The sequence below is a fragment of the Magnolia sinica genome, chromosome 9, assembly GCF_029962835.1.
Source record: "Magnolia sinica isolate HGM2019 chromosome 9, MsV1, whole genome shotgun sequence".
Taxonomy (NCBI): Eukaryota; Viridiplantae; Streptophyta; class Magnoliopsida; order Magnoliales; family Magnoliaceae; genus Magnolia; species Magnolia sinica.
The window spans coordinates 4213468-4498118 of NC_080581.1; the positions used below are offsets into that span (position 1 = coordinate 4213468).

At 40.7% G+C, this 284651-nt stretch overlaps 12 protein-coding genes across 28 annotated transcripts; 6 read left to right on the top strand and 6 right to left on the bottom strand.

The window, feature by feature from the left end:
* Positions 1-8399: 8399 nt before the first annotated feature.
* LOC131256699 (uncharacterized) lies at positions 8400-10280 on the bottom strand. The gene has a single exon (XM_058257685.1). The coding sequence runs from the start codon at positions 10190-10192 to the stop codon at positions 8558-8560; it is 1635 nt and encodes a 544-aa protein (XP_058113668.1). The 5' UTR covers positions 10193-10280; the 3' UTR covers positions 8400-8557.
* Positions 10281-18947: 8667 nt separating this feature from the next.
* On the top strand, positions 18948-47548 carry LOC131256700 (uncharacterized). 7 transcript variants are annotated; one of them, XM_058257686.1, is made up of 10 exons: positions 18952-19246; positions 20749-20980; positions 25730-25794; positions 25913-25977; positions 26817-26903; positions 27753-27883; positions 28433-28538; positions 37664-37917; positions 39854-40271; positions 47169-47493. In XM_058257686.1, the coding sequence occupies exons 1-10, from the start codon at positions 19008-19010 to the stop codon at positions 47225-47227; spliced, it is 1656 nt and encodes a 551-aa protein (XP_058113669.1). In that variant the 5' UTR covers positions 18952-19007; the 3' UTR covers positions 47228-47493. The 7 variants fall into 7 exon arrangements, with proteins under 7 accessions (XP_058113674.1, XP_058113672.1, XP_058113669.1 ...); XM_058257688.1 differs by lacking the exon at positions 47169-47493 and adding an exon at positions 41521-42379; XM_058257692.1 differs by having other exon boundaries at positions 19106-19246; positions 20832-20980; positions 47169-47485.
* Positions 47549-52873: 5325 nt separating this feature from the next.
* Positions 52874-59487, top strand: LOC131256701 (protein STAR1-like). Its single transcript, XM_058257693.1, has 4 exons — positions 52874-52982; positions 53273-53599; positions 56770-56957; positions 58005-59487. Exons 1-4 carry the CDS (start codon positions 52967-52969, stop codon positions 58257-58259), a joined length of 786 nt encoding a protein of 261 aa, XP_058113676.1. The 5' UTR covers positions 52874-52966; the 3' UTR covers positions 58260-59487.
* Positions 59488-68692: 9205 nt separating this feature from the next.
* On the top strand, positions 68693-85008 carry LOC131256302 (villin-4-like). The gene is made up of 24 exons (XM_058257268.1): positions 68693-69101; positions 71534-71665; positions 72035-72134; positions 72551-72619; positions 72729-72965; positions 73061-73238; positions 73340-73472; positions 73652-73814; positions 73917-74064; positions 74585-74685; positions 74886-75041; positions 76237-76305; positions 76402-76470; positions 76601-76738; positions 79382-79510; positions 80686-80833; positions 80969-80979; positions 81446-81586; positions 81897-82022; positions 82356-82421; positions 82504-82825; positions 82909-83117; positions 83461-83651; positions 84624-85008. Exons 2-23 carry the CDS (start codon positions 71610-71612, stop codon positions 83572-83574), a joined length of 2883 nt encoding a protein of 960 aa, XP_058113251.1. The 5' UTR covers positions 68693-69101; positions 71534-71609; the 3' UTR covers positions 83575-83651; positions 84624-85008.
* A 2192-nt stretch (positions 85009-87200) lies between these two features.
* On the bottom strand, positions 87201-112095 carry LOC131256702 (protein OSB2, chloroplastic-like). Of its 4 annotated transcripts, none has more exons than XM_058257696.1 (8): positions 111519-112095; positions 109027-109165; positions 108160-108289; positions 90000-90103; positions 89725-89887; positions 88582-88676; positions 88263-88444; positions 87201-87654 (listed from the first exon to the last, which is right to left on the bottom strand). In XM_058257696.1, the coding sequence occupies exons 1-7, from the start codon at positions 111929-111931 to the stop codon at positions 88295-88297; spliced, it is 1194 nt and encodes a 397-aa protein (XP_058113679.1). In that variant the 5' UTR covers positions 111932-112095; the 3' UTR covers positions 87201-87654; positions 88263-88294. The 4 variants fall into 4 exon arrangements, with proteins under 4 accessions (XP_058113679.1, XP_058113680.1, XP_058113681.1 ...); XM_058257697.1 differs by having other exon boundaries at positions 87201-87540; positions 88251-88444; XM_058257698.1 differs by lacking the exon at positions 87201-87654 and having other exon boundaries at positions 87899-88444; positions 108175-108289; positions 111519-112094.
* A 7855-nt stretch (positions 112096-119950) lies between these two features.
* On the top strand, positions 119951-123916 carry LOC131256108 (uncharacterized). Its single transcript, XM_058257156.1, has 2 exons — positions 119951-120011; positions 122345-123916. The coding sequence occupies exon 2, from the start codon at positions 122363-122365 to the stop codon at positions 123545-123547; it is 1185 nt and encodes a 394-aa protein (XP_058113139.1). The 5' UTR covers positions 119951-120011; positions 122345-122362; the 3' UTR covers positions 123548-123916.
* Positions 123917-134365: 10449 nt separating this feature from the next.
* On the bottom strand, positions 134366-135727 carry LOC131256703 (uncharacterized). The gene is made up of 2 exons (XM_058257699.1): positions 135178-135727; positions 134366-134881 (listed from the first exon to the last, which is right to left on the bottom strand). Exons 1-2 carry the CDS (start codon positions 135601-135603, stop codon positions 134699-134701), a joined length of 609 nt encoding a protein of 202 aa, XP_058113682.1. The 5' UTR covers positions 135604-135727; the 3' UTR covers positions 134366-134698.
* Positions 135664-142272, bottom strand: LOC131256304 (uncharacterized). The gene is made up of 3 exons (XM_058257269.1): positions 142085-142272; positions 135774-136412; positions 135664-135730 (listed from the first exon to the last, which is right to left on the bottom strand). Exons 2-3 carry the CDS (start codon positions 136283-136285, stop codon positions 135664-135666), a joined length of 579 nt encoding a protein of 192 aa, XP_058113252.1. The 5' UTR covers positions 136286-136412; positions 142085-142272.
* Positions 142273-150241: 7969 nt separating this feature from the next.
* LOC131256704 (nuclear intron maturase 3, mitochondrial) lies at positions 150242-153510 on the bottom strand. Its single transcript, XM_058257700.1, has one exon. It carries the CDS (start codon positions 153276-153278, stop codon positions 150996-150998), a length of 2283 nt encoding a protein of 760 aa, XP_058113683.1. The 5' UTR covers positions 153279-153510; the 3' UTR covers positions 150242-150995.
* A 46371-nt stretch (positions 153511-199881) lies between these two features.
* Positions 199882-204055, top strand: LOC131256705 (uncharacterized). Of its 2 annotated transcripts, none has more exons than XM_058257701.1 (2): positions 199882-200504; positions 203626-204055. In XM_058257701.1, the coding sequence occupies exons 1-2, from the start codon at positions 199918-199920 to the stop codon at positions 203648-203650; spliced, it is 612 nt and encodes a 203-aa protein (XP_058113684.1). In that variant the 5' UTR covers positions 199882-199917; the 3' UTR covers positions 203651-204055. The 2 variants fall into 2 exon arrangements, with proteins under 2 accessions (XP_058113684.1, XP_058113685.1); XM_058257702.1 differs by lacking the exon at positions 203626-204055 and adding an exon at positions 201105-201756.
* Positions 204056-260044: 55989 nt separating this feature from the next.
* Positions 260045-271546, top strand: LOC131256707 (E3 ubiquitin-protein ligase MBR1-like). 4 transcript variants are annotated; one of them, XM_058257706.1, is made up of 6 exons: positions 260045-260193; positions 263866-265140; positions 266093-266143; positions 266228-266326; positions 267307-267465; positions 269021-269711. In XM_058257706.1, the coding sequence occupies exons 2-6, from the start codon at positions 263938-263940 to the stop codon at positions 269033-269035; spliced, it is 1527 nt and encodes a 508-aa protein (XP_058113689.1). In that variant the 5' UTR covers positions 260045-260193; positions 263866-263937; the 3' UTR covers positions 269036-269711. The 4 variants fall into 4 exon arrangements, with proteins under 4 accessions (XP_058113689.1, XP_058113686.1, XP_058113688.1 ...); XM_058257703.1 differs by lacking the exon at positions 269021-269711 and adding an exon at positions 271217-271546 and having other exon boundaries at positions 260046-260193; XM_058257704.1 differs by lacking the exons at positions 260045-260193; positions 269021-269711 and adding exons at positions 261825-263750; positions 271217-271546.
* Positions 271547-275127: 3581 nt separating this feature from the next.
* Positions 275128-279591, bottom strand: LOC131256708 (uncharacterized). Of its 4 annotated transcripts, none has more exons than XM_058257711.1 (3): positions 277189-279591; positions 275604-275634; positions 275128-275571 (listed from the first exon to the last, which is right to left on the bottom strand). In XM_058257711.1, the coding sequence occupies exon 1, from the start codon at positions 278863-278865 to the stop codon at positions 277573-277575; it is 1293 nt and encodes a 430-aa protein (XP_058113694.1). In that variant the 5' UTR covers positions 278866-279591; the 3' UTR covers positions 275128-275571; positions 275604-275634; positions 277189-277572. The 4 variants fall into 4 exon arrangements, with proteins under 4 accessions (XP_058113694.1, XP_058113693.1, XP_058113692.1 ...); XM_058257710.1 differs by having other exon boundaries at positions 277162-279591; XM_058257709.1 differs by having other exon boundaries at positions 275128-275634.
* Positions 279592-284651: the final 5060 nt, after the last annotated feature.

The window sequence follows — 284651 nt, forward strand, 5'->3', positions numbered from 1 at the left end:
ATGATGCATGTGTTGTATCTATACCGTCCAACCATTTGTAGAGATCGTTTTATGGCATTATAAAGAGAATGAGATAGATCTAAATTTCAAGTGGACCCACCACAGAAAACCATGGGAGCAGTCACACCCACCGTTGAAACATTTATAGGGCCCACCATGATGTATTTTTGAGATCCAACCTATTCATAAGTTAACATAGAGATATATGAAGTGAAAACCAAAATATCAGCTTGATTGGAAACTACTGTGACCCCTAAGAAGTTTTGAACGGTGGATTTTACTGTCCCCACTATTTTTCTATGGTGGGGTCTGCTTGAACTTTATATCTATCTCATTCTCTTTATAATGCCATAAAATGATCTCTAAAAATGGTTAGACGGTATGGATACAACACATGCATCATGATGGGGTCCATAGAGCTTGGTGATGTCACTTCAGTAGCCATTTGGCTAATGGCTACTGACCTTGTCAGTGTCCAATCCGTGCCCCATCCAACCATGCTTAGGGTTGCAACTTGACCAGATTGGGTTGAGTTGGGTTAACCTACAGATGACTCATCCCACAACCCAATCCAACCCAAATTCTAACTCAATTCAATGTATTCGGCCCAACCCAAACTCTCCTACGTAACTAAACCAATCCAATCTGACGCTAAATACATGTAAATTATCCCAACCCAACCTAACCCTACCTGAATTTACGCAACTAAGGCCAGTTCCAAAGTCGAATAAGACTAGTCATGGCCACGTATGACTTTTCAACCCAAACCCAGTCCAATGAACTTGACAACCCAACCCAAATCGAACCCAAGTTGCAACCCTAGTCATGGCCACATATGACTTTTAATTGAGTCGGGATCCTCTGTTATCAAGTCAACAGAGAATTCCTGTTACCCTAATGGTTTGGCGTCGGAAGCTGTTTTTTATTTATTTTTATTTTTTTAGTGAGTGGTGACGTGGACCAATGAGGATTAGGGTATCAGGAAATCTCTATTGACCTGATAAAAGAGGATCCGGACTCTGATTTGGGAAATTGGCGTATCCTGGCGCCTAAATTTGAACTCGCAGTGTATTATGGACGCGGATGGCGTCCTGCCCCTGCCTGCCTGTAGCCACGAATGGGCAGTTCTGTGGGTAGGCCCACTGCGATGTGTATGCTTATCCATGCCATCCGTTCCTTTTATCATATCGTTTTAATGTATGAGCACAAAAGTGAGGCAGGTCCAACGCTCGAGTGGACCACACCACAGATGACTCTTCCATTTAATGCTCTATGCATTTAATGCAACCCAAGCTTATTATTTGGTGCGGTCTACTCGAGCGTTGGATCTACCTCGTTTTTGTGAATACATCTTAAAATAATCTGAGACAAGGGATGAACGGCGTGGATAAACAGATACATCACGGTGGGCCCACCCATAGAACTGCCCGTTCGTGGCTAGAGACGGGCGGGGGTAGTACGCAACGCAATCCGCGTCCCATATTCAAACGTTTTAAAACTTTAAGATGGGTATGGTATCTTTCCCATCCACATCCCTACACACTCTAATACGGCAGGTGTATGACAGATCTGAACCTTCCGTTAGGTTCTATATAGAATATTTATCTTTTATCTAGGAAAAAAGAAATTTCACTTCGTAAGTGGGCCATGGTTGAATTCTTCTTTTCTAGCGATCCAATTTCTTTTATTTGTTGTAGACCATCCAGCCTGTAAAAATGCCCTGATTTTTATGACAGATGATACAGTAGTGTAGCCTACCTGATGCAAAGTTTTAGATTTCGCACGTGAGTTGCATATTGGCACGTGTGTATGTGAAATGATGGGCACCCGCTTCCTAAGGGTGCAAATGACTCCAATTCCAATTAATATTCAAATCGGTGACTATCTTGTTAGTCTTGCACCATTTTAAAAATGTTGGTGACTGCAAGTGGCACTGATTTAGAGCAATCTAGACCATCCAAAAGTGTGGACCCAGAATTTTGCTCCTAGGTCTTTTCTGCCTGATTAGATCCGGGGCTAAAGGGGCTAACGCCAGGATAGAGCCAGCAGGGCCCATTGCCACCCTTAGATGCGAGTCATTTTCAATGTTCTAAATTCATCTACCGATGGTGATAGGTGGACGGTTCCGATCATCAGACCACACAGCATGTGGGCCCCAGTGAGCAGTTATCCCGAGTATCATCAGAGGCAAAAAGAGCTCACCGTGCATGTATCTTGCATTTTCAACGACTTTCCATCAAACGTTGTTTTCATTGAACTTTTTCTTTCAAAATAGTCTAGAGCGCGTGTATCGAGTGTCATACTCTCCCGCAGTAACAAATAACCCCACGGTCCCACGTTTACTTATTAAGGTTGACAATTGGGCCGGGCCCAATCAAAATTTTCAATACGCCCGATCCGAACGGTTCAAAATCCTGGCCGAAGCTAACCCCAGACCTGGGCCGTTGACAGCCGCCTAATCGAATTCTCCTGAGGGCACGCTGTGAGTGGAGTCCCGCACATGAAAATGTAGCAGATGTGCAACATCAGCGCCGCTCATTAGAAGTTACCCACTTTGTGGATTGACTGTCCTTTTGAGTCCGGATCCTCTGTTATCTGGTCAACAGGGATTTCCTGTTACCCTAATGGTTTGGCGTCCGAAGCTTTATTTTGTTTTGTTTTTTTTTTTTTTTTTTTGTGAGTGGTGACGTGGACCAATGAGGATTAGGGTAACAGGAAATCCCTGTTGACCAGATAACAGAGGATCCGGACTCGTTCAAAAAATGCGGCTGATATGATCATCAGTGGACCATACGTGCAGAAAAGATGAACGGTTAACAGAATTCGGCACAGACTCTATGCAGGCATGCCGCCCCTCTGAGGGGCGTTTGGCATTAGATGTGATTAGTTGGGATGGAATTGCATTTGGTTTCATGTAAATTCCATACCATATCGGGAGAATGGGAAAGGTTGACATTAGGTGGGATGGAATTGCATTTGGTCCCATGCAGAATTTCTACTGATTTTGAAATCTATTACACATATGGGCCCCAAATTGATGCATGTGTTTATCTATAATGTTCATCCATATACATCCTTTACATGTGACGTTTTGGTTATACATTTGTATAGGTGAATTTGGTTCATTGATTATAATTCCATAGTCTACCAAACAAGATTTTGCTTAATTATTTTCCGGTACCAAGAATTTTATCCCAAACATGAGATTGGATGGTCAAAAGACCATGGTATTTGCACACATATAATCATTGTGCAATGATGATGTTAATTCCATCTATTCTAATTCAATACCATTTAATTAGGGCTATACATCGAGTCGAGGTGGGCCAAGCTCGACTTGACTCGTCCATGCAATACTCGAGTTCGAGCTCGAGCTCGCCCTCGAGCTCAACATTGAAGCTTGGCTTGTTTGCCAGGGCTTTCGAGTCGAGTCGAGTTTACCTCGATAGGATAAGGGAAAGAAAAAGAGGGAATGGAGATGGGTAAGGTCAGGTTAGGTTTTTTAGTAAAAACTTTAAAGTTTTAACTTCTTTCTTTTTTTTTCTTAAATATATATATTATATATATTTAATATTAATATATATTATTAAAATATATTACTTGAGTCGAGTCTTGAGCTTCGAGTTGAGTTGAAACACACCATGGTCGAACTAGACTTGAACTCAACTAGAGCTTTAGTAAACAGGCTTGACTCACCTTGAGTCAGCCTTTCAAGCCAGCGAGCTTTTCGAGCTAACTTGACTCATGTACAGCCCTACATTTAATACAGTGGACTTGATTAGTAGACTCTCGGACTCGGAAGTGACCCCTCCACTACCGAGATCTCTGTACTAATCAGTGTTGTGACCCCATCATCACGTATGTGTTTGATCCACTCCGCCCATCCATTTTACCAGCTCGTTTTAGGGCGTAAGCCCAAAATGAGGCACATCCAAACCTCATCCAGACCACACCATAAAAAAGTGGTGACTGAACGTACACCATTAAAAACTTTCTAGGGCCCACTGTAATGTTTATTTGCAATCTAACTATTAATTAGACCACATACACCTCGATGAATGGAAAACACAAATATCATCTTTTGATCGAAAACTTTTGTGGCCCAAGAAGTTTTTAATGGTGGGCGTTCAATCACCACTGTTTCTTGTGATGTGGTCCACCTGAGATTTGGATGGACTCATTTTTGTGCTCATGCCCTAAAATGAGCTGGGAAAATAGTTGTACGGCACTGATAAAACACATACATTATGGTGGGGCCCACAGCTTTTACAGCACCCACCAGTACTGACATAGGTACCGGAGGGATCACAACCTAATCCGAATCCTAGGTTAGTGACCAGATGGACCACATCGTGTCCAAAGCGCACCTGGAAAGGTGAGAGAAGGTTGTTGGGTCTGTTCATGACAGTATGAAACAAGTCGCATCAAAGATCACCTGGCACCCAAAAGGATCTCCATCCAATTTCTTACTGCTTATTTGATCTGTATACTAAATTGATATATGATTTATTTGGAATGTTTTGGAATGTTTTTATGGATGATTGCAATAATATAGACTTACATGTATTGTAGAAATGATGGTTACAAATTAAAATATATTTTTTTGTAAATCTTTAAAAATACAAATGTTAGTTTCTTCAAATTGATTCTACACTTTTTTTAAAAAGGTAAAGAAAACATAAATTATTAAAGGATTCTTGTATACTTTTAAGGAGATTTTTAAAAAAATAAAAAAAAGGCAAGATAAGAATCACACTATCATGATATAATATTGTAATATGGTGGTGCATGTTAAAGGAAAATGGATGATTAATGAGTTTTAAATTTTGTTTGGACTTTTATTAAAGAAAATTATAAGAAAATTTACCATTTACAACATGATTCATGATTTGATACGATTAAATCCTTATTGTGATTGTGACATGATAGCGATTTTGACAACATTGGCTGGCCCTACAATCTTCAGCCCGCCACGGCGCAGCCTACTCAGTCTCCTAAGGATGTTCCCCTGTCAAATGAAATTCCGTGAGTACCGAGGGAATCTGCATGTGCAGGGCACGTACAGAGAGGAAGGGAGAGAGAGAAATGGGAGGATATATTTCCAGAAGGTAATAAAAAAGGGAGAGAAAGAAAGGATAAAGCTACACGCACGGGTAGAAAAAGAAAGTAGCCAACAGTAGGCGACCCATCCACACTTTTTTTCTATTTGGTGGCCTACTCAAGTTTTAGATCTAGATAGGTGTTACTCGGTCTTCATGATAGGCTACGCACAGCCTTTTGTTGGATGGGTTAACCATGCAGGCTACACAAAACGCAAAGAGAGGTGAGAACGGCCTACTCGTGCACGAAAAAGTAGGATGAGTGGGTAAAATCGAAGTTGTCCATCCACGCGGCTAAAACCCAAGCCATCCATGTATTGGCTTGCAAGTTTTCAAAATTCCAGGAGTGCCAACAATCTATATTGAAAATCTTATTTAATGTCCTATAAAATCTCAAAGATCACAACTCTCCTCAAACTAATTGCATGGCTAAAAATGTCCTTCGATGTGGGAAAAAAAGAGTGATTATTCAGGAGTTATATGCTACTCAATACCAGGCACTTCGAAATTGTACATTTGACACATATTGACTCAAATACACTGACAAGATTGTGCAGCCGACTATCGCTAAAGTCACAATCCCAAGATACAAATTGTTGAATAATCTTAATCTCTGATTCTTAGACACTTGTTTGTGGAAATGATCTTAATATCCGATTCATGGATACTTGTTTGTGGAAATGATCTTAATATCTGATTCATGGATACTTGTTTGTGGAAATAAGACCATTGGATTTTTTAATTTTTTTTTTCATTTTTAACCGTCCAATAAATGTTCACCAATCAGATAGTCAGATAATCAAATCCACTTAATATCTGGTTCATGAGACAAATACAGTGAGTACATAATTTCGACAGTTTAATTTGCCTAGATGCATGCCATGTGCAATTCTACGTGCCCGCATATCATCCATCACACTCTAACTGAGTATCCAAGTTTTTTTCTTTGTAGATTGCCATTTGACCTAAATCCTTGGATCTGCTGGAATATGGATTTCACCCCAAAAAACCCATAATAGGCCACTGTCCTCTTCGTATGCAGATGCCTGTTATAACTGTTCAATGCAAACTACCATAGGTTGTAGATGAAATAAAGATCGATCAGTTCATGACAAGGTCCATTGCCAAGGTCCATCGCCAAGGAAAATATGGACAGTCATAGGACCACCAGGAGTAGCTTCGATATTCAAAGTGACAAATGAATCACGTGGTCCATCTATCTTGAACCAAGTCATTGATTTGACCTTGGCCAGGTTCTTCAAAATTCCTTGCACTCTTCGGTGAGCCACGATCTAGAGCTCACATTTGTTGGACATCATGCTCTTTCAGTATGCCCAAGTATTGAGTTTGTGTATTATTCATGTATCATTATTTATTTAAAAAATAAAAATAAAAATAATAAAAATAATAAAAAGATTATGGTTTTCTTCCTATCAGATGAAAATTTACACTCATTAAATAAGGGAGATTATAGATAATGAGATTTCAAACAACGTTCAGCAAATTAATCTGCCTTCTAGCCAAAGAAGGCTTGCTAACCAAGCGAAGATAGAACAAACAAGAACTAACAAAAAAATAATCAACACCCAAATATAATTGTAGAAGCTCCTACCACGAACTCAAAAAACCGTTGCATTCATCTCCATAAAAAGTATGTATAACAACTAAAATCTTCCAATCCCGCCAAGGATGGATGTATAGACTCATGTACAACCAAAAGAAAAACTACCAGCAGAGTAACTCATGGAATGACAAAAATAGGCTGCCCCCAATCATCAAACACTAGAATCCGACACAAAATCTACTCACACCAATAAGATTGAATTCAAAGAAGCACCATTATCGTTTAAGACCTTATCAAACTAATTTGGGTCTGCTACAAATCCGGTGCCACCATTCCACCATCAAGGACTATATCTGCAATTAAACCATAGGTGGTCAAATCTTTTCTATTCAGAGAAGCACCATTGTGCCAAAAATAATATCATCATCATCATCTTCTAAGCCTTATCCCAACTACTTGGGGTCGGCTACATGAATCCTATTCCACCATGCCACTATCAAGGACTATATCCTCAAGGGATACAAAATAATATAAACTTCTCATTACCCCAGGACTCTCCAAGAGAAGCAATTCAATCACAGAGTTGGAAATCCCATCTCTGATCAAATGCAAACAGATGAATTGCCACATCTACAGCAAATAAAGCATATGCAATCAACAAATGCAAAAACCCTTCCTCTTCTTGGTTATGCATAGGGCAGTAGATTGGGTTAGGCCATGAGACACGTGGTAACTGTGCATTCTGAGGAAAAGCATGCCAGTAGAACAGATCAGAGACACAGAGGACGGTACGGGACTTCAACAGCAACAACCTTGACTACCCTCTAACCTAGATGGTCACGTATCCCTGCCGCTCGTTAAGACATCCTATTCCAACCCTCTTCCATGTACACACCTTGACTACTCTTCATTGAATTATATTATTTTAATATTAATTTGGTCATTGAGCAAAAGATAATGATGATGGACCAAGTTGCCAAAAATCATATGATTTATGATTCAAATCGTATCATACCCTTATATGATGTGATTGTACCCCTAATTGATGATTATCATCCAAAGCAATCCAAATATCTAGGTCCTATCTTCATGAAGTGACTTCAACTAAAGAAGAAGAAGCCATGAAAAACTAAAAAAACATAGCCCAATCCCAAACAGTAGCAAACCCGGATGTAAACATTTATCACTTTAATATTTCATGCACAAGCATGGCAATTTATGTTTGATATTCAATTTAATGAAGCAAGCTTTTGCAGAACTCATATGTGATGTACCTGAACTCCTATTGGCCTTTGGACTCTTATGTGATGTATCTGAACTCCAAATAAGCTTTTCCTTGTGCTTCCAAAGATGCTAACTAAAGGAGAATTCTCTCACTAGGGAAAGGGTCCTCAGGATATCCTTGCAAGTTTCAGTATCCTCTCTTTCATTCCATTTTTAATAAATCTTCATTACCAACCGAAAATAAAAAATAAAAAATCACAGTTATCTAGGTCCACCAAGACTACAGAAATTAATGAATTATGGTGCCAATATCACCGATAATCTCGGGAATGAATGTATAGTCGATAAGAACACCCAGTATCACCATGAAGCTACCAAGAGAGAGCAAAAAATCCACAAGAATGCATGTTAATAGAGAATGGAATCAAGAAAATAACCGGATGCATTGTGCATTGCTATTACGTACCACATAAGTAGCTGATAACATGATTGTTCTTGAACACATCTTCTTCTTCTTTCCTTTGATTGTTGAGAATTGTACTTGAACAGGAGCTCATCCGACAGAATCCGAATAGAAGTAAACTACCCGAAAACGAAACAACGGTACTGAAATTCGAAATCTAAAGCGCAATGTTACAATCCCGACCTCTCTTGCTCTCTCCACCCCAAATTATGCAGAGAGAGATTGCAACTTTCGAAGACGTTTAATGGCTGGAGATACTGTCTTCGTAATCTTCCTCCCCTTCTTCCCCCCACTACCCCTGTGCTTCACCTTTTTTGCAAGGGGAGCTTCTCTAACGGGCCCTGGAGGCACGCCTTTCTTCAGTGCACTCCCTCTTGGAGTAGCAGATGGCGGTAATCTCAAGCTCTGTGGAGGCAATGGGCTGTGGGGTTTCCACACCAAGTTGCTCTTCATAGAGAAGCGGACCTTCTTGGCACTCTTCTCCCCACTCTTACCTGCTGCACTCCCGCCAACGCTGCCCTCAATAACAGAAACCTTCCCGTCAGCAATCTTAGCCCTTTTCCTCTTCTTCGATGCCTTCCCATTCGCCACCACCATCGGTGCAGCACATGAGCTCGTGCTATCCACTTCCATGCCGGCTTCCGCCGCAACCTTCTCGAACTGCTTCTGCAGATTCGAAATCACCGACTCGTCGAAAGAAATCCCAATATCATCCTTCTCAATGTCCGATCCATTTACTGTAGCTACGTGGCCATTTTCAGTAGTTTCAGAGTCAGAAGAACCATTCTTTTTCTTCTTCTTCTTCTTGCTCTTACTCTCTTTATCACCAACCTCCGACTGTTTCTTGCTCTTGGCCTTTTTGCTCTTCTTGGAGGCCTTGCGATCTTGCGGGTTCCCCTCAACTTGTTCCGAAGGAGCTCCCGCCACGTCCACCAGCTCTGTATCCAGTCCCACATTAACCTCTGGCAACGAAATTTCGACCCCCAACTTCTCAAAATCCTTCTCCAACTTCAGGAATTCCTCGTGCAATCCAAACAAAACTTTCCGATTCGCCTGAACTGCATCTGGGTCCGACGCCAACTTAAAGAACTTCGCCGAAAACCCCATTTTCAAAGCAATGATCCCAAACTTCTCTGCATCCTCATCGTCCGAATCCACGCAAGTTCCCCCCTTTCCAAGATCTGAGATCTTCTTCTTCCCATTCTCGAGCAAGCAATCAAACATACTCTTTCTTATCTTAGATACCAACACCTTATCAGTCGATTTCTCCAGAACGGAGAAGAACGGTTTCAAAAGGGCGTCGAGAACGTCCGCCGTAAGCGGGAGGAATTCCTTCAGTTCTTCCAAAAAGGCCTCTGAGATGTGGTAATTTACGCCCTGCGCCGGGTAACTGTCGGTGGGCAAAAGCGTCATTTCTACCAAAACGTCCATCAACCGATTTGAGAGCTCGAGATCCCATGAATTCGATTTCAGGAGGAGGAAGAGATGGCGTAGGAATCGACGGATTAGGAGATAGAACTTGTCTAACCTGAGGGAATCGATGCCGGCCCACTCACGACGGATGGTGGTGATGAAGCAGCGGAGGTATTGGAGGCAGATAGGGGAAGGGTGGAGGGAGAGGAGGAGGGAGGATAGCCGTTGGATGAGGCGGAGCTGGACGGGTAGCTTGTCGGCATGCCAGAGAGAATAGAAGAGCCCTTTCCAGATCTTGAGCATGTCGGAGTCGGAGATGGACGGATGAGATGAGAAGAAGGTGGTGAGGTGGGCCAGGGCTTGTGATCTGGTCCGGGTGTTGCAGGAAGCTAGGTGCTTCGCGATGGACGGTGCGCCTGCCTCGTCCATGGATTTCGACGGACAGAAAGGAGAAAAAATGAGAGAGAGAGAGAGAGACTTCGCTTGTGAAGGAGAGCAGAAGAAACCCTAAAAGAGGTTGAAAGATGCCAAAGCGCTTCCCACGATGAGAGATCGAAGAGCTGAGCCACGAAACACGTGCCGAATTGGCACACGTGTAGCAGATCGGGTCCATGTGCTTAGTGGGCATCTACACGTGGCCATGACGCGTGAAGAAATCTGGACAGGTATGTCCTCACACTTGTAAGTTTGACTACAGACCGTTCGTTTTGCTCTTATAAGTGTGGCCCACCTGATGAGTGAACTGAATGCAAAATGACCTTTTTAAAGTGGGACCCACCTAATGATCGGACGTGATGGCCCATCTATATTTTTAAGTGGGTGGGTGTTCGTCCATCCACCTCTTTGAGTCTTTCCTTGCGCGAATCATTGTAGCCATCCTCGTAAATGATTCTTATATGATGTGGCCAGCTTGCTAGAGTCCAAAATCGTTTCCCATATATCGCGATTGACGCTCACTGTCTCATGTCGCCTCGTAGGGCCCACATGAAGACCTGGTCGGATGATGGCCACCGTCCGTATTACAAATATGAAGCTGCATGTGCTATAGAAATGAAATATTACCTGATGGAATGGCTGTGGCTATCGGAATTCATAGCTTGATGTGGACAGTTGGAAAACGTCGCCGACCGTCCGTTTTCGAATCCATCGTGGAAATAACGTCACTTGCGATCAAAATGCGGCACACACGTGCAGGATCGGATTAACTTCGTACACACGTGTAGGATTGGATAAGGGGGGCACACGCGTCAGATTCTTCCAACCTGTACATAATAAACACGGCAACCGGATCTTTGGATGGGTGACAGCTGTACAATGAAAATGAACGGTTAGGAGGGGTTAACCGTTGCTTTCCAAATCATATGTGTGGCCCACCTGATAGGCAGATTAGTCTCAATTCTTCAATAATCCATCTACGGATAGGAGATCAGCTGATTAACGGCTTCGATCTTACAAACGTCTTCCTCGCTGCCACACAAGGTGAATAAAATGCAAAACACTTTAGAGCTCGTACTGATCGGGCTGGGCCGTCAGGGTTTCGGGTCCGACTCTTCTAACGGGCTTGGGCTCTAAATTAGGCCCGATCGGAGATTGGGCTGTATCTAAGCGGCCGTTGATCAGGCCCAATCCAGCCCGTAATGGTTCCAGGGCATTTTGATCACATATCAAGCATGACCGGTACACCTAATCAACGGCTCAGATTTTCCAAAAAAATGGGAACCGGATACAATGAGACCAGGGAAATACTGACTTTGGAAAGGCCTTGACTTGCACCTCAACAGTAGTGTGATGACGTAGCGAGATTCGATTGGTGGGATGTATGCCGTTGCAGAATCTACAGGCCGAGTATATACTCCGTCCATCTTAGACAGCATATGGTCCATCAACCAAATCTCATGGGAAACGGATTGGCTACTCACCCTGCCACTAGCCCGGTGGCTGATGGTCGGTGCTCTGTGGGCCCCACCATGATATATGTGTTTCATCCATGTCGTTAATCCATTTTTACAGATCATTTTAGGGCTTGATCCCAAAAAAATTGAGAGGGTTGAAAATCTCGGGTGGACCACACCACAGGAAAACAATAGTGATTGGATATCCACCATTAAAATCCTCCTAAAGCCCACTGTACTGTTTATTTGACATCCAATCTGTTGATTAGGTCATACAGACCTAGATGAAGGGAAAAAAACAAAGATCAGCTTGATCCAAAACTTTTATTGGCCCCAGAAATTTTTTAATGGTCGACATTCATTCAACACTGGTACGTGTAATGTGGTCCACTTGAGATTGGGATATACCTCTTTTTTGGTCTCATACCCTAAATGATCTAGAAAATTAGATGGACAGTATGGATGAAACACATACATCATGGTGGGGCCCACAGAGCACCGACCATCAGCCATTGGGTGGGGAAACGGATTGGCTACTCCCACTGACACCAGCCAATGGCCGGTGGGCGGTGCTATGTGGGACCCACCATGATGTATGTGTTTCATACATGCCGTCCATCTATTTTTAAAGATCATTTTACAATATGAAACCAAAAATGAGGTATATCCCAATCTCAAGTGGACCACATTGCAGGAAACAGTGTTGAATGACTGTTGATCATTACAAACATTTTGGGACCATAAAAGTTTTGGATCAAGCTGATTTTTGTTTTTTTCCCTTCATCTGGGCCTGTATGACCTAATCAACAGATTGGATGTCAAATAACCAGTACAGTAGGCCTCAGGAGGACTTCAATTGTGGATATCCAATTCTATTGTTTTCATGTGGTGTGGTAAACCTGAGATTTATATCCCTCTCATTTTTGGTATCAAGTACTAAACTGATCTTTAAAAATGGATGAACTGAATGGATGAAACAAATACATCATACTGGGGCCACATAGCACCGACCATCAGCCACCGGGCTGGTGTCATTGGGGGGGGGGGGGGTGGTGCGGAGTAGCCAATCCACGTCCAAACTTATGATACCAACTAAATCTGGCTGCGTCACAACACTGCTGCTGGTGAGGGTCTCACCCAACACTGTGTGGCACTGATCGTGGGGCCACCTTGATGTATGTATAGGAGATCCATGCTGTCCGCTCATTTTGCAAGCTCATTTCTGATCATGAGCCCAAAGTGAAGTGGATACAAATCTTAAGGGCCCGTTTGGCCGGGTGGATTGGAAGGGTTTGAATGGTATTAGGGTGGATGGCATGGATTTCTAGGTAATAATGATGCTGTCGGTGGATTGTCTGGAGATCCATGGGATTGATATATCCCTGGATTGCTATATCCAGTCTGTTTGGCGCGCCCGGCCAATCCCGGTTTTAAATTTTCTCATCCCTTTTAATCCCTCAAACCAAACACGTCCCAGGTAAATTTGAAGGATTAGGGGGGATTTGATGGAATTTAAATGTAATGATGGTGATGTCAGCGGATTGTCTTGAGATACCTGGGATTGGGATCAAATCACCGACTCTGTTTGGCACGCCAGGCCAATCCCAGGATTTGACTTCCAATCCCTTCCAATATCATCCAATCCTTTCCAATCCGACAGGCTAAACGGGCCCTAAGTTAACCACACTGCAAGAAATATTGGTGATCGGACGCCCACTGTTAAAAACTTCATTACAAGAAACCGTGGCAATTGGATGGCCACCACTAAAAATTTTCATTAAAAGAAGTAATAGTGATTGAGCGCCCACCATTGGAAAGTTGCCGAGGCTTATTGTAATGCTTATTTGCTATACAAACCTTTGATAAGGTCAGACACGCATTAAGAGAGGATTTTAAAAAAAGCTAATATAAGCGCCCTACGGAAAGTTTTCGTTAGCCAGCCACCACAGTTTCCTTGTAATGTAGTACACTTGAAATTTGGATCCTCCGCTTCATCGTTAGGCTCATGCTCTGGAATGAGTAGGCAAAATGAATGGACACATGGATATGCTACTTATATACCAAGGTGGGCCCTACGTCAGGGCTGCCCTTAATCGGCTCCCCATGTGTAGAAGCCCATTGGGTGGGGGGCCGCTTAAGTGGATCCTAACCATGGGCCCATCATGATCAGATGGGTGTGCCTTACATCCATGTTGTCCACCAGTTTTTTACAACTTATTTTAGGGTAATAAACAAAAAATAAAGCATATATAAATCTCAAATGGACTACACCACAAGAAACAATGATGATTGATTACTATGAATGTAACAACCCTAAATTTTAGTATATTAAAAAAGTTAAAATGAATATTTAAAGATTTTATTTTTAAATAAAAAATAAAAACAAGTCAATAGTTGAATTGATAGAGGCATTTTTTGTTGAGAGAGAAGTTTAAGAATTAATTATTGGAATGGTAATAATAAATTTTTTTATCAAATGTCATAAAAAAATTCAAATTCATGATAAGAGAGGATGTGCTCATCCTATCTTATCAAAGAAGTTTCTTTTTTTAAAAAAAAAGGGGGGGGATAGAGAGGTTTCTGCTTAATAGAAAAATAACAATAAAAATAGGAAGCTTTGGAGAATAACGGAGAGGAGATTCTAAGAAGGCTCAATCAATTAAGTTCTAATCGTTAGATCTTTTTAATTTTCTATAATGTTGTTAATTTCTTCTTGATCTATATATTGGATGTGCAAATCATCCACACGATCATTGTATAGGTGTGTAGAGTCAATTTTAATAAAGTGATATTTTTATGATTTCAGATCTAGTTAGTAATATTTTAGGAATATATTGAATGGATGGAATCTGATTGTGTTAAAATAGATCTGTACTGATCATATGATCTCTAAAGCCAAAATATACAAGGGCCCTAATTTTCAGATCGATCTGACCATCGGATGGGCCACGCTAGTCAAATCTATAAATGTTTAATAAGGAATATTAAGGCCTGTTTGGTTTTCTAATTACCACGATAGTTGGGTGTAAAGACAGCATAATTACGTCTTTACATGTATTAGCAATGATTGTTTCAATACCTGTATTTTGCTTTCCCACGTTTGTTTTTGGATATTTTTTGGGTGTAATAGACGGAAATTCAGTAAGAACGTGTTTGGATAAACAATATAGTAGTCACATCATTCCTTTTTTGCTCTTATAGTGTCTACCATTCAGCTCTACAACAACTGTAATTAGTTGTTTGATTTTTACAGCAGTGCTGAATATACAACTTCCCCTTTCAACAATTTGGTCAACTCTGGACAAGTGATCGTGGGACTTAATCTTTACGTATGTTTAAATTTTTAATACAGCACTATGTGGTGGACCACATGATGATCTTTGTGATAGATTGTCTGGTCCACAACATATATCGAAATGCACCAAAACGTATATTAGCACTATGTGGTGGATCTGTTTCAAACGGACCTGTCTCACGGTTGACATTGCAACAACTGAATCTAAATGGCCAGCATACCGGCAGAATAAAAGCAGGTACATGGGTCCCTTCAAATTTGGATTTTGAAGGATAATGGATGATCGTATACATAATTCAGCTGTAATATGGATAAATAGACACAGGATTTAAAAGTAGACATATAGGGGTCAAGGTTTATATGTTACACTTCAAAATTTTTAAATTGAATTGTATCAGCGTACTCACACCATTGAAAATCTGGATGTGGGATCAGTAACCCAATGTCAATAGCAAGCGCTTGCTACTAATCCTTACTACGTGAGGAAATATGGGCCCTACTGAAGTATAACATAATGTACTCTTATAAATGTGACATGTCAGTAATGAATTATGAAAACCACCTAGAAGTTAACCCATGAATTCTCAAACATCCACACAACCTATTCAAAGCAAACCACAGTCCTCCATAAATTGTATAACAGTCGTATTAAAAATAACCATGAACCAGAAAGCTATAAACTAGCGCCACGCCATGAGTTGAATGGCGAGGATTAAATTGAATTGAGCCAAGGGGTGGGGGTGTTAACTTGGGTTGCAATAAGCCAATATGATTATGGATTGTACATTACATTTAATAAGATTGATAGAATTGCTCGATTAAGCACTGTTATAACGTCGCCACTAGCTAAAGAAAAAGATTCCAAAAGTCCACGGTTGGCCAAAATCCATGGGATTACCTTGAGATCGGGAATATCAATGAATTCTTAATTCAAATGACTCTTGATTAGATATGCACCATGAATTATGGACAAGGGTCTCATTTACAAAAAAAAATGAAGAAGTTAGACACCCTCTAACTGTACTTATGTGAAGCATGGTCTATATTTTACTAGACTGTACACTTTCAAAGGGGATTCAAATAACTTTCAGTAAAATATTAAGCATTTTATGTCTAACTATAAAAGATAAATTGAAAACGAAACGGTAACCTTTTTCATTACTCATTTGAGTCGTGTATTATACTACAGAAGATACTTAAAGGAGCCAACTATAGAACATACTATACGTAATGTTTGAGCAAAGCTTACTATCTCGGGTGTTCAAAGCAGTGGAGTTAGAATATATAAATTGAAAAATGATAGATCGAAAATACTCTCGTTCTAAGAAGTGTTGAAGAAAGACTGAGAAAGAAATCCTTGCATCCCTCTCACTCTCGATTTGAGAAAGAGACAAAGCTCTCTCTAGCTCTCCCTTGCTCTCCCTCGTTGGAAAGAATTATATAATTAAACTCTCTTGCCAGACTCTCTCCCTCTTTCCCCCTTTTTGTGAAGGCCAAGCCCTCTTTTTTAGGAGTTTTGGAGGGACACCTTGTCAGGTTTGGCTTTCTCAAGCCATGGGCTCGCTTGGAAGCAAGGCTCGTGCAAACCAAATATGAAGCTCATTCGAAAATGAGGCTTGTGCAAAGCGAGCCCAAGTTAGGGCTGCCTCATGCAAATTGAGACAAAACTAAACCCAAGCCAGGGCCTAGGATGCCCAAATTTGCAACCAGTGGAAGGGGCACCGGGCATGCTCAAAGCCCGCTCACCCTCCATCAGCTTTGTAAAAAGCCCATTGAACTTCCACACACTTTTCTCAGCGCTTGGTCATGCATTGATCATGGATGTCTATAATTACCCACCATTAAAACTTCTCGAGGACCATTGGAATGTTTATTTGCCATCCTACCCATTGATAAGGGTCATGAAAGCCTAAATGAAGAGACCACACAAGCATAGCATGATCCAAAACTTTTATGACCCACGAAAAGTTTTTACCAGCTAATCACTATTGTTTCTTGTGGGGTGGTCCATCTAAAATTTAGATATAATTTATTTATGAGATGATACCCTAAAATGAGCTATCAAAATGGACAGATTGCATGATTGTAAGGCACATACATAAGGTACAACCCCACGGTCAACGATCCATTGACCTCAGTGGATTCGGAGAACCACTAAGCCGCATCCCATTGGGTGGTGACCTAGCATTGCTGTGGGGGCCCACTGTAATGTACATGTTTGTATTTATGTCATCTAATCTGTTTTGCCCCCCTCATTTTTGAGCAAAGCCAAAAAATGAAGCAAATCAAAAGCTCAAGCAAACCAATATTTGCCTTTCTTTCTTTCATCAAAGACTGCGTAACCTTGTCAACGTCACCCAAATCCATAGCTAAGTGGTAGACTAAGTGAAAGATACCTGGTTTCAACACTGAGGTCTTGGTATCGATCCCTAGTGGGGGTGGCTAACTGTGAAGTGTGAACTGACAGCGGGGTGTACTAACAAGCTAAAAACAAAAAAAAAAAAACCTTGTCAACCGCTTAAATGTCGAATAAATATTAAAATGACCGTGACGTGAAGGGAATTGACCGTGAAATGCGTGGAAATGACCGTGAAGTGAAGGGAATTGACCGTGAAATGCATGGAAATGACCGTGAATCAACACGGAATCGCCGAAAATGACTGTAAAATGCATGGAAATGACCGTAAAATGCATGGAAATGACCATGAAGTGAAGCGAATTGACCGTGAAATGCGTAAAAATGACCGTAAAGTGAAGGGAATTGACCATGAAATGCGTGGAAATGACCGTGAAGTGAAACGAATTGACCACAAAGTGAAGGGAATTGACCGTGAAGTAAAGGGAATTGACTATGAAATGCATAGAAATGACCATGAATCAACACGAAATCGTCGAGAATAACCGTGAAATACATGAAATGACCATGAAGTGAAGCGAATTAACCGTGAAATGCGTGGAAATGAATGTGAATCAACACGAAATTGTCGGGAACGTGAAATGTATGGAAATGACCGTGAAGTGAAGCGAATTGACCATGAAATGCGTGGAAATGACCATGAAGTGAAGGGAATTGACCTTGAAATGCATGGAAATGACCATAAATCAACACGAAATCGCCAGGAATGACCATGAAATGCATGGAAATGACCGTGAAGTGAAGCGAATTAATTGTGAAATGCGTGAAAATGACCGTGAAGTGAAGGGAATTGATCGTGAAATGCATGGAAATGACCGTGAATCAACACGGAATCACCGGGAATGACCATGAAATGCATGAAAATGACCATGAAGTGAAGCGAATTGACCATGAAATGAATGAAATTGATTGTGAAGTGAAGCGAATTGACCATGAAAGTGAAGGGAATTGACCGTGAAATACATGAAATTAACCGTGAAATGAAATGAATGAAATTGACCGCGAACTGATTGAAATTGACCGCGAAGTGAATAAAATGAATTCTCGACCATCGACCTGATGGAATCTTAGAAAATAAGTAGGTTGGTTAGCTAAAGTAGCATCTCCTACCCCAAAATCCTATATGATACGTCAAGTAACTCATTCTAGTTTAAGAGAAATGTTTATTAAATGAATAAAAAAAGAAGTGAATAAAAAGAGAGAAAAAATTTCTATATACTTATATATTATATAAATATGTGTTAGAGAAAAAGTTTTCCTTGTTAAAAAAAAAAAAGGAAAAAACAAGTGCATAGGTGGAACAACGAGTTGGGTCGACGGGGTCAGTGGGGCAATGACTCCAAACCTAGTGGACCCCAACTCATTGTCCACCCTTTTGCAATCAATGGGATATGGTTATGGTGATAGCTACCTCTATGGCTATGGTTATAATCCGTAGACAAAGGGAGCCGCTCTAAAAAACAGAGGCATTTTCGACCTAAGAAATGGGGCCGTACAGCTGGGGCTTATTCTCAGGAGCACAAAATAAGTGGGCTTATTTTTGGGAATGGCCCATAAATGGGTCGTACAGTAGGAAATTTCTCCACATAAAATCCTCTCCATTTCTAAATCCATGGAGTCGACGGACACAGCTCCTGAAAAATGGCTTCCGCCCTCCATCTGAACTGCTACTCCATCTCCGCCGCTCGCACTTCTTTCATTCCCACAACGTATAATACAATCAGGAGTATATCCATATATGCGCCTCACAGAAGAATCAGAACGAGAACATCGCATTCCCATACGAATCGTCAGCCGCTGATTCTCGCATACAAGAATCAAATTGAGAAATCCATCCCGTGGTCTATAGGTTTGGGGTCCACTCCAGATCTCTGTTTCAGGTGAGGGTCTGTTTTCCATGTAAGTGATTTTCTCTCTCCATTTTGGATGTCATTTGAAAGGGCGTGTAACTTGATCCAACGTCCCACGTAATCGGCCGGTTAGGATCGTTGGTTCGATGTAATTTTTGGATTATGATCCATCTGAAGTGTGGCCCACAACTTGGACGGCTTAACCTGAGTTACATGCATGGCAACGCATGCATTGGTTGGGTGCATGCGTATGAACCATCATACTCTGCCAGAGCATCACTTTTCTCTTTTTGGAAATTATGCTTGTCTGCTGAATTTTGGTGTGGACGGGATTTTGGGATGTGGTGATAGAATGCATATGTCATATAGTGTAAGAGATGGGAATCCACCGTTCATTTGGTGTGTTGATCTTAGGTGGGCCATGCGTCCTACTCTCTCCCACGTGATGATCCAAACCAGTCGGATTTTTAGAATCGTTTGATTGGAGTGAGTTTGGAGCATGGCCCGTCACTTGGTAGAGCGCACCAGATGAATGGTCTGGATCCATAAAACAATCCTAGTCATCCAGTAATTGGCCCGCAAATGGATGGTTAGGAACAAAATGTAACCAATGCTCCTGCAACAGCAAGAAGTCCGACAATCCAATGGCTGAGATGGTTAGATGGAATTAGATTGTTTCAGCTTGCCCATCCATGGTGAGACCCATCCCATGGATAATGTAATCTGTAAAATAAATAAATAAAAATAGTTGTTTTGATCTGAACCAAGCTCGTGGTGCCTGTTTTAATCCACATGCGATCTCCTTGAACAAATTAATGCTGTTAGTATGCTTTAGTCAGGCTCCTACTTGAGTCGCAGTTGTGGATTTAAGTAGCAGTTTGGAGCAAGGTATTCCCTAATGGTAACGGTGGCCATAATGGCCACCACCGTTATCTTTACATCATGGGCTGTAACGGCCATTACGGTCCCCATAATGGCCATTATAGTCTCTCTTTTTTTATTTATTTTAAAAAAACCTGAAAAACCTATATTGGCCCCATAATGGACTGTTACAACCTTTACGGGAGGTGTAACGGGCTGTTACGGGGCTGTAACGGCCGTTATGGGTAATTTTTTGCATAACAGCCATTACAACCCTGTAACGTGTATCGGTTGCCACCGTTACCATTATGTAATGGCATTTACAGTCCCTTAACAACCGTTACGACACACCATGGGTTGGAGTGTGACATGTCTGAGGACCAAAACTGGTATGACTCATTACAACTCAGCCTCATTTTGGTGTGGTGAATTGTTTCGTTTCAGACCCAAAACCAATATGACTTGTACAGTACTGAGTCATATCAGATGGTTTTTCGAACTATGGTTCCGATTCTTTAAGTGTAGCCATATCAGCATAAATTCACATGAGTTCCTATATTACTTCTCTAGTTTACACGGGGTGGCTTTACTTGTGGAAAGCATCCATTCCTCATCCTAGCTGATTATTGTTATGGTAAAGAATTTTATTGATGTGGCTGATGGGTTTGCAGGTGGCTGAAATACTTTAATTTCTCCGGTAGATTGGCTTATGGATTCGTCGGTATTTTCTTTTTGTCCCTGAACTTTGTTGCAGAGGCACATGACAATGCAGCTCTTTCGTTGAGATATGCATGTGAAGATGTTTCTCATTACTATTCCCATGTGGAACGGATGGAAGGAGCTGCATTGATGAAAGAACTGAACTCCATCGTCTCTCATCACCAGTCCTTGCCTTACAAAGAGGTGCTTACAAGGTTCAAAAGACTTAAAATATTTTCTATTATCTTCTTACTGCAACTGAGTTGTTTAGTTGTGGATAGGGATGTCAACCTGTTGGGTTCGGGTTGGGTTCTATGGTTCCCATACCCAAGCTAACCAGGTTCAAGTCTTGCCAGGTCTGGGTCTCATTCTCGAGGACCCGCATCCAATCGGGTTTGGTACCCATATGCTTTTTATATCTAGGTTTCTAGTAGGATTCGGTTCAAATAAGAGCATATGAGGACCACCTGAATTCATATGACGACCAACCCCCAATTTCAATTACTTTGCATTTCAATTTGGACTTGAAACCATCTAGATAGCTACTTGAAGGCTACTCATTGTTATTTGAAGTGGGGCTTGGCCCGCTCAATTCAACTAAAGATCCAAACGTAGCATATTTGTCATTTGAGCATGCTGAGTCTCCTAGAAATTCCGTAAAATCTAAATCCAAAACAAAATGCATGGGACTTGTTGTGTCCTATAGGATTGGAGATTACCATCCAAACATGCCCTTAGTTTGTAGTTGACGCAGCAATGAACATGATGAGGTTGATCACCGTCTTCCTCAAGGATAACTACTTCGAATCCACGAAGCTTCTCTGGACTCCTCACAGAGACTTCTCGAATCCATAAGGAAAAAGCAAGAAAATAGAAATAGTATTCATGAAAACTTGTAAATTGATTGATCGCTGAAATAAATAAGCCTACAACCCTTTAAATAGGGATACCAAGACTTGGAATAAGTTTAGGAATTAAACTATAACTAAAACTCCCTAAAATTCGCAACTTACTATAAATAGTAAATTTACTATTTATAGTAAGTGTCCTATGTGGCTTAACCATGTTATTCTCCAAATTTTCTTAACACTTTTCATGTCGGACACATCTCCTAAAGTCCGAAGAGTTATAATCAAACTAAAACTTACTAAAAATAGTAAAAATGGAAATAAACATGGAATTTGACCATTGACAGGATGGAATCTCGCAAATTCGGCGTGGGCAACCTGGCATAGCCGGGTTGGTTGGCTAAAGTAGCTCGTCCTACCCCCAAAATCATATATGGTACGTCGAGTAACTTATTTCGGTTTGCAAGATATGCCTGTTTTAAGGTTCTGACGGTCTTGATGATTTCTGCCTCTGATCGGGCCTTCTTTGATCCATCTTGGACATGAAAGTGTCTGCAACCCGCTTTACATCAGTCCCCTCCACTTTAAAAGAACTCGTCCTCGAGTTATCGTGCTGCTTCGGTTCATGATACTCGGTCTGGTGCGCCGTAACGATACTCGGATCAAAAGTTATGATCAATTTACAGTCCGCCTTCTTTGGTCCAACCATGCTAGGAATATATCTGTGACACATTCTACATCAGACCTCTCCGCTTGGAAAAAACTCGTCCTCGAGTTACTCAAGGGACTTGGTTCATGATTCTGAGATAACTTTTGATACCGATGTTTATTAACCATTTTCTTGTACTTGGTGTTAGGCTCTTGAGCTGACACAATACATGTACTCATGCTTTCCTTGACTCGACTAATATCGATCAGATCCTTCACTCCTGCCTTCAAGATTTGATATTCTTTCTGACTCACTTGACAGTGAGGGCAGTTGGGCAAGCTAGCCCTAGGGACAAGGCTTATGTGAGGTTGGATGTTCCTCATGGAAGACAATCCATCGAGTAAATCTTTGGGCCAGACTTCTTTAAATTCGTTCAGAAAAATCCTTAAATTTGGAGGAATGTCTAAGGGTTTCGATTCCTCGCCCTTTACCACTATGACGTATATTTTGCCGGCTTCCTTGGATTCCTCCACGAAACCTCGAATGGTCAAGAGGGAAGTCTCCTCCACTTTAGAAGCTTCAGGGTGTTTCTTTAGTGCCATAGGGGCAAAGATTATCTTTCGACCATTCTTAACAAAGACGTAAACATTATCTCGTCCTCGGTGGGTCGCATCACTATCTGACTGCCATTGTTGACTGAGTAACATATGACATGCTTTCATGTCTACTACGTCATAAAGTATCTGATCTTTATAAGTTTTACCAATTGAAAACGAGACGGTACATTGTTCAGTTACCTTGGTCTCGTTCACCCTTTTAATCCAGCTAATTAAGTAAGGAGAAGGATGTTTTGTCGTAAGTAGCTGCAACTTGTCCACCATCACTTTCGAGACAATGTTCTCGCTACTACCACTGTCTATGATTACATCACAAACCTTTCCGTTGACAGTGCACTGCGTACGGAATATATCGTGTCATTGCACTGTGGATGTAATTCGTTCTGTAGGATATATAGTAATTGCTTCTCAACTAAAGATTCGCCACAATCTTGAACTATCAACTCATCGCCATATGCTCCTTCCTTAGTGGCTTGCTCATGTTCATTAACGCCAGGGTCTTCTTCTGTGGCCTCACCTTCAGTGCCTCCTTTGTTAATAGTCAAGTGGGTTGCAAGGCGTTGAAGCCTAGATGGGTCGCTCCCATTGGCTGCAGAAGGTTGAGGATGTCCTCTTACTGCTTCCTTTCCTCGTGTCAGTTCTAAATCCTGAGTGGGACCCATCATAGGGGGCCGAGTTGAAGGGTAATGCTGAATACGAACTCTTGCAAGTTTTGTTTCTACCCTACCTGCCAACTAAACTACTTCATCCACAGTCCCGACAAAGTGCATCTAAACTCGATCCTGAATCGCCGATCGTAATTCATCTATAAATCGTGTTACCTTCTGCGATTCTGTTTCTGACAGATTGTTTCGTGTTATCAACCACTGGAATTCTTCAGTGTAACCTGTGACGGTTCGATTCCCCTGTCGGCAATTTTGGTATTTTTGGAACAATACCTGCTCGTAATCACCAGGGAGGAATCGTGATTGAAGAAGGCGTCCCATTCGTGGCCATGATGAGATGGTGCCTTGTTTTGTCGGGCACGTGAGAGTTGTAATTGCTCCCACCATGTAGAAGCACCAGATTTTAATTTAAACGCTACTAATTTCACCCTTTTATGATCTGACACATCCATATAATCAAAATATCTTTTTACTTCGGCTAGCCAATCGAGGAAATCTTCTATGCATAATAAACTGTTAAAACTAGGAAGTTCGGCCTTACCTCGATAGTTTCTTTCAGCACGATCTAGGCGATCGCCCCTATGGAATGGTTGTCGGGGAAAGCCTTCATTTAGGTCATCGTCACTAGAACTCGAATTTTTTAGTGTGGCCATACAATTCACTACTGGTAGTGCTCTATGGAAATCATGGTTGTGTCGTACAGCAACTACGGGCAGTTGAGCATTGCCTTGGGCTTGGGGCGGAATCAGGGCATCTGCAAGACGGTTGTGGGTTGCTTGCAGCCCTTGTATGGTGAACCGACTCTCCCAGTGGAAAGCTTCTATTCTTTCTGAAAGATAATGAATCCCTATATCATCGTTCACAGGATTTTGATTCATACATTTTTTGTTTGCCATCGGCTCGAGGGGAGTCCTCGCTTTGATACCAATTGATGCAGCGATGAACATGATGAGGTCGATCGCCATCTTCCTCAAGGATAACTACTTCGAATCCACGAAGCTTCTCTAGACTCCTCACAGAGACTTCTCGAATCCACGAGGAAAAAGCAAGAAAATAGAAATAGTATTCATGAAAATTTGTAAATTGATTAATCACTGCAATAAATGAGCATACAACCCTTTAAATAGGGATACCAAGACTTGGAATAAGTTTAGGAATTAAACTATAACTAAAACTCCCTAAAATTCACATACTATTTATAGTAAGTGTCCTATGTGGCTTAACCACGTTATTCTCCTAATTTTTCTAAACACTTTTCATGTTGAACACAACTCCTAAAGCCCAATGGATGAAAAGTTATAATCAAACTAGAACTTATTAAAAATACTAAAAACGGAAATAAACATGGAATTTGACCGTCGATAGGATGGAATCTCTCAAATTTGGCATGGGTAACCCGGCATAGCCAGGTTGGTTGGCTAAAGTAGCTCGTCCTACCCCAAAATCATATATGGTACGTCGAGTAACTCATTCCGGTTTGCGAGATATGCTTGTTTTAAGGTTCTGACGGTATTGATGATTTCTGCTTCTGATCGGGCCTTCTCTGATCCATCTTGGACATGAAAGTGTCCACGGCCTGCTCTACATCAGTAGTTTATGCAACCACATTGTCAAACGGTTCTTGCTTCAACTTCTTCTGCAATTCTTTTCAAGATTATAGAAGATGTCGATATTTCACAGATTATTATCAGGTTGACACACCTTGATGTCTATGTTTGACTTGGTGAAGGGGTTGTGAATCTGTTTCCAGGAAGCAAATTCCCAGTGAAAGAAATTTTGTCTATAGTGTTTGTGTATTGGGAAAGCTATTCTCTAGAATCCTGTTTTTGTGTTTGGATATTGTTGTTGTTAGGAGAGGAGAGGCCTTTTTATCATTTTCAAAAATATGACCATTGGATGGGAATCCATTTCTCAGAATTTTGCAACCCATCTTAAAAAAGGGTATCATAAAAGGGGCATATTGTGGAATTCGATTTCCAAGGGATTTCATTTCCCACCTTTTCCCACTACCCAAACACAAATTCAGCCCCTCACCATGGAATCCATTTCCCAATGTCTGGATTCCCAAGAACCAATAAAGGATTGTGTGGGTTGTTTTTATTCCATGCTCAAGGAAGACATCTCATGTACTATCGCCAATATAATAGTTGGCTGAGTAACATGGTTCATGGCAGGTATGGAATGCTCTCAAGATTCTTGATGCAGCTGATGTTGATGACCCGGAAGCCTCTTCAGATGTGTAAGTTCTCTTAAACATGCATCATCCTTGTTGAATGGTGTTTCAGTCACATTCTTATATTTCGCCTAATTCCATTTGCAAGACCAATATTTCGATATCTTATTTCTAACATGTGCAGTGTAGAAATCTACTCCTTGAGAGCTGTCTCCAAATCATTAGCGGGAAAACCAGAAGGATGGAACAGTGAGTAACTCCAGTATCTATGGTTATAGCTGCTCAATTGCTTGTAGCTGAAGATGCTTAGCTCCTATTATATGAATCTTCATCCAACTATTAAAGAAAGTTACTCTACTGTTTATAGTGGAACATACAATTTTCAATAGAGCATTTGCTTGGCCCAATGAACAGAATGTGTGGCCGACATATGTCTGTCCTAAGTTGTTTTTGTGGTGGGCAGGAGAAGCCCCGAAAGTCCATCTCATTGGGTGATCCTAATTCTCTGATGGGGCACCCGTTAAATGGGGACCATTCAGTTGGAGTTATTCATTTTCACTGGATGGAGTGATAGTGGCATTGTCCATCCCATTTTGGGCACACCAGATTGACGGCTTACGATACTGAAAGGTAGGACCAACCTTCATGATTGCTGGTTCAATCAAAACAAGAATGTTCCTTCCAATCAAACATAATATAGTTGCTAGGTTACGTGATACTATAGGTGGGCCAAACTGAATGTGAATGTGGTCTATTGTTTAATCATTGCTCCATGAAATGCACATCTGTCATATGTTGTTAGGCCTTAAAAGTGCTAGAGAAGCAATTCCGTTCCCTGATGCATATGATAGCCTATTCCAAGCATTTTATTAAATGTGAAGTTGCTGCAAAGAGTATGATTAATTACTCTATCATAATCTAGAAGGTTTTAAACTGTTATCCATGCATGTGGATGCTTCAACACTCCTCTTTGTATTTGCAATAGCATGGATGTGGTGGACACTTCGGCGCATGTGTTTTCTCGGTTTAATTGAAGTTTCCATTGCTGGCCAAAAAAAGAAGGGTTAATTACTCTGTCTTCTTTGCAGGGGAACATTTATGGCCTCGTTCATATGGACTAACAGACGGTCCGTCCTTGACTGATTTACACAATATTCGCCCTGCAGATGTGAATGGTGAGATGGGTTTCCCTGCATCTAATTATAAGTGACATTGAAATCTCTTTAGAAATGTGGATTGCCTTCTGCTCGAGGTCTTTTAGTACCAGTTTTATTGATTTTTTTTCCCATGTATCCTTGTGCATGCGTGCATGTGCATTTATGTCTTGGCACCCATAAATATTGCTTCTTGCTAGACATTTACATTTGTACTTGGACAGTCATGTTCATCTCTCTCATCTTTGCTCAGAACATCAAGTAATTCCTATCATGTTATCGTTCTGCTTTCTTGTATTGAAGGTGTTGGCATCTTGTCAAGACAAGTTACCATTGAGGCGGGATCCACAATAAAGCTTGTTGGGCCCACTATGATGTGTGCATGACATCCAATCTGCCCATCATGTGAGCCCCTCATGTTCTCCTTGGAGCCCTAAATCAGGCCCAGCCAAAACTAAGGGGGGTCACACCACAGGGAATGGTTCGGATGGGAACACCCACTATTAAAAACCTTCCAGATTGTGCAGTGGTTCGCTGTGTTTTGCATATGCCATCCAATACATTAAGTAATGAGCCCCACTGGGATGAATGGACACCCCAAAAATCAGGCCATTCTAAAATCATATGGTGTGGCCCACCTAAGTTTTGGAATGGCCTGGTTTTCAATGCCAAAAAGAAAATGAGGGGGCCGCACATGATGGATGGATCGGATGTCATGCACACATCACAGTGGGCACCACAGATCACATTGTAGGTTAAGCTTAACCTACATAGTTTTGTAGTGGATTGGCCACATTACAGTCAGTTATATAATGTCATGCGACCCTTGAATTATATAAAAAACTGATAACAGATGGCACTTTCTTCAAGTGAATTCGTCAAGGGGAAACAAGTACTATGGAGAATGCGCTTCCTACTCAAAGGACTGCTTGAAGCCTGCAAGCAATGAAGCTGCTTCAGACACAGAAACTGACAAGAAGAGATGGGCCCCACCCTTACAGGTTCTTGTTCGCTATCATATTGGATCCTGCGGAGTTCTTATTCTTTCATCACATACTAACCTCATGTGTAAGTTCTGATTGCGAGTTCTTGCTTTTTGAAATGAAAAGACATCTTCTAATTATCATGTCATTAAATCTATTTGACCAAACAAAAAAGCCGCTCAATGTTTCGTTTTCTTTTGATCAGTATGCATCTCTATGCATGTGTGGCCCGCGTTTTGGCTATCTGAGTCTTTCAAATGGCGGTCTCTGAGTATACAGATGCTACCCAACAATCTCTCCCCCTGGATGATCCTAATCATGTGAGCTGGCCGTTTTACATCTGGACAATTGGTTGTAACTTTTCCCATTCTCAGCATCAGCTATGGCCATCTGATAGGAGAGATGCTAGGACATGGCCCATCACAATATGGGGTCCTCCAAATCAATGTCTTAGGTTACCCAAAGGTGGGCTCCACTTGTACCTGGGTGGAACAGAAAAATGTGTTTCCCAACTAAAATTAGAAAATATACCTCGTCTAAAAGATCTGAGTGTCATGTGACTTTCAGGTTAGGGGGGATATTGCAAGGTCACTAATGTACATGTCAGTGCGCTATGGGTTCTCTCAGCCTAGCGGAAGCCCCAACCTGCAACTTTCTGATTCCCCAAGCATTGGTAGGTTACGATGACTTTAAATAGAATGAAGAGCTAGTCTCCTATGATAATTTATCACCCTTTTAAAAAGGGTTGACTCTTTGACCATACATATGGCATGGTTGTATGGCTATCCAAACCATCATAAACACTCACTCAATTGTGGATGGAATGTAACCCAAAACTTGAGATGATGTTAACCATATGATTTGCCCTTGGAATTTGGACAACTCGCTATTTTACTTTTAACCATCCGTTTGATAGCTGTGAATTGGATAGTGGGTTGCATAATCAGCGTAATTTTAGAGATACGGTCCATCAATAGTGTGCCCCAGAATTTAGATGGTATGGATAATCATTCATGAGTGCCTTTGTCTATGACATTAGCCATTTCTGCGCATTGGATTTTTTGTTGAAGTTCGAAAAAAAGAGAGCAATATAAAGTTGTTGTTATTGTGTGTGTGTGTGTTTGTTTTTTTTTTTTGGAACGAAAATAAACAAATTGAGGTACTTGTATCATCTTTATGTTTCATATCATTTTCATGTACTCCTGGTTGTACATTTGTGCAAGCTCTCTTAGCATCATTATATATCTTTCATGGGCTAGTCTTCTATGTTAGCTTTTGGACCATTTAAAAAGTGGCGGTGACTCTTCAAAACATACACATGGCATAGTTTTACGGAAATCCTGGCGGTCCCCAACTGTGGATGAGCATAACCGAAAAAATGCACAGAGAAGATAATATCAACTGTCTGATTGTTTTTAAAAAAAAAAAAAAAACTTTGTATTTGGACCACCCGCTATTTTACTTTTAAACATCCATTTTATTTCCATTAATCTTACAGTTGGGATTGCTTGACCTTGCTTGACCAATGTGGTTCTAGAGAAATGCTCCATCCGTAATGGGGCGGACAATTTGGTGTCTGCGTGCATAGCTGTACATCAGTGCCACATGTGAGGATGAATCGCTCCCATTTTTTAGATGGTGCAAAACTAACACAGGAGTCTACCCCATCTTTCATTATATAATTTCATGTGAGGGTTGCTTATATTATTTCTTATCTTCTTTATAAAAATAAAAAATAAAAATCCAAGAAGACTTCTCCACTCACCTTTGTATCCTCCCACCCACACTCAACAGCGGATGGTATTCAAGAAGGCAACAAGTTTGTTCAACATGGATTTTTCTTTTAGGCCTTGAAGGTTTATTATTATTATTATTATTATTCATTATTATTGATAATAGCGGGTTGTTCCTAGGTTTGTTAATGGGCCAGGCCAAGGACGAGAAAATGCCAATTTTTGAATAGGCTGAACCCAAGGAGTTCAAAATTCGGCCTTGAGACTTTTCCAAGTGCGACAACTGCCACTCCTAGCTGTTAGATTTATTTTGCGTTGTGTTTTAAGTGCAAGGAAAAAAAAAAACCCAACATTTTGGTTTCAGAGCCTGTGTGAGGAGCGTGAAGTAGCTACTGGTGATTTCTTTGGGCTGCTTGTTCTGAGAGAAACAGACAATTTCAATTTTTTGTAGTTTCTATAGTTATCAGTAGTGGATATGACAAGTGCAATGCACATGGAGAGAGACACTGGTTTGCAAGATGTGGGAAAGTGCCAAAGAGAGGTAGAGAGTTGCTTGTAAAAGGGAGTTGTTTTATTTATTTATTTATTATTGTTATTATTTTTTGAAAGAAGAGAATTTTATTAAGCAGAAAAGAGAACCTACAAGGAGTAAACAAGAAACAAAACAAGAGGAGAGAGAGAGAGAGAGAGAGAGAGAGAGAGAGAGAGAGAGAGAGAATTTTATTAATTTTATTAAGTAGAAAAGAGAAACTACAAGGAGCAAACAAGAGAAAAGAATAAGAATAAGAATACAAAAAACCAGTGCCATGACTGGTAGGAAAGTTCCCTTCAAACAAAAGGGTGTTATTTTATATGCTAGCAGAGTGTGATAGACTGACAGTTGATACTCGGGCACTTTGTAATTGTTTGTGTCATGCATTAGCTCAATCAAGTCCTCGGGCACTTTATTTTGAAAAAAGAACTTAGTGTTTTCTCTTCTTCATGTGATTTGAAGCTTGGATGCGGTGTGATTCCATTACTCGTTCAACGGAGGTGCGGGGCTTCCCATCTATCGTCTTCCTTCTCTCTTTTTTATCTATCCAAAATATGTATTTTCTCAAAACTTCATCTTTCTTCTCCCTTCCCATCCAAATCATGTTTTTCTTTAACTTTTCATCATCCAACTTCAACTCCAACCGAACCCAACCATTGAGGACCCCAAAACCCTAGCCAACGACCCACACGTGTGACCGTACGGCCACATGTGCGAGCCCCTAGGCTGACCATACAAACAATCCCTTAATCCCTTGATTTCCTCTTGCTTCCCCAATTAAAACCCCTTGATTCCCCATCCCTAACCTTATTCTAAACCCTAGATCCCAAATTTCCTATTTTCCCCAATTTCTAAAATCCCTAATTCCAACATTCCCAAACCCTAAAATCCCAATTTTTCTAATTAATTTAAAACCTCAAACCTCCAATCACTTAAATCCCTAATTCCCTTTAAGTAATACCCATGCCCCAAAATCCCTTAGCCAATTAAACCTTATGAACCCTAAATTTACCTTTTCCCCTAAATTCCTCAAACCCTAGGTTATCCTACATTCTAGTCGAGCAAATCCTAAGTAGTAATAGTCATTTCCTTTTGAAATAAACTTATTCCTACGCTAATTGGGTATTCTTACATCCATTAGGTTTTAATTTCTAGTATTCATTAATCATGCATGGCATTGTTTCTTTATTGTGGCCTAGACTATTCATAGTTTCATGTTGGATTTTTGAGATATTTGATGACTTTAGCAATTTAATTTGCCGATTGATCTTACTTCACCGTTTATCCACATGCATGTGTGATGCCGGACATGAAATTAAATATGATATGCGAGATTTCAAGCTTAAGATCACGTTAGTTCAGAGACAATTACACAAATTCCATATCCCACATGAAAGTCCAAACATTCAATTAAGGGGAATCTATGCGGGTCCAGGCCTACACATGATAGGGTTGGATCAATAAAAATTATGAACCAAACGATACTCAAAGATAAGAAATAATCATCCACACATGCATAGTAATCAGTCCCTAATCCAAGGGATTCAACAATTTCAAATCAAGGAACCCTAGGGTAAGAAAATGGGCATAAAATTGGAGATTTGAGTAATTTAGGGTTAAGTTTAGGCATTTTGGGTGGAAACGGAGTGAAAGAGAGGAGAGAGACGAACTAGAGAAGTACCGCACGCGTGGACAACAACAATGGCCTAGACGCACATGCGTGTGATCTCGGCCGCATGTGTGTGGGGCCTACTATTCAAAAAAAGGCCACCTTGGCCCTGGTCGGCCAGGGATGAACTCCAAAACCTCCAAATCTCAGCTCGATCCGATGTACGGTTTGTGCGTGGTGCTCTGCCGAAGTTTCAGCTCTCCTGTAGGGCTAGATTTTGAAATTCTGCTGTGGGAAGGAGAATTGCTGCAATAGATGATTGATTCGAAGTGTGAATGATGGGGTGAGATGAGAAGAAGGGATGGTAGAAGATGGATAGTAAAGATGGCGATGGATGGGGGCAAATCGGGATAGATGTGGCTTCGCACCACGGTAGTTAACCCTTCGATGAAGGGAGGGCTTCGCACCCAATTAAGCTTCACAACTCAGAGAGTAGGGAAACGCAGAATTTTTATTAATCTTCAATCCACCTAGAAGACGAAGTTTTGATTCAAAAGAGTGGGCTCATTAGTCAAGAAAAGTCCATCATGGAATCTCATGATCGTGGCCCACTAGTCAGATTGATTTCATATTTTAGGTTTTGCTTATTAATATTATTTAGAACATCGTGGACGCTTTAGATTTCTTTGATTAGTTTTTAAGTAACTAGATTCTCCACGTTGAATGTGGAACTAATTCTCATAGAAGGTGGAAGATCTACCTCATACGCATTGAGACCGTTTTGTTTTATAATTTTGAAGTGCCCAGCGCTACGCGTGTGTGACTTACGAACGGCCCTCAGAGGGTACCGTTCGGGCCAGATGCGGACTATTACAGAGTCCCCAATATTGAATTCTTTGAAACGTTTATGTTGGTTTGTAGAAAATTTATAATGTTCATTACTAGTAGTGATCTTCTGCCTAATTTCTTGATGCCATGAATGAATGTAATGTGCAAAAGACTTCGCAGGCTCTGACACCCTATGGGACTGTGACATAGGGACAAGATCAATAGGTTTTCCAGGTTTATAAACAGTAACGACTTCATAAGGATTGAGACCTATGGACTTATCGACAGAACTATTAAATGTAAACTCGGCTGTAGGTATTACGGTGTTCCATGTTCTGGTGTGCTCTATATCCCTCCTAGGGGGAGACTCATCCGGTAGATCATCAGGAAAGACATCATGTAACTCATCCCTTATCAGAATGACCTCAGTGGGTAACTCTACACTAGCGTCTGGTGCACTCTCTCTAGCCACAAGGCCGCACATGTCGTACCCCTCAAAATAGTGGTCTTGATGTCTTTCATGGGGTGGGTGCACGGGTGCACACCCATAATTGATTCATTCACCAACTCCATTCATTGGTCTATCCACCAGGCCACCTGCCTGAGATGGGACATCTACCCCAATGGTGGGGTTTGTCCTGGCGATGGTCTTTAGTTAGGTAATGCGCACATCAAGTTGTTCTAAGTATTGGTCCATTTTCAAGCACTTAATCATAAACTCCAACTTTTGGGACAGCTTGTTTAGTGACTCTTGCAATTGTTCCATATTTAGTGTAGGGTGCCAACCAAAATTCAGCAATATAGTTGTCAAAATATAAGAAATTTTTTATTTTTTATTTTTTATTTTTTAAAATTTTTTTAAAAGAAACAACCTAGTTTCTAAAAACGAGGAAAGTTTTTGAAACAAGTTAGGAAAGTTTCTAAAAAAAACAACCTAGTTTCTAAAAACGAAAAAGGAAAGTTTCTAAGAAAAACAAATTAGGAAAGTTTCTATAAAAAATAAATTAGGAAAGTTTCTAAAGAAAAGTAACCTAGTTTCTAAAAACGAAAAATGAAAGTTTCTAAAAACAAATTAGGAAAGTTTCTAAAGAAACAAATTAGGAAAGCTTCTAAAAAAAACAAATTAAAAAGTTTCTTAAAAAAAAAACAACCTAGTTTCTAAAAAAAAAGAAAAAGGAAAGTTTCTAAAAATAGAAAGTAAGTTTCTAAAAAAAAAAAAAGGAAAGTAAACTAGTTTCTAAAAAAGAAAAAGGAAAGGAAATTAGTTTTTAAAAACAGATTAAGAAAGTCTCTAAAAAATTAGTTTCTAAAAATCAGAAAAGGAAAGTTTCTAAACCTAGAAATAGAAAACTAAGTTAATTTCTAAAATAATTCAAATAGGGGGATAACAGAAAATTTCAGCAGCTTATGTTAGGGTTTATGGACCTCTTAACAGCCATATATGATGAGAATTGATGCGTAATGGACATAAACAACCAAACCCTAAACTGATGCAGGACATGGAAAATTAAATATGATATGCAAGATTTCAAGCTTAGATCCTACCAATTCAGAAACAATCACACAAATTCTACATCCCACATGAAAATCCAAACATTCAATTAAAAAGGGGAATTTATGCGGGTCCAAGCTGACACAGGCTAGGACTGGACCAATAAAAATTATAAACCAAACGATGTCAAAGGGAAATAAAATCAACTACTCATGCATAAAAATCAGTCCCTAATCCAAGGGATTCCCTAATTTCAATTCAAGAAACCCTAAGGTTATAAAAATGGGCAAATCAATTAGGGATCATGTAATCTAGGGTTAGGATTCATGAGAAACGGCTATGAGAGGATAAAAGAGGATAAAAACCTGAGCCAAAAGATGATCCCGCGTGTGGACAGCAACAATGGCTCAGATGAACGTGCGTGTGATCCCGGCCGCACGTGTGTGGGGCCAACTATTCAGAAAAGGGTCACCTTGGCCCTGGTCGGCCAGGGATGGATTCCAAAACCCCCAAATCTCAGCTCGATCCGATGTACAGTTTGTGCGTGGTGCTCCGCCGAAGTTTCAGCTCGCCTGCGGGCCGAAATCTGGAAACCTGCTGTAATAAAGAAATCTGATGCAACAAAAGGACAAATTCGAAGTACGGATGGTGGAGGAAGATAGAAAAAAAGATGATGGAAGATGGGGGCGAATTGGGATCGATGTGGCTTCGCACTACGGTAGTTAGCCCTTCGAAAAGGGAGGGCTTCGCACCCACTTTTGAATTCTTCCACAACTCACGAAGAGAGCAGAAAAATAAAGCAAGAATTTTTTATTAACTTCAATGAATGAAAAGAACTACAAGGGGTGCCTATTTATAGGGAGAACCCTATACCCAAAAACTCGTACCATGTGCGACACCTATTACTTGGCGATGAAGTAAACTAAAATAAAAACCAACAAGAAAATCTAAAGCGTTCACGATGTTTTAAATAATAACAATAAGCAAAACATAAAATATAAAATCATTCCGACGAGTGGGCCACGATCATGAGATCCCATGGTGGGCTTTTCTTGACTATCGGGCCACTTTTCTTAACCAAAACTTGACTTCTAGCTAGGAGGCCCTCCCTGGACGTCGTCATCGAGCCAGATCGATGGTGGGGTCCTCCTACGTACGTACGTGCATAGGGGGGGCGGCGTGAGTGCGCGTGTGCACGTGATGTCCCCATCATAAACATGTAATGAATTCCCCTACAAGAACCCTAGGCTTTGATACCAAATTTGATGCAGGACATGAAAATTAAATATGATATGCGAGATTTCAGGCTTAAGATCACGTTAGTTTAGAAACAATTATACAAATTCTATATCCCACATGAAAGTCCAAACATTCAATTAAGGGGAATCTATGCAGGTCCAGGCCTACACATGATAAGGCTGGATCAAAAAAATTATGAACCAAACGATACTCAAAGATAAGAAATAATCATCTACACATGCATAGTAATCAGTCTATAATCCAAGGGATTCACCAATTTCAAATCAAGGAACCCTAAGGTGAGAAAAGGGGCATAAATTAGAGATTTGAGTAATTTAGGGTTAGGTTTAGGGATTTTGGGTGAAAGCGGAGTGAAAGAGAGGAGAGACGAACCAGAGAAGTACCGCACGCGTGGATAACAATAATGGCCTAGACGCACATGCGTGTGATTTCGGCCGCACGTGTGTGGGGCCCACTATTCAGAAAAAGGCCACCTTGGCCCTGGTCGGCTAGGGATGGACTCTAAAACCTCCAAATCTCAGCTCGATCAGATGTACGGTTTGTGCATGGTGCTCCGCCGAAGTTTCAGCCCTCCAGTAGGGCTAGATTCTGAAATTTTGCTGTGGGGAGGAGAATTGCTGCAATAGATGATTGATTCAAAATGTAGATGATGGGGTGAGATGAGAAGAGGGGATGGTAGAAGATGGGTAGTAAAGATGGCGATGGATGGGGGCGAATTGGGATAGATGTGGCTTCGCACCACGATAGTTAACCCTTTGATGAAGGGAGGGCTTCGCACCACGATAGTTAACCCTTTGATGAAGGGAGGACTTCGCACCCAATTAGGCATCACAAATTAGAGAGTAGGAAAACGTAAAATTTTTATTAATCTTCAATCCATTATAAAAAAAAGTTACAAGGGGTGCCTATTTATAAGAAAACCCTACACCCCAAAACTCGCGCCATGTGCGCAACCTATTACTTGGTGATGAAGTAAACTAAAATAAAAACTAATCAAAGAAATCTAAAGCATCCATGATATTCTAAATAACATTAATAAGCAAAACCTAAAATATGAAATCAATCTAACTAGTGGGCCACGAATATGAGATCCCATGATGGGCTTTTCTTGACTAACGGGCTTACTCTTTTAAATTAAAACTTCGTCTTCTAGGTAGGAGGCCCTCCTTAGACATTGTCATCGATCCAGATCGACGGTGGGGCCTTCCTTCTGACGTACGTGCGTAGGGGGGGCGGCCCCCAGATCGATGGTAGGGCCCTCCTTCTGGCGTACGTGCGTAGGGGGGCGGCGTGAGTGCGTGTGTGCGCGTAATGTCCCCATCAATTTGTCCCCGCATCCCACGGGCTACCCTACTCGAACTGGTGTGAAATGCGCATTAATCACCCCTGGTAAGGAGTCTTGAACACGAGACCTCCCCCGTGAGCCCCAAATCGCATGGGTCACCCACCTCGAGTGTGCCCCTGCATTAATCACCCCCGGTGAGGAGTCTTGAACACGAGACCTCCTGCTCTGATACCAATTTGATGCAGGACAATTAACCACTTGCTCTAAAAGCTCGAACTGTTAGAGTTTGGCGAATTAATTCTTTTATCTCATAGCCCAGGCCCCACATCTCATGGGTTAGGACCTCGGCCGAACCTCCTTCATGGGCCCCAAATCACATGGGCCGCCCACCCCGAGTGTGTCTCCGCATCCCATGGGCTACCCCACTCGAGCCCGGTGTGAAATGCGCATTAATCACTCCTGGTAAGGAGTCTCGAACACGAGACCTCCCCCGTGAGCCCCAAATCGCATGGGTCACCCACCCCGAGTGTGCCCCTACATCCAACAGGCGACCCCACTCGAGCCTAGTGTGAAAATGCCCCTGCATTAATGTGCCCTGCATCACACCGGTTGGATGATCTTAATATCACCCACTAACTTTGGAGTTTGGACTCACCATTTTCTTTTTCATGGCCAATTAGGATCGTTTAGTCAATGGTTTTTTTTTTTCAAATTTAAAATTTATTATTTTATTTTATTTTTTGTCTTCCTCTCACATTGGAAGCCCACTATTTCATGCTAACTTGTATTGATTTATTCTTCCCAACACAAAATAGAAGTGGTGAGAAAAAAAGAAAAAGAAAAAAAGGAAAGATCAAAATTCACAGGTTAACACAATCCCATTTTCCTGAAAATTGCTAATCAACTCTATTGTGTTCTCCAACAATTTTTTATTTTTATTTTTATAAAAATAATATTAATTGTTAGATTGGGTTTTTCTTGCTGCTGATTGATTTCCAAAATTCAATTGATCTGAACTTAAATGAACTCTTCCTTATGAGTGCTGTTCATTTGTTGCAGAAAGAAGAGAAATGGGCCTTCTTTCTGCATTGTTGAGATGGAATGAACTCGACCCACCATCAAGAGCAGAGCAGTTGAGAAATGACAGAATATGCAGGCTATATCAGCACAACAGGAACCCTTTTGTTGATCATCCCGAATTTGCCAATCTCATATGGAAACATGCCATTCCGAGCAGCCTGAATGTGTACAATTCCTCAAATGCATGGATAAATGAGTTCCATTACAACAACAAAGGGAAAGACTACAACGAGGTGCGTGAATCTCAACAGCCAAATTCATCATATATGTGGCATGTATTATGTATATTTAGAAAAGAGGCCGGATTCACTTCAAGGCTTTGTTGGTTAAGCATACCTACAACGTGATTGTGGAACCCACCATTATATGTGCATGACTTCCAATCTGTCCATCATGTGTGCCTCCATATGTTCTTCATGGTGCCCAAAACTCAGGTGGGCCGCACCACAAGGAACAGTTGGGATGGGGTCATCCACCATTAAAAACTCTCTAAGGAGGCCATTCCAAAACTCAGGTGGGCCTTACCACATGATTTTAGAAGTTGAAGTCACAGTCTTACATGTTGTGGCCCACCTGAATTTTGGGTCAGCCTGATTTCTGGCTGGCAGGGACATAATGGATCGTTTGGATGTCATGCACACATTGCGTTGTATTCTTGTTGGTTAATCTTAACCTATAAAGCTTTGTAGTGTATCCAGCCTCGAGAAGAAAATCTCTCTTGTTTCTTATGATCTCCAACCCAAGGATATAGGTAGTCTCGGCAAGCCTTTTTTCTGTCCAAGTGGGGCCTGTGGTTGAGGGATCCAGACTGTCTTATGGTCCCAACAGTGGATAGATACACCATGCCCCTCCAAGATTGGAAGATCCTTTTAGCCATCTCTCTGTTGAATGTGAACCGTTGCTAAGTTGTTTTCTTTTCTTTTATTCTTTCCCCTCCTAGTTTCAGACCACTGATCAAAGGGTTAGGCTGTCCCATCAGGTATTTTTATAGGGCATGGTGGGCCCCACCCCTACAGCATCAAGTCTGAAGGGACATCATGCATATCTGCAGGTTGAGGACCTCATAATTGATGTAACATAGTTGAGGGAGTCAACTAGTAGAATATTATTTCTTCCTGTAATGCCCCGAAAATTGGCACCTGAGTACATAGACTCCGGTCTCGAATTCCCGGGTGTTAACTTAATAAAATGCACATGTGTCCTCATTCTAATTCATATTAAGTTCATACACGAATAATCAGAGTTGCGCAATTCAGCTTAGCGGAACCAAAGCGAGGTTCAGTCTGTGACAACTAACAATGTATGCTTAGTATATCGAAAAATTTCAAGGATTTTAGGAATCCAAAATAGCGAAAATCTAGGACGTTACACTTCCATAGGACTGGATGAGCAATGTGAATCATTGATCACAGTGGCATCCTAGGCCCACACACATCCATTCCCTGCCCATCTACATGCCAGCACATGTGCCAATATAGGATGTGTTTAAGATCCTACCCATCCAGTAGGTAGATCACACTTCGGATATTCTGTCCGGAGAATTTGCAGGTTTGCTGGTGTGCTAGTGTATGAAAGGAGAGAACTTTGATACTCTGGCTCAGTGTGATGGATGATACCCAGGCACTTAGAAATTGCATTTGTGGCATACAAATAATTTGAATTAAACTGTACAAATTATGGGCAAGTTTAGATGTATCATGAGCCAAAAATTATGACAGTTTGATTAGCTGGCTATCAGGTTGGTGGACATTTATTGACGGTTGGAAATAAAAAGATCCAATGGTCCTATTTCAACAAACTTGTCTCTCCAGTAGGGGGTTAGGACTGGTCAAACAATCTACCGCTGTGACTTAGCGACAGTGGGTTCTGCATTTTAGATAGTGCTAGTTTGAGTTAATGAATGCCATGTATACAATTTCTTAGTGCCTGCATATCAAGTCTCATACGCTGCCAAAGTATCAAATACCTCCCCTTGAAACAAAGGATGTGTAAACTGAGTGCTTTGTAGCCACCCACTTCTGCAGTCTCTCCTTTGATGAGCAAAACCACCTAAATTTTGTTGAAGAGCGTCTAGATGTTGTACCCCACTTTATGGACTGCTCAGATCTTTCACACATGTGGATTTAGATTCTGTCCAATGTTTGGAATACCAATGTCTTTTCTTTTCAGTTTGTCGAAATCCTAGTCGGACCGTCCACGAGTGCAGCTGCACTGGAGCTTGTACTATACAATGGAGCCAATGGGAAGATGTACAAGTCATTACCATTAGCAGATGAAAGAGCTTTCACTGCCGCAACAGTCGGCAACTCCGGATTCTTGATTTACACAGCGTTCGTCCCACTTCAGAACGGTCCTGGTGATGGTATAGCATTAATTTCAGGCACGGAGGATGGCAGTGATCGTGAAGTAGTCCAGTTTCTTTCTTACGATGGTGTGGTGAAAGCGATCGATGGCCCTGCCAAAGGTACGGTATCGGTTGATATCAAGGTGCATGAAACAGCAGGTTCCTCACAGTGTGATTCTGTCGGATTGACGGGAAGGATTGGCAAATTCAAGTGGGGAACATTCATTGATGGAGCATCGCCGGGTAAGCTAAACATAGGACAGAATCTGTTGGATCCATAGAACTTTGCTAAGCCCATGTGGGCCCATACATGCGGCCACTGTGTGGGACTTCGTAGCCGTTCATTAGGTGGGCCACATTGTGTGGAATACTTGGTGGAGAATCAGACCAATTGACTCATGCGGTTGTTGAATGTGTGTGAAAAAAATGGACAAGTTTGAAATATCCATTGCAGCTCACATTTGAGATAGAATTGTGGCCCCACCTGATGAGTGGGCTGGCCTGATTTTTAGGCCAGATTGTTGACGAGGTGGGCCAGTCTGATGAACGGTTCTGATTACGTCTTACTGTGTGTCGATGACATGTATGCCAATGTGGGTAAACAACATTGACCAAAACTGTCAAAGCGGTGTAATTTTTTTCTTAGCAGCAATTCCATCTCTTTTCTTTCATGGGATTGTTGCAGCAAAATTTCTCTGCATTGACTTCTCTCGAGGAGTGAAAAGACCAAAACGTCCGCATGTGTTCTTCTTCTGAAGGAGGTGGAGCCGACCATTGTGGGGCCCATGATGTGGGTATGTGACATCCAATCCGTCCAACAAGTGCAGTCCAGTAGGGTGATTGGCTGCACCAAAATCAGGCCATTCTGATCATCGAGTGGGCCACGCAATAAAAAAAATCTCAACCATGCAAAAAATCTGCAAATTCACGTGTGGCTCACCCTATGATTTGAATGGCCTGATTTGTTGTGCTTCTGATCATCATCTTGGGGTGGGCTTCTGGGATGGGTTGGATGTCATATTCACACCTTGTGAGCCCCAGACACCACCATTGGAAGAAAAATAAACTTGAGGGCATTTTGGTCATTTTAGCCGCTCGAATGAATATTCTGGCTTTAAAATAAAAATAAAAATCAAAGGGCTGCACATGCCAACTTGGCACATGTGTGCAGCATCTGTCCGCTCGGTGCATGTCCTATCCTAAAAATCCGGCCGGTGAGGGGCCGAGTAACACCCTCTCATGGGGACCTCCACGTGTATGATGGATGATCTAAACCATGTATCCTGTGCTATGGTCCATTCGCTATTTGACGATTTCGATCTGGCCAGAAATAACAGAGGCATGGTGGGCCCCATGCCTCCAAATGCATTGTATCCAGTCCCTTTAAATCGATTACATTCATGCTGTGGCATATGTTGTTTTGTTGTGGGATAAGCAAGGAAAAAAAAAATCAATGGTCCTTATTTTGAATTGCTTGTCACTCTTTACTCAGATATGATCTAGTGGGCTAAGTGTATGAGAGTCTTCCGTGCACACCAATCTGGACCGTCCATCAGTTCAAGTCCACTCTTCATAGGCTGCCTTGAAAAAATGACACCAATTGGATAATCCAAACCATCTTTTCACTGGCATAAAATATGGATGGATGGACAAGATCATTTGTAGAAAATAGGCCCAAGAAGTTTTGGTAAGCGTTGAATCCCCTACTGTTTCCTGTGGTGTGGTCTACTTAGGCTCTAGATCTGCCTCATTTTGGGCTCATGCATTAAAATGAGCTAGCAAAAGATGGACGGCTTTGGTAAAGGAAGCGGATTAGCTGTTACCTGAGTGTGGGGCCCACCTTGATGAATGTGTTTCATGTCCATGCGGCCCATTCGTTTTTTCAGCTCATTCGAGGAGTTATCCCAAAGCTTTAATTCAAGTATTGAGAGAGACTGTAACTTGTACTGTACTTGATCACTTAAATATATTTACTCGAAGGCATTAACACGCCGTTGTTAGTAATGGATTATAGGTTTCATCAAATTTCATTTACATATATCACATATCATACATCAAAATCCAATATATATTTAATTTAACTACCTTAAATTTAATTAAAGACATTTCCATTCAAAGTCTTAATCAAATTATAAATGTCAAATAATTAATTCAACTACTGGTAAAATCATGTCCAACATATTCCAAAGACTAAAAAATATTCTAAGAACATTAAATGCAAACTATAAGAATAATCATTACTGGTCCAAAGTAGTAATGTCTGCTGATAAGCAGGGCCACATGTCTCGTGGGTCCTTTTCTGGCTTAGCCATGTCTTCATATTCTTAAACAACTGGCTCACCTTCAATTATATTTGTACGGTCTTACATCAACATCAATACAAAGTGAGCTGGCCAAGCTTAGTGAAAAGTCCCAATAAAATTCTTCGCATCAAATTAGAATAAAGTAATAACAATCATCTACAATATAAAAGTAGAAGGAAATGCAAATTTTATGTAATATGTGAATGCATCAAATGAAAATCCGTCCACTTACTTGAGTTAGAAATCCGTCAACTCGCATCTGCCCCTTGGCAGGCTTCTACAACTTGGTAAACATAGGCAAAGCCAGCATCTACTCCTCGATTAGGCTTCCACTAGTATAGTGGACTTCTGGTAATGATTCTACCAAGTATATCATCCATAAAGGTTTCATAGAAATTCAGCGTGTTGTGCATGCAAATAATGGATGCTCAAGCATATCAAGTAATCGTGAATGATATATCATATGTTCATTTCCATTCTCAGATTTGAATCATTATAGTTTTTATGCCAACTGATAACATTATCACAACCATCAATTCATAATTATATCAATTTAGCCAATTAAATCACTAGTTGCAATTATATATCAAATCAGATCATAAGTTCACCAATACAGTAAATCAAATCAATGGCTATAATAGCATATTGAACAAATCACATCTTAATATTACAACAATAAAAAAATATATGTTTAATCAAATCCAATAAGTAATCGTAATAACAAGATTAAAGCATACACACAACATATCATTAATTAATCTATTTTAACTTAATAGAAGAAAAGCACATTGGGATCACTTAACTTAGTGCGATAGAGATAATTCCGTAGAACAAATGGTTTGATTTGAATTAAAATTTTCTAAAATCATATAAATGAAATTATTTTCTAATATCACTAGTTCATATGCTGGGGCCCACTTTTGATCGATCTAAATTTATTTAAATAATGTTACAATAAGATATCTCATTTAAATGAATTCATGAATTAATGAACAATATTATAAAAATTAAAGTGCTGTTAGAATTTGGCCTATAAATTTTCGCAGGTTTGGGTTGTTTTCAATAACAATATTTAATTTAAGTCTTTAAAATACAGTTTGTGATAATTTACATGAAAATTTATGGATTTATTTACTTTGATAATTTAAAGTTCAAATAATGTTTAATAGATAGATCAAGGTCAACCATTGATCGTCACTTGATCAATTTCAGAGGACAATCGATGATCATCTTAAATTGACCATCCATACATTAAGTTATTACAATTTATAATGATCATATTGATTGATCAATGTGGCCCACTAGATGGTCAGATCAATCATCAAATCTGGATATTGTCATCATCTGATGTCTGGATTTTGATAGTCGGTACAAATTGAGTTGAATCTCAACCATCTAATGGTTCTACACAATCAATCAATACATGATTTATTGTCTACAATTATCTCAGATTGATGCAGCGCATCCAATAGCCCGATTGGTCTAGAATTGAGGGTTTTAATTAATTTTATTTTTAGGGATTCATTGAAGGACAGATTTAATCACGTCTTACATTAGGTCATACATTCTCTGCGCCAAATTGTGGCTTGCATGGAGAATTGTATCTTTTTCAATTTATAATCCATATATGAATACTCAAATTATCTGATCAATCTGAATCGTTCAATACTATTATCAGATAAAATTATTCTACCATGCTCATAATTAAAATGAAATCATGAATCTTTATTAATCAATTCGGCTAATCAAGTGCTCGAATGATTTCAAATCCTTAACATCCTAACATATTTGCTCATGCAAAATTAATATACCAAATGGATTATTTTATCCATTTTTGGATTATGAGAAATAATTTTCTCCGCAGAAAACTTAATTCTGCTGCATATAAATTATCTAATTAGAGTAGGTAGATGATTTAAGATGCATGATTGATGGGTGATTAATCTAAATCATTTGCCGTTTAGATCTATTAGAATAGGCACAGTTTACAGGAAAAAGTATAAAGTAAGTAGATTACAACATAATAAGCTTATGTTAGAGGTATTCTTCTCGTTCTTCTCTTTTGAGTAGAGTCTCTGTCTTTTTTTAGTTGTTTCTTTTAAATAGTATAAGACTCTCTCTTTAAGAAAGAAAGTTAATTCTATTAGGAGACATGTGGAGGAGATGAGATAAGGGATGATGAGAATACATCTCTCTCTCTAATATATATATATATATATATATATATATATATATATATATATATATATATATATATATATATATATATGGAACTTCCCATGAGGTCGAGCTGTGTGGGCCCCACCATGATGCATGTCGAAAATCAACACCATCAGTCAGATGGACCATTCCATGGTGGGCCTCAAGCTTAAAACTCAAGTCAAGCCATGACTTGTGTGGGCCACACCACACAACACTTAAGTGGGGTTACCCTCCCATTAAAGCATTTGTAATCATTGTTGGGCCCAATGAGATGTCATTCACATATCCAGCCCATCCATTATGTGTATCCCACTTGGATAAGGGGTCAGACCAAGTTTCAGACGCATCCAAATTTCATGTGGGCCCCACCAAGTGCTTTTATATGTTTTAGGAATGTCTTCATATGATTTTAGATGGTATGGCCCACCTGAGTTCTTTGTACGGATGAATTTTGGGATATCACATAATTTAAATGGGACCCATCAAATGCACGGTGTTGATGTTCAACACACATCATGGTGGGGCCCACACAGCTTGACCTCATGGGAAGTTCCCATGAGCTCATCCGCATAGAACCATTTCCTATATATATATATATATATATATATATATATATATATATATATATATATATATATATATATATATATATATATATCTGGACCAAACCAATAGAAAAATTGGAGAATGATCGTTATGATCGTTAAAAGCTTTTTATATGCCACAAGTGTCTTGAATCAAGCTAATCTTTTTATTTTCCCTTCAACTAATTCTAGTTGCCCTCATCAACGCGGTTTGAATGAAAAATAAACATTATAGATCCGCCTGCAGTGGACCTTGGGAAAATTCTAATGGTGAGGTCCACCTGAGATCTTAATGTGCTTAATGCTTGGGACCAACTCATAAAAGGATCTAGAAGAACGAATGGACGGAGTGGATATACAACATATCATCAAGGTGGGCCCTACGGTAAGGGTAACACTCTCTAACTTGTTACCTGGCCTGGGTAACACCTAATCCGTTCCCTTTGATAAAACACATCACTGTGGGGCCTACAACACCACCTCTCTCTCTCTCTCTCTCTCTCTCTCTCTCTCATCATTTTTCATTTGAAAGTCTAACCTGGACAGGTGGTTCTCTATCTTTCTATGTATATTATCATTTTTCGTTTGAAAAATATATATATAGACAGAGAGAGGCCATTGATGGTCAAACTTGGGCAGGTAGTTTCAGCAGATTGATGGTATAACTTAGGCAGGTGCTTTCAGCAGTTGAATCTATGATCATCATGGTTAGTGCCGTAAATGGGCCCCACTCGTGGTTTTTTTTTTTTTTTAAAGCATTTGGTGGGAGCTATGTTATTAAATTTACAAGGCCAAACTGTCTAAAGACCAGTCCGAAAGGTGTGGTCCATGCTTGAAATCAAAGCCCAATGCTCAGGCTAGGTTGACGATGCTTGACCCAACTTGGACACGTAGAGCGGGTTGCAGACACTTTCATGTCCAAGACGGACCAAAGAAGGCCCGATCAAAGGTGGAAGTCATCAAGATCGTCGGGACTTTAAAATAGGCATATCTCGCAAACCGGAATAAGTTACTCGACGTATTATATATGATTTTATGATTTTGGTGTAGGACGCGATACTTTAGCCAACTAACCTAGCTATGCCGGGTTGCCCATTCTGAATTTGTGAGATTCTTTCAGTTCGAAGGTCGAATTCTCTATTTATTTCTATTTTTATTATTTTTAGTAAGTTCTGGTTTGATTGTAAGTCTTCATCCATTGAGCTCTAGAAATTAAATCATCAATCAATTTATAAATTTTCATGAATATTATTTCTATTTTCTTATTTTCTACTCATGGATTCAAAAAGTATACATGAGAAGATGAGAGAAGCTTCGTAAATTCAAAGTAGTTATCCTTGAGGAAGAAGGTGATCAAACTCATCAAGTTCATCCCTATTTAACTTTCACCAAAAGGCATGGTCCATGATTGAAATCTAGGTCAGGACTTGGCCAACGATGTCTGACCCAGCCATGTTGCACCCAAGTGCGATGTCCTATCCGGGCTGCACTTGAGACCTGTACGTACGGATTGTCACCCCCTCATGAGATGTCCACACCATGCTTTTTTTCTTTCGTCCTCTTGTGTAATGGAAGGACACTACCTCCTTATATTTTAAAAGATGTCTTGTGACCATCTGTTTATGGACCCAAGACAGCAACATGGGCCCCACGTGTGGGAATGGTACGACCCATAAAATTAAATAATTTTTTAAAAAAGTATTCCTTTTTTCAATCATCGATGGATCGTTGCATTTGTCATGGATGCGGTTGCTTGTTCCAATAAGCATTTTTCCATACCTGCTTTTTGTGGGACCCACTTGGTTGTGTTTTATCTGGAAAATCTGGTGGACCCAATCATCATGTGGGCCACCATGCTAATTTGGATGGTTTTACTGTCTTGGCCAACCTAATGGATGGCATATATAAGATGTGGTGGTCCACCCAACCATAGAAAATAATGGACGGCTATCCACAAACCTCCAAATTCAGTGGCTCACGTGATGGTTTGGTTGTATTAGCCTATTTTTGGGCGTCCAACTTCTCATGATGGGCTGCCTTTTGCTGGACAGGTTGGATGCCATTGCCATATACATACTGGTGGGCCCCATGCACGATACTTGTGGGATAAGCTATTCAGAAAGGAGTTTCAGTGGACGGTCGTCGTTGGCTTGCAGATTTGGGCATAATTTTTTAATAGAACTTTGATACTCTGGCGGAAGTGATGGATGATACGCAGGTACTTAGATGTTGCAAACGTGGTAACTAAAACTGAACTGTTTATGCGTTGAATTTTAGATGTATCATGAACTAAAAACTGTGGTTATTTGATTATCTAACAATCGGATTGGTGGTCACTTATTGGACGGTTAAAAATGAAAAACCATCCGATGGTCTTATTTCAATGGAGAAATGTCCACGAATCAGAGCATACGATTGGTTGACTTAGAAACAGTGGACACCACAATCAAGTGGGTTTTATTTGGGTTAATTTATGCAACATGGGAAATTTCTGAGTGCCTGCGTATCAAGAGTCAACGCTTCCAGAGCATCAAGTAGTCATTTTTCACGCATCAGTATACGGTATGCCCATCGATTGGACCATACACGTGGCAGCACGTTCAATTTGGACTTTTTCCCCAATGCCCACTGAGTACGGGTAGCGGTCCTTTTCTTTTTTCATTAAAGCTTTAATACTCTGGCCGTATGTGGGGGATGATACGGAGGCACTTAGAAATTGCATACTGGGATACAAATAATTAAAATTAAACTGTACACTTCATGGGGTCCCAGTTTAGATGTACTGTGATCCAAAAATCATATTTCTCCTTCTATGTTACTACCGGATTGGTGGAAATTTATGGACGGTTAGAAATAAAAAGATCCAGCGGTCACATTCCCACAGACAAGCGTCCACGAATAAGATGTTAGGATTTTTCGAGCTGATATTTGTGTTTCCGTTCATCCAGGTCTTTGTGACCTAATCAACAGGTTGGATGTAAAAAAAAAAACATTCCTGTGGGCCTTAGGAAGTTTTAAACGGTGGAAGTTTAATCACCACTGGTGCGGTCCACCTGAGATTTATATCCACCTATTTTTTTCTTCACTACCTATAATGAGCTGGAAAAATGGATGGACGGTGTGGATGTAATTCACGTACATCATGGTGAGGCCCACAGAGATTTCCATCACTGATGGGTACGGGAGAGGTCACCACCGACACCGAGTCCTTTAGGACATGGCTTTGGTGGATGTCGGTCGAGGTAGTTGGAGGTCGGTGGATTCCTGACTGTGGGGGCCACCTTGATATATGTGACTTACATCCACTCCGTTCCATCCGTTTGGAAAGATCATTTAAGACATGATTCCCAAAATGAAGCATATCCAAATCTCAGGTGGACCACGCCAGAAGAAAAAAATGGTAATCAAATACCCGCCGTTAAAAAAACTTCTTAGAGGCCACCGGAATGTTTATTTGCCATCCAACCTGTTGATAAGGTCACAAATACATTGATGATGAAGGGAACACACAAATATCAGATTGATCTAAAGCTCTTTTGGCCCACAATAATTTTTTAACGGTAAACAACCACTGTTTACTATGGTGTGATCCACCCGAGATTTGATTCGCTTTACTTTTGGGATCATGCCTAAAATGAGCTTTCAAAACGAATGGACGGCATGGATGTAAGGTGCATACCTCACAGTGGTCCCACAATCAAGGATCCACCGACCGTGGTGGGTGGATCTCCAGATCCACCAAAGCCGCATTGGGGATTAGGTCAGACCCAGGACTTCACCAATACGGTGCGACCCTTACCGTGACGCCGACCTTGATGTATATATATTCTGTATCCACACCGTCCATCCGTTTTTTCAGATCATTTTAGGGTTTTATTCCAAAATCACCACTGTTTTCTATACAGTGGTGATTGACCGTTAATGTTCCACAAAAGCTTTGGATCATTTCGATATTTGTTCTTTCCCTTCATCCAGGCTTATGTGACCTTATCAACAGATTGGATGGTAAATAAACCCTCCCAAAACATTAAGGTACGCCCTAAGAATTTGTTAACGGTAGGGCACTCAATCACCACTTTTTCCTATGGTATGGTCCACCATATAATTGGATCTATTTCATTTTTGGAATAATACCCTAAAATGATATGGAAAAATGGATAGACGGTGTGGATATAGAATACATACATCAAGGTGGGCCGAACGTTAAGGGCCGTACCGTCTTGGTTGAGTCCAAGGTCTCACCTAATCCGCTTCCTTTAAACAGGGTCTTTCTCAACTTATTCGCTCATACGTACTGATAAATACGACCGCTTATTAAGGTGACGCTTCTTTGTTTTTTTCTTATGTACCCAAGCGTACGTTAGTCCTTTGGCCTTATTTTAATAAATATTATTTAATAGAAGGGAACAGATTCGGTGTTTTTCCCGGTTACAGTGCATTCTATCATCTTACACGTGCCACACAAGTATGAAATCCGAACCATCCATCTGGTGAAACCTAACCTACATGACCATGATCCCAAAAAATAAACGGTTGGGACAGTTCTAAGGACCGGAGAACTTCTGTTCATCGAATGGAGTCCATCGTTCTACTTGTTAACAATCCCGATCTAACCCCTCAGATCCAGCCAACTGATGTTGGTAACCACTTTCCTTCTAAGCATGTCAATGGCCCACCAACTAGACGGTTAGGATCATCCGATAAGTGTACGCCATAGTGTAAAAAGTGGAAAGCACTGTATTGTCATGAAGATCATGACATGGTCCACAGGCATGCATGCAGCGGAGATACACAGCACACATGTTCTTTCAGCTAATTCATATAAATGAACGGTCCAGATTGGGTTGATTGGATGATCCTACCCTGTTATTAATGGATGTTTGATGGTTGGATTTGGACGGTTGAGAATTTTTCATTTTGATCATCTCATTGATAGCCACCACCCAGAAACTAATGATCGTTAGTTATATCGGGCATGATCCTTTGATACCCTGGACTAATATTTGAAAGGTTAGGATCGTCTTACATGTATGCCAATGGTGGGCCGCATGACTACAAATCTCCGTAGTCTGCCAATCTATCAAAGAACATCGTCTGACAGGCATTTCCACTTTCGGCGTGTCGACCCCTCGCAATCGTACTGTGTTAATTTAACACCACTTTTTCAAACGGTGATGATGCATTTGTCATATACGCAAAGCAATCTAGACCACCAAAATTGATAGCCCATTGCGGTGGATCATACGTCAAAATCACAGGGATCGGTCCATCTAAACGTGTAACATTTTACATTTGAATTTTTACCTCTGCCCATTTTAAACTAAAACGCCCCTCACCAACCGATGGCTAACAATCAAATTGTTAAGATTGTTAGTCTTACGTGGATTTCATTATCTCCTCCATATTACATACACACTGGCTCTAATGGTTTGGGCGGTACGGATTATTGTACGTTATTTCTATCATTTCTGAGAAACTTAATTGAAAAGTACTCTTCTTATAACAAACGAAATATATAATAGGCTAGAGATTTTTAAGATGTTTCAAGTGTATTTTAAAGGATCATAGTTATCATGATGATAAAATAGAGAGCAGTTGAAATGAATTCAAAAGTAAAATAAGTACTTAATAATTATTCAAAAGGTTAGTCAAGCGACTAATAGTCATCTAAGAACCCAATTAAGTAGTCGAATGGAATACGATTTAGTCATCAATGAGGCTTATAGTGATAACTAAGATATATGACAAGCTTAAAAGTAAGTTTTCAAAAGGTCATGTAATACTGAAACGGTTACAACGACTGTTAGAATAAAAAAGATTAGAAATGTTAAAACAGTTATAACAATCATTAGCTCATGAGAATCATTTGAAGTATCAATCTAAAACTATAAATATTAAGAAAATTCAACATGAAAAATGATCTCACACCAATCCAAATCAAACTAAACTTATTTTTCAATTACTTCATCATATACATTTCTTAGTATAATTTAATCATCTGCGTATGTAGTGTAATAATTTCTTTTCTTTGGTGCTTATTTTCATTAGTATAATTTATAGTGATAATTAAGTAGTTGTTAAATATTAGCTATAATTTGAGTCTACGCTCATATGTTAGATTCAGTTCAAGTATTAAGTATAGTTCTTCATTTAGAAAAGTATTTATAATTATTCTCCATAACTGAATATAAAAAAATAAAAAATAAATAAAATTATTATTCTTTTATTTATATTAAAAAATATTTCCATACATTAGTAAAATATGTAACTCATTCTCATCATATGACAAGCTCTACCATATGATTGTTGCATCATCATTTTGACATACTGCGTGAATGGTTGAATAAGTAACCAATCTTAATCAATCTTAATTAATCTTAACGTACCGACTTACATTCACCCCTCGAGTCCGTAAATCCAACCACACCAGATATCACCTCAGCCACCGGCGGCTCTAAGAATTGTTAAAATGGTGATGAACTAACATCCTAGTACACGAGCCACACGTCGAAATAAAACGAGCAGGTTCGATCTGGGAGTTGCCTTATCGGGTGAAGGTCCCTTCAAAACTATCAAGTGCACTCGCTCGCGTGTACTTTGTAAATACATTCGCGTTACACGTGGAAAAATATCACACATGTATGATATTTGATCCGTTCAAATGGAGAGAAAAAGATTATTAGTTTGATATGATCATCTGGAGAGCCACTCTTTTGTTTCAATTTCAGGAAATTTTTTAGTTTCTTTTAACCGTTGATTTATTTAGCACGGGGTGTAGCCAAAAAAATCATCATTTTCGGCTGATTTTAAACTTTCTGAACGTAAAAAATATTTTCTTCCTGATGAGAAGCTCAGATATCATACTCATATGCATTCTTTCCACGTGTGAGTGAGTGCACTCTCTTCTTTGCATTTCTCACTGTCTCCACAAAATGTTCATATTTGCCTCTGTCGCGACGTAGCGTGAAGTACTTGTCTCGACGCGCTGAACCCGACATGCTTAGATGATTCGATGATTTAAACCGTCGATATTCTCTATTAGATATCACTATTATAATTCAAACCTTCAATTTTTATAGTTTACTATGATACATTGAGAATTTTCTTTCAATTGATATAAATTCCTCTACATATATACTGATATTAGAAATCATATTTTCAGTGAAATTTTTAGGATAACTGGAATAGCTGATATTCCGAAATATGGACCGTTAAGATCGGTGTAACACTTATAACATTGGGCCCAACGGGCTACGATATACATTTAATGCTTAGTCGCGAAAGAGGCAAAACAAACTACTAAAAAAATGGGATACGGATTAGGTGTCAACCGGGCAACATGCTAGCGGGTGAGGCCCTGACCGTTGATGTATCTGTTGTAAATCCAAGCGGTCCATCTGTATTTTCATCCCATTTTAGGCGATGGCCCAAAAATGAAACAGATCAAAATCTCAAATGGACTGCACCACAAGAAACAGTGGTCAATGAACGCTTACATTAAACTTTCTAGGGCCATCCAACCTGTTGATTAGGTCATACACACTGGGTGAAGGCAAAAAGCAAATATCAAAGCTTTTGTGTCCCCCAAGAAGCTATTTATGGTGGGAATTCAATCCCTACTGTGTGGTCCACTTGAGATTTGGATCTTCTTCAAAATTTGGACTATACCCTAAAATGTGCTGAAAAACCTTTTTGACGGCATGGATATACCATAAATACATCAAAGTGGGCCCCACGGTCATGGCAACCCCCACTAACGTGTTACCCGGTTAACACCTGAACCGCTCCCTATAAAATTCCGAGTTTTGCATGCATATTCATCCTTCGGCAGAATCAAATCTTATCAACCATGGGATCTGTTTCAGGTAATGATATTTCTCTCCCTCTCACGCTCCTGTCCCTACAAAACAATGATCCAACCGTTCATCTTTAACGTCCCACTTAGATGTTCCACATGTCAAAATCTCACTACCAGTAGATCCTCACCGTCCATAATAAGGCAAAAAACTATTTGATCGACAGTGGTCGTCTCTGATTAATGAGATTTCTGACATGTGGCCCATATGCAGCGGAACATTCTAGATGAACGGTTTGGATCATGAGTAGATGGCAGCATTTCTCTATACCCTGACTATTTTTTCCGATTTTGTTTCAGACGAGAGCAAGCAGCATTTACTCTTGGATATCGGTGACGAGAAATCGGTGACGGAACCGAAATTTCGGATCCGAAATCTGACAAAACGGACCGAAACTGGGGACCCGATTCTTAAAGGGGTCTGTCTCGACATTCGGAAGGGTATGATCGTGGGAATAATCGGGCCGAGCGGCGGCGGGAAATCGACGTTGCTGAGGGCCTTGAACCGGCTGTGGGAACCGGATGCCGGTTCGATCTTTCTCGACGGGGAGGATGTATGTGAGCTGGATGTATTGCAGCTCCGGCGCAGAGTAGGGATGCTCTTTCAAATGCCCGTTCTTTTCGAAGGTACGTACGGTTGGTGGGTCTAACGTGCGCCGTTTTACAGATACGAGAGTTCCTCCAACCGCCGTGTGGCATCCACGCCATCCATCAGTTTCACCATATTAAAAACTCTAAGTGGGATCCGTAGGATTGAACGCCCACCGTTGAAACCTTCTTGGAACCACAGGGGTTTTGGATAAGGCTGATGTTTGTCTCTTTTGTTTTTTACCTCTTCATCATCGTGGGAATAACCTTATGAACGGATTGGATGGCGTATAAACATCAAGGTGGGCCCAGGAAGTTCCAATGAAGGGTTTTTCCATACCCATTGGTTCTTGTGGTGTGGCCCTCTTGAGTCTTGGATCTGCCTGGGCTTTTTTTTGGGCTGACAGCCAAAAAAATGCCGAAGCTGATGGACGTATTAGATTTCATAAGGACATCGTGTGGACGCTCTCCGTGTAGGAAGCGGATTGGCTAGTGTACCACACACCAGCGATATTTCTGGTGTGGGTACGTGTCGTACGAAGACGTGCGCGCTACGAGTTGTACGGACGGTTAGGAGATCAAAGTTATATGGGCCGAAAAATGATGTATTTATTATATCCACCTCCTTTTTCCGAGTTCACTTTAGAGAAAACGAATAATATAAAAAGCTCAAATGGACCACACCAAATATAGCAGCGGAGATAATAATTTTCACCGTTAAAACATTCGTAGTTACCACCGTAACGTTTATTTTCAAAAGGGTTTCAACGGTAGACGTTAAATCCCTCCCTTCTTTTTTCAGAGTGTCCATTTGATCTTTATATCTGTTTTATTTTTCGGCTCAAGACTTACAAAGAGCTCTTCAAATGGATGGACACTTTGGATATAATACATACCTCGTGATATAGGACCTACAAAATTTGGTGATGCTAACACACCAGCTAAATCGATGTGTGCGGTAAACCAGCCAATCCGCTTCCCCCTCCCTCTTCGTGACGTCGTACATTGCGTACTTTTGGGGAGCGGATTGGCTGTTGTATGGTACATCAGCTATATAGAGGGATTGTTTTTTTTAAAGACTCTTGCTACTATATATCCCTAATCTATTACCATCCAAACCGTTAATAAGATGGGCCTCACCGTAAACCGGGGTAGCATAATTTTATTTTTAAGGAAAAATCTCTCGGATTGTTATGTTTCTACACGTTGGTCATTTAACATTACCGAATCCATTGTTTTGTGGACCATTGATGGTATATTTATATCTTGAATACTTAGTATCACTCATTCACGATAACGGTAAGGCCCATCTTATTAATGGTTCGGATCATTGTAAAATGACCCCAAATCCAACGGCAGCGTCGTTAAAAATGGCAATATTTCGCGATGTATTTTACTGATGGGAGGTGTTTGATTTGATTTGAAAATCTGGAGAGCGTGCTTGATACGCATGCACTTAAAAAAATGTCCCCCTGTAAACCGAATGGTTACGTGAGGATCACAGGATTATATCCATTTTTAACCGTACAATAAATGTCCACCGATCCAATCATCAGATGATCGGATCAGAATAATTTTTGGTTCACGTTGCGTGTAAACTCTAACCCATATTTTGGACAGTTTAATTTGGGATACTTGTATGCCAAGTGCCCAATTTCTAAGTGCCGGGGTAAGTGTTTGGTACATCTGATCCGTGCATCAGGTGGCCACTATGTGATAGGACCGTCGTCGTTTTTTTTAAATTTTTTTTTTTTTTTTTAATTTAAAAAAATCGTTAGCTTGTTAGTACAAGTGTTAGCCACCCTTCCATGGAATAGATACCAAGACCTCAGTGTTGAAGAGGTATCTTTCAGTCGTCTACCACTTGAGCTATTGATCTGAGTGTAGGACCATCGTCGTTTATTTTGTATACTTGTGTTTGCGATCGGGTCCACTTCATGCACTGATCAGATGTCCCATTCACTTGCCAGGATGTCATTATTGTTGCCTGGGGCCTACTGTGATGTATGTGCCTTGTATCCAGACCGTCCATCCGTTTTGACAACTCATTTTATGAGTAGATCCAAATCTCAAGTGGACCACACCACTGGAAAACAGTGATTGAATATCCACCATTTAAACTTTTTGGGGCCACCGGAATGTTTGTTTTCCAAAGGACCACACAACCCAAAACTTTTGTGGCTATAAAAGGTTTTTAATGGTCAATCACCATTATTTCCTCTAGTTGATCCACCCACCTGAGAGGACTGTGGGGCCCACTATGATTTATGTAGTTTGTATCCACACCCTCCATCCGTTTTGAAAAGCTCATTTTAGGTCATTATCCAAAAAATAAAGGAGCAAATCTTAGGTGGACCACTTGTAATTGAATTCCAACCATTAAAAACTTTGGGGGCCGCCAAAATGTTTATTTTCCATCCAAACCTTTTGAGGAGGTAACAAAGACATGGAGAAGGGGTCCACGTAAATATCAGATTGATCCAAAACTTTTGTGGCCTGAAGATGCTTTTAATGGTAAATCACCACCGTTTGGTGTGGTATGGTGCAACTGAGATATGGATCTGCTTCATTTTTTTGCGATTATACCCTAAGATGAGCTTTGAAAACGGTTGGACGGCGTGGATTTAAGAAACATACACGAAGGTGGTCCCACACGTGTCGGCAGCATGGTTATGGCTAATCACAAGGGTAGCCGGTAGCCACCGCCTCTCTTCTAGGATGACGAACGATCCAGATGATACCGACGTCATGTGCATGTGCTTTTCTATTTCGGGTAGTGATGTGATACTCTGGCAGCGTACAAAGCTTAATACGCAGGCACTCGAAATTATACACGTGGGATTCATTAACTCAAATTAAACTGACTAAATCGCGGAATCAACTGTCTCTAAGTCACAAGCCTAAAATCAGACTGTTTACACAATCCTAACCTCTGATTCGTGGACAGTTGTTTGTTGAAATAGGACATTGGATATTTTCATTTTAAACCGTGTATAAAATGTCAACCAATCCAATATTCAGATAATCAAGTAATGTTAAATTTTGTTACATAGTTCATTGAAAGTGGGACCCATAAATTGGATGGTTTAATTTGAATTAATATTGCCACGCATTCAGTTCCAGGTAATCTCCAAGTGCCTGCGTATCATCCACCACACACTGCCAGAGTATCAAACTTTTTCAATTTTCTAATAGCTGGACACGCGCAGGAACCGTAGCAGACAACTTACGGTACGGACCGCAGCTGCAGGGCCAGAAGCTAACGGACGCCGAGGTGTCGACGCTGCTAACCTGCGCCGACCTCGATCCGTCCTTTGCCGCAAGAAACGGCAACGACCTTTCGGTGGGCCAAGCACAGAGAGTGGCCCTAGCAAGGACCCTTGCCAACGAACCCGAGGTAAGCCATCTCACGTGCGTCCTCGTGGATAGTTATCTATTCTACGCAAGCCATATCTGGGCCGAACCAATCTCTACCGTTGATTTTCCTGTGGCCAGCGATCAAATAATCCAAAGGCCTATCTGATGCGTCTAAGATCTAGGCTGTTCACGGTTTGATCACGGGTCTAACGAAAATCAACGGTGGAGATTGGATTTGACCAGATGTTATCTGCCGCATTACCCTACCGAACCACGAACGCATTCAATGCAATCGGATTGGATTGTGACCCCTAACCCCACCGATATTCTGGTGACCGGAGTGTGGGGCCCACCGTGATGTGTATTTTATCCACGCCGTCCATCCATTTTGCCAGCTTATTTTAGCACATGGGTCCAAAATTGAAGCATATCCAACGCTCAACTGGACCACACCACAGGAAACAGTGGGGTTTGAAGAACACCCACCGTTGAAAACTTCTCAGGGGCTACAGAAGATTTGGATGAAGCTGATATTTGTGTTTTCACTTTATCCAGGTCTGTGTGACCTTATTAACAGGTTAGATGGCAAATTCACATCAAGGTGGGCCTTAGGAAGGTTTCAACAATGGATGTCATTATCCCCACTGTTTCCTTTGGTGTGGTCCACTTGAACCTTGAATATGCTTCTATTTTGGATTCATGGCTTAAAAGTAAGTGTCAAAACGGATGGACGGCGTGGATAGAACATATATATCACTGAGGGCCCCACAGAGTCAAGTAACCAGAGATATCAGTGATGTGGGGTCACCACCCACGTTAGCAGGCCCCACACAACAGGGGAACCAACCAAAGGGTGACACGGCCGAGGTAGGGGTGGCAATGGGCCGGACTTGGGACTGAAAAATCAAATTTTGAATTGAGCCGGCCCAACACAAATGGGCCACTGTTAGGCCCGGTCGGAACATAGATCAGGCCCGTTTGTGGCTATCATAGGTGGACCCAGTTCTGTGGGCCACACTATCTTGGTCTGGGCCTCTATTTCTGGGCATAGGCTCAAATCTTATATTTCTTTTTTTCTTATGTTAAGGTGCTGTTATTGGATGAGCCAACGAGCGCTCTTGATCCGATCTCAACGCAGCATGTAGAGGACACGATCGTGCGGCTCAAGAAAACTCATGGGCTGACAACCATCATGGTCTCTCACAGCATCAAGCAGATAAAGCGAATCGCTGACTTGGCGTGCCTCGTCGTCGAGGGCCAGGTTGTGGACATTTTAGAACCGAAGGATCTCTCGCGGGCCCAGCATCCTATGGCTCAGATGTTCCTTGAATTCAGCTCTTAATCTTCCCATTGCCTGAATACAGAATAACTGTGTGATGTGACGTTCCAGGCCAATGCAAAATTGCAGTGTTTTAAGTGATCTGGAGTGTCCATCTAGTGGGCCCCACTGTAATTGGGCCCATCACAAAAGGGCGAATAGATCCAATAATTGCAACAAGGTTTTTTGCTCATGAAATGTGGACCATTGTTTGGCTACTCAAATGAGGCCTTCTGTAGCAAAAATGGTGTCTGGCCCACCCGTGGGTCAAATAAGGGCCCACCAAGAATCATCACTTTCAAAGGATGAAGAGTTATGATCCAACTAAAACATACTATAAATAGTAAAAACGAAATTAAAATGGATTTTTGACCATCGATCTGATGGAATCTTGCAAATTCGGAGTGGACAACCCGGCATAACGGGTCAGGCCCAGGTGAGTCAGCCCGAGCCTGACCTGTTTACTGAATAGGCAACAGTGGCCCAACCTGACCCCATTTAAAAATGAGCAATACCCACTTAAAATTGGACCCGATCATGCCGGAATTATCAATGAGCTATATAGATGGGTCAGGTTGGGTAGGGTTCAATTGAAGCTTGACCCATTCACTAAAACGGGCCACATATTTAACCTGAGCCCTAAGCACTACCCATTTAGCTTGCCGCGAACCCAATGCGGGTCAGGCCAGTTGACCAGTGATGTAGAGTGGGTCGCGGACATTCTCATGTCCAAGATGGACTAGAGAAGGCCCGATCGGAGGCGGAAGTGATTAGGACCGTCAGAACTCTAAAATAGGCATATCTCGCAAACCGGAATGAGTTATTCGACCGACCAATTTTGAGGTAGGAGAAGTTACTTTAGCCACCCAACCTGCCATACCTGGTTGTCCACACGGAATATGCAAGATTCCATCAGATCGGTGGTTGAAAATCCATTTTAATTTAGTTTTTTCTATTTATAATATGTTTTAGTTCGATCATAACTCTTTGTCCTTTAAGTTGCCGTAGTTGTGCCCAATATGAAAAGGGCTTAGAAAATTTAGAAGAATAACGTGGTTAGGCCAAATAGGACACTACTTTTGGCCAAAAACCATGAAGTCTAGTAGGAATCACGGCTATTCATGGTAAGTCATGAATTTCATGGAGTTTGACTTTGACTTTGATTCTGAAATTTGTTCGGTTTGATATCACTATTTAATGGATTGTAAATTTGTTTTTATCATCTATCAAGTAATTTTTGAATTTCTTATAATTTATTTTGAAATTTTTTTTTTTCCTCATGGATTCAAAGAATGTCTCTGAGGAGCTTCATGTCTGTGAGATGTCTGTGAGGAGTCTAGAGAAGCTCCGTGAATTCGGATTCAGAGTAATTATCCCCTTGAGGACAGTGATCGACCTCATCACGTCCATCCCTGCATCAATCAGCCTTCCCACCTGACCCACTGTCATTCCTGGTTTTAGACAGGGCTGTCAATAGGCTTGGCTGGCCAGGCGGGGTAAGGGCGTGACCTAATTCTGTATGGGCTTGGAGTGAAAGACTCGGCCCAAGGTCCGACCGCAGTCTAAAATTCAAGCCCGTTTAATAACTGGTCCGAGCTCATGGTTCATTTGAAAGCCCGTCAGGCCGGCCCGTCTAGCCCATTTAAGATTCGAAGGGCATTTTTGTCATATATCGTGGACGATGGAGCACAGTCAATAAACATGCCAGATCTTGCACGGAAATGGGTGGCCAGGATAGATCCAGGCTCGCACCTGTTTTACTTATATGATTCTTCGAGTTACATGATTATTTGCATGTGGGACCCATTCTGTTATGAAACCGTTAATCGTTCCCTATCAAGTACTGCAACGTCCTACAGTCAGTGCGGACAGTCAAAATTTCAAAGGGATAGGATCCCTCCAATCTTGGAGACTGGGGCATCCCTTATCCACAATGAGATCCATCAGATCAACCGTTTGGATTACAGGATATGGGTCGGAGCTCCCAACTGTAGGGTTGATGAGCAGGATCCTATTATTCATCCTACTTTAGAAGGCCCTGCTCAAAATCAACCGTACATTTTGCTAGTGGCAGGTGAGGCCCATGCCTAGCGATCCAATCGTTGATCTGATCCCACCATGGAAAAGGGATGGGATGATTCAAAAATAAATAAAAAAAATCCAGAAAATAGATGGATGTGACCTGAACACTAGTGCTTAGCGATCCAAAAAATAGATGGTTGGGATCATCCGATCTAGAATTTTCTGGGGCATCCCTTATCCACCGTGAAAGCATAAACCACTGATTCAGATCACTGAACCATGGGCCCCACTGATTGGAAATCTGTGCGTCAGCTAGTTATACGCAGGGCCCCACACTTCCTCCGGAATCCATCGCCGGTCAGGCGTCAGGATTTGCTGGTTTCCACTCACATCAGGCCATCTTACTGGGGTACTGTACTGGAATCTTGTACATCACCTGTACGTAAAACAACCAAGTCTGTGGGACCCACCATGTTGTATTATTGAGAATCTGCTCCGTCTCTCAGGTTCTATTCGGGATGGTAGGCCCCAAGGCCACAAATAATCCAAATCCACTATTCAGATGGGCCACAGAAAATGTGGATGCAATGCCACCCATAAGCTTGTGTGTGGGTCACCATGGTATCTTTCATCAAACCCATTAAATAGGTGTAATTACCAGATGAAGAGATGATACCAAAATAATCTAGATAGAAAACCCAAGTGCGGCGCACCGTGTGATTTTACATTGTGGAGCAATTTTATATTGTTGCCATTGGTGTTGGCCACTTGGGATTTTAAGGGAGGTTAACGTACGGTCCAATGATAGTTCTTAATTGATGGATGGAGTGGATTTTACGAATACAACTTGTGGACCCCACAATCCGGTGATTGAGCAAAGATTTTCTTGTACGTACATTAGCATGATCTGAGCTTCTTGCTGATTACATACAGGCAAGGTACAACGCTCCGTGGTACCGTGCAACATGCCACGTACGAAGAAAATCAGTACCATGAACTACCATGAAAATCACTGAAGACGAAAAAATGGACCGTTCAGACCATCATTTGGCCTAATCAGTTGGAATCAATGGAAATATACGGTCTGAATTAACTTACAGGTCTGGGCCACCAAGTGATCTGATCTGCCTTATTTTTTCGATTGGATAATATTCATGGTGGATTCTAATGTTTTCACGGTACCGATGTCCTACTTTACTGACGTGTTGGTGGAAAAGATGGCACGGTACCACAAGTTGTAGTACCGTTGCTGTACGTGATTAGTACTCTTTGTTTTACATGTCACGTGCTGAGAGTGTGAGACAAGGCTCGGGCGTCGGATGCCCTGCTCGGGTTTGGTTTGTTTCTCAGGAGTCAGGAGGAATGATATGATTCCTGAACGAGGATTTGCACGGCCTAGTCACGTGAGGTTTGCGAGGGCGCGGCTACGGTCGATCCCTGACTATGTGGCCTACCATGATGTATGTAGCGTACATCCACGCCTTCCATCCGTTTTAAAGCCTCATTTTAATATCCAAAATATTAAGCAGATAGAAATCTCAATGGACCACACCACAGGAAACAGTTGTGATTGACCGTTAAAAACTTCTTGTTAGCCACAAATTTTTTTTTAATCAAGCTGATATTTGTGTGGTCCCTTTTATCCAGATATTTTTGACTTTATCAACAGTTTGGATGCCAAATAAACATTCTGGTGGCCCCCAAGAAATTTTTAATGGTGGGTATTCAATCTCCATTGTTTCCTATAGTGTGGTCCACCTAAGATTTATATCTGCTTCACTTTGGTATTGCAACCTAATATGAGCTGTTAAAACCGATGGACGGCGTGGATATAAGTCACATATATCACGGTGGTCCCTACAATCAGGGATCCACCGAAGCCGTGCCCGGTTTGCAAATACCACGAGCGCGTGGGGCCTACCATCCACACGCATACGTGCCAAAATCTAACAGGCGTTCGAGATCTGAGCTGTCCATCTGGTTGAAAATAATGGTTTGATCTTGTACCTCAGCACAAAATAGCTCAAGTTGGCCACAGAGTACAAAATAAAATGACTCCTAGAAAAAAAAAATATCTGGCCGTCCATTGTATTGGGAGCCCACTTAAGTGTGAGCTAAGCTGATTTGTAATAACGAAGATCTAGCTACTAATTCATCCCAGTTGATGGAAGGCTCAGATCTCTCATTGCTGTCATGTGTTGGCACACGTGCTTGAATGGACAGTGTTGTGTCAATTCAATCAAACATGAGGTCATATGTATGATCAAGAGCTTGAATTTCATGTGTAACTATGTGCCCCACGTGCTAGTTAATGTGCTCAAATAGATTTGACTCTTTCATCATGTTTAGATTGTACAATTGTCTCTTAAGATATAAATGATTGGAGAACGACTTCATTATGCAGATGTTCTTCAACTTCACCTATAAGCTCGTGGTAGTCATCTTATTAATTACAATGTACAGGATTCCAGTGGCTAAATAGAATTGAATTATGTTAATTGACTTATGATCCTCTATAACGTCCTGGATTTTCACTGTCTTGAATTTTTAAAAATCCTTGAAAATTTTTAATATAATTAACTTATATTGTCATTTACTGACCCTTGATGCTTAAAATGAGTCTATACGCAGGTGGTACCGGTAAAGAATCACGTAAATTCGATTAATCAACCGTAAAAAGCTAAAGAATCTATCAAATTGCTTAAACATCAAGTTTAACCATGTAATTTGTTTATCTAAGGCCCAAATATAGCTGACCTACCATTGACTAATCAAGATAACCGTAACTAAATAAAGAACTACCAAAAGCCAAGACAACTAGGGTTTAGATTTTAATTAACAAACTAAATCAATTCGGTTACTCATTTAGCCTAAGAACCAATGGTTTACGGTGATTATGATCGAATTACTATTTTCGCTAGTGACAAATAGGTCACTCTATAAACTTATGCAATCCAAACCTAAATCATTGCACCCAAGAAATCTCGATACACAATTCATTTCAGAAATACCTTGATTATCCAAATAAGCTGTAAACCGCTCATTAGTGGGCCACTAAACTCAATGCTATAGAAATATATTTGTCCTAGTGGGCTTAACGTCCGTCGCAAGACATCGAGCCAAAATTGCGTCTCAAATCGTTCAACTTGGATTTGCAAGGTGAGTGCTTGAATTGTGCGAATACCTTATATGAAAATCTGAAACTTAAGTGAAATAAATCCATTGCTTTTTCGTAAAGTTGTAACTTTCGAACTGTCGGTTCATAGCCAAATTTGAGATATTGACTAAAGATATTTCTTCACACATATCCGTATAGCCACGGCCCCGATTGATCATCGATGACCGTCGATCTAAGTTAAGGCCTTCCCGGTTGATCGATACGCCCAATCATCGTATAATTGTGTCCAAACAAATATCGCATTGTTGAACACTTTTTTCATGGCTTAGATTAACCCATATGCCTTCCGTTGGGTCCCATTGGTGGGAAACAACCTCCCTTAGAGTTAATATAATAAATAAAGGGTCATTAGGGCCATTTGCACTACTTCTGACACTATATAAAGTCTTCATTTGAGCACCCCCTCATCCCATACGAATTTCAATAAGAGAAAAATGAAGAAAGAGAGAAAGAGAAAGAAGAAGAGAAGAAGAGTAAGAGTAGGAGTGAGGAGGTTTCGGTGCATCCCTTCATCGGTTTCCTTTAATTAAAACCCTAACCTCGATTGTTTTCCTCTACTGAATCCACCTCACTTGCGATTGGTAGGTAAAAAACAAATCTTACTTCTCAACTTAGGTTTTCTTAGGATGAATTGCATGAATCTCACATAATTATTGGTGTTTGTATAGGAATTTGTGATTTTCCCCAAATCCCTAATCTTAGGAACGCTTTAAGTCGGGCGAATCATTGTAAATGTGTGCAACATTATGCTTAGGTTTCCATTTACTGACCATTGAGGGTCTTAGTTAATGATTTCTTATAGTGAATGATTTGTAAATAGTTAGCATGTTTATATTTCGAGTTTGATTGTAATATCTGTCATTGCTTGTCTATGCATGCTCATATGTCTGATAAAATGTCTAGGTGATTAAATATGTTATTCTAATGATATTCACATGTTTGATTGAACTCTAAATTGAATACATTGATTTGTTGATGCTCACGTGTTTTATTAAATGCTCCGATGAATATATTACTCTATTGACGCTTACATGTTTAATGAAATGCCCAAATGTTTGCGTTGTTGAATTTATGATTCTTATGAAACCTCGCAATGATCGCATGATGAGTTGTTAGGTCCGTAGTGATATTAGAGTTGCTTATGATGTTGGGTCAGTCGGTAAATTACCCAAACTAAGGGGTGGCCCGAGTTAGGTTGGCCAACATAGGCTTGTTTCATTGACCCGGGTTGAATACGGATAACCAACAGTAGCTAGACTACATGAGACGCTTGCACTCAATGCCGGTTGCGTCAGGATTCTCTCAGATCAATTAAATTAGTCTACTAGCCGACTGATAATGTATGTTCAAAATGTGTGACATGACCAAATAGAATTTAGGATACCTCGTTCCCAATGAATGAGTCCATTTATAACCGTTAGTGTGATATGACCCCACTAAGACTCATGAGCCGTGCATGGTGGTATGGGACACCGTATCCGAGCTATCGGCCTACGCTGGGGTGATGAGCCTCCTCGTAGTGACCACTGAGCACTAATGGAGGTGATAGATCATTATTCGAACGACCCTCGTCGAATTACTTGGCCGATAGTTCCGTGCCAGAGTATCGTTCAAATGACCCGAGCGTGAATGAAATTGGGTGACGAGCCATTTCTTTTATGTGTTTTAGTTTTATGTGATAAGTCCGCACATTGGAGCTGAATGATCATACCTGGTATAAAGTGATGACTCACATCGGGTTGATACTCATACATTTCGATATCATGTTGTACTATTGAAATTATTGATTATTGATATAAACGGGTGATACTTAAAGTTAGATTAAGAGACATTGGTAAGAAGCCACTAATTGCGGCAATGAGCCACGTGATCTGGGTAAGGACTCATGATATAACACCGGTATCCTAACTTTGCTAATATGCTGGATGAATGAAACTTAATAATTACTGAGCTAAAATATGTATCAATCGCATGCATTAAATACGATGTGACGATTTAGCGTTGGAGTCGCATGATAAGAAAGTGTTGACATTTGCGAAATAAGTGCTGAAGTCGCATGTGAGAGAGTGTTGGATTGAAAGATACATACATCATTACATAATCTTATTCGTGCTTTTAACAATAGTATTTAGGAAATGTTTGTTTTCTTGTTTTATCATTATCCGCGCTAATTGGGTTGGTAACATGTATAACTTAAAACTAATAGAACCACTTAATTAGCTACTCACTCGTACTTGGGACGGTGTTTGAAAACACCAACCAGACATTATTATTGATGCAGGTTCTATCGAGGCCTTCGGCAGGTAGGTTTGTATCGGCTTGCACTTTCGCCGTGATGCCTTGGGAGCGTCGGGCGAAATTGGAAGACCTTTCTTCTATTTTACTTTTGTGCATGTATATGTTAAAGTCTTCGATCGGGCATGCTTTATGTGTAAACTTTGTTGTATGTTCATTGTGGCTTGTATAATTCTCATTTTGGGCAATCACCACTATTGGAATTGTATTTTTTACCGTTAGCCATATATTTTTGAATATTTCATTATCTCTACTTTGCTTTGGATCCGCTAAGTGAATTGCGTTACTCTTATTATTTGTTTGCTGAGTGAATGTGAATCTAAATGAGATCACATATGCATTCTCATTGAGTTAACACCCGGAAACTCGGGATCGAAGTGTCTGTACTCAAGTGCCGATTTTTGGGGTGTTACATCCTCTATGGGTTCGAGTCCTTACCTCAGTGGTAGACTCTGAGGAGTTTCAATATAAGGTCTTGGGTTCAATACCCATAGGTGGTCAAATCCCACTACGACTTGCGTGGGTGTGTGTGTGTGTGTTAAAAAAAAAAAAAAAGAATTCATCACAATCCTCTTCTTTTATTGATTCGATATGTTTTGCTTTGTCAATGAATTAGAATGTCTTTTATCTTCAACTTTTATAATTCAAAATTATTTTTACCCATAAATTTATCCGTCTTTAACTTTACATTTGATCTCCTCGATACAATGTCTTAGATTTAATATGAAAAACCCAACATCCTTTCTGATACTGCTTGCTAGGAACATAATAAGTCCTAACATGACTTGACGGGCACAAAAGCAACTCCAAAAAGAATTAAACAATATAATAGAGAACACAAAATTCAAGCACCCATAGAAAACATACAAATTTTATATAGAAAAACATTTGTGAGAAATAACCATCACACAAAGTGACGAACAATCCACTATTATCATAAAATTATAAGAATTAAAATAACTTATAATTTTATTTCTTCCTCTCAAAACCCTTAGCTCTCAAGCTCTCACAATTTCCTTAATTCTAATTTTGCATTAACATGATATTTATAACCTCCATATAGAATTAGAAACATAACCACATATTTAAGTAAAAGTTACACAGATTGTCGATCAAACTATCAATCGAATTGACTTATATCGACACACCATCAATCAAATTAACGCTCCTATTAGTTAAATTGATTATGCTCAAAAGTGTCGAGAGGGTAAAGAGTAAATTTGAAATTTCAAAATTTTCTCAGGCAAATCAACTAGACCATCAATCAAATCAAAAATCCTATTTTAGCAACCGATTGAAGCCACTCAATCAACACACTTATGGTCATGGAATGTATGTTATGCAATCAGGACCATTCAAATGTGGGCCCATTGTAGATGATTATATACGTGATCTAGTTACTCTACTGAATTTGGATAGCTTACATACTCATTTAACCGTCCATTTCAGCTATCAATTGGACTGTCCAAAATACATTGCAGATTTATATGATCCTGATCTGCATCTTTGCAGAATACATACGGATTTTTCTAAACCAATGACCTATTTATTACCACCGTGGATGGAGAATAGACCAAACATGTAGATGACTGGTAGATTCCAAAGACCAATCAGTGGGACCCATTTCATTTGAATGCTAACCGTCGTTTCACTTTGCTGCACAACCGTCTATCTTAGGCCATAAATAGAAAGGTTACAAATAGAAAGTGAGAATTTTGAGCGGTGAATCATCCACGGTGGTAAACAACTGGCCAATTGTCTTGATCACTGAACCGTGGGGCCCACTTGTCAGAATGAAAAGCACGGATTATTCTATTCCTCTCGAAAAAGAAAGAATCTGAAAGTCCAGGTCGCAAGGCAAGGGTACCGTTACTGGAAATTATCATACACTGCGCCTGAATATGAACTTCCACATACATCCCCGTATTTCCCGCCAATATGGTGACATGTGTGGCATCGGATCCGTGAAAGAGGTGGTCCCCACCACGAATATATCCTCGAATGAAAATATGGCCAATTAATTTATTTTTAGACTGCATTTGCACAATATAAAAAATACAGTGGCTGTAAATTGATAACTATGTACTGTCCAGAGTGATGAATGGACGGGCTAGAATGTTTCATAAAACGATATTTAGCGCATGGTCCACATTTTACACGGATTGGATTTTCTAATTACGTGACGTATTAGCATGAAAGTAAGGGATGTATATGATCATTCGTCTTTTAATTTTGAAACTTAGCATGCAGCGTCCTATGTTTCCAGGCAATTTGTAAGTTGCATGTAACATCCATTCCATGAAAACAGTGGATCCCACCATGAATATCATATGGCCCAAAAATTAGGTTAGTCTACTAATCAAGCAGGCCAGACCATTGGAACGACTAAAATCACATGTGTGGCCCATCTAATTAATCGATGCATCTGATTTCAACCAAGGTGATCTTCATGGTGGGGTCCAAGTTTCTCAAGGGTCGGATCTACTACAATATGAAAATTTGGCGGGAAAAACAGTGCTTCATATTAAGTTAGCCTACTCTCTCTTGCGCGCCATCATCTGAATCCCTGATAATTACATTCGACTGTATCAAAGGTTATTATACATCCCTAATTTTCCACTATATTTCTAGATATGAATAAAATCTGACCCATTAAAAATTTATTTCTGACAATATATCATACTAATTAAAAATAATATTTTATCTGTTCATCATAGTAGCCACGGTTTCATGAAAATTTATAAAATCGATTGTACATTTAGGGAATTCTAATGTAATTAAATCGGACTGATTTTTTATTTAGAGGATTTTAATAGTGTGATATACAGATCACATGGATCAGATTTTATATAAATGGTACTAAATTTCAGAAAAATGGAGCTGGATATTAATTCAGCATCCAGAAGGTAGTAAGTTTTCAGTTCTCATTTATAGCAAAAAACCGTTGCTCTCCCTTCGCCGGTTTTCCAGACCCGAAATCGAAACACAACCCGCTAATCAGCAGTCGGCCCTCCGCTTTTGTCTAGGGCTTTTTTGAACTCGTCTCTCTCTCCGTCGAGAAAAGGGAAATTACTATTCTACCCTTCTCTTCTTTTCTCTTTCTCCATCTCTCTCTGTCTGTTCGAATATGAGATTATTCAGATTGCGAGATTATGTTATTAATTAAGACTATTAATGTAATAATTGAAAATTACAGAGATTTTAATTTCAGTTTTATTTCCAGCTGCATTTGCTTCCGTTAGTGTGATTAGCGCTCTCTCTCTCTCTCTGAATCTTTTTTCTTGCTTCTGCTGGATTTCATTTCTAGAGTCTCTACTCCTTCTGGATTGATTCTTGCTTCTTTCGGAGGTCGACACTGCTGCATTTTTCAGGTTGGATCCCATGGCAAGAACGAATCTCTCTCTCTCTCTCTCTGTTTTTTTTTTTTTTTCATTTATTTTAAGAGAATTTCTATTCAGTTATCTGTATTTTCAAATTCATGGAAATAGTTTTTCTTTTCTTTTTTTCATATGGGAAGTGGAGAAATTTTGGGGTTTTGAGATGCTGATTGGTTAAATGAATGGCAATGTGATGGATTGGTGGATGCATAATTCAGCGGTGGTGATTGTTTTGGGCCGGACGGTTTTGATGTTTCTGGATGGGATTGGTTTTGAATTGAATTGGTGCTGATAGAGATTCTGTTGTGGTGCTAGTAGATTATTGCATTTTCTGAAATTGAAATATTGGGATTTGGTGAGAATTTTAATTCAGTTATCTCTATTTTTAAATTTGAGGAAAAAGTTTTTTTTTTTTTTTTTTTGAAGTGGAGGAATTTTGGGGTTTTGGGACGTTGATTGGTTAGATGAAGTGGCGTGTTTCTGTACATTGTGTGGGAATGTGATTGGTTGGAGGAGATTCCGCGCGGTCAGAGATTCATACAGACACAAAGGGGTTCAACAGGAAAGTCGTTTCGATTCATGTGTAATTGAGGTTTCGATCCATGTGTAATTGAGCGGTTGTGATTGTTTGGGATTGACAGTCTTGATGTTTCCTGGTGGGGTTGCTTTAGGATTGAATTAGTGCTGCTAGAGATTCTGTTACACTGTTTTGCATTTTTCTGAAATTCCAATTTCAGGATTTGGAAATTTGCCTATTTTGCTTTTTTATTCTTCTTTGATTCTTGCTTTGTTTCCAATTCCATGTTTTGTTGCTAATGAGGTGAATCTGAGATGGTTCTTTCAATGCATGTTCCTAATCTCGACTTTAGGAACTTTTGAATTTTCCATGAAATTCCTTTTGTGAAAAGATTGCAAATTGGCTTTGATTTGATGATTTTGCCTTGTGATTGTTGGGTATTATTCCCTTTGGAAAGTTCGATGTTTGTATTTCTCATGTGTATATCTTCTGTCAAATACATACATTTTTTATTTGTTTTATCCACTGAATACAACCATACCAAGTCCCTTGACATCTCTATTGTCCATGTGGCACTAGCGCAAGGTGATCGGGACCATTGATTTTGTAGTATAACAAATGGATGGGCCATATCCCTATAATCCAGGGGACTGGTCGGTAGTAGCCATCTGATCTGTGGCCTGAAAATGTGACTGTTTGCTACAAATCAGCCAACCATACTCTCAACATGCAAAGCTCACAACAAATGGGTGGTCAGAGTTGTCCAATCACTGAGAATTCAGTTGGTAGCCCATCCCTGTGGTGGCACACCAGATCAACATCCCCGATCACATACATATTTGCCATGTATACGGTAAGGAAGGAACTGCATAGGACTTCTGTGACAATGAATCATAGTGCACAACAAAGCAATGATGCGACTCTGAATATTGACTTTGAGCACAATCCTTTCTCACATTTGTTTCTTAAAATGTGCATATTGGATTATCGGTACAAATATCATACTGACTGTCTATAGCTGCCCCCTTCCTCCTCTTCAATCGTGATGAATAGTCAATTCGTCTTTCAGAACAAGTGCTTGGAAAACCTTTAGAACCCGCCTTCTTTTCAAAACAAGGCATTGGAGTATCAGCGGTTTCGTCCGTGGACAATATGGTAGTATCAGCCGGATACAACCAGATATGTACTGCTTTCAGTGGTGACTGATAGGGTACACTGAAACTGATTTTCAACCCTTGTTTTAAACATTGCTTGCCTCTTATAGTGCAGAAGTCTAAAAGTCCCATAGTTCAACGGCTATTTAGAGAGCTGTGATTTGAATTTCATTTAGGGCCTGTTTCGATTGGTGGAAACCAAAAGGTAGATAAAGAAAGGAAAACATCACATTTGAAGAAAACTATGGAAAAGGAAATCTACGGATAAGAATCCTTACATAACTTTTTTTTCCCCAAAAGGTGGGAGCACACTACCTGTAACTTTGTTGATACATGTTTGTTTTTAACACACATGCTTTGAGCATAATGTGGAATGGTTAAAAAGTCAGAGTTGTCTTTCGAAAAAGGTGAAAATCTCCATTTTCTAGGTTCTAGAGAAGAAAGTGAAATGACCCTTTTCTAAGGAGATATGAGGAAATGAAAACCAATTCTTCACCCTCTTAGCTTTCACAGACAAGGGGAACTGTCACACCAGAGGAAATCAGTTTTCTTTCCTCCGTTGAATCTCATTTTCCACCAATCCAAATAGGCTAGAATAATCGATTAAAGAAAGCATATTTATGTAATGAGTGTGTTTATATGGCATTACTTCCCTGGTTGAATTCCTATACTTCCGTACATTTTTATTGAATGTAAATCAATGGAACTTTATTGATAGTTATCCTGAATTATTACCTATAAAAATTGCATTGCAGGGCAATTCTACTTCGTCTTCCTGCCAAGGTGGAGAGAGATAGAGAGAGCCTAGTTCCTTAAAACCCAAAGAACAAAATGTCTGTTTCCATGAGAGATTTGGATCCTGCTTTCCAGGGAGCTGGACAGAAAGCGTATCCTTCATCATATAAATTTCTTTAATATTCAATAGATTTTATTGGATTTTTTTTCCTCTGCCTCAAGAATTCATTTCTTCTTGCCAGTAAATGGTTTTCAATTAAACTTCACTAAGCTGCTATGCAGCATGTACCTCTTCTCTGTACATGATTAATTTCTTAAAATGATCTCTCTATGAATGTGCCTTTTAGTGATGTTTCATTGTTTTGCACAACACTAAATGTGCCATGAATATTCAGTGAGAGTTGAACTCTGAGAAGCCTCTGCTGTTGTTATCTCCTTGTAGTAACAGAATTTGCAATTCCAAATTTCAATAGTTCTGTTGGTTTTCATTTATGTTTTGTGTAGTCCTTGACAAAGCATAGTGGATTGGAGATATGGCGCATTGAAAACTTTCATCCGGTCCCCATCCCAACGACTTCATATGGGAAGTTTTTCACTGGAGATTCATATGTGATTTTAAAGGTACACTATCGCTTTTCTTATTTAGTTTCCCAAAGATACTCCCACCAGCCTTTTGATTTCTCTTTGCTTCATAAATCTCTCACAAATATGGGTTAAGGATGCCTGCATAATCAGTTTAATTGCATGCTAGTCATTGACTCATTGGTACTGGTGTTTTCATCATCGTGAAGACTTGATTCAAGAAATAGGTTCAAGTTCAACAGTGCATTATCATTAGCACTTCATTCATATAAAAAGAAAAGTGAGCGTTTTCTTTCTTACTATAAATGTAGCCTAACATGCCCTCTGGAATAATGTGCTTATATGAACTTCAAGATGAGTACATTCTCATGTGTTCGTCTCAGTTGGCATTTAATTGTTAATTAAAATTTCATTTTTATCTAGTTTCTATATATATTAAAAAATTCTCTGTGCAGACAACTGGCTTAAAAAGCGGTGCTTTTCATCATGATATCCATTACTGGCTCGGTAAAGATACTAGTCAGGTGATTTGTTTAATCTTTTATTTGTATTAACTGATTTTCCTGCAAAAGATATGGTAGCAATACTCATTAAATGTTTTTTTCTTCACAATTCATCTGTTAAAATAAATAGGATGAAGCTGGAACTGCAGCCATCAAGACCGTGGAACTGGATGCAGCTCTTGGAGGACGTGCCGTTCAGTACCGTGAGGCACAGGGCCATGAAAATGAGAAATTCCTGTCATATTTCAAACCATGTATCATACCTCAAGATGGTGGCGCAGCTTCCGGGTTCAAGCATCACAAAGCTAATGAGTACAAGACCCGTTTGTATGTTTGTAAAGGAAAACATGTCGTCCATGTGAAAGAGGCAAGTTGAAGTTATCTAGCTGATCATGTTACAAGGACTAAGATACATTCTTCATTTATCTAAATCTAATAGAGTTGGCGGTTCATTTTTATTAGGTCCCTTTTGCTCGATCCTCACTCAATCACGATGACATTTTCATTTTGGATACCGAGTCTAAGATTTTTCAGTTCAATGGGTCCAACTCATCCATTCAAGAAAGGGGAAAAGCTCTAGAAGTTGTCCAGTTCATCAAAGATAGCCATCATGATGGGAAATGTGAGGTAGCTGTTGTTGGTAAGTTTACAACTTTACATATCCATCCAGAACCCTGATCAAGGCAATCGAACAGCTTATGATGACTTTATTTGATTTGATTATTGGTTCAATTTATATAGAGGATGGAAAGATGATGGCTGATGTTGAAGCCGGAGAATTTTGGGGTCTCTTTGGTGGCTTTGCTCCACTTCCAAAAAAGGCAGCCATAGACAAGGATACACAAACTGAAGAGGCTCCTGCAAAGCTTCTCTGGTATATATATAAAAAATTCACAAATTCATATTTGAAACTGCAGCATTTGGATATGCTATCAAACATTTCTCTCATCCTTGCTTGGATTCTTCTTGTTTCATGAAAGTATCCTTTGGAGCAGATTGTGCGTACTACACTCTTCGTAGTTCATTCTGATGAAATTTCTTGTGGCTTTCCAGCATCGAGAAAGGGCAACCAGAACCCATTGAGGCTGATTCCTTGACAAGAGAATTGTTGGACACAAACAAATGCTACCTGCTAGATTGTGGGCTGGAAGTTTTCGTATGGATGGGTAGAAATACTTCTCTTGATGAGAGGAAAAGTGCCGGTGTGGTTGTAGAAGTAATACCCAAAGCCTGCTTATCAAAAGTTACTTTTGAATCTTTTTTTGTTTCCAGTCCAATTCTTTTATTCTTAGTATAATAATCTTAATCCACCACACAGGAGTTGCTCCGCGGCCCTGACCGGGCGAAGTCTCACTTCATTCGCATTATTGAGGGATTTGAGACAGTCATGTTCCAATCGAAATTCGATTCATGGCCACAGACAGCGGAAACTGCTGTATCTGAGGATGGTAGAGGCAAAGTTGCAGGTCAGTAATTCTAAAGTTTCATATGTACAGTTCTCCGTTAAGGAAAAACGTGTTCATGAGATAAGTGTAACTGAAATGAGGATGTTGAGATGGATGAGTGGCAAGACAAGGAAGGATAGATGTATAAATGATTGCCTTTGAGGAAATTTAGGAGTAGCACCAATAGGTAATAAGATGAAGGAAAGTAGACTTTGATGGTTTGGTCATGTGCAACGGAGACCAAGAACCACGCCAGTTAGGAGTGAGTTGGTATAACTTGAAGGTTCTTAAAAAGAGCTAGGTGAAAAGACTTGATCACCTATGGTCTAACTGAAGTTATGGCCCTTGATTAGAGTGGAATGGCTTAAAAGGATTCATGTAGCCAACCCTAGTTAGTTGGGATAAGGCTTAGATGATGACAACGATGATGATGATGATATATTCTTTTTATGACCACAACTTGGTCTCATTTCTTCTTTTTATGACCACAACTTGGTTTTCTACTACTTTTTATAATTTACTATTCCGGTTGATTTGTCAGCACTTCTGAAACGCCAAGGCCTTGATGTCAAGGGCCTCCTGAAAGCTGCTCCGGAAAAAAAAGAACCTCAACCGTATATTGATTGTACTGGCAATCTGCAGGTGCTGTTATGACTCTTCATTTTCTCTTTAGATACAGCTTTTTATCTGCTGCTTTGTCATATTAACTGCATCACCTGGCGTTGCATATATTAGTCACGATGCGGAAATAGCAATTGAGGGATTAACGTAGACCAGCACTGCAGTTGTATATGAAATTCCATATCTAGTTTCTTATTACTGTTTCCAGCTTGGATGCACAGGTTTGGCGTGTGAATGGCCAGGAACAGACTCTCATTCCATCTTCCGAGCAGTCGAAATTTTACAATGGAGATTGCTATATCTTTCAGTACACATATCCTGGAGAAGATAAAGAGGAGTATCTTGTTGGCACTTGGTTTGGGAACCAGAGCATCGAGGTCAGGAAATTTACTGTGCAATTTATATTTACTATTGCATCTTGTGTATTTGTTTGCAGTCAGGACTGTTTGAACTTTGAGTGCCTCAAGTTTGGAGCACAGCCTCTATGCTCAATGTAAAAGTTATAACTGAGCGTAATGTTATTTTCATCAGGAACTAACTCGGCAATCTTTTACTGTTATACTTTGTGATATATTCTGTTGCTGTATTTGTCTTCATGTGGCAGTTGGGTGATATGCTTATGGTCTAATTTCATATAGGCTAGTTCCTCTACAACTTTGTTGAATAAGCTTATTCTTCTACACTTTTCATGTTGGTCCCACCATAGCTTGTGCGGCATCCAACCTGTCCATCAGGGTCGTTCCACCATGAAAGTGGGACGCCCCAAAAATTATGACAATCCAACCACCGCAAGAGCCACCACCTGTTTTGGAGGGTTTTGGGTGGTCGAGGATTGTTTTCTATGGTGTGGTGCACCTGATGATTGGATAGGCTGGACTTTTGTGTATGCCCACCATAATGGTTGGGCTCATTTGAGGGTTGGATGGCATACACACAACAAGATGTGCCACTCACTGGCAGGTGAATAACTTTTACAAGTAGGTGAATAAGTTTCGATATGTGAATACATTTCCACCCCGGCGAATAACTTTTATATTCATGTGAATAAGTGTTGTAGAATAAGCTTATTCTACAATGTTGTAGTGGAACCAACCTCCTTTTTCATATTACTTTTAGTATCTTGTACTTTGCACTATTATTTTTTCTCAGTTGTTGGGAGTTTGGATTGCCCTTTGGTACTTGCCTCTTTGGCATCTCTTTGTATTCCTTTATAAGCAATATATTTGCCTAGTTAATTTTTTTTTATTATTTTTTTTTAATGAGGAAATATGAGCATTGCTGTCATCAAGCAAACATGTTAGGCTTTACATAGTTGGCTGCATGTGCATGGAGTTCTCCATAATAATCATGGATTACTTCCGAATTGACTCAGGCTTGGGTGAGTTCAATCCACTTAGGTATTACGATTGCAACATCCATGCAACTGCAATCGTGACTCAACTCAGGAACGCAAAAGTTGGTCCAAGTCGCCAATTAAAAAAAAAAAAAAAAAACCATTGTAATAGTTAGTTCATCTTGGCGAAAGAAACAGTGCTTTCTAAGATATTGTGTACTGCACTGACTTTATTGCAGGAAGAGAAGGAAGCAGCAATATCACTTGCAAGCAAGATGGTTGAATCTCTGAAACTACTGGCTGTTCGGGTAATTTACTAAGATATTTGTCTTAAATTTGAGAACCCCTTTTTTTCACATGATTTACATGTTCTTTCCAAATTATTTCTGGTTATGCATTTACAGGCTCGCATTTTTGAAGGGAAGGAACCTATTCAGTTCTTTTCAATCTTTCAGAGCTTTATCATGTTTAAGGTTTGTTCTTGTATTGAGATTTGTTATGCAAAAATGGCTCTTTTCTGTTCTGCTGGAAAGTTATTTCCTGAAATTTCTTTAGATCTTTCCTGATGAGTGATGAGGCACTGATTAATTTGAAACGTCACAGGGTGGTGTCAGCTCTGGCTATAAGAACTACATAACTGAGAAAGAAATGACAGATGATACATACACAGAAGACGGGATTGCATTGTTTAGAGTTCAAGGATCTGGTCCAGATAACATGCAAGCAATTCAAGTTGAACCGGTATATCCTGCTTGAATTATCAATTTATCATGTTCTTCTGATATAGTAATTTAGTAAAGTATGTAACCCCTCTTTGAGCATGTTATAAACCATTTGTTCCAGTCTCTCCCTTGAAAACACTGGCATGATCTTTGTTTTTATACTTCCTTGAATACTCGTCTTGGATCTTCTATCTATGCTGAGGCATTGGATGATTACATTTGATGATTCTTTAGTAATAAATTGTTAGAATTTGAGGTAGGGAAAGTAGTAGTTGACTTGAACCGCGCTACCATTATTTGCCCCCTACTGATGGTTAAAACCGATTTGAAGGGTTGCTAGAAAATCTGCTTTCAGGATAAGTCAAGCCACTTCTTGATCACAAGAATGGTGTCCTTCTACTTGCAAAATCAAGGAGAACGCCCACCGAACACTCAGAACACACTTATTTGGCCAAACTTGGCCAAAAAAACAGATTTTGCAGAAAACCACAGTTTGATCAAACACCACAAGATTATCTTAGAAAGTAGAGAGAAGGGTTTTTGAGGAGAACATAGGGCTTTGATAGATTAAGTTGAGATGATTCCAGAATGACCTATGGAGGGCATTTTATAGATGTATAAAGGACACTTTGAGGCTCTTGTATGTGTCCATTCAGTCAAATTGAACGGACACACCCTTTCTTGAGTAATCACATCCTTTCATAACGTCTGTTGACTTGGCTGTGAGTCTGTGACTTTCCACCACCATTTGAGTTTATTTTTTCTTGAAACAATTACCCACCAAGAGACACTTATAAACACCCTTTCCCTATCCAATTGCCATAACTGAATCCCACAAATTGTTCATTTATTTTGAAAAAAATTCACAACATGTACTTTATATTGTATTTTTAAGAAAAATAAAATTATTATTTTAGAAAATAAATAAATATATTACATATGGAAACTTTCTTAAAAGTTCTCATATGGCTTAGTGATAAGAAAAGAGGTTTTCGCCTTGGCAAAACTTGAGTTCAAATCTCCACAAGGAAGGTATGAAGCACAGTGCATGCACGCGTGGGGCATAGGTTGTAGGGATGCTTGGGCACTTTTTGGCACTTTATTAGGCATAATTTGCACTTTGCACGTACACATCATCGCAAAGAACCTAAAGAGCCTACTCTTTTTGGCACTTAGCTTGGACTCATCTGAGCCATGGTGCAATAAGTGAACCAGGGTCTAGCTAGAGTTTTGACCCATTGGTGCTTAAGGTTTTAGCCATAGTGTTGATTGAGAAACTAAGACATGGTTGTACATGTGGCAGCAATTGTGATGACTAAGATTTGGGTCTCATGCGGCAACAATTTTATATTGTTGACCCATTGGTGCCTAAGGTTTTAGCCGTAGTGTTGATTGAGAAACTAAGACATGGTTGTACATGTGGCAGCAGTTGTGATGACTAAGATTTGGGTCTAATGCGGCAACAATTTTATATTGTTGACCCATTGGTGCCCAAGGTTTTAGCCATAGCATTGATTGAGAGTAATTGAGACATGGGTCTACACATGGTATCGGTGCCACATGTCGTACATGTGGCAGTAGTTGTGATGACTAAGGTGTGGGTACATGTGACAACAATTTTATATTGTTAGTTGTCTATGTCCAAAAGAAATAGACAAAGGATCATGTCCATCCCTAACAGAGTGACTGGTTGCTGTGAATGTGTGTGTGGATGTCCTGAAGAGGCACAAGAGTGTCTCTCCAAGAAAGACACCATATCATGGACATTATAGTCCAGAGATAAATATAATTCCCATATCAAGCCATCAAATATTGCATTCTCATCTCCGCCCTCTTGCACTTGTCCTTTTGAGAAAGTTTTTTGTGAGGCATACCAGTCTCATCTCTTGGAGATCTGTTCAACAACAATTAGAGGTGGAAATCTTTGCTGATTTTTATATCTATGAGTTCATTGTATCCTGAAGACAATTTTCCATCTCCTTTCTTTTGCACTTGCTAGAATATCCATAAAAGGGCAGCAAATTTGTCTTGAGACTTGAATAGTCAATGTCTCAAGACTTGAACAATCAAGATCTGATATTTTTATTTTTATCTTCCATTTCTTCTTTCCTCCATTGAGTATTACTTCCTATTTTCCAACACTTTTTTCACAATACAGTTGAGAAGTGTTTCCGTTTTATGAATAAGCAAACTAAGAGACAATCTTGTTGTAGGCAAGCATTTATTTTTCACAAATGAACTGTTACAAGTTCTCTAACATCGGGGACCTTTTCCTTTATTTGTTTATGGCGTCCAGCAAATTGCATTTCTTTATTCAATCTCCTCTTGGACTTGAGCTTGAACTTCCAGCATATGATTCAGCATTTTCATTCAGATCACCATGGAACTTGAAGAAATTTCTTACATTGAATATGTGATAGATTTCATGCCCTTGTGGTCTGTTAACTTTATATGCAGTGTTGTTGAACTTTTTAGAAATCCAACACAATTCAAACTTCTATTTCGATTGCAACAATTTCCAACATTTGCCTATCTTCTTCAATTTGTGACTTTAAAGTATAAAGTCAAACTCCTTAATGCATACACATGTGACAAGAATTTTATCATTCTGTTGACTTTTTCTCCTAATAAGGAAAACTTACTGATGTTTTATTTATATCAGGTGGCATCATCGTTGAATTCCTCTTATTGTTATATATTACAAAGTGGCTCTACTGTCTTTACGTGGTCTGGAAGCCTTACTACCTCAGAGGACCATGAGCTTGTTGAAAGACAGCTAGATCTGATCAAGGTTTATTCTTTCTAAGAACTATTTAGCTGTTGTTGACATGGTAAATTTAGTCTTGTAAATGTTTCACTATGACTTCTTTTCCTTTTTAGATGAGCTAGTCATTGGATTACGCCAAATACTAAATACATACATGTATACATACATATATCTGCTATGTATAACTCGAGTAACAAGTGCAATTAGTTTTTGGAGGACTAAACTTTTTTTTTCCAAAGGATATGGGAAGGAATTTGAACCAAAGGTAAGGGCATCTAGGTTATTTACAGGTGTCTGCATCCAATGTTGTAGTATCAATAATATCGACAGATATATCGGCCGATGCTATCGGTATTACACAGTACCGATATGATGCTAGGCTTTAGTTGGGAAACTTCCTAGTATCGGTTGATATATCACAATGTATCGTAGATAATGTATTGCAATGTATCGCTATATATCAACAATACCTTAAGTGGGTCAGTCCCCTTTGTGAAAAATATTGAAAATTTTGCCAAAAATCCAGAAAAAATATGTTTTTTCTGATTTTTCTTTTCATTACATTTCTAAGGAAATTTCGACCACTCCTTTTTAATTGTTTGGAGAGAAAAGGGGATTTGGTGGCGGAAATTGAGATAGGAGAGCATGTGGTATACACATGTCTCTCCACGCCCCACAAACAGCTTCCTCTCCACATTCCATACCTACTAGTATACACATGTTGCGTCCAATACTTATATTCTGCGTGATAGATGGTCACCTGTAGTTAGAGGCATTTGATAAACTTGCATCCTGCACTCCCACAAGTCATAACCACCAGGCAAGAACCCACATGCATCATCCTTGAGCAAACCTTCTTTGGAAAATATCTTTATTTTGCCACATTTTTCAGCCCGTACTTTCTAAAGGTTATTTATATTTGAAAATTCTAACTTGGGTTGACTGGCAGTTCTGAATGGTATTAGTTATACTTCTTATGTGGCATTCTATAGGGTTTATGAATATTGTCTAGATTTTCAGTTCCATAAACAAGCAGTCCTCTTGCGTAACTGTTATGAAATCAATATAAATTACTATTTTGATTAATATAATCATTATTATTGGTATCATTCTTCAGGCATTTGCATGACGCCGTCGCCTTTTCCATGCATTATCACACCATTTACTGTACGTGTAATATCCCTGTCAACTGTTCTCAGCCAAACATGCAGTACAAACCACAGAAGGAAGGCACAGAAGCCAACAAGTTCTGGGAATTGCTTGGAGGTAAATCTGAATTCCAGAGCCAGAAGATTGGGAAGAATACAGAAGGTGATCCTCACCTATTCGCTTGCACTTACTCAAAAGGTAGGAGTAGAAAAATTGTCTCCATCCTCTTCCAAAACCTTCATTACAATTTCTAAGTGACATAAATGTAAGTCTAATACATGTGGGTTTTTTCTTCTGTGCAACATCGCTGCTATTACGTTCATTGGCATGCAGGCAATTTAAAGGTGGGTACCTTTACTAAATTACAGAAGCATGTCATCTGCAATTCTAGATACTTAGACTGAGTAAATTACTACTTATTGTCATAAGACCAAAAAATTAATGCAGATAACTAGGGGTGGCAATGGGCTGGGGTGCCCAGCCCAGCCCTGGCTGCCCAGCCTGTAGGGCCAAGGCTTGGCCCCCTAAACTTGGCCCGAGGGTGTACGGGCTTGAAATCTGTGCCCAGTGACCAGACCAGGCCGGGCCAAGGCCAATGATGAATGGCCTTGTCCCATCATCAAGTGGGTCACTTTTATACAAAAGAATGGATGATTTGAAGACACCTGTAAGTGTTCCCATTCAACGTACAAGTGTAGTTAAAAAGCAGTTTTGGATTCGGGGTCATGTTTCTATCATCAAGAACCTCTCTTGCTGTTTGGGGGATAACTTTTAATGTTGGTGTTGATTGTACTGGTGTTGCCATTGCAGGTCAAGGAGATATTCAACTTCGACCAGGATGATTTGATGACTGAAGATGTATTCATTCTGGACTGTAACTCAGAGGTCTTTGTTTGGATTGGGCAGCAGGTGGAATCCACAGTAAGAATGGAAGCTTTGAATATTGGGGAGGTACACTATTACATTTGGTCAGCAGCATGCATCAGTTTCTACAAAGGTTTACAGAATCGTCTAAACTGCTACATATTCCCCAATGTACTGGTGTTGCCCATGAACAATGTGGTTGTATCAGCCCGTATCTGTCTGAAACAGCCTGATATAGGGGTGATACAGGGTGATATGGGGCCATATCTGTGGTGAACAATATGATACTGGAGGCACCGATTTAAAAAACCTTGGTTCCTGTTGAATTGAGTTTTACTTGGTCAGACTCTTAATGCATTGTTTAATTCTTCTTCTTTTCTTTCTTTTTTCTTGACAGAAATATCTTGAGCATGATTTTCTTCTCCAAAGGTTATCTCAAGAAACTCCTATATTTGTTGTCATGGAAGGGAGTGAGCCGCCCTTCTTTACACGCTTCTTCATCTGGGATTCCGCAAAATCTGCAGTAAGCAATTTCTTCATATAACAGAATCTCCACGTAACATTTAAGCATATTATTTTATTTATGTCCAATGTTCAATTCAGCAATTTGATAGATAAATCGCAATTTCTAACATTCTCTAAACTCATGAAACCCGCCGTTGTGTTACATTGCATCTTTGTGCTTGGTCAATAAGCATACCAAGCACACTGACCTGTAGATGCTGGAAAATGTTTTTTTATTTTTTTACTGGAATGGTTGCTGGTTCGAGTGACGGGTTGTGTGTCTAAAAGACTCTTAATCTCAGCATTAGAAGTTTCTGACTTGAAGGATCTTGATATTTCATTTTTCCTATAGATGCATGGAAACTCGTTCCAGCGGAAGCTTGCAATAGTGAAGAATGGGGTCATTCCAATTATAGCCGTAAGCGAAGAATTTATATTTATTTTTGTAAGGGAATTTTATTAGAATTATTTTGCTGATTAGATACTTATTGCTTTATCAGAAGCCTAAAAGACGGGCACCAGCATCATATGTAGGAAGATCAAGTGTGCCAGACAAATCATCCCAGCGTTCCAGGAGCATGTCCTTCAGCCCCGACCGAGTCCGTGTAAGAGGCAGATCTCCAGCCTTTAATGCACTGGCCGCCAATTTTGAGAGTGCAAGTACCAGGAATCTTTCTACTCCACCTCCAGTAGTTAGAAAGCCCTATCCAAAATCTTCAACACCAGAATTACTACCAGTGGCCCCCAGATCAGCAGCAATAGCAGCCCTCACTGCTTCTTTCGAACCAATACAAGAAAATAAAGTCCCAAAAACTAATAAAGGTCTGTGCTGGCAGTATTTATCATTTTCATGCAAAAGTTCATGTCATATTTGAAAAACTGGACCAGCTTTCTTTGTGGTGAAGTGAGCACTGAGGCCTCTAAACTGAAACCAGTGGCAGATTCCAGGGAGGACCCTGATTCTATGAGCAGTAGAATTGAATCCCTCACTATACAAGAAGATGTTAAGGAGGGTGAGGCTGAAGATGAAGAAGGGCTTCCAATATTCCCCTATGAACGCCTAAAAGTATCATCTAGTGACCCTGTTACGGAAATCGACATGACCAAGCGTGAGGTAAATGACAAGACTGCGTTTGGATGCTCAACTGAGTTGAATTTTAATATTTACTCGAGTGGAATGACAAAGTGGGGCTAAACCAACTCCATAGATAACGAGAGACTAGCCTCGATACTGCAAGATTGTTTCGGATCCAACTTGAAACATTTGGAATTGCAGTTTGGGTTTGGTCGTCTTACGGATTAAAAATCGGTCACACCCACATTGGTCATTTCTTCTATATCAAATTGGATTATCACAATTCAGTTCCAAGTGAGCATCCAACAGTGCACCATAAAACATCTGATTTGGTAGTAGAACCTTGTCTAAGCTGTTCTAAGATTTTGCCTTGTAAATGCAGATTTATCTGTCTTCAGAAGAATTCCGAGAGAAATTTGACATGACAAAGGATGCTTTCTACAAGTTACCCAAGTGGAAGCAGAGTAAGCTTAAAATGGCCCTCGAGTTGTTTTGAGTCTTCTGGTGCTTCTAGTTCCTCTTTGGGTCCCTGCAGCAGCCAGCATCATGCAGTAGAAAAAAACCACTTGCAAGGTATATAACTTTTTACCACTTTTAAAGTTTAAGCACTGTTTGTTTATGTGTATTACCTTGGAAATGAAATCCATTCCACAGAATCCTTGAATTGCCTTGTTTGTGGGGGAAAAAATTGTGTGGAAATCATGTTGTCCAAAGTTTTCAGGGAAAAAAAAATCATGAAAAACAATGACCCCCCCAAAAAAGGTATTAAATCGATTTCCATGGCAAGGAAATAAAGCAAGTAGGACCATGCCTTCTCACTTTTCTCCTTTTCCAAGGTTTTCCAAGAAAACTCACACTCCAAAACAAACAACAGAACCATTGTTGGAATCCACTACCTTCCATGTCTTGCAAGGTTTCATTTTAGTTTTCCATATCCATCCTGCTTAGATAAAATGAATCCAAAACATAGACATGGAAAAACCCTTGTGGTATCTAGCAAATAGAATGCAGAATCCAACAATATTTCCCTTGTTCACTTGTTTGGTTTGGAGAATGTTTTCCATGTAAAGGAGGTTAGAATGGCCTATGGTCAAATTGAGACAGCCATCTCTCACAACCTTTGTAAGTCCACATTGACAAGTTTTTTTTCTTTCTTTTTTTCTTTTTTAATGGGGGGAATCAACACCTACGTTTTTTGAGTAAAACCTTGGAAATGGAGATTAATTTCTATACGTACTTTTTTCTTCACAACCTGTGGAAAAGTCGGATTCCATGGTGTAATTGAATCGTCTCCCAAGTATTCAACCTATCCAAACACGCCCAAAACAAATTGTATAAATGCGGGTGCACACCAATCTCCTGAAGTCCAATGGTAGGCAGGGAACCTATTACATTTGAAAATGGGATTTGATGACCCCATTTCGAACTGTTTGTTGAATTCCGGCCTACCATCTTTCCTCAGAGGGATTTGGGTGCGCAGCAACCCCCAATGTTCACTGTGCACAGTAGACAAATACCTTTAATTGTTTGCTTCATCTGGGGCAGATGGGACCCAAACTCAAGTGCGAAGGGGACAGGTTCAGTGCCTAAGCGAATTGCATCAGTATGACCGCCTGCCGAGTTTCCTCAATTTTTTTCTTCCATGCTGTTTGGATATCAGATAACCAGCTTCAGTTTCCTTGGCTGTTTGGTGTTCTAAATGATTACAGGCTGGGCTATAAGCTTTGCATTTTTTGTCTATTTTTTGCTATTTGATTTAGCAATTGCTTCTATCAGAAAGATCTAAGAGAGGTTGCTTCAAGATGCTAGTATATAGTTTGTATTGGAGTAATGAAAATGTGTACAGCTGAGTGTAAGGAAAAAAAAAGTTGTTGCATCGCCAGCCAACTCCATGTTTGCTTCAGCAATAGAGTCTCAGTGTTTCTTTCTATTCTTTTGGGTGATTGGAAGAAAAAGTTGTGGACTTATGGCTGCAGTCATGTTTGGCTGCACTATAGAAAGGAATTGCAATTGTTAATCTAATAAAGCGGATATGACCAAATTGTAATTTCCAATTCATATAGAGAATCTGTGCTCCAAGTTGCAATTGCATTGTATTGGAGTAGGAACTGCGATCGCAATTTCAGGGTTATTTAATTTTATTTTTTTTAAATACCATTTCCTCATAGAACTGAACTGCCCATTTGCAATTATACTCCTGCGCGCAAATGCAATCAACTCTTGATTGGATTGCATCTGTATTGCTGCTTTGATGTTTGGGCTATTTCAGCTTTACGAATCCAAAAACTTGCATCTCCACCTCTTCTTTTTTGAAACATGCACCCTTTTTTTCGTATCTTGGGTACTATAAACTGTGGTACTAACATAGTACTAGAAGTAGAGAGACTGGTGCATATATCCTGTTTGATTAGCACTCGAAAATGAGTCTGTCTCACTTTTTTTAGTTAACAGTAATTAGTTGATTGATCATAGTTTATGTAAATTATGGGTTAAAACTCAATTTTAAGTGGCAACTAAACGGGGCTTACCCGTTATCTTCTATAGCTAGTTTTGGCATGATAATCGCCTCTTCTTTTGGTTACTGCCCATGTGCTTTGACCCCTGAAGAGTACATTTATAATCTGGTGGTCAGGGTTTTAAGATTCCAACATGCGCCTTGGACGAGTCAACTAGGATTCAGCATTAGCCAATCCAGTTCAACACCATGAGTTGGGCAGACACAACCCCAGACTTGCATGAGTTGTGGCTCATCTTGAGATCAAACGAGTCAATCCATGTCTAAAAACCCTGAGAGTAGTACATATGATGGGGTCGCATGAGAATGGTGACATGTTGAGAACCCTCATCTTTCACCTTTGCAAGCGTCTTTGTAAATCCTGCTGCTCCTGTAACTTACCCAGCTGAGGATATCTAAGTTAATGGGCTAAGTTAACAAGTGGGCTTTGTGGGGTAGGGCTTGGCCTGGCATACCAGGCATAGGGGTCCAAGGCCAGGCCCAAGATTTAATCATATTTATTAATAGGGCTGGGCTAGGCTTGGGCATTAGGCTTAAAAAAACATGCATTGTGAGACACACATAATGAAAGGGCTGGCCCTTGCTCAAAGAGTGGATAAACAGGTAGTGCTTGGGCACTGACCAACTATAATGTCTGCATGACTCAGGCCCACCAAAAGTCCAGCCTACCCTCAGGCCTAGTTTTACTTTGCAGACTGTTCTTGGACAGACCTTCATCCTGAACGGCCCAGATGTTGAAGGACCTAGCAAGAACAATCAGAAAATACCAGTGGCCCATCAAGCTTCCTGGACCAGCCCCCCCACTAGCTGGGGTTGGGTTGGCAAGGAGAGATTAATGTTTGATATGAGGCCTAGTCCGAGCATTGTTGGGGCTCTTCATAAATGGTTGTCTAAGATATTTAGCCTGACCTAACTTTAAGAAACCATTATTAAACAGAACAAGCTCGTTGCCACTAAAGAAACCCAAGTCAAACCTATTGACAGCCCTAGCTGAACATCTACATATCCTAAAATTTTCTTACACTCCATTTTTTCCCCATCTTTGAGGATATATTTGGTTGGCACCAGATACCATGAAATTTAGTGATTAATCAGTCTAATATGGTGGAAAATACTACGCCATTTCATGATATTTGTTGCAACCAAACATAGCCTAGAGGCATTTCATCAAAAGGATATGAGCATGCACTCACTTCCTCCAGTTTCACGATGAACTTACCACATCTTAGCTGTCGCACAGCACCTCCTCTAGTTTCATGATGAACTTGCCATATCTCAGTTGTACACACAGCACCTGTGTAGTGAACAGAGAATTTATACTCGCCCATAGCTTTCCCATTTGGCCCCACCAACTAAATTTGAAAATTTCAACCACATTTTAGTAATAACATATCTTTTGTAAAATACCTGTGACCAAGGGTTATCATAACCCCCTAAGAACCCAAAGATGACGCATATGCGATGCAAGCATCACAGTAAAGAGGGCAAAATCATCATTTCATGCAAGAAAATCTATGCCCTTCACTGCAGGACCTGCATTTTACAAGCACACATGACAATATCGTTGGCCACAGTGAGAGGTTACAAAGCATTATATGCAATTAATGTAAAAATTGTGCAATCTCATCTTATATAATTTCTTTCCCCAAACACCCACAATCCATCAGAGCCCGAGTTCAGTCCCATTTATAATGTTCATTCTCAAGATGCAATCCTCCAACCATTAATTACAAGATTACAACCATGGCCATAACATTTTCCATCTCTGGCATCTAAAGTGCCTTTTCTTGCTTGTGCATTCTCCAAAAAATGTACATGATAACATCAATGAACGTTGCAGCTAAAGGGAATTGATGATCCTGTATAAGTGTTATATGGGCGTCGAAAAATATCTGTGGTGCTCACGGACAATGAACCTATTGATGGATAGCTCACGTTAGGACAACAGTACCTGTCAGCTGGCCGGACAAGCACTAAGCAGAGCCATGTATGTTCACATAAATACACTTGCATGAAAGAAATGCACCAGTCCTCTTCAGAACTTCACACTGTATCCCCCACCTTCAGAAATCAGCAAAACCGTGTTCAGGCCTATTGCCATTTCAGGGAATTCACTAGGTAATGGTCCTCAGCAGGCAAGATTCCATGTCTGTAAGGTGCACAGCTTGATCACCCATGCCATTGATCTGATGGGCCAGACCATGGAAGGAGACACCCCAACAATATCCATAATGGAAAGATCCTGTCTTTCACATTGTGGACCACAATGATAATTCTCTTGGAAATCTATTTGCAGCCACTGATCTAAAATGATTAAGATCTTCCGATCTGGCAGATATTAAAAAACAATTACATAACGGCCATGATGGTAGGATCTGTTTCGCAGTAGAGGTTTATAACACCAGTTCTGAAAAAAAAAATGGCCCTTAATGGTCCCGTTTAAGGGCTTTTACAGTTTCTTCCTTCAAAAAAAAATGACCGTTACAAATCATAACAGCCATAAGGCTGGCCATTACAGCCAATACCGTTCTTGATTACCTTGGGCATCGCCCATCCATGTTGGGCTTCATCAGACCAATATCATAGATCACAGGACTGTGGGGCCCACATGCACAGAATACTGTACCCCAAAACCTTAAAGCCAGATGGAGGACAAGTGAGGATCTAACCAGAATAAGTCGTAGGAAACAGGGTAGAGCACTCAGGACAGTAGTGTGTCCTTCATGTTAATGTTGACTGTTGATTTAGGTTTGGAAGGCGGCAACTTAGACAATGCCCAAGCTGGTGTCCTGTTAATCCACAATCCTTCACCAGTTACCTTGTGTTTAAAATCAGGGGCTTTGGGATTGAGCTGCAAGTGCAAGAATGAAAATGAGCAAAAAGCATTAAAAGAAGAAGAAGAAGAAGAACTAACTGCATTAGAATACAGTGAGAAGAATTGAATGATGAGTGCTCAAAGCTAAAAATTCCGTGTTCTTGCTGAGGTACCTTACAGGATCGATTGTCCCACCAATTCTTTGGGTTTTCCACCAAGTCCTTCCAAGATGCATCTGTAGATTCCAGGCATGGTTTCGAGGATGGCTCTGTAGATTCCAGGCAGAGTTAGAAACTGCGTAACAAGGATATATTTAGCTTTTTAGACTAAGAATGGAGCTCCGGTGATAACAGGAAGATGTGGGGTCCACATGATGTGTTCATGGAATCCAAGCCATCCATAAGATGCATCACCTCAGAAAACAACTCAGCCTGATCCAAATCTAAGATGAGCCACAGCTAGGGGAATGAGCTGAGAGGCAACATCCACACATGAATTTCACAGCGGCCCACATGAATCATAAAACAACCTGAATTTTTTCCTGACACTTCATCTGTACAGGATGAAGGATCTGAATGGCCTTGATTATATATCCAAAACTAGGTGAACCCCTCACTGAAACAACAGTGGGCATTCCCTCTCAGTATGTTCCATGTGCTGTGGCTCATCTGAGTTTTGGATCAGGCTGATTTCTGGGCCTTTGGATTTTCTAAGGTGATGCATAAGGTGACACATACTATGTACGGGTTTGATTCTGTGAACATTTTGCTGGGCTTCACATCTGCCCAGTATCACCTTAAGCTTACGGTGGTACCGGTACTACTGGAGTGCGCCCCTTTTTCTAAATGTACCATGTCCTCACATCTCTGTTTTTTGTCAACACTTTGTGGGACTGGTTAAAATTAAAAAAGTAAGAATACCATTTCTTTACTTTTTTAAAAAACTTTAAATACTAATTCTTAATGTTTATACATTTTTACATATAAATAGTTAATTTATAGGTTTATTATCTTTATTTGCTTATACAGATCTTTTTAAATATGACAATCACCAATATACTATTAAAATATAATATTTTACTACAGACTTGATGGCAAGTTTGACATTTGAAAACCACCTGACACAGACACGTGTCCGCATCTAAATGACTTAAAGGTCATAAAATGTTAATAAAGAAAGAAACATAATGTTCGTAGTTTCAAATTTAAGTGGTAACATCATTTCTATGGAAAGAGTTAGATTGTGCATTCTACAACAATTGTCCACAAAGCAGTTCAATGATCATCAAGCTGACCAGTATATCCAGTAATACTCACCACCAACTGTTCTTTTTATAGGCGATCCATGCTTAACCTTTTCTCCTTTTTTCACATCAAATTTTAGTCCTTCAAGTCCCGACAGGACCTGTTCTGGTGCACGGTCAATCCATATTGGCAGGTTTTTCTCCTTGTGTTTAAAATCTGGATGCTTTGGGCTCACCTGAATAAGAAGACAATTCTAAGTTTTACATATATGCATACCAAACAAAGAATACAGTGTTTTTTTTTTTTTCTGAAGGGAAAATACAGAGTGTGTGGATAGAAATGATCACCAATCCATTGAGCTTATCCAATCGGTGATCCCACCACTGCTCTGGATTAGCTAAAAGATCTCTCCAAGGGCTCCCTACTGACTGCACAGTTTTCCTCGTGTCTCCTGAAGATATATGATATTATTATGAATTGTGTCAGCATATAAAATGCTAATCTCTCATAAAATTCTAGTCTTTTTTTTTGTTAAAGTATATTGAAATTATATAGTCCCAAATATCAAGGAATTTGATAAAATCGTGATCCTCTTATGAAAGGCCAAGTAGGAGAGTAGGATTACAAATGCATGCGAACAACTGTACTGACTTTTGTAGAGCCTAGAAAGCCAATATTCAAAGCATAATTATAGATTAACTCTTTACAATCAAGATCGTGCATGATTGATTGTTGCACCATCAAGGTTGTGAATATGATATGGGAAGGTGTAATGGGTAAAAAAAAAATGCAATTTATCTGTTTAACATGCATAATTCTTACAAACATGACTATCAAATGACATGAATCACGTCATATACATAAGCCAATTTGTTGAATCATGCTTAAATTTCTTGTGTTTTCATCTCCAAAATGAGCCTAGATATAGTCAGAATCAATAACCTTCCTCTTATATTTTGAACAAAGAAAATATGCGAACAATTGAGAAAATGGAAAAGCAGAATCCTAAAAGGGGCTTTTCTTTTAACACATATTGGATGATATGGCCACTGACTTCTGATTTTGGTTGTTTCAAATGGCTGACACTAATCGAAATCAAAGAAGGTAGGGATCAAGGTTTCTGTTGCAACTACGACGGGAAATTCCATTCAGGGCATCATTATTAAACAAAAAAACTCTTCCTTCCAGAAGGCAACTGATTGGATGAGGAAGAGATCGGCGAAGAGCTCAATGAAGCTAAAGTGGTTACGGAAGAGCCTCAGGAACCCTCTCCAGAGATCTCATTACACGCTATTACGGGGGCTCCGATACCCTAGACTATGAGGGTTGAAGGTCACATCAATAAGTAGCCAGTTGACCATCTTAATCAACTCGGGTAGCACAGACAACTTTGTGAACCCCAACTGTGATCAAAAGAGCATGTATCAAGGCGCAACGTGGGACTAGTTTAAAATGATGGTGGCCAACAGTGAAAGGCTCACTAGTGAGGGAAAATGCAAGGGACTTGACATCACTGTACAAGGATTACCTATTCACACCGATGTCTATCGCTTATCCTTGGGATTTTTCATTGGCTACGCAAATTAGGACCCGTTATTTGGAATTGTTCAAAGATGCTTATGTGATTTTCAATGAAAGGAAGGGAACACAAGCTCAAAAGACGCTCGCCAAGTGAAACCTAGGTGGTCAAGTGTAAAAGCATCATGAAGTTGATTCAGAAGCGGGATGAGGGGGGCGATGGTGTGCATCAGCAATGTGACCGGCCAGCTAGAACCATTTCTCTCAGACGATCAACTGAAGTCTCTAGTCGATAACTTAAAGGATGTGTTCATGGAACCGCATGTGTTGCTGCCACCGTGCCCATAGGACCATCGGATTCCCTTATCTTGAGGAAGCCAACCTGTTAATGTGAGATTGTATTGGTACCCACACTACCATAAAAATGAAATTGAGAAAATAGTTCATGAAATGCTTGATATGGGGATCATCAGACCGAGCTCCAATCCTTACTCATCCCCAATTTTACTGGTTTGAAAAGGCGATGACAATGATGTCTCTGTGTGGATTGCCACTCTCAACAAGGAAACCATTAAAGATAAGTTTTTTATTCTGTTATGGATGAGTTAATTAGTAAGCTACATGGGTATAAATATTTTACCAAGTTTGACATTCAATCTGGATGCCACTAGATCTGAGTTCATCCCGATGGCATTCCCAAAACTGCCTTCTGAACACACAAAGGGCACCATGAGTTCTTGTTATGCCCATTGGGGAGACCATGGGCATAAAGAATGAGGTCTTTATGCCATATCTCCGCAAGTTTATTTTGGTCTACTTTTTTTTCTTTTTTCTTTTTTTTCTTTTCTTTTCTTTTTTTGTGACATATCAATATACAGTCGACCCTGGGGAGACCATTTAGCGCATCTTCAAACCACTTTGAAGATCCTACGTGCTCACCGACTCTATGCCAAGATAACAAAATGCATGTTTGAGAAGAAGGAAGTCAAATACTTAGGCCACATAATATCACAACAGGGAGTAGCTGTTAACCCCGAAAAAATTGCTTGCATGCTTAAATGGCCTTGTGATGCAGGACATGAAAATTAAATATGATATGCAAGATCTCAGGCTTTAGAGCATACTAATTCAGAAACAATCACATAAAATTCCACATCCCACACAAAAGTTCAAACATTCAAGCAAGGGGAATCTATGCGGGTCCAGGTGATGGGGACATCATGTGCACACGTGCACGCAAGCTGCCCACACGTGCACGCACGCCAACCCCCCCCCCCCCCCAAACGCACGTATGTACGAAAGAGGGCCCTACCGTCGATCTGGCTTGATGACAACGTCCAAGGAAGGCCTCCTAGTTAGAAGACGAAGTTTTGATTCAAAAGAGCGAGCCCGATAGTCAAGAAAAGCCCATCATGGGATCTCATGATCGTGGCCAACTAGTCAGATTGATTTCATATTTTAGGTTTTGCTTATTGTTATTATTTAGAACATCATGAACGCTTTAGATTTCTTTGTTTGGTTTTTATTTTAGTTTACTTCATCACTAAGTAATAGGTTGAGCACATGGTGCGAGTTTTGGGGTATATGGTTTTCTCTATAAATAGGCACCCCTTGTAGTTCTTTTGATTCATTGAAGCTTAATAAAAATTCTTGCTTTATTTTTCTGCTCTCTTAGTGAGTTGTGGAAGAATTCAAAAGTGGGTGCAAAGCCCTCCCTTTTCGAAGGGTTAACTATGTGGTGTGAAGCCACATCTATCCCCATCCGTCCCTACCCTCTCCCATCCATATATCTCATCTGCTATTATCATTATTGCTTTGAATTTCCCAGATTTTGTAGCTATTCATTCCTCTACATCCAGTTTCCAGAATATGGACCTGTAGGAGGGCTGAAACTTCGGCGGAGCACTACACCTCGACCTTACGTCGGATCGTCGTCAAACTTGGAGGGATTAGAAGTCTCCCCTAATCGATCAAAGCCTAGGTGTCACTTTGGGGAGGCGGGCTTCCACCACACGTGCGGCCAACCCACCAACACACGTGCGTCAGCCCCGGGTCACCATCTGCGCGCAGGAGCTTTCTCCGGATTTTCCTCTAGTTTTCCTCTTTTCATTCATATTTCCTAAACCCTAGTCTTAGTTTGCATTAGCCCTAATTTATTTGCCCTTTTTTTTCATCCTAGGGTTCCTTGAATTGAGATTGGGGAATCCCTTAGATTAATGACTGTTTGCTATGCATGAGTGGTTGATTTCTATTTCCCTTTGAGATCGTTTGGCTTATAATTTTTATTGGTCTAGTCCTAACCTGTGTAGGCCTGGACCCGCATAGATTCCCCTTTAATTGAATGTTTGGATTTTCATGTGGGATGTGGAATTTGTGTAATTGTTTCTGAATTGGTATGATCTAAGCCTGAAATCTTGCATATCATATTTAAATCTCATGTCCTGCATCACCAGGCCTACACATGTTAGGGCTGGATCACTAAAAAATTATGGACCAAACAATACTCAAAGGGAAGTATATTCATCCACACATGCACATAAATATGTCCCCAATCCAAAGGATTCACAGGTTTCAATTCCAGAGAACCCTAAGATTAGGAAAAATGGTCAAATAACTTGGGATTAATGTCATCTAGGGTTAGGGTTACGAAAAATAAGCAAGAGAGGAATGAAAGACGGAAAAAAACTGAACCTGACAACAGTCCACGCGTGCAGATAGCGGGCCAGACCTAACGCACGTGCGCAGGGGGCCTGGCCGCACTTGCGTGTGGGCCCCAAACCTGGAAACCAACTTCTTAAGTCTGGTCGGCCAGAGGTGGGCTCCAAAACCTTCGATTTTTAGGCCGATCCGATATACGGTCTGTGCGTGGTGCTCCGCCAAAGTTTCAACCCTCCTGCAAGGCCAGATTATGAAATTCTGCTGTAGAGAGAAAAACTACTGCAATAGAGGATGAATTTGGAGCGTAAATGATTGTAAGAGGAGATTTATATGTGGTAGAAGGTGGGGGTGAATCAGGATATATGTGTCTTCACACCACGGTAGTCATCCCTTCGAGGAAGGGAGGGTTTCACACCTAATTGGATTTCCACAACTCAGAAACTTAAAGGAGTAGAAAAACGCGGGAATTTTGATTAATCTTCAATGAATTAAAAAGACTACAAGGAGTGCCTATTTATAATAAAACCATATACCTCAAAACTCGCGCCATGTGCGCAACCTATAACTTGGCGATGAAGTAATAAAAAATAACAATTAATCAAAGCAATCTAAACCGTCTATGATACTCTTAATACTAATAATAAGCAAGACCTACAATACTAGATAAATTAGAATAGTGGGCCACGATCGTAAGAACCCATGGTAGGCTTTACATGACTATCGGGTCCACTACAATGAACTAAAATGCAGTCCTCTAACTAGGAGGCCCTCCCTGAACGACGCCATCGATCCAGATCGATGGTGGGGCCTTCCTCTTCCGTGTACATGCGTAAGGAGGGCGTGTGTGCGTGTGATGTCCCCATCAACTCTCTCCGGCTGTGAAGATTTTGCCACTGGCGAAAAAAAACTCCTGAACCGCTCCAAAATGTCAGGATCAAGTCTCTGAAACTCCTCCTCAGCGAGCCACGTACTGTCTGAAGCTGGGTGTGACTTCTATTTAACCAGGTACTTTTGAAACCCGCCGTCCGACGTTGATACTATCCGATGGTCCAGAATATCTTCTAGTTCCTCTCTAGGTATAGGGAGATTAAGTATGGGAGGTAGAGGCAGGGAAGAAAGGTCGGGAAGAGGCCGTGGATCAAGGGACAAATCTAGAGAATCAGGATGGGTGGACTAATGGCCGGATAAAGTATCAGCGGTCCCCTGAAAAGTAACTAAATCCTCCACATTTAATGTTGAACTAATTCTCATGGAAGGTGGAAGATCTACCACATGCGCATTGAGATCGTTTCGTTTTATAATTTTGAAGGGTCCAGCGCTACGCGCATGTAATTTACGAACAGCCCCATGAGGATACCGCTCGGGCCTAATACGGACCATCACAGAGTCCCCTACATTGAATTCCTTGAAACATTTATACTGGTCTACAAAAAACTTGTATTGTTCATTACTAGTAGTGATCTTTCACTTGATTTCTTGATGCAATGAATGAATGTGATGCGCAAAGGACTCTACAGACTCTGATGGCCTATGTGACAGTGACATAGGAACAAGATCAATCGGCTTCCTAGGCTTATAACCAGTAACAACTTCAAAAGGACTTTGACCTGTGGACCTATTGATAAAACTATTGAACACAAACTCGGCTATAGGTAGTACAGTGTCTCATGTCCTGGTGTGCTCCCCCACTAAACATCTGAGCAAACTCCCTAAGCTCCTATTGACCACCTCAGTCTGACCATCGGTCTGAGGGTGGTAGGCAGAAGAAAATTGAAGCCTAGTGTTCATCATGTGTCATAGTGTCTTCCAAAAGCAACTCATGAATCGCACGTCACGGTCACACACTATAGTTTTTGGTAACTTATGCAGTTTGATGACCTCACTAAAGAACAGCTTGGCAACATGAGATGCGTCAGAGGTCTTAGAACAATGAATGAAGTGGGCCATTTTAGAAAAATGTTCCACGACAACAAATATGAAATTGTGTTTCTGAATAGTCTTGGGGAGTCCAAGCACGAAGTCCATACTGATGTCCTTCCAAGGGATAGATGGAATTGGCAACGGTGTGTATAATCCTATATTTTGTTTTTTCTGCTTTGCCAGTTGACAAGTACGACATTGCCCTATAATTTTGGCCACTCTCGCTTGAGGCTTGGCCAATGAAACCTATCCTCCACTAGGGCAATGGTCTTGTCTCGACCGAAATGACCCCGACCCCTTCTGAATGTATCTCCCAAACAAGAAAATCGCAGAGGGAAGTGAGCGGTATACACAAGCGGTCACTCCTAAACAAATATCCGTCTAAAATCAAGTACTCACTGCTACCTCCTAACAGAATCTCTAACAATGATGCGTACACAACTCTAAAATCTGGACACTTAGAATAATCTTCTTTGATACCCTCGAGGCCCGTGACTTCGACACTCATGGAATTGAGTAATGTGACTCGACGACTCAATGCGTTGGCAGGCTTATTCTCTACACCGGCCTTGTACTTAAGCACAAAAGTGTACTCTTGAAGGAATTGAACCCACTTGGCGTGCCTAGGGTTTAATTTATTCTAAGAGTTTAGATATCTCAAGGCCTCGTGATATGAGAATAAGACGAATTCTTGCGGCAATAGGTAATGACGCCAATGGCATAGTGATTGCACTACCGCATAGAACTCTTCATTATAAGCGGTATATTTTTGTTTCGCCTCATTCGGTTTCTCACTAAAAAAGGAGACAAGGTACCCTTCTTGACTAAGTACTCCTCCTATGCTGACTCCCGACGCGTCACATGCGACTTTAAAAGCTTTTGAAAAATCTGGAAGTCGCGTGACTGGACCTTCGGTCATCTTGACCTTTATCTTCTTGAAGGCCTTTAAGGCTGCCTTTGTCCATTGAAACTCTTTATTTTTTTATGCAATCCGTGATGGGAGCCATAGTGGAACTGAAACCTCGAATGAACTGCCTATAGAAGGTAGCTAAGCCGTGAAAGTTGCACACCTCATGAATATTGTAGGGTTCAGGCCAATTGATGATGGCCTTGGCCTTATCGGGATCTGCCGATATGCCCTCAGCTGACACAATAAAACCTAAGAAGATAACACTATTAGACAAAAACGCACACTTCTTTAGGTTGACGTACAATTTCTCGGCTCTAAGGATCCCACATACCCGTCTCAAGTGGTTGAGGTGTTGTTCCTTAGTCATGCTATAAATCAATATATCATCAAAGTATACGACCAGGAACTCCCCCATGAAGGGCCTCAACACTTGGGTCATCACACGCATGAAAGTGCTTGGCGTTAGTTAACCCAAAAGGCATAACTAGCCACTCATATAGCCCATCCTTTGTCTTGAAGGCCATCTTCTACTCATCATCAGGGCGTACACAGATTTGGTGATAACCACTTTTGAGGTCAATTTTCGAGAAGATAGTAGCATTAGCCATCATATCCAACATGTCATCAAGACGCGGTATGGGAAACCGATACTTGACTGTGATTTTGTTGATGGCCCTACTATCAACACATATCCTTCATGTGCCATCCTTCTTAGGTGTAAGAAGGACGGGCATGGCACACGGGCTCATGCTCTCTCGAATGAAACCATTCTCTAGGAGCTCGTCAATCTGTCTCTTCAACTCAGCGTGCTCCTTTGGGTTCATTCTGTAATGCGGGAGGTTTAGTAAAGTCGCCCCAGGGATTAAATCAATAGCATGCTGTATATTCCTGATAGGGGGAAGCTTATTCGGTAGATCATCAGGAAAGACATCACGAAACTCATGCGCTACCTGAATAACCTCAGTGGGTAACTCTACACTAACCTATGGTACACTCCCTAGCCACAAGGGCGTGTATCATCGAGTTCGCCTCCGTTTCTCACTCAAAGTCTTTGGCATTTAGAATATGGAGAGGTTTGGACTTAGACTTGGACTCCTTCAATTCTTTTGAGCCACTCACACCACTCTGTGGTGGACTCCTTTCCAGTCGTATTCTTGGGTGGCAGTGGATTTAGCTTGACCACCTTGCCCTCGAACCAGAATGTACATACATTTGAACGACCAAATATGGTAACATCTTTGTCATAGAGCCACAGTCTACCCAGAATGATATGGCAAGCATCCATGGGAACAACATCACACCAAAGTGTTTTTATATGATCCAAATTGAATAAGAACAAGACAACGGTGCGAGACTAGAATGGAAGTTTCATCAACCCAGGACACTATAGGGTTGGCTTCAAACTTCAAGCCCAAATGACTCACAGTGCTAGTCGATGCCACATTGGCACAACTACCACTATCCACGATTATCTTACAACTCTTTTCCCCACATTTTGCACAAGTATAGAAGATCATGCTGCTGCACCAATTATCAGAGTTCTTTGCTTGAGCAAATGCACAACGCACAACTGCGAAAGTCGCAGACTCTTGTACTCCCTCTTCCTCATCACTAGGGGTTTCTACTGGCTCATATTTTTCCTCCTCACCGTCACTCTCTGGGAGTACTACTTCTACTTGCCCATCAATAAGGAATACTTTGGTGCCCTCTTTTGTGCCGCACTGGTGGGCAAAGTGATCAAACCCCTGACACCTAAAACACCTAGTTGTCCTACTTCCATGCGAGCTAGACCCGACAATTTCTTTACCCTTATCATCCTTGGGCCTGGACTAAGAACTATTGGAAGGTTTGTTTTGGTATCCAGTGTGAGGTTTAGCCTCAGAGGGGTTGGCCTTAGCACTAGAATCGCGAAAGTCAAACCGCATTCCCATAGATGCTTTGATGTATTGCTCGACATCTAACACTACTTGATACAATTGTCCAATAGTGTTTATGTCTTTGGTGAGCAATTCTCTCCTAATGTCAAGACGGAGGCCCGTTTCAAAGCGAGCAAGGGTGAGTACGGGGTCCTCATCAACCTCGCAACGGGTCAAGTACTCTTCGAACTTCTCAATATATTCAGCAACACTCATGGAACCCTATCAAAGAGACTGTCATTTCTCAATCAACCGTAAGCGATAGGAGAAAGGGATGTACTTCTCCTTAAGCGTTTCTTTCATTTCTCCCCAATGGACTATTGGGAGCTCTCTCGCTCTTTCTTTCTTTCGCTCTACCTCGCCCAAAACCTCTTTGCTTGGCCCACAAACTTCATCTTGGCGAATTGGACTCGACGAGCATCTGACATGTTATACCACTCAAAATAGTGGTCTATATCCACCAACCAATCTAAAAAAGCTTTAGGGTCTAAGTGGTCATCAAACGTAAGGGCATCTACTCTAACTCCCTTGAGGAGTTGGGCATTTGGGTCATATTGATCATGATATCCCTCGTGGGTAGGAGCACAGGTGCGCGCTCATGACCAATTCCTTAGCCACCTCCATTACTTGGCCTAACCTCTTGACCACCTGCCTGAGATTGGGCATCTTCCCCAATGGTGGGGTTTGCCCCGAGGAAGGTCTCTAGTTGGGTAACACGCACATTAAACTGCTCAAGGCGGTGGTCCATACGTTGTTCCAACCGCCTACCCAAAGACTCAAACTGCTAGGTCAACTTGTTCACTGATTCTTGCAATTGCTCCATGTTTAGTGTAGGGTGGAAGCCAAAACCACAACCCGTACGTGTGGGCATACAACTACTAACTCAACGTAAGGACCTTCTACTATGACTATATGCGCCTAGATGGGACTAAATGCTCCTATAGGACTCTATATGGGTAAAACGACACAACACTATTCGATTTTCAGCAACCTACCTATCCAAAGAATCTGTCAGCAGAAAATCCAGCAAAGAGATATTGGGGATTTTTCTAATAGTAGAAAATTTAGCAGCTTGTAGCAGGAATTATAGACCTCCAAACAGCTCTATATGATGAGACATGATGCATAATGGACATAAACAAACTAAACCCTAAACATGTAATGCATTTCCCCATAAGAACCCTAAGCTTTGATACCAAATTTGATGCAGGACATGAAAATTAAATATGATATGCAAGATCTCAGGCTTTAGATCATACTAATTCAGAAATAATCGCATAAAATTTCACATCCCACATAAAAGTTCAAACATTCAAACAATGGGAATCTATGCGGGTCCAGGCCTACACATGTTAGGGTTGGATCACTAAAAAACTTTGGACCAAACAATACTCAAAGGGAAGTATATTCATCCACACATGCATAGAAATATGTCCCCAATCCAAAGGATTCACAGGTTTCAATTCCAAAGAACCCTGGGGTTAGGAAAAAGGGTTAAATAAATTGGGATTAATGCAATCTAGGGTTAGGGTTATGGAAATAAGCAAGAGAGGAATGAAAGACGGAAAAAAACTGAACCTGGCGACAGTCCAAGTGCGCAGATAGCGGGCCAGACCTGACGCACGTGTGTAGAGGCCTGGCCACACTTGCGTGTGGGCCCCGAACCCGAAAACCGACTTCTTAAGTCTAGTCGGCCAGAGGTGGGCTCTAAAACCTCCAATTTTCAGGCTGATCCGATATACGGTCTGTGCGTGGTGCTCCGCCGAAGTTTCAGCCCTCCTGCAGGGCCAGATTTTGGAATTCTGCTGTAGAGAGAAAAACTGCTGCAATAGAGGGATTTAGAGCGTATATGATTGTAGGAGAAGATTTATAGATAGTAGAAGGTGGGGGCGAATCGGGATAAATGTAGCTTCGCACCACGGTAGTCAACCCTTCGAGGAAGGGCGGGTTTCACACCCAATTGGATTTCCACAACTCAGAAACTCAGAGTAGAAAAACGCAGGAATTTTTATTAATCTTCAATGAATTAAAAAGACTACAAGGGGTACCTATTTATAATAAAACCATATACCCCAAAACTCACGCCATGTGCACAACTTATGACTTAGCGATAAAGTAATAAAAAATAACAACTAATCAAAGCAATCTAAACCGTCCATGATACTCTTAATACCAATAATAAGCAAAACCTAAAATACTAGATTAATTAGAATAGTGGGCCACGATCATGAAAACCCATGGTGGGTTTTACATGACTATCAGGTTCACTCCAATGAACCAAAACACAGTCCTCTAACTAGGATGCCCTCCTTGGACGTCGTCATCGATACAGATTGATGGTGGAGCCCTCCTCCGTGTGTACGTGCGTTAAGGGGGGCGTGCGTGTGCGCGTGATGTCCCCATCACCTCGCCCCACTACTCCAAAGGCTTGTGAGGCTTCTTGGGCCTCACCGGATACTCTAAAAAGGTCATAAGGGACTATGGAAAGATTGCATCACCACTCAACTCTTCTGAAAAATAATTCTTAGATAGAGGCGACTAAATGAACCTTTCATTTACTTATGCAAGCCATGACGAAAGCACCTGTCTTGGCCCCACCTGACTTCACCAAAACATTCGTCTCCGAGTGTGATGCGTTAGGAAACGGAATTGGAGCGACATTGATGCAGGATGGGCAACCATTGGCATTCATTAGCCAAGCATTAAAAGGGAAAACTCGGAATCTCTCCACTTATGAGAATGAGCTCCTTGCTATAATTGTCGCGGTTCAAACATGGTGTCCTTACTATTAGGGAGGCGATTCAAAATTAAAAATGACCAAAGAAGTCTAAAATATCTCTTCGAGCAGCGTATAGCCACTATTGCACAACAAAAGTGTTTAATAAAGCTCCTTGGATATGATTATGAAATACACTACAAGAGCGGACGTGACAATAAAGCAGTTGATGCCTTATCTTGAGGGGTTGAAGAAGGAAGCCCCTTAGGTGTCGTTTGTTAAACTGAAAATTAAGGTCTAAAAATTAAATTACGGGCTTGTTTGATAAAACTTATTTTCAACACTAATCACTAAATTTTGGTATTTTCAGTAATTTTTCCTTATTCAGGGCGTTTGGTAAATTCACGTAATTAAGTGCTAAATTTCAATTTCCACTGAAAAAAAGAGTAATTTTTTTAGCTCCAATCTCCTCACTTATCACTTAACGTGGAATGTGGTAAGTGATTTTGCTCCGTATCAACAATTTAAAATGCCAACAATGTCCTTTCTCTTCTTAAAAAATAACAACACTTTTTGAGTCACCTAATATGGTTTGATCACAAATGTAAACCGTTAATATCGCAATACTCATCAAACCCTTCGAAACGAGTCGTCACTCTCCAAAACAGAGATTGGAGAGTTGAGATCTTGAATGTCGAAGTTGGTGTATTGTTACACATTCGGTAATAACAATTGGACTTTGAGGCCTTTTTTTTATAGGTGTTTCTAGACTCCTTTTGCAAAGTGGACTGCACATCTTGTGGTACTCATTAATAGCTTTAAAACAAGTGGTCGTACGTTCCGAACGGAGATCGAAACCTTGAGATCTTGTACGTCGAAGTTGGTGTGTCGCTACACATCTAGGCCACATGCATGATAATAACGATTGACTTTGTGACTTGGTTTTCAAGATGTTTCTAAAGTTTTTATGTGAAGTGAACTGCACATAATGTAGTACTCATTGATAACTTCATAACAAGTGGCCGCATGTCCTGAACGGGGATCAAAGTGTTGAGATCTAGTACGTCAAAGTTAGTGTGCCACTGCACATCGGGCCACATGTGCGATAATAATGATTTGACTTTGTGGCCCAGTTTCCAATGTATTTCCAGTCTCCTTTTGAGATGTGGACTGCGCATCTTACAATACTCGTTTATAACTTCAAAACAAGTAGTCACACATCCTTAACGTAAACCCAAGTGTTGAGATCTTAGACGTGCAAAATTGTGTGTCATCACATATGCTAACAAATATTATTTTTTTTAATGCAAAATTTAGCGTAAGCTATTTGTCACAGATTTTTATTTTTGCAATTTTTTGGTCTCCTTTAGGAGACTTGAGCCTTCCATGACATTCAACGCTTCAAGTTCTATGAAATCAAGGGATCACTCGTCCAAATCAGGGCATGGTCACTCGTTCTAAATGAATAGGCCATCTTGAGCATCAATTTCTGTTGCAATCCATGCCCCGATCTGGACGAGCAACACCTTGATTTCATTGAGCTCAAAGCATTGGATGTCATAGAAGGCTTAGATCTCCCTAAGGAAAAAAATGTCAAAAATTGAGCACAAATAGCTAACATTAGATTTTGTGTTTTTTATTTTTATCAGCATGTGTGACAAAATTTTATACATTCAAGATCTCATCGCTTAGATCTCCGTTTGGGACTTGCAACTACTTGTTTTGAAGCTATAAACGAATATTGCAAGATGTGCGGTCACGTCTCAAAAGGATACTGGAAACACCTCGAAAATTGAGCCATAAAATTAAATCGTTTTTACCGCACATGTAGCTCGATGCGCAGGCAACACACCAACTTTGACGTACAAGATCTCAGCGCTCTGATCTCCGTTCGGGACGTGCAACCACATGTTTCGAAGCTATCAATGAGTACTACACAATATACGGTCCACTTCAAGTAAAGATCCTAGAAACACCTTGAAAACTGAGCCACAAAGTCAATCGTTATTACCGCACATGTGGCCCGGATGTGCAGCAACACACCATCTTCAACATACAAGATCTCAGCATTTTGATCTTCGTTTAGGGCATGCAGCCGCTTACTTTCGAAGCTATCAATGAGTATTACAAGATGTGTTGTCCACTACGCTAAAGGAGTCTAGAAACACTTCGAAAAATGGGCTACAAAAGTTATTATTACCATATGTGGCCCAGAGGTGTAGCAACACACCAACTTGGACATCCAAGATCTCAACGCTTAGATCTCTGTTCTAGGCAAATGACCACTCGTTTTGAAGGGCTTGACGGGTACTTCAAGATTAACAGTTTACATTTGTGATCAGACCTCATAAGGTGACCCAAAAAGTATTGTTATTTATTGAGAAGAGCAAAAACATTATTGTCATTTTAAATTATTGATAGGAAGCAAGTTCACTTACCATATTCCACATTAAGTGATAAGTCAAGAGAGGGTTGTTGGAATAAAACCCATTGTTTCAATGGAAATCGAAATTAAGCACTTAATTATGTGGATTTACCAAATGCCATGAATAAGGGAAAATCATTGAAACTAGCAAAACTCAATGATTAGTACTAAAAATAAGTTTTTATTAAACAAGCCCTTAGTCATATCACTGCCCATTCTTACGTGGCTTGATGAGGTTCGGGCCAAATACAGCACCAACCCTAAATTACAATCGTTGTCTCAACATTGGTAAGAAGGCCAGTTGGACAGCACATACCATGGAGTGATGGGATTCTATACTATACGGGCCACCTAGTGCTCGCAGCCTCTTGCCTTTACGAGCCAAAGTTCTCAAGGAACTTCATAAGAGTCTAGCAACTGGGCACTCGGGGTTTCACAAAACCCTTCATTGGATAACCACATCATTTTATTGGCCAGGGTTGTGACATTATGGTCGCTAGTCACTAAGAGAGTGATGTGTGTCAACACCCCAAAAGTAAGAATGTGGCACCACCAGGGTTGTTACAGCTACTTCCAATCCCCTGAGCGTGTTTGGACAAACATCTCTCTTGACTTCATGAAGGGTTACCCCTCTCACACAATAAGAGTGTGATATTGGTTCTGGTGGATCATTTATCTGAGTACACCACTTTGTAGCAATGTCACACCCCTACAAAGCTTCGGTGGTGGCCTAGCTCTTTGTTGAATAGGTATGCCATGCACCATTATCAGCGACAAGGATGCCATCTTCGCCAGTTTTTTTTTTTCGGCAGGATTTGTTTCGCTTACAGGGAACCAAGTTGAACATGAGCTCAGGTTACCATCGTCAATCTGGCAGCAAAATTGAAGTGGTTAACCAATGTTTGGAAAATTGCCTACGATGTTTATCAAGTGAACGACCAAAAGAATGGTAAAGTGGCTATTGTGGGCATAATGGTGGTACAACACCTCTTTTCATTCAACCACCAAGATAACCCATATGAAACCGTTTATGGCATGCGCCCACCCCCCAGCTTCCCGTTATGCGTCGGGGAACACTCAAGTTCAAGCAACCGAGATATGCAGTCGGGACCACATTCTGTCCTCCCTCACGAAGAACTTACAGGCAACACAAGAGAACGAAACGGGTAGCAAACTCATGTTGTACTGAGCGGGAGTTCAAAGTTAGCAATTCGTTGTATTTACAGCTCTAACCATACTGCCAAGCCTCTATAGTTTTCAGGAGATCCATGAAGCTATCTCCTCCTTATTTTGGCCCATTCAAGGTTCCGCAATGTATTTGACAGGTTGCCTGCAAATTGGAACTACCAATGGGACCCAAAGTCCATGCCATTTTCCATGTCTCACATCTAAAGAAAAAAATAGTGACTCGTGTGCATGTGCAAGACTCCTTTCCTCCCCTAACTGAAGATAGAATTATTTAGCCAAAGCCATAGACCATTCTCAGCCATAGTATGGTGAAGCGAGCCAACCGTGCTATTATGGAAGTACTAATTCAATGGAAGGGCATGCAACCACAAGACGTTGCATGGGAGATGTATCATACACTCTTTGAGCGATTTCCTAATGTAGACCTTGAGGACAAGGTCACTTCGAGCGGGGAGGATTGATACATGCATACATGGATCATAGGGCCTTCACACGTGGATCATGGGGCCTTCCCATGACTTTACAGTTGGTTGTTGATTGAGTCAAGAGTCATCTATGCTTGGGTAGTTTTGTAGGTATGGGACACATGTCATGTAAAGAGTCATCCATGTCTACGTAGTTTTGTGGGTTAGAGACACATGTCATGTAACTAAGTTGTGCTATCGTGGGTGGTTGAGTTATATAGTTATTTAATTATGCGATTGAGCAATGAAGAAAACCAACAAGTCCTTTTGCTTTCTTGTCAGAAAATATTGGAGTCCGGCTCTCCTTGAAATGAACCAACCTGTGTTATCACTTTATTTTACCACAATTCCACCTAAAAGAAAGAAAGGCCATACCAGATAATTTATTCGGTGTGATTCTAAAGGTGCGGCCCATCATGGGACTAGATCAGATCATATTCCCTCTCTTCAAGTTCTCTTTAAATTATTTTCTAATAACACGTTACTTATACGAAAGAGTACGTTAATAGACTCCTAGGCAAATTATTGTTTCAGAATTATTTTATTTTTCTATTTTATTCATTTCTTAAATTGCTGAAATCATCAGGAAAATCATGAATTTTAATGTTCTACTACTTGACACAAGTGTGAGAAACTATCCTATAATCAGATTTTTAGGGGATCAAGAATTATTTTATTTTTCATTTTTTATGTTTTTTTGGAAGATTTTATGTTTTTTTCATTTTTTATCTTACATTGCTGAAATGTTCGGATATTCTTGGTTTTATTTTTATCTTTTTATTTGACAAACATGCGTGACATGATATCCTATTCCTACAATTAGATTTTGTTTTTTAAGGGAAGTGAACTATAATTATTTTATTTTTCTTAAATTATTCCTCAAAAAATATCTGTTCTTGCGTGTGATTCCCCTCTTTGGCTTTACCCGATACACGTGGTTGTGGGTGATTGCGTGGATCCATAGGGATTAGTCTCACTTCAAAAAAGGGGTGGGGACACCCTGTGTCTTCAAAAAATAATAATAATATCTGTTCTTAAATTGCCGGAAATGTTAAAAAATTCTTGGTTTCCAATTTTTTGGCAATTTGTAATCTCACACGTGTATGAGATGCAATCCTATAATCAGATTTTTTTAAGGTGGGATTCTTGGCTCCTTTTTTTTTTTTCAATTTGACATGCATGTATGAGATACGATCCTAAGATTAGATTGATATTATCTGATTCTTGTAACGTTGAAGAGCTGGAGTTAGGGTGCATCGGGGTCAAGTTGTGCCAAACTCCAAAAAAGGACTTCTGTATCGATAATTTATGCATCAGGCGGGCTTTAATGTCTAGATGACCTCACCCAAACATTAGGCCAATCACTAGGTGGGACAAGAATATGGAATCTGGGAGATGTTTTTTTCAAACTGTCTATTTTCTCATTTGGACAGATGATTTTCAATGGATGAGAAGTTTAGGGAGTGATCATTCATGATGAGACCCACCAAACATATGAAATACCTGGATCACAGAAAGGTTGACCTGCATGTGGTGTAGTTGGTCTGAATTAGAGTCACTATTTATATTTGGCTATATTGAGCATAGTTTGTTCTAATCTATAACTTGTTGGTGGGTCTTTTTTACTGACATAAACTATAGGGAAATGCTGATGTTGCGTGTCACATATCATTGGTCTTCAATGAGCAGTTTAGCAAGATTCGAAATGTATACACATTTGTAGTGGGTGCTGAAGCTTTGGAGGTGAGTCAAAGCTTAGGGTGTTGCAACTCATCCGTTATAAAATGAAGTAGAAAATATATGTACCATTTTACCCTTGTATTATCATAATTCAAAGTGCTACCCATGTGCATTGCACATGCATTTTACAACTTTTTTTGTTTTTTTGTTTTTTTTAAAGGATGGCCAGATATGCACCACAAAACTACAATGTAGGAGGAGATGACCGGTTGTCTCCTCATTTTTTTCCAACATAAGTATCAAATTGGGCGAAGAACCTGTTCTTTTTTCAGATTACCGGTAGTAAGAATTTTGTTTGTGCCTGACAGCCGACAAAAAACGTCCACTCTTAGTAGGGAAAAAGTGCCCTGCACCTAAGAACAAAGGTGTCTTGCGTGCACGGATGGTGTGAGAGATTTAAGGAATTCCTTCACTAAGAATATACTGAGAAAGGAGACGAAATCTTTTCGTCAGGTTCATTTTCATCATTCCTCTTCATAGAATATCTTACTTAAAGAAAATAGAGGTGTATAGAAGCTTTGGTATGGGATATTGAGTAGAAGATCCAAGTCCAACAGCAAATGAAGAAACAAATAATGCATAGTAAGCAATGTTTTGATAAGCATAAATTAGTGGGAAATAGAAGAAAATAGGCAATCATCAAATGAAAAGGAGAACCAGAGCAATCCATATAGCTCAATCGGATCAATAGAAAGCAAGCAAACATGCCTTTTTATCTTGACTCTTCGATAACTCTCTATAACAAGCTATATACACTTTTATTGTTGCTCACATATTATGTACACCTACCACTTATGAAACGATTTTTAGGGATAGAAGTTCTTTCCAGGTAAAGATGCCTACACAAACCTTTATTAGTTGCCATTAAGCTTGCTAGACAAGTTTTGTAATTCAATTATATTTGTGATGTGTTTTCCCTATGAGGGAGAAAAAAGCTTCATCGAAGTACAACAAATGACAGAAACTTGAGTGTCCATTCAGAAAATGCTTTTCAGAACTAAAATGGAAATAATAATAATACAGTTTGTTCATAAGGTGTGAAGAAGCAATACCGGTTTGAGAGAGACTTGTAAATTGTAATTTAGCTAGATCATCAGACGCTTGTCCATTTTCTTCATATGGTGCTTGTGTTCTCTTATTTGGGTAAGTTTTCTGGACAAAACTTAGGCTCTGTACCATGACCTACAGAATCATAATTTAGATGTCAAATTCATACAAACTGACTAAGAGAGATTGGCTTGCATAACAAAAAAGAAAAAAAAGAAAAAAAGAACCACAACATATAATATTTAATTATGTTGATAAATGTGAAAAACAAAGCAACAAACAAGACGGAGAAAACAAAATATTATTAGTATCAAAAGACATTACTCAGAGCTCCTTGCTGAAACATCCACTTAGTGGGTTCCCGTCATGCATTGCTTACTTTGATAAGATAATTCTAACCATCCCATCCATAACTTGGAAAAGGGATGGCTGTAAAAAGGGGCCAAATTTGAGATGGGATAGGATTATCTTGTGGTGTGAGCCTAACCTAATGTACAGTCTAGATCTATTGATTAGACTGTTCATGTGTCCCTATGCAACTAGGAGCATTGGAATATCTGGCTGAGGTGATTTTCTCATTGTGGCCAATGAAGTGTGGGCTTAACCTGATATACAGCCCATGTGAATTGATTGGAAAGCCAAACCTTACTGAAGCCATATCCAGTGCTGAACTTGTAAGGTCGGTTTCAAATATTATACTCTATGGAATTGTGCAATCACTATATCTTGGTTTTTAAGGTGTGTTCACATATGATGCTCTTCATAGGAAATAATATATGTTGTAACTATTCGCTAATAATTGCAACAGTTTCACCATGCCATTTTTTGCACAAAATGATCAGGCAGTCCCTTATAACCACATCGATTTATACCTGAATGCTAGTTCGCCCTTGTTCGATAGCGAATGGCGGTGGATCTCCACTCAGCTGTCCAGTTATATAAATGAGATCATTTTCCTTGAGATGGCATGCAGCAACATGTGCCAAATCACCTTCAAATATTATTGGAATCCTGATATATTAGAGGAAAAAGAACAGGTTGAGCACAATCCACAAAAGAAAATCAAGAGATTCCATGCGCAGATGACCCAAAAGAAGATATTTGAGTATTTAAGCAAATTACACAGTTCCTTCTAATATCTTTTGGAAATCGTACATTCAGCTGCCAATGGGTACCCAGACCAGTAGCCACCCAATGAAATCAACCCAATTTTAACGTGTCCAGCTCCCATTTATTGGACTTGTCAAGAATCAGATCGGGTTCGGGTTTCAGCTTTTGGACCCAGTTAAAATTGGGTCTAGTCGAGTCAGATCCGGGTAGTTTAGTAGTAAAATTATATATTTAATATTCATTGATTACTATAGTAAAAGAAATGAGGTTTCCTAAGCCACAAACATGTAAGAGAGCTCATTTACACAACATGTGTCTCAGAGTGGCACATGGGTGCACAATCTAATCCATTCATCATGTAGGCCCAACGATGTAAATGCTCTTGATTGTCCCAAACTCGAAACCTAGATCTAGAGACCCTATGGAAACCCAACGGGGGTACCCGAACCTGATCGGATCTGGGTCTGGGTCTCCAAGATCTAGACTTGGACCAAAAGGGCCCAAACCCGGCAAGACCAAAACTGGTTAGCCCGGGTACAAGTACTATGGAACCTGACCCATTGACAACCCTAATTGTACATGGGGTAATGATCCAACACAACACCTATACATGGTAGTACATGATAGAATGCCCGTCCTACCATAAACATAAGTTTGGCCTTGCTCAATATGGACCATCAACCTTGCAGGCCCCACGTTAGACTTTCTATGACTTAAAAAACACTTTGAATGGAAGACCCATCTATCAGATAGAAGGCAGAAAATAGATGGTCAAAAACAAGAAAAATGAACGCGATTCAATGGCCAAAAATCCATAGACCTGATATCTGCAGCCAACAGAGTGGACAATCTAGATCAACAATCAGGGCATTGCACTTCTGATATATTGGTGTTCATTGTATATAAATTCTGCTGTCTGCTCTGAATCTAAGTTAATGTGTTGTGGTGCATATATCATATGATTTGAGAATTGATAAGAAATCAGCAAAATACTTATTGAAAATAATTTCTGTGACAACATAATCAGTCATTCATACGAGAAACATAGTGATGGCAAAAACAGATATATATATATATATATATATATATATATATAGCAAAAAGGAGAAACTTAGTAAACTAATTAACTTTTTTTCCCTGGAAGTTGCGTGACCCATTGACAATAGAGAACCTCTTCCACAGGGATGGGCAGATAGCAGATGCCCATGAAATAGGATTTTCTGAGTCACCTTCCACCACAAGCTGACCTGAGAAGAATTCCCTTACCAACTTAATGCCCACACAAACTGCCTCCAGCCTGGTGCGATTAGAACCACCTCCACTGATCGGCCCTGAGAAAGCCCATATGACCCCAAGCTCATGCCGAATAATGTTGGCTATATCTATGTATTCAATACATAGGACGTCTGTGTATTCAACATGCATGGACATCCAATATTATTCTAGACCATCAGCTTAACCGACTGCAATTTCCTTCCCCATGGCCCAAAATGCATTCCATTGAGAGGTTCCTAACCATCAAATCAACAGGTTTTCTGCCATTGAATCTCGACTGTTGACTATACTTTTCCATCTGCAGGATTGTTAGGCCATAGGTAATGCAGGGCATTTTCACCACCGGGCTCAAGTGAGGTGGCATGTGGGATGCATGGGCGGTCCGTGACAGGCGAGTGGCTCATGTGAGGCATAGCCATGTGATGTGGGGCCCAAGAGGGCGTTTGACCGAGGGCCTAACCCATGGAATGTGTGGCCTAGCCCACGAGATAAAGGGATTGATTTGTCATACTCTATCAATTTGAGCTTTCAAAGCAAGTGGTTAGTTGTCCTGCACCTAACCCATGAGATGTGGGGCGTATGCTATTAGATAACGGGATTGATTCGCCACGCTGTATCAGTTTGAGTTTTTAGATCAAGTGGTTAGTTGTCATGCATAAATAGGCAATGCCAATGGGGACACTAAATGGATTGTCCATGTCAATCAAGGTGGGCCCAATGGAATTATGACAAATGGTAGATGAATTGGCTAAAATTTCTGGGGCGCCAGCAATCCAATATGGGTCCCACTAGCTGGACGGTCCAAAGTAGTTAAGAGTTTGGGCTAAGTGTCCCATGGAAGTATCATATCATCATTCCTCATATCAACTTCGATTATTTGACAATAAACAGTCCAATTACTGGCAACAAAGAAAAGGTGGAAGGCAGACAGACATCGATAGAGAGAGAGAGATAGAGGGGAGGGAAGAAATCGACGCACCAGAGCTGCGGGAATTCCTTCATCTTTTCCTTTGTGAGGACGGAGACGGCCCAGTACCTCCCGTCGGGGGAGATGTCGAGCTGGACTGGGATTCCCACGGAGCCCATGAGGTGCACCGAATTAGCGACCTTCGGCTGCCATGGTACTTCGGCAGGCCTCGACCAATTGAAAGGTTGCTGTGGAGGGGCCACCGACGGGACAGCATAGTCCCGGACCACCGTCGGGTCAGGAGCAGGTTCGGGATTTTTGGATTTGGGTTTGGGCGTTTTGGTCCATCCCGTTTTCGCCGCTGGCGCTGACGCTGCTGGTTGAGTGGAGATAGAAGATGATTGGAGGAGGACAGAGCGAAGGAGAAGGAATCTCTTGCCATTGCTTTGTGAGAGAGATGCTGCGATTTTTCCAGAGAGATTCATGGATTGTGAGATGAGAGAGTCGAAACCTTAAAAATCAGAGATGGATATGAAAACCTGGAAAACCTCTAAAGAGAGAGAGATACCCTATTAATGAACGAGAGATGAAAATCCAGAAACTAGAGAAACCCTAAAAATGAGAGTGAGTGTTTGTGTTTTTACGAACTCGGGGCGGGAAGCAAGCGTCTTGCTGTTAACCAGAAGACTGCCTGGAGATTCGCGCGACTGGAAATTGCAAAAAGAGATCCGCCGTATACGTGCATACGTGGCACCTGATAAGTGATCTGGACCATTCATCGGATATTTCCTGATTAGAAATTCAGAGCGATCCGCTCGTTGTATGTTTTGCAAAATATTCGAAATGAATGGGCGGTTAGACATAAATCAGTGTTGGACGATGCCTCTGCTACTTACGCTGACGATTAAATTGTTATACATATTTGAACAGGAGTTAGAAATAGAATGAATCAACAATAATTGAAACCCCAACCTACTTGAGGAATTATAATTGAGGAATATAAATTAATGTTAGGATAAGCCAATAGCCTTTTTTTTTAGATAATTAGCATTGGTTGATTGGATCAATACAATAAATTTTCAGACCATGATTAAGCTCAACACCACTCTAGGGCATCTTAACATGCCCAAGATAGACCACTCAAGAGATAGACCATTATAAGAGATCATTTAAAGATGGATCATTTTTGTCATTTATAATTGTAATTGACGAACAAGTCATTAAGTGACACATTTCTCACAATGAAAACGTTCAAATTATTATTGAGCTTTATCGAAATAAATAAGAAACTGAAAAGTAAAAGAGAAATAATGATGCATTAACAATTAATTTAACTTGAATTTAAAAATTTATATATATATATTAATTTTTTTTTAAAAATGAAATACTTCAACATATACTAATTTGATTTTATTTTTTTTGTCCACAGGTCTTCTCAATTTACCCCATATGATGAATGGTTGTGATTACACACACGTGCTAGGAATGACATCTCACTCTCTCCTCACATGCCATGCCTTCGTTTGGCAACCTGGTTTTAGTGGTAATAAGTAGTATGCGAATCACAGAAGGTTGTTGGGTTTAGCAACCAATACACCAATTCAACTGTTATGAAATTACTACATGAAGGCATGAATCCAACACCAATTATCATCGATTCCATGTGGTAACGCCAATCAACATCTACATGGTGATTTCACTTAGAGAATTAGTGGGTCTGACAACAATGTTTAAGTGATATCAACCACAATCACCAAGTGCTTCATTCTCATTTTAGTTGTAGGGCCCAAAAATCAGATAAGTATGTGATTTAGGTTGGTCATACAAAGGGAAACAATTGGGAGAGAGATGCCCACCCTTAATTTCAGGGCCCACCACTATGATTACATGAAATCCACTATAATTGTTAAATGTCAAGCTAAATTTTAGGACTTCGGACCAAAATAAAGCCAATTCATAATTTAGGTTGGCCATAGCAAGGGAAACAATTTAGAGGGTGAGCATTGCCCCCATATACTCTTTTCAATCATGTGATCCACTTGAATTACACACTGGGCTTATTTTTTGGCACTACGGCTAAAATAAATGATGCACTTGAAGATAAGGGTGGATTTCACATAAACATTATAGTGGCCCATCAACCAGCTTCTGCATTAAAATCACCTCAAATCTACTTTAAGAATTATTAGGCATCACTGTGATGTTTAAGTGAAATCCACCCAGATCACCAGATGTGTCACCCCATTTTAACTGCAGTAAAAAAATTCGGCTCGATTTGTGATTCAAGTGGACCATACGAAGGCAAACAATTGGGAGAAGAACGCTCGCCCTTGATTTTTTTAAGAGCATATCTGGATGACTGTATGGAAATCCACTTCATTCGTTAGATGGTAAGCATAAATTTAGGCCTCAAGACTAAAATCAAGCACATCCATGATTAAGGTAGGCCACATGAAGGAAATTAATTTGGAGGGTGAGCGTTGCCCCACATATTATTTTCAATCAGACGACTCATTTTTCGGCCTTACGGCTAAAATGGGATGATGCACCCGGTGATTAGGGTGAATTTCACATAAACATCACAATGGGCTGCATGTGAGAATTCATAAAAATACATTTGTTGTATGCTTAAAAAATGACATGGTTTCACTTCGTTTGCTAGACATAAAATTTTATTTCATGGAACTCAATGCACACTGTGCCCACAACCGAGGATTCCGATTCGCATGGAATCCATGATAATTGTGATTTGGCTTCGAATTCATACTGAATCCATGTTGGCAAATGACCCCTCAACCTTTTGCCTGGAAATAGTGAAGATCTATTATGGCCCACCATCTAAGTTGATCCAAACTATAAAATAGTTACATTGCTCCACAACTTACATTAGTTGCAAAGAAAATGCATCGAGAAGACCGGTTCTTTTTAAAGCACACGTGTGTGAAAAACAAGGGACAACGGACATTGACATGTTGTGTGGGTATGGCGTGCCCTTTTATAGCACATCCAAGCCATGTATTAAGGGGGGCTTGGAATTTCGTCTTCTCTAATGTATTGTAACATCTATCCTCATAATGCTTTAACTTGTAAGATTGCTAACGATTCATTGATTCCAAACACCTGAGATTTTGATCCACCTCATTTTTGGACCATGCCCTAAAATGAGCCGACAAAACATATTAAAGTCATAGATATAAATGCATCCATCAAGGTAGGTGTGGACATTGGGATCCCGGGCCAAAACCGACTCAAGGTTGCTTTCTCCACGGGTTACCTCTTTCGATGACTTTCTACACTTGTGATTAATTAATTATGTTTTACCAGAGTTGCCACTGGCAATTTTTTCCTATATATAGTTGGCTAGACCCTATAGAAACGTTAGAGTATGGATCCGAAGATTTCCTACCCTAACTCTTTAGTTTTGCAATTAAAGATTTTAGGTAAGGAATCACAATTACAGAGAGTGAAGGTGCTAGGTACCCACTTTGTCCATACAGATGTACGATATCTACTTCATAAGGTATTGATTGTTCATGATGGTTAGGATTAAGTTCTCTTATATGAATGTATGTAATGCTTGTGACAAATTGTGAAGTAATTGACAGGTTTTCTGTTAGGCAAGATCTGATTAAATCGGCAAATCTCAGAGCATGCTTTCGAGCCAATTTGATGTAAAGTGTGTTGAATGATAAAATGAATGTTACGCTATACAAATGTTATGGGCTATATGAAGCTTGATTGAAAACAGCGGGGTAGGTGGTAGTGTCGCAAGGATCTTTTTGAGTGGCTTAGATTGAACTTTGGTTAGTTTAAGAGGCTAGTATTAGGGCTAGACCTAGGCTAGGCTCTCTTTCTCACCCTCGCTCTCCTTGATGGGATGGATACTTGGAATGTGAAAGGGTTTTTGAATGCTTTTTACATGCTTGTGCAATGGTAAGGGAAGCTTCTTTTTTCTTTTCTTTTTTTTTTAGGATACTTTGAATATGAAGGGAAAGGGGGGTATTTATAGCCATCGTCCCGATTTTCTGATAATTCCTGCAGAGCTTAAGGTTAAAAAGGATTTGGATGGTTGGGATTTGAGATTGTCATGTGGTAAAATCTCATGTCTTGGTTTGGATGGCATAATGTGCAATTTTGGCTCATCAAAAGAGGGACATCGAAGTAATTGTCAAATTTTACATATGCATGAAATAAGCAAGGAAGACAACAACACATGAGTAGGCAGTTGGCTGAAGTACAGCCAACACCACATGGTGAGCGACACCCTGGGTGCCACTCGTCTTTTCTTTTTGGTTTCAGCTTCGGAGGGAGGCTCCCCCTGTATATGTGGATAAGTTTGGTCCTCCAAAGTTGCCTTATTGTCTCTCATTTTCTTTGAATTGGGCTTTGGAATGGGCTTGGGCCAAATGAGTTTATGGACTTGGTTTGACAAGGTAAGTTGACTAGGTAGGCTATGTGGGTTGACTAAGTGAGTTGACTCTATAAGCTAGGTTTGGGCTCCAGACCAGGTTTAGGGTTTTGTCGGGTTACGGTGATTGGGTTAATTGAGTTTTAGGGTTGGTTCTTGGGGTTTTAGGGTTTAGAGGGTTTGAATCGGGGTTAAGGGTATGGATTATGGTTTCTGTTCAATAAAACTTAACAGCTCGAGATGGGGTGTCTACAACAGGGCATCACAAGGCACTTTTCAGCTCCAAAAGCCTCATAGTGGAACGAGGTGACAAAGAGAATGAACAAAACTCTATTGAAAAATGCGATAAATATGCGGTTACACATGGGGCTGTTTAAAAGATTATGGGCAGAAGCGGTTAACATGGCATGTTATATTATGAATCAGTCACCATTTACAGCTCTGGACTCCAAGGTTGTAGAGGAAGCGTGGACAAGCAAGGATATCGATTACTCGAGATTGAGGATATTCGGGTGTCCAACATACATACACATGTAGAGACATAAAGGACGGAGTTGGATTCCAAATCTAAAAGGTGCATCTTTGTTAGGTATGAGAAAAGTATTAAGAGTTAGCTTTGGAATACTGTTTTTCAGAAGGTGGTCATTAACAAATATGTCATCTTCGATGAGGCATCGATGTTGAAGGCCAACAAGGACGCTGTAGAGAAGTCAGAAATACATGGTGATACAAAGAAATTGTTAATATAAGTGGAGTCAGTTGAGCTGATTACTGAAGGTGAAATTTAGCAAGAGCAGTAAATTGACCTTTTTTTTTAGCTTGTTAGTATACCCACTGTCAGTTCACACTTCACTGTTAACCACCCCCTCAGGGGAACAATCACCAGAATACCAAAAGAAAGTATAGCCAGGAACAAGGAAAGAATAACTATTAGGCCGTGTTTGGCCGGGCGCTGGATATGGGATATCTATCGATTTTCTGCGGTTATCTAGACTCGTCCATCCCACCAGTTGTTTGGCCAGTATTTGTACGGGCGATGGTGCCGCCCTCGTAAACGCTGCTTGGGATTTTGATCAGATTCGGTGAATCCATCCCACCGTTTTCTCCATTCCCTCCATCGATTTAAGAAATAAATAGAAAAAACAAAAAGAAAAAAGAAAAAAAGATATACACTGCTATACCCCACACCTCATCTGAGTTCCTGTGACCGTTCACCACCATTAAAAAAATGGCAATGCCTCTTCCACCGTACACTATCATAGTTGTACACTCCATCAACAATGTGTCCCACAACCTTGATGGTCTGTATGTCCATACAAGAATTAACTTGGACGAGTTAATGTCACTCTTAGATGGTGATAAACTATCATGGGAGTCTAACCAGATTCAAAGATGGTAAAAATCTACAACGACCAAACACCCCAAAAATAATGAAAGATCACAGCGGCTCATCCAGCAAGTAGATGGACGGCATGGATGAGACACAAACATCATGGTGGGGCCCACATAGCCGATGAAATGCGCGGGCGTTGGATATGGCAGAGGTCTACTCCAAACACGCCCGGCTGCAAATCCACGGTCTACACCAAATCCAACCGCCATCCCAAACACGCACTCCGTCATCCTGGAATTCGTTCCATCCCATGGGTTTAGACGACATCCACTGACACCACCATCATTACCTTAAATTCCATTCCATCCCTCCAAATCCCATGGGATCGGTCTGGCCAAACATGCCCTTAGAGCCTTATTTTGATATGGGTTTAGAGATATGGTTTCTTTCACATTAGTAGTGGAGATCCCTTCATATTTCGAGAGGTTAAGTTTAAAAAAGATGGCGATAAATGGATATCGACCATGGTAGAGGAGATGAAATCTTTACACAAGAATTGGACATGAGAGTTGGTAGAACTTCCAAAAGGTTAGAAGGTTATAGAATGCGAGTGAGTATTAAAAAAGAATGAAGTATTAATAAAAAAATATGACAAAAAGTTCAAGGCATGACCTATAGCAAAATGGTGCTCGTAAAAGGAATGAGTGGATTACAATGATGTTTTCTTTTCTGGTAGAGAAACATATGCCAATTAGAGTGATACTTGCTATGGTAGTAGAATCCAATTTGAAATTAGAGCAGCTTGATGTGAAGATGACATTTCTTCATGAGAACATATGAAGACGACATTCCTTCATGGGAACTTAGAGGAAGTTATATATATTGAGCAACCAAAATAATTCAAAGAGCTTCACAAGGAAGATCACGTATGTAGACTAAAAAAGTCATTGTATAGGCTTAAATAGTCTCTAAGACAATAATAGAGGCGGTTCGATTCCTACATGTTGGAGAGTGGTTATTTCAAATGTGAGTATGATTGTTGCGTATACTACATGGTATTTAAGGAAGGGTCTTATATTCTATTGATGTTATAAGTTGATGATATATTAATTGCTGCGAAAGATAAAAAGAAGACACTCTTGCTTCTCTCCGTTAAGCAATGAGTTTAACACAAATGATCTAGGCGCTACGAAGAAGATCCTACGCATGTAGATTCACAGAGATAGAGAGTCTGAAAAGTCGTGATTGTCTCGGAATGGTTATGTACAGAAGGTGTTAGAGAGGTTTCACATGGAAGCTATTAAACCCTTTAAATTGTCAGCCAAGTCATGTCCGAGCATAAAAGATAAGGTTTCAGACATGTCACGGGTCTCATACAAGGGTATAGCGGGGAGTATCATATATGCGATGGTTTGCATGGGCTGAATATCTCATAGACATTTAGTGTGGTCAATGAATACATAATAAATCTATGGAAAGAACATTGAAATGTTGTTTAGTAAATTCTTAGGTATTTAAGAGCACAATCAGCACTAAGATCTTGTTCGGAAGATGTAGAGTTTCTTATGAAGTTATAGGCTACATGAAGTTACAAGGGGCAACGTTATCTTCATCAAGCTCATGTTAGGACATGGGCTCAAAAACCAGGCTGATCCAAAAATCAAAATGCCCAACAGTAGAAAACACAAATGGGATGCTACCATTGATACCTTCCAGTGCCCACAATGATATTTATATGCCATCCAAACCATTCATAAGGGAAGTCCCATCAAGAGTAAGGAAAAAATAAAAATCAAAAAATCAAATATTAGCTTGACCTCAAAACTCCTGTAGGCCCAAGAATGTTTCAATTATAGGAGTCCCCATCCGTAATTCTCCATGTGGTGTGGCCCACTTGAGTTTTAGGTGGGTAATATTTTTAGCTGAATCAGATAACGGACGGTGCGGATGTCACACACCAATCACAGCGGGCCCATAGAGATATTTGTTGCACGGACTCCCTTCAACAACTGCGCAGAAACTTCGCGTCTTCCTCGGTCCATCTCACACGAGCCACCAAAAGTGGCGCTCATGGATCAGGATAAACGGATGCATTTAATCCCAAGCTCAGTGGGGCCCACCTGGATGTTTGTATTATATCCATTCCATCCATCCGTTTCTCCAGCTCATTTTAGTGCACGGGCCAAAAATTGAAGGAGATCCAAAAGCCAATTGAGCTACACCACTGTAAACAGTTAGGATGGAAACACCAACCGTTGAAACCTTACTGGGATAAAGCGTGATGTTTATATATCCATCAAAACCGTTCATTAGGTGATTCCCATCTGGTGAAGGGAAAACAAAAATATCAACCTGATCGAAAACCTTTGTAGTCCCCATGAAGTTTTCAATGGTCAGCATCTATTCTCCACTATTTTTCTTGCAGTGTGGCAAACCTGAGTTATGGATCTCCCTCGCATTTGGGCCTAATCCCTGAAATTAGACAGAGAAACGGATGGACGGAGTGGATATAATACAGACATAATGGTAGGCCCCACAGAGCCAACCCTGAGTTACAGGCAAATGGTGTCAAAGAGAAATTTTGTTAACAACCGTTTTCCTTTTGACTTTGTCAGCATTCCACTTGTATTGTTAGTTTGATAATGAGTGGATTTTGGCCCACCATCCCCTTAGAACGTGACCCTACTCCCCCCTTATACCTTCCATCTCTCTCCACCATTCATTTTCATTTCATTCAGTTTTCCTCAAAAACAAGAACTCTCTCTCTCTCTCTCTCTCATTTTGGAAATGCAGAAAAAGTTCATTGCTTGATACTTCAATCAAGGTACGTGCACCATACCATGATCTCTTAGGAATTTTTTCTCTGTGTCATGATGAGATGGTCAGATGATCGGAACCGTCCATTTCCGCCATACTGCTGTCGATAATTTATGGAGAAATAATCAGGCTTCCTTGATCATCCTGACATCTGATCACATCGTGATGGTCTGAATTACCTGTTCAACATATGTAAGTTTCTTTGGGTGGCCTGTATTGCATAGCATTGAGAGCCTGGACGGTTCTGATTATCTGATCATCTCATCATGTGGGCTCAGTAGAGTGATGCATGGTGGGATCCTTGATCATATGGTCCACTGGTTTTGTGAGTTGAATATAAGCAATTGAAAATCTTCTTTCCAATGTTGTAAATTCATCCTCACATGGCGATGGCCTGAATCATCTGTTCAGTGTAAGTTTCTTGGGATAGCTTGTAAACATAGCATCGAGAACATGGACGGTTCCAATCATCGGATCATCTCATCATGTGGACCACGAAAAAGGGAAAATGAAATCAACCATTAAAATAATTTCTTTTAGATAGGCAATTTTCTTCTTTTTATTTATTTATTTATATCAAAGAGTGATTAATTTTATTACAAGCATGAAAACATAGTAAAAGAAACACTAAGGCCTTGTTTGGTAGCAGCCATCTAAAAATGAGTTCATATCATCTTAATTAATAGTGATTGTGATTATGGTGCGTTTGGTTGCACCAAATATCGTGAAATTTCATGATTAATCGGTCCAATTTTCATGAAATTCAGCGAAACCAAACGCACCCTACTATATATAATTACCACTAACTAAAATAAGACAAATTCATCTTTAAGTGGCAACCAAACAAGGCCTAAGGGATCAATAGCAAACAACTCTCTGATCACTCCAAACTTGAAAACATTTAATTTTAGAAAAAGAATCAGTAGAAAAAAATGGGACATTTGTTTCAATGAAGATGGTACTCGTAGTTTTCAATCTGTGCACAAGCACTCGCGAGGAAGAAGTATCCCTTATATTGCAGTTGTGTTTCTTTCAAATCCAACTTGGATGCAATGCAACTGCAATTTGGAACCTGAACCTTCGATATGAATGCTCAGGAAGGAAATTAAAATTGGATTATCTCCATTTTATCAGAACAATGTTTAAAATCCAATTCCAGGTGCCTCCAAATGCTCTTTTACGTCCATGTTAGGATGCACCCTTAATTCCATGAAGAGAATGCTGATATTGTAATTGCCTTAGTACTCATAATGAGAAAGTAGCCCCCAAAATTTCATTCCATTCCTTTCATGTCCAACTTGAAAGTAATGTAAGTGCAATTTCAAGCTCAGTCCCTTTGTGAATTTTGATCAATGTGGCCTTGTTGGATTGAACGTCAATTGGAATCTGGTGCAGCCAAACATTCTCCTCTCAATGAACTAACCTGTTTGGTAGATGCCTAAAAACAATATAATCTTATTTTAGATAACAGTAATTATGTATTAGAGATCTTGTTCTCAGATACATATTGAGGTCATGTTAAGTAATTATGTATTACTAGTGGGCCCATGGTCCAGTGATCAATGGCATTGATCTGTTGGGAGTAAAATCGATGATGGCTGACGCCAATCTTGGGTCTTTTACCCAATTGGATGTGGATTTTTTTGTTGAATTTCTCTTTAGTCCACAAATGCGAAAGCTCAGGATCATCTTGTTGGGGAGGTTTTTGGGGCAATTTGTGTTAACCCAAGAAACCAATGGTCTAGATCACTGAACTATGTTGGCCCAACTTTTCCAAACTTGAAAGTAATGTAAGTGCAATTTCAAGCTCAGTCCCTTTGTGAATTTTGATCAATGTGGCCTTGTTGGATCGAACGTCAATTGGAATCTGGCGCAGCCAAACATTCTCCTCTCAATGAACTAACCTGTTTGGTAGATGCCTAAAAACAATATAATCTTATTTTAGATAACAGTAATTATGTATTAGAGATCTTGTTCTCAGATACATATTGAGGTCATGTTAAGTAATTATGTATTACTAGTGGGCCCATGGTCCAGTGATCAATGGCATTGATCTGTTGGGAGTAAAATCGATGATGGCCGACGCCAATCTTGGGTCTTTTACCCAATTGGATGTGGATTTTTTTGTTGTATTTCTCTTCAGTCCACAAACGCCAAAGCTCAGGATCATCTTGTTGGGGAGGTTTTTGGGGCAATTTGTGTTAACCCAAGAAACCAATGGTCTAGATCACTGAACTATGTTGGCCCAACTTTTCCAAACTGAAAAAAAAAAAAAATTTAAATAAAAACAAAAGTTCACATTGTTCTAATTCCCTTCTCACTCACTCATTTCATGTGTAGAGGGTCTTTTTGATCAAGATGCCTACAAGAACAAAAGATGGCACTGGTCATGGAAGGGAAAAGAGCAGCATTTCCCCTTCAACACCCCAAAACATCGACGCCCAGCATGGGAGGACTCCCAGATCGTCTTCCAAATCATCGGTATCTGGTTTGCCGGGCAAAGACAGTTCAACCTCATCAGAAAAACCAGTCCCACATTATCTCAAGCCGACAATAAGCTCCACCCTTGAAGCTCACAAGATTGTGAAGAAACCAGCATCTGAAGGTCCAACAACAAAGAGCCTGACTACTAGAAGATCCTTCGAAAAGCCTCCATCTCCATCTCGAACTCCAAAAGCACCTCTCTCCACCGGTTCCAAAGAGAAACAGCTCAAAATGTCGCTTTCCTTGCCTAAAACTTCCAGTTCCACAAAACCAATCTTGGGTAAGATGGTTAGAACTGCTGGAAAGGCAAAGAGCACGAGGAAGGAGGTGGGAATTCCAAAGAAAAAAGAAACCAAAGCAACTAGTACTTCTACTACTACTAGCACTAGTCATGAAGGAGAAGAGAAAGAAGTGATCCACGACGTTACGGTAGAGGAATTGAAAGCAGATGACGAAGAACATGCCCAAGTGGAAATTCCTATGGTACAAGATCAAACACCTGACAATGCCAAAGATGCTGATCAGAATATTTTGAACAAAGCTTGCAATGCTTCACCGTCATTAGATGAACATGAGGTGGGCACCACTGACGAAGAAGTAGATGAGAAGATCGACGAAAACACTGAAGGCGAAGGCGATCATGAAGTCAAAGAAGAAGAAGACAGAAGTGATGGAGAGCCCAACCACCAACACTTTGAAGAAAGTCTAGTCCGTGAAGATCACGAAGTGACAGACAAAGAGCATGGAGAGGAAGGTGTCGACAAGAAGCTGAAGATTGAAATTAAAAAAGTCATAACCAATCCAGAAGATGGTGATGGCAAAGATATCGACAATGCAGGCAGCAACGAGCAACACGATGGAGACATGGAAGGCTCACCTCACAATACAAATGCGACACCGAAGCACACAGACATTCGAGGGAAGAAAGAGGTGCCACAGGCATACAACGACGTGATCGAAGAAACGGCAAGTAAGCTTGCAGGGCAGAGGAAGAGTAAGGTGAGGGCACTGGCCGGGGCATTTGAGACCGTTATTTCATTACAAAACCCAGAAGGATGAGGTAATTAAAAATCACGACAAGCTGCCCCCGGTGTATTGTAGCAAGAACATGGCTAATGGCGATTTTAACGAAGAGATTCATCGAAAAAATGGTTTTTTCGGGTTGGTTCTAACATGCACTTGGAGATCATGATGTGATCTAATGTCACACTTGAGCATGTAGGCCAAATTTCAGACTTCATCTACACATATTTTGCTTTGATTTTATTAATATAAAGGAGTTGTTCTGATTGTATTAATCATCTCCTTGAATTCCGTAAGGGCCTGTTTGGGTGCCACTTAAAGATGCATTCATCTCATCTGATTATGCATCCATTGTTATTTTATTTTTACTTAATGATGTAGACAGTATATTTCCATGTATGGTGAGCCCTATTTGTCTTTAGAACATTTAGATGTGGAGTAAAGCATTTTAGTGTTAAAGCATTTGCACAATAAAAGCCTATATCATGAGAGTAGCTCACCACATTTGTGTTTTTGGCATATTTTTCTTATGTATGTCACTTTCATATGTTTTGTTTGTGCTGTTACATACAAGCATGAAAATCTATTTGCATTCAAAGTTTTTATCCAAAATGTAGATATAATGTGTTTTGTTTTGATTGCCCTTGATGGTAATTTGATGGTCCACATTAAGGGATCCACCACTTGATTTATATAGGCATGGATATTTGGTAGATGAATATAGTAGTGGAAGGAATTGATTAGATATAGGTGCATTAGATAAGGTGGGAACACTCCCTTGTATTCTATCTTCTTTCTTACAAATAGATCCTAACTAGAGAGAGAGAGAGAGAATACATGGTGAATCCGGAGATCTTTGGCCTCCCATTACCCTAGACATTACCCAGAGAGAGAGAGAACCCTCTCTCCTCTCTGTTACATGTGTGACATGTGTGGGGTCCACTTACATGGAGGACGTGCATTTTCCTTTGCCCAACTCAAAGAGTGATGAAATATTTGGTTTTGGTTTCCATTTATCTTTTGTTTACGATTAGATATGGGAGAGACTTCTTAGATTAGAAGCTTAGTATCGAAAAAAAATAAATTTAGTTCATTGACAGTCTTCAATTTAGTAAATCTTAGTTTTTGGATTTAGGTTCTCTTTTTCGTAAAAATTTGTATATCTAAACGGTGATCCTTTGAATTCAATCATACAATCTAAACTTTTGAAAAGTTTTAATTTCCATTTTGTTTCGAATAACCTAACAATTTGGACTGTACATTATGTGGGCTCACCTATGATTCCTCATCCTCTCAAATCACTTCCATTAGATAATCTTAATAATCTGATTAGAGGTTCAGAAGAAAAAACCAATCCATATTGGGTCCAGAAGAGAGATTTCCATATGTGAACTGTCCATCATGTGGAGCACATCTGTTATTGGCCATCCCTCTCCAATCCATGTCGAGCCGTCTTTAATTGGCCATACCTCTCAAATTCCTTCGACTGGAATCCTAAACATCAAATTAATATTTTAGTACATGGACATACCATTTCGAGTATACTATAGATGTACAAGATTGGTGTGGCGCATCCATCATGTGGGACCCACCTTTGATTGTCCATCCCTCTTAAATCACTCTAATCAAATGACCTAAATCATCCAATTAGTAGGTTGGGAAATGGAGGTTCCATATTGAATGTATTAGAGACATCTAAGCATTGATGGTGCATTGTTATCATGTGGGTTCCACTTTTTGTTGGATTAGTGGCTTGGGAAATTGATGGTCTATTTTGAGTATGCTAGAGATGTCTAAGCATTTATGTGAATCATCTACCATGTAGGGCTCACCTTTGATTGCCCACCTCTTTCGATTTACTTTGATTGACAATACTTTTTAATTATTATTATTATTATTTTAACATGCAACCCCCACAGACTCACACCACAATGGATGCTCGAACACATGACCTCATGTTGAAACTCTTGCAGTTTATAAATGAGGCATGAAACCCCCATCCTTGTCAAATCACTTTGATCAAATGACCCAAATCATCATATTAGTTATTTGGAACATGGACTTCCTGTACTGTAGTTATAATAATAGAGACATAAACATCAATGTCGCTGATCTATCATGTGGGCCACCTTTGATCGTGCACCTCTCTCAACAACTTTGATTGGATTATCCTAACCATCTGATTAGTGGTTTGAAAAATGGATGATCGATATCCACTGTAGAGGCAAAGATAGAAGAATCAAAATCTAGTAGAGCCATATACCGACATTACAAGTGGTTGGGTTATCCATCAATCAGGTAAACTTAAAATTCAAGTAGGCCAACACCACAAGAAACAATCAGGATGGAGATGCTCACAGCTGAAACCTTCCTGACCCACAATGATGCTTGCTAGCAAAATGGGATATTATTATTATTATTATTATTAATTTATATCCCATGAGTATGGATGGATGAATTACATGTAAAATCATTATACCTACATGTGCATGCCTTAGATTAAAATTTTGAACATTATTATTTTTATTATCATTATTATTTAGTTTTAGGTTACTTTTGGAATGAATAGTATCAGTACAAAAAATTCAGCTAATTGTTTTTATTTCCTGTTTTTTTTAGTGTCGATGGTTATAATACAGCCTTGGATCAGAATTTTGTATCTCATTTTTCATTTTTATGTCATTTTTTATTTCCGGGCAATTTTCAAAATGAATTAGTATCAGTTCATAAAATCCACAAAATTAGTTGGATGATTAAAATACATGTAGAATCATTACATCTACCCCATGGACAGCTCATACCATAGTGGCATACGCTGTTTTTGCAGAGTTGGGCATTATACAGTCATACAGAGAAATATGTAATACTTACAATTATGTCATTGTGTGTAAAAAAAATAAAAATGCCCCCATTTTTAGGACCTGAAGACATGACCTCATGTTGAAACTCTTGCAAGACTACCACTGAAACACAAGCAATGGTTGAATTCATTCTCACAAAAAAAAGGTCTTACTTTACATTGTTCTCTCTTGATCCTACCTTATTTATGATTCTCCCAGCTACCCTAGATCATGTCTGCCTTCCATTCTTCAGAAACATGCCCAATATATCACAATTGTCAAATGCCATAGCACTGTAGTTCTTGGGCTTGTGAAATAATGTTGTTGTCATCACCAGCATCATATTCTTCAATTCTTCTCAAATGACAATCAGTTTCTCAATATTTACATCCATACTCTTCTAGCCTCCAATATTCTCAACAATACAGTTTTCTGCATCAACCTCCTCTGCTTTCTTTTGAAAACCAATATCATAGACAGCCTCTTCTACTTAACTAATTCAACATCACATTCTTCCCTACTTTGGGATTCACTACTAACAACCATTCTCTTTTTTAGCTATGCCTGCTTCAGCAAATAGTGAACACTGCCTTCAGGAAATACCATTCAGATTCAAGTCTCTGTTCTGATATCTTGATTCAATACCAATGCTTGTGTGAGAAACCCATTCACCCATTTTGCAAAGAGCTCAGGCAAATCCAAAACTAAAGTGGGCATGCAACAGAAAAAAGTTGGAGAGGAAGATCGCTACCGTTGAAACCTTCCAAAGGTCCACCTTCAAGCTAATATGCCATCCAAACGGTTCATGGCAGTCATTTACACTGGGATGAATTGAAAACAAAAATTATTAGCACTTCAGTGGACCCTTAGATGTTTCATTGGTGAGCGTTGGGTTAATCCCCACCGTTGCCTATCCTAAAAGTCAGCTTCAGTGGATCCACAGATGTTTCAATGGTGAGCATTGTCTTTAATCTCCACCAGTGCCCGTCCTAATCATGAGCCATCAAAACGGATGAACGGGGTGGATTTCTCACAAACATTATGGTGGACCCCACCTAGCTTCTGACGGTAGGTGCTTCCTGTAGTTCCGGATCATAGGCCATGGCCGTCCTGTCCCCATCGCTAAGAGATGCACGTGGCCAAATCAAAGACAGTCACCATACTAGTCCATGGTCCATCCATCCACCTTGCATAAATAACCAAAATCTCAACGATCCTGTCCATCCAATCACGGGACTTCATGCGGACGGTTGATTGTCAACACTTGTTTAATAGGTTTAATGTTTGAATAGCGACCAATCCACACAATCGGGGTAGATGCATCATAACCGTTCATTTAATAAAGTCCAATAATTAATAGGCATGGAAAAACAGATGTCATCATCAAAAAGAAAAGGCCATGGTTCGAATCAATCACCCTCGTCTAAACAGGTGAATAAAAAAAGAAAAAAAAACAATAGAATAAAAGAAACGGCTGAGATTGAAATAGAATGTGATTGCTTCAAATTCGAAGGAAGCAACGGTGATCTGCACTTCCAACAATCGTGTAGCAACAACATCTCTTTAGGCACTATGCAAAAGGTGGTCTGTTATTGAATAAACAAAACCCCCGTGTCTGAACTAGAGCCATCAATCAGAATTTCAAATATGGACGAATGGGAACCATATGGTCCAGCAATCCAGACCGTTGATCTGGCTTTTGCACCTCTCCTTAACCATCTATCACTTTCGGTCATATAGTGATAGGGTCAGATATCAAAAATGATTTTTTACAAAAAAATAAAATAAAAAAGGAAAATAATATCATAAACATATAGAAAAATAAAAGAAGAAAAAACAAATGTTGCCAGGTATTGTGGCATGAACCGACGGTTGAGATTCATGCAATCTTCGACTGGACGGTTCGTATCGGCTCCAAGCGGCAGACAGGTTACCATGGACTGGCACCAGCTGTTGACTCAGATATAGAGCCTAGAAAGAAAGAAGAATGAAGAAAAAAGAAAAAACAATCCAAATAATGACGGAAAACCCAGAGGGATTCTGAAAATCAGTGAGAAGAGAGAGGAAGAGGGGCGTTTCATATCTTAACATCTAGGGTTTTTCGTTATATAGCTGAGGTATGCAAGATCCAACCAATAGCAGATGAACACGTGTCAGAATCCTATTCCGTTACGTTGATTACGAGAGCTGCTCGTTTGCGGCCACGTTTCCATGTGGACACGAGGAGCGTGGCTTAGGTGGATCCCAGGAACCACCGAGGAAGGTGGGACCCCTGACTGTGGGGATCAAAGTGACATGTGTGCCTTATATCCACGTTCTAGGGCATTATCGGAAAAAATCAAGCTGACCCAAATCTTAGATGGCCACAGTGCAAGAAAAAGCTGTGATTGAATTCCATCCGTCAAAAAATTCATAGATTTCACAGTATTGTTTATTTGCCATCCAACCTTTTGATAAGGTCATAAAGGCGTGGATGAAAAGACCACACAAAAATCACCTTGATCTAAATCTTTCGTGGCCTCATGCACTATGGTCCATAAGAGATTTAGAACTATATTTCTTGGTTCATGCCCTAAAATGTGCTTCTAAACTGCATGGATGTAGTCATGTATATCCTAGTGGCCACACAATTAGGGGTCCAACCCATCCACGCCCGATGGCACGATGGGTTTGGGTATTACCGCTGCCATGATACAGCTCTGATGGGCTACCTTGATGTATGAGTTTTATCCACCCCACCCGTCAATTTTGCTGTAGCATTTTGGATTTTCACTGTTTTGAATTTTCAAAAAATTCTTGAAATTTTTTTTATTAATTAACTTATAATATCACTTAATGATCATTAGCACTTAATGTTAGTTTATACAGAGGTGGTACTAGTAAAGAATCACACAAGTCCGATTAATCAACCGTAGGAAGCCGACGAATCCGCCCGATCACTTGAACATCAGCTATAACCCCATGATTTACTCACATAGGACCCAAATCTAACCGATCCATCGCTAACTAATCAAGACAATTATCACTAAATTAAAGATCTAACTAAAGCCAAGTCAAATAAGGCTCAGATCTTGACTAATAGACCAAATTAACCCCATTACTCTTTTAGCTTAAAACTGATGGTTTAGAGTAATTATGACCAAATCTGTACTTTCACTAGTTATAAATAGGCCACACTATGAACATAGTTAATCCAAACCCTAATCAATGCCCACGAGAAATCTCAATACCTAATTCATTCCATAAATGCTCCGATTTTCTGAACAAGTTCTAGACCGCTCGTTGGTGGGCCACTAGTTCCAAAATTATAGAATAATGTCTGTCTTATTGGGCTTAACGTCTATCGTGGGAGTCGGACCTCGGTACTGTCTAGAACCGCTCAACTTGAGCCAAAGGACGAGTGCATGAGAAATGCAAATACCCTAAAGGAAGAAGCTGAAACTTAAGTGAATTGGGTCGTCCACTCTTATGCAAAGTTGATGATTTCGGACCGTCGGTTTACGACCAAACTTCACACGTAGAGTAAAGATATTTTCTTGCTCATATCCGTATAGCCGCGGCCCCGATTGACCATCGGTGACCGTTGAACAGACTTCTAATCATATCTGTCGATCGGCGCATCCAAATGGTGGGCCGATCACATCCATACGTAGATCATCATTAGGGCTAACTATCCTACGGTGTATATCAATATGTACACCTTATAGTGGGCCCTAGAGCTTAGAAAGACACTCAAATAGGTCTAGTATAGTAAAAACCTAGCCCTTAGGGCCATTTACACCAAATCTAGCCCTATATAAGGGCTTCTTTTGGGGCACCCCTCTCTCCATAGAAATTTACCTTAGAGAAAAGAAAGAGATGACAGAAAAAGGGGAAGGAAGAGAGGAAGGAGAGAGTGAAGGAGGATGTTATTGGTGGAGGAGCTAAGGAAACTTGGAACCTTAGCAAATCGCCTTCCTTTCTCTCACATCCACAACTCCAAGCTCCATTTCCAACCGATTGGGGGAGGTAAGCACCCATCTTTTTATAATATTTTGTGTTGAGCCATGATTTGCATATAACCCTAAATGCAAGTTCATTTGGCTCAGGATCTCTACGAATCCACCCGCGAGCTTGACAACCTTAGCTCATTTCCTAGAGCTCTCAATGATTCATAGGTGCGGACTATTATTTTTAGGTGGCCTAGCACCAATTTTAGTATGAATCTAATGATTATGCTTGATTAAGTGATGTATTGGACAATCTAGAGAAAACCTAGGAAAGACTTCACTTTGAACATTTCAATCAATGTGAAATGCTATGGAATGTTTGTTGTCTTTCATATGATTGGGTATGTATTTGATGATTGTATGTTCATGTCTTGATTGATTCTTGCGATGTTTTCCTCATAACATGTTTGATGCACTAACCCTTGTGTATTCTTTATACTATGAGGTATATGAAATGCTTGGCTTCCTCTTTAACCCACACCACACACATACACATTTATTTCTTAATATTGTTAGTAGTTGTGATTATAGAGAAAATCTGAAATTGTGTTAGAAGTATGAATGCATAGCATTACTTGTGTTATTTGATGGATTCTAATTTGTTGGAGTGCTATTAAATACCTTTAAAACCCCCCTGGTTGGTCAGGAAATGGAGGTGAGAGAAGGTGGTCCCGTTGGTAGGACCATCCGCGGCTAAATTAGCGGGTTTGGGCGAGTGCGATTGGGCCACAGTAGTTGGACTACATGGGTCGCTTGTACCCAATGTTGCTCATCACGTACTCTCTTGAACTCACCCGGTTTGGCCACGTACTGACTAACCATTGTTTGTTAACCCTGTCTGCTCATGCATGAATGGAACATGGAACACCATTCGCCCACTGAAGCCTATTGATAACCATTTGAAACCAATCCACTGACTAGAGAGCCGGGCATGGTGGAATGAGACACTGTATCCGTGTTGTTGGCCTACGCTGGGGTGATGAGCCTCCCCGTAGTGACGGCGAGTGATTCCACATTTCAGCACCCCCATATGCTTGAGGTCGGGGATGGGAAAATCCGACGGGATCAAGGATTGTAGGGTCTTAGCCTCACACATTAGGGTGTTTTGGCCTTGCAACCAGTTTAGGGCATTGACATCGTGGGGCGTACTAGTTTTCCCAATCTGCTGGATGAACAGAATTAATTAAATACTCGGCTAACATTATTCATACATCGCATTATATAGTATTTGGCGACTCGGCAGTTGAGGTCGCAATGAGAGAGTGTTGATCATGTGCGACCATGAGATGAAGTCGCTCGAGGGAGTGTTGTTGCGAGGTCATGCATCATATCATAATACATGCATATACATTAACAATATTAGTTAGGGATCTGTGAATGTATGTCTTTCATTAAATTCAACATATAATTGATGCTTGTTGTAACTTAAGGCTAATAGTAACCACTGAGTTAGCTACTCATTCCCAATCTGGGATGGTGTTTTAAAATACCAACCAGACCCTTTACTAGATGCAGGTGAAGCGGAGCTCGACGAGCCGAGCGAGGTGAGTATGGATAGGGAAGAGGAGCTTCTCTACTCCCAGACTTTCGGCGGATCCTTCTAATCTGAGTTCGGGCTACCGCAGGGTATGGGCCAGGACTCTAGTCGCTTTGGGTCATGTATCGGTGACACTAGTTTCCTATTTAGATGATTTTAGATTTGTGTTTGGATATTTTTATATTTAGTGACACTTGATATTGCTTTATGACTTACTTACGCTTTATGCTCTGCTAAACTCTCCATTGTTTATGAGATCATCTAAACGTACTTAAAATCTGAAGTCCATTAGGGCACCCATGACACCTGAGAATTCAGGAGCCGAATTCTTACACGGCCCTTGAAAACCCGTAGTATTTCATTTGCTCTGCTACATGACCCTATGAAAAGGTTGGATAGCAAATAAACATCTGCGTGGCCTTAGCAAGGTTTCAACAGTGGGCGTCATTATTATTATTGTTTCATGTCAGGTGGTCCACTGGAGCCTTAGATAAGCCTCATTTTTTTAAAACTTATAACCTAAAATGATATGAAAAAAAATGAAGGGTATGATAAAGCCATAAATCATGGCAGCCCATCGTAGCCCCAGCCTGTGCTGAGCTCGGGAGAGAACGTGGGTAGCACTCCATTCGGGTCCGAGTGGGAGTGTTGTCTGCTAATCGAATACCTCTGTGGGCCTAATGTATATGTTTTATCCACGCTGTCCATCCATTTTGCCAGCTCATTTTATGGCATGAACCAATAAATGCGGCACATCAAAATCTTATGTGGACCACACAACAACAAACATGGGTGATTGAATGGCCACCATTAAAAACTTTTTAAGACCCACTGTAATGTGTTTTTGCCATCTAACCTGGTGATTAGGTCACAAAGACCTAGATGAAGGGAAATCATAAATCTGATCCAAAACTTTTGTGGCTCAGTTCTTAATAGTGGGCGGTCTTTCACTGGTGTAGTCCACCTGAGACATATGACTCCTTTTTTTTTAGCTCGCGACCTAAAATGAGCTGGAAAAATGAATAAAGCACACATATCAACTTTTCCGATAGCATGCAGTACCAAGTTGGTGTTGTGGGATCCCAGTTGGGCCGCGTGCAGCACACTCAATCCACTTCCTCAGTCAGGTTCATATGGTGCAGCCTGCCTCAAGCTCCTGCTTAATGGTTTTGATGAAAGATGTGCACCATGGTGGCACCGCACAAATGCCTATGGTCGGCATCCCATCCCATCATTCGACGTGGTGTGCCTCTTTGAGCTGCGGACCTAGCTGATTTTTCTCCTTATGGCTTAAAATCAAGGGTAGTACATGATGGACGGTGTGGATGTTGCATTTACAACACAGCGGGCCCCACAGACTTGGTTGCTACATCCACAGTGGACGGTGTGGATGTAGTCCATTTGATTAAATTATACGATTCTCGAACGAAGTTTTGGCAGATATAAGGCTGTGTATAAAACAAAACATCCAGAGAGTGGACATGATCTCGTTTTCCTTTCTTCACACACACCCCAAATAGGCCCTGGGACTAAAGAGGGCACCGTCCGGCATGGAGAGCCTGGATCATCTGTAGGGCTGTACATCAAGCTGAGCCGAGTGGAGTCGGGGTGGGTCAAGCTTGGCTTGGATCATCCTTGCTCTCCTCGAGATCAAGCTCGCACTCAGCCTTGAGCTTACCATTGGAGTGAGACAAGTTGGGCAGAGGAAGGGTCAATCTCGGGTTAGTGGCAGGGAGAGAGAGAGAGAGGAAATGGTAAGAAAAGATATGGTTGAAGTTGAAGTTTTAATTTTTAAAATTTTTTTAAATATAATAATATATATAATATAATATATATTCGAGCTCAGTTGGAGTCGAGTCAAGCTCTACTATGTTCGAACTTGGTTTGTTTTCAGAACAAGCTGGGTCATATGAAGCTTGGCTCGCCTCAAGTCGTTGTTCGATTCAAGTCAAGTCGAGGTAGATCGAGCCAAGCTCGTGTACAGCCCTAAATTCATCTGTGGGCCTATTATCTAGGCACGTGGGCTGGGCTCTGGTCTTAGTTATTTCAGCCCGACTTCACGTGTACAGGTCTCCCATTCCTGTCATGTTCTCTACAGGCTAACATCATGCCATTGACCAACCAACAATGTCTCGTGTACAGATGTAAGTCGAGGGTGAAAAGAAAAGGCTAAACGCTCAATAGCTTGGTTCCAATTTTTGGGTGCGTCAGCAAGGGCCATCATATCAACGGTTTGCATCACTGAACCACATACCCAACTTGAACCCAAACCAAATCCTCTTAACTCTAACCAACCCAAGTAGATCCAACCCAAATACAAGTGATCATTCCCAACCGACCTAACCCAACTTGAATTTGCTCAACTTAGACCCAGGCACAACTTGAACACTGAGTTCATAAATCAAATAGAGGCCCTAAACAAGGAAACTCCTGCTTTAAATGTGCTAAAAAAGAAGATTAAAAAAAAGAAGAAGGGGGATCATATTAAGGAACAACGAAAAAAGTACATCCAAGTATTATTCAGAGGAAATCAAATGAAATGTTTGAAATTTCTATCAAATGATCCAGAAACAGCCCATCTACTGAAAAAAAATGACATTTAGAAGTGTATGACACAAATGAAATGTATTTACTTTCACCAATCAACAGTATCAAAGCAAGATATCAAAATGCTAATAGAAATGAGATGTATACGAAAGATGATTGTAATGCAGCTAATTATTCAACCCATGAAAAAGGACCCCACGATATGAGATTTCTCACGGATTTCCTGTTTACAGCCATGCATATAGCTGCAATTCGAGTTCAAGCTTGCGAATGGCTAGAATTCTGCTGGAATTGCTGCAGACGATGGCAGAAGCTTCAGTATAATCTGTTGGACGCAACAGCAAAGGTTGCATCTGTAGGCTACGCACCCCTGTCCACGCTCCCCACGAAGCCAATCCCAAACATCACAACACACATTGAAAGAGGCATTTCCATCTTGGCTCGAACTGGATCCATCCTGCAGCATACAAAAGAAAGATCAGTTACACAAGATCTGCTCATACGGTTAAGTGGGAAATGGCCTGGTTGGATGTACTCTGCCAATCGCATTTGTGTTTGGTGATTTTGGCACACAATATGCATCTTGTTTCCATTATTTTCAGCTCCAAGACAAGATAATGTAAACGCTTTTTCTTATCTTGCTCATGTTTTGGACGGGTGGAATGCAACCCATCTGCCTTGGGCAGCAGGAACATCCAAACACAACCTATAGTACCGTAAAAACACCTTCTAAACAGCAAAGTGGAATCTTACCCCTACTGCAACAGGACTTTCGCTTTCTCTCGCACTTTCATCTTTGACACTGAGCTGCAGGGCTGCAATGGGAGGGCCCGTTTGATCAGAAACAGTGTTGTCTTTTGTAGGCAAGTTTGCAGTAGAGTTCCCATTTTGTGGAAAATACCCTTTGTGAGCACTGTCTAAACCATCCAGCCCTATACATTCAGTACCTCCACTCGTAACCTGATTTCCTTTTATGGAATTCATGTCAAAAGACAACACTTCATATTTCCTGTACCCTGTAAGTCTGTCGCCACATGTAATCTTAGCCTTTAAAACACCTTCACTGACCACTTTTTTTTTCGTCAAACAATCCAACATCATCAGATTGAGACTGATGATGTTCCCCAGTACTTTCCAATTGACAATCTGGTTTCTCAAGCCGATCAACATTTTTTTCATGCAACCCTTTCTTGAATGGAGAGACCACTTCCACACCAGGGAAACCGTCCCTTTGTTGGTTCACAAAGCCCCCATTATCGCATGATACAATTCCAGGCCCTTGGGTTGGAAGCACCGGTTGGGTTTCCTCAAAAGCAGCGTGGCCATCTTTAACAGCAAAAAGCCGAAACAGAGGTCTTGTTTTGTTCAGCTGAGAAGAGTTCCCATTTTGTGGAAAATATCCGTTGGGAGCACCGTCTAAACCATCCAGCCAATCTAAACCTACACATTCAGTACCTCCACTGGTAACCTCATTTCTTTTTATGGAATTCATGTCAAAAGATAACACTTTATATTTCCTGTACCCTATAAGTCTGTTGCCACATGTAATCTTAGCCTTGAATTCTTTTTCCTCAAACTGGTGATGATCATGTGCCTCAATACTTTCAAATGGATCAGCATTTTCACCTCTAGCTGTGCCTGATTCTGTTGTATCTGGGGCTCTCATGCTCTCTCGGTCCCCATTGCTTTCTCGGAACCCTCCAGTAGTAACTTCCTCTTCCTGAACATCAGACTTCTTAGACGCTGCTTCGTCTAGCTTGTTTGAATCTACCCTTGCACCACGAGAGTCTTCCATCAATCCGTGCTGCTCAGGCCTCACAACCAATTTGCCAGAGTTTTCCAGTTCATCAGACATTGCCATTAGTCCAGAAATAACGTGAATATCTAGCTATGATTCTTCAAGGAATGACCTTCGTGAGCTTCTGGATGAAGAGAATGATGGAGAATCCTTTGACATTAAGACCTTTCCCCTACCCACAGGAAAGAATCTGCATAACAACATCATCATGCATACCACATGAGCACTTCAACCAAAAAATGACAATTTTGGGTAGAATCCAAAAAATCTTGGAAAAGAGTCTGGTGGGGCTCACCGCATGTGGTACAGGCAAGTTTGCCCAGACCATGTGGTAATTTCTGCACTTTTGGCAATGGGTGTACTGGTTCTCGATGGCGGTGGTCCCCATCAAACTTGCACAAGATATTGCAATGGCACCTTCTGCACTTTCAATTTGGTGGGAAGAACACCTTGAGAATGGTCCTCACATGTCACACCCAACAACCATCCAATCAAAAAGATTGGATGGCTATGAAATGTACCACGTTATTATTAAGTGCGAGCTCCTGATTATGGATTATTCATCTTTCTGATTGAATTTTCTGTTGAGTGTCTCAATCTGTTACTTCCACTAATCCTATTAAATAAATCATTTCATTTCACCCTGGGGTGATATATGGGAATATGATTACAAAGAGCATGCATATCTCAGTAGTTTGTTTTCCCTGCATCCAGGTTTGTGTAACCGTATAAACAAGTTGGATGACAAATAAACATGCCGGTGCGCCCTAGGAAGGTTTCAAAGGTGGATGTGAGAATAGTGATGCATCGATAGGGTCCACCCATGTATTGGCATCAAGAAAGATGGAGTACGTTTCAAAAATAAAACCCGTCGACAAAATCTTATTGATTACTTTATGGACAATTTAGCCCACTACATATTTGTACTTCTAAACTATTTTTGTTTTCCTACTTCACTTTAATGGCCACACATCAAATGGATAGGATCGTCCATTAGTTGTGATCATTGAGACGTAAGTCATCAATACTAGGGCCCCGCAAATGATCAGATGACAGAGCTGAGAGAGTGGGGAGGATTTCTTGCATAGAGTAGAGAGAAAAGAGTCATCGGGAGAGAGATGGACTTTAAGGGTAGCTAAACACACCAAAAGAGACACGGATTGCCTAAGTGGGGCCGCCATGATATTTGTGACAAATCCACCCATTCATCAGTTTCTCCGTATCATTTTAGGGCGTGAGCCCAAAAATGAGTCAGAACCAAAACTTGACTGGACGACATGACAAGAAACGATGGCAATTGAACGCCTGTCATTGAAACACAATCGAGGCTCACCTTGATGTTTCTGACAAATCCATCCCATCCACTAGTTTTGCTAGAAAGTTTTATGGCCTGAGCCCAAAAATGGGACGTTAGATATTGATGGAGTGACAGGTTGAGCAGCGAGACTCGGTACTAAAGTAACCTCACCAAGTTCTGTGGGACCTACCATGATGTATGTGTTGTATCCGCACTGTCCATCCATTTGGAGAGATCATTTTATGGCATGAGAGAAAGACTGGGAAAGATCCAAAGCTTGAGTAGACCCCCACCACAGAAAAAAGTGGAGAGAGTGATGCCCACCATTGAAACCTTCCTAAGGTCCACTGTGATGTTTATTTGAGATCCCACGTGTTCATAAGTTAAGACAGACATGAAAGAAGGGAAAACACAAATTTCAGCTTGATCCAAAACTTTTGTGGCCCTTAGAAATTTTTAAGGGTGGGCATCACTCTCTCCACTATTTCTTGCAGTGGGTCACTCGAGCTATGGATCTGTTTCATTCTGTCTCATGCCCTAAATTGATATCTCAAAATGGATGGATGGTGTGGATACAACACATATATCATGGTGGGTCCCACAGAACATGGTGACGACACTTCAGTAGAGAGTCTCGCTACTCAACACCTGTAAATGGCTAATCCACATCCCCAAAAATGAGCCAATTCCAAAACTCCCATGAGCCACACGGCACAAAACAATGGGCACTGAATTAGGGGTGCACATCGAACCGGTAGAACCGTGGAACCGGACCGAAATCGATCCAATGGTCTGGTTTGGTCCTGTTCTAGACTGCATCGGTTCCGGTTTCGGTTCCAGTTCAAAATTTCCAAAAACCTTGGATACAGTTCGGTTCCGATTTAGGGCCATGTAAAATCGAACCGAACCGTGAACCGAACCGTTGATCCAAACCGTGGATCCGAACCATGGAACCGATCCTTTTTTCACCTATGTTGCATCTTTCCTGCTGTCACACTTGAGAAGATTACTCTAATGAGGAATTATATGATCCTTAACTTCAGGCTTCGCTCAGTATATTTGGGTTTTCAGTACTGACAAATGGCGCCCAAATGGATCAGTCATCCAGATCACTGATCTCTTGCATTCCACCATGCATGGACTATGTGCCAAAAACATCCAGGTTTGGAAGGTTTCAATGGCTAATTTTGGAAATTTTCATGGGCTGTTGTTGTATTCTCTTTTGTCATGTCGAGGACATTTTCAATGAGTGATTTAAACTTCTAAAACATGGGCCTTACTTTTCATAATAAAAAAATCATTGTATATTGTTCAAACCCTCAAGTTAAGGATCCTACATTTTCTCTTAAGAACCTTAACACCGTACTCTGTCTTTGTTGGCTTAAAGCCACTTAAAAAAGTGGCAGACTAAACAAAAGGTGCTAACACATGCATGTAGTTTGTATCTCCAATTCATGTCACGCCATGCATGCTCCACTTTTCAGAAATTAAAACTGGTGTATATTGTTAAAAGCCCAGAACCGTGGAACCGATCCTGAATTGAACCGTTTTTCACGGTCCGGTTCCGGTTTGGTTCTAGGGTGCTAACGGTCCGGTTCCGGTTCTGAAAATCGTAGAACTGTTAGGAACGGTTCGGTTCCAGTTTCACCCCAGAACCGGACAGAACCGACCCGTGTGCACCCTTACACTGAATGGTCACCATTATAACAATTGTGGGGCCCACTATTATGTTTGTGAGAAATCCACCACATCCAACAGCTTCACTATATCATTTTATGATGTGAGCCCAAAAATGAAGCAGATCCAAAATTCAAATGGGGCACGCAGCAGGAAACACTGGGGTTATTGAAGTCCCACCATTAATACAATTGTGGGGCCTATCGTAATGTTTCTAAGAAATCCATCACGTCCATCAATTTTTTCAGATCATTTTAGCACTACAAACCAAAATTTAGGCATATTCAAAACTCAAGGGCCACACAGTAGGGAACAATGGAGCTTGAACATTCCCTAGTTGAAACACTTAGGACCCACATTGATGTTTTTGACAAATTTGCCCCATCAACTAGTTTCCTTGGATCATTTTAGGATGTTGCCCCAAAAATTAGGAAGATCTAGAACTCAAGTGGGCCACACAAAAAGAAAAAACATATATTGAACACCCGTTGTTGAAACACTCTTTCCTATGGCTGTACACGAACCGAGTTAGCTCAGCTAGCTCGCTGGACTCAGCTTGAAAAAGCTCGATTCGACTCGGTTTGAAAAAGTTCGAGCTCGACTCAAATTGAACCCCAACTCGAATCAAACTCGGATTGAAAGAGTTCGGTGACTCATTACTTTGATATTGATGTTGCTCACCAAGTGTTTGATGAAATGACTTAATGAAGTATCGGCGGGTGGCAAGGAAGGTATGTATATGAAGCAAATACCTTTTTTCTTGATTTTGATATTGCCTACAAGGTGTTTGATGAAATACCTATAAAATTGCTGCTGCAGTTGAAGGTGCAGTCCATGTGTTTGTGAAAATGCTGCACAGGCTAACTCGACTTGACCTGGGCTTGATTTGGCCTGAGCTGTTGACCGAACCGATCCGAGCCGGCCAATCAGGCTCGAGGACCGAGCTGAGTCGAATTCGAGCTAAGGTCAGCTAGTGACTGAGCCGGTACAGCTCGACTCGGTTCGACTCGTGTACACCTCTACTCTTTACCTCTCTCTGGTTTCCATTCAAGTACATTGAAGAAGTCGGGGGCCTACCGTGATGTCTTTGAGAAATCCACCCCATCCACCATTTTAGCTAGGTCATTTTAGGGGGTGGGCCCAAAAATGAGCCAGATCATTTTAGAAATCAGCCTCATCTATACCCACTCCTTAACATGAGTTGGAAAAACAAACGGACGTGGTGGATTTCTCAGAAACATCAATGGGCCCCACCTACATCAACGCTCGCAAGCCAATGTTGAGTTAGTGCCCCATGTGTCCCTCCCATGGCCTTGTGTGGCCTCGCATGCCCCGTGTGCCCCTCCCATGGCCTCGTGTGGCCTCGCTTGCCCTGTGTGCCCCTCCCACGCTAGCGCATCTTGCCACATGGCATCGCATGTCGTTGCAATCCCTCATGTGCCCCTCTTAGGCCATCGCATGCCCTCGGTTGCTCATCTCACGCCACTGCGTGGCCTTTGCTTCGGCAAGACTTTGTTGCCTCCCTTTTCGTGCCTAGCGAGCCTATTCGGCGTCGCATGCGGGGACCTTGGCCGTGTGAGTTTGTAACCCTAAAATATATATATATATATATATATATATATATATATATATATATATATATATATATATATATATATATATATATATATATATATATATATATATATATATATAGATTTTTCTGTGGGAGACTATGTTACACACTATGCTGTTATTTATCTCAAACTCAACTTGAAACCTCAAGCAGACCTGTATCCAAGTCTAAGAACTGGACACGGACCCGGACTCGGCTAGAAACCCGATTAGCCCAGGTAAGGGTTCTGTAGGACAGGACCTAAACCACACCCATAGACAGCCCTACCAATCATGCCACAGTACAGCATACTAAAAATACAAATAAAGATCAACATGGAAATTCAGAACAGGGCTAAACTAGCACACTTTCAGCCATATAAAAACTCAATAAGAGAAGAAGAAAGCTCAAATAAGTGTAAAGGTGACAGAAAAATATTAAAATCCGTATAGTATTGTAAATATCACAGTTACAAATCCAAATTATCACAATCATCAATTGAACAATTGTTTTACAGTTTGCGGCTGTCATGCTTGAGTTCATTGCTTGAACCATCCATTGACATCACCCACATGGATGCATGATCATGTGATCCAAACCATCCTTCTGGAGGACTATTGTGGACACCTCACAGTGCAAAAAGCAACATCAGGTTGTCAGCCCCCACATGGCTGAATGATCAGATGATCCAAACTGTCCACCTGAACGGCCCTACTGTGGACGTCTCGACATACAAGGAGTAAAAACAAATGAACAACGATGGTCCACTGATTGTCGAATCCTCCATTTTCAAATGTCAAGTGAGGAGTAACCCATTCGCAGATATCTGATGTAGGATGGATAAAGAACAACTCAATGAAGGGCCAAGATTGCACAAATTCGGGCTGGAGGGGGCCCCATTTGCACAAACTAAAGCTTTCGATATGTTATAAGCAACACTTTTCATCAATAGATCAATCTTTTTCTCTCGTTTTTTAAGATTTTCTCTTTCATTGTGGATTCAAGGGATATTCTTGAGAAGCAGCTGGTGATCGCCTCTTTCTCAATGCCCACTACGTTAATATCAGTTCTGTGAGCAAAACAGGGTAGGGAGCACCAGGTGGATGCTTCAGATTATCCGACCATACATAGACGTGGGCTCATCAATGATCTCACGCCCAGGCCATAAAAAAAACACATCCGCAACGAAATCTCTAAGACACAACAAAAGAATCAACATAAAATATGCACAATACTCCAAAAGACATTACGATTCCAGAGAGAGAGAGAAACAGAGGGAAATCAGAATCCAAACTCATCAAACACGGAAACAGAAGCAGTCCCCAGAGACTACGAACGCCACAAAGAAGTGAGAAAGATCTAATACAAAGAGAATTAAAACGAGTTTCTTGTTCTTGAAAGAAATAAAGAATCAAGATCGGAAGAATTTGATAATGGAGAAATAAAGAAAGAAAATATCTAAAAAAGAAAAAGAAAAAGGAAAATGACAGAGGGAATTCTAACCGGATTTAAAGATCTGCAAGCTATTGATGAGAAAATAAAAGAGAGAGAGAGAGAGAGAGAGAGAGAGAGAGAGAGAGAGAGAGAATTCTAACCGGATTTTGAAGATCTTGTAGCGATTGATGAGAATGCCGTACAGAGAGAATGCTAACCAGATTACGAAGATCTGCCAGCGATGGATTGAGAAAATGAGACAGAGAAAAACAAAGAGAAGATAGAGAGAGAAAGAAATGCAAAAAAGAGAAATGAATGAGAGAGAGAGAGAGAGAGAGAGAGAGAGAGAGAGAGAGAATTCTTACCGGATTTTGAAGATCTGCAAGCGATTGATGAGAAGACGAGACATAGAAGGAGGGAAAAAGGCCGGAAAGGGTTTTCAGCGATTGCTAAAATCCATAGAGGAAAGCTGTTGCAAGATGAAGAAACTACTCTTGTTTTTTTCCACTTGGGAAGAGAGAAGCTTTAATAGTATTGGGAGAGGGCGCATGGAAGATTTTCCGGACGGGGATTAGCTACTGACATTAGCTACTGACATCGTCACTCGTCAGTGTGAATATCACGTCACCAAGTTCTGTGGCCCACCATGATCTATATACTGTATCCACACCGTCCATCCATTTGGAGAGATCATTTTAGGTGAGGAGAAAAAGAATGAATCGATAAAAATCTAAGTAAACCCCACCACATCAAACAGTGGATTAAATGCCTACTATTAAAAAATTCCCGGGGACAACATATGTTTTCAATCAGGCTGATATTTGTTTTTTCACTTATTCCATGCTTTTTTAAACTTATGAACGGTTTAGATCTCAAAATAAAAATCATGGTAGGCCCAGGAAGTTTTCAACGGTGGTAGCCACTGTCCCCACTGTTTTCTATGGTGTGTTCCAATTGAGATTTGGATCTGAGTCATTATTTTTTTCCTGAACTAAAATGATCTCTAAAAATGGATGTACAGTGTGGATACAACACATATATCATGGTGGGCCCCACAGAACTTGGTGAAGTCACGATATTAGCTACGATGCTGTATGTAGCTAATCTGCTCACAGATTTTCGAAACCTCTGCACTCCCGTTTATAAGTTACCCAAACCGTTTATAAGGTAATTCCCAATGGGATGAAGTGAAAACAAAATAAAAAGATAGCCTGAAGCAATAATTTTTTGGCCAAAAGAAAGCTTCAACGGTGCTCACTGAATTCTAACTGTTTCCTCTCATGTGGTCCAGTTAATTATTATATACACCTAATTTTTGGTTGAATGTCCTAACATAAGCTCGAAAAACGGATGCACGGAGTGGATTTCTTGCAAACATCTATTTGGGGCCCACCCAGCATCTTTGCCCACCACCGACTGCAGTGGTGTGTTGACGTCACTAAGTTATGTGGGCCCCACCATGAGGTATGTGTTATATCCAAACCGTCCGTCCATTTGGAGAGCTCTGTGTAATGCTTGAGACAAAACTAAGATAGACCAAAATATCAAGTGGACCACGCTGCCGAGGTCGGTGGGGGATTGAACATCTACCATTGAATCCTTCTTTGGGGTCAAAGAAGTTTTGTATCAATCTGATATTATTTTTACCTCTTCAACCAGGTCTGTATGACCTAATGAACATATTGGATGGAAAATAGACATTATGTGGGCCCTACGAACGCTTTAACGGTGAGAATCATTGTCACACTCATATTTATGGTGTGGTCCACTTGAAAGTTGGATATGAATAATTTTTGGGCTCATGCTCTAAAATGTGCTCTCCAATTTTATGAACGGTATGGATATAATAAATACATCATTTTGGGGCCCACAAAACTGTGATCACTTTTCAATAGTTGGTACGTTTAGGGTCCTTACTCTTGCTCGGGTGGTAGACTCTCAGGAGTTTCAACTCAGGGTTCGAGTACCCATAGGCGGTGAAATTCCACCAGCGCGAGTGTGTGGGGGTGTGTGTACGTAAAGGGGGCGGGGGGTTCTAGGACCGTCAGCGCTCGTCTACGCAACCCACGTACTCGTTACTAGCATTTGGAAGTGAAGCAAGGAGTAAAAACACGAATTTCGGATAAAAGTTGTTCAGGAGCCCGTGAAAAGGGGAAATGGATTGGCTACTCCCCTGCCACCAGCCAATGGCTGATGGTAGGTGCTCTGTGGGCACCACCATGATGTATGTTTTTCATCCATGACGTCCATCTATTTTTATAGATCATTTTATCTTATGAGATCAAAAATGAGTTATGTAGCAATCTCAAGTAGACCACATTACAGGAAACAATGTTGAATGAACGTCAACCATTAAAAATTTTTTGGGGGACATAAAAGTTTTGGATCAAGATGATATTTGTTTTTTCCCTTCATCTGGGTCTTTATGACCTAATCAACAGATTGGATGTCAAATAAACAGTATAGTGGGCCTTAGGAGGATTTTAACGGTGGATATCCAATCACTATTGTTTTCCTGTGGTGTGGTCCCCCTGAGATATATACCCTTTAATTTTCGGGATAGAGCTATAAATGATCTTTAAAAATGGATGAAGGGAACAGATGAAACACATACGTCATGGTGGGGCCATGGAGCACCGACCACAGCCACCGGGCGGGTGGCAGGGGAGTAGCCAATCCGTTTCCGTAAAAAGGCCCACCATGACATGAGCAATCCATCCCATCCGTCCATCACGAGCCGTATTTAGAACGAGGACCCAAAAAATACACGTCACAGGAACAGTGGGATGGCACGCCGAACATCGAACCTTCCCGAGGCCTACCAACGGGCGCAGCTTCGGTGGATCCCCGGATCCAGTGAGGTAGGTGGGACCCCTGACTGTCGAGCTCACACTGATGTATGTTCCTTAGATCCACACCGTCCAACCATTTTGAAAGCAGGCCCAAAGCTCTAGTGGATCACACCACAAGAAATAGTTGTGATTGAATCCTCATCATTAAAAACTTCATGGAGTTCACTGGAACGTTTATTTTCCATCCAACCTGTTGATAAGGTCACGAGGACCTAGATGAAGGGACAACACAAATATCCTCTTGATTAATCTTTTGTAGCCCCTAAGATGTTTTTAGCGGGCAGTTACTATTGTTTCTTATGCTACGGTCCAAATATGAGTTTTCAATACAGATGTGTGACACGGATGTAGTCACACGTATCACAATTATCCCCACGATCAGAAGTCTCGCTTATTGAAAATGCCCCAGTTCTATGTTAAAACATGGGCCATCGACTGATCCAAAGTCTGGTAACAGGCCGAAGGTTATTGAAAATATTTAGTTTTTTTAAAGGCAAAACTCTTTAGACAACTTTTAGAGTTTTCCATTGGTCAAAAATTCTAGTCGATGGGTTGACTCAACCGATCAATGCGTCTCAACCGATCAATTTAACAGGTTGACAGATTGTGCAATTTTAGTGTAATTGAGATTAGGGTCAAGGCTAGACGTGCTTAAGGGTTTAAGATGGTTTTAAAGAGAGAAAATGATAGGGTTTTTCTCTTCGGGCTTTGAATCGATAAGGTTTTATCACTTATAACTTTGTTATTCATAGTGAATTATCGCTTTGTGCCATAATTTTTTCTACAAAAGTTTTTCTATGTAAACTCGAAGTTTCTCTATTAGATTTGCTTGTGTGATTATGATTACCTTGTTTGATTTCACTCTGTGCTTTTGCAAGTCCCAACAAGTGATATCAGAGATAATATTCTGAAGCATATCAAATATAAAGTTAAGGTATCTATGGCATTTATCATGAAGTTCGATGTAGAGAAGTATCATGGGAAAAATAATTTTGAACCATAAAAAGTAAACTTAGGTCTATTCAACCACGGCCTGTAAGGTAGAACTTATGCCCAAGTCCTGCCCAAACTTATAACAGGCTAAACCCAATCAGCCTGAGTGTTAGGGGTGCACACAGGTCGGTTGGGTCCAATTTTGGGGTGAAACCGGAACCGAATTGTTCCTAACGGTTCTAGGATTTTCGGAACCGGAACCGAACCGTTAGCACCCTAGAACCGAACTGGAACCGGACCATGAAAACCGAATCAGTTCCATGGTTCCGGGCTTTGTAAAATCCAGTCCAAAAACTTTGCAAAATGGACGTATATTCATGCAAGCCCATTTAGCCTAAAGACAAAGCCTTAACACCTGGTCCATTATCCATTTCTACTTGATCTCACTCTCCTTTACTAGGCCTACTTATTGTCTTTGTTTGTGCTTGTACAGTGGCTAAAACCTCACTCTATCAAGCCTTTAAACGAGACAGACCACAGGCCCTTCATCCAGGCCCATTTCCAAAAACATAACCCCATCTCTCACATATAGGGTTTTTTTTTTTTTTTTTTTTAAAAATTAAATTTTTTTTTTTAAATCACTAGTTCGGATCAGTTCTATAAGCCCCTAAACCGGAACCAAACCGTATCCAACGGTTCTTGGATTTTTGGAACCGGAACCGGTGCAGTCTAGAACCGGACCAAACCAGACCGTTGGATCGGTTCCGGTCCGGTTCCATGGTTCTACCGGTTCGTTGTGCACCCCTACTGAGTGTCACGCCCCGAAATTCGGTGCCTGAATTAGCCAGACTTGACTCCGAGTCCCTGATCATGATTAAAATTTTTAAACATTCACAACGACAAATTTAATAAAAATTACATCATGATATATCAAGCATTCATCCAGTATGAGCAGACACATGAGCATCTCACTGCATGGTTGGAAAAAAACAAAAGGAAAAAAAGAAAAGGAAGAAGATGAGAAAAGAAAAGAACAAAAAAAAAAGAAAAAGAAAAAGAACATATACCATTTCTCTTAAGAAATACTAAGGGCGTCTTCAGATGCACTATTGAATAGAATTCCAATTGTACTTCCCTCGTCATTCACATCGACCGACTGGGATCTAAGATTGCAATTCTAAAACTTTCATGTTGGGCTTTGAAGGGAAATACAAGTGATTTGAGAGCAGCTGCTACCTCAAAATGAACACCGGAAACTTCATTTTCTGTTGTTTTGATATAATTGAGAGGGCTGATTAGGATTGTTTGAGCAACAACTCACGTAATCGTTGACCTCTTGCCAATTGATCCTGAGTGGCTTTATCGAGATCATAAGTAAATTGTGCAAAGGCTTCTAACTCTGCAAATTGAGCCCATTCCAATTTTGATTTTCATGGCTTTAATTTGAGTTGCAGATCCCAACATCGAATAGATCTACAGATAAGAATATTTGTCATCTGTGATGGTTCCAACCTAATCCACTTGTGTATCCAAATGCAGCCTAACCCAATAAAACAGTATCATATTAAGATCAATCTACAATGGCTGGCTACTTTTCTTTCACAAAAGTAGACAACATTTAACCAAACAAGGAACCAAAATTCTTCAACATTCTATAGACGGCAGGAATTGAATACCTATTTTTGACACACACTCACACCCATACACACCAAATGGGCACTCAAACCCATGACCTCAGTGTTGAAATGCACATGGTCTACCACTGAGCCACGAGTAGGTACCCATGGCAGCGGTAATTGAATACTCACATACACCAGAATGGCTGTATACAGAAATGGACAAACAGATCTTCCAGATTGTATCATGTCGATACTCCAACATCGAGGCAAGATCCATGCATTGCAGGTATGAGTAGGCCCCTAGTTCAGCAATCCAAACAATTGGTCTGCTGTATCCAAACATGGATGGAATATGCCCCAAAAAATCTTGAATAAGACAATCCTAACCTTTCAATTCGTGGCCTACAAATGGACATTTGAAATGGAACACAGACCATCAGTCCGAATTCAGCTGAAAAATGTCCGAAGATTGGTTGCAAAGATCTTCCAATATGGGAGAGTTACCAAGGTCTGGATTACTGGCCCCACACTAGTCAAAACTGAAAACCAAGTATACCTCGGAAAACCTCAAGGATCCTAAAATTCCTCTTAAACCAACAAGTATCCAGAGGCAACTCACATGCCACCTAGCAAGCGTGTGGGACATATTGATTGGCAAAAAAGCGTCATCCACCGTGAAGATATAAATACGATAAAATCAGGCTGGTCAGTGAAGATATAAACACAATAACATCAGGCCAGTCCATTCATCATGTAGCCCATCCCTATTCAAGAGTTGCTAAAAGCCGCATTTAACCTACATATGAAGCCTGCCTGGCGAGTAGGCCGGCCTGATTTTCGTGCATGGTCGTCTTCACAATGGGTGCCACCTTATGCACTCTCAGATGTCTGACACATAAACTTAGTTTGCACATGTGTTACATGAAAGGTGAGTGTGGAGAGGTGCATGTGGAGGTAGCAAACCTCTACATGCCCATATCCATTATAGTGCTGTATTTACTTGCAAGAGAACAAATGGATTATCCTGAAGTGGGGGCCACCTTGTGCTACCCCCCATGCACCTCTACATATGTTAGCTCGCCTGGTGAGTGAACCGACCTTATTTTCGTGCATGGCAATCTTCATGGTGGGGGCTTCTTATGCACAGCTCAGATGTCCAACACAGACACCAAGTTACGGTGCTGCATGCAGAGAGGGTGCGTGTGGGGGATAACAAACCTCTATATGCTCATATAGATTATACTGATCCTAGCGAACAAAGAGGTCAGATTCATGATTAACAGCATACCTGCATCCTATAATGCTGGCAGTGGATGCCCAACGAGCGATGCTGCCACATCACAAATAGACAATAATTAGCATGAGTAGGGAAAAAAAAGTACTATCTAGTGTCTACAAGGGTTTTAATCCAGACCACTGATTCCAGATGAGGGATTAAAAAAAACCTAAATACGAATATTCAACTTGCTGGACCAATACATTCCTGTTTCACAGATGGTGCATAGTCTTGTAGAGGCATCGATGATTGATGTTTCATTATCTACTGTAATTAGCCAAAGAAGTACCATTAATGGTAGCTTAAGGGTTACCTACTAAACAATAAAATAGATATATTAAAGTGATATGTAATTTTACTGGCAACACGTGTCTAATGTGACATGTTTGCAAGAAATAGGTCATACCACCCACCACCCCACCCCCCCCAATCCAGTCTTTAATGTACACCTACTATTCATCCCTTATCATTGCCTCATACCAGATTGTCCAAGATTATTTCCCCCTTGAGCTTCTATCAACACTTCAGCCAAACAGGAGGTGGCGGCTTCAATGGTCAATCCTTTCACAACATGCTGCAATCAGATATGACCAAATTCCAGCTTCTACCTCCAAAGCACAACTTTAAAAGCTTTAGTACAAACTCTCCAACTAATGAAGTGTTTAATTCTTTCCTTCACTACTGAAATCAGAGATCGAATACCATAAAAATGCTTCTGTTCCGTTCTTTCCAAATACCCCACACAAGGGCCAAGAGAAGCAATATCCACAAGACCAACCACCTTATCTTGAATGGACCCCTTTCACCCTGCTTGACATCAACCACTGAATTGAGAAGAACACACGAGATATCAATTACCTGAAAACATTAACCTACACTTCCCTAGCTGCCTCACAATGTAAGAATAGGTCCAGCCTAATTTTTGGGGCCATGGCACAATGCAAGGTGGGGGTTACATGAAGAACCACCCAGATCTTGAGCAGGAGGTATTAAACAATGTTCCGGCCAAGAGATTGTGCAGTACCATTCAGGTTCTCAGTTTGTACAAGTGGCATACGTTTTTAGTTATCAAAACCATTGATATCATTTTCAGTTTCTACAAGTGGGGTCCATTTTTTTAGTTATCAAAACCATTGATGTTGTGGACCCACTTTGAATAGTACATGGGCCTAGAATCAAAGTAAGGACATGGGAGTTCCTGAAAAGAAAGAAGGGATATGCCTACACCCTCACTAGCCACAACTGGCCTGCAGTGGAATTAGCCCCTCTGCCTAGATGGAAAAACAAAAAATGTTTAACTGAGAAGTGAGACATCTAAATTTGTTGAGGACGAACTCTGAAAGATCAGACCTTGCTTGGTTCACAGACTGAATTACATTAGGCAAGCCCTCAACAATAATCAACCCAACCTCAATCTTACAGAAAATATAATTTGATTCGCAAAGTGATAGGGCTTTCGACCATATGGGCCACACCCCATAGAAGGGCCCAAAAATACAAAATGGATGCAACCACTATTATCTCTTAAAACCACACCAGTCCAAGACTGCAGAAGGAAGCACCATAAAAGTTTAATTTACGCATACTGACAGGAGGGAGCCATCAAGTGACCAGCTTCATCTTCGAATGTTTGCTCATGCAACCGATGACCACTCTCTATACAGATCTGAGGCGTGAATACCCCTGAAATTGGAGTTGAGCAACCAACTGACAATGCTTTGATTTTTTTCCAAATATTCCAGCGATGAAGAGAACTCTTCCTTGAATATTCTGCTGTTTCTTTCCTTCCACATCACCCAACATGGAACAAATGGAAGCAGATTCCAAAGCATTTTTTACTCCTTTCTGAAAGGCCCATTGCCCCAACTGATAAACAACTCTTCTGGCTTTTCCCTTACCAGCTACACGAATCCCATATGTTTCTCCATGCAAATCAAACACCTACTGGGGAGGGAGAATTACCAACTATAAACAGAATGCGGATCCTGAATTACGTGCCTTCCTTACATGAACCACAGAATGAGTTCCCATCCAAAATATCTGTGTGACATACAATTCCAGGCCCACCCAAATGTGGGCTAAGAGTTTCATTCACTGCAGATGAACACATTTAGTACAGTCAATGTCCTGGAGAGAGATGCTGCCCAAGTATATATCGCTTATGTGTTTCGAACAGAGCGGGAGGCACTTCCGGTTCAGACTTTCGTGAATGGCACCCATTCCTTGGACCCACTTCTTCTGGTCTAATGGATCGACATTCAGACGATTTTGCAGTAAACGGATTCGATAAAAAACAGTATCCGTCCTATCGCAGAAATGCACCAGACAGCGACATGGTGGCTCATCAGATGCTAGTCTAATCAAAGCCATGCATAGGTTCCCATCTACAGGTTTTGGGTCGGAAAGATTTCTATCACCCATCATTTTAATCTCCCGTTCCGTGGGAAAGTGCAATTCCTCTGAGCCACCCACACCAGGGACTTTCAGATCCTTCGTGTAATGCCTGATCGCTTCACGCTTGGTAGATTCGTGCTTTTCTGCCAACGTCAAGATACATGAGAACCTCAAGTGGTAGCTGACAATAGTTTTAACCATTCTAAAATTGTGGCAACAGCAAAAGAAATTGAGCCATCTCTTCCCAACACCAGCATACCACTTGATAATATCGGCATCTTCAAGTGCGATAAGTAACTTGATGGGCTGCGGGCGGCCCATCGAATTTGTAAACCCTGCAATCTTAACAGCCTTCCTTATCAGCTCCAACGGCGCATCGACTTTCATACACAACTTTGTCAAATCCTCCACTGTTCTCACCGCATATTTCTGCCTCTCTTCTTCTTCGTTCTTATCTTCTTCCTCCAAGACCTCACAAGCTCTCTCCACCTTCATATACTTATCAACCTTCTCCTGGAATTCATCATAGGCATCCACAAGCTCCGGTGGCAGCTGGTCCCTGACTGCTTTAATTGACAAAAAATCACCTGAGGACAGCTTCCGGCGCCAATTCCAACACTCCTCGGAAGACCCCAAAAACTCCCGAACAACTTCCTCTCCCCAAACCCCGAAAATCTCGCGAACCTCATTCTCAATCTTCATCTCAAATTTGAACCCGTCACACCGCTTCAGCTTCTTGAAAACATGGCTCAGAATCTTCAATCCCAATTTCTTCCGTATCGTCTCCCTTGCATTCCTCATTTCTAACACCCTCGCCTCCTTCCGTTTGATGTACTTCTTCTGGGCCCGGATCGCCTTATCCGACATGGGCGGATGCAAAACCATCGGCGAGACTGCCTGAATCTCCATTCCGAGAAAATCCATCTTCTCGGACACAGCGCTGTGGATTGAAGTCTTCAATCTATCTATCTTCAGCTCCAAATTCCCTTCTAAAAATCTAACAACTCGGTCTTTCAAATTCATAGTCAGCATTTTCGAGCCTGAAGTTATAACCAATATCTCATCCAAGTACCTGACTGCATATACTTTTACAGGTTTATGGAAAACACCGGACCAGCCCGAAATCTCCTGGGGATCAAATTTTGGATTCTTGCTGTCAATCCTCAACCGTAGATCCTGGATCTCTTGATCTAGACCGTTGAAATATATATTAACCAGAATGGCACTCAAATTGCTCTCTTGCGGGAAACCCCTTCCAAAATAACACCCTCCGAATTCGACCTGAACTACCTCAAATTCAAAGAATTTCTGTATCAGATCAACCAAAGCTCGATCCTCAATCTTTTCTGTCAAGATGGAAGCCAATTTCTGAATATGGCAAATATCGAATTTTTTCTGACGAAATTCAATGCGGAACCACCAGTTTGGATTTTCCACAGAGTTCTTCAAGTACCGAACTGCAGTATGCCGGCCCATCCCGACTCGGGCACCGTATGCAAACGTCGCAAACCGCGAATCGTAGATGACTTCCAGCACCATCCGGACCGCCTCAATCACGACCTTCAGTTTCAGGTTGGGGAGAACCAGCGGCTCTCCTTTCTTCCGGTTGGGTATCAACCGGACGCAACATGATCCCACGTCAAATCCGTTGGCGCGGAGCTCAAGAGAGAGGGCTTCGATTGGGAATAAATCCGAACTGGGATCAGAGGCGGGTGCGTCGGAATTCGGGGTTGGGGTGATGTTTCGGACGGCAGCGGAGAGGACGGAGGGATCGGAGACGACGGATTGGAGAAGGTTGTGGAATTTGCCTTGCCGGTATTGGGCGAGGGTTAGGGTTTGGAGATTGGAATTTGAGATGGGAGCGTTTGAAGGGTTTTGTGGAAAAGGGTTAGGGTTTTGTAGGGGAATGGAATGAAAGCAGAGAGAGACGATGGAGCGTTTGGATTGCCAGGAATTGAGTTTTCTGAGATTTAAAAGCATGGGAATTTTGAGAGAGAGAGAGAGAGAGAGAGGATTAGGGTTTTTCTAAGATTTGAATTTGTGAGGAGAGGTATTTAGGAGGGAGAAAGGAGATTGCCGCGGTAAGACGTGCTAGATCGGCACGTGTATGAGATCAAGGCCGTTCATCGGACGAGGGCCGCGGTGATCATGAACGGCTGAAAATCAGGTCGGTCGATTTGTCACGTGGGCTGAGTGTGTTTGGAGTAGTAGGGTAATGCATAGGAAATGATAGAGTAGAACTGACAGAAGAGAAAGAAACAGGGTAGGACTCCGTACATAGCACGTGGAAGGGTTATCGATCAATATGAACCGTCCAACCGGTGGGTCTCATTGTGGATGGACGATGTTTCAAACGCCAGTGTTTAGGATGTGTTTGGCATCGTTGATTCGAGTGTACTTATAATCCAAAAGTCATTTGGCATGATTTGAAGGTATTTTCGACTAGGGCCGGATTAGATGATACTCTGGCCTCACCCAATACCGTCACAGGGCATTATCAAATAATAGAAGCAGATTCTATCATGGGGTGGACCATGCCATAGGAAACAGCAGTGATTGACGGAAACTTGATCAAACTGATATTTTTTTTTCCTTTATTTAGCTTACATGACCATATTACAGGCTCCCAAATTACCCCCTTCCCCCTTTACTTTTAAATTCGGATTCTATTCTAACTAAAATCAGAAAATATTTGCTTGTTGTAATGTAATTGGTCCACATAATCGCCTACTTTGTCAGCATTACTTCATTAAATGTAACTAAATGATGTTATGGATTAATCACATTGCAGGAAAACACGTTTTGCTTATTTGTAACAAGCAGAGGATCTAGATTCTTTCCTCATCCACCCCCATTTGAAGGACATTGTCTAGACAATGGGATTAAATGTGCCACTCCAATGAGCTATCATTTATAAAGAGTCTCGCGGATGATAACAGCTTAGTGACTGTTATCCTAATCGTGTGGGGCCTACATTGATGTATATGTCCTATATCTATGTTGTTCACATCATCACTTACTTTGTTAGTATTGCTTAATTAAATGTAGTTAAATGATGATGCGGACCAATAACAATACATTAAAACAGGTTTTTCTTATTTGTAACAAGCAAAGGATCCAAATTCTTTGCTTATTTACCCCTGTTTGAAGGCCACTGTTTAGATCGATGGGATTATCTAAACTATCTATTACTCCAATCAGCTATCATTCATAGAGGGTCCCATGGTAGCAGCTTAGTGAGTGTTACCACTAATGGGGCCTACATTGATGTATATGTTGTATATCTATGTTGCTTATTTCATTTTAAGATATGAAACTAAATTATAAGAAGATTTAAATCTCAAGTGGACCATACGAATAAAAACAGTCAAGAATAGCTATTAAATTTTTTTGTGGGCGACAAAAGTTTTGGATCAATCCAATCTTTCTAATTTTCCTTCAGACAAATCTTCTTCACATTATCAACAAGTTGGATTACTAATAAACATTAAGAAAACCTTACGATGTGTCCTTTAGAATTTTTAATGGTAAGATACTCAATCACCCTTGTTTCATGTGGTGTGGTCCACTTGAGATTTAGGTATTCGTAATTTTGGTATCCCATCTTACAATGGGTTGTAGAGACAGATAGACAACATAGATATTAATGTAGAGCGGGTCGCGAATAGTTTCATGGTCAAGATGGATCAGAAAAGGCCCTGTTGACGACAGAAGTGATCCAGACCGTCAAACCTTAAATCGGGCGTATCTTGCAATCCGAAATGAGTTATCAGATGTAAAATATATGATTTTGGTATAGAATGAGCTAATTTAGCCACCCAACTCCACTATGATGGGTTACGCAAGCCGGATTTGCAAAATACCATCAGATCGACAGTTATTTTCCTATTTTAATTCTGTTTTTACTATAAATACTAAGTTTTAGTTTGATTATAACTATTTATCTGTTGGGCTTTAGGAGTTGTGACCAACGCGAAAAGTGCTTTGAATAATTAGGAGAACAGCGTGGAGAAGCCAAATAGGACACTTACTATTTTTGGCTTAAAACCTTGCGCACTAGTAGACATCATGACCATCTATAAATGGTAAGTTATGTTGCGAATTCTATGATTTTTAGTTGTAGTTTTATTCTGAAATCTCTACCATTAGTGTATCCATATTTAAAGGGTTGTGAACTCGTTTATTTTATTCATCAATCAAATTTCAAATTTTATAGAATTTATTTATATTTTTCTTGTTTTTTTCACGTGGAATCGAGAAGTCTCTGTGAGGAGTCCAAGAAGCTCCATGGATTCGGAGTAGTTATCTGTAACACCCTGAAAATCAGGGGTCATGCATACGCTCGACTCCCGAGTTCCCGGGGTCACTTATATCCAGTTCTCATTAATATGCGATTAATCCAGTCTAAATGCGCATTCTGGAACTTCCTGAAACATGAAGCACAACCACACAAGTCTACTGAAATGGAAGGAAAACAACTATATCTATATATACACATGACCAAAAGAATACAAACGGGCGCACAAGGTGATGCCCAACAAAATTCATAAAAAGAATGACATGTTCAAAGAAATAAAGCTGAGCCGCTGCTCGACGATCCAATGACCCGTCTACTGATCCGACGGGGTCCTGCTCATCAACTGGAAGAAGAGAACTTGTCCTCCTCCTCAAGGCTCGCATCGTCAGGCTCCACGAAGTCTGTATCACCTGCATCTATGAACGAGTCTAGTTGGTGTTTTAAAACACCGTCCCAGAGTGGGAGTGAGTGATCAACTCAGTGGGTGCATTAGCCTTAAGTTGCAATAAGCATCAATTATAATAAGAATTTAATGAAAAGCAATTAATCATAAACATCTATCTAGTCTTGTTAATGTGCATGGATGCAGGATGATATGATGTATGCCCTCACCACAACGCTCCCTCGTGCGACAACATCTAACGATCGCCAATGCAACACTCCCTCAGTGCGACCTCGACTGCCGAGTCGCCAACCTAGCTAATGCCATGCAATGATGATGTTAACCAGGTTCTTAGTTAAGTCCATTCATCCAGCAGATTTGGGAATCTGATACACCCCACGTATCAAATGCCCTGAACTAGTTGCGAGGCCAAGACCCCCCAATGTGTGAGGCCGAGACCCCGCGATCCTTGACCCCGTCGGGTTTCCCCCATCCCCGACTTCAAGCACATGGGGGGTGCTGAATGTGGGGTCGCTTGCGGTCACTACGGGGAGGCGCGTCACCCCAGCGTAGGCCGATAGCTCGGACACCATGTCCCATTCCACCATGCCCGGCTCACGAGACTGTGGATCAATATTCCATCCGGTATCAATGGGCTACAACGGTGGTAGGGTGTTTCAGTTTCCATACATATGTGAGCAAACAAGGTTAACAACCAGGTGGGTCAGCCAGTGGACTAAACCGCACGAGCTCAGGCAAGTATGTGGCGGAACGACATCGGGTACAAGCGACCCATGTAGCCTGACTACTGCCGCCCACACATACTCGTCCAAATCTATGGGTTTAGCCTCAAGGTGGTCCTACCAACGGAACCGCCTTCGCTCTCCTCATGTTCCTGACCAACCCAAGGGTAGGAATAGTGACTTATAGCATGTCAACTACCAATGCCGCATCAAGCATATTCAACACCGTGATCTCATGCTACTCAACATACAATTCAAATTTTTCTACAAGCAAATCATTAATATTATAAATAAAGTGTATGTGTGTGGTGTGGGTTATTGAGGAAGTTAACACTTCCTCCAAGTTGAGAAATCATATACACAAGAGTAATGAAATCATACGAAATATGAAGCAACAACGTATAAAAATCAACACGGCATGAGTATATGATCATCCATACATCGAATCATGTGAGAAATATAAACGACATCATGAGAGAGAGAGTCAAACATATAAATCCATACCATTTCAACCAACATACAATTTCTAGGATTCCCTAGGCTTTCAAAAATAACATTCAAGCAATCAAAATCATTAATCTCATATTAAAATTGGTGCTAGGTCACCTAAGAGTAATAGTCCGCACCTTAAGATGAGATTTCCATTCTTTGAGATCTTAGGGTTTGGGGATTTGGGTAAAACCACCATTTCCTAAATCAAAATCAAGAAGACAACATTAATGCCTATAAATCTACACTAAGTTGCTCTATTGAAAGGAAATATACGATTCTTACCTCTTCTTCTTGGCATGGGTGGGTTTGGTGGAGGTTTCCTTGAAGAATGGGTAGAGAGTTTGCAAGTTTGAGCTTCCTTGGGCCCCACCTCCTACCACATACTCTTTTCCTTTCTTCTTCCTCTCTCTTTCTCCTCCTTTCTCCTCTTCCTCTTCTCCCTTTCTCTCTTTTCTCTCTTCTCTCTTTCCTTTCTCTAGGGCAAATTCGTATGGGGAGAGGGGTGCCCCAAATGAGGCCTTTATATAGACTCAGGTTTGGTGTAAATGACCATAAGGGATGAGTTTTCACTATACTAGACCTATGAGAGGGTCTTTTTAGCCTCTAGGGCCCACTATGAGGTGTACAAGTCAATATACACCGTAAGATAGCTAGCCCTAATGATGATCTACGTATGAATATGATCGGCCCGCCATTTGGATGCGCCGATCGACAGATATGATAAGAAGTCTGTTCAACGGTCACCGATAGTCGATCAGGGCCGCGGTTATACGGATATGAGAAGGGAAATATCCTTACTCCATGGGTAAAGTTTGGTCGCAAACAGACGGTTCGAAATCCTCAACTTTGCATAAGAATGGACGACTCAATTCACTTAAGTTCCAACTCCTTCCTTTAGGGTATTTGCACTTCTCATGCACTCGTCCTTCAGCTCAAGTTGACCGGTTCTGGACCGTACCTAGGTCCGATTCTCGTGATGGACGTCAAGCCCAATGGGATGGACATTATTCTATAGTTTTGGATCTAGTGGTCCACCAACGAGTGGTCTAGATCTCGTTTGGAGAATCGAGGCAGTTCTGCTGGTCCTCTGACCATGAAATTTATAGGATAGGTGTTCTTTGACCCGATGAAGGGCCACGCAAAATTTAGGGATGATCGGATATGGGGTTTGGTCGCACGGGTCTGATTTGCGATTAACGACCACCGTGCCACGATCGGGACCCAGATTTTGTGGGCGGGTGTAGAAAAATACATTAGACCCTCATAATAAATTATGAAGAAATATGATGGCTGAAATGTCTTACATTTAAGTTTTATTTACACGTGCCAGATTCCAATTTTAGCATTGGTGGGGCGCATCTGGCAAGTGCCAGATTACACTTCTGGGTGTCCACTGGGTCCGTGGTCCGCGATGGTCCCCAAGCCCAGTGAGATCTATGCTCCCCTCAATTTTTATAATTTTCTGACCTTCCTATGTCGCGGTATAGCCCGCACGCCATTTGGCTTGACGGCCCGCACTTGGCCCAATCACAACCCGACTGGTCTACTCTAATGGGCTAATCCTAACTTAATTTAATTATGGCACCAAACCATGAGTAGTTTAAACAAATGATCCTGCGGCAAATCCTACGAGGATGCCTCAGTATACTGTTCTGGTTGGACGGGACGTTACATGATTTACCGGACTTATGCGGTTCTTCACTGGTACACCCTGTGTAAACTGACATTTAGTGCTAATGGTCATTAAGTAATATTTAGGCTAATTAAATAAAAAAAATAAAAATAAAAATAAAAATTGATGGATTTTTAAAAATTCAAAATAGTGAAAATCAAGGATGTTACAATCTACCCCCCTTAAAAACAATTTCGTCCCCGAAATTGCCTAAGGGTAGTAAGTAAGGACTTCATTATTTCATTTGCCTAGGTTTGTTGATTTCAAGTTTATATGCATGGTAGGGTGTATACTATCTATGCTAGGCTGGCTCATTTTAGTCTACCCCCCTTAAAACTTTTTCACCCTGATGGTTTACTAAAATTTATTTATAAAGATTTAGATTCATGGCGACGGTTTTCCTCTATCTAGAGTAAAAATATTTATTTTCAATGGTAGACCAATACGGAGAGACGGTTGTAGTAGGCTTGAACCTGATACGTCGATCATCTACCTAACCAGGGTAAAAGGCTCATCGTATCCCTTCTTCGTCCTGGTGGAGCCTGGTCTTCTGCTCGGTCAAAGCAGTGAGTCCATTGGTAGTCGCCCAGGATTTAGAATTGAGTCAAGCCGCGAATTTTTCGCAGGTATATACTTCCGTAATTCCGTAGTTCGATCAATCTAAATATTTAGGAAACGGCTATTATTGGAATGTTTAAATCTCTTATTTATAAGGTTGTCCTTTGGGTCTTGATCCGAGAGAGTTCTCATTTTAATTCTTGTCTAACTTAGTGATTTAAATCTCCCATGGTGCTTATGGTCAAATGATTATCTTAAAAAGGTTTCTAGTAGTATAAAATCTTATATGTATATCACCATTTCGATCTCAGGTCTAGTGGGTTAAGAGTAGATTGTACTTTAGTTTCATAAATTTCAAGAATGAAGGAATAGTCAAATTTTTTAAAGTATTCTGGTGGTTTGAAGTGTTAATAATGTTAATAAGGACGCAATAAGGCAATCATACATACAAACATTCACAAGGCAACAAGAAAATTTCAAGATAATCCATACATACATATTGGATTCAAAGTGTCATTAGTATGGCCAGTTACATCCTACAATATGGATTTCAGCATAGATATTCCAAATGTAAGAGAAATATAACCTAGTCAAGCAAAAGTTCTAATTATCCTTCAACACATGGAAATAGTCCTAACTGACTCAAAACGAACTACTAATTATCCGTATGTTAAGCTTCTAATCTTCTGGGTCGGACGAGGGTGGGGGTGTTTTTTTTTTTTTTTTTTTATGAGGGAAAGAATCATAGAATGGAGAAGGAGGCAACAGTTGCTAGGAATGCCACTTCCCTTGGCAAGGAAATGGATTGTTGATGAAAATGTTTTGGAAAAATGAAATGGGTTTAGTGTTGGATTTGTGAAGGGGGTTTAAGATGGGTTTTTGGAGTAAATCTAGAATGGGAGAGTTCTCTCTAGGGTTTAGAAGGGATGGTGACCCTAGAAAAGCCGCGGGATGACATCGTAAGCTTTATCTTAACTATCCATGTAAGGTAGCAAAAAGGATCTTAGGTCTACATAAGGAATACGGGTCCTCATTTATAACTAACCACATAGACCCCATTCTTGAGTTCTAGTGTAACAAATTCGCTTACCTTGAAGGCTCTCTTATATTACTCTCCACTCCAAAATAGCGTGACTACACTATGGTGGTAGGCTGACTCATTCGCAACGAGGCTGTGTCCGAGAGCTAGTAGTTTGCAATTAGGAAAATACTCCAGTTATAACACTAGGACCCAAGAACCGGCCATGGTGGAGACTCACATTGACTACACTCGCATCTTGACATGGTCTCATTCAGTACTAAACTCAATACAATTATTACATGCACACCTCAAATGGCGAAGCCGAGTAAGCAAACTAGGCGATAGAGTTAAGCGAGCTATATCATGTATATACATATATAATTTAAATCTCACTTTCTTTACAATGGGCTTTAATCGACAAAGTACAATTAACCCCATTCGGTAAAATACCCTTCTCACCCATCAACCGCAAAATGTCTAATGCAACTTCTGTCTTACCCAGCTCACATCCTCCATCAATCAATAAATGACAAGTTACCACATGTGGTTCCATCTTATAAAATATTATAATGAACTCAACCTAGACACGACCTAAATCAGACCTAAGAAAATTATTTATTAGTTAATATAGGAAAGTCTACAGGGTCTTTTAAAACAAGCATGCATGTATGATAAGTACCAACCCCTCTTTTTTTTTTCTTTTTGTGTTCTAAGGCATCCAGATACTTGAATTTCTTAAGGGACAATGCATCATAGAGTAGAAGATTCTAGAAAGCAATGATTGGAGGAAATGGTTGAAATGCCTAGGAACGAAACACAATAGGACCTTGAGTACCCAATTCACTGAAGTGCACACATATAATTCATAATTAGAATATGTGCAAAATCATAACTAACCATAAGGAAACAACACAGAGAAACATTGTGAAAGAAAACTTTCTAAGCTCTCTAAATCAGCCTTCTTGGAGGAAAACCCATCATTTGAAATGTATCCTTCAGTGTGTACAGGGTCTTTAACTAGAGGAGGTTCTATCCTATCATCCTCAAGCGAATCTTCAATTTCCATAACCTCGTCATCTATAATAAGCATTAGTCTTCCATCACCTTCAGCCCGAACGGGCTTGTAAACAACAGAATCAACATCAGTTGAGGAAGACTCAAAACAACTGATTTTTTTTTTCTTTTCAAGAGAAGTCTCTTAAACGTGATCTCCACCGTGCATCTCCACATCAATGAACACTTCTTTTATTTAAAAATCATCCACGTGTATTGACAAATGTAAGATTTGAAATGGGTGGTTGGAGGGAAGGGAAATATGAAGAAGAAGAATGTGGTTTTGGGATTTGGTTTTGAGAATAGGAGAGGGAGAGGTCTTTCTAGGGGTTTAGAAGCAATAGAGGGAAGTGAGAGGGGAGGAATGAGGGGTTTGGGTCCTTAAAATGCAATAGAAATGGGTCCCTCTCGTGTGTACATTGAAAGGGAGAAGGGGACCCATCTTATAATGTTTATTATACTTTAGTTAACTAAATTATTTAAAATTTTTTTTATGATGATTTATCATCAAGTTTTAAGTCATTTCATAAAATTTTATATCATTTGGAAGTATAGATAAATTATTAAAATTCTAGGAGCAACAGCTGTCTGAAATTAATAATTTTTGGACAGTTGGTGAAACACCTTAATTTCAACTATATTATAATTTTTATTTTATTCTTTCTTATTTTTATATAAAACTAGACTCATCAAGCTTCAATCTGGCTTTTGAATCACCTAAATCGGAGTTATAACGAAGGAGATATGAATTTTTAAAAATCAGAATAAAATTTAAAGAAAACGGGCCGCCCGGCCCGCTGTCGGCGGGGTGCTGCGCCGAGCGGGCGGGGTCCCGCGCAGCTGCTGGACTCCGGGCGGGGTGCAACGCCGGTTCGGCGGGGTGCTGCGCCGGTCGGGCGGGGTGCTGCGCGTGCAGGCGGGGTCACCTTGCGACGGGCATATCTCACCAATCGGAATGAGTTATTCGACGTGCCATATATGAATTTAGGGTAGGAGAAGCTGATCTACGCAATGAGCCTATTGGTTTCACACGATTTCCCCTGGTTAGTGGTCAAAATATGATTTTTTTACAGTTTTACTAACTTCGATAAATTTTCATTCACCTCTATGTCCTCATCCCTGAATGAGTTAAAATGATCAATTTTGGTCTGGTATTTACTCATTTGGACTTAGACGATGGTCTTGACTGTCTAATCTTTCGATTTCTGGCTCGTTCCTAACAATGCACTGGGGAAGTTTAAGAATAAAGTGATGGCATGTGAATATCTTAAGGAGATATTGGAAAGAGGGATTTCGATCTAGGCCTATTTGGCTAATAGCATTAGGCTGTACTAAATGGGATTGCAATGTTAACCCCAACCCAAGATTTGGGAATGACATGTTTGGAATGAGTGTGGGATGAGATTCAAAACTAATTTCATAGGCTTTACAGAATAAGCCTTGTGTTGGAAGGTGTAATATGGGATTTCCAAATCCCATGATAATGAATTTTCAAGGGTAATTTGAAAGGAATTCACCCTTAGTTGATTACATTCTAACTGGGGTATTGTAAAATATAGGATATACTCATTCCAGGGACGATAGCTTACACATGCATTTATCTTTACTCTCACAATTCCCTTCACCCTAATCTCACCTATTTCAGTTGGCCCAACAGTCCCTTAGGAATTAAGTGGATTGGAATAGCTAACTTTCCTAGTTAGTCGAATCGAGTCTTGCCTTTAAGTTCTCAAATTTTCATCTGGAAACACGACGAGGCACTTTAAGACTCTCGGATCCCCTTCTCTAGTGTTACTACTCCCTCTCGCTACTGAACCCTAACACCTTAGAAGTTTCACCTTATGTCTAAGACTGGCGGTTCAGGGTCTGGGATGGTTCCTAGCATTCTAAGTCTCTGTTGCGTTTTCAAATACGTATCCTCTCAAGTCAGCGGACGCGTTAGTGAGTTCATCACCCATGGCACAAGGGATTCCAAACTATTGCTCTGATACCATCTTGTAACACCCTGAAAATCGGGGGTCGTGCATACGCTCGACTCCCGAGTTCCCGGGGTCACTTATATCCAGTTCTCATTAATATGCGATTAATCCAGTCTAAATGCGCATTCTGGAACTTCCTGGAACATGAAGCACAACCACACAAGTCTACTGAAATGGAAGGAAAACAACTATATCTATATATACACATGACCAAAAGAATACAAACAGGCGCACAAGGTGATGCCCAACAAAATTCACAAAAAGAATGACATGTTCAAAGAAATAAAGCTGAGCCGCTGCTCGGCGATCCAATGATCCGTCTACTGATCCGACGGGGTCCTGCTCATCAACTGGAAGAAGAGAACCTGTCCTCCTCCTCAAGGCTCGCATCGTCAGGCTCCACGAAGTCTGTATCACCTGCATCTATGAACGAATCTGGTTGGTGTTTTAAAATACCGTCCCAGAGTGGGAGTGAGTGATCAACTCAGTGGGTGCTATTAGCCTTAAGTTGCAACAAGCATCAATTATAATAAGAATTTAATGAAAAGCAATCAATCATAAACATCTATCTAGTCTTGTTAATGTGCATGGATGCAGGATGATATGATGTATGCCCTCACCACAGCGCTCTCTCGTGCGACAACATCTAACGATCGCCAATGCAACACTCCCTCAGTGCGACCTCGACTGCCGAGTCGCCAACCTAGCTAATGCCATGCAATGATGATGTTAACCAGGTTCTTAGTTAAGTCCATTCATCCAGCAGATTTGGAAATCTGATACACCCCACGTATCAAATGCCCTGAACTAGTTGCGAGGCCAAGACCCCCCAATGTGTGAGGCCGAGACCCCGCGATCCTTGACCCCGTCGGGTTTCCCCCATCCCCGACTTCAAGCACATGGGGGGTGCTGAATGTGGGGTCGCTCGCGGTCACTACGGGGAGGCGCGTCACCCCAGCGTAGGCCGACAACTCGGACACCATGTCCCATTCCACCATGCCCGGCTCACGAGACTGTGGATCAATATTACATCCGGTATCGATAGGCTACAACGGTGGTAGGGTGTTTCAGTTTCCATACATATGTGAGCAAACAAGGTTAACACCAGGTGGGTCAGCCAGTGGACTAAACCGCACGAGCTCAGGCAAGTATGTGGCGGAACGACATCGGGTACAAGCGACCCATGTAGCCTGACTACTGCCGCCCACACATACTCGTCCAAATGGGTTTAGCCTCAAGGTGGTCCTACCAACGGAACCGCCTTCGCTCTCCTCATGTTCCTGACCAACCCAAGGGTAGGAATAGTGACTTATAGCATGCCAACTACCAATGCCGCATCAAGCATATTCAACACCGTGATCTCATGCTACTCAACATACAATTCAAATTTTTCTACAAGCAAATCATTAATATTATAAATAAAGTGTATGTGTGTGGTGTGGGTTATTGAGGAAGTTAACACTTCCTCCAAGTTGAGAAATCATATACACAAGAGTAATGAAATCATACGAAATATGAAGCAACAACGTATAAAAATCAACACGGCATGAGCATATGATCATCCATACATCGAATCATGTGAGAAATATAAACGACATCATGAGAGAGAGAGAGTCAAACATATAAATCCATACCATTTCAACCAACATACAATTTCTAGGATTCTCTAGGCTTTCAAAAATAACATTCAAGCAATCAAAATCATTAATCTCATATTAAAATTGATGCTAGGTCACCTAAGAGTAATAGTCCGCACCTTAAGATGAGATTTCCATTCTTTGAGATCTTAGGGTTTGGGGATTTGGGTAAAACCACCATTTCCTAAATCAAAATCAAGAAGACAACATTAATGCCTATAAATCTACACTAAGTTGCTCTATTGAAAGGAAATATACGATTCTTACCTCTTCTTCTTGGCATGGGTGGGTTTGGTGGAGGTTTCCTTGGAGAATGGGTAGAGAGTTTGCAAGTTTGAGCTTCCTTGGGCCCCACCTCCTACTACATACTCTTTTCCTTTCTTCTTCCTCTCTCTTTCTCCTCCTTTCTCCTCTTCCTCTTCTCCCTTTCTCTCTTTTCTCTCTTCTCTCTTTCCTTTCTCTAGGGCAAATTCGTATGGGGAGAGGGGTGCCCCAAATGAGGCCTTTATATAGACTCAGGTTTGGTGTAAATGGCCCTAAGGGATGGGTTTTCACTATACTAGACCTATGAGAGGGTCTTTCTAGCCTCTAGGGCCCACTATGACGTGTACAAGTCAATATACACCGTAAGATAGCTAGCCCTAATGATGATCTACGTACGAATATGATCGGCCCGCCATTTGGATGCGCCGATCGACAGATATGATAAGAAGTCTGTTCAACGGTCACCGATAGTCGATCAGGGCCGCGATTATACGGATATGAGAAAGGAAATATCCTTACTCCATGGGTAAAGTTTGGTCGCAAACAGACGGTCCGAAATCCTCAACTTTGCATAAGAATGGACGACTCAATTCACTTAAGTTCCAACTCCTTCCTTTAGGGTATTTGCACTTCTCATGCACTCGTCCTTCAGCTCAAGTTGACCGGTTCTGGACCGTACCCAGGTCCGATTCCCGTGATGGACGTCAAGCCCAATGGGATGGACATTATTCTATAGTTTTGGATCTAGTGGTCCACCAACGAGCGGTCTAGATCTCGTTTGGAGAATCGAGGCAGTTCTGGTGGCCCTCTGACCATGAAATTTATATGATAGGTGTTCCTTGGCCCGATGAAGGGCCACGCAAAATTTAGAGATGATCGGATATGGGGTTTGGTCGCACGGGTCTGATTTGCGATCAACGGCCACCGTGCCACGATCGGGACCCAAATTTTGTGGGCGGGTGTAGAAAAATACATTAGACCCTCATAATAAATTATGAAGAAATCTGATGGCTGAAATGTCTTACATTTCAGTTTTATTTACACGTGCTAGATTCCAATTTTGGCATTGGTGGGGCGCATCTGGCAAGTGCCAGATTACACTTCTGGGTGTCCATTGGGTCCGTGGTCCGCGATGGTCCCCAAGCCCAGTGAGATCTATGCTTCCCTCAATTTTTATAATTTTCTGACCTTCCTATGTCGCGGTATAGCCCGCATGGGCTGCTGCCAAGTGTAAATGGCCATTTGGCTTGACGGCCCGTACTTGGCCCAATCACAACCCGACTGGTCTACTCTAATGGGCTAATCCTAACTTAATTTAATTATGACACCAAACCATGAGTAGTTTAAACAAACGGTCCTGCGGCAAATCCTACGAGGACGCCTCAGTACACCGTTCTGGTTGGACGGGACGTTACATGATTAACCGGACTTATGCGGTTCTTCACTGGTACACCCTGTGTAAACTGACATTTAGTGCTAATGGTCATTAAGTAATATTTAGGTTAATTAAATAAAAAAATAAAAATAAAAATAAAAATTGATGGATTTTTGGAAATCCAAAATAGTGAAAATCAAGGATGTTACATTATCCTTGAGGAAAATGGTGATCGACCTCATCACGTTCATCCCTGCGTCGGATATACAACACATCATCAAGGTTGGCCCCACGGTAGAGGTAACAATCACTAAGCTCTTACCTGGGTAACACCTAATCTGCTATGGGAGATGATAGCGTGGTAAAGCTATCTCTACGGAGACAAGTGGCAAGGTGAAGTGCAAATGGGGTCCATCCATATGTAGGACTAGACTTGTGAATCCGGAAACTACTAAGATCTATAGATATCGGTGACTATGAGACCCACCATGATGTATGTGTTTTACATCCACATAGTCCATCTATTTTATTACCTCCTTCCAGGACATGAGCCGAAAAATGAAGTAGATCCAAATCCCCGGCAGACCACACCATAGAAACAGTGGTGATTGAATTCCCATTATTAAAAAATCCATGGGGCCCACCACCATGTTTACTTGCCATTGAAGCTGTTGATAAGTTCACACAGACCTGGATGAAGGGAAAACATAAATGCTATTTTGATCTAAAATTAGGCTAGCCCAGCCACTAGATAGAAATTGTAAGGCCCGTATCATAGACCGTACCATTCCATAGGCTTCTGCGGTCCTTCCGGTCGAATTCCGCCAACCCTCGACCCGTATCCGACGTTTGCGCGCAATCCTAATCCGAGTCCTGCATATCAGAGTTGACTCGACTCGAAACTTATACCCCTGCAACCGCGCCGTCGCCGCGGTTCCAATGCCCCGACTCACACACCGATCCGATACTTAGGACAGGAGATGTGGGCCAGCGTTCATCTCGAGAAAAATGCTGCACGTTGCGAATTCTGAGAGAATCTCTATAACATGTCCCATCAATCAATTAATCAATCAATCAAGTACACTCCATACCTTAAGTATAAGCAACCATCACTCTTTTTCCCTAAGTCAACTCTCTCTCCCCACCCATCCCTCTTTTACACAATTTTCAACTAAGCCCATACCCTAACCATCCTTTCCTTACAACACCCATCTCATATCATCCTATCACTTCTTTCTCTCCCTCATTTCTCAAACACTCTCCCAAGCAACAAATTCCAACGTCCAAGCATTTCCAAGAGCAAACAAGTGTAGCCCACTTTTCCACCCTCTCATCTCCCATCTCAACCATTCATTCATCATCTACCTTCATTAAAATCAAAGATAAGGAGCATAGGAGCCCAAGGGACCAAGGAGAAGGCCGATAGGTGGGTGATCCACCGTTGATTTTGAACGTTAGGGCCCACTTGTTGTGGGACCCACATGATGTATGCATTGTATAAGGGAGGGCCCATTAGTGGCGGGGTCCCTCCCCTCTCACGTTGTTCTCTCTCGCTTTTTCTCCTTTTTTAAAAATTATTTATGTGATAATGGTGTATGTGGCCCACCTAATCTAGGCTGTCCATGTGTTGGGCCCCAGCTCATTGCCTGTCCAATGGACGGGCCTGGATGAAGTAAAAACATAAAAATCAACTTGTTCCATAGCGTGGCCCATTGGACGTGGGGCCACCGTGTTGCATGGAGTCATCCAGACCGTTCATTTATGTGGGGCCTAATATGATGGATGAGTTTTCATTTAGGCCGTCTGGACGCTGGACGCTTGCAGTCCTCACTCTCTCAAACACACATGTATTTATATATATACATATAAATGATATATATATATATATATTATATTATATTATATAAAAATATAGTAGGGTGGGCCACTCCTGCGTGTGGACCCACCATGGATACCTGCATTAGATCAGCACCGTCCAAAGCGTTCAAACTCTGGACGGTGGGTTTTTTTCATTTCATGTGTATTAAGTATATTATAATATAATATATCATATTATATTATATGATATAATATCATATTATATTATATTATATAACACACACACACACACACACACACACACACACACACACACACATATATATATATATGGGAAAAGGTACTGTGCGCTCGACCTCACGAGTCCGTCCCATGAGGTTGAGCTGTGTGGGCCCCACCGTGATACGTTTCGAACATCTACCCCATCAGTCAAATGCACCATTCCATCGTGGGCCTAGGTCTCAAAAATCAAGTCAATCCGTGACTTGTGTGGGCCACACCACATAAAGTAGTGGAAAGGGGTCGTGCACCATTAAAACATTCATAATCATTTTTTGGGTTCACCGAGATGTGGTTTGCAAATCTAGCCCATCCATTATGTGTGTCCCACTTGGATGAGGGTTCAGACCAAGTTTCAGACGCATGCAAATTTCAAGTGGGCCCCAACAAGTGCTTTTATATGTTTTAACGGTGTCTTCACATGATTTTAGATGGTATGGCCCACCTGAGTTCCATATACGGCTGATTTTTGGGATATCCCATAATTTAAAGGGGACCCATCAAATGCATGGTGTTGATGGTCGACACGCATCACGGTGGGGCCCACACAGCTTGACCTCACGGGAGCTTATCATGAGGTTGAGCGCATAATACCTTTTCCCTATATATATATATATATATAGAGGAGTGGGATGTGGGGTGGCCACTTACATGGGACCCACCAGTGATGCTATTTTTTTTTCCAGTCGTCCATTTCTGGACGGTGCTAGATGGGTTGCACCAGATGTGTGGGTCCCATCCACACCGTCCAGCAACCTGGACGAGTGGAGCCCTCCGTGATGTATATTTGTATCCACGCCATCCATTCATCTAGTGAGCTCGTATTTGAGCCATGTACGTGGAGCTTGCTATGATGCATGTTCCTACCCACGTCGTCCATCCAGATTTTATGGGACCCACTTGACGAGTGGATTGGCTGGACGGTCAGCGCCCCACTCCAATGGATGTGACCCATCCAAACTATCCATCTATTTGGCGATTTTACCCCAAGGGCTGAGACTAAAAATAAAGCAGATCCAATATCAAGTGGACCACACTGCAAAGAACGGTGGGATGAACGCCCATCATTGAAAACCCGTTGGGATTTTAAGGTTCTGGACCTATATGATATTTGTTTTCCCTCTATATCCAGGTCCTTGTGACCTTATGAATAGTATGGATGGGAAATAAATACTATAGTGGGCCCTCTAAATTTTTAACTATGGGAATCATTATCACCATTGTTATTTGTGGTATGGTCCATGTGATCTTTTGATTTGATTCATTGTTTGGATAATGCTCTAAAATGATCTCTATAGATGGATGGATGGTGCGGCCCAAGTAGTGCAGCCCACTTGTTGTATTTGAAGGGCCCAATATGACGTATTTGGGGCCCATGGGAAGAGGCCGATTTGATGTATTTGGAGCCCATGGGTAGAGGCCCATGGTGATATATTAGGCCCATTTGACTCGGCCCATTCGATTCGGCCTATTCGACTCGGACATTTGACTTGACCTATTTAACTTGGCCCATTCGACTCGGCCTATTTGATCAGTCCATTTGAATCGACCCATTTGAATCGGCCCATTTGATATAGCCCATTTGATGCATGATTGGCCCATTGGAGCGGCTCGCATGATGCGGCCCACTTGAGATATATGAGGCCCAATGAGACGAATGTGAGGCCTTTGTGTGGGCCGACTGTGATGAATACGAGGCCCATTACGATGTAAGATTCCACCACAATGTATGTAATGATGTTTTGGCGGTCGTGCCATGGGAGCAATGATGTTTGATGTCCACATTATAAGAATAATGATGGTTAAATGTCCGCATTGTAACTCTCCCTAGGGCCCATTGATAGACCCATACTTGTAGTGTGTAGGCCGTCTAGGCCCCTCTTTGTTATGAACAGGATCCATCACCACATAACATGTTTAGTATAGTTCCATGATTCATACTCATACACATCATATGTATGCTTGATATGAGGAGTGACTGATCATAGCATATGCCTTCGGGCAAATTATTTATGGGCTCCCTGATAGGCGAAATTACCCTTCATGAGCGCGCGATAATCGCAGGATTGTTGCATGACTGATAATGTGATTCACGCACTTCGCATTTGTATGACATGATTACTATACGCCCTAACAACATCAAGGTTATGACCTCCACAGGCACATCGTGGAGGGCAGAATCGGACACCGAAAATATTGTTACTAAGCATCGGGGCACCATAGATATCCCTGGGTGAAATCCCTAAACCCTATGGTACCAGAGGATGACTCCAACGTCGAGACCGAGTGGATACATGAGTGCACGAGGGCTGAATACCAGGAGGTCGCGTCTCCCACTGTGTCGTGGTTGGTTGGAAAGGGTGTGACCTTACTCGCCTAAGGGTAGGGGGTATTGCTAGATTAAGTTTGACCAACTCATGAATTGGTCCGCTATCGATGTGCCGGATAGGTATTGGTATACTATTGGCCAGGCGGATAGTGAGGTTCCTTACGCTCACTTGGACTGCGTGCCTGGGAAAGGGGCAGTGCCATTTGGAAGATACTAAACCCCGGTGATTATAAAAAATGAGAACCATACTGATATTCGATGCTCTAGTGAGGAATTGCATTGATATATGGATGAGGATTGGCATGCTTGACTTGCATTTCGCATCGCATGGCCTGGATATGGCCGATAACATTCATTTTTGCACCACATAGCCTTGGTACGACTGATTGTATTTACGTACTCAGTATGATTCCGCATTAATCTGACATTGCATTCTGAGCATGCTCATATTGCGCGCGCACTTACACGGCCCTCTAAGCTTTCTATAAGCTTATGCACGATTGATGCGTGCAGGTGATGTCAGGTCGCAGCCGTAGCTTCGCCGCAGTAGGAGCGTGCAGTCAAGCTTCAGGAGTTTCCGTTATTATCATTATCTTGTATTTTCCTTCATATGCATTGCATTCAAAGTTTTTGATCATAGTGGATTTTGTGATGGTGTTCTTGTGGTTATTGTTCGTGAGTTATGCTCATTACGAATCAAAATCATGTTAGAAATCCTCATTGTAGAATCTCAGGATCGGAACCTGATGTATGGGTGCCGGGAGCCGAGAATGGGGTACTACGGAGGCTGTCGGCACTGGATTCGGCAATCGAAAATTTTATGGGCCCGATTTTCGAGTTTGGGCGTAACAGAAATCACCTTCAGATCGTTGCTCAACCCTTTATTTGGATGGTGTGGCCCATCTAATAATTTGATCTGCATGATTTTAACATTGTATGATGTTAATGATAACACCAGCATTTTTAAGGGCTCGGATTTTATGCAGACACGACACATTGGCAGGTCTGGTTTGTTCAAACAATCTAGATTTTGGATGATTAATTTAAAATGTTATTTGAGTTGATATATGCCACATGCGGAATTTCTAAATGTCTTCGTATCATCCATGGCTTTCTGCCAAAGTATTAAATGATTCCTTTTATTCATATCCGAAAAAATGGCTAATCTCAATTGCAGTCTATAAACATGAAAACTTGGTTGAGCTTAATATCTAACTGGATCTGGTGGAGTTTAAAGCAAGCACAACTAAGTATATGGAATTGCACTTATTCCATATAAATTTCATCCTACATTTGAAAACGATGGAAGGATTGACTTAATCTAGGTATCATATCAGCCAATCCCATCAAGAAATACAATGGGAGTTATGGTAGAATATGAAATTTATTACATTTGTGGGGCCTCACGTTGATGCATGTGTTCTGTCCACGCTGTCCATCCATATATGCACTTTACATGTGACAATCGAGTTGCATATATATATATATATGTTTGACATCAATTGTGAAACCTAGTGAATTGATTATAATTCCATGGTCTCCCGAATGCTAGTTTTACTTAATACAATGTTTTTTTCATAAGAAGAATTTGGTCTTAAACATGAGATTGGATGGTCAAAATTCAATAGTATTTTCAAATATGTAATTATTGTGTAATAATTGTATTAATTCCACCTTATACAATTCAATACCACTTAATCCTACAATTTAAATTTGGTGGAAATCATCATCTAGCTGTCATTTAAGCCTTATCCCAGTTAATTTGAATATATCCTTTAAAAAAAAAAAAAATCAATATACAAAAAACGGGTAATCTATACCTTAGTTTAGGAACACAAAAACTTGACTAGATGTCTAGCTGGTTGGTTCAATTCGAAGACTTGACATAGTCTCTACTTGACTAGACTTGCCATCAATTTTAAATTGTGTTGTCATTGTCTAAGTCTTCTCCCAACTATTTAGGGTTGGCTACACACAAATCATGTTTTGTTGTTCCTTTTTATTAATTATTAAAGTAAGTACATAAAATATCTAAATCAAAACAAAATGTGTCATTTGGTTTGTTGGTAGTATTTTCTTGCTTTCTTTGATGGGGGTGGAGTTTGATTCTTGTTGCCGGGGCGAGTTACTTGATCAACTCGATATGACTCCCACAAGTCAATTTTAAAAACATGGTAGGAAGATAGAAAAATGAGAGTTGTTTGATTATCGAGCAGAGTGTGATGATTGACACTTATACTCACACTATACAAAGAGTAATAGTTATAGATAATTTTACTACATAACTAGTCTTTAACAATTTGCGAACTTTCAATTTTAAAAGAATATGAGAAGGAATTTTAAATATAGGTAAAGGTTTTATGTAATTTATAAGTGCATGTTTGATAACAACCCATGGTTTAGATTTTACCCCCAAAGTCCCGTTAATGGCTTGGATTTTATCTGCTCAAACTCTAGCTCCTCTCTCTATCATTTTAAGTTTCTAATGTTTTTATCCATATAACCAACACCATGTTCCTCCCAAACTCTCTCTTTCTCTTGAAGTGTGTTTCACAAACCACGCCCACCACTATTAATATGGAAGTTTAGCAATTATAAAATGATTAAAAATCATAAATCCCTACTCCCTAATTCTCGATATTCCCTAGAGTTGGGCATCGAGTCGAGTCAGACCAAGTTAGGGCTGAGCAGACTCAATCCGGTTTTGAAATAGACCTGACCCGAACTCGACCCGACTTGGTACCGAGTCCAGCATCCCTGACCCGATCCGAGTCCGAGTTTGGCTTGGACTAATCCGGACCAAGTCCAATCCGATCACAGGTGGCGAGTCAGGTCAGGTGCAATGGGTAACCACAAGTTGAAATCACAACCCAAAACCTAGATGCACTTGCTCATCTGAGTTTACATGTGTGTGTACGTGTACGAGTCGAGTTACTGATTTAGATTTTGAGTCAAGTTATTGGGAGACCTGAACTCTACTCAATTTGAGTTCGGATTGGACAAAATCTGCTTAGTTCGAATCAACTCACTCGGTTCGGATCGAGCCAGGTCTAAACGATTTGAAACTGCCGTCATCCGGACCCAGCTCTGATATTCCCTATAAACTACTTGGTGCCAAGGTTGGGCTAAAGTGTTTAGATCCGTTTATTGTGCTTTTACTTGAATTTTTGCAAGCTTGATTTGTATTTGGGTAAATTTTAGGGCTAATTTGACATCTATTATCTCATTCAACAGGAGCTACTCTAATAAGAACTAAGAAATTAAGAAATTTTTTTCGTAACTTATTCTCCAACAAGCATGTTTAGTGGTGAAATCCAATAGATGTGTTCAAGTCCTTACCTCAGTCCCCAGGTCTTGGGTTTGAGTAAATCAATAGATGGTGAAATCCCACTCTGGCATAAGTGCAAGAAGAAGCATGTTTGGTGAACTTATTTTTTCATATTTGAAAAAATCTTTTATTTAAGATAAACATCATCATTAAAACATTCAAATAAGAGTTTTATTTATAGTAGTTGCTTTGAGACACCACCTTAATATAAATCATTTATCATGTGGGGCCACCTTACTTATGGGCTGTTTATGAGGTGAACCTGCTTATGAAAGAAGTGTTGGGCTGGATTGATTGAGTTTAGGCATGGGCCTGCCTTAATGAGCTGGGATTGGGCAACCCGATGAGTGGATTGGGAACATCAAAGCCCTACATAGAGGAAGCTACAATGGAGAATATCTGGCCGGTATTTTTCACCAGGCCGTCTGCACAATAGGGCCACCTAATGCATGGCTGGTACACCACACACATGTTCCCACGTGTGCACGTGTGCATGAACAGAAGTTGCACACGTAGAGATTCAGTACTCATCTTTCCTCTTCATTCACCATGATGTATGTGTTTTATCCATGCCGTCCATCCCTTTTCCCAGCTCATTTTATACCATGATCCCCAAAACGAAGCAGATCCAAAGCTCGCCATTAAAAACTTATCAGAGGCCACAACAGTTTTGGATCAAGCCAATATTTGTGTATGTTTTCCTTTCATCCACGTTTGTGTTACTTTGTCAATGTTAGATTGTAAATAAATATCATAATGAGCCGTATAAAGGTTTTAATGGTTAGGACGTCAGCATTCCCACTCTTTCCTCTTGTCTGCTTAGATTTGAATCTGCCTCATTTTTTAGATGAGATTGAAAACAAATGGATGACTCCACATACATCACGGTGATTGGTGCCCACAAAGCTTGGACTCTTCGGAAGGTGATTGTATACTGAGTAATTACTCAGTAAGGTAAGCATACCGAGTAAACTCTGTAAGGCACACCATGATTTATCTATTTTATCTACTCTATCCATTCAAAATTAAAGAATATGGATCTAAAGCTTAAGTGAAGTATATCACAGGAAATAGTGTGAACTGAACTTCTAGCATTAAAATTTTCTTTCAAACTACATAAGTGTTGGATCAAGCTGATATTTATGTTTTCCTTTCATTCATGTCTATGTGATTTTATGAACACATTGGATAACAGATAAACATCAATGTGGGTGCAAGGAAGGTTTCATCATGAAAATCATTACTCTCATCATTTAATGTGATATGGTCCACTTGAGCTATGGATATGGATGTAACGGATGGATAACATTTGCAAACATTCGCAATCCGATTTCTACTGCGTAGTGAGTAACTCACTTTGCTTAGTGTACTAAGTAAACTCCGTGAGGTCCACCAAGATTTTTGTATCTAATCCGCTCCATCCATCCATTTTACCATATAATTTTAAGGCCTAATCCAAAAAATGAAGTATATATAATGTTCAAATAATTTTAGGGCCTGATCCAAAAAATGAAATATATATAATGTTCAAATGGACCACACCATATGAAACAGCTGAATTGAATGTCTACTGTTGAAAAAATCTTGGGGGCTATATAAGTTTTGGATCAAGCTTATATTTATGTTTCCCCTTCACCCATGTCCGTATGATCTTATAAACAGGTCAGATGATAAATTAACATATGGGGCGGTGGAAATAATTATCCCCATTGTTTTCTGTAGTATGATCAATTTGATCTTTGGATATTTTTCAATTTTAAGCTCAACCCCTTAAATTAGATGGAAAAACAGATGGACAGTGTAGATAAACCAAGTACATTCAAGGTGGCCTGAATGAATTTACTCGGTAAGAGAAGAGCGCACTGAATAACTCCATGCGCAGTCCCATTTCTACGTAAATGGATTGGCTGGCGTACCACACAGCATCTATATAGCTGGTGTATTGACGTGAGCAAATTCTATGGGTCACATCATGAGGTATGTGTTATATCCAAACCTTCCATCCATTATGCAAGCTTGTATTAAGGCTTTAACCGAAAAACAAGGCAAATCTAAAGATAAAGTGGACCACACTGCAAAAAGCAGTGGGGGATTGAACGTATACCATTGAAACCCTTTTGGGACTTGAAGAAGTTTCGGATCAATATGAAATTTGTTTTTCCTCTCCATCGGGGTATTTGTGTAATGAACAGATCGGATGGAAAATAAACGTTATAGTGGGCCCTACGAATTTTTTAATGGTGAAAATCAGTATCTCTACAGCTATTTTTGGTGTGATCCATTTGAGCTTTGGATGTGATTCATTTTCATTTTTGAGTTAATGCTAAAAAATGATCTCTAAAAATGGATGAACGGTGTGGATATAATAAATACATCATTGTGGGGCCATGTAATTTTGATTTCCTTTGAACCGTTCGTACAACTCGAAGATCGAGAAGCGTCAGTGCTCGTCTTCGCACGACACGTATCTGGATCAGCTTTATAGCCATTGTGCGGTATACGAGCCAATCCGCTTCCGATTTCTACTCAGTTACTCCGTACGCAATCCGATTTCGGGCTCGCCGTGGTCCAAAGATATTCCTCGAGACAGGCACTGCGGGCAATCTATGTCCTTTCCATCTCTAGATTCTAGATTGTTCAACGCACGTCTCTTCCTTTTTATTCTCAACCACTGAAAAAGATAATTTCAACGCTTTGATTCGGAGGCGTTATTTGATACTCTGTCAGAGCATGGCACTCTATACACAGTCACCGAGAACTTGCACACGAGGCATTCATTAGCTCAAATTAAAGATTAAATTGTGGACCATGCCATTTATAACACACGGTCTCAAAATCAGATTTGTTTAACCATTGGATATTTTTAATTTTTAGTAAGATTTTTAATTGTTTTTTCTTCATTTTAAGTGTCCAAATAATCAAAATAAGAATACATCCAAACAGGGGACATAATTTGAACGGTTTAATTTGAATTGTATTCCACGTATTTAATTTATAAAGTCCTGTGTATCATCCACCATGCTCTGCGAGAACCATTGATTCTATATGGGATTGGCTTTTCTTATTCATGTAGGTGTTTGGATACTAAAACGCGACCGTGTCAAATCATAATTTGTTGAGTACAGAAGCCTTTTTAAGGGAACGGATTGGGTGACGCGGCGAAATCTGAATAGGCCACGCAGATTTTTTCAAGGGCCGGTAGATATTTTTTTTGGCTTCTTCAAATAATTGTACGAACGTATATCATTTGCCAGATGCATTCTCTCCGCACGCGTGTTTATTTACGTGCGCGGGCTGAGCGTGTGGGAAATCTGAGCTGTGGGTCACACCATGGCAAACGAGCTGGTGCAATAATTTGGCTAGAGCTGTACACGAACCGAGTTAGCTCTTAACTTGCTCAACTTGACTCGAAAAAGCTCTTTTCAACTCGAGTGGAGCTGATTTTTAGAGCTCAAAAAAAATTCAACCCGGGTTTGAGGTTGTCCGAGCTCAAATCGAACCTCTACTTGAATTGAACTTGGATTGAACCAATTTGTTGACTCAGTTATTTTGATATCGATGCTAACCAAGTGTTTGATGAAATGGCTTAATCAGGTGTTGTTTCGTGTGCATACATTCTTTATGGGATCGACTAGTGGTAAAGAAAGAATGGATATGAAACAAATCACTATTAAAAAAATATTACATGGTAAAAGTACCCTTGTATCTTGATTTTAATGATGCCTATTGAGTGTTTGATGAAATACATATAAATTGTTGGTGTTGTTTCTGTTGTTGTTTTGCATACTATGAGAAATTGAAGATGCACTCCATGTGTTTGAGAAAATGCTCTAAAGGCTCGAACGCAGCTTGAATTGGCCCGAGCTGATGACCGAACAGAGCTAGCCAGTCAGGCTCGAGGACCGAGCCGAGCCGAGTCAAGTTGTGCCAAGCTCAACTTGGTTTGACTTGTGTACAGCTCTAAATCTGGCTGGTCGACTCATCAGGCAGAGGTCATACATGGCCGTTGGATGTGGTTTGAGAAGTTTTCAGGGTAGTATGTTGTTTTATCCAAAAATGGCCCACCACAAGTGTGGCGGCCTATGTTTTTTTCCGAGTTATTATCTTCATTTTGGGGCCCACCTTTGGCTTGAATGAGATTTCCATAAAACCTTACACATGTGTGGCATTAGGAGGTGCATGTGGATATGGTGCGAATGAGGCTAGTAGGCCCCACAGCTTTTGTTTATAAGCCCACTCATAGAGCTAGGCACGGGACAACTTGACTCGCCTAACTCGACTCGTCCGACTTGTTCATACCCAACTCGACCCAAACCGAATGGGTGAGTCGGTCCAAACCAAGTAGGCTTCGCCCAATCCAAATTCAAACCGAGTTGAGTTCGAGTTACCCAGTAACTCGACCCAGTCAGACTCGACTCGATCTAAAACCAACTCGACTTGGATTCGAGTATATATAAAATAAAAAAAAAAACCATAAATTTTAAGTATATCTAATCCTATATACTCGCCTGACGCCGACCCAATCCCAAACCCTCTCTCTCCCTCCCTCATCCTCCTCTTCTTCTAAGCCCGAAAACCACCTACCACCATCACCACCCTACTCTTCTCTCTCTCTCTCTCCTCTCCACTCCCTCCCTCCCTCCCTCCTCTTCCAAGCCCGACAGCCACCCTCCACCATCACCACCCTCCTCCTCCTCTCTCTCTCTCCTCTCCACTCCACTCCACTCCCTCCCTCCTCTTCCAAGCCCGATAGCCAGCTACCACCATCACCACCTTCCTCCTCCTCCTATCTCTCTCTCCTCTCCACACCCTCAATCCCTCATCTCTCGATTCGAATCAGTGGCAACTCGAACCAACTCGGTACTTTTGATAGTGTCAGACTCAATCCGGATTAGTCCAGGCCAGACCTGGATTCGGGATCAATTCAAGCATGCTGGACTCGGTACCGTGTCGAGTCGAGTTCGAGTTAGGCCTATTTCAAAACTGAATTGAGTCAGGTTAGCCCTAACTCGGTCTGACCCGACTTGATGCCTAGCTCTACCCACTCGTGTGTATGACCTTCACCTAATCTATATTGCTTTGAGATTCCCACATACATAAGGTGGTGTTTGTGCCCACTCTCGTTATTTCCTACAAAAGCGAAGGAGTTAAGTGAGATCTGAACGGATTTACATGGTGTATTTGGATATCCGTGAGACATACGAAGAGGATCCTACAATATTACAATTGGAACATATCAAACAACATCGCAATATTACTTAAGTGGTTGAATCGTGTAAAAGTAATCACAGGACTGATGAAAAGAGCAGGAGCAAAAAAAGGCTTATGGAGTATTGAACACTTATAATAACGGTCATAATATAGGAAGGATCCATATCACCTAAAGTAAGATTATAAATAACAAAGGAATTCAGTAGTGAAATAGTGTCTCATACCAATCCAATCAAACCTAGACATTATCTTTCAATTATCATTTCAATCACATGTCATTTTACATTTATTAATACAATAATTCTATTTTCCTATTAAATCAATTACATTCCATAGCGTGATTGTTTATTTTTCACTCACTGTTTACATTCCATAATGTAATCGGTAGCATTAATCGGGTAGCTAGTAATCTTAGTTGTAATTTAGGTCTGAGCTCACACGCTGGATTCAATTCTACATTTGGAAGGTGCTTCGCAGTTGCTCTTCACAACCGATTATAAGAATTCCTTTCTCATTTTCCTTTTATTTATACCGAAAAGCATTTTTGTACGGAATGCAGTGTAACCCATCATTAGAGGATGAACCCTATTATCTACCTATCTCAATGCTTAAGGTTATATTTGCTCAGTTTAAATTGAGCCACAAATTCAATTTCTACCGGCCCCACTTTATCATGTGAATGAATTGCCAAAAACAACTACTAACAATTGGATACTATCATGTAGATGCCGTATAAAATAAGCCAATCCCCTAATTAGGTGGCTATGTTGCTCAAAACAAATGGATAGCTACAAAAAATGCATGAAACAGATGCATGGTTGAAAAAGGTTTCCGAGCCGGGCCGTTTGTTTTGTATGACGTGGCCCACTTGATGGCCAGTGTTTTCTATATTTGGTTCATGGCACCTATACTGTGGGACTCACCTGATGGATGCTCTGGATTGACTAGCTCGTTTGGACGGCTAATTTTTACTCTTGAAAAGAACTTGAGAGGCACGTGGAAGAACGTGTCCTGCTCCTCTGACGTGCGTGATTCCGTGTAATCGGGACCACGTTTGGCTGATCCAAACCGTTGATCAGATGAGTTCCGCAGTTGATGTAGGCTAACTCTCAAGATCTTCAAATAAATTGTTCCAATCCTTGGAATCCGTCAGAAATGTATGGATCCAAATAAACGGACTTGCCATTTTATTTTTATCTGGACCGTCCAATCAGCCCATGGGCTAAAAAGTTACAGAAATCTTTAAAATTCTAATGACTAGATTACATCAGCCATACCAATCTGGTGATCCAAACCGTCCAAACGCCAGCCACCGAGATGATCAAAAGAAAATGGTCAGCAAATGGTTTATCTTATAGTTTAAGATTGTGGGAGTGGTGGGAATCCCGATTTGTGCTCTGCCCACAACCAGGCCCATGATTTGGACGTTCTAGATTGACGTGTGTTATGCCACGTGTCCATTATAGATTAAAAATTCAACTCAAACACAAAGAAAAAGAAGATTCCCTTGATTTCCGATCCTTCCAGAGCTTATAATAAGAGAAATTTACAACTGTACGACCCATTTATGACCCATTTACATTTGTAAGCCCACTTCCTTTTACCTCTCAAGAATAAGCCCCATATGTGAGGACGGCTTCCCAAAGGTCGAAAATGCCCCTGCTTTTCCTTCCGCAAGAGGATCAGATCCACAACGGTTATCCATATTTCGAGATCATTTGGGAGCATTATAAAAATTTTTTTTTTTTTAAATCATATCCAAAGATCAATTGGACCACACCACAAAGAGCAGCCAGAAAATTGATTTTCACCGTTAAAAATTTTATAGGCCCCACCATAACATTTAATTTCCATCCAATCAATTCATAAGGTCACAAAGACCCGGATGAAGAGGAAAAATAAATTTCATAATGATTCAAAACTTCTATGACCCCTAAAAGGGTTTCAATGGTAGACGTTCAATCCTCCATTGCCTTTTACAGTGCGGTCCACTTGATAGCTAGATCTGTCTTATTTTTCGTTCAAGCCTTAATATGAGTCTGCCCTTCACTTCATGATCAATTACATGCATTTCATGGTCAATTCCCTTCACTTCATGGTCAATTTTGTGTATTTCACGATCAATTCCCTTCATTACACGGTCAATCCCAGCGATTCCCCTTCACTTCATGATCAATTCCATGCATTTCACAGTCAATTCCCTTCACTTCACAGCCAATTTCGTGTATTTCATGGTCAATTCCCTTCATTTCACGGTCAATTCCATGCATTTCACGGTCAATTCCAGCGATTCCCCTTCACTTCACAGTCAATTCAATGCATTTCATGGTCAATTCCCTTCATTTCACGGTCAATTCAATGCATTTCACACTCAATTCCCTTCACTTCATGGTTAATTCAATTCATTTCATGTTCTCATTTCCCGGTTAATTCCCTTCACTTCACGGTCAATTCCATGCATTTCACGGTCAATTTCGGTGATTCCCCTTCACTTCACGGTCAATTCAATTCATTTCATGGTCAATTCCCTTCACTCCACGGTCAATTCCATGCATTTCATGGTCAATTCCCTTTACTTCACGGTCAATTCCCTTCACTTTACGGTTAATTCAATTCATTTCATGTTCTCATTTCACGGTTAATTCGCTTCACTTCACAGTCAATTCCATGCATTTCACGGTCAATTTCGGTAATTCGCCTTCACTTCACGGTCAATTCAATTCATTTCATGGTCAATTCCCTTCACTCCACGGTCAATTTCATGCATTTCACTGTCAATTCCGACGATTCCCCTTCACTTCACGGTCAATTTCATGCATTTCACTCCATTCACTCCCTTACAATCAAATACACGTCCGAACTCATCTTTGTCATCCCTATGGAGATTTAATGAAGAAAATGGGTGAAAAGAAGGAATAAGGATGGCAGAGATGAGTTCGGACATGTATTTGAGTGTAAGGGAGTGAATGGAGTGAAATTGATAAAGCACCGTAAAATGTATGGAAATGACCGTGAAGCGAAGCGAATTGACTGTGAAATTCATTGAAATGACCATGAAGTAAAGGAAATTGACCGTGAAATGCATTGAATTGACCGTGAAGTAAAGGGAATTGACCGTGAAATGTATGGAATTGACCGTGAAGTAAAGGGAATTGACCATAAAATGCATTGAATTGACCGTGAAGTAAAGGAAATTGATCGTGAAATGCATGGAATTGACCGTGAAGTGAAGGGGAATTGTCAGAATTGATCGTGAAATGCATGGAATTGACCGTGAAATGCACGAAATTGACCGTGAAATGCATGGAATTGACCGTGAAGTGAAGGGGAATCACCAGGATTGACCGTGAAATGCATGGAATTGATCGCGAAGTAAATGAAATTGACCGCAAACTGATTGAAATTAACCGCGAAGTGAATGAAATGGATTTTCGACCATCGACCTGATGCAATCATAGAAAATAAATAGATTAGTTGGCTAAAGTAGCTTCTCCTAACCCAAAATCATATATGGTACGACAGGTAACTAATTTTGGTTTAGAAGATATTATTGTTAAATCAATAAAGAAAAAAAAGAAAACAAGAGAGAAAAATTTTTTATGCTTATATATACATATTTATATAAATATGTATTAGAGAAAATTATAGGTAGAATAAAGTCCTCCATGTTAAAAATAATAATAATAATAATAATAATAAATAAATAAATAAATAATTGCACTGACTTTTATGGACTATAGTTATGGCTACGGCTATAATCCGTAGCCATAGAAAAAATCGGCTTTGATACATATCAAATACTCTTCAATATGTATCGAAAATTGCAGGATTTTTGAGGCAAACTTGCTGGACAGTTCTGGACCTTTTTTGATTATACCGAATTATCTTTGATACATACTAAAGTATGTATCGAAAGTCCTTCGATACATATTGGAGGATGTATTTAGAAGCAGAGGCTATGGTTATAGCTACGGTTATAATCCGTAGCCATAGGTAGCCCACCTTTGAGAAATCACACTTCTAAAAAAGCAGGGGGCATTTTTGACCTTTCGCTAGTCGTCCGTACGCACGGGGATTATTCTCGCTAGGTAAAAAGAAGTGGGCTTAAAAATGTAAATGGGCCATAAATGGGTCGTACAGTTGTTAATTTCTCAAAAAACCGTACCTTTCTCTTTCATGGATTTAAGATATTTGTGGATGAAGAAGTCCGGTCCTGATGCACCAGGACATGAATAGTGCCTTGATTCTCACTCGATCTTACAAGTGTGTCCCATGGATCGGTGATCCAGACCGTTTATCTGACTACCATAGATGGGATGTATCCCAGAAAGCGTCCAGATCAAGAGATCGTAACTAATCAATTACTGTAATACACTAGTGGGTTCTACAATAAGCTCATTCTAGGATGTTTGCGTGGGGCCCACCATGATGTAATCATGAAATCCAATCCTTCTATCATGTGTGCACCTTCATGTCCGAATTGGAAGTAAAATATCAGGCCGATCCAAATCTCGGGTTGGCCACACCAATTAAAATCATGAATAAAGCCTCTACAATAAGTGGTCTGGTGTGGCCCACCTGAATTTCAAAATGGCCTATTTTTTTGAGTTGTTCATTCATGCTGGCAGGGCACGTATTATGAATGGATTGAATACATAAAAAGAACACGGTGTGCCCCACATACAGCTGGGTTTTAACGGTGTGAGGCCCATCCTAACTCCTCTCTGTGGTGGGACCCAGCTTTGTTTTCAAATAAGCAGATTTGGGATGATGGAATGAACCTCAGAGGAACAATTCATGGACGGACTGGATGTCGGCCCCACATCATGGTGGGCCTCACAATAAGCATTAGGGATGTACACGAATCGAGTTTGCTCGGTTAGCTTGCTTGACTCGACTGAATTTGAGCCTGGTCGAGCACGCCTGAGCTGATTTCGAACTGAATTTGAGCCTGGTCGAGCACGCCTCACCTTGGATTGAACCCTAGCTCAAATTAAACTTAGATCGAATCAGCTTAATGACTCAAGTGCTTTGATATTGATGTTACTTATCGATCCCCAACTTGAATTGAACTTAGATCGAATAAGTTAGATGACTCAGGTGCTTTGACATTAATGTTACTTACCAAGTATTCGGTGAGATGACTCAACATGTGTTGGCTAGTGATAGAAAAGGTATGTATATGAAATAAATATCATTTTTCTTAACTTTGATGTTGCCTGTAAGGTGATCGATGAATAACCTGTAAACAACCGTTGCTGTTTTACTTACGGTGGGAAATTAAAAATGCATTGAGCTGAGCTGAGTTTGAGCTGGGTCAGCAAGTGGCTGAGCCGTGTCACTCGACTCGCTCACTCCTGTACACCCCCAAAAAAGCATATTCTAGGCCTCTACATATGAACGGTTGAGATCAACGAATTCCCTGGGCATATTCTACATCAGGAACTCTTCCGTCAGATCAGCGAGCCGTGGCCCACTTGGACGGAGTGGGCTAAACAGGACACGGTCCACGTCTGCCTCAGGACCTGAGAATCTGTCCAGACAGAAATGCCAGCTGACCTCACCTTGGGCGAGCGGCTGAGATCAGCACGGCAGGGGAATCCTATGTGCCACGTCAGATTTACCCAATTCGGGAGCGGATTAGGTGCCACCCCGACCTCACCCAAGACGGCGCAGCCCTTACCTTGAGGCCCACCTTGATGTATGTATTCTATATCCACACCGTACATCCGTTTTTCCATATCATTTTACGCTATGGGCCCAAAAATAAAAACACAAAAATTTCAGGTGGACCATACTTTTGGGAAATATTGATGATTGAATGTACTGCCATTAAATACTTCTTATGGCGCCCCCTAATGTTTCGGTAATATATATTTGCCATCCAACCTGTTGATAGGGTTAAAAAAAGCTGGTTGAAGGGAAATAATAAATAGCATCTCGATCTAAAACTTTCGTAGCCCATTAATGGTCAATCGCCACTTTTTCCTATGGTCTGGTCCACCCGAGAATTTGATCTGCTTCGTTTTTGGGTTGATTATCTAAAATGATCTGGAAAAACGAATTGACGGTGTGGATATAGAATACATACATCAAGGTGGGCCCCACGGTTTACGCCACACCTAATGAGCTCCCTACCCAATTCTGCCCACGTCAGCATCTCCATGCGCGACGCTGCCGGCGTGGAGGCCACGAGTCTCGAGTGGGGGCGCACGATGGTTGTTGACGAATCCCGCCCAAGATCTCCGGTGCGCAGTGCGCACTTGAAGAATGAGTGTCGGTGACCACGAGATTCTACTCAACAGTTGCTGCCACGATTGCGAGAAATTGAAATCCGGAACGGAATCGGGAGAGTGTCGCCGAGAAGCAAGATTCAGTGCACGTCGAGCACTATTTAGAAAATAGTACCATATCTATAAATCATATTTTCAGTGAATATGTCAGTCAATCCAGACCGTCCATCTGAAAGACCACCGTATGGATGGGCCTGATCAAAGACTTCTATGCTGTATATTGTTATAGAAAAAGTGGTTCAGCCAATAAAAGGTCATGTCGGATGGGCTAAGCAAGCCCGATCAAACGGTAAACTCGGTTTAAGACCACTTCCAACCAAGGAACCAGCTCGAACTCAGCTCCACGACCACCATCAAGCATAGGTTGGGAAGCCTAAGTTCAACAAAGCCTCGCCCGCTCTTCACAAAGCTATCAGGTTAGCGAAACCCCAGGTTGGCACAACATCGCCCTCAAAGGTTCCGATGTTACTCTAACCGGCCTTACCCGAGATCCCAATCGAAGATCTCAGGAGACCAAAGCAATACGGATCTCTCCGAGATCTTGGAGAATATCATCGACATATTCGGGTTTCAAATCTCTCTACAGTACGTTCTTACTAAAAAGGGAGATCTTTTCTATGTCACTGCCTCACATCAACTATAAATATGAGCATCTCTAATGGTGAAAGGTACACAAACTCTGGCCCCAAAACTCATTACTCGATCAGACCCAAATTCCTTACCTGACTTAGGCATCGAAGGGTCCCCTACAGTAGTCAGGGTCTCTTTTGTCCGTCCCTTGTGCAGGTACACAAAGGTCCAGGAAACGCTAGCTAGAAATCTACATCAACATATATAATATAAGAAGTGTTTAACTAATTTTGTCTATGCAATTAAAATTCTAAGGGTGATGATTTTTTAATATTCTAAGGACAACATGAAATATTTTAACCCAGATGAGTGATATTTCAAGAACTAACCATCTAACACCTAATTGAAATTTCTCAGGCAAAAGGCAAAAACAACTTTAATTTTACCCATTATCAACTCTTTTTTTTTTTTTCGTTAGCTTGTTAGTACACAACACTGTCAGTTCACACTTCACTGTTACCCATTATCAACTTAAGTTCCTTTTTTATCATTTCAAGTCACTCTTGAAAATAGTAAGCACCCTTCATCTTCTTTTTAATTAGAAGTGCATATGAACTATATTATTTTGTTTGACATCCATTTTCTATATATCTTATATTATTCATTTTAAAACAAATAAGGAAAATTATGTGTTAGGTGGTGATGGCAATTGTTTGGTTTTAATCATATGTGGCGTGTGGGTGCATGCTACAATTGATTGTATAGCTCTATTCAAATTGAATAACTTGACCCCAAGCACTAGGATAGACAAATACATTGAATGCGAGCATATATAACTGAGATATAAGAAGATCGATCGCCTATTCAACCACTCATGATGAAATTGTAATATCATCAAACGATATTCAAAGGGTGGGGTTCTTTCTTTGATGATGAATTGCTTCTTGCTTTTAGTACAAAATGAGTTTAACGTACTAGTGCAATCGAACAAACAAAGTACTTATAATCAATCATAGGGATCAACCACAAAAAGCTTTTACGAAAAATGAATTTATATTGAGAATGGATATACTCTAGCATATGAGTGTAGACTTAGATAACAACTAAAAGATTATTGTTATTATTAAGATAGACCTAAGCTATGGTAAGGAAAGATAATGATAATTTCACTGGTTTGTTGGATTGATATGAGACTACTTGCTTTATTGAACTTTTTGTTATTTATAGATCTCTATTGCAGATTCTTTTTAAGCGTTTCTCTTCTTTATTTCAATGGTTACGTTAGCTGAATCGTTACAATGCCAGTTTTTTAGATCATTCGTCTCTTCATATTCCTTTAACCATCTTTTTCTGCTCAATTGCTTTTCGCCTCTTAAACTTCTTAATTGCATCTCATCGTCAGAAAACGTATATCAACTAGCTCAACACTACCTCTATTTCTGTGAAAAGCACTCCAAATATCTCTAAAGATCTTTCACATGCTATTTATTTTCCCTACAATGACATGTGTTTGTTTTAATTAACTATTTCATGAACGGTTAGAAATAGAGTAAAACAGATAGATGAGTCTAGATCATAAACAAGAAGCATCGTACTCTCATCACTAAGTTGACTGATGTCTCTTTTAGTTAGGCTTCCCGCATTATTTTCTCAACTAAGCTTGTTATTTGTTGTCTACATCTATTCTCTACTAATAATATGGATTCTTTTTCTTTGATTTTTTTGTTGATTTAGTTTTTCTTTTCTTAGCTTGTGGTATGGTCTTACTTTAATCTTTAGCTCAGGATTTGGGCTTTCTTACTCTTGGCCTTTCATTTTTTTCTTGATTTAGATTTTTTTGTCTTCTTTTTTCTTTAGGTCGGTGTGTGAGCTCCTGCTCTAGTTTTTGGCTAAGAATTTGGACTTTCTTGCTACTGGCTTTTTATAATTTTTGAGCCAAGGCTTTTTGGATTAATGATTTCTTTTGCTTATCATCTCCTCTCGCCCTTAAAAAAAAGAGGCAAACTAGAAATAATGAAAATGGATTTATCTCCTATTGAATTCATTCTTGACTCCTGTCTCAGCTTGTAACACTTAAGGACACATAGTACCGACCTTTCTTCTAGAGCTATACACGAGCAGAGTTAGCTTGGTAGCTCGCTCGACTCGACTCGAAAATGCTCGACTCGACTCGTATTGAAGTTGAGTTTGAACTGAGTCGAGCTGATTTTTGGAGCTCGAAATGATTTCGAGCGAGTTCGATCTTGCCCCAACTCGACTTGACTCGACTCGAATACTGCTCGAACTCGCTTGACTTGGTTCGACTCGGCTTGACTCGGTACAGGGTATATATACCCTTCAAAAATAGCCAACAATGTAGGAGATTACATCTTTCTCAGACATTTTGTCAAATATCCGGCATATATGCTCCCACATTTTGAGTGCATATGGACTGAGGCATTGGCTGCGACGAGCATGAGTTGGCACATCTCTCCTCCATATGTTCAGCCACTGAATTCGCCAAGTTAGCATCCCCAAGTTGTGTGCAAGTGGAGATCACTGCCACCATTGCCACCTCATTGGCCTCCACATTTGCATCCCTCATCTCCTTATACGTCTCCATTGCTTCTTTTGAGAATCCATTTTGTGCATAGCATGCAATCATGGCCAGTTAGGAAGTGGGGTCCTGTGCAGGCGCTCCATCAAACACCCAACAGGTACTTTCCACATCTCCACACTGCATTTTTCTCTGACATTTCATCAAACAGTTCTCTGGCAGCACCAACATCCCCCAAATTCACATACCTAGTAACCAAAACAATCCAAGAAACGACATTCCGCTCCGGCATTTCATCAAACACTTGTCTCGCATCTTCCATCAGGCCCACCTTCGCATAACCCGAAACCATCGCCCTTGCGGCCCTAACACTATAGTCAGTCCGACGCATGACTCGAACTCGGTCGAGCCGAGCACGAGTTGTTGTTCTAAGCTCAAAGGCCGAGCCGAGCCGAGCATGAGCTGGGACTCGAGCAGTCCGAGTCGAGCACGAGCTGGACAAAGCTCAACTCGGCTCAACTCGTGTACACCTCTACTTTATTCTCATTTTCACCTTTTTCCTACGTGAGATCTTCTTCCCTCTCACCTTATCCACCACACGAGCCATACCCTGGCTATATTATATAGGTTGGCTGGAGCCAATATATCTATACATGCTCCCAAATCACATAAAACCAAAATCCAAAGACCAAGGTGAATCCAATGGTTACAAATAATTCATCTCAGAGTGGTCCCATCGGTTTAGATATTTAGATTGGCCTATCAATATATTATATCATATGCTACTATAGTAATAAATGTGCGTTTAAAAAACAATATCATTCAATCACATGTTGTTTGACTAATACGTCCATTAGAGAAGTCTACATCAACGGTTGGATTAGATGGTCCAACAAAGGAAATAAATAAATAAATAATAAAAACTCATGGATGTCCATCTTGAAAACCTTCATCCACCCCTTGGCAGCATCTGCCGACCTAGGAGGCCCCTGTCCACCAATTTGTAAGTTTCAGCCACAGTGCCTGCCTTTTTCATTAACCGTTCGTCTATCTCAAGCTTGTTAATCGAAAGGTTAGGATCTTCCAAAGTGGAAGATATCTGGGGCACCCTTAACTCACGAAGGGTCCAAATCAGTCCAACGGTCTAGATCATCGACTCATGGTCCACCTCCATACGAATTCACTAATTCTAGAAGTTAAGTATACCAAATTCTAACTGCTACTTAATTTCTCGTTACAAGATATACCGGGAATTTATCGCGTATTTTTGCAGGATGGTGAGACGTGGCCGTTTCTTATGGTGGAAAGGACCTATCCAAATTCGACACGTCCTGTGTGAGGTCATGTGGGCCCTACGGCCCCTTCGAACGGACATCAACTGAAGTCGAAGAGCGAATCATTGAAACTTCAGTACCGACGACTTTTATCCGGTATAGTGGGGCCCACATGTCCTTTTGCAGACACGTGTCGTAATTAAAGGTGGATGAGGTAGCGTCGGCTGTATACGAGACAACGATATCTTTGAAACCGACTGCGTGGTTTTAAAGAGATGTTTGTCTACAATACATCCCGTCGAACTACAATGGAATTCGTCCTAAGTTAACCTTTGGAACCTGGGGCCATATTTCAATGATCCAAACCGTTTAAATGATGGGAATCACATAGAAAGATGATAATAAAAAATGAGAGATCATTGATTTGACCATTTCAACCATTTTTGTCTTTTGAGGAAGATGGACGGACTGGTTGAATCATTGAATAGCCAAACAAGAAATATTTATATCTGGAAATATTTTCTATTAGACATAATATTTCAATGATCCTCAGTAAGGCCCATAGAATAAACGGTTTGGATCATTGAAAAGGACCTCGATCCTACCGTTAACTTCCCGACGTTTCCAATGGGATACGTCGTACGTCGTTACGTATTATAAAACCTCTAGAAGCATGAGTATGGGTGACTGCCTGTAAAGACCGTAACTGACCACCGCTTCCTAAAAAAGAGTGATTTGATATGATGCTGGAGCATGATAAATCGTATACTTTCACTAGTACATTGCAGACGTTCCATTCCATTTATCAATCCAATCCGTCAATTTCGTGAATATAATAATATTAAAACATAATATGTAATAATATTTATCTTCTGATATTAATATTTAATGAAATTTAATGAGGGACTTTCTAAGATTTTAAATTTAATTTTAACCATCGATTTGTTTCAATAATCAGATCGTAAGAATTCAATATTTCCTTCATAATTCATCTACGATTAGGACTGTTTGGAATTGGAAAAAAATGGGTGTCATGTACAGATACAGTTCGCATCTGTATGGATTTCCTTATTCTTTACGAGCATCTATTTTATTCTCTGGCCACAAAAGTCAATATCCGTTTACTACAGCCACTCCTCGGCAAGCGGCACGGCTAAAACTCGCCGCGCGTTTGCGAACAACGATGGTCCGTTGGATTGGTAGGGTACAGTCCGTTCCACATTTTTGGCCGATAAAAATATATTTTCCTAAATCTTAACCATCCAAATATTTTGTCCCGTTGTATTAGTATGGCAATCATAAGATCACCTAAATTTGAGCTTCTTTAACCGTTTATCTGGTGACCATCAAATTGACGGTTGAGATCACGTAATAAGCTATCTGAATTCATAAGATGAAATAGGATGATTAGATCGTCACACGATATTAAGGCCCTTGGACGTGCAATTTCGACGGTCTGGATTGCCGAGCATGTATAAGTGTGTAGCGGGGCAGTTGCTTGAAAGCTGTGATTGTGGCCGCGGGTACCTACCAGTTGAGAATGAGAGCTGATCACGTACAGGTAACGGGTACCAGAGCTTGTGGTACAGCACAATTGTTCCTGCCAACATGACACGTTTTCAGGAAATCTGTACCATGTACACGATCAGGCCCATGAAGATCACCTTCTATATAATCAGTATGAACCGCTTATTAGGTGGACCACACTTGTTTTTTTGAGTCAAGTCGCCTGTTTTCGGGGGCGGATTGGGTACTACCCCACCGTCGTTGGGGATCTGTGGAACCCAACATGATATTTTTTTAAATCCAAGCCATCCATCCATATTGAAAGTTCATTTTAGGGCATGAGTCCAAAAAGGAAGCAGATCGAAAAATCTAGTGGACCACACCAAAGAAATTAGTGACAATGACCCCACCGTTGAAACCTTCCTTGGGCCCACCGTTATGTTCATTTTCCGTACAATCTCTTCATAGGGTCAAATAGGCCTGGATAAAAGGAAAACATAAATATCAGCTTGATCCAAAACTTCATTGGGTCCCAGAGGTTTTCAGTGGTAGAGATTCAATTCCCACCGTTTCATGTCGTGTGGTCCACCTGAGCATTTTATCTCCCTCATTTTTGTTCTCATCAATTAAAATAATTTTTAAAAAATAATGAATGTAATGGATAAAACACATACATCACGGTGGGGCTCACAAAACCCCTGATATGACCGTCCGTGTCTATTCTAGTGGTGGTGGTAGTACCCAATCCCCGCCCCCTGTTTTCGTTGATTCCAATGCTTTGGCCCCTTTGTGCCATGTCACAGTGGAGCGCTGATTAGCCACGACTACTCGCCACTGAAGTGACGTCACCAAATTCCATGAGCCCTAACATGATCTACACCGTCCATCCATTTAAAGATATCATTTTTGGGCACGAGCCAAAGAACAAGTCAGGTCCAAAGCTGGAGTGGACCCATCACAGAAAACAGCGCGGGAGAATGACGCCTGCCGTTGAAACCTACTAAGGGACGCCAACCGTGAAAACCTTCTTAATTTCCATCATTATGTTTATTTGAGATCCAACCTATTCATAGATTAACACATACATGGAAGAAGGAAAAACACAAATATTTTAAATAGAAATCTAAATGCGGCGTGGTTTTCGCCTCGTTACTCGACGTTGGAATACTTTCATCCTAGGCCGATTCTATCTGAACAAAGAACGTGCTCTTTTCTTCAACAATCCTCTATTTTTCTCTCCAAATAAATGAGTAGTATAGATACAACATATATCATGGCGAGGCTCACAGAACTTGGTGACTTCACTTCGTAGCGAGTCTCGCTACTAGTAAGTAACTAAGTCGTGTCCACTATACTAATAACCACAATGAATCTAGGAATCGATCCCTAGTAGGGGTGGCTAATAGTGAAGTGTGTGTACGGACATGAGTGCTAACTAACAAGTTAACTCAAAAAGAAAAAAAACCCACAATAGACGTCAAATGATAACCGTTTGTCATGCTAAAAAATGCCAACATAGTTACAAGACAAGATTATAAATGAAGTGAATTGAGTATTGAATTTAATTGGACGACAAACTGCTATAAGATGTGGATTTAAATACTACATGTTTTCTTTAGAGAGGTGAGGGCCATCTCTAATAGTAGTTGGCCCTCCAATCAAATCTTACCACCGCATGCCTATGCCAACGGTGATACTAGTAGGATAGTTCCCAATCCGCCTTTGCCCAAAGATGACATGTGGGGGGCCATGTTGCTTTAACTACTGTGTTCCATGTCATGTGAAGGGGGCTCAATCATAGAGAACACAATTAATGCCTACAAGTTCACAACCATGTCTTGACAAACTAATTAAGATGTTCATCACCAAATGCATGAACATATTCGATATGATAATAAAATTAGTTTGGTAGATTTATTAAGCTCCCATGGTAGAGGATGTATAGTGTTGAAGAAGTTGCAAATAGAAAAATATTTGGGAAAGCGGGACTGAACCATGTAATTCAATAAAAATATTTATTAAGTTTACTGTCACAAACATTAGGTCATGAGAGTTGGTTGTCATTGACGTATTGATGACAGGTTTCTGTCACAAAAAATTCAAATTTATATGTAAGTCATCGTATGTGAATGAGTGTGTGGATGTCTTGGAAAGGAAAAAAAGTATGTGGGAATGTTGCCAAAAATTGTCAAATTATTCTTAAGTTGGAGAATAGCGAGATTCTCTTACTCGCGCGACTCTTGTGGTTGACATGTAACATAGATTCTGAATGAGAGCCTTACGTACAGAAAAATAAGGGGTTAGGCACCATTTTCAGTACTCATAACATGTAGTCTCTATTTTACAAGATTTTATAATTTTCGGAGATTCAACAAAATTTCAATAAGATTACATCTAACCCTACTTAGCAAGATTTAAGCCCTTAATAGGTGAAAAAAAAAAATTTGTAAGAATAAATAGAAATGACTGTCTAATATTGATGTCTTTTGGGATGTGTGGAGCAGAGTGTGAATTGGTTTGAAGAAGTGATTTTTTTAAAAAGGAAACCAAAAACCTTTTTCCCATTAACAAATTTTTTTTAAAAAAAAAACTGGCCAGATGTTCCCAATTTTAACTCTACTCTTTTGACATCAATAATTTCTTTTATTTCAACTTTTTATCTTTTTAGTTGAAAAAAGTGGCGGTACTATGAAATTCTCACGACTTGAGTGGGTGATAGAATGTGCAACAACCTAGTCACAAGTTGACTTTCAATAACCCCAAACTCCATTTAACTAGCATAATAGAGGGTCGTTACACCCCCCATTAATGTTGCTAGGGTTGGAAATCCCTCATACGTTGAGTGAGGATGGTGGGCCACACCCAATGAACATAAATCATCTCATTCGTTGCCACTTAATAGGCCGTAGATCTAAAGTTTCCAAAAAGAAATTTGAATTAGTGAGCTTACTTCATGGCCCATCATATAATTGGTTTAATAAAAAGGGTTGGCCACAAGCTTTATTGAGTTAGGCTTATTCGAATAATTTATTTTAAATTAAAACTTTATATGTCATGTACAACTTTTAAAGGATTTATCATTCCAAGTTCTATCATGATAAATATTCAATTACTAAATGTAGATATAACTTTAATATGATTACCTATAATCATATTTGTTGTGGATAAAAATGGACTAAGCGAGATGGCTCAAGATAGGAGGATGACTCCCATCAGGAGGTATTAGAGCTGGGCATCGGACCGAGTCGGATCGGATTGGGTCCAACTGGATTCGGTCCGAAATCTACATGAGCTAACCCGAACTCGATCTGATCCGAGACTGAGTATGGGACACTTGACTCGAACCGATACGATGCATGGTTGGTTTGACCTAAACCTAGTCCAACTCAGTCAGGGAAATCAAGTCGGATCAGGTAGGGTATGATTTGGATCAGGTTGGATCTATGGGTCAAATTATGAGGTATGTGTTATATCCAAATCGTCCATCCATTTGTAGAGTTTGTCTTAAGGCTTCAGCTAAAAAATAAGACAGATCTAAAGATCAATTGGCCCACACTGCAAAAAACAGTGGGAGATTGAACGTTTACCATTCAAATCCTTTTGGAGATCATGGAAGTTTCGGATTAATATGAAATTTGTTTTTCCTCTTCATCCATGTATTTTTAACCTTAATAACAGATTAGATGGAAAATAAACGTTATGGTGGGCCGTACGAATTTTTAACGGTGAAAATCATAATTCTTGTTGCTCTTTGTGGTGTGGTCCAGTTGATCTTTGGATATGATTATTATTATTATTATTTGATAATGCTCCGAAATGATCTCGAAATATGGATGAACGTTGTGGATATAATAAATACATAACTGTGGGGCCCATGTAACTTTGATCTCATTTGAGCCATTCATACATTTCAGAGCTCGAGGCCTGTCTCTGCTTGCCTTTGCACGACACGTAACCAGCTTCACGTGCTGGGCACGAATTGGTTACAGGCTACAACCTAGCCTGCACGCAGAAATGATTACAGGCTACGGGGATTACTAACAAGTTGAGTTGGAGCCACCAAATTTTGTGGGCCCCACTATGATGTATGTGTTATATCCACACCGTTCATCCATTTTTAGATATCATTTTACAGTATTAACCAAAGAATGAGGTAAATAAAAATATGTAGTGGACCACACTAAAGAAAACAGTGGTGAGAGTGATTACCACCGTTGAAACTATCCTAAGGTCCATCATAATGTTTATTTGAAATCCAACCTATTAAAAAGTTAAAAAAAGACATAAAATAAGGGAAAACACAAATATTAGCTTGATCTAAAACTTTTGTGGCCTTTAGAAAATTTTAATGATGGGCGTCACTGTCCCACTGCTTTTTGTGCTGGGGTCCATTGGAGCTTCCGATTTAACTTGTTCTTTGGATATTGCCCCAAAATGATCTCTCCATATGGATGGAAGATGTGGATGCAAAACATACATCATGGTGGGGTCCATGGAGCTTGTTGACGTCACTTTCAGTAGCTAGTCTCGCTACTCAACCTACTGTCACTGACTTGCTACGCACGCAAGTGGTTGACGTGCTGTGCACGTCTCTTAGTAAACTCTGGTGGGGCCACCGTGAATGCATGTGGTTTATCCACACCGTCCATTCATTTTTCCATATTATTTTAGTGGTTGAACCCAAAATTGATGGATATCCAAAGCTCAAGTGGACCATACCATAGGAAAACGTAGAATTATTGATTTCCACCATTGAATCACTCCGGATTGGATCAGATCGGCCCGGATCGGATCCATTCGATTCGGATTGGTCCAACTTGACCATGATCCGAACTCGATCCGATGAACGGTCGGATCTGACTGATCCAATTCGAACTGCACCGATCCAGACCTTCGGTTCGGTTCGGTTCGGATCGGGTCAAATCCACTGGATCAGATCAAAAATGCCCAACTCTAGGAGGTATGCTAAGTCATAACTCACTTGACCACAAAGATCGAGCTAAATCTAACTAGCATCAACTATAACCTCGATTTAAGACCGATTCTGACCGACCTTGTGGTTTGTCTGTTCAACCTCGAGCTCAATCCCAACTTCAGTTCGTCTAAGTATGAGGTCGAGCTCAGCTTAAGTCTAAGGTCGAGCTCGGACTTAGACCTTGGCCTAGGCGGCAGCCCACCACCTAGAACTTACTAGAAGACTCTCTTCTATATTCTCTCCAAGAATCTCGGAGAAACGATCGCACTTCCTCAAAATAAGTTTCCTAGTCGGATATAGTATCTAATGACGGTTTCATTGTTATATCCGGCACCACCTCCAAGGGACCTATATATACATACCCCTTCCACTAAAAAAGGTAGGCACAATTTCTAGCCTAAAATCTCTTATTTTACTAAACTCATATTTTCTACTGGTTTAGGCATCGGAGGGTCCCCGCATTATGTGGGGTCCCCTCTGTTTGTTCCTTGTGCAGGTGCGCAAAGGTTTAGAGAAGGCTAACCATATTTCTGCATCAATAATATTATTAGTTAATGATTTTACCGGCACCCAAACAAATCCTAATAGATTTTAATGTCTTTAATTGAAGACAAATATCAACTTAACATGAGTGCTTATGTAGTCCAACATGCGCGAAACACTTTAATAACATATATCATTCAAGTCAAATAATTTTCAATTCACTCAATATTCTGTGGATGTAAGATGCCAATCTTACTTTAATTTTGATATCAGTCTAAAAATATTCATCATTAAAGGTGTGTTGGGATGTCATGGTCTTTCTCTTACTCTGTTTCCACAGGACAAATGGTAGGGTGACATGTCAATTTGGGCCGTCCATCTTGTTTTTAATACTGCATATTCCCAATAGTCATGTGTCCGACCGTTGATCAAGATGGCCCACACTTACACACTCTCATATGTTATCTTGATGGCTCCCATCATGAATAGTGATGCTAAGATCATCACCCAAGTTAAAAGATGGGCATGCTCATATATTTAAGATCCAACGGTTAATCTGATGCGATCACTGATCAACTGTGGCCCACTCAATGGAAGTCTTACATTTCAGCATTCTCAGATCCAAATGTTTGCTGGTCCAGATACATAGGATTAAGGATGAAAAAGAATCAACGGTCCATATTCAACAGACGATGGTCCAACGATCAAAGGTTTTGATCTTTAAATCTGATGAGTGATTTTTGAATCATCACAGTTCTACAATGGAGCCTATAAATTCAAATGTAGCAATTGCCCCAACAAGGGAGGCATCGCAGCCGTGTAATCCTAGGTTGTTTGGGGCCAACTGGCGATGCCTGTGTGAAATCGACTCCGTCCATCAGTTTTGCAAGCTCATATATATACGATAAGACCACAAAGATAGGCATGTTCACAACCCAAGTGAGCCCATAAAAAGTGGGGATTCATCTGCCGTTAAAACTTTCCTGGGCCCACCGTGATGTGTATACGACATCCAACTTGTTCGTTAGGTGATTCCCACATGGATGAGGGGAAAGTAGAAATACTAGCCTGATCTAAAACTTGTGTGGGCCCAGGAATGTTTCAACGGTGGGAGTTCAATCTCCACTGTTTCTTTTGTTATCGGCAACTTTAGTTTTGGATATGTCTGATTTTTGGGCTCACACCATAATATGAGCTGCGGAAACAGATGGACGGAGTAGATATAACACAGACATTTCGGTGGGCCCCACAGATCTGTTAGGGGCTCCCTGTAATTCTCACACAATGGTCCCATGTTTCAGGAGTCGTGATTCGTTCTTCCCAATGAGACACGTGTACATGATGCGAGCCGCTCATCTGGTGATCCATATCTCAAAACAGGCCAATCTGATCATACTGTGTACCCACTCGTTGCATGGTGCCAAGCTTCTTTTACACTTGTGGCCCACAAGATGATCATATCAGGTGTAATTTTCAACGGTGGCAATTAGCTGGTAAGATTCGCTCACGGAGCGGCTGTGATATATCACACGTGTTTAACGTTTCCATGTGTGACTAGACTCCTGATGCTATAAACTTTACGAAAAAAATCTGATACTCTGACGGAGTATGATGGATGATACGCAGGCACTTAGAAATTACTTCAAAATTCATTTATAACTCAAATTCAACCCGTGCAAATTACATTTAGAATCTTAGATATAAAATGGACAGAAAAATAATCTCATTCAATTATCTCACTATCAGATTGTAGGTCATTTATTGGACGGCTGATCACGAATAATAGACTTGTCCACGAATCATAGGTTAAGAATATTCTAACAATCTAAGATTTGGATTGTTATTTAAAGGAAGTTTTTTCAACAATTTACTCGGATTAATTTGAGTCATTATATGCAACGCATACCATTTTTAAGTGCCTGTGTATCAACCATACACAGCCAGAGTTTCAATTAATTTCTCAAGAAGATATCAAAACCAAATATTTCAAAATTCAAACATCCTTCCAGCACGAAAATAGCCGTTTCGTTTTATCCAAAGCAATAATCGGATACAGCGGCTGGATCGTACGGTTACAATACATCCACTTTTTTCTGCAAATTTTTTATATTCACATAAAATCCAATCTATTAAAAAATGTGAGCCCCACCTTGATGATTAATTCAGATAAAAATCAGACCGATCGACAGATAAATAAACACACAAATCCAATATCTAAATATATCCGTAGAATATGTGTAATGTTTGTGGCCCACCAAATGAGTTTGAGGCTCTGGTTTTTATTCAAACTATCAATGTTAGTATGGCCCACAAATTCACTGTTAGGATACTTTTTTTCTTATACGTTGGCAAAGATAGAATAAACGTACCAGAACTTAGGTTACAGCTGCCGTATAGCTTTCTGTTTTCTCCAAATCGCCGATTACGACGAACCCGAAGAGTCGTTTCAAAAAATAAAAGCAAAGGCCGACTTCCCAACTACCTACCAGGCTCTCATCCCAAGAAAAAGCCACGTGTCATATCTGAGAGCAGAAATCAACTCAGATGGACCAACTAGATTATGCCACGTCACACTCTACCAAAAAGCCAAGAGACGTCGTCGTCCAAACGAGTCCAAAAGGCGATGGACCGACAGAGAGAGAGAACACGAGCCGCTGCTGCTGTCGTGTCGCGGTTCGAAGAAAAGGAAAGCCGGTGCGTGGGGGAAAAAGTAGCGACCGACACGTGTCGGTTACCTGCTCCTTCTACCGCATCAAAATAGAAGAAACCGGATACTGGAAAGAGAGAGGGAGGAAGCTGGGTGGAAGGTACGGACGCGAGCCGTCTGGCGCGAGAAACGAGAAACGTGTTTTCCAGGTTCTGAGAAATCCTCTTTTCAGCTTACTGCGGACGCGACTACAAAACCGTCGTTTGGGTACGGGATTTTTCTCTTCGGGGCTGAGTCGACTCGGTATCTGGTTTCGGAGGCGGAGAGGGAGGTCTGGCTGGGTATCGAACGTGGGCGGTCCGAATCGTTGCGACCCGCCGGAGGAAGATTCGGGTTCGGGTTATGGATTGGTGGCAGAAGATGATCTTCCCCATGCGGAGGGTTTGGATCGCCGTCTCGGCTCGAGTTCGGGCTCGGAAAAACGGTACGAGTTTTGGATTTTTATTTTTATTTTTTCGATTGTTTTGTGTTTGAGATTGAGATTTTAGGGTCGTTTGGATGGGGTCGATCTAACGTGCGCCGGTTGCGCTCTGCTTTTGAAACTGAGTTGGACTCGGGGTGATCTGAGTAGGATCGTGGCCGTTTTGCTCACGGGGGTTGTTTTGGGATCGTTATGATTTGTTTATCGTTGAGTTCTCCGTCGGCGCATGTTAGCGAGTTTGGCGATCTCTTTTCCTTCTTTTTTTTTTTTGTTTGAATTTTCTTTTTCTGGAATTTCGTTTTGCACTGGCAGTGGCTTGCGCTCGAGGTCTCCACCGGTGCATTTTAGAGTTGTATTTCCATCTTAAATGTGGCAGGTGGTTTTATCTAATGTGCGCCTGTAGTTTGCTGCGCTGAAACGGAGTTGCATTCGGGGTGATCTGAGTGAGATCGTGGCGCTTTCGCGCACGATTATTGAGTTCTGATTACTGGGGTCCGTTGATCGTTTAGGCATTCATCGGCGCATGTTAGCGAGTGCGCGATCTCGTTTCCCTTTTTTTAAGTTTTTTTTTTTTTTTTTGGCAATTTCATTTTGTACTGGCAGTAGATGATGGATGAAACAGATTACCGTAGAGCCATCTCTGGACCTTACACGCAGCAGGTTGCTGTATTAATCAGGACCATCCATCTATTGGGACCCACCATGGATGTTGGGATATTTGAAGATTCATACAGATCGGACGATCCTCTCACTATGATCAGTGGCCTACGAAGCAACGGCGGAGATGTGCTGTGAAGTGAAGAAAATGAGGGCTTGGATTGTCTTATAGGCGTGATTTCTTAACCACAAGCCATCCATCCATGGTTGGGCCCCCTAGATGATCTGCCACGTGTGCATCGGGGTACGCCGAATGATTGGATCTAGCTAAGCGCCATGCTCCACCAGCGCACGCTAGCAGCATCATTCCCCCCTTGTTCTCGAATGCTTGCCGAAGTTTTTTTTTTTTTTTTTTTCTTATGCCTCTATATTGCCCTTTTTTGGAGGGGTTTCAGCTGGAAGCGGTTGAGTACACCATCTGCGCATGTTAGCGAGCTTTCCGTTTTGTGGTTATTTTCGCCGTATTTGATTTTCAGCAATTCTCAGTCTCATCCGAATTATCGTTTGTTTATACGGAGATTTATTTCCTATTTATTTTATTTTTTTTTCTCCTTAAAAACAGTACTTCTTCTGCTCATGTTACAGATGCCTTTTGTTGTTAGCTCTTGCGGTGGCCCCGGAACGGGTCGTTGTTAGATGTCATCTCCACCGGCGCATCCTAGGCTGATGCCTTTCGGTTGCCTTTCGGTTTTTGGGAAGTCTTTCGTCGAACTCGTTTTAAAAATAAAAATAAAAAAATTCCCAGAACTCGTTTACTCCACCAGCGCATGTTAGCAGAAACCCTTGTTTGGTTTCATTCATTTCGAGATGGTCCGTCACAGCCGGTTCGAACTGCTTGCTAATCCCACATGCGCGAGGAACCCACACGCAGGCACACGTGCCAATATGGAACGCGTGTTCTTGATAAGATCTTTCGATTTGGTGGGCTACATTCGAAATTCATGCCTAAAGATCAGGCCACATATAACAGATCTCTATTGGGATAGTTCCACATGGAACTGTGGTACTTTAACAGCTGAATTTTATCGAATTCAAAAGATTTTACTGATTACCCAGTTATCAGATTATCGGAAATTTTACTAATTACCCAATTATCGGATTATCTGAATTTTTACTGATTACCCAATTATCGGATTATCTGAAATTTTACTAATTACCCAATTATCGGATTAATGACTTCTAAGTGGGAAGGCATTATCGGATTGTCTTTCTCAGTGGGACGGCATATCTGCTTTTCCCCAACCACCCAATTGCATTTCCATGGTTTACTCAACTAAAAATATTTTTAATTAAAATATTAAATATTAATGCATGATATATTAAATTTTATTGTGTTAACTTACACTCATACGGATGATGAGGTTGATATGGTAACAGAGCATTTTCATGATTTACTCAACTGATAATATTTTTACTTAAAATATTAAATATGAAGGTATGATATATTAAATTCTATGGTGTTAACTTACATTGATATGGATGATGAGGTTGAATTGGTAACAGAGTATTTTCATAATTTACTCAACTGATAATATTTTTTACTTAAAATATTAAATATGAAGGTATGATATAGTAAATTTTATGGTGTTAACTTACATTGATACGGATGATGAGGTTGATATGGTAACACAGTATTTTCATAATTTACTCAACTAATAATATTTTTACTTAAAATATTAAATATTAAGGTATGATATATTAAATTTTATGGTGTTTAACTTACATTGATATGGATGATGAGGTTGATATGGTAACAGAGTATTTTCATAATTTACTCAACTGATAATATTTTTAATTAAAATATAAAATACTAAGGTATGATGTATTAAATTTTATGGGGTTAACTTTCATTGGCATGGATGTTGAGGTTGATATGTGAACCGATTGTGGTGATTGACTTTATCTTTTACTAAAGTTGGTAAGACTTTTTGCTTAATATTAATATGTTATGAGAATTGTTTTTATATTTTTGGGTTTTTAAAAAAAGTTTTAATAGCTATTTATTTAACTTTGTTTAGTTGTTTTTATTAGATATTAGTCGGATACCGAACTGCCTGACCGTATCTGACTTTTTTAGACAATATCCATATCTATACACACATCTCCATCCAATGTTCAAGTTGGATGTTGGGTACAGATATTGCAGCACCAACCTATATCTACCTGTTTATAGCTCCACTTTTAACAGTTCCATGGAAATCACATGAGCTAAAATAAACAGGTCATGATACAACTGGGACCCGAGCGATTTAATTTGGAATACTTGTATGTAATATCTAAATGCTTGTGTATCAACCATCACACTTTGCCAGAGCATTGAAGTTTTGTCTTTTGTTTTTTTCTAAACAAAGCATAGTGGACTCACTGCAAGACCTTTCTCTTCCCATTGCAAGAGAGGGGATGTGCAGTCCGCTCCATGTGCAATTAGCAAGAAGGTGACAGCTTTGTTGATTTCTCTCCTTCGCAGGTGGTGGGCTTCTGAAGCTCCATAATGATGTGCAGACATGTGGATACCAAGACGTGCAGGTGATGTGGGAGATGTTGAGGCGTACAGAAACAGAGCAATCACATGCCCCCAAGCGCAAGCGGCCCTTTTGGAGACCCTCTGTGTGGTCCACCACATGCCCATCAATGACCCGCACCTGACCCCTACACATACAACATGGCCCATTAAAAAAAAAAGGAAAAGAAAAAAAGAAAAACGAAGAAAATCTCCCATACTCTCCCAATAAGATCTCAAACACAAAAGGCCCTCTCTATGATCCGAAATGTATATTTTTGTGTCTACCTATGGCCCACCATGAGACATAGTTCTATGTTTATGTATATATATGAAATCCTATTATATGCTATTATAGTATGAGATGATGATAACATATGCAGTTTTGAGGCGTTAATCTCCCCCTTTTGAAATTTGGGAGAGAAGGCTGCTAAAAATAAGGACTCTAGTCTTCCAAGGAAGATGGGATGATGGCATTCCTCAGTTCATTAGGAGATTAAGAAGAGTCTGGAGTCTACTATGTTGGCATTGGTGATGTGGAGAGAGCTGGGGTGGGTTGGTGTCTTCTTCGACTCTTTTCATGAAGGAATGATAGGGTCATTGGTCACCATCAATTGTACATGTAGAGCTGTCTCTATATAATGTGACGAATTTTATTCAGCTTTCAAATTGTAGTTAAATGCAGTGTTACCAGCAGTCTATAAAAGAATGATAAAGGCCATTTATTCCTGATGGGGAAACTACAAATTTGAATTTGGAAAACATTGAGGATGTGTTTTTCATGAATCCAAGATGTAGGCATGATAAAATGAAATGGTGTTCACATGAAATGCAAGGTCGAGTCCATCTGGAAAACTATTATTTGGTCTATTATGATTTGCGGTGCAATTTTATATAGATTGAAGTGGAAATGTAAAAAGATCTACTGCATTTAGACTGCTAAATTGATATAAAGGATTTCATCATGGCTCTACATGTCTTTGAATCATTAGAAAGTTGCATCATGGAATTAGCACACGTTTTCATTATAGCTCCACATGCTTTTGGATCACTATATGGTTGCCCATTGTAGATAAGCCTGTTTAGATGGCAAATTACGATAATATTGTAGCATTAAAGCACTATCATTATTATTTTATAGTGATTGTTTAAACACAAATCAGGTGGTGAAATACAAATGTAATCATTGTAAATTTACAATACGTTGCTAAAAAATGGAATTATAATTTGTAATCATTACACTTTTATAATTTATAATATGTAATTATTACACTTTTATAATTTATTACAATAGTAAATGGCTATCCTAACACTTTTATAATTTATAATATGTAATCGTTACACTTTTATAATTTATTATAATAGTAAATGGCTATTCCAAGAGGCTGTTTGTCCTAGTGATTAATACATGGAATCCACAGTTTCATTTGCAATTGAAAGAGTCGTGAATGTCATCAAGGAAAAAATTATTATTTTTCTGAGAATTCCTGTATCCAAACAAGGCCAAGTTAAAATTGTTCTAACATTGGTTGCCGAGATCTTTTGATTTGGGACATTTTTGGGCAGATTGATTCAAGATAGAACTTAACAGGCAATGTAATCGGCATGTGAAAAATTCAGGCAATGTAACAGGCATGTAATGGTCTTGATTATCAAACAAAGGACCCACATGTGAAAAGTTCAGTATTCATCTTTGCATAGCATGCAAAGGTTTTCTCTGGCCATGCATCATTCATGATCCAGCATTGCTGATCTCGTTCTTAGTTCTTCTTCTTTTTCCAAATCACTATGCACATCCATACCAAATTGCGAGAATCCTTATCTTTGTAATGCTCAATCTCTGTTCATGCTGCCTTCTAGCAGCGTACGGCCCACCATCAAGTGGGCTTGGCATTTTAAGGGATTTTTATTGTAATTTCCCAGCTACAACACAACATGATCTTGACCATGTTGCAAGGATCACCTCGGATTAGGTGCTTGGGGCCCACCTTGATGTATGTATTCTATATCCACGCCGTCCATCCGTTTTTCTGGATCATTTTAGTGCAAGAGCACAAAAATGAAGAAGATCCAATTCTCACGTGGACCATACCATAGGAAATAGTGGTGGTTGACCATTAATGCGCCACAAAGATTTTAGATGATGCTTGTATTAATTTTTTTCCCCCTCATCTAGGTTTGTGTGACCCTCTCAACAGGTTGGATGACAAATAAACATTGCAGTGGCCCCAGGAAATTTTTTATTGTAGGGCATTCAATCACCATTGTTTTCTATGGTATGATCCACCTGAGAATCATTTCTTCTTCATTTTTAGGCTCATTCCCTAAAATTATATGGAAAAACGGATGGACGGCGTGAATAGAATACATACATCATGATGGGCCCTACGGTAACTGCCGCACCGTCTCGGGTTGAAGAACCACACATTTGCCTAATTTCTCTACTATGTCACTCGTGTTGGATCACCCCTACCCAGTTGACTCGGCACAACTCGGCATGACCCGATCCGAGTCATTCGCCGAGTCATTTCTACACGTCATCCTTATTCTTCCACTATCCTGCATGTTGGGACACATCTCCACTGTTACTTAAACACGCGGTTGCTTTCTCTTACAGATAAATCCTAACCCTTGAAGTACATCAGGCGTGGCCCACATCCTTGCAAGTGTAGATAGGCTTTCAATTCTGAGAAGCAGGGCCAGTTACACAGTAATCCAGACCATTGGTCTACTGGGTCTCAATGGTGCAAAATGCCCAAAAATATCTCGGATTGAGAAACTCTTCAGTTGACTGTGGAGTTGTACTTCCCTTCGCGACCATCTATTTTTAATTCAAAAAAAAAATCAAAGGCTAAGATTGTCCCATCCAGGATATCCTGTAGGCATGGTCTTATCCATGGTAGGACACAACATACCAACGGTCCCAATTACTGAACCATGGGTCGACTTATCATAGTTGGAGACTTGTGTATACTTAAAAGATGTGGGGGGGCCAAGTGTCATGTGATTGCTGTTCAGTTCCTTGCACCAACAAAAGCAAACTTCCTTTTCCTCTTCACTTCCTTACGCCATCAAAACCTTTCAAACTTCGTAAGCTAAAGACCAGTCAATACGGGATTAGAGGAGAGAAGATCCAGACCGTTGGATTTCGTTAAAAGCAAAGTCGTGTAACCTTTTCTTTTCCTGCCATTGGAGGGGAAAGTCCATTTGGTACGCTTTAGATTCATAGGCAAATACCACATGATATGTTTTACAATCTACTGGGATTCGCCATCAGTAGTGGTGGCCCACCAAGTTGACGTTACAAAAGTAGAGGCTAGAACCAGTAAAAATCTGTGCATGGTACAAAAGTCTGCCCAAGGGCTAGTTTGTTAAAGTTGAATTTTTGCACTTAATGCCAAATTGGAAAAATGTTCCATGTTTAGTAGTGTTTGTTAATTAAGGAGAAGGAAAGCACTCCACCATTTTATGCCGAAATTTTTTCGTGATAGGAATCTAGCTTAATGGGGAATTAAGAATGTGTTCGTTATTATTATTTTTTTAATTCAAAATTATCCTCTGTGACAAAGATTTTCTCTTGCATTATACACATCCCAACTTTTAACATGGGGCACTTCTCTAAGCCCACCATGATTTATATGTTAGATTCACACTGTCTATTAACTTTTCTATGTCATTCTAAAGCATGATCTGAAAAAAATGCACATTCAAAGCTTAAGTCAATCGTACCGTCCATCTATATTGAAAACTTATTTTAAGGTATGATAATAATAATAATAATAATAATAACTTTAAATCTTAGATGGACCTTTGTACAGGAAACAATGGTAATTGACCATTTAAAATTTCTTTTAGGCCATAAAAGCTTTGGATCATGTTGATATTTATGTCATCTCTTCATCTAACTATTTGTGACCTTTTTAATAGGCTGAATGATAAATAAACATTTCAGTGAAATTCATAAAGTTTTTAAAGGTGCGGATTCAATCACAATTGTTTCATATGGATAAATGTATCAAATTAATATATTTCAAACATTTCAGATGTTAGTTAACAAACAAGTTATTCTAGATTCACCATTAGTTTTCAGACTTCAAATTTAGAATTCAAATTCAGGCTTCGGATTTCAAATTTAACAAACAGGCTTTGTCATGCCCCAAACTCGAAAACCGGTCTCATAAAATTTCCGATCGCCGAATCCGGCGCCAATAGCTTCCGTAGTATCCCATTCTCGGCTCTCGACACCCATACACCAGGTTCCAATCCTAGGATTCTATAAGGAGTATTTCAAACATGATTTTGATTCGTAATAAGCATAACCATAAGCATAACCTACGAACAATAACCACAAAAACACCATCACAAAATCTACTATAATTAAAAACTTTAAGATACAATGCGTATAAAGGGAAATACAAGATAATGATAATGGAAACTCTTGAAGCTCGACTGCACGCTCCTACTGTGGTAAAGCTATAGCTGCGTCCTGGCGTCACTTGCACACATCAATCGTGCATAAGCTTATAGAAAGCTTAGAGGGTGGTGTAAGTGTGTGCGTAATATGAACGTGCTCAAAAGATAATATCAGAGTAATGCGGAATCATGCTGATGAGTGCATGAATGCAATCAGTCGTTCCAAGGCTATGCGGTGGACAATATGAATGCTATCGGTCATATCAAGACCATGCGATGCGAGATGCAACTCAAGCATGTCAATTCTCATTCAAATCCACATATCAATGCAGCTCATCACTAGAGCATCAAATATCAGTACAGTTCTTACTCTGAATAATCACCGGGGTTTTATACACTCCAAATGACACTGCCTCTTTCTCAGGCGCGCAGTCCAAGTGAGCATAAGAAACCTTACTATCCGCCTGGCCAATAGTTTGTCAATACTTATCCGGCATGTCGATAGTGGACTCATTCACGAGCTGGTCATACTCAGCCTAACAATGCCCCTACTCTCAGGCGGGTAAGGCCACACCCCTTTCCAACTGACCACGACACAGTGGGAGATGCAGTCTCCTGTTATTCGGCCCTCATGCGCTCATGTATCCACTCTGTCTCGACGTTGGAGTCATTCTCTGGTACCATTGGGTTTATAAATTTTCACCCAGGGACATCTATGGTGCCCCGATGCTAGTAACAATATTTTCGGTATCCGATCCTGTCATCCACGATGCGCCTGTGGAGGCCACAACCCTGATGTCGCTAGGGCGTATAGTAATCATGTCATACAAATGCGAAGTGCATGAATTACACTATTAGTCATGCAGTAATCCTGCGCGTACCGTGCGCTCATGTGGGGCAACTCCGCCTATCAGGGAACCCATAAACAATTTGCCAGAAGGCATATGCTATGATCAGTCACTCCTCATATCAAGTATACATATGATGCGTATGAGTATGAATCATGAAACTATACTAAACCTGTTATATGATGATGGATTCTGTTCATAATGAAGATGGGCCTAGACGGCCTACACATTACAAGTGTGGGCCTAACAATAGGCCCTAAGGAGAATTACAATGCGGACATTTAACCATCATTGCTCTTACAGTGTGGACGTCAAACCATCATTGCTCCCAAGGCATGGCCGCTGTAAACATCATTACATACATCATCGTGGAATCTCACATCGCAATGGGCCTCATATACATCACATTCGGCCTACACAAAGGCCTCACATACGTCTCATTGGGCCTCACTCATGGTCCTTATCTACATTACATTGGGCCTCAAATACGTCTCAATGGGCCTCAAATACATCAAGTGGGTCGCTCCAATGGGCCAATATGCATCAAATGGGCCACATCATATGGGCCGCACCAATGGGCCCATATACATCAAGTGAGTCGTATCAATGGGCCGCACCAATGGGCTTCATATACATCAAATGGGCCGCATCATGTGGGCCTCAAATACATCAAATGGGCTGCATCATGTGAGCCTCAAATACATCAAATGGGCTGCATCATGTGGGCCTCAAATACATCAAGTGGGCCACATCACATGGGCCGCTTCGATTACACAATTCATCTATTTTTAAAGATCATTTTAGAGTATTATCGAAAAAAAAAATGAATCATATCAAAAGATCATTTGGACCAAACCACAAATAACAGTGGTGACAATGATTTCCACTGTTAAAACTCTAATGGGCCACCATAGCGTTTATTTTCCATCCAGTTTGTTACAAAGACCTGAACTAAGGAAAAAAAAAACAAATTTCATATTGGTCCAAAACTTCTGTGACCCAAAAGGTTTTAATGTTGAACGTTCCATTCCCACTGTTTATGGCAGTGTGGTCCACTTGATAGCTAGATCTGTTTTATTTTTCTTCTCAAGCCCTAGGATGAGCTCACTAAATGGATGGACGGTTCGGATGAATCACGTACATCAGTGGTGGGTCCCAGATGTATGGCTGGGATATAACACATCCCTCATGGTCAAACTCACAGGACATGCTGGTGGGTTCCCACTGTCCATGATCTGGACGGTGTGGATAAAATACATACATTTCAGTGGCCCACCGTCCACATACATCTAGGCGGTCCTTCATGGCACCGTCTGGACGGTGTGGATAAAATACATACATTTCAGTGGCCCACCGTCCACATACATCTAGGCGGTCCTTCATGGCACCGTCCAGATAGATTTGGACAGTGCAGATATAACTTGTAGGCATTAAAGGTAGGTCCCACGTGGGGCCCACCACACACACACACATATTTTATCCCACGTCAGTAAGTTCTGTGGGCCCCACATGATGTATATGTTATATCCAAGCCGTCCAGATGGTGAGACCCATCTGCTGACTGACGTCAGCAAGTTCTCTGGGCCCCACGTGATGTGCATGTTATATCCAAGCCGTCCAGATGGTGGGACCCACTGCTGGACTGATGTTAGTAAGTTCTGTGGGTCCCACGTGTGGTATATGTTGGATCCAAACCATCCATCCACCATAGGGCCCACGTGATGTATTTGTTTCCTCCACACCATCCAGATAGTGTTGGACAACGCTGAACAATGTTTGGATGGTGCTGATTTACATAGACAGTGTTTGGATGGTACTGATTTACATTGGAAATGTTTGGATGATGCTGATCATTATTAGTGGGCCATGTGCCCCGTGGAATGATAGTGTACAGTGATACACATGTTACACCTACAACTATTGAAATGATTTTTGATGTGGTCCAAGCTCACTTGAGGCCTATTGGTGCGGCTCATCCATGAGGCCCATCATGATGTATATTTGAGGCCCATATGATAGGGCACACCTACCTTGTATTTGAGGCCCATGCGATAGGGCCCACCTGCCTTGTATTTGAGGCCCATGTGATAGGGCCCACCTGCCTTATATTTGAGGCCCATGTGATAGGGCCCACTTGCCTTGTATTTAAGGCCGATATGATGGGGCCCACCTGCTTGAATCTGAGGCCCATGGGCAAGGCCCATTGTGATGTATTCGAGGCCCATGGATAAGGCCCATTGTGATGTTTGTGGCCTACGGGCAAGGCCCATCATGATGTATTTTTGGCCCATGTGCGGGGCCCACCTATTTGTATTTTTGGCCTATTTGATGTGGCCTATAGTGATGTGTGTTAGACCCATGTAATGTGGCCCATAGTGATGTGTATTAGGCCCATATAATGCGACCATGGGCCCACTTTATGTTTTGCTCTATGTGGGCCACTCCTTGGGAGCAATGTTGGTTAAATGTCTACATTGATGAGCAATGATGGTTAAATATCCATATTGTGACTTTTTCTTAGGGCGATTCCGATTGTCGAGGCTGATTATGAGTATGTGACAGTATAGCATCATGATACATGCCCATACGCATCATCTGCATATTTTTTATGAGATGTGGTTGACCATTACATATGTCATTGGGCAGATTGTTATGAGACTCCCTGATAGGCGGAGATTGTCTCACATGAGCGCACGGTATGCGCAGGATTAATACATGACTGGATTGTAAAACTCATGCATCTCGTATTTTGAGATATGACTACTGTATGCCCTAGTGACATCAGGGTCGTGGCCTCCAAAGGCATATTATGGTTGGTCAGATGGGACACCAGAAATCTGTTACTAGCATTGGGCTGCCATAGATGGCCTTGGGTGAAAAGTCTTAAACTTCCAAGGCCAGGAGACGCCCCAACGTCAAGACTGAGTAGATACATGAGCACCCGAGTGCCGAATACCAGTAGGCCTCATCTCCCACTATGTCGTGGTTGGTTGGGAATGGGTGCAGCCTTACCCGCCTGAGGGTAGTGGGCATAGCTAGGCTGAATTTGACCAGCTCGTGATTGGGTCCACTATCGATGTGCCGGGTAGATATTAGTTGACTACTGGTCAGGCGGATGGTGAGGTCTCTTCCACTTGCATGGTTGCGCATTTAGTGGGCGCGATTGCATGTAGAGTGTACTAGACCCCGTTGATGATCCCAGTGATGTACAGTGTTAATATGTAGACTTATTGAGCAAGAGTTGCATACTCATTCATTCATTCATTCACTATCTACTTAGGCTGGTGGTGTGCAAATATTTGTTACGTGTACCTTTGCAATGGCCAGGATTTCGGTTGGGGCGCGCTACCAACCTGAGATCAGGAGTCTACTACATTGAGTCTGACTATCCAAATTTAGGTATGAGACTGGTTTGGATAGAAGTCCCTTGTGATGGACCTCATAGCCTGTGATACTGCGTACTATCATCTCGACTTCACTCTAGCTTAGTTATTTCATTTGCATTGCATTCGCAACATTCAGTATTTTGGGTTATTATGTTTCTGCATTTATATGGCTTAGATGAGGTTGATGGTATTCGTGGCTCGTTAGGATTTACATATTATATTACATCCTCGACATCTGATATTTGGCTCATTATGATCTGCATTCTGTACTCTGATATTGTGACTCATGGACTTACCAATATGTTTTAGCTTACTCTGATATCTTATGATTTATGATCTTGCCAGTATTTCCGACATTGTATGATTATGGCGTTGTATTTGTGCGCTTGACACTTATCTTGCGCACACACTTACACCACCCTCAAAGCTTTTTATAAGCTTATGCACGATAGATGCGTGCATGTGACAATAGGTTGCAGCAGCGTTGAGCTTGGAGAGTGCAGCAATCTTCTGGAGTTTTGATTTTCGATATATGTATTTTCCTTTCAGTATTGTATTCAACTATTTTTATTAGTGGATATGTGATGATGATGTTGCCAGTGTGATTTGGGTAAACTTGTGGTTATGTTTATTACGAGTTAAATGTATGTTGAAAAATCCTCCTTATAGGATCTCAGGATCGGAATCTAGTGTATGTGCGCTGGGAGCCGAGAATGGGGTACTATGGAGGCTGTCGGCACCGGATTAGGCAATTGAAAATTTTGTGAACCTGGTTTCCGGGTTTGGGGCGTCATAATGGGCCCCTCCATGTACACGTATACATCAAGATGGGTTCCACCACAAGTGGGCCCTCAAACGAAAATCAACAGTGGATCACCCACCTATTGGCCTTCTTCTTTAGCTCCTTGGACTCCTAGGCTCCTTAGCTTCGATCTTGACGGAGAATGATGAAGTTATGATGGTGTGGATGAGGGGTTTTGGGATAGGGAAGTGGGCCATACCTATCTTCTCCTTGGGGGGGCTTGGACGTTGGATCTCTTGGTTGCTTGGGAAATTGTTTGAAAAATGAGGGAGAGAGAAGTGATGGGATGATAAGGTATGGGTGGAATGAATGTTGTAAGAAAGGGATGGTTGAGGTATGGGCTTGGTTGAATTTTGGTTGAAAGAAGGACGAGTGGAGAGAGAGAGTTGACTTTAGGAATGGGAAAGGGATGGGTTGCTTGTGCTTGTGATATGGTATGTACTTGATTGATTGATTGATGGGATAGGTTGTAGAGATTCTCTCGAAATTCGCATGCGCGACATTTTCCTCGAAATGAATGCGGGTCCACATCTTCTGACCTGGGTATCGGATCGGTACGTGAGTCGCGGCGTTGGAACCACGGTGATGGCGCAGTCGCTAAGATACAAGTTTCGAGTTGAGCCGACTTAGATCTAAGGCTGCAACTTAGAATTGCGCGCAAATGCCGATTACAGGTCGAGAGTTGCCGGATTTAACCGGCAGGACCGCAGAAGTCTACGGAACGGTACGGATTAAGATACGGGTCTTACAGGCCCTACGTGCAGTTAAGTGGGTTTATGTGCATCTAAGTGTGTCTAAATACTCTTAAGACAATTCTTAGAGATTGCAATCCCCTATGTTTGGGTGGGGCCAAGCTAGACCTGGCACTGACCTGAGACTAGGACCTAAGGCACGGCCCGAACTGAAAATTTGTTTAAATCCCTATTTCTCCATTGGATTTTCCTTATTTATCTGTTTAACAAGTGGGCCATGCATGCACAAAAAATATAAATATTTTAGAGAATGAAAACAATGGTTCACATTAAAGATAGATGATTGCTTAAGGATTAAAATGACAGATTTGTATGATACAACACATGTACATAAAAAGTCAGGTTAGACCAGGTGGGCCCATGTGGCATTGGGCTATGATTACTTGAGCCCAAGCCCACCTAAAGATTGATTGTGTCACACATGCAAGGACCAAGTTAGTAGGTCTAAGCCTCATGTGAATTACCCGTCTCATTGCCTTAATGGTTCTGCACAGTTCTAAATAAACAATTCAAAAACCCAAAAGCTCAACTCAATGACTAGGCACTAGGTTGACTCACTAAGTCGAATAAATTTTAAGTTAACTCTACTCATTATTATAGAATCCAGATATTCTATTATTAAAAAAATAAAATTTTCTTATCTCTTGAATTTTTTTGAGGCGGACATGCGATATTATTTTATTATCATTTCCTGCATTTTTATTGGAGCCCACAAAGACACCAGTAACAAATCCACTCCGTCCATCAGTTTTGCAAGACCACCATAGGACATGAATCTAAAAATGCCCACCATTGGAAACTTTGTAAGGGTGACAGAAGTTTTATATCAGGATGATATTTGTGCCTACAGATCAGTGGTGATAAACGTATGAACGATTTGGATGGAATATCAAAGTCATGGTCATATCCAGAAGGTTTCAACTGTGGACGTTTCCTTTCCCAATGTCTCGTTTGGTATGGCCCACCTGAGTTTTCGATCTGCCTGATTTTTAAATTCCTGCCCTAATGTGTTCTTACAAAACTGATGGACGGAGTGGATTTTTCATGGGCATCTTTGTGGGCTCCACACAACTTCTAACAATAGGGAGCACAGTAGGGCCTCCATGCTTGAGGGCACAGGCTCCTTACTCGTACTCTGGTGGTAGACTCTTGGGAGTTTCAACACCATGGTTCGAGTACCCATAGGCGGTGAAATCCTACCATGGCATGAGTGTGTGGTAGTGTGTGTGCGTGTGTAAATAAATAAAAATACTTGAGGGCACAGGCAATCTGCGTCGAGTAATATGCAAGGGGACTGCATCTTTGCATGGTATACACGTCTTTTTTATTTAGGCAATGTTGGGGGCCTTATACAAAACCTTAGGATCTAGCCTCCCAAAACAAATCAGAATTATGGGATAATAAAGTAATGAAACAAATCAAAGCATAAACTATACCACACAAGAGATTTTACATAAAAAAATCTTCAAAGAGGTAAAAACCACCGGACCTAGTCCAGATCAACAATCCACTATAAAGTAGAACGTTACAACCTTCTCCACTCATGCAGGAGTAGATAAACTATACGAGAATAGAAGAAAAAACGGAGAGATCTAACCGATTACGAGGACGTAGAAGCGTTAAGATATCGAGTGCACAACAGATCACCTACATGAGCATAACCTCCCTTCCACAAGCTTCTTCTCTCTCTTTCTCTCTCTCTCTCTCTCTCACACACACACACACACCTTTGATAGCCATAAACCCTTTAGCAAACTCTTACAAAGCTTTAGGAAACCATCTTGCATTGCTTAGAAAAGCCGTAGGCACTCTTATTTATAATTTAGGAAGCTCCCTTTTACATCCCTTACGAAAGGGCCTCGGATTTTCGCAGTCCATACAAGATCTAGACTCAAATCTGCGTAAGCTCGACTAGTCGTGCAAAGTCCTTGACCGGTCGAGCGACACCTTCGACCAGTTGAGCACATCCCATGACTGGTCGAGTACCTCGAAAATCCAAAACCTCAACTCGTTGGAAAACGAGTCGAGTCAGTCCACGACTGGTCGTGTACCAGCCCTCGACCGGTCGAGCTTGGAGAAAAAATCTCATCAAATCTCCTCCTTTTTGACCAAGGAGGGATTCACCTTCTTCAAACCAGTCTGGTTTCTACAAACCTCAAACTTGCCCTTAAGCAAAGCCTTGGTTATCATGTCTGATCCATTGTCGTCCGTGTGGACCTTCTCAAGCTGTAACATCTTCTGTTCCAAAGTATCCATGATCTAGTGATACCGTATCTCTATGTGCTTTGACTTGAAATGCTGACTTGGATTCTTGCTCAAGTGTATAGCACTCTGACTATCGCAATAGACCACGTGCTGCTCCTACTTCAAGCTAAGTTCTCGTAGGAACTTCTTCATCCAAAGCATCTTTTTACATGCCTCTGTGACTACAATGTACTCGGCCTCTGTCGTCGACAATGCTACGATCTTCTGTAACTTGCTCTGTCAAGAAACCGCTCCCCCTGTAAACGTGAACATGAACCCCGATGTAGACTTTCTGGAGTCTATGTTACCTGCCATATTTGCATCTGTGTATCCCTCTAACACAGGTTTTTCGTCACCATAGCATATGCTCAACCTGGATGAGCCTTTTAGATCCCACAGTATCCATTTCACCTCTGTCTAATGCTATTTGCCAGGATTGGCAAGATATCGGCTGACAACACCAACCACATATGCTATGTCTGGGCGTGTACACACCATAGCATACATCAAACTTCCTACAGCTAACGCATATGGTATCTTCTGCATCGCTTCCACCTCTGCCTTCGTCTTGGGACATTGCCTGTCGCTCAATCTGAAGTGACCATCTAGTGGAGTACTAACCGACTTCGCTGCATTCATATTGAACCATACTAGGACTTTCTCAATAGGCAATTGAAGCCATGGTTCAGTGATCGGAACATGCTCCAAAGAACTTTTAGAGTTAGTATTGGGTCTCAAATTCAGCGACGCAGAACATGTGCTAAGGTTTTTGACGTGATGGATCCTTGCTCTTGCTCGGTGGTAGACTCTCGGGAGTTTCAACACCCGGTCAAGGGTTCGAGTATCCATAGGTGGTGAAAGCCCACTATGGCGTGAGTGTGTGGGAGTGTGTAAAAAAAGAGGGGGAGGCTTTGACGTGACGGAATCGATTATGTCCGATTCAAACCATTACCACCAATCTTGATTTTGAGATAGACCTAGGCTAAGTTGTGGCTCGACCATTCATCTATTCAACCAACTATCATGCGCCTTGATGAAAGTTAGGGCTCTTCCTCCAAACGAATTCTTTTTTGCGTTGGAAATTCGAAAACTTTTAGAAGTACATTAATTGTATGGTCGAAATGAAAAGATGCAAATGAAATACCAGTACAATGGGATCGTACACTTGGCCGAAAGAGTATGGTGCTTCAAAGAGCAGTGTGCTTGTGTGAAATAGAGACAATGTCAAAAATTACAACTATCGTCGGCTCAATGTATGAGCATAGGCAGACGGATTCCTAAGCTATTGTCTTCCTTTATATCTGTCACACAGGCATAATGGAAGGGAATTATAACCACTGACTAAGACCTAAATTGATCTGATGAGTGCATGGGGACGAATTGAATCTAAATATATGCTAAGTGTTTGCTGCTACTAAGTAGGGAAGCACTAAACCTAGATACACATAGTTACACTGAATTGATATTTATGTTTTGTTAGTTTCAAAAACGGATCTTCTTCATGTATTTGCTTCTGTTATTTATAAACTTTTGGAAGAAAGATGAGGCTAACTATTCATTCACATGGTTTCATCATGTACAACCGGGTAGAAAAAGAGCTATTACAATTTATCGAATATGATATCATTTATGAAAGTGTTCTTTTGGACAAACATGATTAGAGCAACCATTTATTTTTATTAGACAGAACTAAAATAATAAAAAAATAATCAACAAATGAGCTAATCTCCGAAATCCATGTCGCATGTTTCTCGATTATCTTTTATGTTGCATGGTAAGATGAGTATCATATGTCTAATCCACACAGATTTTGGTACAAACATTTTAAAAATCCCATGCTACATTCGATTGCAACGTGGACTTCTGTTATCTTTTTGACCTTCCATCAAATGACATGGTGAGAATGAGGCGGCATGGGTTGATAAAACAATAATTATGGGAGAGAGAGTATCAATCAGGACCATCCGTTTACTGGGATGTGCCATGGATGACCTATGTTCAAAAAATCAGACTAAACAAAGGATCCTAGCCATCACTTTGAAAACCGTAAAATATTTAGACGGTCCCAATTGTTAGAACACACTCCGTGTTCTCATTATAGGGTCATCCCGGCTGTTGGACCGGCACGGTTCTGAACACGTGGTGTGGTCCCCATGTTCTCATTATAGGGCTGCCTTGAAAATATTCCAGGTTGGAAAATCCTAACCTTTCGAGGATGGCCCGCATAGAGATAGTTAAAAATACAGTCCTTACAGAAAGGAAAATTCAATGATGAAAGGGTTGAAATAGTCCGATGAGTAGTGTTTCTTAGGTTTACCCCATCAAGAACGAGGCCCATCATATAAACGGTTTAGATCATTCAAACATATTACCACGTGTACAGATTCATGCGTCACACTGATGAATTGTAGGAGTCCAACCGAGCCTTTGATCACCATGAGTTCCCAGTTCTCATAAATGGAGCCGGTGATTGGGTAATCCAGACCATTGATCTATTGCATCTACAGTAGATGGATGATTCGAAAAAAAAAAAAAAAAAAAACCTCTTCTGATGTTACAATCATGACCATTTGATCTATGGCCTAAAAATATAGATGGTTGACAAGAGAAGTAGAGCAATGGTCCTCATTCGACTATGAAAAATCCAAGTTGGTATATTCATGATGGGACACAATAGCTAGCATGGGCCCCACTTGTGGAATCTAATTGAAATGAACTTCATTTGCATCCCTTAATTTGTTTAGGTTCTATACCTTGACCCATGCTGAATCAACGATGTAAGTTACTCTTCATGCGATTGGTCTCGGTGATGAATGGCTAGGATCTTCGCTTCACACGAGTCATGGCCACAATGAACTTGGACAAAGCCTTATTAGAATATAATTAGGTTACACTTGGGCTGTACACGAGTCAAGCTTGCTCGACTCAGCTCCGATTGACTCGGCTTGAGAGACGGACTCAAGGTGAGTCAAGCTTATTTACTAAAGCTCGAGTTGAGTTCAAGCCAAGTTCGACCATGGTGTATTTCAACTCGACTTGACTCGAACTCGAAGCTCGAGCTCGAGCTCGACTCAGCTCAAGTAATATATTTTAATAATATATATTATATATATTATATTAATATTAAATATATAATATATATATATTTAAGTTTTTTTAAAAAAAGAAGTTAAAACTTAAATTTTTTTACTAAAAAACCTTATTCGACCCTATCCGTCCCCATTCCCTCTTTTTCTTTCCCTTATCCTACCAAGGTAAACTCGACTTGACTCGAGATAAACTCGACTTGAAAGCTTTGGCAAATAAGCCAAGTTTCAATGTTGAGCTCGAGCTCAAACTCGAGTATAGCATGGATGAGTCAAGCCGAGTTTGGCCCACCTCAACTCGACTTGGCTCGATGTATAACCCTAGGTTACACGTTTAGTTGCACCAAATATTATGAAATTATATATTATATTATGAAACCATATTTGGACACGAATTGCCTGCTAAAGCCTTTTAAAAAGCTCCAGGGATGGAAGTTAGATGGACCTACAGTAATTTTTGTAAGAAATTCACTCCGTTCATCCATTTTGATTAGAGGTGTACACGAGTCGAGCTGAGCTGAGCTTTGCCTAACTCGTGCTTGACTCGGATAACTTGAGTCTCAGCTCGTGCTCGGCTCAGCTTAGCCTTCGAGCTAGGTACAGCAGCTTGTGCTCGGCTCGGTCAGTAGCTCAGTCCAATTCAAGCCGAGTTCGAGTTCGAGTTTTTGAGCTGAATCCGAGCTCGCAACACAAGTTAGAAAAGACCCAATTTTCAAAAATCAAAATGAATAAATAAAAATACTGAAGAACTGCTAACTGCTTAGTCACCATACTCTACCTCCAGATCTACAAAAGAAAATGAATAGAGAGGGATAAATTACCGGATGCTAGCATCAGCGACGATCCCATTTGTCATCCCAACAATCCAGTAAGCCCCGACGAGAGGTGTGCATACCCATCGAAAAGAAATTACAGGAGAAGAAGAGGGCAATAACGGCACCGAGGAAGCCAAAGAAGGGAGTAGTTTCGTCGTCGTTGAAAGTAGAAAACATCTTCTCCTTGCTTTTTCTATTGCAAATCTAGCGTTTTGTTCTCTCTCTTCTCGGTGTTTTTGGAGAATAAGAAATTTCTGGATCCGAAGTATTATATGATTGGGGAGATTTCTCGACGGACGCTGAACACTAGAGAGAGAGAGAGAGAGAGAGAGAGAGAGAGAGAGAGAGAGAGAGAGAGAGAGATGGACGCTGGACAAATTTGAGGATTTATGGATTTAGTGTTTTAAAAAAAAAGAAGAGTAAAGCACCGCCGAATATTTATATATATAATATATTATATTATTAGCATACCTTGTTTTCAATACGAGTTGATCCGAGTCGAACCAAGTCAGGTTCGAGCCAATACCGAGTCGAGTCGAGTAAAGCTTGGGCAAGCTCAAACTCGACTCGAAACTTTCCTGAGCTCAAAAAAATCAGCTTGACTCGGCTCAAACTCATTTTCGAACCGAGTCGAGTCGAACTATCTTGAGTTGAGTCGAGCGAGCTACTGAGCTAAATCTGTTCATGTACAACCCTAGTTTTGAGAAATAATATTAGGACATGGGTCCAAACATGAAACAGATCAAAAACTCAAATAGACCACGTGATATAAAAAAATGGGTATGAAAATGTCTACCATTGAATCCTTCCTTAAGTCCATTGTGATGTTTATATGCCATCTATACCCTGTCTAAGGTTAATCACACTGTGATGGATCGAAAACACAAAAATATTAGCTTGATTTGAAACTTCCACCGCCGTAGAATATTTCAACAGTGTACGTCCAATCTTTACTATTTCTTGTCATGCGGCCCACTTTGAGTTTTGAATATCTGTCTCATGTTTTTTAGCCCATGTCCTAATATGATCTGTCAAAACGGATGAACGAAGTGTATTTTTCACAGACATGATGGTGAGCCCCACCTAGGGAAAGGCTTTCCCAGGCAATTCGGATGGACCACGCATTCCCCACTTGTGCTCAAGTGGACCTTTTTTTCGTGCAAAGTTATGATGGACGTGTTTGGCATTCGCTTTTCACAATCTTTATAAAATTCAATATTCTAAGTTCTCAAAAGTTACTTTTCTCTATCTAAAAGAATTCTATTTCTTTTGTTATAGAAAAGCAAAATCTCTTTCAATGTTAAAGTTCTTTCATGCAATCATGTTGCAGAAGAGAAGCATCTCCTACCATTGCAAATGTCTCTTCCAAGAATGTGGAATGTACATTTTTTTTTTTTTTTTTGTTTTGGATCTCAATTATGTACATTCGAAACCCTTGAATTGGAGATCCAGACCGTTGATTTAATGGATCTCACTGTCGATCGAAGATTTATGAAAAATCTCTCGGATTAAAATATATCAGACCTTGGATCAGTGGCCCACAGATGTGTGGTCAAGAAAAGAATGATATGGAAACAATTTCAAAGATGTACCGTTTTGTAACTTTATAAGTGGGATATTTATTGGGAAATCCATTAAGGTGGCGCCTACAAGATCAATGGTCCAGATCGTGGGCCGTGACCTCACGTGTTAGGAATTGCGTGGCAAGGCAAACTGTACGTTCGTGAGGGTAGGAACCTCGGACGCCAAGCTAGGTGGGTCCCACAGTGATGTTCGTGAGAAATCCATTCCGTCCATCCGTTTTTCCAGATCATATTAGACATGGGTCGAAAAAAGGAAGATCCAGAACTCAAGTGGACTGCACGACAGGAAACAGTGAGGATTGAACATCCACCGTTGAAATATTCGTGGAGTCACGTAAGTTTTGCATCAGGCTTTTTTTTTTTTTGTGTGTGTGTGTGTGTGTTTTCATTTCATCCAACTAGCAATGAACTTTTGAACAGTATAGATGGCATATAAAAATCACAGTGGACCCTAGGGACGTTTCAACGGCAGGCATTTTTCTACTCATATTTTCCTGTCATGCGGGCCATTTGAGTTTTGGATTTGCCTCATTTTTGGGCCCACCACAAAGCATGATATGGGAAAATTGATGGACGGTGTGGATTTATCACAAACATTACTCTGGGCCCCACCCAGCTTCCCTTTGCAGGAATTTCATGTGAAAGGCTTTGGCAGGCAATCCGTCCGGAACTTCTAGGTTATAATTCGTACTGCTGCCATTGGCTGAGTGGGTGGGCCCCATTGGAATAGTGATGTGGGTTTGTATTTCAAGTGGCCCTTATTCAATAGCTAGTGGGGCCCAGAACAGCGAGACCTGTAGTTGCCGTGGACCACAAAATTCGGATAAAAAATTATGGACGGCCTGAGAAAGTGACCCCACCAAAATAAATAACCACTATCTTTCCATTTTCAAGATTATTCTGAAAATTACTCAAAAAGAAAAGTTGAGTTTACTAAGCTCGCACTCGCGCATATCACTTCCCTCCGCACGTTTCCACACGTGACAACGAGAAACATATATATGAGATCCAAGCTTTTAGTCAGGTGGGACTACACTTTTTGGACTGTCTGGGTTAAAAATCAGGTCATTTCATTCATCAGGTTGGATATAATGAACAAAATAAATGGACGGTTACGATTTTGTTTTCAAACTATCAATTTATGTACACTGTGGAAACTGGAATAAAGGATATTATCTCTGTGACATGAGATCAAAATAGCTTGGGCCCATCCGATGAAAATCTTGGATGCTTCACACGTATTTCGCATATGTAGCTGCGTGTGGATGGGCAGGCTTCGCACGCGTTTGGGCATAGCAAAGGTGAAGAAACAGCGCAGCTGATCTATTTCTTCGCAAAGCTTGCTAAGCACCATGCCTCTATGTCATTTCCGGCACACGTGGCATGTATGAATGAGATCAGAACCGTTCATATAGTGGAGTCCATGGTGACTATTTCATAGGGAAAAAAATAAAATTGATCGGATAATCCTAACCTTTTAATCAATGGTAAAATAAAAATAAAAATCAGCAGCTTCTTACGTTCCATAAGAAAAAGCTCATTCGTCAGATGTTATGATAGTATAGTCAAAAGAAAATTCTGTCAATATACAATCAGTAGCTAACCCACGAGATGGATGGTTTGGATCATCATGCACATGTGCAATGTGTACGGCACGGGATTTGGAAGTCACGGATAACTGCTAGCATGGTGCATGTGTGTGAATTTCAGGCTGTTCTTCTAAGATGGACGGCACGTAGATGAAAAATTGAATGGTTAAGAGAAAATGATTAACAGTCACCGCTCATCATAGACACGTGGCCAACCTGATGATCAATCATCCTAATGCTCGGGGGAAATTATCTATACGGTAGGACTCACCTGATAAGCGGTTTGGATGTAACACACGTATTCTCCATTGCCACTTGTTATCATCCAGTTGAGCCAATCCGGTGGCCCCACAAAATGCAAGAAGCAGACGAGCGGGAATTGGGTACTATCCCGATGACGGACGGCCCTCTCAGGGGCTCTATGTGGCCCACCGTGACGTATGTTTTTTTATATCCACGCCGTCCATCTATTTTGAAAAATCATTTTAGGTGATGAGCCCAAAAACGAGAGATCGTATGCTCAAGTGGACCACACCATATGAAACACCGGGGGTTGAATGCCTACAGCTAAAATCCTTATGGGGGCCGGAAGTTTTGGATCAAGCAAATATGTATCTTTTCCCTTCATCAATATCCACGTGATCTTCAAAAATTATCTTTCAAAATGGACGGACAGCTTACATAAAATGTATATGTCATGCTGGGCCCGTAGAGCCCCTTACATGACCCTCCCTCTCTAGCTAGGTCCCATGGGCAGTATTTCATGGATGTGGGCTATTAATTAAAATGGACCACAATTATGACGTAATGAAAGTGGTGAGACTAAAATTTGAATCAATATTTTTTGAGTCCTTTGGATTTATTTCTGACTTTCCGAAAGATAAAAATATCTCTACGTCAGTTGTTCCCTGTGTTGTGTTAGATGGTCAGAAGTCGAAAGTGCATTTTGAAAATGGGGTGTAGGTCCCAATAGATCAATACTTAGAGTCATACTTTAGTTAACCAGATTCATTTACTTTAATAGGACAATCGTGAACCCACTATAATTATTTAAAAAAAAAAACAAAACAAAATTTTTATAGACCACAACTGTATTAACATTGTGAGTTAATTCCGAACTGTTTTCTCCAATGTGGCCCATTCATGATGACTTTTGCCATCGAACTTGGGTAAATGTCATTAAATTATATTTCATTTCATTTGAACGGCTTAAATCTTCTACAAGATTATCTAGTAAACCCCATAAGACGTGGGATTAGTTCAATAGGTGGGTCCCTTATGTGAGAAATGTCATTTGGTATTTTATTCTCTTTTTCTTCTTGTTTTTTTTTTTTTTAAGGAGGGGACCATTTTGGCTGTTAGGACTGTTACCACCTTCATAAGACCCACTCTATTGAGCTTTTAGCGTGCATTCGGTGTCATTCTATAACGTCATGGATTTTCAAAAAAAAAAAAATCCTTAAATTTTTTTTATTAATTAACTTATAATATCACTTAATGACCATTAGCACTCAATGTTAGTTTATACATGGGTGGTACCAATAAAGAACCGCACTAGTCCGATTAATCAACCGTGAGAAGCCAACAAATCCGCCCGATCACATAAACATCAGGTGTAGCCCCATGATTTACTCACATAGGATCCAAATCTCAACGACCCATCGCTAACTAATCAAGACAATCATGACTAAATTAAAGATCTAACCGAGGCCGAGTCAGATAAGGCCCGGATCTTGAATAATAGACTAAATCAACCCCGTTACTCCTTTATCATAAAACCAACGGCTTAGAGTAATCATGACCAAATCTCTACTTTCACTATTTATAAATAGGCCACACTATAAACATAGTTAATTCAAACCCCAATCAGTGCTCACTAGAAATCTCAATACCTGATTCATTATAAAAATGCCCCGAATTTTCGAACAAGTTCTAGACCGCTCGTTGGTGGGTCACTAGTTCTAAAACTATAAAATAATGTCCGTCTTACTGGGCTTGACGTCCATCGCAGGAGTCGGACCTATGTACTGTCCAGAACCGCTCAACTTGAACCAAATGACGAGTGCATAAGAAGTGCGAATACCCTAAAGGAAGAAGTTGAAACTTAAGTGAATTGGGTCGTTCACTCTCATACAAAGTTGAGAATTTTAGACCATCGGTTTGCGACCAAACTTTACCCGTATAGTAAGGATATTTCTCTGCTCATATCCGTATAGCCACGGCCCCGATCGACTATCAGTGACCGTTGAACAGACTTCTAATCATATTTGTCGATCGACGCATCCAAATGGCGAGCCGATCATGTCCATACGTAGATCTTCATTAGGGGTAACTATCCTACGATATATATCAATATGCACACCCCATAATGGGCCCTAGAGCTTAGAAAGACCATCCCATAGGTTTAGTATAGTAAAAACCCAGCCCTTAGGGCTATTTACACTAAATCTGGCATTATAAAAGGGCCTCATTTGGTCACCCCCTCTCCCCATACGATTTTGCGCTAGGGAAAAGAAAGAGAGAAAGGGAGAAAGAGGAAGAGAGAGAGAGGAAGAGAAGAAGAGAGAAGGGTGGGGGGAGGCTTTAGTCCTCCCCTTCATTGGTCTCCTCCAATCAAGACCTAGCGTCGATCATTTTCCTCCGCCAAATTCGCCTCATTCGCGATTGGAAGGTAAGAAATAAAACCTAATCCCCAACCTAGGTTTTTTCTAAAATAAATTGCATGAATCTTACCTAATTGCTTCTAAATTGATATAGGAATCATTTTCCCCAAATTTCTAACCTAAGGAGCGTCATGAGTTGGGTGAAACGTCATAAGGTGCGGACTATTATCTTTAGGTAGCCTAGCAACAATTATACTATGAGTCTAATGATTTTGATTGCTTGGATAATGTATTGAGAGAATCTAAAGAAACCTAAGAAGGACCTCACTTTCGATTTCATCAATTAATATGGATTGTTATGGAATGTTGTTGCTTCTCATGATTGTTATGGAATGTTGTTGCTTCTCATGATTAATAGGGATTGTTATGGAATATTGTTACTTCTCATGATTAATAGCGATTGTTATGGAATGTTGTTGCTTCTCATGACTTGGTGCAATTGGATGCTTGCATGTTCATGTCGTGTCAATTCTTGTATGATGTTGCCTTATAGTATGTATGATTCGATACTCTTGTGCATTTTTAGTTCTATGGGATATATGAAGTGCTTAGCTTCCTCACTAACCCACACAAAACACATGCTCTTTTGTTTCCTGATATGGTTAGCTTTGCTTGTTAGGAAAAATCTGAATTGTATGTTGGAAAAATATGAACTCATGATCTTGCTTATGCTAGTTGATAATCTTGATAGTTGGCATGATATAGTCTACCATCAAACCCTTGGGTTTGTTAGGAATATGAGGAGAGTGAAGGTGGTCCCGTTGGTAGGACTATCCTAGGGCTCGACCCATGGATTTGGATAGGTGCGTGTGGGCGACAGTAGTTAGATTACATGGGTCGCTCGTACCCGATGTCGTCTGTCACGTGCTTGCCTGAACTCGTACGGTCTAGTTTATCTACTGAGCAACTTTGCTTGTTAACCATGTCTGCTCACACATGTATGGAACCTAGAACACCCTTCAACCGTTATAGCCTATCGATAACCAAATTGAAACCGATCCACTGTCTCATTAGCCGGGCATGGTGGAGTGGGACACTGTGTCCGAGCTGTCAGCCTATGCTAGGGCGACGAGCCTCCCCGTAGTAACCGCAAGCTATCTCTTTTCTCAGTACTCCCCATATACTTGAAGTCGGGGATGGGGAACCCAACGGATCAAGGATCGCGGGGTCTTAACCTCACACGTTGGGGGACCTTGGCCTCGCAACCAGTTCAGGGCATTGATACGTAGGGTGCATCAGTTTCCCCAACCTACTAGATGAATGGAATTAATTAAGAACTTGGCTAACACTACCATCGCATCGCACTAGCTAGGTTGGCCATTCGGCAGTCAAGGTCGCAATGAGGGAATGTTGTTCATACGCAATTGTTAGACGGAGTCACTTGAGGGAGTGTTGTGGCGAGGGCATGCATCATATCATCTATCATGCATATATAGTAACAAGATTAGTTATGTGTTTATGAATGATTGTCTTTCATTAAGTTCATAATGTAATTGATACTTATTATAACTTAAGACTAATAGCACCTACTGAGTTGATCACTCGCTCCCACTTTGGGACGGTCTTTTAAAACACCAACCAGACTCTCCCGTAGTGCAGGTGATGCAGAGTATGAGGAGCCTGTCGACGCGAACCTTGAGGAGGAGGACGAGCTGTCCTACTTCCAGCTGATGGACGGTTCCCCGTCAGTCCAGCAGACGGGATTTGGATTACTGGGTAGTGGACTGTAACGCCCTGAAAATTGGGAGTCGTGTAAACACTCGGCTCCCAAGTTCTCGGGTTTCACTTATAGCCAATTTTTACTGTGTTGCGCTTAATCCGGTCTAAATGCGTAGCATGGAATTACTTGGAACATGAAAAAATCACAAAAGAATGACAAGTCTAAAAGAATAGTGTGCTGAGTCCACCACTCAACGACTCAAACCCCGTCCACTAGGCCGATGGAGGACCGTCCATCAGCCGGAAGTAGGACAGCTCGTCCTCCTCCTCAAGACTCACGCTGCTAGGCTCCTCGAACTCATTGCTACCTGCAGTGTAACACCCTGAAAATCGGGGGTCGTACATACGCTCGACTCCCGAGTTCCCGGGGTTACTTATACCAGTTTTCATTAATATACGATTAATCCAGTCTAAATGCGCATTCTGGAACTTCCTGGAACATGAAGCACAAATGCACCTGCCTACTGAAATGAAAGAGAACTAGCATATATATATATATATATATATACACACACATATACATGACCAAGAAAAATATAAAGGGTCACACATGGTGTCACCCAACAAAATCACAAAGAATAGTATGTCAAAAGGAATAAAGCTGAGCCCTCTGCATAGCGATCCAACGACCCATCTACTGATCCGACGGAGTCCTGCTCATCAACTGGAAGTAAGGAAACTCGTCCTCCTCCTCGAGGTTCGCATAGCCAGGCTCCATGAAATCTGTATTACCTGCATCTATGAACGGGTCTGGTTGGTGTTTTAAAACACCGTCTCAGAGTGGGAGTGAGTGATCAACTCAGTGCGTGCTATTAGCCTTAAGTCGCATCAAGCATCAATTATAATAAGAATTTAATGAAAAGCAATCAATCATAAACATCTATCTAGTCTTGTTAATGTGCATGGATGCAGGATGATATGATGTATGCCCTCACCACAACGCTCCCTCAGTGCGACCTCGACTGCCGAGTCGCCAACCTAGCTAATGCCATGCAATGATGATGTTAACCAGGTTCTTAGTTAAGTCCATTCATCCAACAGATTTGAGAATCTGATACACCCCACGTATCAAATGCCCTGAACTAGTTGCGAGGCCAAGACCTCCCAATGTGTGAGGCCGAGACCCCACGATCCTTGACCCCATCGGGTTTTTCCCCATCCCCGACTTCAAGCACATGGGGGGTGCTGAATGTGGGGTCGCTCGCGGTCACTACGGGGAGGCGCGTCACCCCAGCGTAGGCCGACAGCTCGGACATAGTGTCCCATTCCACCATGCCCGGTTCACGAGACTGTGGATCAATATTCTATCCGGTATCGATGGGCTACAATGGTGGTGGGGTGTTTCAGTTTCCATACATGTGTGAGCAAACAAGGTTAACAAACTAGGTGGGTCAACCAGTGGACTGAACCGCACGAGCTTAGGCAAGTATGTGGCAGAACGACATCGGGTACAAGCGACCCATGTAGCCTAACTACTGCCGCCCACACGTACTCGTCCAAACCCATGAGTTTAGCCTCAAGGTGGTCCTACCAACGGAACCACCTTCGCTCTCCTCATGTTCCTGACCAACCCAAGGGTAGGAATAGTGACTTATAACATGCCAACTACCAAGGTAACATCAAACATATTCAACACCTTGATCTCATATTGCTCAACATACAATTCAAATTTTCCTACAAGCAAAATCATTAATATTATAAATAAAGTGTATGTGTGTGGTGTGGGTTATTGAAGAAGTTAACACTTCCTCCATGTTGAGAAATCATATACACAAGAGCAATGAAATCATACGAAATATGAAGCAACAACGTATAAAAATCAACACGGCATGAGCATATGATCATCCATACATCGAATCGTGTGAGAAACATAAACGACATCATGAGAGAGAGAGTCAAACATATAAATCCATACCATTTCAACCAACATACAATTCCTAGGATTTCCTAGGCTTTCAAAAATAACATCCAAGCAATCAAAATCATTAATCTCGTATTAAAATTAGTGCTAGGTCACCTAAGAGTAATAGTCCGCACCTTAAGAGGAGATTTTCATTCTTTGAGATCTTAGGGTTTGGGGATTTGGGTAAAACCACCATTTCCTAAATCAAAATCAAGAAGACAATATTAATGCCTATAAATCTACACTAAGTTGCTCTATTGAAGGGAAATATACCATTCTTACCTCCTCTTCTTGGCATGGTGGGTTTGGTAGAGGTTTCCTTGGAGAATAGGTAGAAAGTTTGCAAGTTTAAGCTTCCTTGGGCCCCACCTCCTACCACATACTCTTTTCCTTTCTTCTTCCTCTCTCTTTCTCCTCCTTTCTCCTCTTTCTCTTCTCCATTTTCTCTCTTCTCTCCTTCCTTCTCTAGGGCAATTTCGTATGGGGAAAAGGGTGCCCCAAATGAGCCCCTTTTATAATGCCAGTTTTGGTGGAAATGGCCCCAAGTGTTGGGTTTTTACTATACTAGACCTATGAGAGAGTTTTTCTAAGCTCTAGGGCCCACTATGAGGTGTACAAGTCAATATACACCGTAGGATAGCTAGCCCTAATGATGATCTACGTATGGATATGATTGGCCCGCCATTTGGATGCGCCGATCGACAGATATGATAAGAAGTCTGTTCAACGTCACCGATAGTCGATCAGGGCCGCGGCTATACGGATATGAGTAGGGAAATATCCTTACTCCATGGGTAAAGTTTGGTCACAAACTGACGGTCCAAAATCCCCAACTTTGCATAAGAGTGGACGACTCAATTCACTTAAGTTCCAACTCCTTCCTTTAGGGTATTTGCACTTCTCATGCACTCGTCCTTCGGCTCAAGTTGACCGGTTCTGGATCATACCCAGGTCCGATTCCCGCGATGGACGTCAAGCCCAATGAGACAAACATTATTCTATAGTTTTGGAACTAGTGGTCCACCAACGAGTGGTCTAGAGCTTGTTTAGATAACTAAGGCAGTTCTGGTGGCCCTCTAACCGTGAAATTTATAGGATAGGTGTTCCTTGGCCCGATGAAGGGCCATGCAAAATTTGAGAATGATCAGATATGGGGTTTGGTCGCACGGGTTTGATTCGCGATCAACGGTCACTGTGCCACGATCGGGACCCAGATTTTTGTGGGTGGGTGTAGAAAAATACATTAGACCCTCATCGTAAATTAAGAAGAAATCTGACGGCTGAAATGTCTTACATTTCATTTTTATTTACACGTGCCAGATTCCAATTTTGGCATTGGTGGGGCGCATCTGGCAAGTGCCAGATTACACTTCTGGGTCTCCACTGGGTCCGTGGTCCGCGATGGTCCCCAAGCCCAGTGAGATCTATACTCCCCTCAATTTTTATAATTTTCTGACCTTCCCATGTCACGGTATAGCCCGCACGGGTTGCTGCCAAGTGTAAATGGCCATTTGGCTTGACGGCCCGCACTTGGTGTAACACCCTAAAAATCGGGGGTCGTGCATACGCTCGACTCCTAAGTTTTCGGGATTACTTATAATCGATTTTCCTTAATATGCATTTAATCGGGTTTAAATGCGCAGCCTGGAGTTCCTAGAACATGAAGCACCAATGCACCTGTCGACTGAAATGAAAGAGAACTAGCATATATATATATATACACATATATACATGACCAAGAAAAAATAATAAAGGGTCGCACATGGTGTCACCCAACAAAATCATAAAGAATAATATGACCCAAAAGAATAGAGCTGAGCCATCTGCGCAGCGATCCAACGACCCATCTACTGATCCGACGGGGTCCTGCTCATCAACTGGAAGTAAGGGAACTCGTCCTCCTCCTCGAGGTTCGCATCGCCAGGCTCCATGAAATCTGTATTACCTGCATCTATGAACGGGTCTGGTTGGTGTTTTAAAACACCGTCCCAGAGTGGGAGTGAGTGATCAACTCAGTGGGTGCTATTAATCTCAAGTTATCATATGCATCAATTTTAATATGGTCTTAATGAAAAGCATACAATCATATACATCTAAGTAATCTTATTAATGCGCATGTATGCAGCATGACATGATGCATGCCCTCACAACAACGCTCCCTCGTGTGACAACATCTAACAATCGCCAATGCCAACACTCCCTCAGTGCGACCTCGACTGCCGAGTCGCTACCCTAACTAGTGCGATGCGATGCGATCGTGTTAGTCGAGTTATTAGTTAAGTCCATTCATCCAGCAGGTTTGAGAATCTGTCACACTCCACATATCATATGCCCTGAACTAGTTGCGAGGCCAAGACCCCCCAATGTGTGAGGCCGAGACCCTGCGGTCCTTGACCCCGTCGGGTTTCCCCCATCCCCGACTTCAAGCACATGGGGGTGCTGAATGTGGGGTCGCTCGCGGTCACTACGGGGAGGCGCGTCACCCCAGCGTAGGCCGACAGCTCGAACACAGTGTCCCATTCCACCATGCCCGGCTCACGAGGCTGTGGACCATCTTCCAGTGGATTATTGATGGGCTGCTTTGGTTGTAGGGTGTCACAGGTTCTATACAGATGTGAGCAAACAAGGTTAACAAATCATGGGTGGTCAAACAGTAGGCTAGACCGCACGAGTCCAGGCGACTACATGGCGATACGACATCGGGTGCAAGCAACCCATGTAGTCCAACTACTGTCGCCCACACGCACTCGCCGAAATCCGCGGGTTTAGCCTCAAGGCGGTCCTACCAACGGGACCGCCTCAACTTTTCTTGTTTTCTTGACCAACCCTAGGGTTCGAATGGCGGTCCACAACATGTCAACGGACAGGGTTATCAATTAGCAAAATCATCATAGCATTCTCACACACAAACATATAATTCAAATTTATCTACTAAGCAAGGTATCACGATTTATGAGTAATGGTGCATGAAGTTGCTCACTTCCCGCAACTCATGGAGAACAATTGCACCAGAATAATTAAGGCATGCATGCTATAGGGCAACATCATAAAAGCAATCCGACAAGACATCAACAAGTATTCAACAAATTTTACAACAAGTCATGTAAGAAACGAGAACAAAAATCATGTGAGGAAATCAGATAAATCATATAATTCTACACCACTCCAATAAGCACAAAATCCTAGGTTCTTCTCTATATTCTCTAAATGCTTCAACCAAGCAATAAAAATCATTAATCTCATAATGAAATTGGTGCTAGACCACCTAGGAGTAATAGTCTGCACCTATGGATCGTTGGAAGCTTGGAAAAATGACCTAGGAATGAGGGCTTTTGGGGTCGGACGGCCGGAATCCCTAAAGCAACCATTTGCATGTTAGAGTTTCAACCAATCCTTCCTCAACTCAAGGTTTTCAAGAAAAGGGATGAGGGTTTTTACCTAGATGATCAACGGAGCGAATGTGTGGTTGTGGTGGAGGGTTCTTCCTTGAAGAAGAGGTAGGGTGGTGCAAGATTAAACTCCCTTGGATCCCACCTTGCCTATGGTCCACCTTCACTCTCTTCTTCCTCTCTTCCTTCTCCTTTTTCTCTCCTCTCTCCCTTTGTTCCTTAGGCCAAATTCGTATGAGAGAGGGAGTGCCCCAAATAAGGCTTTTATATAGTGCCAGATTTGATGACAATGGCCCCAAGTGTTGGGTTTTTACTATACTAGACCTATGAGAGGGTCTTTCTAGCCTCTAGGGCCCACTATGGGGTGTACAAGTCGATATACACTGCAAAATAGTTAGCCTTAATGATGATCTACGTATGGATACGATCGGCCCGCCATTTGGATGCGTCGATCGACAGATATGATTAGAAATCTGTTCAACGGTCACCGATGGTCGATCGGGGCCGCGGCTATATGGATATGAGCAGGAAAATATCCTTACTCCACGGGTAAAGTTTGGTCACAAACCGACGGTCCAAAATCCTCAACTTTGCATAAGAGTGGACGACTCAATTCACTTAAGTTCCAACTCCTTCCTTTAGGGTATTTGCACTCCTCATGCACTCGTCCTTCAGCTCAAGTTGACCGGTTCTGGACCGTACCCAGGTCCGATTCCCGCGATGGACGTCAAGCCCAATGAGACAGACATTATTCTATAGTTTTGGAACTAGTGGTCCACCAACGAGCAGTCTAGAGCTTGTTTGGATAACCGGGGGAGTTTCGGTAGCCTTCTGACCATGAAACTTATAGGATAGGTGCTCCATGGCCCGATGAAGGGTCATGAAAAATTTGAGAATGATCAGATATGGGGTTTGGTCGCACGGGTCTGATTCGTGATCAACGGTCACCGTGCCACGATCGGGACCCAGATTTTGTGGACGGGTGTAGAAAAATATATTACACCCTCATCATAAATTATGAAGAAATCTGACGGCTGAAATGTTTCACATTTCAGTTTTATTTACACGTGCCAGATTCTAATTTTGGCATTGGTGGGGCGCATCTGGCAAGTGTCAGATTCCACTTCTGGGTGTCCACTGGGTCCGTGGTTCGCGATGGTCCCCAAGCCCAGTGAGATCTATGATCCCTTGAATTTTTATAATTTTCTGACCTTCCCATGCCGCGGTATAGCCCGCACGGGCTGTCGCTAAGTGTAAACGGCCATCTGGCTTGGAGGCCCGCACCAGGTTCTATCAAGGCTCGTCTGGTCTATTCAATTGAGTTAATCTTGGTCTAATTTATTTGTGATACCTCACTATGAGTGGCTTAAATGAACAGTCCTGTGGCAAATCCTACGTGGACGCCCCAGGACACTGTTCTGGTTGGGTGGGACGTTACACTACACCTGATGTTCAAGTGATTGAGCAGATCATTGGCTTTCTACGGTTGATTAATCGAACTAGTGCAGTTCTTTATTGGTACACCCTTGTATAAACTAACATTGAGTGTTAATGGTCATTAAGGGATATTATAAGTTAATTAATAATAATAAAAAATTTCAAGGATTTTTGAAAATCTAAAACAGTGAAAATCCAGGATGTTACACTTGGCCTAATCACAATCCGACTGGTCTACTCTAATGGGCTAATCCTAACTTAATTTAGTTATGACACCAAACCATGAGTAGTTTAAACGAACGGTCCTGCGGCAAATCCTACGAGGACGCCTCAGTACACTGTTCTGGTTGGACGGGACGTTACATGATTAACCGGACTTGTGCGGTTCTTCACTAGTACACCCTGTATAAACTGACATTGAGTGCTAATGGTCATTAAGTAATATTTAGGTTAATTAAATAAAATAAAAATAAAAATTAAAATTAATGGATTTTTGAAAATCCAAAACAGTGAAAATCAAGGATGTTACATGCAGCTATTGAAGAGTCTGGTTGGTATTTTAAAACATCGTCCCAGAGTGGGAGTAAGTGATTAACTCAGTGGGTGCTATTAGTCTTAAGTTGTAACAAGCATCAGTTATAGTATGAATTTAATAAAAAATAATCATTCATAATCAACTAACTAATCTTATTAATGCACATGCATAATGGATGATATGATGCATGCCCTCGCCACAACACTCCCTCAAGTGACTCCATCTAACGATCGCGTATGACCAATACTCCCTCATAGCGACCTCGACTATCGAGTTGCCACCCTAACTAATGCGATGCAATGTGATCGTGTTAGCAGAGTTCTTAGTTAAGTCCATTCATCCAGCGGGTTGGGGAACTGATACACCCCATGTATTAATATGCTAAACTGGTTGCGAGGCCAAGACCCCCAACGTGTGAGGCCAATACCCCGTGATCATTGATCCCGTCGGGTTCCCCATCCCCTACTCCAAACACATGGGGAGTGCTGAGGGAAAGGGATCGCTCATGGTCACTATAGGAAAGCGCATCACCCCAGCATAAGACGACATCTCGAATACAGTGTCCTATTCTACCATGCCCGGCTCACGAGGCAGTGGATCGGTTTCAATTTGGTTATCGATGGGCTACGACAGTTGTAAGATGTTCCAGGTTCCATACATATATGAGCGAACATGGTTAACTAATAAGGTTGGTCAGCCAGTAAACTAGACTGCATAAGTTCAGGCAAGTATATGGCGGAACGACATCGGGTATAAGCAACCCATGTAGTCTAACTACTGTCTCCCTTACGCACTCATCCAAATTCATGTGTTTAGCCTCAAGACGGTTCTACCAACGGGGCCGCCTTTGCTCTCCTCGTATTCCTAACCAACCCAAGGGTTTGGGTGGTGATTCATAACATGCCAACTAACAGAGTTATCAACTAGCACAAACAACATCATGTTCTCATACTCCTCAATATATAATTCAAAATCTCCTAGCAAGAGAGGCTAACAATAACATGAATAAAGGTGCATGTGTGTTGTATGGGTTGGTGAGGAAGTTAAGCACTTCCTACGTCTCGTAGAGCCAATTTACACAGGGATTAATAAGGCATACATACTATAGGGCAACAACATATGAAGAAAATCAAACAAGACATAAACATGAGATCATCAATTCACACCAAATCATGTGAGAGGAAAAAACAACATCATATGAGGAAATCAACATGACATACAATTTCAAACAACCCAACAATTCCTATGTTTTTCCCTAGATTCTACAAATGCATCATACAAACAAACAAAATCATTAGACTCATACTACAATTGGTGTTAGGCCACCTAAGGTTAATAGTCCGCACCTATGAATTATTGAGACCTTTAGGAAACGATCTAGGGTTGCCAAACTCGCGGTGGATTTGTAGAGATCCTAAATCAAATGAACTTTGCATGTTAAGATTACATGCAACATCTAGCTCAACATCAGGAATGTCAAAGTTATGGGTGCTTACCTCTCCAATCGGTTAGAATTCAGTTTTTTAGTGGTGGGTGTGGGAGAAAGGAAGGAGATTGCCCAAGTTCCAAGTTTCCTTGGGCTCCTCCACCAACAACACCCTCCGTCACTCTCTTCTTTCTCCTTCTTTCTCCACTTTCTCTTCTCCCTTTTCCCTTTCCTCCTAGGGCAAATTCGTATGGGGAGAGGGGTGCCCCAAAGAAGCCCCTTTTATAATGCCAGATTTGGTGCAAATGGCCTTAAGTGTTGAGTTTTTACTATACTAACCCTACGTGAGGGTTTTTCTATTATCTAAGGCCCACTATGGGGTGTACAAGTCGATATACACTGTAGGATGGTTAGTCCTAATGATGATCTACGTGTGGATATGATCGGCCTGCCATTTGGATGTGTCAATCAACGGATATGATTAGAAATCTGTTTAACGGTCACCGATGGTCGATTGGGGTTGTGGCTATACGGATATGAGCAGAAAAATATCCTTATTCTATGTGTAAATTTGGTCGCAAATCAACGGTCCGAAATCCTCAACTTTGCATAAGAGTAGACGACCCAATTCACTTAAGTTTCAGCTTCTTTCTTTAAGGTATTTGCACTTCTCATGCACTCGTCCTTTGACTCAAGTTGAGCGGTTCTGGACCGTACCCAGGTCCGACTCCTACGATGGACGTCAAGCCTAGTAAGACGGATATTATTTTATAGTTTTGGAACTAGTTGCCCACTAACGAGCGGTTTAGAGCTTGTTCGGAAATCGGGGCATTTATGGAATGAATCTTGTTGTGAGATTTCTCGTGAGCCATGATTAGGATTTGGATTAACTATATTCATAGTGTGACCTATTTATAACTAGTGAAAGTGGAGATTTGGTCATGATTACTCTAAACCATCGGTTTTAGGCTAAAAGAGTAACGGGGTTGATTTAGTCTATTATTGAAGATCCGGGCCTTATCTGACTCGGCCCCAGTTAGATCTTTAATTTAGTCATGATTGTCTAGATTAGTTAACAATGGGTCGGTTAGATTTGCGTCTTATGTGAGTAAATCATTGGGCTAAACTTGATGTTCAAGTGATCGAGCGGATTCGTTGGCTTCCTACGGCTGATTAATCGGACCTGTGCAGTTCTTTATTAGTTCCCCCCGCGTATAAACTAACATTGAGTGCTAATGGTCAGTAAGTGACATTATAAGTTAATTTACACAAAAAAAATTTCAAAGATTTTTGGAATCTAAAGCAGTGAAAATTCAGGATGTTACATGGACTCAACCCTATTCTTTTGGACATGATATTTTTTTTATGATTTTGTTGGACAACCCCTCGTGCGACCCATGGTATATATATTTTTTTGGACTTGTATATTTTTGACATTCCCATACCAGTAGACTAGTTGTGAACGGTGATTCATGATTCAAGTAATTCCATGCTACGCATTTACACATGATTAAACAGAAAACAGTGAAATTGGATATAAGTGATACCCGGAAACTTGGGAGTCGAGCGCATGCACGACCCCCAATTTTCAGGGCGTTACACATTCTCTCCATTCCGGTAAGCTTCTGAATTGTTTTTTAAAGATTTTTAGTTTTATGAAAACAGACATAACTCTCTTGTAACATGCCTGATTTTGATGATCTTATACTCGTTGCAAAGGTAATTTGATGAACATTCAAATGACTTTAAAATCACCTCATTTCAGACACCATTTGATTGCTTAAAAGAAGGCCCAACGTTATTGTGGTTTGCCAATACTCACTTTGGATCGTCAATACTCATTATTGATCGTCAATCCCGCAAAAATAATCATAACGTTATTGTTACATATTCGATTTAGGTGATCTTATCTGATTAGAAATATTATTTAATAAAATTTAAATGACTTTAGAATTATCTCATTTGGACACCATTTGATTGCCCAAATGTGAGCCTAAAGATATCCTGGTTTGTCGATACTCACTATGAATCACAGATCCCATAAAACGATCATAACTCCCTTGGTACATGCCTAATTTTAGTGATCTTATACTTGTTAAAATTATAATTTGATGAGCTTTAAAATAGATTTAAAATTAGCTTATTTGGACACTATTTGATTTTCCAAAAGTGAATTAAAAGTTCATCTATTTAGATATCTTATTCAGTAATAAATACCATAATGGACTTTGGGCCCACATTTGGACAATCAAATGGCGTCAAAATGAGCCAATTATAAATTTATTTTAAAGTTTACTAAACTATCTTTACAATGAATATAAAATCACCCAAATTGGACATGTAACGGGAGAGTTATCACCATTTTCGTGGGATCTGTGATCTACAATGAGTATTGACGAATTAGAATAACTTTGAGTTGCGATCTATAGTGAGTATCAACGAATTAAAATAACTTTGAGCCTACTTTCAAGCAATCAAATAATGTCTAAATGAGACAATTTTAAAGCTATTTAATTTTTCATCAAACTACTTTTTAATTGATTATAAGATCACCCAAATCGAACATGTAATGAGAGAGTTATGATTGTTTTTGTGGGACTGACAATCTACAGTGAGAACCGGTGATCCAGAATGAGTATCGACGAACTACAGTTAATTTAGGCTGTCTTTTGAATAATTAAATGGTATTCAAATGAGGTGATTCTAAATCCAGTTGAAAGTTCATCAAATTAATTTTCTAATGATTACATATCATCTAAATTGAACATGTAACGATAGAGTAATGACTGTTTTTGTGGGATTGATGATCCACATTGAGTACCAACAATTCACAGTGAGTATCAGTGAACTACAGTAACTTTGGGCTAACTTTTAGATAATCAAATGGTGTCTAAATGAGGTGATCCAAATTTATTTGAATTTTGATTAAATTACCTTTTAAACGAGTATAAGATCACCTAAATCAGACATGTGACAAAGGAGTTATAGTTGTTTTTAGGGAACTGGCGATCCACAGTGACTACCAGCAAACTATAATAAATTTAGGTTTATTTTTAGGTAATTAAATAGTATCTAAATAAGATGATTATAAAGTAATTTGAAATTTCATCAAATGACATTTCTAATGAGTATAAGATCACTTAAATCGAACATGTAATAAGGGAGTTATGGCCGTTTTCGTATAACTGACAATCCACGGTGAGTACCAATGATTTACAATGAGTATCGGCGAACCACTGTAACTTTGGGGCTATTTTTGGGCAATCAAATGGTGTCCAAATGGGGTGATTCTAATGTCATTTAAAAGTTCATCAAACTTCACTTCTAACGAGTACAAGATCCCTAAATTGGACATGTAACTAAGGAGTTATGACTGCTTTTTATGAGACCGGTGATCCACAATGAGTACCAATGATCCAACGTGAGTATCAGCAAACCACAGTAACTTTGTGCCTACTTTTGAGTAATCAAATGGTGATCAAATAAGGTAATTCTAAAGTCATTTGAAAGTTCATCAAACTATCTTTCTAATGAGTATAAAATCACTCAAACCAAACATGTAACGAGGGTTTTATAACCATTTTTGTTGGAATGGCGACCAACAGTGAGTACCCGTTATCCAAAGTAAGTATCGGTGAACTATAATAACTTTGGGCCCACTTTTGGGCAACCAAATGGTGTCTAAATAAATTGATTCTAAAGCCATTTGAAAGTTCATCAAATTACATTTCTAACAGATATAAAATTACCTAAATCGAACATGTAATACGGGAGTTATTACCGTTTTCATGGGATCTACGACCCACAGGGAGTTATGATAATTATGATCGTTCATCCATTTCAACATTCTTCAACAACAATATTAATCCATTTCAACATTTATCATATTCATCCATTACAACATTATTTCATTTGAAAGTTCATCAAACTATCTTTCTAACGAGTATAAAATCACTCAAACCAGACATGTAATAAGGGTGTTATGAACATTTTTGTTGGAATGACGATCAACAGTGAGTACCCGCTATCCAAAGTGAGTATCGGTGAACCACAATAACTTTGGGCCCACTTTTGGGCAACCAAATGGTGTATTGTAACGTCCCGTCCAACCAGCTCAGTGTCCTGAGGCGTACACGTAGGATTTGCCGCAGGATCGTTCGGTTAAATCACTCGTGGTGGGGTATCATGCGTTAATTAACCTAGGATTAGCCCATTGGAATAGACCAGACAAGTCATGATAGGGACTAGTGCGGGCCGCTAAGCCAGATGGCCGAATACACTTAGCATCACTCCGTGCGGGCTATGTCGCGACGCAGGAAGGTCGAAAAATTATAAAAATTTAGAGAACCATAGATCTCACTGGGCTTGTAGGCCATCGCGGACCGCGGGCCCAGTGGACACCCAGAAGTGGAATCTGACACTTGCCGACTGCGCCCCGCCAATACCAGCATTGGAATCTAGCACTTATAAATAAAACTGAGATTCCGGGCTTTCCAGCCGTCGGATCTCTTCTACGTTTACAGTGAGGATCTAATGTATTTTCCTACGCCTGTCTACAAGCTCTGGGACCCGATCATGGAACGGTGACTGTTGATCACAAATTGGACCCGTACGACCAAACCTCATATCCAATCATCTCCAAATTTTGCATGGCCCTTCATCGGGCAATGAAGTATCTATCCTATAAGTTTCATGGCTAGAGGGCCACCGGAACCGCTCCAATCACCAGAATGGGCCTCATAGGGCCATTTAAAAGTCGGAATCGCTTGCTCAGACCCTATATCCGTTCATCCGTTTGTCCTCAAATTTTGCATGAATCCTAATCGGGCCATAAGACACCTATTCACCAAATTTGATGGCCTAAGGAGTGTTGGGTCCACCCCAAATCCCATATGGAGACCTAGAAGGCTGTTTTGGGCAAGTATGAGAATTTAAGGCCAAAGGGTCCAAGTCTAGGGAATGAACCCTAACTCTCATACTCTCTCTCATTTACCACAACCACCAAGAGTAAAAAAGAGAGTAAAGGAGCTAAGAGGAGAAGATAGTGTGAGTGAAAGAGATACAAGGTGAACCCTAGATCGAAGTGGGGGCCCAAGAGACTCAACCCTTACAACTCCCTACTCTCTTACAAGGAGAAACTCTTCTCCTTAACCTCAACAGTCGTCCATGGGTTGTCTAGGTAAGATTTTTCATCCATTCTTCTTGAAATCCATGTATTAAGATGAGATTGGCTTGGAATTCTAACATGCAAGAGCTTGTTTTAAGGATTCCGGCCGATTAACCCGAAAGCCCTCTTTCCTAGGGCGTTTTTCGAATCTCCAACGATCCATAGGTGCGGACTATTATTCTTAGGTGGTCTAGCACCAATTTTAGTATAAGCTTAATGATTTTGATCATTTGGATGCAATATTTGAAATTCTAGAGAAACCCTAGGAAGTATATGTTTGCGAAATTGTATGGATTTGCATGTTTGGCTCTCTTGATGTCGTTCTTGCCTCTCACATAATTTTGTGTATGTATGATTACATGATTACACCTTGTTTAATTTCTTCATGTATTGTGCCTCATAGTATATATGATGTCATTTCGCTTGTGCATATGATTTCGTAATATGGGAGAAGTGCTTGACTTCCTCATAGGCCCACACAACTCACATGCACTTGTTCATGATAGCGATAGCTTGCTCGTTGAGAATATGTGATTTGTATGATTGAGATGCAGGAAAACATGATGTGAAATGCTAGTTGATAACTTAGATTGTCGGTATGTCATGGATCACCAACACACTATTAGGTTGGTCAGGAACAGGATGAGAGACGGTAGTCCCATTGGTAGGATTATACTATAGCAAGACCCGTGGGTTTGGGCGGGTGTGTTCGGGTGGTTGTAGTTCGACTACATGGGTCCCTTGTACTCGATGTTACTCGTCCCACGCTCGCCTGACTCGCGTGGTCTAGCATATTGTTTGACCAACCTTATTTGTTAACCCTATTTGCTCACACATGTATGGAACTTGGAACACCCTACAACCGTAAGCGGCCCCTCAATAATCGATCGCAACTGGTCCACAGCCTCGTGAGCCGGGCATGATGGAATGAGACATTGTGTCTAAGCTGTCGACCTACGCTGGGGTGTCGCGCCTCCCCGTAGTGACTGTGAGCTATCCCTTTCTCTCGGTACTCCTCATGTGCTTGAAGTTAGGGATGAGGAACCCGACAGGATCACAGACCACAGGGTCTCGGCCTCACGCGTTGGGGGGTCTTGGCCTCGCAACTAGTTTACGGCATTGATACGTAGGGTGTATCAGATTCCCCAACCGGCTGGATGAATGGACTTAACTAATAACTCGGCTAACACGATCGCATTGTATCGCACTAGTTAGGGTGACGACTCGGCAGTCGAGGTCGCTCTGAGGGAGTGTTGTCATATGCAATCGTTAGATGAAGTCGCTCGAGGGACCGTTGTGGCGAGGGCATGCATCATATCATCCTGCATGCATGCGCATTAATAAGATTAGTTAGATGTACATAATTGACTGCTTTTCATTAAAGATTATATTATAATTGATGCCTGTGATAACTTAAGATTAATAGCACCCACTGAGTTGATCACTCACTCCCACTCTGGGACGGTGTTTTAAAACACCAACCAGACCCGTTCATATATGCAGGTGACTCAGGGGTAGAGGAGCCTGGTGAGGCGAGCTTCGAGGAGGAGGACGAGCTATCCTACTTCCAGTTGATGGACGACCCTCCATCGGCTTGATGGGCAGGATTGGGACTGCTGGGCTGTGGGCTCAACCTTTTTGGACATAGTATTCTTGCGTTGTTTTGGTTGGGCAACGCCTGGTGCTACCCATTTATATTTTGGGACCTATATATATGATAAATCTCTTTCATTTTAGTAGACTTGTGTGATTATGTTTCAAGTTCCAGAAAATTTCAAGCTGCGTAATTAAAACGGATTAAATGCTTATTAATGAAAATCTATTAAAAGTGACTCTTGGGAACTCGAGAGTTGAGCGTATGCGCGACCCCCGATTTTCAGGGCGTTACATGTATAAATGAATTGATTCTAAAGTCATTTGAAAGTTCATCAAATTATATTTCTAACAGATATAAAATCACCTAATTCGAACATGTAATGCAGGAGTTATTACCATTTTCATGGAATCTACAACCCACGGGGAGTTATGATAATTATGATCGTTCATCCATTTCAACATTCTTCCACAGCAATATTAATCCATTTTAATATTTATCACATTCATCCATTACAACATTCTTTTATTTCAAAATTCACTTAAGTCAAATATGTAATGCGGGAGTTATTACCGTTTTCATGGGATCTACGACCCACAGGGAGTTATGATAATTATGATCGTTCATCCATTTCAACATTCTTCCACAACAATATTAATCCATTTTAACATTTATCACATTCATCCATTAAAATATTATTTCATTTCAAAATTCATTAATTACAATTTTCTTTCGTTACAAAATTCATCAATTTTACAAACTCCCACCATTCATACCCATTAAAAAAATAATTATAAAGGGAACTACCACACCCTCATTAATTTTACAAATTCTCATCATTTATACCTTAAAAAAACACACAAAAATTCTAATATATATCTATCTTTTGCTGTCCTAGCTTTTACGTTGGAGGGTGTGGTTGAAAATCTTCTAACAAACACTCAGAAGCTCATTATGAATGAAATGAATGATGTCGGAAGCTCATCGAAGTAGGTCCCATGAAAGTGGCAACGATACTAACAACTAAAATGGTTCTTCCCATTTTTTTTTTAAAAAAATGAAGAAAAAAAGAAAAGAAAAAGAGGTCTAATGACCTTTCTCACGCAAGGAACCCACCTATTGAACCCATCATACGTCTTAGTGTGGCCCATTTGATAGTCTTGTCCTAAATCAAATGCGTTAAAACGAAAGGTGTTTTAATTTCTTGCAATCTGTCCAAATTTGATGGCAAATATCAAATGGACCACATCATAAAAAATAGTTTTTTTTTTTTTGGTTAGCTTATTAGTGCGCTCGAGTGTCAGTTCACACTTCACTGTTAGCCACCCCCACTAGGGAATTGATACCAAGACCTCAATATTAAAACGAGGTATCTTTCACATAGTCTATTGTTTGAGCTTTTGGTCCAAGTGTTCAAAAAAAAAAAAAATTTAATTAACTCACAACATTAATGTACTTATTTGCCATGGACAGCTCTAACTTATATATATAGTGGGTTTACGGCCGTCCCATTAAAATAAATATATCAGATCACCCGATGGATAACTCCAATTATTAATTTTATGGGATCAGCATCCCATTCACAAAAGGTTAAGGGTATTCTTATCATTAAAAAGTCGAAATACACTCTAAAAGCTTTACAAAAATATATATGGAACCGTAATTTGGTGTAATGGCTTTTATTGTGTAATAATTGAGTGCCATTTTAATTAATAATGATGCAGACTGATGTGGATTGGGTACTGCCCCACCAGGACCAGGACAGAGACGGACGGTCTTGGAAGGGGCTCTACAGGCCCCACCTTCATGCATGTGTTTTATCATGCTGTCCATCCATTTCGAAAGGTCATGTTAGGGCATGATCCATAAAAGGAGGTAGATCCGAGGCTCATGTGGACCACACCAAACGAAGTAGTGGGGATGAAACTCCTGCCGTTGAAAACCTCAAATGGCTATTGAAGTCTTGGATCAAGTTGATATTTATGTTTTAGGTTCATCTGAATTCTGTCTTACCTTATTAGCAGGTTGGATGTCAAATAAACATCAAGGTTGGCATTAGGAAGGTTTTAACGGTAGTTGTCACTGTCACCACGGCTTCCCCTGGTGTGTTACACTCAAGGCTTCAATCTTCCTATTTTTTGGCATAATACTTTAAAATGATCTTTCAAAATAAATGAACGGCGTGGATAAATACATACATCACGGTGGTCCCCACAAAGCCCATGCCAGAACCGTCCGTCTCCAGCTCGGTTCTGGTGGTAGTACGCAATCCACGCCAGATGCGGACAGGAGATGGACTGTCGTCATAAATGATTCAGACAGTTCCGATAGTTGAGATCTTCTGATCAATGCGATTTTGACATGTTAGCACTTGAAGAGTTTTTGCTGGAACGGATAAACGGTCCAGATTGATGTTTGATACCGTCCACATCTTCCTGAAGCATGTGATGTGTACAGTGACACAATTTCTTGTCGCAATATCCTTTGTTTTTATTAGAAACGGCCTTTTCAATTGACTCTTTCGCCACAAAAGGTCATTTCATACAATAGAGACAAAAAGAAAAAACGCTGCCATTATCTCAAGCGAGTTCACCTTTTTCGGTAGTCCCTCTTAAAAGTAGACACACGTACGTATATATATGCTTGATCCGATCCGTTCATCATGTGGACCCCACTTGGTAGATGTATGTTCTTAGGATGATACGGATGTGATCGATGAATCAGACGAGTACCTTGAATTTATCCTGCTGGCCAATCTTTTGCATAGTTATGGCCCTCCTGATGCTTAGATCAGCCAGGAACCCACTGGATCCGCCTGATGAGCGTCTTGGATCTTTCGTACGTGTGTGACACTGCCTCCAGGAAGTAACCGGTTAATGCCGAAAAGAACTAGAGAGGTTTCTAGAAAGACCACACGTGTCATTGTGGTGAACATGTGAGGGATCCAGGACGTTCATACCCTTATCTCGACGGTGCACGTGTCCTATCCTATAAATAAGCTATCCGATTAGCGAATTAATCAACAGAGGAAACGTCTGAATGTAGATGTCCGCTATCATTTTTTGAACCGTCCATTTCGCCCAACCTGTGCGGCCCACCTGATGAAAGAAACGGCCTGATTTTGGAGGCAAGGAACATTTGCCATGGATGCCACCCCGTGAACGTCCTGGATAGCACACACGTGACACGTTGACACGTGCGGGGGGTTTGTGTTCATGCGGAAAAGAAAATGCAGCACCTACATAGGAATGGACGGACGCGAATTGCCTGTGGCGCAGGGCACAGGCAGTTCCTGTGGTCGGAAGTTGTGTGCGGCCATAGAGATTTCCGTGAGAAGCCACTCCGTCCATCAGTTTATAAACATAAAAATGACAAGTCAAACAATCAGGCAGATCAAAACTCAGGTGGGCCACACAATACTTAACAGCGGAGATTGAACACCCACCATTGGAAACTTTGTGGGGCCAAACAAGTTTTGTATCAGGATGATATTTCTTTCTGTAGCTAATCTGAGTTGTTATAACCCTATGAACGGTTTGGATGGCATACAAATATCATTTTCGGCTCCAGGAAAGTTTCAACGGTGGACATATCCGTAATCACTTTTTCGAGTTTTGTGGGCCATTTGAGTTCTGGATCTACCTTTTTTTTTTGGATTCCGACTTATTGTGATGTTTAGAAATCGATGGACGGATTGGATTTGTTACAGGAGTCTCTGTGGGCCCTACAGAGCTTCCGACCACAGGAACTTATTGTGCCCCGGGGCATAGGCAACTCGCGTCCATATAGGGATCGGGATCCTCTACAACACCTTGTTGTAGGATGGGCGTGCACACCCCAGCTATCTGCGGCGCACCTTGATATTTTTGTATTAAATCTAATCCGTCCATCGGCTGAACCCGATAATATTCACCCTACATTACAAAATTCAGCTAGATCCAAATCTCAGATAGGCCACACCACTGGAACAACTGAAAATCACGACTATAACATCTCAAATTCATGTGTTGAGACCCACCATTGTATCGATCAGACTGATTTTTGCAACATATCTTCATTATTGTGTGGATCATCTGATGAATGGCTTAGATGGCATATAAACAACACGATCGGCCGAGGAAGGTTTCTATGGTGTTAGTCCCTGTGGTCACCGTTCCCCTTGGTGTGGCCCACCTACTCTTTGGACCAGTTTTATTTTGATCTCGATACTAACATGAAGTGTCCAACTGATGGTTGGAGTGGATGTCATACACAAGATAGTGGGCCCACAGAACGCGGTGTCGTACACTCTTCCACATTCCAGTCGCAGATCACTCCAGAACGGCACGTGTTCAGTGGGCCATCTCCCACTGTACACGTGGCATGGTGATGAATCAATCCTTCCTCCCGATCTTGTTGGCCATATCACATTCAGCTTATTATTATTATTATTTATAAAAACTACTCCTATTACACTATCAAATCTGTCATCTACGGCGAGCAAGTGGATGGACGGCCCAAAATAATATGTTTCCTGTCACGTGCTGTGGGGGAGATGGCTACATGATATCATCACGTGAATCAACATGGTGTACTTCAAGGCAAGGAGATGCTGACACAGTGGCTGTCTAATATTTATGTGGGTCCGACCGTCAACATATTCTGGCCCACCTTGTGATCAGTAGACAACGGTCCACATTCAATATGAGAAAGTGAAGAATAGATATTCGTAATAAGCTTGATTTTTGAAACATAGGCCATCTTTGGAAGTTGGCGGTAAATGGATGGCTTGGATTGTTTCATCATCTTGCCACGTACGATAATCTTGGTACTGCCATCTGTACCGTATCCTATCCGTGCACGTGACCGAAGTACGATAATTTCGCCATTTTTCCAAAACATTTCCATTTTCTGGTTGGTTTGCTACGATTGCGTGACTGTGGCAACTTTTTTTTTTTTTTTTTGTAAGTGCACCCACCTAAGGGTGTACGTAGAGTAGAACTAAGTTGAACTGGCCTCTACATGGCTTGCCTCAGCCACTATCTGAAATTATACATATTATTATAATTTTTGTAAAATGTGAAAACCAAAAATTACAAATAAATCTGAAATATGGACAAGTTGAAGTACGTTTGAAACGCTATCCTTAAAGCGTTATTTGCTCTACTCAAGTGATCGAGTATGTTGATAGGTTACAGGCAAATTGCTTTTAGGATACGACGAGCCTGGTATGGGTCTGCGTTCAGCAAACACGAAGGCCCACCTATTGGAACTCTATTACACTTAGTTTGGCAGAAATACAATAAAGAAAAAAAAAATCACAGAATAAAGAAAAAAGAAGAAAATTGTGATTTAGACCACTGCACTGGTCAAGTCTTCAGTCACTGGTTCAGTTGAACCGTTCTAGACCACACTATTGGTCTGTTCTTCTTGCAAAGGTTTAACCATTGCTATCTTACTGGAATTACTAGAGTATAGAGAGAAAAGTAGTTGTAACGCCCTGGAATTAGGGGGTCGCGCATCCGCTCGACTCCCGAGTTCCCGAAAGTCACTATCATTGATTTTACATTATTATGCATTTGAGCTGTTTAAGTTGCACAGTCGGGAATACTCTGAACATGGAACATGATCGCACAAGTCTGTTAAGATGAAAGAGGCCGGTGTATATGTATATATATATATATATATATACAAGTCCAAAAATAAATGGGTCGCACCAAGGCATTGCCCAAACAAAACAACAAAAAGAATATAATGTCCAAAAGAATGAGACCGAGCCCATTGCTCAGCCATCCAATCCCGCCCCTCAAACAGGCGGTGAGCCCTCCATCGACTGGAAGTATGACAGCTCTACCTCCTCGTCCAGGCCTTCCTCGCTAGGTTCCTCCAGTCCCTGGTCACCTGCATCTAAGAAAGGGTCTGATTGGTGTTTTAAAACACCGTCCCAGAGTGGGAGTGAGTGATCAACTCAGTGGGTGCTATTAATCTTAAGTTATCACAGGCATCAATTATAATAAGAATTTAATGAAAAGCAATCAATCATATACGTCTATCTAGTCTTGTTAATGTACATGCGTGCAGGATGATACGATGTATGCCCTCACCACAACGCTCCCTCGTGCGACAACATCTAACGATCGCCAATGCCAACACTCCCTCAGTGCGACCTCGACTGCCGAGTCGCAACCTAACTAATGCGATGAAATGCGCTCGTTTTAACCGAGTTATTAGTTAGGTCCATTCATCCAGCAGATTGGGAATTCTGGTACACCCCACGTATCAACGCCCTAAACTGGTTGCGAAGCCAAGACCCCCCAATGCGTGAGGCCGAGGCCCCGCGGTCCGTGATCCCGTAGGGTTCCTCATTCCCGACTTCAAGCACATGAGGAGTGCCAAGAGAAAGGGATCGCTCGCGGTCACTACGGGGAGGCGCGGTACCCCAGCGTAGGCCGACAGCTCGAACACAGTGTCCCATTCCACCATGCCCGGCTCACGAGGCTGTGGACCAATTTCAAGTGGGTTATCGATGAGCTACAATGATTGTAGGGTGTCCCAGGTTCCATACAAGTGTGAGCAAACAGGGCTAACAATCAAGGTTGGTCAGACAGTAGGCTAGATCGCACGAGCCCAGGCAAGGGCATGACGAAACGACATCGGGTGCAAGTAACCCATGTAGCCTGACTACAGTCGCCCACACGCTCTCGCCCAGATCCATGAGATTAGCCTCAAGGCGATCCTACCAACGAGACCGCCTTAACTCTCCTTGTATTCTTGACCAACCCTAGGGTTTGGATAGTAATTCACAACATATCAACGAGCACAGCTATCAATTAGCAAAAATCATAATCATGTTCTCACACCTCAATCATATGATTCAAATTTGTCTAATAAGCAAGCTAACACAACTTATGAGCAATGGTGCATGTGTGTTATGGGTGCTGGTGAGGAAGTTGCTCACTTCCTACATCTCATGGAAACAACAACATAAGAGTTGATAAGGCACACATACTATAGGGCATCATCATATGAGCAATCCAACAAGTCATCCACAAGCAATAATCAAGATTCAACAAGTCATGTGAGGAGCAAGAGTAGCATCATGTGGGGAAAATCAAATAGAACATACAATATCCATACCATTAAGATGGGCATAATTTCCTAGGTTCTCTCTACACTCTCTAAATACATCAACCAAACAATCATAATTATTAAACTCATATTGAAATTGGTGCTACGCTACCTAGGAGTAATAGTCCGTACCTATGGCTCGCTGGAGACTCGGAAAACGCCCTAGGAAAGAGGGCGTCCGGGTAGATCGGTCGGAATCCCTAGATCAAGCTATTGCATGTTAGCATTTCAACCCAAATCCACATTACTACATGAATTTCAAGAAGGATGGGTAAAAAACTCACCTAGGCAACCCACGGATGGTTGTTGAGGCTAAGGAAATGAGTTTTCTCCTTGCAAGAGTGGCAAAGAGTTGGAAGAGTTGACTTTCTTGGGGCCCACCTTGATCTACGGTCCACCTTGATCTCCTCCTTCTTTTTCTCTTCTCCTCTTTACTCTCCCTTACTCTCTTGCTCCCTTGGTAGTTGTAGCAAATGGGAGAGAGATTTATGAGGGATAGGGTTTATTCCCTAGACTTGGGCCTTTTGGCCTTAAGTTCCCTTAAATTCTCAAATTAGCCTACTAAGGGACATTTTCGGGGTTGGCGTGGCCCTAATACTCCTTTGGCCACCAAATTCGGTGGGTAGGTGCCTTATGGCCCGACTAGGGCCCGTGTAAAATTTGGGAATAAACGGATAGACGAAAGTGGGGTTTGAGTCAAAGGCTTTGATCTTTAAACGGCCCTGTGGGGTCCATTCTAGTGATTTGAATAATTTCTGGTGGTCCTCAGGCTATAAAATTTCTAGGATGGGTGTTTCATGGCCCGATGAAGGGCCGCGCAAAATTTAGGGACGATCGGACCAGGGGTTTGACCGCACGGGTCCGATTTGTGATCGACGGTGACCGGCCCACGATCGGGTCCCAGAGTTGGTGGACAGGCGTAGGAAAATCCATTAGGCCTCCACGGTAAATATGGAAGAGATCCAACGGTCGGATAACCTAGAATCTTGGTTCCATTTGCAAGCGCCAGATTTTGGTCCTGGTGTGGTTGAGGTGCATTAAGTCAGTGCCAAATCCCACTTCTGAGTGTTTGCTGGCCCCGCGGTCCGCGATGGTCCACAAGCCCAGTGAGCCTTATGATCTCCTAAATTTCTAGATTTTTCTGACCTTCCGGCGTCGCGGTACAGCCCGGACGGACTGTAGCTCAGTGTAAATGGTCATCCGACTTGGCGGCCCACACTTGATCTTGCCATGGCCTGTCCGGTATAGGCAAGTGGGCTAATCCTAGATTAATTAGCTCATGACATCCCTGCCACGAACGTTCCAAACGTTCGGTCTTGCGAAAAAATCCTACGTGGACGCCTCAGGACACTGTACCGATTGGACGGGATGTTACAGTAGTGAGCTGTCTCAATTCGTATGGTAGTGTTGGATTGAGTTGTGAGATTGTTTGAAAACCCATCTAGGCCCTCCTTTTATAGGCTATGGTGGCTGGGGGTTATGGTCCAGGGAATTAAATCTCATGACCATTTTCTAGCTGTTGGAGAAAACTAGCCATTTTATGGCCGTTTTCTGATTGTTGTGCATGACCATTAATTTACTGCATGCTGACTTTTGTAAGATAGCAGCTAGCCATTTTCTAGCTGTTGGGCTAGCCATGCGGCATTTTCTGCATAACTCTTGCAATAAAGTCCATAGCTGTTACACATTTGTGCAACAGTTATATTTCCAGCCTTTATATATTCAGAGAGACTCTCATTCAGTCCTCTAGATTTTCGTCCAGCCACTAGCGCCTCTACAGCCACATTGCCTTACATGCCCACGCCCTCGCACTGAGCCCGAGTTGGTGCCCGAGCCCGAGCGCGCTCGCGGGATCCATAATCCTTAGACTAGGTAAATAAATATTATAATACTCCACTGTTTTCATTTAAACCATTTTTTCTTCTCTTCCCTTTCCTATATGGGACTATTCTTAAAAACCTCCAAAAAGTGTTTTTCAAATACTTTATATATTATATTATATTTATTTTAAAATATATATTTTATATAAAATCAACATTTTTTGTAACAGCCACTGGCTGACCTCAGCCTGAACTCGGCTCGGCTCAGTTTGGTCAATAGCTCGGGCCAACTCAGGTGAGTTTGAGCCAAGATTGAGCCGAGTTTGCCATTAAGGCATTTGCACAAACACCTAAACTGCACCTTTAAAACCCTTGTGCATGTGAAAATGAAGCAATGATTTTCTAAGTATTTTATCAAACACCTTCTAAGTAACATAAAAATTTTATAAAAAAAAAATCAAGAAAAAAGGGTATTTGTTTTGTGTACATAACTTTCTTACCACTAACCACGCTTCGTTGAGTCATTTTATCAAACACTTGGTGAGCAACATCAATGGTAAAGTAACCGAGTCAGCAAACTGGTTCGATCCAAGTTCAATTCGATCCAAATTTGATTTGATCCGAATTGAGTCGAGCTAGGACATGCTCGAACTCGGCTCAAACTCATTTTCGAGTTCAAAAAATTAGTTCGACTTGACTTGAACTCAGCTTCGAGCCGAGTTGAATCGAACTTTTTCGAAACGAGTCAAGCAAGCTAACCGAGGTAGCTTGGTTCGTGTACAACCCTACACCCACCGTCAATTCTCACTTCATTGTTTCAGGGAATCGATACCAATACCTCAGTGTTGAAACGAGGCGCCTTTCACTCACTCAATCGACCACTTGAGCTATGGATGAGGGTGGCTGTGGCAGCTTATCAACAAACGTATGGCCTACATTAACGTCAATCCAGACCATCCAACTTGTGGGCCCTATCATCATCCAATTGAACTGAAATTCAATTTGATAATGACGATGATGCTGACCTTCTAATTGTGACCGCTGTCGAATTGATAAGCTAAAAAGAAAAATATTGGGTGGTCTAAATTGGATTTTCAAATCTAGTAAGAAAATCCGAGTTTCATTTTCAGGCTATGCTCAATATACAACGCGGCCCATGATTTGGACGGTGTGGATCGAGATGCATATATGTCAGGTGTACGATATATGGGTTGTCATATCAAATTGTGGCACCACCACAACTTTATCTAACGGCTGGGATCAATCCCAACCAACCAACTGGATGGTTCAATGGTCGAAAATTATACTGACTGGCTGTTATAACCGTTTGATCTAACTAATTTTCCTGACCTTTCTTCTAGAATTTTCGTACCATCCAAATAATGAGTCATGGAAGGAATCAGATTGTGAGGTATGGGTTGTATCCACGCCATCCAGTCATTTTTATAGATAATTTTGGGGTATTTGGAACAGATCCAAGGATAAGGTGGTAGAGAGACGTCCACGCTTCATGTGTGTAAGGCTCACCTTGATAATCGTATCAAATCCATACCAACCATTAAATGCAAAACTAAAATTTAAGTCTAGAGCCACAAAATCAGGCCCATCCATCATTCTTCTGGACCACACCAAAGAAAACAGCTTGAAGAGAGAGTTTTGCTCTGTAAACTGTTTCCAGCCATCAGATCCACCTGAACATAACTGAGCTTATTTTTGCACCTTGCCCTAATATGGAGTGACTCACCTGGTGATCGGGTTGGATCTAACGGAAACATCATGGTGGGCCCCACAAACCACCAACTTCTTTTGCTCTCATGGGGCGACTTGAACGGCCTTAATAAATCCAAACGAAGGTACTCTAATCATGATTACTCGTGGATTAATGAGCTGGCTTAGTAAAGAACCTTTCTGAAAACGGTATCAGAATGTATATTCTCTATTAAGATGGTAGTATTTTGTAAAATTCCGTTGCCACTGACTTCCTCGCCCCACGCGCACGACACGGACTGCATACCGAGTAGTTCAGCATATCTACGCCGTCTATACGTTTTTCCATCTCACTGTAGTGGACGGCAAGAAAATTTGAAAAATAGCAAAAGCTCAAGTGGACCACACCACAAGATACAGTGGAAATTAAACGCCTACCGTTGAAAACTTATTGTGGGCCACGGAACTGTTGGATCAAGCTGATATTTCTGTCTTCATACATCCATGCCTGTGTGACATTGTTAATAGGTTGGACACAACTACACATCTCTGTGGGCCCTGGAAAGTTTCAACGGCGGATGTCATTATCCCTCCTGTTTCCTGTGATGTGGTCCACTTTAGCTTTGGATATGCTTCAATTTTCATTTCATGCCCTAAAACGAGCTGGAAAAACGAATGGACGGCGTGGATAAGACAGATCCACTATGATAGGCACCACTAGCGTGCTGATTTGGTGACTAGGCAATCCGCGTCATATGCGCACCCTCCTTACGAAAGTTCACACGCGGCGCACGTGCTATCCCAGATTTTTGTTTTGGATATCTGAGAAGTAGTAAATGGTCCTCATATTTTATTTGGAAAATATAAAAAAATCCATCCACTCCATTGGTCCACCCATCACGTGGGCTACACGTACTTGAAAAGAATGGACGGCTTATAAAAAATTCTCAACCTCCGCACTGATGATACTTGAGTGACTCTCAAGATGAGAGTACTTCTGTCATTACAGCATATATTGTTCTAATTGAAGGAGACCTTATGAACGGCTCAGATTGTCCATCACACTCGCGAGGTTAGCACGCGTGATGCGTGTATATAAACATACGTAAGGAAAGGGGTGCGTACGGGGCTAGTTAATCGCAGTTCTGAAGTCAAAGCAACGCGGAAGGGAAGAAAACAAAGAGAAAAGCTTTTGTACGTCGGTGCAATGTGACGTCACATAGTCATTCACACAAAAATCGTATAATGAAAAATAAGTAACTCAAAATAGACCGTCCAAATTGTGGGTCCCATTTAAATGTGTTAATTCACGTAAAACTACAGTGTATTATTATAAGAAATAATTGATCGATTGATATCTAATTGACGGCTGAAGTGAAAATGGTCAACGGTCCACATAAAAAATGGTTGATTAAACAGAGATTAGAACAATCAGATAGATCTGATTTCGTGGTGATAATCCATTCTCAGTAAGTCCCAGATTTAGTTTTTGTTAGATGTATGAGTGGACGCGGATTGCTCGTTGGACCGAAGGCCACCAACCAGATATGGGGTGTAAAGCATCTGTGGGGCCCACCATGTTTTATGATTTTTATCCACATCGTCCATACGTTTTATCAAGTCATTTTAGGGAATTAGATAAAAATTGAAGCAAATCCAAATCTCAAGTGGGGATTGAATTTTTACAATTAAAAACTTCTTGGGTGCCAATGAAATTTTGGATCAAGCTGATATTTATCCTTTTCCTTCATCTATATCTTTGTAACCTTTTCAACAGGTTGGATTACAAATAAACATCATTGCGGGCCGAAGGAAGGTTTCAATGATGGACGTCACTATCATCACATGGTGCGGTCCAGTGGTTCACTTGAGCCTTTTATACGCTTCGATTTTGGACTCATGCATCACAATGATCTAAATAACGAATGGACGGCCTGGATAATACAGATGCATTACGTAGGGCCCCACAGAGTCCTTACACGTGTTTGTTTCACCCCGCAATCCACGTCCACTTTGAGTGCACGACTATTGGCGGTGGGACTCCGCGGACTAAATCTACAAAATCTCGCCGCGATGCTCGCTCCGCCTCCTTCGCACGGACGCGGATTGCGTCCTACCCCACCGTCTCATTTGGTGTGGTCCACTTGAGCGTTGAATTTTCTTCAATTTCGAATAATATTCTTAAAATGATCTTAAAAAAGTTATGGACGGCGTGGATAGAGAGATACAATATGATGGACCTGCCCACTGAACTGGCCGTTCATGGTAGAGGCGGGCGGTGGTAGGACGCAATCCGCATCCCCTTCGCACGATGAGAAATGATCCGATACAGTGGCTGTATCATAAGTCATGATACATCCTTTTCTGTCCCGTAAAAATGTTATATACGTTGAATATCCAATCCGTGTTAAAGTTGGGCCACACTAAGATGATCAAATGAAATAAAAATCAAGGCGATCCACCAATCTATTGGCACAGAAAATCAAATCAATGGAGATCTAATTGTGTGAATGTTTTACTGATGTGGCCCCCTAAATAAGAGGACCGTATTAATTTTTGTATTCTGTGATTATAATAGTGTGACCCACCTTTTTCTTGTATTGGATATTCAACACGCGATACAAATTACATGTTGATTGTACAGAAAAGCTGCATACTAACTTATTATACATCCGTTGTATTGGAACATTTCTCACGCACGAACACGATTCGAAAGCCGCGTTGCTTTCAGAGTCAAACATTCTCCTCGATCCGCTCAGGGAGAAAAGGTTAGGTACCGCCATCTGTATAGTTTACTGTACATCCTATATCTTTTCGTCAACATGTTTAATCTGTATGACATCTGAACCGTGAATACGATTGGTCTCATCATTTATATCATCTCTAATAAAATAAGTAGGATCTAAGTAGGTAGGTGGGTCACACCATTAAAATGAATAAGAAGGTAGGTGGGCCACACTGTTAAAATGAATAAAAAGTCGACAATCATAAATCAATTCAGTCCACTAATAAGGTGGTGATCAGTTCACCCAACTGGGCTTACGGTATTTATCTTATGATACCCACATGATGGACGGATTGGATCTCACGCCACGAGCCCAGCTGGCATAAACGGAGGCTTGACATGGGCTGCCTTAAACGCGCGTGGGTTTAATAACTGACGCGCTACCATCTTTCATGAGTCCTGCGGATACTCGTGCACTCTCGGCGTGTGCGTGCGTGGGCTGACATTATGGTGATCTGGACCTTCCATCTGGTGGCCCCGACCATGTAGAATTAAGATCTGCCTCATCCTATCCATCCAATCGGTGGGCCTTTTCCTGTTGCATATGAAAGCTAGATTTATTCTATTTGGCCATTCATTTCTAGGTAACAATTTAATTCATATGGTCTTTCCAAAATCACGGGTCCATCTGAGACCTGCCAGATGAATGGTCCAGATCACAAGGAGCTGAGCCCCACACGTACCAAATGCTAGTCCGGTCGTTGGGAATAATTCCACTAACAATGAATGAAGCGATACAGGACAGCCCGTAGAGTTCTACGTTTGCACATGTCGTCGATTTAAAATATTCATTGGGACCGTTCATCAAGACCGTCCATCAAATTTCCGCGTGGTCTCCAAAAAAAAAAACAAAACGGATTGATCCTCTCAATCTGGTCAATGATCTTTACTGCTACGGTGCAAAACCTAAATTCTTACCATGGCTAACTAATTGCTAGATTGGATTAGCCATTGAATTTAAAGCGTACAAACATATTAATGGGCCCACTTACACGTGATTAAATTAATAAGCTAAAATTATCATGAGCAGCGTTTCCTTTGAAAACTGTTGAATTTGAATAGAATAAAAAACCCATAAAGTAGTTGTAATGAATTAGGACTCTCTCTCTCTCTCTCACTTATAATAATTCCTCATTACCCATTATTTTAAATATCTTATAATTAAAATTTCTCAGATCCTAACTTTACAATCAAAGGAGAAAAGTGTGAGAGACCCACAAAGGTAATTTCTCAACCATGAAATTTACTGTTAATAGATATTGTTATTCAACCATCTATCATCTATCATGGAGGACTTCATAATACTGTTAATAGATATTGTTATTCAACCATCTATCATCTATCATGGAGGACTTCATAATACTGTTAATAGATACTGTTATTCAACCATATATTATATATTATGGAGAACTTCATAATAGGTGTCTTGGATCAACAGCTAGGCCCATCGTTTGAACGGTTTCGATTATAAATAAGACCTTAGGTCAAATGCATATAGTCTTAAGTTATAAAACTGTAGTATGTTTTACCAAACTTTTCATTTTCTAGCTGGCTAAGGTCATTTGGATGAGAGCTAATGGATGTAAACGCGAGAATTGCGAGTAAATTGAGAAAATTAACATTTGAAGTGCAGTTGGATGGAATTAAATGAATATGGGTGTGTAAATAAAATCCTCCTAATAACACATGGATCCATAACTTAAGTGGTGAATTATGCATAGATAATCTTATCTCAACACTGAGGTCTTGGTATCAATTATCCAGTTGGGTGTGCCCTTAAACATAGTGACATGCTAATTAATAAAAAAATCCAACTAATTACAATTATCTTGTTATATATATATAGAGAGAGAGATCATCGCAGGTGAGCCACCGGCAACTTGAACGATCATACGCCTTGAGTCGTCCATTAGCACGGACTGAAAAGTGGGCGGTCGTCATTTTCTTCATCAACAAGAAATGCTAAGTGGACTCGCGCGAGTACACTTATGAAGTTTGCCTGCCTTACATGTGGAAAATACACACCTGTATGAGATCTGAACCATACATCTGATGATTTCCACTGTGTAGAAGCTCCTTTTAAATTTTCTCTTCGATGTAATAAAAATGTGCACCACGCATGTAGATGGAATTGACTCCGTTGATCATTATTTTTGCAGTATATTGTTTTGTACACGTGTCACACCTGATTATCATATTGACCTTTCACTGAATCACAGTCTAATCATCTGATGAACTGCTTTAATTTCTCACACGTGTACCTTATTACACGTGTGAGGTAACTTCCCTTAGAATTTGTACTCGCGCGAGTTCGGTGGTTACTTGTCTTTCCCGAAATGGGCCCACCAGATCAAGACCTTCTATTGACGCTCCGCGTACTCGATATCAGCTCGTGTCAGATAAGGCATAGCAAGTGACACGTCTGAGTATATAAAACTGGAATCTGGTAGAAATCTCTCGGTATTACACGTGGCGAGTTGTAAACGAGGGAGATGATCCAGTAGAGCCGGAAGAACAGCTGATCCATCAATCCAAACGGTCCATCTAGGGTTCCAAATACTCAGGGATCGGATGATCCCGTCAATTTGGCCAGTGGGCCAAAAACTGACGGTTGTAAATGAAAGTTGTCGAATTTTCGAAATTGAAGTGACGGATTAGGCTCCACGTTCGAGACGTATGCCATCCATAACAATCGATTGATACATCCCCTGCCACGTGTACAGCAGAGATCCGGCTCTACATATTCCTGTAGTTTCGGCTCTACCGTTTAACTCACTCAGTATCAATCGTTGTTGGTCCATGTAGTGGGACCCATAAAGGATGCCCCATGGTTCAAAATCATATCTATCAGACGATCTTGACCATCAGTTTTCTTGCTCTTGCTCACGGAATGCAGCTCATTTTCTACCTTCTATTTGGAGGCCACTAATCAGATGGCTAGGATCATCTGATCTACGTGTATCTTGAATCGCTTTCCATCAGTTCTAGGACCAGCTCTATGATCGGTGAAGAATGATGATTCATCCTGCCACGTGTACTAACCAGAGATGGTGTACCACATTCATGTACTACTGGTTGCACCGTATCATCTCCGCCGGTTTCATACAAGTCGTGTGTACTTAGAATTCTTATTTAAATTAGGAAGAAATGATAAAGCACGTGTTCCTGCTTATCAGCAAACGTAGTGTTTGCCGACCTATTGTTAGGCTTTCGATCAATGATCCAGACCGTTAACATGATGAGGCCCATGATGGATGGGGAAGAACCGGAAAAATTCTCTCAGATTGGAATATTTCAATGGTTTGATCACTAACTAATTTACTTCGAATATTAACCGTCTAGGTCACCATCTTAGTGCTGAGCCATGATTCAAGGGTTAGAATCTTCAAATATTAAATATTTTTCTTTGTAGATCACAACCCTACCCATTTTCTCATATGGATGGTTTGGATCACCGGATCATGGCCAAATATGAACGGAATCATGCGCGTTAGAAAACAACAGGTTTTGCTGATGAGCGAGACCGCATTCTTCGGCTACTCGGTATGTGCGGTCCACGAAAGCATGGTCCCGCAGATGAACCGGGCGTCCATTTATCTCTCCAAAGCACGAATATCGACGCCATCCTACGGTCAGGAGGACGTCCGCAATACTCGAATGGACGGTGGAAGGCTTCGCTTTTTATTAGCGCAGCTCCTCGGTTCTGTAGAAAACGGTTTCCTCTCTCTCTCTCGCGCGCGCGCACAGCTCCTCGGCTCTCTTCAGGTATGGAAAATATTTGATTTTTTTTTTTCGAGGAGAGCTGAAAATCGATTTAAAAAAAACCCATTTCGCTATTTTCTCAATCGCCGTTTGAAATCTCTGTAATCTGATTATCTCGGTGTTTTTTGGTTTTTTTTTTTATAAAAAAAATTAAATTTATTTATTTTTTATTATTGTATATGTTTGTTTCGCGGAATTTCTTAAAAGGTAAAAAAGTGTTTTTTTTTTTTTTTGGAAAGCTGGTATTTAAATTTGAATAAAGGACTTTTTGTTTTATGTTTATTTCATTTGAAATTTCCGTTTTTGATGGTTATTTGATGATTTGGTTGATTTTTCTTTCTGGGGTTTTATGGATGTTTGTTTGGTTTGGTGAGGAGCTGGAATTTGAATAAATAAGAAACGGGAAAAATTCAAAATTCAAAAATTTAAAGAAATCTGGTATTTGGCTGTTCGTGAAAAGGCCTTGTTTGTTGTATCTTGCAATCCTTTTTGGAAGTTTCCTGTTTTTATGGCTATTTCGATGATTTGGGTGTATTGGTTTCTGAGTTTCTGCGTGTGTTTGTTTAGTTTGGTGAGAAGCTGCAATTTGGAATTTCTAGAGATGGATTTTTATATTTTTATATTTTTTATTACAAGGAAGCTGGAATTTGATCAGGGAAGAAACCCTTTTCTATTTCATCCAATTGTTTTCTGAAATTCCTGTTTTGATTGGTATTAGACCATATGGTTTTTTCTTTCTGTGGGTTTTTGTATATGTTTGTTTGGTTTTCTGAAAAGCTGCCATTTGAATCGAGAAACCAGAAGAAAATAAATCAAGGAAGCTGGAATTTGAATATAAAGAAAGCAAAAACAGTTTTATTTCTGCTGTTAGAACTCAATGATTTGGGTTGTTGGCTTTATCATAGATAAGTTTGTTTGTTTTGGTGAGGAACTGGAAAGAAGGGAGAATCTTTTCTATTGGTGGGGTTGAGATTTTTCCACCAGAAATCTTGGAGAGAACTTCACGTGTTATTATATAATACTTAAGATTGTTGGTGTCTTGAGAATAGCTCAAAGGTTGCTATATATGGGAAAAATTAGCTTTTCTGAATGAAAATTATACATCTGTATTGTTCTTTCTTGGGGTTTCTTCACTTCTAATATGAGGAAATAGATTTTTGTTTCGTGGATTGTTGTTTGGGAGGCGATTCTGCAATCCTTTTCATTTCTTTGATTGGGTTTTTTGTTACTGTTGATTACATAATTCATATTTCCATCAAAAACATGTTAGTTTCATTTGTCTTTCAATTTGATTCGAGCATATTATTTTTCATTTTTTTTTTCCAACTTAATAGTCACTGGTTTTTCGTGCTAATGGAGTTATGCCTCTTGGGTAGCCATTTTCCCCCCTTCCATCAGTCATAAAAGAGAATCATGAATTCTGTCCTCTGATAGAAATTATATGTTTCTGAACTTTAAAAATAATAATAAAAATAAAATAAAAATGATCTTCAAAAACCTATCATCTCTCATCTTTCAATCTGATGTGAGCGTTTTGTTTTCACTTTTTTTTTTTTTTCAACTTAATAGTTATTGGTTTTTATTAAAGTTGTCAGCCCCCAAAAAAAAAAAAAAAGAGAATCATGAATTCTGTCCTTTGATAGACTTTCTTTGTTTCTGAATCTCTTTCTTTTTAAATTTCATCATTTCGATAATCCATAATGGAAGTTTATTCAATAACTAATAAAGAATATTATAGGATTCTGATTCCTTTTGCTACAAAAATTTACTCGCCTATATCCAACCACTTGTAGATGGTAATAGGCATTCCTAATATATGGGAACAAAAGTGTAATATTTTCTCTGTGATCCGCACCACCAATTCTGTGTGGTTGGTCCATACAAAAGGTGTGGCCTGGATATATACCCTACCCAGAAAGGATTCTTTATCTGGGAGATGGGCATATATAAGGAGGGACTGTTGGCTGTAGCAATTGAACAACATAAGGCATGGTTCGGGAAGTTTCAATCTGCTTCTTATACATTTTTCTTTCTTTCTTTCTTTCTTTCTATCTCACACACACACACACACAAAAAATCTTGGTTTCATCCATTCGATGTTTTGTGCCATGTCATGTCATGGCCTATCATATGGAAAATTGTGGATGATTTCTTCTTCAGGGTAATTGGGTATCTTTGTAGGGTACCTTGGGTAACTTTAGTAGCATTTAGGGTCTGTACTTCCTTCATTATGGTCAATCGTCCATTATTATTCATGATTTATGGCTGTAGTTAGTACTTGGATCAAGGGGAGCTGGTGGATATCCCAATATTTGATCAACTAGAAGTATTTAGAACATGGAAAATTAAACAATATATTTCATTCTTGATGATTGTTAGGATTCATGAGAAAAGTTGTGGCCAGTGTTTGACACTGGCTGCCAGCCTAACTGAGCCCTCCTTTATCCGGGCTTGGGACCGGCAATGAGCGTGAGAAACTCCCACTGGTGGAGTTTGGTTCAAGTTGGTTTGGCCATGTGCTGTGGGGACCAAGAACCGGACTAGTTAGGAGTGAGTTGTTTCAAGTTGAAGGCTCAACAAGAGCAACAGGAAGGCCCAAAAGGATGTGGATGAGTTGGAAAAGATCTGATGACGTATGGTTTAACTAAGGGCATGGTCTTTAATAGAGTGGAATGGCAGAATAGGTTTTGTGTAGTCAACCCCAATTAGTTGGTATAAGGCTTAGATGATGATGATGATGGTGGTGGTGATGGTTATAATAAAATGTTTGTTGCTTTGATAGAGTGGAATGGCAGAATAGGATTTGTGTAGCCAACCCTAATTAGTTGGGATAAGGCTTAGATGATGGTGATGGTGATAATAAAATGTTTGTTTACTGCCCCTTTATTTGTCAGAGCTAATTTATTTGTAATAATAAGTTATGTTCAGTATGAAAGTTTAGCCAAATATATGTTTATCTGTATTATAATACTTGATTGAGACTAGATTTTGTTCCTTCCTCAGCCAAATGTAAAGATGTTGATTAACTTCCTACTTTCTTCATCTTGCATGTGTCATGTCTTTAAATTCACCCTTGATTTTATACCGAATCATATGAATCATGGACTACACCTTCCATTACTTCTTCATTTAAACATTGTTCTTGATTCACAGACTTGTCCTGGTGTTTATGTGGTGGTGTAGGTGATCTGGCCTCACCTTAGTTTGATGTGATCCTATTATTTTTTTTTGTAGACATCTTTTTGTTTTCCTTTTATATACTTTCGATGCCACTTTGTTATTTAGTAAAACCCTTGAGGTTATGTGATTCTTCACCTGAGAGCATGCATACAATCTTCTCACATTTGTACAACTGGGTTCCATGTTTCAATGATCCAAATGGTTCATCTGATGGACCATACAATAAGTGGAAGATCCTAATCATCAACTGTTTGGCCTTTTCTCTGTTTCTGTTTCTGTTTCTGTCTTATTTGTATCTTTATATTAGCAGGTAAGGGCCATCTACAGTGGGGCCCATCAGATGCAGGTCTTGATAGCCTTTGGAACCATGGGCCCTATATGTAGGAACTCAAGGCTTCTCGTGTTAGGATTATATAATTCCTCTATTTCACTGTGATTTAAGATTGATATTCATTCACTCACCAACTGAACAATGATTTCATACTATTGTTACAGAAATAAAGAATCCAATTGTTCTGGACAGATTCCACATTTGCATCCTTGATCTTTCTTATCCACAATTTTCACATGGATGAATACGTCGGTAAAAGAGCTTCCGGCGGGCCAAGAATCACTAAAAGAGGGTCCGGCCTCTCTTTTAGAGATTCAAACCAAGAGGATAGAAGCATTCCATGTTGTAACCGACTGGGATGCAGCACGAGATTTTATTCCTCAGAAGGCAGTCAAATCAGTCATGACTCGGAAAGACCCAAATATTCAAGGCCGTCCTTCCGATCGTCAAGCAGCAAGGCCATAACTGTAAGTTCCTCTAAACCGTCGGGTGGCACAGGCTACCTTAGAAAGGTCCGACAGGAACAGCGAATCTCAAAGTCTTTCAAAGAAACCACTGCTATTGAAAGCAGTAGTAGACAGGAGGAAGTACAAGTCTCTGAACCTATTTCCACAACTGTGGCCACTGCTACAATAGATGAAGCGGGGAGCTGCACTCTGGCATCAAATTCAGTGCCCCGGAAGAAAACCCATCAACATTCTGGATCGAGCAATCACGATACTTCTGCAGGTACCTCTGCCCGCCGTACTCTCTCATCTAAAAACACAGGCCAGGCTGCAAAATCTGTCTTGCAAGGTCAGGCTGATGCAAAATTGAACAAGACTGGGCTGAGAAATCTTGGGTGCACAGTGACATCTGATCCTCTTCCTTCAGGCAGTTCATCCTTGAATTCTGGTCCTAATAAAAGGTGGGATGTGGTAAAAAAGCGATGCCCTCCTGATGGAGAGAGCTCTTCCACCAGAGTTAAGAGCATGAGCGGGCCTTCCAATCAGAGGAATACACTCTTGGGTACCAGTCTCTCTTTTACAGAACGTTCACCATTGCAACAACCTCCAAGAAGGTCCAGACCTTTTTCTGCGGGTGGCAATAGCGTTGCTTCAGTCAGAACTCGGCGGACAGTCACGGAGGATAGCCGAAGAAGGACGTCGAAGAGTGGCAATGACAACGGATCATCACTAGTTGACTCGAATCCACAATCACCACAAAATGAGGTTTTGATGAGTGAATCCTCTACAGTCAGTTCATCACAGTCATCCCAAACTGAACTCACCTCAATCTCTCAGAACTCTTATGGACTAGGCCAGTCGGTCAGTTCGAGCAGTGATGCTGTGCGGTCTAGGCCATTCGACCGTCTTGAAGATGGAGGTGCCAGGACATTCTACAGAATTCCGGCGGATCGAGATGCGCTCCGACGCTTTCAGATGGATGGAATCGCAGAGGTATTTTTCCCCACTCAAGCCCAGTGTCAAAATGCCCCTGTATTTATCACCTTTGGTGAGGAGTCTCGAACACGAGACCTCCTGTTCTGATACCAATTTGATGCAGGACGATTAATAACTTACTCTAAAAGCTCAAACTGATAGAGCATGGCGAATTAATCTCTTTATCTTATAGCCTAGGCCCCAAATCCATTGGTTAGGTTCTCGGCCGAACCCTCCTTGTGGGCCCCAAATCTATGGGTTCCGCCCCCTCGTGGGCCCTAAATCCTTGGGTTTTACCTCACATGAGTTACTTGCCTTAGGCCTCAAATCCATGGGTTCCGTAGGCCACCCACCCCGAGTGTGCCCCTGCATCCCACAGGCCACCCTACTCGAGCCTGGTGTGAAAATGCCCCCGCATTAGAATTTGTTGAAATTGCGATTTCAAATGCTTTCAATTTTTAAGTGTTGCATATTTTTGTAGTAATGCATTATAAACATTTCGTGTTTACTTATACTTAGGGTCCCAAGACTCAACAAATGAGCGCAGGATTCTGTACATGTGGAGCTCATTGTTTGGCGATCTAATGGGCCCCACCATTGACTGGGATACCCCCAGAACCCAGACACACACCCCCCCCCACCCCACCCCCCCCAATCTCCATTTTGGAAGATCCTAACCATTTAATCTTTGGCCTGCTTTTCCTTCAAATGTGAACCGCTCTGCATTTTTCTTAAATATCTATGTCTACATTCTATGCCACTTATTGAATGGTTTGGACCTTCCAATCCAGAGATTTTCAGCCCATCCCCAGTCAAATGTGGGCCCATCAAATCAACAATCTGGTTCCCTACTTGTACAGACTGGTTGCATCAGTATGCTAGTCCTGCTGCATCGGACCCGTTACTCCTCTTTTCTATGTGTTTGGGACGGAGCATTTGAAATTGAAAGTTGGTTTTTGACAATATGCAGGTATTATTGGCTCTAGATGGGATTGAACATGATGAAGAGTTAACATATGAGGTTGTCAGTCTTTGTGTTTTAATCATTCTACTTCAGTATTCAGGAGCTAAAAATGCTTAAAATTTTCCCTCTTTTCTCTTGCAGCAATTATTGGTTCTTGAGACGAATCTGTTCTTAGCTGGACCAGGGTTTCATGATCAGCATCGGGACATGAGATTGGATATAGATAATATGTCATATGAGGTTTGTTATACATTAATCACAGCTGCATGATCTGAATTTGGCTGCCACTAGAGTGAGATTTTTTTACTGGAATAGCTGCAAGATATGATCAGCCATCCATGTATGGTGATGCTCCAAAAAATACCAGATTGTGTAATACTAGCCATTCTAGCAGTGGACTAGGAATAGATGGTCAAGTAAATATACAGCTAGAAATAGATGGCCAGGGTCTTCCATTCTCAAAATTTTTTGGGAATCCCACATCCATGGTGGGGTCATATTATGATATGGATTGCACTGACTATTTTTCATTTTGATGCATTTGTGCAACGCCGCCACCCCCATTTCTGCAACCTATTGAAAGGTTTAGGATTTTTCTACCTGTGAGTTTTTTGTTCACGGACCATTCACAATGGGACCTATGGTATTGAAGGTTTGGATCCATGAACAATGGGCCTGCTTGTATGAAATGGAAACCAGGATGTCCCCGTACAATTGCTTGGTCTGAGCATTTGCACGATACCTGATTTTAGAATGACAGAAACCCCTCTGGCTTATTGGAAGCTGCTTGTCTTTGAATTCTTGAGAAGGGAAAGGATCCATTTATATCAATAACATCTAAGTTAGTTAATGAATCATTGAATTCCTTACATTTATGACCCGTGTGTGAGATCTGGGCCTTTAATCTATTTGATCCTAACATGGATGGGATACCCCAAATGTCACTTCCGTTGGGTCATCCTAGAAAACTGATTGGAGAATTCTTGAGGATTACAAATGGATGGCTAGGAAAATGTCCAACCAGCATAGTTGTTAAATGGGGATAAAATAAAAAAATAAAAAATAAAAATCCACCAATCAGTGGTTTGAAATTTGGTGTATGGCCTATCGACGATAAGGTAAGACATGAATGGTCCAGATCCCGTACATGTGTGCCACCTGTACGAAGATTGTTAGTAGATGTACTTTAACCGAGCAACTTTGCATTTGTGATGCAACAGGAATTGTTAGCTCTGGAAGAGAAAATGGGTACAGTCAGCACAGCCCTTACAGAGGAAGCATTGTCAAACTGTCTTAAAAGAAGCACTTATGAGCCCACGTCTCTTGTCCAGGGATCTGCACTCACCGGGGATGATGATATCAAATGCAGCATTTGTCAGGTATTCTATCTGTTCCCCATGTGGGGCATGCTTGGAAATTTCTCTCTCTCTCTCTCTCTCTCTCTCTCTCTCTCCCCTTTTTTTTCTTTTTTTTCTTTTTTTCAGATTTATCAGATGTCTGCCTTTGAATTGTTAAGAGAAAAGGAGAGAAATTTTGATGCTCTGGCAGATCATGATGGATGATATGCAGGCACTTAGAATTTACTAAGAAGTTGCATACATGGAATGCAAGCAATGCAAGTTTAACTGTCCAAGAAATCAAATTATCCATCCTATTTCAACAAAGAATCACTAATTGGAAGTTAGGATTGTTTGACCAATCTGCTTTTTGGACTGACTTAGCGACAGGGATTTCCACACTTTAGACAGATTTGTTCAAGTTGTTGTAATGCCTTGTGGACAATTTCTAAGTGCTTGTATTCAAGCATCATACACAGCCAGAGTATCAAACAACTCCAAAATTGTTGGTGCAGCCTGGTTATCGAGTCAATGAGATATCGATACCCAAATTGCAAAAGAAATTAAAAAAATATACTCACAAGAACAATGGATTAGAGAGGGAGAGAACTTTTATTGATGTCGACACCTTATTCTTTTACAAAAGCTTGGAGAAAACTCACAAAAATATTTTGAATCACCAGCTCCTACACCACCACCCCCTTTTATAGATCCTAAATAAATCTTTGATTAAAATCTCCCCAAATAAGAGATTGATTTCAAATCAATCACAATTTATTACAAACCAATTTAATCTTCCTTAATATCATAAAAGCTTAATAAAAAGCAAACACGGAAAGTAATTATATCTCTAAAATCAACCCATATCTTCAATTATATCAATTATATCTCCTTTATATCTTTTAATTATATCAATCACATCTTTAAATCAGCTCTCCATGTCTCCCGGAAATAGTAAATTATAATCCTTGATTTAGGCCCTAAAATCTGTAAATAATCAGCCCAAAAATGAGCACAAGTTGGGCCTACAGTGGGCTATGGGTTTATGTTTTGTTGGGCCATACAATGGGCTTGTATGGACCTAAATGGGTTGGGCCCTACAGTGAGCCTGCATCGGTTGTCCATTTCCTCCCTGAAATTGGTACTATCAACTTAACACATTAAGGACAAACCTTACCAACACACACTGGTGTTTTTGGCTCGAATTGCAGATATTTGTCTAATGAAGTGGGACACACAACACACACACACACACACACACACACACACACACACACACTAGTTTTTTGGCTCTAATTGCTGATATTTGTCTAATGAAGTGGGACACACACACACACACACACACACACACACACTAGTTTTTTGGCTCAAATTGCAGATATTTGTCTGATGAAGTGGGAATAACCGCATTGGAATTTCTTTCATTAGTATTTGTGTTGAGGGAATTGAATTGGCAATTTATGTTGCTTTCATTTCATGTTGGACTTGAAAGGGATGCAACTGCAATTGGATGACTGTGCAAAATTTTGCAATTCAATTCACTTCTGTATTCCTCAAGACTGTTATAGCAATCGACCCCCTTTGATATTGGATGTAGGAGGGTAGTACCTAAGATGGATGGCGGCACATATTACACATGCAGAATGTTGGCACATGTGGGCGCATGTTGAGTGCTTCCAGAAGGACAGCGGCACATGTGGCACAAATAGCACGTGGGTGCTTCAAGATGAGGTGCACATGTTGCACATTGACATGCTTCCTCTCGTTTTCCTCAATTTCTTGGGAATGATGTTTCTTCAGGAAATTGTTTCTAGGAATTTACAAAAACAAAAAATAGAAACGTTGTTTCCATGGAAACAACATTTCCTGAATTTACATTTTAGTAAATCCAAACAGGCCCTTAAGAAGGGGAAAAGAGCAGTAGGTCAAAGGCCAGAATTATGTCATCAGCAAGCTCTCTCCTAGTTCTACTAACATATTAGCAACATCATTGGCTTTTCTATCGACGGCCTTAAATTAGATATTTAAGCTTGAAGGGAGATCACTGATTTCCTTGGGGATGTAACACTTCTGTGGGTTATTAGAGGCCCAAACAAATAGCATTATTGTATTCACATTCCACGATGATATTCTCATTCATATTGTTGGTGAGAATGCCTAAGCTCTATCATCTGGCACAACCCCCACCCCCCACCCAAATGATGATAGGTAGATGCTTCCAAAACTAAATTAGGCAAGTTGGATACCTTGAGCCAAACACGTGCTTTTAGGCCCACACAGATGGAAACTTATTATGTATGTGTCTTTTTGCAATTTTTGATTAATAAATGTGTAAATATGTGTAGTTTAGCATCTCTTGAAGTTTCACTTCAAAAAAATCCACCATTTTCCTCATGTTTCCACAATGTATTCCTCAGCCAGCGATACATGTTTGTGTATTTACAATAATATCCACGATATCGATTCATGTTTCATATACCTAGCCTGCAATACATGTAACGACAACGATACTGCAAACACTGCCTATGAACATGTTGTTCCTCAACTGCAATATTCTGTGCCATAAAGCATGGCTGGTCTTATAGCTATCCTATATATCTCCTCTTGATTGCCCAATATAGTTTTATATACGAATTAATAATTAAATTATAGATGAAGTAATGAGGGTTATTATTGTAGATTCCGCATGCATAGTATTATATTGTATTCATGCAATTGCATAAATCAAAGTATAAATCTCTACATTCTAATATAAAATTTCATTGATAATCAATGATAAGAGTATAGAACAAAAACTTCAAGTGGGTAAAAACAGCAATCTGGATCGTAAATGATCCTTAAATTAGTTTGTGTTACTTGGAATGAAAATGTTGGGGAGTTGGTGATTTAGGCAACATTGGTTAGGTTATACATTGAATTGTATGAATTGGGCCTCAAACTGAACTTGTGCTATTGCCAAGGGGGGAAAACATTTCAACAGTAATTTATATGATTGGATTTATATAATTTATATGATCTTGATATTGATCCTTGGTTTGCTAAGGACTTGTTTGGCTGGCCGGATTCCACTGTAATGTGATGTAAAACTCACATTATTATTCCTCGTAGCAGATTGGATAAACCAAGCTATCAAATCATAGTAATCTGTCAACTTACCACCGGGCAAAGGTGTGTTGAGGTGGCATATTTTCGTGGGCCCTACCATTAGACAACTTACATCTTTATGTATGTAATCACGCCAGTACATTACATGCATATCAAAAATTGAAGAAATCGAAGCTGCGACAGTATTGTATTACATACAACCGTGGTAGTGATAATCATTACCCATTTATATAACATTACGGTGGAATCCAGCCATCCAAACATGCCCTAAAATTGGATTTACATAAATCCTGACATCTCCTTTCAAAAAAAAAAAAGAAAAAGATTGTGATATCCGATACTGATTTATTTGCCTTCTGGTTATTGGGTATAACATAGGGCACATAATAAGGTCTGATTTGCTAATTTTGGATATACTTCTAGGATGAATAACCCATAAACATGTTTTTCTTTGAGTCTGTTATGGACTTGTTTGGAGCCAATCCGGTTCGAAGCCACAAGTTACTCTCCCGAGTTAACCCCGAGTCAGGCGAGTTGTACTGAGTCTTTAACCGTGATGCCCACCCACACCCACACAGCCACACCTATATAACCTAAATTCCATCATTTTTTAGTTTTTGGATAGTGTTATTGTTCCACACTTTCTAAAATATTCAAATTCACGATTTTTTTATTTTTTCCTTTTCAGGAAGAGTATGTGGAGGGAGATGAAGTGGGCAAGTTAGGGTGCGGGCACGGGTACCACGTGGTCTGCATCCATCAGTGGCTCCGGATGAAGAACTGGTGCACAATATGCAAAGCTCCGGCATCGCCCTCGTAGCCACATAACTGGTGGGGTGCAGTAATAAAATCTGTAGAATCCTGTGGTGGGTCTCTCTCTCTCTCTATGTGCATATTGCCATGTTCTTGTCATTTCTCATGAAATAAACCACAGGCTGTCTCAGCAGTGGGAGATATATGTCATTTACGTTTAAAACATAAATGAAATGAAATGTTCATAGAGTCTGGTGTTTCTTCTTTTTGGTTTTTTTTCTTTGATATGTTATTATTCAAATCAAGAAATCTTGAATTCTTAATTCAGAGCCTGAAATAGAAGGCGGGGCAGTTTGATCAAGTACTGAGAAATTCCATCACCAACGTTCCAGATTTTTTGCTTTGGAAAAGCTGGTATTGAATCCAAATGGGCTAAATATCACACTAGCTATGCATTAGTAGTGGAATTTTCTGTTGTAGAGTTGCGCATCTCCACTGTCCATTTTCTGTGGGCCATGCGTGTGAGAATTTGTGACTGTTCAGTGGATGGGCCACATCCACCCATGTCACATGGGATCAGTTCATTCATGAATGTTTAATGGATGGTTGAAGATCGGGGGGGTTTGGGGCGTTCTATCACTTCAATGGTTCGGATCACTGGAAAAATGCCCACGTTGACAGAATCCTGTTTCAGCAAACCGTACATTCCGTCATGATCAGGACCGTATAAACGGTCCATGTCTAAACAGAGGAACCGCTGATTATGTTGGAATTTGAAATTTCTTCCTAGAGAGATGAATCTTCACCGTTCATCGCATGCGACATAACAATTTCTTCCATAGAAGAGGCCATTGATGGAACATATGCCACTTGAAATGTGGGAGAAAATTCCAGCCATTCATCAGAGGGACACATGCGGTCCACTTGATTAGTGGACTAGCCTGATTCTTGAGTCAGGGTATATACGCAGTTGGACCCACCTGATAAACGGATCAGATCTTGCACATGCTGCAATTCGCCAACACAAGACAGTTCTGTTTTCATATGGAACAGAAACAACACAAAATTTTGATGATGGAAAAAATCATACACGAAAGTACCTGAACCACCTTTCTGGTTTTTTAGTTAGTACAAGTCGGGCGTATGGTTCAGCGATCCAGACCGTTCATTACTATGGGCCCCAAGATGAATGGCCAATGATGGAAGAGTCCTAGCGTCTAAACAACTAGACAGTTAAGAAAGAAAATACAGCAACCGTTCTGGCCAAACATTCTATGGTTAGGATCTTACTTTTAGCACATTGGCTAACCCATCAAACAATAATGGACCACTGAACATGGGCCCCACTTGTACAATACCTCATGACCATAAGGCCTTAAAAATTTCAAGTTGACAATCAATCCGGCTTTGTATGATTGATTGGTGTATGGCTCGAATCTCGAATTCAACGGTGTAGAATCGAGGAAAGGGAGTTGAATAGCTTCCACCATCCATTCTAAGGCATGTGTTATCTGCAACCATGTACTCATCTTTCAGTTATGAACAGTGGGCCGCATGGTTGTACGATCCTGATCATTGAAAAATTGGAATTCTAGATTGCCCACTTGTTTGGGAATCAATGAGATTGTTCGGACTACAGGTTGAATGCCGAGATTCTGCATTGAATTTCTGCTACTCGATCCATAATAATAAAAAGGAGTGGTGTGAAGGTCTATTCACAAGGAACGAAGTAATAGATACAGTAGAAGTAGGACAGTTATTGTATGAAGGTCTATTCAATGCAAGATGCAGAAAGCATTTGATTATTGCCATAAACAAACCGGCCTGTTCCTAGAACTGTCCAAGATTGGATGATCCCAGCAAACCAATTTTGGGACTTTCTCAGGTGAATGTGGACTATTGTTGTATTCCTCATTTCAATCGACTATTGTAGGCTATAAATCATGATTATCAAGAGGATTTATGGGGCATGCTCCATCTATGGGCTTGCGATGATTCGTTCTTTGTTCGCCAGAACTAGAAGTAAAGATCCTGGTGGATGAACATTGATGGGAGACGTTGATGAGACCCGTCAATGGGCAAGCAAAAGCCAAAGCGGTGCATGCGCCAATCACTGTTTCAATCGGGATTCTACCTCAAGAACAAGTAATCCAAGAAGTTCCAAATCACAAAAGAAAAAAAGAAACAAAAGAGAAGTTACTCCAATTTGCATGCACCGGAGTTGTAGAGAGACCAACAACATGTTTGGGTTTGAGGGCCTCTCATTACCAAAAACGCTAACTGCATGTTTGGATGCACTATCAGACTGAATCGCAATTACCAGTCTAATGAAGTGGAAAAAACCAGACCGTAATTTGTTCTACTTTCAAATTGAGGGTTGGGCTCCAAATTGCTAATATATCACTTTCAAGAAGATACGGAAGAGAACCAATTCCCGTTCTGAGTGTATTTTTTGCTCATTGTGAAGACCCATAAATTTTCCTTTTCAGTCAAGATTTCTGCCCTAATTTCATGAGGAGATATTAACTAGCAATGAGATTATCTAATCATATGCTTCCCACCTGTTTAGGGAGTGTATCTATCCTTCATGGGTGGTGTTTTTTCAAAGAAAATCGGATTGAATTCTATCAGTTTCACTAACTTCTGAGGAATCTTGTAGACAGCATGGCATGTAGACAGCATGGCATGAATTGGCATGCCAAACAGTCATTGATTTGATAATTTCAGTGCAGTCAGCCTTCCCACTGGGGAGAGAAGTTTTGCTTTCCAACCATGGAGACATTTCTATACTCAAAAGATTACGAATTGAAAATCTCATTTAGTTACGCTCATATTGAGAAGCGGGACCCGCTCTGCAACAATAGGTTTGAGGTGGGGTATTGTTTGAGAAGATCAGAGAACTTTCAGTTTTTTGCCCCACCTTGCAACAATAGGTTTGCAGAAGGTCCAGAAAGAAAGAGATCATACTCACTAGAGGCTCCAAAAGCAAAGAGAAGATGTCTACGAACGAGATATCCAACAACAAGAAGGAAAAGGATTGAATAGATGAACTCCTGAGCATTTGGTGATCTCAGATGTGTCCATATCAATTGAACGGGTGACTCATTATTTCGATGAATCATTTCTTTGGATGGAAGAAGATTCACTTATTCGAAATCTCACTTATCAGATTCCATTGTAGAAGAATCGTGCAAATAGAAGATTGGAGATGCAGGAGCCAATTAGGTTGATCATGGGGATCTCATAAGCGGGCCGATTAAGTTCCACTGTGCATCCAAATGCAGCTCTAAAATATATTAACAGCATGATAGGGGAAATTCTGCTCATTGAAGTTATTTGATCATTTTGGTTGATGAATCCAGCAAAACATACATGCATTGGGCACAACAAGAACTTCTGTTCCCCAATGATACCAGATGTGTTCACAGCCATTTCGGATATTCCACTCTGGCAGTGATTAGTATCTTCTCTAGAAGAAGAGAAATAGCAAAATCTCCTAATTTACCATCTATTCAGTTAATATTCTTTACCTTGGAAGATAACTGGAGGCAAATCAGCTGTATATGCATGTTAACTGAAGCGATTCGGACGAGGAGAGATTGAAAAGTTTGTATTTCAGGGACATGCACTGGCACGGCACATGTCAGATAGGCGATATCCTGAAAGCAGTGTATTAGACCATGTTTGCTATTCAAAACAGGGAAATAGTGCACTCTCAACCTGCAAAACCTGCAACCGCATGGTTAGTAGCTGTACAATGGCTACTTTTGGCTGGTGATAGCCCACCCACAAGGTGGGCCACAAGATCAACAATCCTGATCACCACATGGCAAAAGGAAACAAAAATCTCCTCTCTTTTTTTGAAAGATGATATTATATTAACAAGGAAGCAAAGAATCAATACAAGAGAAAAAAGAAAGAAAAACAAGAAAAGAAAACCTGAAACAACAGATGAGTTCCCAGAACTCAAACCCCACAACAGAATTACCAGAACTCAGAACCCGAACCCAAACAAAATCAAGGGGCCCACTTCTTAAATCACGCAGTAATAATAATAGTAAAAGGAAAGACAAATCGACATGGTGGAGACTGAAAAAGCTTTAAGAATCTAGAAGAGACTTGTATTGGACATTTGCAGCCTTGTTTTGTTTTGCTGTTTCTTGAAAATGTCTGAGTTGTTAAAAAAGAACAAGAACAAGAAAATAGAGGCACTTGGCTAAGAAAATAGAGCTTCTTCCTCTTCTGTCACTGAGAAATAGAGCTACATCTGCTTCTTCTGCTGCTCTTCTTCTCCTTCTCCCCTCATCCTCCTCCAGCTTCACCTTCTTCTCCTTCAGCTTCTTGAAAGTAGTCCTAAAACAGTAGGAAAACAGAGAAAGCTGCAATGAGATTGCCCCGCCTCGATAACAAACCTCATGATGATTCTTAAGCCTGTAACCTCATCTTACTCGCACAAGTTATTATATGATAATCAATCGAAAGAAACCACTTTTTACCTAGTAATGTAAGGGCAGGCCTGTCAATCAATAACCCACGGCACTGATCAGAGGATTCTAGCCTTCATATGAAAATGGGATGACCCATACCATGGGATGACCCATGGGATGACCCATACCTCAAACATCTCCCCCATCAGAGGATTCTGGCCTTCATATGAAAATGGACAATTACAACCAACAATCCACATTTAAGGGGGCAGAATCAGATGGTTAGGATTATCTGTTGGGGGATGACTTTTATATTAGCTTCCATTAGCCATGGCACACATCAAAAAGTTGAATCACCAAAAGGTGGGCCCCAGATATACAGTTTACTGCAAACAGTACATCTCCCTGATCCAGTTATAGCTGAAATGTAGTTGCGGCAGCATGAGCTTACAATGCTCCGGTGTCCTCATGGAGCTTGCCTATAGAGAAGCAGAAAAAGGAGGGAGTTGATAAGGCAGAGCCGGACAAATCGGAATATGGTAGAGCCATCTCTCCACATTACATGTGGCCAGGTTACCCATCAATCGATACTTTCCAACTAGCGGGCCTCGTTATGGATAGATGATGTTCCAAAAATCATACATATCAGAAAACCATAGCCATGGCTTATTTTTACTCTCCGTCAGTTAATGTCGACCACTAATTGTTTTTATTTCCCACCATAAATTTAGGGGCCACTTTTTACATTATTGGGATCATCCTGTCTATGGGTCTCCTCTAACTGACCTGCTATCAAGGAAATCTTGTCATATAGCAAGATTATTTATTCTTATTACGCATTATCAAACATTTAAAAAACCAGTTTTAGTGTCCACTATCGGCCACCACTGAAACCAGGTCTTATCCCCCGTATTGGGCTGTATTGGGACGATATGGCTGTATCAACCATGGGCAAAATCATACTGCATATCAATGATACATACCAATTTTCAGACGATTCTTTAACCTTGAATAGTACACGTAGACGGAAAAATTACATAATATACAAAATCTCCAGGAAACCCTACATTGAAAAGCTGCCAGGAATAGTCACATATGAGATAAAAATGTGCATTAGAAAGGCCAAAGAAACAGAAGGGTGTGTTTGGTTTCACCAAATTTCATGAAATATCATGAAATTACGAAACAAATTACACTGATTAATCATGAGAGATCATGATATTTCATGATAGTTGGTGCAACCAAACACACCATTAAGTAAATTCGAATGTGAAACAGAAACATAATGAAAATTTATTTTCAGAGATTTTTTTTGGGGAGTCATTTGATTGCAAAATTCAAAATAAATCATCAGACACAATATCATGGAGTGGTAATCTATTACTATTGAACCATCGAAGCAATTCTCAGAAATTGATACACCGCAATGCTGCGATCCTTACAGAATGTGTACCTTTTAACAAGCTACACAACAGTATACCTTCAAAACTGCCCTCGATTTTCTCTGCAGCTCTCTCTTTCCTTTTCTTTTTTTCTTTTTTTAAATTACAGAAGCTCGAGATCTGCGGCGATGGCGGAGACACCCCTCATGAATGCTAAGCATACAACAGTGCAACCAAACAGGGGAAACCTTTTGACATTCCCTTTCGGTTGGTTGCTGTGAAAATGTGTTCTTGATCGGGCATGGGCCCCATGGAAGGATCAAACACGACTTCCTGCGGCAATCTGAAGTTTCACCTTGTAAAGGAGAGAGCATGCGCCTTGGTCAAAATTGTACCAACTTGCCACACTATGACGGGCCCTTTGATCCCACAGGGACCCACCCAGCCACAGTTTCAAAGAAACCAAAGTGGAGCTGGATGTCTTATTCCTCACATGATCGCAAACATGTTTTCTCGAGCAGCAACGGCCAGTCTTCTCCCAGCTGGTGTGGGTTTAGTTCCATTGCCACCTTAAAATCCTGAAGAGATACCAGCTGACAGTGCTTGGGTTCGTTTATAACTTCTGCAGGCCCGCTGTTACTCTGCATGTGCATGTGCTGACCTGGCCAGACACCATTGATAACCTTCCCATGAGGCTGCTGCTTGTACGACGACTGCTTTACTGGTTCATGTCGAGACCTTGCTTGAACTAGATCGGTGCACGACTTGATCAACCGCTTCAAATACACATCCAATCCGTTATTCAATAAGTTAGCACAATCCATCGACACCCCATCAAGCCCCTGCAATCCCACTATCTGCTCCATACGCTTCCTCAAAGTCTCGCTATCAAACAATTCGCCGATATCCACAGCGCTAGCAACACTACTGCTGCTAGCCACTGGCAAAGCTCTACGGGCCCCACCTACGCTGGCAGGGCAGAACGGGATCCCAAGAGGTGCCCGGAGTGGACTTCTGCTAGAATTCATGCTATTGGCCTGCTCCGCCTCTTCCGCATCCTCGACAACGACAACTTCTACCATACCCTTGCTATGTACAGAAACCGGCTCGTGCGGCGATCTCTTTATTATCCGTGGTCTTTTTGCGGGGGGCAGGAGGGAACCATCCCGCTCGTTCACGGGCTGTTCCGCAAGTCCTTGATGATGCTGCAATGGCCTCTGCGAATCGAACAGACTCAAATCCCCATTTTCCAAGACATGCTTCGTGACACCATCCTCAACTGCAATCAACTGATTAGAAGCTGAATCCATCTTCCCATTCGGTCCAAGAGGGCTACGCCTATCTTTAAGCCGCCGGTCCCGTATCCCGGACCGGACCTTCCGTGGGGAAATTGGGAATGCATCCCCATTCGACCAAACTGATGGGGCCGATGGAAAACCTGCGACCTGATGATACCCATCTTCTCTCGGAGGAGACCTCTTTGCCCCCACTTTAACCGGCTTGGTGACTTCCTTCTCGGGGGGAGGAGGCGGTGGAACCCGCCCATCACTGGCATTCTTCAGAACAGACCTGATCAACTGATTGTGAAGAGCGAGATTTTCCCGCCCGAGTGTCAAAAAGCACAATTTATCGAATTCGGACTTGCTAAGCTTCTGACCCAACAACCGGTTCAGATAATTGAAATACCTCCTGGCCCGCTCAGCCCCGATCTTCTTCACTATCTGACCCTTCAATTCGGCGAGATTGATGCGTGTATGCTGCTGAACTGGCGGCATTTCTCAATGCATCGATTCCATACAAAAAAAACAACGAGATCGCTGATCGTCGAATCCACCCTTCCAAAACCTCAAAACCCCCAAAATTCAAAATTGGGACAGGAAAACCGCCCCAATTCACCAATGCTCGAATCAGACCGCGCCAACCAGAACAAAAACCCTAAAAACCCTAAAACCCTAATTCCAAATTCCAAATCCCAATCTTCTCGAATCGAAACCCTAACAGAGCAAAAGAGAAACCCACCTGGCCCGAGATTCCTCGACGACAAGGGAACACCAGAAAGCTCGCATTTTTACGTGGAACGGGCTCCGATCAACGGAACGGAATCGACCGGAACGGATCGTGTACGGATTGGAGTTGGAAGGGCTTTTTCGAAATTGCGGAAAAAGATAGTGAGATTTTCAATGAGAGAAGGGATTGAAGAAAAGGGGGGAAGAGATTTTCTTCCTTTTCTGACCTTTTCGGAGCTTTTTATCTTCTGAGAGTGAGAAGAAAACGGGAGATTCTGAAGCGCGCGTCTCTCTCCGTCTATTTCCGTCTTTCTCTTCTCCTTTCCTTCTCTTTCTCTCTGCAACTGCGATTTTGAGGGTCTTCGTCTCCGTGTATGTACTTTCGGTGTATATCACCCGGTTTTTATGTGTAAGGATCGGACATGCACTATATTTCGGTGTAATTCGCAATCCCTCTCTCTCTTTTCCTTTCGCTGGCTCGCGGGTTCTGTCTAAATTGAGATTGCGCCCTTGATTGCTGCAAATAATCTTTGTATCGCGGCCTTTGTTTTTTTGGGTGTGTCTAATGTATAGGCGAAATGTTTGGGTGCCCCTGCGGGACACTGCAGAGATTATGTGATCCGACGGTGGAGGATTTGGCCTGCTATTGTAAGTGGGGCCCACTCTTTGGTTGATCAATGTCTTTGATCTGATGTCTTGTTTTGGACTAGGCTCTTAATGGGCCGGGTCTGCTTGCCGGGTTTTAAATGTGGGTTGGGCTTAGATGGGCTAGGTCTGCCCATGCCGGGTTCAGAAAGAAAATCATGGGCTGAGTCCAGCCGTGTCCAACACCGCCTGAACCCGATCCTGGCCGTCCACTTTTGTGTAAGATCTGGGTTGTTCATAAGGTGGGCCCCATTGTTCATGATCTGGTATTAAAATGTCCATAAACCGTAAACAGACTGGGTTGGGATCGAGCCAGGCTAACAGGCTCTTAGAGGGTGCCCAAGCCTGTGATTTTAGGCCCTGACCTGACCTCGGGCATGGCCCAGCCCAGCCCAAAGTAGGCCAGGCCCAAAACATCGATGGGCTCTCTTGGTCTATTGGTGGGCCTAAGTCAAGACTCCCAGGGGCCAAGTCACAATTCTCATGTGTAATCGATGTGAATTGGAATTCTTAGTTATTTTTAGTAATTTATAATTAAAATGCATTGGACTACAAAATAGAAATTTGTGGATTGAACAGGGAATGATTTTGATGCTCGATGGAAAAATGGCTGGATACCATAAAATCAATTACTTTTAAACCTATTTTAAGTCATTAAGGGCCTGTTTGGATACCATGAAATAAGTTACTTTTTCTACTTACAGCAATAGATAAGTGACTTATTTCATATAAGTAAATTTAGTTTATGATTAGTTATAAATAACTTATAAGTAACTTATTTACTTAAAAGTACATAATCACTCCAGTTAATGTTTTAGCTTTTCTACTTTTCATAAGTGGCTGAAGAGAGGCATTAGGAGAGACGAAGGAGAGGAGAAGCAAATGAGTATGTTGCTTGTCAAACATACTTATCTTCATAATAAGTAGAAACTTACAATCCAAACACCCCCTTGTGGATTGAATAGGGTTTGATTTTGAGGCCCGATGGATAGATGCACGGATCCAGTCGTAAATTTGATGGCCTGATTGATGAATGGGCAGGGCCAGTTCTGATTTAAATTATGGGCCGTTCAGTCAATAGTTGTTGAGGGATATTGGCCCAAAAATCTTGCCCGTGGGTCTATCTTCGGGCCTATTTGGATACCATAAAATAAATTACTTTTTAACCTATTTTAAGTTATTAAGGGCCTGTTTGGATACCACGAAATAAGTTACTTTTTCTACTTACAGCAGTAGATAAGTGACTTAATTCATATAAGTAAATTTAGTTTATAATTAGTTATAAATAACTTATAAGTAACTTGTTTACTTAAAAGTACATAATCACTTCAGTTAATGTTTTAGCTTTTCTACTTTTCATAAGTGGCTGAAGAGAAGCATTAGGAGAGACGAAAGAGAGGAGAAGCTAATGAGTATGTTGTTTGTCAAACATACTTATTTTCATAATAACTAGAAACTAACAATCCAAACACCCCCTAAGGGAATAGTGCCAAATAAGTTACTTTTTCTACTTATAGCTGTAGATAACTTTTTTTAGATAAGTAAATATGGTTTATGAATAGTTATATTTAACTTTTTTACTTAAAAATACTTAATCACTTCAATTAATTTTTTAAACTTGTAAGTATATTATTTACCAAACATATTTATCAACTTAATTAGTAGAAACCAAGGTAAGCTATTTGAGAAATAAGTAGCTTACCTTAAGTAACTTTTGATTTAAACACTCCTAAGTTTCCTTTATAATTGCAAAAATGACTTGTGTGCTTAGAGCTATTTGTTACTGAAAGTTTTTTTTTTTTTTTTTTTAAAGTTTTTAACTATTTTACTTTTCTCTCTCACAATCCATATCAAAGGAGGCCCCACATGATGGATAGTCTACTTCAAAGGTGGGCCCCAAATGATGGATCACCCATATTAACGTGGGCCCACATAATAGATGATCCACATCAAAGGTTGGCTGCTAACGATAAATAGCCCACATCCAAACTGGGTGGATATATGGAACAATTAGAAGAGGAGACAGTCTACATAACAAGTTGAAGAGTACCACGAATTTAGACTAATCACACACCTAGCTCAAGTGGTAGACTTGAGTGAAAGATCCATAGTTTCAACACTGAGGTCTTGGTATCCATCCCCTAGTGGGGTGGCTAACAGTGAAACGACAGTGGGGCACTAACAAGCTATAAATAATAATAATAATAATAATAATAAAGAATTTAGACTAATCACAACTTTAGTGTATAACTGATTACAATATCCAACCTTCGAGTAGATCTAGACTGTTGATCAATTAGGTGCAGTTTATAGAATTCTCATAGGGCTTCCCTATCCCGACTGTTCCCCATAGTGTGATCTACGCCAGATTCCCGATGGGTTGGAGCAACCATATTTCTATATGTGCAATCCATTCTCTCCATCAGGTCTACGCAGTTGAGAGATTCTAAGAGCTATTTTACATTATTCTCCTCGGTATAGCCATAAGAGTTTTTAATTGGAATGCTATTTTGTTTGCATGGTTCAAATACTAGTCCGGAAGAAATGGAGTGGGTGTGTGCAGAGCTAGCAAACCTACAAAAAAATAAAAAAAATAAAAAAATAAAAAAAATTAAAAAAGAAGCAAAAAACAAAAACAAAAGAAGAAGAAGAAGAAGAAGAAGAAAATAAATGAATGGTTGGGTTGAACTGCAGCTTTGCACAGTAAAAGTGGGTTTCCACTATGAAAAGTGGGCCACGCCAAAAATCTCCTTAATAGGATAACTGAGACATTTCTACTGGCCTGCTGATAAGATTTAGTTACGATTTGCTTAGAAAATAAGAACTTTAATAATCATGTTCCAGGACTTCTTATTTGGTTTGTCTTGCTATAGAAATCAAAATAAGAACGACCCTATCATGCATTTTTATCATTCATTCCAAGATTATTGCATACGGACCATTGGATTTTATCTATACCATACATAGATACAGTAGAAGAGGATAATTTCACCTTTTTCAAAAGGAAAAAAAGGTGCAAACATAATATAAATATTTATGTGGTTCTTTCTCGATATGTTCACTATACTCAAAGGCCAAAAATGAAGTAGCAACTCTCAGGACAATAACAACTCTTTCTTACAAGAGCATATATATTATTCCAAATGAACTGAGATTTACATATAACTCCATATGAAATTATGAAACTGCCCTTGATGATCAGGCTCGGCTGGCAAAAGTGATGGCTAGATTAATAGTACACCTCCAATGATGAAGCTCCACAAATCCTAACAATTCCCAAGATGAGAAATTTGAATATTCCAAGGAAATAGGAAGACATTTTAAGAAAAGATATTGAGTATTTGGAATCAAAAGATGTGGTTGGTGTCCAAATGTATAGTTGAGATTTTAACAGCAAAAACAACCAAACAGCTTACATTTCTTTTATTAAAAGCCTCTCCGAAATTTCTTTCAGATTTCTCTTTCCCTTCCTCCGAGTGTATTGCACATGCCACACCATCAATCGTGGTTAATAAGAGATAAACCAACTGATGTAGAGCGGATCGCAGACAGTTTCATGGCCAAGATGGATCAAAGAAGACCTGGTCGATGACAAAAGTGATCCGAACCGACGGACCTTAGATCGGGCGTATCTCACGATCCGAAATGAGTTACCTGACGTAAAATATATGATTTTGGGGTAGAGCGAGCTACATTAGCCAACCAACCCCGCTACGCTGGGTTGCGTAGCTCGGAATTGCGAAAAACTCCTAGATCGACGGTCGTTTCCCTGTTTTAATTTCGTTTTTACTATAAATAGTAAGTTTTAGTTTGATTATAACTCTTCATCCGTCGGGCTTTAAGAGTTGCGCCCTACGTGAAAAGAGCTTAGAATAGTTAGGAGAACGGTTTGGTGAAGCCAAATAGGATACTTACTATTTTTGGCCGAAAACCTTGCGCACTAGTAGACATCACGACTGTCTATAAATATTAAGTTTACTATTTATAGTAAGTCGCGAATTCTAGGAGTTTTAGTTGTAGTTTGATTTTGATTTCTTTCCCATTGCTTGGTACCCCGATTTAAAGGGTTGTGAACTCGTTTTTATTGATTGATTAATCAAATTTGAATTTATTAAAATTTCTTTCCATTTCTTGCTTTCTTTCCTCGTGGATTCAAGAAGTCTCTGTGAGGAGTCCAGATAAGTTCCGTGGATTCGAAATAGTTATCCTCTTGAGGAAGACGGTGCTTGACCTCACGTCCTCCCCTACATCACCAACCAACTACATTTAACTAAAAAGAAGTCTTTAAGATTGGTGGCTAGGATCTTACAGCCTAGGAGATTTTTTTGTGCATGGTCCATCAATTCGACAAGTTTGATGGACCTAATTTTTGTGACCGGTGATCTTCTTGACTTGGCTCATCGTTTGGGTGGCTGGGATGTCCCACACGTGATAGATCTCATCGTTTGGGTGGCTGGGATGTCCCACACGTGAAAGATTGGCTGGTTAAAAAAGGGCATTGCATGGTAAACTCAGTTTGCTAGGCTGTATCATTACTGCTATATAACCCACCATGTGGACTAACCATGTTGACAGCATTCACCAGCACAATCTATATTCTTTTGCACCATCTGGACCGTCTAATAGACAGGGTACATCCTACAGCCTGAAAACCTTGTAAAGTGGATGATCCTAACGGTTGAATCGACTGCTTAATGTTTGGATGTTCAGTAAGGAACTACATAGTTAATTCCTCTTATTAACATGGGTCAAGCTCAGAGAGGCCTTGAGAATTGAGAATAATCAAAATGCGTAGTTTGTTTGAGGCCAACAGGATTCCATACATGTTGAGCCCACTTTGACGCAACATGCAGCTATACCCTGATCTGCTGTTTAAAAGTGGACCATGGTCAATGAATAAACAGAACAGC

What these genes read in the sequence shown, in the direction of transcription:
- LOC131256703 (XM_058257699.1), bottom strand. Translation starts at nt 135,603, where the DNA reads ATGAAAAAAATGTTGATCGGCTTGAGAAACCAGATTGTCAATTGGAAA. An exon ending in AAAGTCCTGTTGCAGTAGGG is followed by an intron (nt 134,882 to 135,177) that starts GTAAGATTCCAC and finishes TGTATGCTGCAG; the next exon opens with GATGGATCCAGTTCGAGCCA.
- LOC131256708 (XM_058257711.1), bottom strand. Translation starts at nt 278,865, where the DNA reads ATGCCGCCAGTTCAGCAGCATACACGCATCAATCTCGCCGAATTGAAG.
- LOC131256302 (XM_058257268.1), top strand. Translation starts at nt 71,610, where the DNA reads ATGTCTGTTTCCATGAGAGATTTGGATCCTGCTTTCCAGGGAGCTGGA. An exon ending in GTGCCGGTGTGGTTGTAGAA is followed by an intron (nt 73,815 to 73,916) that starts GTAATACCCAAA and finishes TCCACCACACAG; the next exon opens with GAGTTGCTCCGCGGCCCTGA. An exon ending in AGAGCTTTATCATGTTTAAG is followed by an intron (nt 76,471 to 76,600) that starts GTTTGTTCTTGT and finishes GAAACGTCACAG; the next exon opens with GGTGGTGTCAGCTCTGGCTA.
- LOC131256700 (XM_058257686.1), top strand. Translation starts at nt 19,008, where the DNA reads ATGGCTTCCGCCCTCCATCTGAACTGCTACTCCATCTCCGCCGCTCGC. An exon ending in AAAACCAGAAGGATGGAACA is followed by an intron (nt 25,978 to 26,816) that starts GTGAGTAACTCC and finishes TCTTCTTTGCAG; the next exon opens with GGGAACATTTATGGCCTCGT. An exon ending in TTCTGATTCCCCAAGCATTG is followed by an intron (nt 28,539 to 37,663) that starts GTAGGTTACGAT and finishes CATTTGTTGCAG; the next exon opens with AAAGAAGAGAAATGGGCCTT.
- LOC131256707 (XM_058257703.1), top strand. Translation starts at nt 263,938, where the DNA reads ATGGATGAATACGTCGGTAAAAGAGCTTCCGGCGGGCCAAGAATCACT. An exon ending in TAGATAATATGTCATATGAG is followed by an intron (nt 266,327 to 267,306) that starts GTTTGTTATACA and finishes GTGATGCAACAG; the next exon opens with GAATTGTTAGCTCTGGAAGA. An exon ending in TCAAATGCAGCATTTGTCAG is followed by an intron (nt 267,466 to 271,216) that starts GTATTCTATCTG and finishes TTTCCTTTTCAG; the next exon opens with GAAGAGTATGTGGAGGGAGA.
- LOC131256704 (XM_058257700.1), bottom strand. Translation starts at nt 153,278, where the DNA reads ATGCTTTTAAATCTCAGAAAACTCAATTCCTGGCAATCCAAACGCTCC.
- LOC131256705 (XM_058257701.1), top strand. Translation starts at nt 199,918, where the DNA reads ATGGACCAACTAGATTATGCCACGTCACACTCTACCAAAAAGCCAAGA. An exon ending in AGTTCGGGCTCGGAAAAACG is followed by an intron (nt 200,505 to 203,625) that starts GTACGAGTTTTG and finishes TCTCCTTCGCAG; the next exon opens with GTGGTGGGCTTCTGAAGCTC.
- LOC131256699 (XM_058257685.1), bottom strand. Translation starts at nt 10,192, where the DNA reads ATGGACGAGGCAGGCGCACCGTCCATCGCGAAGCACCTAGCTTCCTGC.
- LOC131256701 (XM_058257693.1), top strand. An exon ending in AATGCCCGTTCTTTTCGAAG is followed by an intron (nt 53,600 to 56,769) that starts GTACGTACGGTT and finishes GGACACGCGCAG; the next exon opens with GAACCGTAGCAGACAACTTA. An exon ending in CCCTTGCCAACGAACCCGAG is followed by an intron (nt 56,958 to 58,004) that starts GTAAGCCATCTC and finishes TCTTATGTTAAG; the next exon opens with GTGCTGTTATTGGATGAGCC.
- LOC131256702 (XM_058257696.1), bottom strand. Translation starts at nt 111,931, where the DNA reads ATGAATCTCTCTGGAAAAATCGCAGCATCTCTCTCACAAAGCAATGGC. An exon ending in AAGGAATTCCCGCAGCTCTG is followed by an intron (nt 109,166 to 111,518) that starts GTGCGTCGATTT and finishes CTAATATATCAG; the next exon opens with GATTCCAATAATATTTGAAG. An exon ending in TGGATAAGCTCAATGGATTG is followed by an intron (nt 89,888 to 89,999) that starts GTGATCATTTCT and finishes CTTCTTATTCAG; the next exon opens with GTGAGCCCAAAGCATCCAGA.
- LOC131256108 (XM_058257156.1), top strand. Translation starts at nt 122,363, where the DNA reads ATGCCTACAAGAACAAAAGATGGCACTGGTCATGGAAGGGAAAAGAGC.
- LOC131256304 (XM_058257269.1), bottom strand. Translation starts at nt 136,285, where the DNA reads ATGGCAATGTCTGATGAACTGGAAAACTCTGGCAAATTGGTTGTGAGG. An exon ending in CTGAACAAAACAAGACCTCT is followed by an intron (nt 135,731 to 135,773) that starts GTTTCGGCTTTT and finishes GCTGCTTTTGAG; the next exon opens with GAAACCCAACCGGTGCTTCC.